General features: G+C 34.7%; 4 protein-coding genes and 1 non-coding gene across 6 annotated transcripts; 4 read left to right on the forward strand and 1 right to left on the reverse strand.

Moving 5' to 3' along the window:
- The first annotated feature begins 3483 nt into the window (after window positions 1-3483).
- TRNAN-GUU (transfer RNA asparagine (anticodon GUU)) lies at window positions 3484-3557 on the forward strand. The gene has a single exon. It is a non-coding gene; the product is annotated as a tRNA-Asn (tRNA).
- A 19268-nt stretch (window positions 3558-22825) lies between these two features.
- LOC100246137 (glycine--tRNA ligase, chloroplastic/mitochondrial 2) lies at window positions 22826-137577 on the reverse strand. 2 transcript variants are annotated; one of them, XM_002270738.5, is made up of 36 exons: window positions 137250-137577; window positions 126852-126902; window positions 126276-126343; window positions 123470-123551; window positions 123291-123354; window positions 116231-116286; window positions 115928-116005; window positions 115552-115626; window positions 115384-115454; window positions 110167-110283; window positions 109975-110076; window positions 106325-106451; window positions 105814-105897; window positions 105442-105528; window positions 98675-98776; window positions 98161-98224; window positions 90263-90318; window positions 89467-89538; window positions 79625-79707; window positions 75765-75813; window positions 57704-57766; window positions 57464-57553; window positions 57292-57378; window positions 55391-55462; window positions 47922-47980; window positions 47457-47550; window positions 46950-47168; window positions 46451-46545; window positions 40842-40932; window positions 40661-40765; window positions 38305-38343; window positions 37141-37230; window positions 31527-31628; window positions 24296-24377; window positions 24022-24107; window positions 22826-23180 (listed from the first exon to the last, which is right to left on the reverse strand). In XM_002270738.5, exons 1-36 carry the CDS (start codon window positions 137502-137504, stop codon window positions 23082-23084), a joined length of 3216 nt encoding a protein of 1071 aa, XP_002270774.2. In that variant the 5' UTR covers window positions 137505-137577; the 3' UTR covers window positions 22826-23081. The 2 variants fall into 2 exon arrangements, with proteins under 2 accessions (XP_002270774.2, XP_059598982.1); XM_059742999.1 differs by having other exon boundaries at window positions 47922-47976; window positions 55387-55462; window positions 137250-137576.
- A 29629-nt stretch (window positions 137578-167206) lies between these two features.
- LOC104881810 (uncharacterized) lies at window positions 167207-169558 on the forward strand. Its single transcript, XM_019225590.2, has 5 exons — window positions 167207-167873; window positions 168294-168371; window positions 168496-168559; window positions 169045-169128; window positions 169223-169558. The coding sequence occupies exons 1-3, from the start codon at window positions 167394-167396 to the stop codon at window positions 168499-168501; spliced, it is 564 nt and encodes a 187-aa protein (XP_019081135.2). The 5' UTR covers window positions 167207-167393; the 3' UTR covers window positions 168502-168559; window positions 169045-169128; window positions 169223-169558.
- Window positions 169559-173822: 4264 nt separating this feature from the next.
- Window positions 173823-236267, forward strand: LOC100253028 (uncharacterized). Its single transcript, XM_010663101.3, has 7 exons — window positions 173823-174154; window positions 178096-178134; window positions 185071-185208; window positions 215981-216120; window positions 216223-216332; window positions 223470-223585; window positions 235645-236267. The coding sequence occupies exons 1-7, from the start codon at window positions 174017-174019 to the stop codon at window positions 236029-236031; spliced, it is 1068 nt and encodes a 355-aa protein (XP_010661403.1). The 5' UTR covers window positions 173823-174016; the 3' UTR covers window positions 236032-236267.
- Window positions 236268-275664: 39397 nt separating this feature from the next.
- LOC100242763 (phospholipase A(1) DAD1, chloroplastic) lies at window positions 275665-277641 on the forward strand. Its single transcript, XM_002270956.5, has one exon. It carries the CDS (start codon window positions 275707-275709, stop codon window positions 277009-277011), a length of 1305 nt encoding a protein of 434 aa, XP_002270992.2. The 5' UTR covers window positions 275665-275706; the 3' UTR covers window positions 277012-277641.
- Window positions 277642-288358: the final 10717 nt, after the last annotated feature.

Consider the following 288358-nt stretch of genomic DNA (forward strand, 5'->3'; position numbering starts at 1 on the left):
ATAATATATTATTAAAGAACATTAGTCTATTACTACTACTACTAAATAATTTTAATTTTAATAAGTAATGATAGAATAATTATATTAGATAATTTTTTTATGAGATATTTAAAAATACATAAAGACATCGAAGTAAGGATTGTGAGAGTATATTAACTTTATGCAAAACAAAATTGCAAAATAAAAAAAATCCTATTTGACTGGAATTGAAAATAAATAAAAATTATTTTTCTAGCATTTGAATTTTTTAAAAAGGGTTTTCATTAGTTTAAGTTCTGGAATTATTTTTTAAAATAAAAAATATTTGTCATGTTTTGAAGAATCCATCATTTTTACCTTATTCTTCTTCTTTTTTTTTTTTTTTTAATTGCCCACAAATATTTAGAATTAGGGGAGGGACATTTAGTTAATTTGGGATGGAAAAATTTTGATTTCTCAATTTTTGAAATTGGATTCTTTGATTTTGGAGGAGAATTCCATTGCTCTAATTGGAGGAACCATTTCCCACAAATATTTGGTGGGATCCACTCCACATTTTCATTCCCAAGATACTAAAAATCCACTTTACATTATATTATAAAAATTATAATTTAAATAATTTCAATTTCAATTTCAATTGTAAAATAATTATATTATATAACTTTTATAAGACATTTACAAAATACATAAGTACATTTTTTTTTTTACAAAAACAAATTAAATTTAGAAAATTTTAAACAAAAAACAACCTTAATAAATTTAAAAATAAAAAAAGGTTAAATACATTTTACTTCCTCAACCTTTTGCTTGCTTTACATTTTATCGCGTCACATTCAAAATTCAGTACCTTACTTGCTAAACTTGTTAAAGAGTAACACTTCAACATTGTTTACAAACCTTATATATATATTATTTAAGAGATTACTCTTTTTCAAATATGGTTCGAATTTGAGTAGAACCAACTTTAAATTGGTAGTCTTCTAGTTTTTGCATGTGGCTTCGAAGTGTGGCAACTTTGAACTTAGATAATAGGTATTTTTATATTTATTTATTTTACATTTCAATCTTATTTCTTCACTTAACAAGCTACTAATTTACTTTTGGGGGTAAAATGTTGTTCTTTAACAAGTTTCACGATCAAAATGTTGCTCTTTCATAAGTTGGAGGGCGAAGTCATGGATTTTGAATGTAAGAGGACAAAGTATAAAAATGCAAAAGAATAAAGGAGTAAAATGTATTTAAACTCATTCCATTCTTCTTCTCTTCCAAAAAAAAAAAAAAAGGTGTATGGTTCTACCAAGGAGTTTGGATGACTAGAAGTTAGAGGACGCAAAGACATCCATACTATGGAAATAGGTTTAGCCTTTTTATTTGTTTTTACTTCCAATTACACTTAAACTCATCTAATATTGTGATATCCCATATAGAATAGCCTCCCTCTAAACTCATCTAATATTGTGATATCCCATATTTGGTAGGGGTATGTATGATTTTCTCTTAACCAAGGTATTTGTTTGTCTAGCCTCACAATCTTATGCACACAATGTGAACGTTGTATCTGCATGAGTGGATAATTGTGATATTCTACATCGGAGAGGAGATGATTATGATATTCCACATTGAAAAGAGGATGATTGTGATATTTCACATTAGAAATGGGATGATCGGGATATCCCATAACGGAGAGAAGAAAAAGTTTTTGATATTATAAATGTATGAACTTTTCTAAATCATGTACGCATTTTAAGTTGTGAAGGTCTATTATCATCAAAGCAAACAATATCTATTTAAGAGGAAGTCGACTATTACAACATATATCAAAGACAATCTCAGCTTTGATTGAGCTTTTGTTTATTTGACTCTGCAAGATGTGTTTACATGAGAGGGAGTGGTTATTACAAATATGCTAATATATATTAAAAATTTTAAAATATAGATTAGGTGTTGATTAAAAATTGTAAGTAATAAAAATAAAATTCATTATAAATTTAAAACTACATGTTTATGTTAAAACGCTATGTCAATTTTAAAATTAGTTAGCTGACTATATAATTTATTGGAAAATAAGATACAATTTAAATTTTTTTTAGATGTGAAGAACACTTCTAATATTTTTATGGTTTTTAGATAAAGTCACTAGTATCATGAAAATGTGATCCTAGATTTTCCATGCAATACTAGACATGAGATAGATTTTCCAAAGAATAAGACTTTTTTTGAAGAAGCTAATTCATTTGGAACCCTGCAGGTCCATTTTTTTTCCTATTCAAAGACGGCTCCCTTTGTCTTTGTTTTCACATCGAGAATTCTTACACCAAGAAACATAATAGATTTTAGAAATTTTCATCATTCATAACCATAACATTTGATACTGTAATTATTCACATCCAACCGTATAAATATTGTCCACTTTGAACCCAAAAAGATCCTCATGACTCTAATATGTAAAAACGCAACCTGAAATTTAGTTTATGTTTTAATATTTTTTAGTTTGAGTGAGTTGAACCTAGTCTTTGCCTTATCTTAATGTGAGTGAGAATAACTTGATCATCATAAAAATATATTTAAAGTTCAATAAATAATTTTTGTTTATTACTTTAAGTTTATTTTACTTATTTTAATTCTTTAATATAAAAATAAAATAATTTTAAACTCTATAAAATTTTAATTATATTTAATATTTTTTAAAATTATTTTTCTCAATATTTGTTTTTCTTTCCTTAGTAGTTTCCTGGACTACACCCAACCTTATGTGGCCCAACGATAATCCCTTCAAGTCTAACATTGCCATTTTCCCTCTAGCAATGGAGCAAAAAATCAAGTACAAGAATCCAATTCTCAAAAGTAACAAGCCAAACAACCCCTACAACAAAATTTCAGCAAAATAGCTACAAAAAAAATATTAGATCTATACAAAATTTAACAACAACTAGAGACTTCCACAACTGATCAAATATCATTGGCAAAAAATAATACTTACCATAAAGTTCTAATAATATATCTTGATTTCACTAAAATTTTAAAATAAATAAATTTTTTAATACTCATATTTTTTTCTTTTATTTTTCTATATATATATATATATATTCTATTTTGTCATTTTTTAAATAAAATTGATTGTTTTTAATTTTATATCGTGGATCCTATATTTTAATTATATAGGAATTTTCAAAATTTATTAGAGAATGATAAATTCTTTAAAAGAATTTTAAAGGCAGTTTACTATAAAAATAATTTAAAATTTTATGAGTTTCTTAGTAGTTTTTGAAATCTTTTGGAAATTTCCTCTAAATGTTCTTGATTAATTTTTATTTTTATAAAATTTTAATTTCTTTTCAATATTTCCCATATTTTGGTTATTTATTTGATATATTATCAAAATTAATATTTAAAATTAAGTGATAAATATCATTAATTACTCTTCCAAGCGAAAGTTACTATTGATCTTCACACAAATGCTATCGTAAGGGTTTAAATATAGTAATAGCTTAAACACATCAACAAGCTGGAATAGCTCAGTTGGCTAGAGCGTGTGGCTGTTAACCACAAGGTCGAAGGTTCAAGCCCTTCTTCTAGCGATTTTTCACCTTTTTTTTAAAATTATTTTATCTGTCAATACAATTTTGAATTTTTTTAAAAATATTTTCATTGATTGAGTTTACCATATAGTTTAATAATACATAAACTCAATATATTTGTTAAAAATAAGGTTCTTCCAATGATTTTTACCATATAATTTAAAAAACAACTGAATATACTTTTTAGAAATAAGGTTCTTCTAGCAATTTTTTCCTTACTCTAAAAAATATGGTTCTTCATACCCTTCTCCTAGAGATTTTTTTTTTTTTAAATACATTTATTTAAAAATAATTTTCTTTAAAATATTTTGATTGATTGAGTTTACTGTATAGTTTAATAGTACATAAACTCAATATGTTTTTTAAAAAATGAGGTTCTTTTAGTGGTTTTTTCCTCTCTTTTTAAATACATTTATTTAAGGGACAATTGTGTTTTGGGGCTTAGCTGGGACCAAAAATTAAGCTTTGGTCTATATAAGTTGCATAATTAATTGAGAAGATATAAAATATGAACCATTCAAAACTATTTTCTACTACAATGTTTGATAAATTTTTTGATCTTATTTTTTTTAATAATTATTCTGAAAATTTATTATTTTTAAAAAACTAATTTTTTAAAAAATATATTCTAAAAATATATCATTTAAAAAAAATAAATTTGACATATTTTTAGTTATTTTCTATATACACAATTTTAAAAATATATATTTTCCAAGATGTTTGATTTTTAAATAATAATAATAATAATAATAATTTATTTTTATTTTTTATTTTTGGAAAAGGGTGTATTTTTTTCCAAATCACTAAATTATATTAAATTTTATTGAGGTTTACAAAATGAATAAAATTTAGATTAATAATTTTCTACTTTTTTTTTTCCATAGTGAGCAAATGTCATTTTTGAAAAGATAAAAAATTCATATCATTCTTCTCAATTTTAACACTTTTTTTGGGTCTTGGACTTAAATAGTGAACTTATATGGACCAAAGCTTAATTTTTGGGCCCAACTGGGTCCAAAACTCAATTGTCCCTTTATTTAAAAAATGACTTTTGTTAAAATATGTTGATTGATTGAGCTTATCATATACTTATATATATATATATATATATATATATATATATCAATGTTCAGTTAATTTCAATTTTGATGATAACAAAACAAAGTTTGAAACTAATGTTTTTTATTAAGTGTGCTTAGGTAAAAAGATTTCTAAAGTGACAATTTTAAAGATAAAATAAATCAAAAAGAAATTTAAGAAGAAAATGAAGATCTTAAAGAAAAGTATTTTCAAGATCTAAAGCTTTTTAGGATCATTTTGTAAGGTTGTTGGCACACTAGGATCATACATCTTATTTTTATTTATTGAAACATAAAAAATCATCCAAATATTAATTTGATTTAAACATTTTTACAATAAGATGTCTCTTATTTTCATTTAAAACCTTGAGCTAAATATTTTCTAAATTTCTTAAAAGGTTTTAAAAGGGGTTGCATAAGTTGTTGAAGGTTCTAGACTTAAAACCGAAATATTTGAACATTTCATGGTGCAATCGGTCAAGGGTTTAGGGAATCGGTTGAGCTGGTTGTACTCGATTGATTGAGGGATGTTTTTACACAGTCTCTCTCTCTTTCGGTAACTTAGTGGTGTTGACAGAGGTTTTGTCTTTCTCAGTCGAGGCATTGAAATCCAACAATCACTTGCCAAAGCATTAATTGCTAATGGCTAGTAAATTGATCGAACTGGTTCTTAGTCGGTCAAACCCCCAAACACACCTAACGACTAATTTGGGTTTTCCAACCTTATAAAAAGGCTCCAAACTTTATTGTTTTTAAAGACAAGAGTTTTAAATCTTTTATGAACATTATTTGAGCCTTAGAGAGTGTTTTTTAGTGCATCATATTTCAAAACTTTCATATTATTAGTGCATCACTAAATCCTAGTTTTTCTTTGTATCATTTAAGCTTGAATTTGTACTAGGATTTTGCAAGATTATCTTTCTATCATGAGAAAATAAAGGCTATGCTTAATTAAAAAAAACCCAATTCACCCCCCCCCCCCTCCCCCCATTTTTGGGTGTTTTTCTTAATTAAGCATAACCTTTATTTTCTCAATTGGTATAAGAGCTAGACCTTTTGCTTAAGACTTAATCATTTAAGAGGAAATGACTATTCCATTAAGCTCATCTCAAACTGAAAATTTTGTAAAACATAGAGCTCCATTTTTTATGGGAACCGACTATCCCTATTTGAAAACTAGAATGACTTGGTATTTACAATCTACCGATTTAGACGTATGAGATGTCATTGAAGATGACCTAACTTTTCCTACTAAACTAGTTGATGGAGTCTTGGTTCCAAAACCCAAGCAAGAATGGAATGAGCTTGATAGAAGAAATTTTCAATTAAATGCTAATGCTGTTTTTACTTTGCAATGTGCTATGGATAGAAATGAATATAATAGAATATGTTAATGCAAATCAGCTAAAGAAATTTGGAGATTACTTGAGATAACTCATGAAGGAACAAATCAAGTGAAAGAGTAAAAAATTAATTTACTTGTTCATAACTATGAATTGTTTTCAATGAAAGAAAATGAGACTATTGTTGAGATGATTACTAGGTTTACTGATATTGTCAATGGTCTTGAAGCTTTGGGAAAAACCTACAAGGAATCTGAGAAGGTGATGAAGATATTGAGGTCACTCCCTTCAAAGTGGCATACTAAGGCCACCGCAATTCAAGAAGCAAAAGACTTGACTAAGCTACCTATGGAAGAACTCATAGGGTCATTGACCGAAATTCTCTATTGTACCAAAATACTTAGCCTTTTTACGTAGTAACTCTGGTCAAGAAAAACTAGAGAAAGAGTCACTACGACTTTTGTAGTATTGCGGGTATCGTTCTCAAGGACTGGCTTATGAAAATTGTCAATACTAGAATAAATGAATTGTTTTTGTTTAAATCTTTAAGTGAAAAAAAATATGTGAATAATGTGATACTAAGTAAGAGAAATTAAATTAATAAGAGAAAATGAATATTGATTTTAAATTCAATTGATTCAAGTTTGGGGTTTTCCACAATCCAACCTAGGGTATAGAAATTAGAGAAAACAAGGGTATTTTAAGTAATATGATCTTAGGGTTTTGGGATCCTTGGCCACTCGCGATCAAGTTGAGTTCTATAACTCAAAATTGCATCCGAAACCTAATTTTTCATTTTTAAAACATATTCCTAAAACCATCAAATGAATGAGATTGATTATCAATTTAAGATTTGACTTTTTAACCCTTCTTACTCTTTATAGCTTTGTTTAGGGGCAAATAATGGTAGGTAAGACGAAGATAACTAATGATCAAGAATTACCAAGAATCACTAGTATCAAGTAATAACCTACCGTATCATTCCCTACACGAACTCACAAGGATAGGATAAAAAAAAAAATGATAAATTGTCACTCAACCAATAATTAATCTCATTGTTATAATAATTTACCCATTGTCCTTATAGGTTTCCTAGCCCTTAGGTTTTCATGCTTCAAGCCCCAATTTGGCTCTTAGCCTCTCATGGGGGTGATGTCACATTCACAATCCATAATAGGGTAAAAATCCATAATTTGAATCAAAAGAAACTAAAAACAATATATTTAATAAAGAAGAAAAAGAAAACAAACCAAAGTTCTCGTCTTCTTCTACCTTCAATGTCAAACTCTCCAGAAAAAAAATCCAAGATCCTAAAACCTAGAATTGAGAGAGTTTATATAATATCCTCAATTACCTAACATGTGACACACTCTCATTGGCCACTTATTACAAAATAATTTCCTAAAAATGATTAAAAAATAATAAAATGGTGATTTCTAGTCGTGTGGAGTCCACCTAGGGCGGATGGAGTGCTTTAGATGCAATTCCCGAGGTAGAGGAGGTGGAACATCAAAGTGGCAGTGGGTGAATTCGAAATTGGTGTCATTTCGAAGTGGATTTCGAATTCATAAGTTGAATTTCGAAATCATAAGTTGAATTTCGAAATCATTTCGAAATGACCCTCCAGCTTGGTGCAGTTGTCTTCAAATGGCCATAACTTCTTCATTTCAGCTCCGATTTGCAAACCGTTTAAAGAGTTGGACTCCTGACTTCCCGAGCTTCGAAACAATATATAGTATGTATATAATGGACTCCAGAAAGTGCTCCAAATTTTTCCTCAAAGTCAGAGTATATAATGCCATTAGATTTTTGAGTTCCAAATTTCCATGCAGCTAAATCTTGCTTCATGCCTCATTTCCCATGCTTTCTTACCTTCTTTATTACTCCATAATGGTCATTTATCATCCTCCAACCTCATGATATCCTTGTTTTGCCTTTCCTTACGTTCAATGAGTCTTGACTCACTTATTTCCTCATTTAGCCCTTTCTTGATCTTTCAAAATCTAAAGTCATTCAATTTGCACAATTTTCTTCCTTTGAACCTGAGATAAATCTCCAAAGTATAGATTAAACTCATGGCTAGGGCCTTAGCATTGATTTAGGTCAAGTTGGGTGATTTGAATGTCCTTTGGTGCACAAATCATATCGAATATGTGCCATTAGAGCACATATTTTGGCTCCAATCAGTCATTGATGACTTATGAGATAAATTTGAACAATCATAAAAAAATTGAAGAAAATAAGAAAAGTATAGCTTTTATGGCTTCAATAAATGATGATGAAGAAGAAGAGAGTGAAAGTGAAAGTGATGAAGACTCCATGGAAGAAGAATGCACAAATGAGGATGCTAACATGTGCTTTGTGGCTTTGGAAGAACATCAAGATGAGGTAAACTCCAACTCTAACCATTTTGAATTTCAAGATGTACTTCAACAATTATATTTTGATATTGAAAAACTTGGTTTCAAAAATATCTCCCTCAAGAAAAAGATTTCTTGTCTTCAAAATGAGCTCAATGAGCATAAGGGAAATTTGAAAATATTGAGAAGGAAAAAATCTCTTTTGGACAGGAAAATGAGGAGTTAAAAATTCTCAAATGGTCAAAAGACTTTTGATATGATTTTGGCAAATCAAAAGTGCATTGATAAAAATGGGCTAGGATACAAGCCTTTCAAAAATCAAATTTTTTTAAGAATTATTTTGTAAAGGAAGCCTCTAATTTTTCACCTTCAACTATTTGCAATCTTTGTGAGGAGGTCACATTAGTGATATTTATCCCTTAAGAAAATCCTCTCATGTTTTTCAAAACTCTAAATTATTTTGGATTCCAAAGAGAAGAAAGACTAACTCTCTAGGACCCAAAAAGATATGGGTATCAAATGTTATTTAATTTGTTTTGTAGGGATCCATGCAAGAAGGAGGATATGCTTACCTTGGAAAGAATGCATTGATGATATTGGTAATGATATCCCTTCTAAAGCTTAATTTGCAATATCATTTGGCTAACACTTGGTATATTTTTTGTTAATAATATAACATTTGGTATCACTTTGATAAAATTGGTATATTTGTTAAACCAAGGTTTGGATTAAAAAGAAGACCTTTTTTATACCTAGGTAAAATTAAATGATCATATACTTGTATGCCCTAAAAGTGTTATTCAATGCATGTTATATATCTTTTTAAATGCATATGTTCTCCCATATATTTTTTCCAAATCATGCTTCAAATTGGGAATGCTCTAAGGATGAGCAATATTTTATTTGGAAACTATTCTCAAATGAAAAATGGGGAGATTCATTTTCATGAGGAATTATATTTTTGATATCGTGTGATTCCCCTTATATACTTTATTGAAACTTTTTGTTGATGACAAAAAAGGGGAGAAGTAATGGTAGGTTGCTAACTTGGGAAGAAATGCCAATATTGTTTTAGCAATTCTATTCATATTGATGCTGTGTGCTTTATTGGTTATAATTGCATGCATCATATTTAATAATAATGTATTGCCAAATTGCTAAATTGCTCTTTATGCTATATATGTTTGATTATATTTTTTTTTGAGTATCCTTAATATACTCTTTGAAGTTTCTAAACTTGAATATTTTCTAAATTTAAAAGAGCATATGATTACTACTCAAAAAGTGCTATTTGATAGCTTGTAATTAACTCTTTTAAACACTTTTGAGTAGTAGTTATTGCCTTTTAACCCAATTAACATATTAAGGACCTTTGCAAGAGCTTCTAATCAATTTGTGTTAAGTTTTGGTGTTTTGATAGCTTTTTAATCACCAAAGCAATATGAGATTGAGGAGAGTTACTTGGAATCCATGGAAAAGCAATGGAAAGCTCAGAAACATGAAGAACCAAAGCTTTGAAGTCCTTTGCCATAAGCAAATCCGGAATGCAAGGAGGGGAAGTAAAGAGAAATCTGCCATGGAGCAACTCTTGATGACAGTCATGTCAGCCACTTTTGGAGCACTTCCTGAAGTCCAAGTTATGCATGCTATATGTTGTTTCGAAGATCAGGAAGTCAACAATCCAATGCTTCAAACGGTATGCAATTCGGAGTTGAAATGAAGGAGTTACAGCCATTGCAAGCAGATCACTCCAAGCTGAAGGAAGAATTTTGCACAGCGCTGCGAAATCACCCTTTTGTTGCGAAATGATTTCGCAGCCTTTTTGTACAGTGCTGTGGATTTCCCCCTGAAGTTTCCCGTCACGTTTGAAGCCGAACACCGCAAGCTGAAAGACCACTTTGCAGCGTTGCGAAATCAACCGGTTGCTGCGAAGTGATTTCGCAGCCCTTTTTGTGCATCTGCGAAATCTCGCATACCTCGTTTGCACCTGCGAAATGGTCCTTAGTGCTTCCCGATATTTACGACCGACACTTGGAGATATTTTTCATCAGATTTTTGTTGTCTAAATCCCAAAATTCTCCTTGTAAGTCACCAATTATAAGATTCCTTAGCTTTTAAGTTAGGAAAAAGAGTAAATATCCATGTAATAGTTGTTATTGTAATTTTTCACATAAATAGCTCTGGGGAGCCTGTTCTCAAGGGACGAAACTTTTTGTAAAAGTTTGTAAGGAAGCAAAATACAGAGCTTAGCTTTGCCTTACCTTCTCACTTTGATTGTATTTTTTATTTACTAGTTATGAATTCTCTGAGGGAGTTTCCCCAGAGCATGAGTAACTAAACCTTTAGTTCCTTGGAGTTAAGGTTGCCGGGAAAGGTTCCAAGTGCATGAATTAGTAGCTTTGTGGTTTCAGCCATGAATGAAGAGTAAGTGTGATCCTTTTGTGATTTCTATATGTTTTTATTTAACTTAAAACGCCTTAGAGTCACCTGGGCCAACACTTGGTAAGGCAAGTGATCTCCGTCCAAGGAGATACACTAGTTTACCCCTTGCGAGCCTCTGGGAGGTGACTTGAAGGTAGGATTTTCTAGAATTTCCAACACTTGGTAAGCTTTTGGACTCCAAGGAGACATCCATTAGTTATCTCTTGCGAGCTTTTGAAGGGAAGTCCAAGGTTAAAGATCATCTTGAATGGTAAGTGCTAGTGAGAGGCATGAACCGTTGCAAGTTGCATCAGTGAGAGGGAATTAGAGCTGAAATCCAATTAAGGGATGCATTTATACAGCACAGATTAGAGGATTGACTTTATGTTAATTCTCTAATGTGAGGAAATGAACCAATTGACCGGAGCTATGTTTTTGCATGAGGAACCTCCCCTGTGAACCTAAATCTCCAAGGAATGTTTTTCTTCATAAGTAATTTCCAGTACTTGTTTTGCCGTTAGCTTAAATCTAAATCTTTTTCAACCAAAGTTTGTGTTTTATTTTTTAAGCTAACCTTGAAATGAAAAAGCACCAATTCACTTTGAATTGGTATCATTTGTAATTTGGAAACCCTTCCCAGTGAACGATCCTAGAGCCACTATGCTATAGTAGCTTTGTCTTTGCTACCCTAGTATATGGTGTAATAGGTTATAAATTTTGTTGATTACTCCCTTAATCAAAGAGCACCAGCTGGACACGAATCAGCTGAGACACCAATTGGGCACGAATCAACATATATTGAGGGGGAGCTTTTTAGCAACCTTGGTTTTGTCATCATAAAAAAAGGGGAGATTGTGAAACCAAGGTTTGGTTAATCCTAGTTTTGATGATAACAAAACAAGGTTTAGAACAAATGATTATATTTCAAGTGTGATTAGGCAAGACGATTTCCAAAGTGACAATCACAAAGACAAATCAAGCCAAGGAGAAATCATGAAGAAGAAGATCACCTCAAAGAGAAGTGTTTTTCAAGACTCAAGCTTCAAAAAATCTCTTTGTAAGGTTGTTGGTGCACTAGGATTTTCATGCATTACATTCTTTACTTATGCACCAAAACCATCCAAGAGTTATTTTGTTTTGAATATTTTAAACTTTTGATGATTTCATGTTTTCAACTAAAACCTTGTGTCAAATGTCTTTCCAACTTGTTTAAAAGGTTTTAAGTTGAAGATGCTAGTTTTTTTTAGCCAAAAACGGCTCAAACGGTTGAATCAGATGAGGAACTGATCGACCGCCAATTCAATTGGTCGAGGTCCGGGTCAACCCCCAGCTCAATCGGTCAAGTGTATGAATAGTAACCGGTCGATCCCCAGCTCAACCGGTCGAGGGTGCAAAAAACTTTCTCTTTCTTCCAAAACGGTTGTTCAACCGGTCAAGGTTGAACCTCAACTGGTTGAGGTTCGGTTGACCGGTACCTCATCCAGTTCAACCGGTTGAGCCGTTTTTGGCTCAAAAAACTAGCATTTTCAACTTAAAACATTTTAAACAAGTTGGAAAGACATTTGACACAAGATTTCAGTTGAAAACATGAAATCATCCAATTTTTAAAATATTTAAAACAAAATAACTCTTGGATGATTTTGGTGCATAAGTAAAGAATGTGATGCATGAAAATCTTAGTGCACCAACAACCTTACAAAGAGATTTTTTGAAGCTTGGGTCTTGAAAAACACTTCTCTTTGAGGTGATCTTCTTCTTCATGATTTCTCATTGGCTTGATTTGTTTTTGTGATTGCCACTTTGGAAATCGTCTTGCCTAATCACACTTGAAATATAATCATTAGTTATAAACCTTGTTTTGTTATCATCAAAACTGAGATTAACCAAACCGAGCTTCCTCACACAGAGATACCATCTCAGGTACCTCACGCTCCTGATCATGCCTCTTGGATGGATTTATCTACTCAGATCAGTTCACTTGGCACTCATATGGAGGAGCTCACAATAGTCAGTGATACTCAATTCTATTCTATGGAGGATCGCATGGATCAGTATCAGACTGGCTTCACCTCTCAGTTTGAGCATCTGCAACAGAGATTTGAGCTTATAGAGGAGCGTATGGTTCAACATCAGACTACATTTGAGCATCTCTAGCAGAGTATTGAGCGCATCGAGAGTCGCCAGGAGAGTCAGCATGAGGAGATGGTGGCTTACTTGCGCTCTGTGTTTCCATCTCTTCAGCCTTGATTTCATCGAGACCTCCTTCGTTTCTTTTTTATGTTGCCAAAGGGGGAGAGATATTTAGGATCTAGGCGACCTATACATGCATATCATTATCATATCATCCGTTTGGATTAACTTTGTTTCGTGTACATTTGAATTTACTATATATGATATGATATTTTCATGATTTACATTGTTTTCTATTGAAAATTTGCATGTCCTGATTATCTTGGTTTTAAATTTATAAATTTCGGATTGATTGATCCATGATTGGTTTAAGGGGAAAATTTCTTTTTCTCCTAGATAACCGAGGTTTGTCATCATAAAAAATGGGGAGAATGTTAGCCCAAGGGTTCTTCTAATCGGGTTTTGATGATAACAAACCATGGTTAAGTGACTAATTGGTTTAAATGGTAAAGAATCTCAGGTATAAATTTGGAAATTCATCAAAGGACCAAATGGATACGAGATTGAGACTTTTGGAAGTATTTTGATCATAGGAAATGAATGTAAGATGAATGCATGAGCGTAGTTAGGTTTTTCATACCGTTTCATGCATCTTTGAAAACTCGGTTTATCCTTTAAAATTTCGATTTCATTAAAACTCGAGTTTTATCAAATATACCTTAGGCAAAACGTTTTAAAATTGACATATTAATTCACCTAAAGACCTTGCCTAAGTGTTAGAAAAGAAAGGAATTGAAAAAGATAGGATTTTGGGGCCAAAAGGTTGAGCCGGTCGAGGCTCTAGCCAACCGGTTTAATCGGTTGGGGAACCGGTCGATCGGTTGCCCTTGTCTGGTCAAGGTCTGGTTGAGGAGTGACAAAAACACTCTCTCTCATCTAGTAGCTTCCTCTTCCCTGTTGAGGTTCACCCTTTCCTAGTTGAGGTTCAGTCGAGGTCCGGTCGACCTCCGGTTGAGGCAATGATAACTTGCCAGAGCATTAAATGCTCCAACGGTTAGTGAACTGATCAACCCCTAACTCGACCGGTCGAGGCTGCCTTTTGCTATTTTTAGCTCCCGAGCTTAGAAACCTATAAATTGAGAGCTCCACTTCATTTATGACATAGAGAATACTTGCAATCAATTGTCTACCTACCTGTTCTTAGCCTAAAAGCTTTCATTTCTTTCTTAGTGCATTAAATCATCACTTGCATATCCTTTAGTGCACCCTTGTGAGTCATTCTAATTTTGTTTTGTATTTGAGCTATCTTTGAGCTAGGTTGAGGGATTCATTCTTGTAAAAACTAAGTGTTAAAGCCTTCAAGAGGTTTGAATCTTGAAGAGATTGTGTAAGAGCCCATTGGAGCCGGAATCTAAGTGTAAGAAGATTGGAAGCTTGGTTGAAACTTCAAGTTAGTGGAACCCTCACTTGGTTAGGAGATTGAGGTGAGTGGACATAGGTAAGGAAGTGCCGAACCATTATAAAACCTGAGTTTGAATTCTCTAACTCTATCTCTTTATTTTTTAATTATATTGTTCTTGAACTTGTTGTGTTGAAAAAGTTTTTAAAAAACCCAATTCACCTGCCAACGGTTGAGGTCCAATGGTCACCTGTCAAGCATTAAATGATAATGGCTAGTCAACCGGTCGACCCCTAGCTCGATCGGTCGAACCCCCAACGGTTAGTTTGGTTTTTTTCTTCTATAAAAAGGCTTCAATCTTCATTGTTTCATAAGCTTAACCTTCCCAAACCTTTCTTGAATATGTTTGAGCCTTGGAAGAGTGTTTTTGAGTGTACTATTGTTCTAAAACTTGCATATCTTTAGTGTACCATTCAATCCTAGTTTTCTTATATCATTTGAGCTTAAAGTTTTTGTACTAGGATGTTGTGAAATCATTTATTTGTAAATCTTTGAGAGGAAGTTTCTCAAGTGTGGGGTATCACTTGAGGGGTTGTTCAAAAGTGGGATATCTCTTGAGAAGTGTAAAGGGTGCTTGGAGCAAAAAATCTAAGAGGGTGAATTGGAACCATAATCCAATTGTATTGCTGAAGGCTTGGTTTGGAAGCCTTGAATTAGTGGAACCTCAAGCTTGGGATTGAAGCTAGAGGAGAGTGGATGTAGGCCGGGTTGTGCCGAACCTCTATAAAATCTTGTGTTTGCATTATCTCTTCCCTACTCTTTTAATTTATATGCAATTGTCTTTATATTGTTTATTATATACTTACATATAATTGTCTCTTACATTCACAAAGTTTAAATTTTCAAAAAGAGACCATTACCCTATTCACCCCCCCTCTAGGCTGATTACCATAGGTTGGATTAGCCTAATTTTTATAACATATCATTTTTTGTAAACTTTGTGTACTGAACTCAATTGCAAGGTAGAAGAAATCTAAAGTATGAGACATCACTTAGGGATTCTCAAGTGTAGAGTATCACTTAAGAGATTGTTTAAGAGTAAAGTATATCTTGAGGATTGTAAAGGTCTATTGAAACATGGTAATCCAAGTGTAAGAATGTTAAAAACTTTGACCTTAAAGTCTGTGATAATAGAACTCTCACTCGGTTAGGAGTTTAAGGAGAGTTGACATAGGTCGGGTTGTGTTGAACTACTATAAAAATCTTGAGTTTGCATTCTCTCTATCCCTCCTCTATTTACTTTATGCAATTGTTTCATTTATTTTTACATGTTATATTTTTTGCTTATTTGTCTTTTATATTCATTAAAGTTAAATTGTTTAAATTTTCAAAAAGAGACCATTATCTTATTCAACTATATATATATGAATACATTTATTTTATAAATATTTTTTTTAACCAAATATAGAAGGTTGAAGCATTTCTTCTAGTTATGTTTTTACTTTTATTTTAAAAATTAAGACGTAATCTATTTTAAGTATGCAAAATATGTTTAGTTGATATACCTAGTGCTTCAGTTAGCCAACCTGTACCTGATATACCTTAACATCCTTTCTGAAATTCTTGAAATTGCTCTTGAACAACATGTCCCTTCAACCTCTCAATCTGAGCCAATTATTCCTACCTCTTTTCCTACACAACATGTAGATAACACTGAGTTGTGTGTTTATTGAATGAGGAAAAGGCCTAAAGAAGAATTAGAGGATCAAACTAGTCCAGAGTAAAACTAAGAATTCAATTTGAGATAAAAAAAGTCTAGGTAATTCAATTCAAGAAACTGTAGTTTATGATGCTTCTAAGAATCTTGATATGACTATTACTCTAAGAAAATGCGTGAGATCATGTACCCAACATCCAATCTCTAATTTTATTTCTTATGACAAATTATCATTAAAATATCATTCATTTGTTACTAATATATCAAATATAGAGATTTCAAGGAGTATCCATGAAGCTCTAGAAAAGAATCTCTAGAAAAACCTGAATGAAGGCAGACTGTAGGTGATGAAGTCAAAGCATTGAAAAAGAATGGGATTTGGGAATTATCAAACTTAAAAGGGAAGCAATTAGTTGGATATAAGTGGATTTTCATTGTTAAATACAAGCTAGATGGAAGTGTAGAACTATTTAAGGTAAGACTTGTGGCTAAGGGATTCACTCAGACCTATGGCATAGACTACTAGGAGACACTTGCCCCTATTGCCAAACTTAATACCATGAGATTACTATTGTTTTTAGCAATCAATCTAGATTGAACTCTTCAACAATTGGATGTCAAAATTTTTTACTCAATGGAGATCTAGAAGATGAAGTCTATATGGAAATCCTTCCAGGATTTGACAATAAAGCCACTATTGGAACGGTTTGTTAACTTTAGAAATCCTTATATGGACTTAAATAATCTCATAGAACATGGTTGACAAGTTTACTAATGTGGTTAAGAAACATAGGTATATACAAGGCTAGACAGGTCATACTTTATTCATCAAACATTCCTTGAATGGGAAGATTACTATTCTTATTGTCTATGTTGATGACATTATCTTGACAGGGAATCATACAAATGAAATGGACAAATTGAAGGAAGTATTGGTCAATGTGTTTGAAATAAAAGACCTATGACCTCTCAAATACTTCCTAGACATGGAAGTGGCTTGCTCAAAGAAAGGTATTGTGGTTTCTCATTGGAAACATGTTTTGGATTTACTAAAGGAAACAAGGATGCTAAGATGTAAGCCTTCAAATACTCCCATGAATTCAAACTACAAAGTAGGACTAATAGCAAAAAGCCCCCCAGTTGACAAAGGAAGGTACCAACAACTTGTAGGGAAACTCGTTTATCTTTCACACACACGACTTGATATTGGATTTTCAATAAGTGTCGTAAGTCAATATATGAACAATCCTAATGAAAAGCACCTTGAAGCCGTGTATCAAATTCTATGGTATTTAAAGATGACACCAAGAAAAGGTATCTACTTTAGGAAATGAACCAACAAAGGAATTGAAGTCTACTTTGATGTTGATTGGGTAGGGTTCGTTCAAGACAAAAGGTCTACTACCGGCTACTACATGTATGTTTGAGAGAATCTTGTAACTTAGTGGAGTAAGAAGCAATTTGCTATAGAAAGAAGCAATGATGAGGTAGAGTTTAGGGCTCTTACTCAAGGTATTTTTGAAGGAATATGGTTGAAAAGATTACTTGAAGAATTGAGAATTGAAGCTGATAGAGTAATGAATGTTTTTTTTGTGACAATCTAGAAACAATTAGTATTGCAAAGAATCTAGTTCATCATGATAGAACCAAAAATGTTGAAATAGATTGTGACTTTATTAAATAAGAGATTGAAGAAGGGATACTTAATTTGATCTATACTTCAAATAGTCTTCAAGTGGTTAATATTCTCACAAAAGCTTTTCCAAGGGTAAAGTTCGAGGAATTGATTTCCAAACTGGGAATGATAGACATCTATTCCATAGCTTGAGGGGGAGTGTAGGAACTTAGAGAATAAAATCCCTATTAAATAAGGATTAGTTGACTTGTTTATTTCTTGAATTTAGAGAATAAAATCCTATTAAATGGTGATTAGTTAACCTATTTATTTTCTTTTAAATAAAGAGATATGAATTAATTCTAAATCTCATTTTTGTATTTCAGTTTTACGTGTATATCCCTTAGTTTTAGGGATAACTTTATGGTCATAAATTAAAGAATTCTCTATGGTAGGTTCTTGCTATCTTTCCTATTTATGTACTATCATTTTTCATCGTGAATAATAAGAAAAAAAGAGTTTTCCTCTCTAATTCTTGAACTATAATATGTTTACTTGATTCTTGAGGAATCAAATAAACGAGAGTAATTTACTTTCTTTCTAATTCAAGTATTTACTTAAACTTGAAATTAGAAAAAATTTATAAACCCTACCTAATTTGAAGAATCTCATCTCCAAAATGGAGAATGGGTTTCCTTGAAACTATACAAGGAATCTCTTTCTATTTCCTTAAGATTGAAAATTGGATAAAAACTCCATTAAGAGATTAATTATATGTTAATTTGACATACTAGCATATTAAAAATAATAACACATTTTTAAAAAATTTAAAATGACAACAGGATTACTAAATATAATGGATTACTTTAATTGTTATTGATTAAGATGATACCATATTTAATCATTAGAATTTTAAATAAAAAGATGTGAAGATAAGCTAATTCAAACCTAGTTGTACACCCGAGAAAAAAAAAGACGGGAAGGGGAGAGGGGGGGTGAATTGGGTGTTGGTCTAAGTACAAATGAAAAGAGAGTTGAGACCTGAGAGAGAAGAAATGCAAACTCTGTTTATAGTAATTTGATAATCCACTTACGTTCACTATCTTCAAGTTCTTAACTAAGTGAGGTTTCCATTAAATTTCAAAAGTGTGACCTCAAGCCTTCAATGGATGTAGTTAGATTCCATTTAAGGTTCCAACGGACCTCCATACATACCTCAAGTGATCTATCTCACTTGAAAAACACTTCTTAAAGGAAAAAAAAAAAAGGTAAGATGAACACTCTCAATCCTAGTAAGGATGGCAATGGGGCGGGACAATACCCGAACCCGCCCCGCCCCGCCCTTAATGGGATGGGGTTCAATTTTAATAAACGGGTTTGGGACAGGTTTAGGAATTTTTTTTTTAAACCCGGGACGGGTTCGGGTATTTTCCCACCCCGCCTCGCCTCGTTTATAAATATATGACTATATAACATATAATCATATCCTCATAAGCACAATCATCGAGATGGTCTCCAGAAAACCAGTGTGGGAAGATTGCGCCATTGATACTCTCTTTTGAATTGGGTTCTTCGACGAGCTGCCGAAGTTCCCAGCTCGGACTTAGGCCATGATTTTCTGGAGAAATGCTTGAGAAAGTCTCTCTCCCGTATTTTCTTTTCTTTTATCCTCCCAAACAACAAACAACACCATCAACATGGCATTTATGTAATTTACACCATCCACGCTCCCAAATTCTCGTCGCCGACGATCTGTCTCAGTTTGGTTACCTAGAAAAATCGGGGCAAACAACTAGGAAAAAAAATCCGCATTGTTGAATTTTCACAACTTGGCATTTTTTCTTGTTTTTTTCTGTGTCCAAACAGAAAACGTTAACTGTTGCAAGATTCTAAATTTTCTTCCATGCTTTCTCGGAAGCCAAATAAATAGAGAAAAAAAAGTTAAAAAAACAGGAGCAAAGAAAGAATAAAATAGTTATCTCAATTGTCGTTTCAGTACCAAGAGTATCTTCACTTTACACTAAACAACCAAAAAAAAAACCTCGAATAGCTTGAAGAAAGCCTAAATTTCCCCTTGATCTGAAGATCGCAAAGCATATTTACAGAAGAGACCAATTCGGCATATTTGAATTTCATAGGGAAAACAGAGAAAAATGAGAAAACATTTGCAAAAATCCAAGTAAAAAATTTTATAAGTAATTTAAAAAAAAAATTAAAATTAAAAAAAAAGTTAAACGGGGTGGGGTGGGACGGGTATGGGAATTTATCATACCCACCCTGCCCCGCCCCAACCTGTTTAATTTTTTAAATGGGACGGAGATGAGAATTATTTTAAATAAATGGGGCGGGGTTGGGATGGGGGTGACTCGTCCCAAACTCGCCTAGTTGCCATTCCTAAATCCTAGTCTAGTAAGGTGCACTCACAATACAAATGACTAGGGTTGATTTGAAGATGCACTTGAAGAATTACAAGTCAAGAAGTGAATGCACTTGAAATAGCTTTGAATGAGAGAAATAATTTGGTAAAAAAATGAAATCTCAAGGTCTCTTATTCATAAATGCTCTTCAAGTCTAGATATATAGGTGAGTAACTCGAAAACCCCAAAGCCCATAATTTAGGCTCGACTAGTTGAGTGACTGGTTGGATTAGTTCACTAGTCCTTATGCATCAAATACACTTGTAGGTGTTGGGGTTCTAGACTTTGATTGGTTGAGGCTCCTGCCTCAATTGGTTAAAACATACTATTGGAAGTATAAGGTGCATTTTGTGCATATTAATCAATCGAGCCCAATCGACTTAATAGTTTTCTTCCTACCTCGACCAATTACATTGAAACTATTGAAAAAAAAAAAGTCGGATTGAAGTTGTGGACCTTCGGGAAGGCATCCTTAATACCATATAAACCTTTTAAACCATATTTTGAAAGAATTAAAGTGAAGGTTTGAAAAAATAATAAAAACATAAAATCATTCAATTTTATGAATATGTGATCAAGTTGAGTTCAAGAAATGATGATTTTGTAAAGGTTTGAGTGCATGAAATTTTTTGATGACAAGTGCACCAACAAGTACAATCTTACATTGGTTCCCAAGTCTTCTTAGCTCTTCAATAAATTGAAGTTTTCATTAACAAGAATCTTCTATTTGAGTTATTTGAACTTTTTTTTTTAATTTCAAGAAAACTTGAAACAATTAAGTTGATTTAATCGTTATTAATTATAACCTTGTTTTGTTATCATTAAAACTTGATTAGGAAAACAGTTGGGCTAACTAAAGACTTTAGTTATGGTGTAGGTTAACACATCTGATTGTAGGTAGGATATCCCTCACAAATAAAACCCTTTTTGGAAAATGGTTATAAAAGTTCCGAGGGAGACCATTACTTTATGGAACACGTTTTATATGAGCATCTTTGGGTGACATTATGAGATGCGAAAATTTTTGTTAAATAGTTAAACTATTGCCATTGGAAAGCTATTGCTAAATTTTTTCTTGTTTTACTTATTTTTGTGATGGTATGTAACTTTGCTCTTGGAAAAGAGGGTGTTTGATAAATCAACTTAATGATTTAATAAATTAATTTATGTCATTAAGTAGATTAAGCATACATGATAAAATAACTTAATATCACAACTTAAAGTTAAAAATAACTTTAAGTATTAAGTCAAGATAGTAAACTTATTTTTAATCTCAATTGTTTTGCCTTAGTTGCCCATATCTAGTAAGAGTATATTTTATAATCACGACTCTACATTCATGACTCATTTTTTATAGTGAATATTTTTGGGTTATCTTATACATTTATAAAACTTTAAATAGGAAAATTTAAAAAATAAATTTCTTGTTTAAAATTAATGAAAATAAATATGAATTAAAATTAATGAGTGTAAATATTAGTTAAGATTAATAAGGGTAAATATGTCAATTAAATAATCGAGAACCTTAATACTTTACCAAACAACCTTAATACTTGATATAGAAGTCAAACAATAAGATTTAAGTCAACAACTTAAAAATAATTTAATTTAAAGTTAGTTTAAGTTATTAAATAATAAGTATTAGATTTCATCAAACACCCTTTTAATGCAAAGATTTTTCCTTTCCTCTTTAATACCCAAATCTCTTTAAATCCTGTTGTTTTGTTCTCGTCCCCTACCTCCCCATCTTAGAACATTAATTTTCATCAAAACTTTTGGACTTGAAATTGAGGAACTAGCTCTTCTTATATCTTTTGTGGTCCAAGTGTATTTGTAGTGGTCTCATTCTGATATGCAGGTTTAGTCTTTAACCCCTTTAGCTTTGTTCTCAGTTAGTTTTTTGTTTTGTTTTTTTTTCAAAACTCTTCCATTTCTGCCAACTTCATCCCTATTGCTTTAGCTAACTTCATTTGGATATCTAAAGCCCTTCCTAACATAAAGACCCATGAGTGGCTTATGGCTAGTATGTAGAAAGGTCAATAACAATGATATGCTTCAAAAGCATAGGCCTTACAAAGTCCTCAACTAACAGTGGTGTGTTATATATGAGAAGAATGGAGAATTAGTTATTCGTTTGATCCTTGATTGCTTAATAGCTTTGGCTCTATAGCATAGGTTGTTTAGCTTACTAAGATACTAGGTATTGCCCAAATGTATGACATAGATGTTAACATAAAAGTTTTTTATTATGGAGTTTGGGTTGGTAGCCTACATAATCAAGTGACAATTTTTTTTAACCAATGGATACGTAAAACTTTTGATTTATTTTGTAGGTGATATTTTGCCTCCATAAATTATAATTAGTAAATTTTTAGCATATTCTTATATTATTTTTGTTTCTTCCTTAAATGTACCACTTGTATTTTTTCAACCTTGGTAAGGTAAATCTTCTCATCTTTTATCATATATCATGTAATCTATAGAAGAATCTCTCGTCCTTCTAGACGGTTTTATTTAATAGAAACAGCTAAATCTTGTTTTCAATAAAAAAATAGTTAAAAAAATTTCATTCTCATTACAAAGAAATGAAGATAAAAATAAAATGGACAACTTTTGTTTCTCTTTATTTATACTATCTCCAATTTCTATAAATATTTATCTATTTTTAATATCATTATGTCTTCTCTCTTCACTAATCAGGTAGGAATCTGATTTATCTATATATATATATATATATATATAGAAAGAGAGAGGGAGAGAGAGCAAATGAACATGAGCAAGAAAGCATTGGGGGCAGTAACTAAAAAGTCATATTTTATTCAAGAAAAACTTGCACATAAATTATACGCTTGACAACATATGCTACAAAATTTTTACAAGCCTCACTTGGACGAATAAAATGTATTTTGTATAAGCTTATTCTAGGAGACAAGTCTCTCAAATTGTTCTCTCTTTTGTTTCCCTCCTATCTTTTTTATTTTTTATTTTCCTCTCAAAAACAAAAATGATCATTTGCTGTCAATGAATAAGAGGTTGGACAAACTTAAAAGCCTGGCAAAACTGAGAGATCTGCTATCCCTTTTGGAAGGTCTGCAATTTTCTTGAGTAGTGCAAGCCTGTTCTTTCTAATTCTTTCTTCTTCCTGCACATAGGCAAAAGTAAAATTGGCCATCTTTTCCAACACAACAGGAAGTATTGATCATGGAATATCCACCCATAGTATGAGTTTGCATTTGATTCACACAAAAACAAAAGCATGTTTGTTTGAGAGCAGGAACTACTTTGAATTAAAATCATCATACTATCAAAACATTCAGTTAGAAGTCAGCTGAAACCCCTCGTAATAGAACTTGGTTTTACAGTTTTTTTTTTCTTACTCTTTTGAATAGATTTCCTATAGGTAATGGAAGAATGTAAAAGTATCACACAAGAAGACATCTTTGTACATGCAAAACCTATTGCAAACCTATGCCTTGAGAGCATGAAGAGGGAATTGCAATTCAAAACTATGAACTCCTAGAGCACCATTTCAGTGGGTATCTATGCATGTGTAAGTGTGGGTGTGTTCATTTCTACATGTAGGCATCTATAAGTATAAACAGTATATATATGTCTGAAGGTATGCATGTTCATGCTTTTATGTATGTTTTTTGTTATGCATTCTTAAGCTATATGAGAATACACGTATTATGAAGACATGCAAATGCCAGTGGTTCATCATTTTCTTAGATTTTAGTGTTTTAAGCATTCAGTTTCACAATAAACATTAACAACTATTTTTTCATATGTATTTTTTCCATCAAATAAGATAGGCACATTACTTGTCCTACATGCCAGGTCTGGGTGAGATACATCATCATATACAAATCATAAAGCAAGAAGTTCCTTGTTTATCACACTCAGACTGAACATGTAGTTTTTCACATGTAGTAGGATTTTGTTTTTGTAGGCATTCCAATAAATGAAAATGAGGAGGAGCATACCACCATAACAAAGACATTATTAAAGAAATCCTCAAGAGGCTGTAGCAGTTGGGAAGATGCTTCGAAAAAATCATCAACCTCAATACCTATAGGAGGAAAAAGTTAATATTAGGGTTGGTAAATAAAATATATTAATATTATCAAAGGAATGTAACATGAACTACTCTTGTGCACCATTCTCAACTAGAAGAATTGTTTAATGAAAACATGCTTTACAAATATATGGATTCAATGCCACAATAGAACAGTGATGTCTTGGATAAGATGGAAGTACCAGGATATATTTTGTTTCTAACTGATAAGAAAGCCCTCCACAAAGCTCTCTCCTCATTTGTCTCAAATGAAGCTTCATCCACCTAAGAAGATTATTTTTATGCAAGTGAGAATGTGGGCAATTAGGTACTTGCAATAAATTGGTCCATATAAATTCCACATATTAACATGCCATTTCATAGGTAGGGAAGTAACATATCCTTAAAAGACAAAAGTGAAACAATAAAGCAGTTTAACTTCTCCTCAAGTACTTCCACTACATGAGTATCAGACAATCATTGATAAACCAGAAACTAGAATATATAATTTCATTCACAACCCTTTAATAATACAGTACTAAACTAGTAGACACCCTTTTTAAAACTTTTTGTATGCTGTTCAATTAGAGTTTCAAGCATCTAAATGATTTCCAAAGCCTGCCCATTTATCCTTACCCCAGATTCACCAGAATCACTCATTTGCACAAAACAACAAAAATACCCCTTCTTTCCCATTTTTTAACACTAGCAAATTTACCTTAAAACAACCTCGTAGTCGCCTATATCCTTATCCAGGTCATTGCCAAGTGTTTGAACCAAAATAAGCCCTATTAACCAAATAACAAATCTTTGTCCAAAAGGACCACAGTAATCACCAGAGGATTCGATGTTGAAAGATCCCCAACCATAACTTCCCATGACACCAACCTTACATCCCAGAGAAACAGATTTTGATAGTTCACTAGTGATGGGCCTCATGCGGTCACTTGATTGTTTGCATTTGTCATCTTCGGTTTCAGATGTGAGATCCTGGTCTTTATCTTCTTCAAGGCTTTTTACAGTCAAATCTTTCTTTCTTGCCTTATCCCAATGTTCTGGTTCTCCTCCAGTTTTCCCTACTGAGTTCGTTTGGAATTCTCAAGTCCCTTTCAAAGTCAAGTTCTTTGTCTGGTTGGTGGCACACAAGAAGGTAAATACTAATGACTTGCTACAATTGAGAAGACCCTACAAAGCTCTTAGTCCTGATATTTGTAAGTTGTGCATGAGGCATGGAGAATCAACAGATCATCTTTTCCTACATTGTTCTTTGACAATGGGGTTATGACACAAATTATTTCAGTTAACCAAGACGGATTGGGTTCCCCCGAGGAGCATTTTCAACATGCTGTCCATCAATTACAATGGTTTTGGTTTATATAAGAGAGGGACAGTTTTGTGGCAAGTTGCGTACATAGCTATAATTTGGGTTGTGTGGCGGGAAAGAAAAGTGAGGATCTTTGATAAAGCAAGGAATTCAGAGAATCTTTGGGATTCTATTCATTTCCTTACTTCTCTTTGGGCTTTTTGTTCCAAGGTCTTTACGGGGACTCCCCTTATTGTGTTACAACTTGATTGGCTAGCGGCATGTAATTCCTTTGGGTTGGTCTAGTCTAGAGAGTTTGTTCGTTATTACATTGTATTTTCTTGTCTTCGTATTCTTGTAGTTTAGTTTTCTTTGGTGGGAGGATTCTTCATCCTTCTTTTGTACTTCTTTTTTCTATTAATATATTCCTTTGTCATTTCCTATCAAAAAAAAAAAAAAGAAATTTACTAGTGATGCATGGTGCACTGAATTAACTTATATAATTGTATTGGATGTCATTTAAACATCTCAGATTAATAGCGAGAAGTGCCAATATCTTCTCAAGACAGATATATTTTCCGGTGAAACTACTAACATTACAAAAAATTAACTTCTAGAGCTCTCGAACAAGTAAAATATCACGTAAAAGGGACTTAGAGTAAATGCATGGTTGAACATACTCATTTAAGACTTGAGTGCAATGGTTTTGAACCAACTTGGAGGCTGAAACAAGAAAAAGATAATGGGTGTGCTGCAATTATAGCTTACTGTTGACTTAGTATTATCATCCATAGTAAATTATAATTTTTTTAATAGACAATAAGAAATCTATCATAAATTATAAATTACCAAGTAGGCAATACTCTTCATACTTTTTGGTTCAGTTTAAGATATTTCAGTTATGAATATGACACGAACAGTTCTAAACAATTAAAAAGTTTCTTGTTTTGTTTGTACTAAAAAGGTACGTGTTTCTCCAAATCAAAGCGCTCAAAAATCAATCTATCATTACTTCCATAAATTAGGAATAAAAAATATAAAAAAATCCATTTGGCAAATCACGAAATCGATGATAAGAATATTGTCACGTCTAAATTTTAAACAAGGGGCGTGGAGAATTAGTTGATCATCTCTTCCTACTTGCCCCATAGTATCATGGTGCAATACTTCTTGTGATTAACTGGGTTCCACCTAAAAGTTTAGAAGAGATGATAATTATTTCCTATAGAGAATCTCAGATAATTGTTATTCTCTAAATAAGGATAAAATCCAGAATTTGGTTTATTTTCTAAATATGGGAGATGGTGTTACTTGTTGCTAGCTGTAATATTACAGCTGGTGTGAATCTCCTAAAATAAAGGGTTGTGGTTACAAAACCTAACCTATAAATCTACTTGTATTGAAGATATAAAATAATATAACAAAAACAGTATCCACTTTGTGGTCTGCCCATTTTTTTTTCTGCAGCGTTTTTTTTCCTTCATCTTTTTTTTTTTTTTGTTTCCTGCCCAGTTTCATGGTATTAGAGCTGGTGCCAGTTGAGAAAAAAGATGTATAGAACAACCTTAACTGGTGAGTGCAGGGATGCTGGTTCTGAGGTCTCTTCGGAAGTCTCTCAGCCCATCCCCACAAGTTCATCCACTGCAGCCTCCTTTCCAACCTTTTCCGAAAATTCTTCTCTTCAAATCACAACCATGAAACTGAATAATCAAAATTTCCTTCAATGGTCTCGGTCTGCTCTAAAGAGGATGAGGCCATCTTGGTTATGCGGATGGTTCAATAAAAAAACCTGATCCAGGAGATCTCTCTTTTCCAACATGGGATGGATGCACACAAAACTCCATGGTTATGGCGTGGATTGTGAATTCAATAGAAGAAGATATCAAGGAATTTTATCTATATTATTCCACCGCTAAGGAGATGTGGGATGCATTAACTCTAGCATACTCAGACATGAAAAACTCAGCCCAACTTTTTGAACTTTGAAAGAGAGCTCGTGATTTGAAACAAGGGGAGCTGGATGTTGCCCAATATTTCAGTGCCTTGACTCACTTGTCGCAGGAAATTGGTCTTTATGTCCAAATTCCATAGTCAAATCCTCAGGATGTTGAACTATACAAAAAGCAAATTAAAAAAGAATGAGTCTTTGATTTTTTGGTGGAATTAAATCCTGATCTTGATGAGTCAGGGGCCAACTTCTAGGAATCAAACCTCTCCCATTGATTGCTAAAATATTTGCTGAAGAGAGGCAAGTTGAAAACGGGTTATGATGGGCGAATCAAAACCATCATTGCCTGAAGTTTCAGTCCTAGCAATTCCTGGTCAAGAATCCCCTAAGAACTAAAAAAGAAACAATCCTTGGTCTGATTTCTGCAAGAAAACAAATCACCAAAGGTCGATGTTGGAAGTTACACGGTAAGCCGCCAAATTGGAAGGACAGTAGGGTTGGAAATCGAGATCCCTCTGGTTTTCATATTTTAGCTGAGATCTCTAACTAACCAGATCCTAGCTCAAAGTAGAATGTTTTTGGAGAAGGTACATAGTTCTTGCTTACCAAAGAGAAAATGGAGCAATTGTACAAACTACTCAAACCATCATAGGACACCAATACTTTATTTCTAGCACAAGGAGGTAATTTTTTCTTAGCCCTTAGTAGTTGCATCAATGATCTAGAAACCTAGGTGATTTGACACTAGAGCCACAGATCACATGACAGGTTGCGAAAAATTATTCTAGTCATAAAATCCTAGTTCAGGAAGTTTCAAGGTTAAAATAACAGATGGATCTCTTTCAACAGTGGAAGGAACCGGAACTACTAGAATTAGTCATAAAATTGAAACTACACTTTGTTTTGCATGTTCCAAATTTGTCTTGCAACCTTCTCTCTATTAGTAAGCTGACTTTGGGGAAGAGGATTGGCAATGCTAGAGAATGTGTGGGGCTATACTATTTTGAGAAAGAAGCCAAATTGAATAAACAAGCTCAAACTACAAGTTGTAAGTCTTTTTCTAGAGGACATAAAATAATGTTGCGGCATCATAGACTAGGCCACCCAAGTTTTTCATATATACGAATTTTGTTTCCATCACTATTTCATAATGGAGATTTATTTCAATGTGAAATTTGTTAATTAGCCAAGCATGCTCATTCCACTTATCCTGCTAAAAAATACAAGGCTTCATCACCTTTTTCATTAGTCCATAGTGATATTTGGGGTCCTTCATGAGTTAAACATTTAACTGAAAAAAAAATGGTATATCACATTTATTGATGATCACACTTGGGCTTGTTGGGTATATCTTTTGAAAGAAAAATTAAAAGCAAAGCAAGTGTTAAAATTTTTTTATGCTATGATTAACACCTAATACAATGCAAACATTAAAATTCTCAAAACAACCAACAAAAAAGAATATTTTAAATCTATTCTAGGAAGTTTGCTCTCTGAGAAAGACATTATTCATCAAAGCTCCTACATAATAACCCCACAACAAAATGGCATGGCTGAAAAAAGAATTGACACCTTCTACAAGTAACTAGAGCCATTATGTTCACAAATAATGTACCAAAATACCTTTGGGGGGGTGTTGTTCTTACTGCCTATTATCTAATAAATAGAATGCCAACCCAGATTCTCAATTATGAAATACCGTTAACTTGTTTTCTCAAAACCTATCCTCACAACCAATCTATCTCTTCACTTCCATTAAGAGTCTTTCATTGCACTTCCTTTGTACACATCCACGATAATGATAGGAGTAAACTTGACCCTAAAGCTCAAAAATATATTTTCTTAAGATACTCTCCTGCACAAAAATGGTACAAGTGTTACTCACTAGGAACATGCAAGTATTACACTTCTATGGATGTGGCATTCTTTGAAAACCAACCTTTTTTCACCAAAACTTTCCCTAAAGGGGAGAAAGTTAGCGAGGATGGAAATATTTGGGATGTCATTGCTCCCGTATATGCACCACCACCTAAAGCCTGAACAACCACAAACACTACTACCTAAGCCTAAACAGCCACAAACACCTTTTGCAGAACCTACTATGACCATGAACAAGGGTTCAATGACAGGGTACCAACAAGCTTAACCCAATCACACTCTGTTTTATAGACAAAAAAGGGGTAAGACTACGATTCTCATAGTCTATGTTGATGATATAATCTTGATTGGTGATGATATTATAGAGATGCAAAGGCTAAAAAATACTCTTGCAGCAGAATTTGAGATTAAAGATCTAGGCCCATTGGGATATTTTCTTGGTATGGAAGTAGCAAGAAATAGAAGCGGTATTTCAGTCTTGAGGAAGTACGTCCTAGATCTCTTGGAGGAGATAGAGATGTCAGGGTGTAAGCCTGCAAGTACACTCATAAATCCTAATTTGAAACTAGGAGAACAATCTGAAAGCACACTAATTGATAAAGGTTGATACTAACGTCTAATAGGAAAGCTTATCTATCTTTCCCATACTAGACTTGATATTGCCTTCGTAGTTAGTGTCGTGAGCTAGTATATGCATTCTCCTTATGAAGAACACATGGAAGCCATGTGTCAGATTTTGAGATACCTTAAAGGGACTTTGGGACGAGACCTATTCTTCAAGAAAAGTGAAGAGAGCAGTGTTAAGACTTTTATAGATGTAGATTAGGTAGGATCAGTGGAAGACAGGAGGTCAACAATCGAATATTGCACCTTTGTGTGGGGTAATTTAGTGATGTGGGGGAGCAAGAAACAGACAGTGGTGACTAGAGGTAGTGTTGAAGTAGAATTTAGAGCTTTAGTACATGGGATTTGTGAATTACTATGATTGAAGATATTGTTGGATAAATTGAAATTTATGAGAAATGAGCCTATGACGATTTACTGTGACAATGAGGCTGCCATCGCCATCTCTCATAATCTCGTTCATCACAATAGAACAAAACATGTAGAGGTGGACCTCCACTTTATCAAGGAAAAGATCGAAGATGGGAGCATTTGTGTTGTCTATGTGCCTTCATCATAGCAAGTTGCGGATTTGTCAACTAAGGGATCATTCAAGCCAGTGTTTGAGAAGTTGGTTGACAAGCTGGGCCTATTCAATGTGTTTAGTCCAGCTTAAGGGGGAGTGTAGAGAATCCCGAATAATTCTTATTCTTTAAATAACGATAAAATCCAAGATTTGGTTTATTTTCTAATTATGGGAGATTGTGTTACTTGTTGCTAGCTGTAATATTACAGCTGGTTTGAATATCCTAAAATATAGCTGGTGTGAATTTCCTAAAATAAAGGGCTGTGGTTACAAAACCTAGCTTATCAATCTACTTGTGTTGAAGAAATAAAATAATATAACAAAAACAGTCTCTCTGTTTCCTGCCCAGTTTCATTTCCTTTAAAGAATTTTAAGGGGCCTCATAACTTTGGACTTTTACTAGTCCCATATTGATATGGACTATTTGGTGGAAAAGAGATGTGAGTTCTGAGAATAGATGGAGCTTGGAGGCAGTTTAGGACTTATTTTATTTCCTCCTCCTTGGGCTTCAGCTGGTGAAGCCTTTGCACACACCCCCTTGAGCCTTATATGATAGGATTGGAACCTAGCGTGCAGGTCCAGAAGGTTTACTGAGGGTCACTGCCTCTAATGAGTTTTACAAAGGTAAATCTTAATGGTAATTTTTATTTTTGAGTAACCTAAGACAGAGCACAGAAGCATTTCATATACCTCCAGACCTTTATTAATTTAATCTGAACAAAGCTTTTCTGAATCATATCTATTCAAAAACTAACAACTACCAGTATAAGAGGTGTTTCAGCAATGAAATTTTGGGTAGTTATGTAAAAGAAATAGCCAGTGCATTCAGTATATTGAAGTTTATGTGCAACTCTTGATGATAAATAAGTCCAGTTTCTGAGGATGGATGCATGAAATTATTTCTGGTAGGATCCTGGAGCAAGATATTTGGCTTATATCCAGTGTGTTAGAACCCTAATAACCAACTACAATCCTGCCATTTTCTTCAATGAAGATTAGGCAAGTTAGGGCACAGCCCATTAACCTCAGTCAAGCTAAACATCTGAAACCAGACAACTTTCAGGTCCTAAGAAACAAGTTTCTGATTAGATTTAATAAACAAAACGTAACAAATACCTCCATATCAGCTTCCACATCCTTTCCACGAACAATTCTTGTTGGACGAGAATAGGCTTCAACAACCTTCGGCAGAAGCTCACCTCTTGACATGGCATCCATCTAAAACCAATTAATTTTTACACCATTAAAACTAGATATATCCTCCAAGAATATTGAAAAGGGGTAAGCAATATCCATTCTTTTCCCTTTTTTTCAACAGCACAAGTATATTAATGAAAAATTGAAGTCATATTCTCAAGAGTAAACTTTTTCTATTAAATTCTTGCATCTTTTCAAAATGAATAAATAAAAAGAAAATGGCAGAGAGAGGGGACAAGGCAACATTGGATAAATTTTGAGAAAACTTCAAATTAAGTTGTATCTTATATTGAATTGACAGAATAAACCCAGCTTTTGGGCCCCAACGAGTTTTACCAGTAGTATTCTTTTGCATGCATGCAAACCAACTTACATAAAACATCAATTTTATTTCCTTTCTTTTCTTTTTCCTATTCTACAGTTTTATTTCAATGAGTACCTTAAGATTTCTATTATTCGGAAAGGAGAATATCAAATGGGAAAAATAACTACTGCTAAATAAAAACAAAGGAAAGATGAGCACATGATCCTGTTAGCAAAATACAGCAAAGCCCAATCACTAAAGGTCCACTAAAGGACAGAAAACAATAAATAAATTTTGAAACTTGAGAAGTCAGTAATGCAAACATGATGATGCAAATCATGTTAAGAAAAAAAAAGGGCTTATTGAGATTTTCTTTGTAAAATAAATGTTAAAATCTAGATGGGTATCTAGTTAACTAGTTTAGTCAGTATTCTAAATTACTAACCAACAACATGGATTGCCCAGCGAGAAAACTCTTAGCAAGTAAATGCTACAATGGCTATAATATAGCTAGTTAAGCAGGCAGATAGTGTTCATTTCAAAACCTCTGTTACCAAATTTTTTATTACCCTTAAACACAAAGGCTGTGTTTGCTTCCTAGAAATTGTTAACGAAATGAAAAAAGAAGAAGTTAAAGAACATAATTTTCTCATGTTTGGATAGCATGGAAAAATGTAAGGAAAAAAAAATGGTCAGCAAAAGGAGGAAGAAAAATGGCAAAAGATTTTTCTCCCTCTTTTCCTTGAAAAGGAAAAATGTAAAGAAAGTGTATTTTTTCAAAAATTTAATTTTCTTTTCCTTAATTTTTCCATGGATAACCAAATAAAAAAAAATATAGATTTTTCCTTACCTCTTTCTTTTATTCTCTTTTTCTATCTGTTTTTTTCTCCTCAAACTTTCTGGAAATCAAACATGGCCATAAAATACAAACCCTAACCTCTTGGTTTTGAAGCATTGTCAAAATTTTGGCATTGAAACAAAAGATCATGTTTTTCCATGCACAAGAGTCATTCTACCACCTTCACAGATGCAAAGCTCCCATCTAAGTTTGTAGTCTTGTTAAAAGAATATGCGATCACCATTAAAAATGTTGCTTTTGCTTAATGGTCAAGTATGATCCATCAATACAACACTGGAGAAAATGTAAAACGAAATCATTAAGAAATTGGGAATTGTTGTTGCAAGTAAGAAAATAGTTCAAACTACCATCAGTCGAGTTTGAATCTTCTAATCTCAGTCCGATTTCTGACTTGATGATCCAATCACTACAAATCCCAGATCGTATTCCTTTGCAAGTGTTGGTTCTTCTTGTTCAAACTCATTTTGCAGACCAATAATCCAATATCAAGGAAGCAAGGTTTTACTTAATGTGTTATTAGAGGAATGCTCACGCAATCAAGGTGATCAAAACACCAAATCCAGGAAAGTAACAGTTAACTTTCATTTATTTATTTTTTATTATTATTATTATTATTATTATTTTAGGTTCTAAATCAATCTGAGGATGGTCTTGCTATGAAGGTTCTCCCTGGATAAAGAGAATACAAATCTTTCTTCAGGTCAAGCTTTATGATGCTACTCTACAGGATGGGGAAATCTTCCTCGTGAAGGCAGTACTGCCTATAAGGTGGCCAAGAAATAGATCCCCACAGTGAATCACTTAATTAGTTATTAAAAAAAATAAAATTGCTCTATGCATAATAAATTAACAGACTAAAGAAGCAAAAAGTTGATCTCCTCCTCTTTCATGGTGAGGTGTTCCAAAGCTGTACAGGATTCCTTTCATTGGGATTTTCCTTGATTTGATGGATGGTTGGTGGTGTTCCAAGTTGATGGAAGATAGACTAGAGAGCAGCCCCATTTTCCATTTGAAGCATTGTTGTTAAAAACGTATGATACAATACATTTTTATGGAAATCGATACATATCGTAATTTGTATCTTATTTTAAAGCGTATCTTACGATACATATATGATACATGATACGATATATGATATTATGATACAACGATACATATATCTTTAACTATTTTTAATAATTTTTTTTTTAATAATTTTTTTTTTAAATCAAATTATTTTTTTTAGTTAAAAGAATTTATTTTATTAATTGTTTAAAATATATTAAAAGATTAAAAATTGATCATAAAAGGGAGAAATAGGTAAAATAAACTTATATGAAAAGCTATGTTCTTGTTGCGAAATGTTATATTAGAAGTTAAGTTTATTTTTACAATGAATATTAGAGAATTTTCGTTTGAATGTTGACAATGAAAATGATAGTGATTAATGAATAAATTTTTTTACTTAATATATTAGTTTTTATTTTTATTTTTATTATTTCCTTTTTGGTGGAAAAGGAATGATGACAAACCTATATAGGTGAAACTTTGAAGATGACACTAAGGGAATATGTGATGAATCTATATATTAAAGTAATATTTTGATAATTTTAACTTTTCAAAACTTTAACATTCAATATTTATGATATGATATAATTTAACTCTTTAAATCCTACCATCTTCCATAAAATTGGTTATATATTACTCTATACTTCATAATTTCAATAGATGTACACATATGCATATTTTTTATATTTATTTTTCACCATATAAAAAACCTTACGATACATGATACGATATGATATAGAAAAATAGAAAAATGACACACAATACGTTTTGAGTTAACAACTATGATTTGAAGTACTTGAGTGTGTGTGTGTATATTGGGTGGAGGGGAATAGTAGGGTAGTGTAAGAGGGTTTCTAAAGGGGAAGAATCCCAATTCCTCAAATGAAAGACGTTTTTACTCTATCTTTCACCCCTTGGGCTATCTTGGGCAAGTTCAAAGGGATTACTTTCTCAATTCTTCAGACCCTTTACTTGGATCATAATTTCACAAACTGGGAATATGGAAGTTTCTGAATATGATACATGGCAACAGGATTCTCACTTATGCTTTCAATAAAATAAAACCATCTTGCTTATCATGATGATTGTTGCCTAAATAACTGCTCAGTTAATGTTTCAGTCACCACACATGAATATGATTGTGAAATGGAGATAGAAAAAGTATGCTAAGGTGAAAAATTAAAAATGAAGCCCCTACAAAGCATGGGTCATTATTAAAACTAAATTTAAACTAGCAACCATTTTCATGAAATGTTCACCACAGAGATAAGCAAAGGACCCTATTAAAAATTTCAAAAGTTGAAGAGTTTCAGTATTGAGCCCCTTTCAAAAGCTTTAATTGAAGCAGGAAAGATTAAAAATTTTCAGTTTCCTGATACAAAATTTTCTGTATGCTGACTATTTGTGGACAAATTTGGAAATGTCTCAACCATACTGAGAATTGAGGCTGGAAGTGAAATTTAAAGCATTGATTTAATGCTCCCACAATACTTAACATTGTGTCTAATCCAATGAAATTGAATTAGTTGATTCGAATTGGAATTGTCAATTTGTCCAGGGAAAGAAGTTTCATTGGGGAAGGTGGTATCACCTACAAGGCAAGATGATTAGCACCATGACCTGGAAACAAGAACGTTCTTTCTCAATTTTGGAGTGTCTCAGCCATAATGAAAATTGAGGCTGAATGTGAAATTTAAAACGTTGATGTGATGTTAACACTGCACTTCAATGCATAGTATTAGTTCTGTTTCATCTTCTTCATGTTCATATTAAGCCAACCTCTAAAACCAGATTGGATAAATTAAGATGACTAGCTCTTTAACTAACATTAGGTTCCTGAACCATTCCTGAGAATTCCACTAACTTTTTGGCCGACTGAAACAACAGAAAGATTGATCTTAACTTTCATGATTCACACCAATGGGCAGTTTGATATTACTACAACTTTTAGGAAAATCACTTTCAGCTAAGCTATTAAAAAAAAAAAAAAAATCAATTGTGCCAAAAAGCAGTTGAGCATTTGGTAAATTAAGGTTTCAAAAGTATAGTGAGTTAAAAATGACATTTAAATGTTTGATAAACTGAATTTCAAATTGTTGTAGACATATTTAATGCATAAAATAAGAATGTTAAAAATGTAAACAACTTCCTTTATTTGTATATAAAAATTTATTTTAATTAAATAAATTATTGTATTATTTAAAAACCAGTTCTTAGTATTTCCATTTTTAATTTTCAAAGGAAATACTTTCATTTTTTTTTCTTTTAATAAAATTGAAGCAAACATCTTTACAATAATAGATTTGTTTCTTTTACATTTTACAATAAACAATATAAAATGCAAATCCCAAAAGACAAGGTTCTAGAAGAGAAGAAGATAAGAGAGGAAAAAAATTGCAAAGGAATCACAAAAGGAAATATTTGAAGACAAAATAGGTAATTTAAAATAAAAAGCTCTGATTATTAGAAAATCACTTTAAAAAAGCTACCTTCTACCATCTCAAAACTACTGTCAAAATGGGTCAGATTCTTTGAGAGTTCCTTATCTATTTTACCAAATAGATTGGTTTTAAAAAATATATATATTGTAAAAGTGATTCTAAGGGCCAAAATCAATGTCACCAGGCCTAAATGGGATTTTTTGTCTATCATTTTATTTCTATACCTGGATCACAACATTTTAAAAGACCCCATTTCTCTACATTTGAACACATTATTCTCACAATAAATTTCTCATTATTGCCAATGTTGGAGAAATGAATTCAAAAACCAATGGGATACTTTGAGCACATTAAGGAGTGATTTTGAGAGAGATTAGAAGCACTTCCTAATACTTGGAAGCACTTCCTTACAAAAATTAGGTGTTCGGCTAATTTTTTTATATTACTTTTAAAAATCTAAAGAATGACTTGAAGTGATTCTAGGACAATCACTTAGTAGGTGATTCACCAAAAAATCACCTTTTTGTTATATACTATGTAACCAGAAACACTATCAAAGAACCTTTTCAGTTTATATCCAAACACTGAATGATTTTCCTTAAAAGCGTTTATAATGAAAGCACTATTAACAAAAGAGCTGTAGACTAAAAGTGCTTTAATCAAAATCACCACCAAGCCAGCTCTTAATATTGCAGTAATCCAAACAACTTTCTATCAGCAACTAAAAGTATAGTTATAAATAAATTGGTAATAGCAAACTACCCAAAGTAAAATTCAATTTTCTGAATGTAAAAATATGAAGTGATTGATGAATTAAGGGATAATTTGAAGTAGGACTGGACAATGAATACATAGAGAGAGTAGCAATCAAAAGTAACTTACTTTGTATGCTGACTTTGTTGCCAAACAAGGCCAGTTTGCACGCTCTGTCAGGATAGAACGAACCACCTCTGGACTTATTTCCCTATCAACCTGTACCAAAACATAGCCAATATATATATGGAAATCATCTAATCTTCCTATCAGAAAATATTATGTCACCTCTCTATAGCATAGTTATGTATCACTCCACAATAACATAGTTACACACACACACACTAACTATAATAAGTAAATTTGGAGAAAAGTGCTCTCTCATTCAGAATGCACATTCATTATGGAATGGCTTGAAGTTGTGGTCTTTGTTATTGTCCATCCTTGGGAGTGTCCTAGGTGGTGCCTCATTGACTGAAAGATACTTTTGACTAATTAGCAAGGAAGGAGCAGAATCAAAGAAATTCCAAGGTCTGCAAGAGTGGGAACTGAATCTGAAATCTATTTGTCTGTGGTTGAGATGTTCTATGGGGGTTAGGACTCTCTCTTTGCAAGAGTATGAACTGAATCTGAAAATTTTACTAAAATAATTATGCCTGTGGTTGAGAGGTTCAGCAGAAGCTAGGACTCTCACTCTCTTTCTCTCCTTGCTGGATGTTTCTTCAATATATCTTGCATAAAAAGGCTTTAGGTCAGGTGCCTTATTAATATTATTATCATTTGCCTATCAATACAAGGACAAAGCTTATAATGCTTTGGTGTCTTTATCATATTCCAGAATTCAGATATTTAAGAAAAAAGGGAAGAAGAGGAAAAAAAGGAATAAGGGCTTTGTCCTTTTCAATCAAGCAAGCATTTAGCTTCGATTATATCCAAGCAACAACTTCATTTTGGTCTCTTTCTACTTCTTGTTGGGGTTCTTTTTCCTTGCAGGCTGCCAGTATGGATTTTTTAATGTTTTTTATTTATTTTCCAGACAACAGCATGATCAAACCCAGGTATAATCACTATCCAACCTTTGGCTGTATTTTTAAAACAAAAGTGCATGCAAACAAGCTCTGAAGATATGCACCGTTCCACATTTGTAAAATGGTGGACCTGATATTCAGTCTCTCAGCTTTGTTCCTGATATTCTTAAATGAATTCTTTTGATATTGCATAAAGAAAATAAATTTAAAACACATAGTAATACAGTACATCTAACAAACTCCTTCACATAGAAATAATACGTACCAGAAATTGCTCTAATCTCCGTGTTACAAATTGATGTACCTAAAAGAAATGATGCAAGGATCAGAGTATGATGCGTATGATGACTCATAATTAAATAAAATTGAGAGTGACAAATTGAACGCACTAGCAAAACAGGACATATATAAGATGTAAAAAGAAATAGAAAGTGCAAACAAAGAATGATTTCTGAATGATGCTTGTGTATTTACTAGAAATGTTTACAACATATTGATAATGTTCACAATGGAAAAAGGGAAAGGAAATTAATATACTTTAGGCCTAGAATTACTCCAATAAATAAGTCACTAATTACAGAATAAATACCAAGTCAAGTATACAAAAACAAGAAACAGTCCTAAATTAAATCCTAGGCTATGCAGGTTGTATAATCCAGCAATTACTAGATGAATTCTCCAACATTCCACGTGAGAGTAAAGGTTCTTCATTCTCACCTTGTTTGTGATTGTTGAACTACAAATCCCTAGGTCAATATCTTGGCCAACTGTCTTTTTGAGGATATATAGGGGGTGCACACCAACCCACCATCCAGTTTCTCCTTAATGAAATGATGATTAACTTCAATGTGCTTAGTTCTGACAAGTTGAACTGGATTGTGGGCTATACTGATACCCAACTTGTTGTCATAGTAGAGTTTCATAGGACCTTCCTAACTTTTTCTAAGACCACTAAGAAAAAATTTTATCCAGAGAAGCTCACATAACCTATGTACCATGGCTCCAAATTTTGTTTCGACACTCAACCTAACAACCATTGACTATTTATTACTCCTCCAAATTATCAAATTCCCTATAGAGAATATACAATATCCAGGTGTTAACCTCCTATTGGTAACTGATCCTACCAAAGGAAAACATCTATATAAGTAGCAAGTGTCATCCTCCTATATTTTTGGAACAAAAATACCATTACTAGGAGTTAACTTCAAGTATCTAAGTATCTGAGTAATTGCATCCATGTGCGCTTAATTGGGGTTGTGCATGAATTGACTCACCGCACTCATAGCATATGCTATATCAGGTCTTATATGTGAAGGTAAATTAACTTACCTACCAAGCATTGATACCTCTCTCTCAATTGGAGGACTCTCTAGTTCTATTATCAAGTTTGCAACCAACCTCAATAGGTGTATCTGCCTGCTTACAATCCAATAGTTCGATTTCTCTAAGGAGATCTAAAACATACTTCTACTGTGAAATCACAATTTCCTTTGATTAAGCAATTTCAATCCCTACTAAGTATTTAAGTTTTCCTAGGTCTTTAATTGCAAACTCATTTTCCAACTTCTCTTTAATCTCCTCATTTCTTCCAAGTCATCCCTTGTCACAATGATATAATCACCATACACAATGAGAGCAATTACTTTCCCATTCTTAGAGTGTTTAATGAATAGTGTATGATCCCCTTGGCTCTAGATTCTTCATTACCTTAATAAACCTTCCAAACCAAGCTCTTAAGGGGCTGTTCATGTCCATACATAGCCTTCTTCAATCAACAGACCCTATTCCTCTTAAAATTTTCTTCTAAACCAGGCGGTATCTCCATATAACCCTCCTCTAAATTCTCATAGAGAAATGCATTCTTCATATCAAACTGTTGTAAAGGCCAATCAAAGTTAGTAACAAAGAATAGCAATATACGAATTATATTCAGCTTTGCCATCAAAGCAAAGTTTTCTCGGCAATCTATCTCATAAGTTTGAGCATATCCCTTAACCATTAATCTTTGCTTATGCCTCTCAATTGTCCTATATCCTCTATATTTTACTATAAACACACACTTACACATGACCTGTTTCTTCCCATCAAGAAGATCCACAATCTCCCAACTGTTATTTATTTTTTTTCAAAGACACTCATCCCTCCTTGCATTTCCTTCCTCCAATTTTCATGCCCTAATGCCTCTTGAACAGTTTTGGGCATGTCAATGGAGAAATAAATGTTCTTAGAGATGCATAAAGGTAGTCAAATGACATAAAGTTGGTCAAAGGGTTCTGAGGATAATATCCCTTACCTTTTCTAGCAACAATAGGCAAATAAAGATTATCAAACACATTGGAAGTAAATTCAAGTTGAGTTTCAGTATTTTCTTCCCAGATGATAATTAGAGTTCCACTTAGTGGTTCAGACGCAGACTGTAATCTCCTAGAATAGGGATTCATTAGAAGATTATTACCATCCAATCATATAATTTTGGGTATAGAACTTTCAGATACTAATTGGAAAGGAGTGTTTGCTATGTGTTTAAACCCAATGCAATTACAATTTTGACATGGTAATATAACCTAGCAACATTAATGTTGAGCTTCCTAACAGACTGCATAAGAATTTGTTCTTACATCATCTATTATATTGGCTTCTATTGTTATTGGTTGGACAGCAGCAGCCAGTTGCAATGCATGTCTTAGGTCCAAATTTTTATCCTTTTCAACCAACACTTGTACCTATAACAAAGAGAAGAAGCGTTATTTTGATGTAACTGTTCAGATCCAAAAGGAGTTTAATCATTATATGACTTACAAGACCATAAGAAATTCTTCTCAGCCCAAATGGGTCATTAGTTGAACTTGGCTGGCAACCAGCACCAAATAAACCAACAAGGCTATCTAATCTGCAAAATGCATAGCACGATATGAGATCTTTAAGTGGAGCATTCTAGTTCAAAAAAAAAAAAGAAACAAAGGAGCAAGGAGAATTATGTTACCCTTTTCATTTTCATATCAAAACACATCTAAAATTGTGCGCGTGTGTGTGTGTGCAAGTCAAGGCACATTCTAGTTTATTTGAATTCAAGAATAAACATTTAAATACACTACTTCCACACAAAAGCATAAGACATATCAACCTGTCATATTATAGAGATGAAAAGATAAGTCCTACAAGATTATTGAAACAAGAAAGATAAGAAAAATTTGAGAGGCAAGAGCATCTTTTATAGGTCATTTTGTGGGAGCTTAGCTTCCTAAGAAATTTAAATATGACAATGAAACAAAAGAACATACTTCTTTGCTCCTCTCATAGAAAAGATTTATTTATCCATCTCCTTTCTAGATGAAACCTATTGGACCTTGGTAGTAATGACTAATTTTCATGTAAGTCTGGCTTCCAATCTCCTTCTAACAACTAAGCACCGTACTTCCTTTTCTTCAACTAGCTTGATCTCACATACCATAGACTGAGACCCCTAAATCCACAAACCTCCCTATGCAGGCATCAAAATAGTTGCTAGTTGGATCTTAAAATTCAACATTGCCATGCTTCGTATCTGGACATTCTATGGGCCATAATTCCTCTAGTGAAGATTGTTCTCCATGGATGGAGCTCTGTTGGTTCTTGAATGAATTATAGCTGTGGATCATCTTACATTGGTGGTTTTGGGAAGAGGGCATGTAGCAGGGTGCTATGGCCTTGTGGTTTCTATGATATTATTTGGGTGATTAGGATGGCAAGAAGTTTTAGGATCCTCAAAAGGGAAGCATAAAGGAAGTGTGAACATACTGGTCTTTTCCAAACTAGTTGGCCATGTTTTGCAATTGATGATAAGGTTTTGCCTTACCCAAGGGATAGATAGGATCATGATACAGGGGCTAGAAATGTTACTAACACAGGGGATCCATTTATAGTAATCTCTTGGGTCACTTCTAGGAGTAGACACCTCCATTGTTATCACCTGATGAGAGCAACCATGATGGGTGGGTGCACTAGAGGCTCTTAGCACAATGGCTAGCTAATGAGAGGCACAAGATGGGTTCGCAGTATAGGTAGGTCCTTCAGATGGAGACCCAGGTTAGCTAATCTGGAGGCTTATTATCCTATGAAGAGGAGAGAATTTCCTTAACTTTACCCCCACAAGAAACATCCTAGGGGATGGTAGTATTTGATGTTCTTTTGCATTTTCTTTTCTTTGTTCTTAGTCTTATCTACTTCAGTCTTCTGATTGATATTTCATCCTTCTATCATCTCTTCATTTTGTTAGTCCTATAAAAAAGAATTTAAGATTGCGTGCATCAGACAAAAAGGCTTAAAAGTCAGCCAAGGAGAAGATTTCTCAATTTAATGATGTTGTTCTTTTTGTTCTTAATAAGTAAAAAAGATGCTAAAAACAAGCACAACAAAAGGGTGCAATCCCTGTACATGGGATGCATAAAAGGAATAGTCAAATGAACAAAAGAAAACAAAAAGGTTCCTTACACCTTAGGTATCATCCAGAGCATTAATGAAATCTACAAAGGATAGGTTTTCATCTCCATTCTTTAAATTCACAAAAACATCTTTCAATCACAATTTTCAGCAATTCAAGCCATAAAAATATCTTTTACTATATTCCTTCCATTAAACTAGCATGGGGCTGTAAGCCATACTTTCCTCTTCCCGTTCCTCACAAACTATCCCTCCCTACCAACTACTCAAAACATCCTTAATTGATTCAAGAACCTAAGGAACACTAGAAATTGCGAAAAATAGAGACCATAAACCCCATGCCATCCTACAATAGATGGGTGTATGGTTGGCTGATTCTTCTTCCTATTTACCACAAACAACTTCAATTGATTAATATCTAGCTCTTTCACATCAGTTGGTCTAAAGTATGATTTTTCCCCCAAACAAAGAAACAAACTTTGAGACAGAAGTCATCCACAACCCTTCTATGTGAGAAAGAGCTTCATTGATGTTTACTATGGATAGAATGGTTTCTTAAGGATTTCAAAGAAAGGTTACCCTATTTCCTATGGCATTAAAAGAAGGGTAAATGCCTTCTTTACAACCTAAACCTCACCATAGAAGTTCCAATATGAGCATAGAATGGCTAAGGATACCATCTTGTGAAATAGGAGAGGGAGTGTTTTCAGTGAAAATAGGGACTTTGGTATTCATTTTATTGTCAGCAAGGTTTTTCAAGGAAATGGCAATGAAGGTTTTTCTTCAATAATTATAGCGATTCATCAACCTTTTCAAACACGACAATTCTAATGCTTCCATGGCAATGAGCTTGATACCGCTTTTGGTTAAAGTCAAGGGAAAGGAAACTTGACCTTGGTGGGGACTGGGGAAGTTGAAAATCCCAACTTGTATAAGGTGCATAGTCATGATAAAATTTAGTCTCTATTGGATTACTAGTGTACAAAGATTTCACTCAAAAATAGGTACTTCCATGTTTCCAATGGTTCAAATAAAGAGGCTATTGATAGCTCATTGTAAATCATAGGAGAGGGAGTGTTCTTAGTGAAAGTAGCAAATCTGGTATTCATTCTATTGTTAGCAAGGTTATAGCCTCAATGTGAATCATAGGAGAGGGAGTGTTCTCACTGAAAGTAGGGACTCTGGTATTCATTCTATTGTTAGCAAGGTTTTTCAAGGAAATGGCAATAAAGGTTTTTCTTCGATAAAAATGGTTTATAGTGATTCATCAACCTTTTCAAACACAACAATTCTAATGCTTGGATGGCAATGAGCTCGATACTGCTTTTGGTTAAAGTCAAGGTAAAGGGAACCTGACCTTAATGTGGACTAGGGAAGTTGAAAATCCTAACTAGTATAAGGTGCATAATCATGATAAAATTTAGTCTCTATTGGATTACTACCGTAAAAAGAGTTCACTCAAAAATAGGTTCCTCCATGTTTCCAATGGTTCAAATAAAGATGCTATTGATGACTCATTGTAAATCATAGGACCTTTCTTCGAATTTACATGGTGATAAGTTTGATACTTTTCTAAGTTAGCTACTTATATGGTTCGAGGCTTGTTCTAGATTGAGAATTAACTGGAAAAAAAGTGAGCTAATTCCTGTGGGGAGGGTGGACAACATCGATGACTTGGCCTTGGTGTTAGGGTGTAAGGTAGGCAGTCTCCCTTCCTGTTACTTGGGTCTTCCTTTGGGGGCTCCTTTCAAATTTATGGCAGTATAGGACTGGCTTGAAGAGAGGTTTCACAAAAGGTTAGCCATGTGGAAAAGACAATACATCTCAAAAGGAGGGAGGCTCACTTTAATTTGAAGTTATCTATCTAGCAGACCCATCCATTTCATGTCTCTCTTTTGCATGCCAAGGCCAGATAGGTTGAGGTTGGAAAAATTTAGAGGGATTTTCTTTGGGGTAATGGGGCTCTTGTGAAGAAACCCCGCCTAGTAAGGTGGAAGACGATCTATTCGGAGAGAAAAAGGGGGGAAGGGGGTGGGGGACACTTAGGTGTGAGGTGTCTCTCTGTGATGAGCAAAGCCCTTTTATACAAGTGGAGTTGGCATTTTGCCAATGAAAAAGAAGCTCTTTGGAAACAAGTCATTAGTCAAAAGTACGGAGAAGATGAAGGGGGGTGGTTATCCCATAAGGTTAGAGATAGGTATGGTGTGGGTCTGTGGAAAGCCATAAGAAATAAATGAGATTTTTTCAACAAATTATCTTTCTTAGTGGGAAGTGGTCAAAGAGTGAGATTCTGGAGGGACAAGTGATGTGGTAATGAGCTACTATGTGTTTCCTTCCCTTCCTTATTTGCCCTATCCTTATCAAAGGAAGCTTGGGTAGCGGATGTTTGGAACCCCGAAGGTGAAAAGGGTGAATGTAATCCTTGGTTTTGTAGGTCTTTTAATGATTAGGAAATGGAAAGTCTGGACCGTTTTTTGACGAATCTCCAAGCAAAAAGGGTGCATAGGGATGTGGAAGATAGGGTGATATGAATAGCCTTGAGGTGTGGGAACTTTTCGGTTAAATCTCTCTATTCAGTTTTGGAGCCAGACGACCCTCTTTTGTTCCCAAGTAGCATCATTTGGAGATCATGTGCGCCACCTAAGGTGGCTTTCTTCTCGTGGGAGGCGACTCAGGGGAAAGCCTTAACTTTGGATCAAGTCCAAAGAAGGGAGTTTTCTTTGACAAAAAATATTTTCTTTGCTACTCTGAATAAGAAATTGTCAATCGTATTCTTCTTCACTGAGCAAAGATGTGGATTCTTTGACAACTGCTTTTTTTTTCTTTTCTCTTTTGGGTGACATGGATTATCTCCTACTTGGTTAAGGAGACTTTCCTTGGGTGGCATGAATCCTTTGTGGGTAAAGCCCACAAAAAGTCTTGGAAGGTGGCCCTTTTATGTATCTTTTGGACAGTGTGGAAGGAAAGGAACTTGTTAGCGTTTGATAATGTGGAGTTATTAGTCCAAATGATGAAAATTTCTTTTATATGTAATTGGTGGTCTTGGTCTAGTGTGTTTGTAGATATGAACCCTTTTTCTCTTGTTAGCTTTATTGATTGGTTAAACTCTAAGTGAGGGTAGGTGATATTTTTTGTTTCTCTCCCTTTCCCACTTGGGGTGAGCTTTTAGGTCTCCTCTTTACATATATACTTTTTTTATCTTACCAATCAAAAGAAAAAAGAAAGTTTGATCTCTAAGACCTCCTAACAAGATCCATGCATGACACACAAAAGGAATACAAGGGTTAGCTTCTTACCGGTGCGAAGAAGCCAATGAGCATGCGTGTTCATAGCTCCATCCAATATAGAACTTGACTATTGATTATTTTGAACTTGGGAGATATTTTATCACCAACAACTACATCATCCAAATCCTTCACTTGGAGCAGTTTTTCCAGGATCGTGTATTAGACATTTGGCATTGGATACAAGATACTTTTGGATCTCATTCCTCACACCTTAGCTTGGGGAATTTAGCATGAAGAATTCAACAGTTATTTTAGGAGACATTTGAATCTTCTTACTATTGTAGATAAAATTCAGTGTCACTTATTCAGATGAGCTTCTTAATTGGGCTGTCTAGACAGTCTCAAGTAAATTTAACATATACTGGCAGCCAGGCAATATTTGAATTAGCTTTTCTTATTGTGGGATTCTGCTCTAAGCCTTTCCTTGTTGCAACAATTTTTTTCTTCCTGCTGTAACATAGAGGGTTGAAAGGTCGCCTCACCCTGCTCCAATTCTTCTTTCATGAACCTACCATTTCTTGGAAAACGTAAAAAAGGCTAGCCTCAAAACATCACAAATCTTGTTTCCCATTGTTATACAAAAACAACAACTACAATTGTATGCAGCCTTAGAATTAGTGAATAAGTTTTTCATAAAGTGATTTTTTTGGCAAACAATAACCCGAAATGAGTAAGCAAATAAACTTGTGACTTCCACTTCACCTGTCAGCAACTGCCAAGACAATTCCCACATCAGTTTTTGGCACTATATCCCCAGAATTTCTTGGAAGTGTTATCTCAAACAAGGCCTCTGCAATCTGTTAACAGGTAAAGCAAAAAGAAAAGAACCTATGGTTAAGGCTTAAACATAACTATATAGCAAATGATTCTGAGCAGCCAAAATCAGTTGTAATTGCATAATTCTGGGCAGAAGGACTGCTTAAAATTTAAAACACTAGGGTACCTTTTCAAACCAAATGATGCCTCAACATTTTTAGGAATATCTTAATTAAGATTCATGCCAAACTGAAAATGAAACATTGTATTTATAAATAAAAGTCAACTAGTGTAGTTGTAACTGCTAATCTTTCTGGGGCTTCACTCAAAAAGACAACATCAAATAACCCTTGTTTGAGAGTGTGTGTTTGTGTCTGTGTGGGTGTGCATGTATTTGTGTGAAAAGAAAACAAATAAAGGTAAATAGTTGTAATTCTTAAACAACCTGCTCTGAATAGCCATCTCTAAGAGCATAATGGCGTGCCATTATTCCTGAGAGAGAAGTAAATTCCGTAACAACAGCTGTGGCAAGATCAGACATTGCCAGTGATGCAGCATCCTGGATAATTTGAAGCTTATCTTCATTGACTTGCAAGGCCAAACTTAGCTCAGCAACCATGTTTTGAACACGTATCATCTTATCCAGCATCGTTCCTAGCTTCTCCTGTTTTTTGATCATTATCAGAATACAAGCATTACTAGAGAAGGAACAGTCTCATGAATTGTATATAACTCCAGAACCTCAAATTGTGCCATCTTTTTCCAAGGGCACTTGAAGATCATATTTCAAAGGCAGGATTTTTAAGCCAAATTTCTAGCAACTAAACCATCTCTGTTTCTCCAAGTACCAGAACAGAAATCAGAAAAGAGAGCAACAAAATCACCAAATAAATCCCCTTAAAAGTTTGCCCAGAACAAAATCTGTGCCAACATATAAGATGAAATAACTCACATGAAAAAGAATCCCTTCCAGTTGACTTCGAAATTCTGAGAACTTTTTTCGAGTGTCCATCTCATAGAAAAACTTTGCATCTTCATAGCGAGCTCTGTACGGATAAATGATTTACTTGAAATACATTGCATTAGAGGTGAATTCAATGACAAGTAATTAGCTCATATTGCTACAATAACAAGAAATTAAGTAAAAAGCCTTTTAGAAGCAGGCATAATAACTTTATTTCCAAATTTATACATCAAAACCACTGCTAAGAAGACCTTTTTTTTTTTTTTTCATTTTTATATACACCACTTCTAAGAAGCTTTCCTTTAAGAGTTCCAAGAGATTCAAAGACCTTTTCCATTTAAGAGAATCAAAATAACATATAAATAAGTACTCCAAGAAGTCCTTCAGAAGATATCCTTTTCTATTCACAGGCTCACAGCACATAACAAGTATATAAGAAAGATTTGTGCCAACCTGAGTACAGCTTCATTTCCTTTCCTCACTACCATCTCATTGATTGCTCCATTCGCTACCTGAAAGGAAATGTTGATGTTACCTGACAATTTATAAACAATAAAATTTTGTTCTGAAAACTATAATCTATGTAGCGTGGGCACTTCTAAGAGGAAGCCTTGTCAGTATCAGACATGACAATCCTCTAACACACCTAGACACATGTCACTGACTTCTTGAATAGGTAAAATTTTTAAAATAATAGTTTTAACATTGTAAATAGTGAAAGACATCTTTAAAATTCTTTTACTAATAAAAAAAAAAAAAAAAAAAAAAAGAGCGAAAGTCATGTATGTATGTACTTCTTGAATATGTAAAGTTTTTAAATAATAGTTTCCACATTGTAAATGGTAAAAGTCATCTATGCATGTATGTTATATATACTTCTTGAATATGTAAAATTTTTAAAATAATAGTTTTACATTGTATGTATGTATGTAGGAATAGAAGGCTGAGCTTATGGGAGGCAAAGATTGGTTCAAAATGGAGCCTAAATCATTTGAAATTTCAATTGCTTATGGGAGTCAAAGATTGGTTCAAAGTGGACCCTAAATCATTTGAAATTTCAATTGAGGTGGAGAAAGGTATGGTCTTGGAGAGGGATCAGGGTTTCCTCAAGCCGAATCCATTTCAGAGAGAAGAGCCTGGTGGCTTTGTTTGAAGGGGTGGAGGAATGTTGTCTTGTGGGGGATGGGAAGCCTGTTATGAAGGTGTGGAAAGAAAGGGGAAGGGGGTATAAGCTGGGGCTTCACAGCAATGTTGCAGGTCATTTTTTGTTATGCTTTGTCTGTTCTATGGAGGAGAACATTTCTCCTTGGTGTTCCCAAAAGGCAGGGGATTTCTAGGTGGCTAGAGTATCTTAGCTAGCAAGTTAAGGAGCCTTAAGATTATTCCTAACCCTAGTAATATTGTGGTTCCTTCAAGGGTTGAGTCCTCAGTTCTAGTGGATAGTGCTCTAGTTCCCCTTAAAGGGCTAAAGTGGTCAATGATTCTCGAAGGGCAATGAACATTAAGAAGGAGAATGTGTCATGGTCTTAGCCTAAGAGGCTTGTTTATGTGTAGAAAGTCGTGTGAAAGCTGTTCTGTTGGAGAAAGGTGAGCCTGCCAACCATAAGGCCTCTTTGGGGAGGGGTGGTAGGGATGGAATGGAGGAGTCTTCAAGTGGGCCCATGGAGGATGTTGGTATTGTTGAGGATGGAGCCCAATGCAGCAGGGGAGAGAATGTGGATTTAGCTGAGATAGATATAGCCCATTAATTTGATAAAAAGCCCAAGTGCAAAAGGGCAAACCCATGCAGAGGTGGGCTTAGGATCCAAGTCCAGAGTTTGTAAGGCTAATAGCCAAAGTGGGCTTAAGGTAGTTGATATGGCCATATGAGTTGTGAGAATAAGGAGGATGTTGTAGGTCAGGCTATTGTGGGTTGTCTAGGCTCATAGATTTTAGATCCAGCTATGGCTGTTGGTTCAAAGATAGTAAGCTTTTGTAAAAGGAGTAAACAACCCATGTTGTGGGACAACCTTTGTAGCAAGAATAGAAAGGGCAACACCTCTGAGATCAATGTGAAGGGCGAAAAGCACTAGTAAGTCCTAAGGGATGGCGACACCCCTCACAAAGTTTTGTTGGTCTCCCAGCTTTCATCATCGTCCCCTTCATCAACATTGATGCCACGATCATCCAAGAGTGGTCATGGCTTAAGTGAGCTTATTTGTCTCGATTCTTCTTTAGGGTCTAGGCCTTGCACTTCTTCTTCTTGCTCAAAGGGTGAGACAACTATTTCAAGATGGGCAAAGGGGCTTTTGTGCAAGAGGGCCTCATTTGAAAGGTTTGATAGCGAGCATCGAAAGGATGTGGGGGGCCCTCTAAGGATGATTTGATAGGATGGTAGCTTCGTGGAATTCCTTATAATTTTAAAAGGGATACCAATAGGAGTTTAGGGGAGAAGTCTTTGATAGTGAAAGGGGGCCTAAGAGAGTGTTATTCCTCTAAGGAGTGGTCTTAAACCAAAACAGTCGAGTTTAGCCAATATCTAAGGATGTCCATTAAGGGGTTCGAGGAGGAAATATTAGCTTTATTAAGAAAACTGAAAAGAAGGAAAAGGAAAAAGGTTGTGGGTATGGAGAAGAAAAGGTCAAAATTTTAAAAACCGAGGGCCAATTGCAAAAATTAGAATGTATAGTGAACTATAAGGGAGTGGAAAGGAATGAAGATAAGGATGATAAGGGTGGCTAGGGTCTAGTTACAAGCAACGATGAAAATATCGGTAATCACGGATATATCGGTACTTCGATTTTACGGATATATCGGCGGATATTTTGGAAAAAAATATCAGTAGGCTTAAAATTGTTAAAAACTCATGAAAATGTAAGGAAAACCTCATAATAATATAATTAGAAGTATAATAGACATTTTAAAGTTATTTTATTAAAAAATTTGATATATGTATAACATGATTTATCATATTTGATAATAATATCGTATGCATTGATAAAAATATGAATTTTATAAGTGTACATTTATTATCAAATTACATTTAATATTATGATATTTGATTATAATATGTCTAATTTTAAAATATATATTAATATTAAAATTATGATCCATTTAATTCAATTGTATTAAACAATATAAAATAAATTATGATATATATATATATATATATATATATATATATATATATATATAATTTTTTAATATTTAATTAATTATTAATAATATTAAAAACATTATGAAGAAAATTATATAATTTTTATATTTTTGGTAATCAATTAAAAGAAAATTTTGCATTTAATTATAAAATAATTATAATTAATTTGCTCTTTAAAATATTCTTTTTACATAATGAGTTTAAGTATATATAAGTTTAATGCACAATATATAACAAAGGCAAGTTTGCTCGGATGGCAAGTGGAGTGTACCCCAAACCTTTTGGTTTAGGGTTCAAATCCCCTCAGAAGCAAAAGGAGAAGGCACTGTAGCGACACTGTAGCACATTGACTTCACTATAGCGCGTTTGACTTCCGTTGACCTGCGTTGACCATGTGATATATTGGGAAAAATCGACGATTTATCGCCGATATATTGCGAGATATCGCCGATTTCTCATGATTTATCCCGAATATCGCCGGACCAATATTTCTCCATGAAATATCGTGTCGATACCCTTCGATACACGATATATCGCCGACATATCGCGATATTTTCCTCCTTGGTTATAAGGGAATAATGAAAATGATAATTTTATCTTCAAATGTAAGGAGGATCAATGAAACCAAAAAAGGAAAGGTTATAAACATGGTGTGCTTACAAGGAAGAAAAATTAATGACATGTCAATTGGGTTGGTGAGGAGTCTAAGGGGAGGAAGATGTGTAGATTAGGGTGTAATAGAGGCTCAGAGAGTTGCTTGCGGAATCCTGGTATTCTAAGATAATAGAGTGCTAGAATTGGTTGAACTGGAAGTGAGGATGTTAAACTTCATGTCAGCTCAGACGTTATGAGGATGCTTTTGATTGGGTATTTCACTAGGATTTATGGTCCTTCCCAGAGCAAAGAAAGGGAAGACTTATAGGTTGAATTAGGGGATATTAGAGGTTCATGGGATGACCATTGGTGCATTGGGAAGGATTTTAACATGGTCAAATTTCCAAGGGAAAGAAGAAACAATAATTAACTAGCAACTGCCATGAGACATTTTCTAGAAATTAATGAGGACTTGAACTTGTGTGATATTCTATTGAATGAAGGTTATTCCCTTTAGAGGCGCACGCTGGGGAGGAGGGGGGGGAAGGGATGGAGACAATGAATCCCTTTGAGATTAGATTGACCCTTAGCATCAGAAGAGTGGGAAACCATTACAAAGGTCTTTTGCAAAATGTTTTGCTAAAGCTAGTGTTGGATCATTCTCCTATTTTACTTTATAGGGGCAGGATAGGAAGGGACAAAACTCCTTCAAATTCGAAAACGTGTGGTTAAAAGTGGATGGGATCAAAGACTTACTAAGGAGGTGGTGGGTGGGATACGAGTTTTGTGGGTCTTACAACTTTATTATGGCCTCTAAGTTGAAGGTTTTGAAGGCAAATTTGAAGGTGTGGAATCACGAGGTGTTCAACAATGTCTTATTTAGAAAGGAGATGACCTTAAAAAAGTGGGCTTTTCGGATGAAAAGGAAATAACTATGCTTAATGAAAAAGAAGTAGAAGTTAGTAGGGTAGCTGGAGAGGAGCACCATCAATGGGCTTTATTGGAAGATGCCTTGTGAAAGTAGACATGTATGGAAATTTGGTTAAAGGAAGGGGACAAAAACACCAAATTATTTCATAAAATGGCAAATGCCCATGGAAAGAGGAATTTTTGTCCAAGGTTAGAGCAAATGGTGGTTGGCTATTTGGAAGAGGGCCAGATAAAGAAAGGTGTAACTCAATCCTTTCGTAGCCTTTATTTGGTACAAGTGATTGGGGAACAAGTATATAAGGGATCTTCTTGGAGTCTTTAAGTAGAGATGATGTTGAGACGTTGGGGGTTCCTTTCACAAATGAGGAGATTGTGTCAACTTTAAATTCAATGAATGAGGATAAAGCTCTAGGTTTGAAGGTTTCATAATGGCGTTTTGGCAACACTGTTGGGATTTTGTGAAGCTTGTGGAGATGGGCTTTTTTAAGGAGTTCTATGAGTTTGAATCTTTTGAAAGAAGCTTAAATACCACCTTCTTGGTCTTGATTCCTAAGAAGGGAAAAGGTAGAGGAGTGGAAGGATTTCGGGCCTATAAGCTTGCAAGTGGTTTATATAAGTTACCTGCAAAGGTTTTGGCAAATAAACTAAAAAAGGTGGTCAAGTCAATTGTTTCTAATTCTCATAATGTTTTTGTGGAGGGAAGACAAATCTTGGATGCAGTTTAAATTACCAATGAAGTGATAGACTCAAATCTAAAAAATGGTTTGAATAGTTTGATATGCAAGCTTGACATAGAAATGGCGTATGATCATGTTCTTTGAGCTTATTTGCTAGATATTCTCAACAAAATGGGGTTTAGTTGGAAATGAATTAGTTGGATTAAATAGCGCATCTCTATAACTAGATTTCCGGTACTAATAAATGGATCCTCTATTGGCTTCTTCCAAAGCTCTTGGTGATAAAGGCAAAGGGATCCCCCTCACCATATTTGTTTATGTTAGTTATGGAGGCGCTCAGTTCTTTGTTAAAGAAAGCTAGGGAAGGAAGATCTATTTCGGGGTTTAAGGCATGTAGAAGGAGTGGTGATGTTTCTTAGTCCTTTGTTAAAGAAAGCTAGGGAAGGAAGATTCATTTCAGGGTTTAAGAATGTGGAAGGAGTGGTGATGTTGTCGAGTTGTCCTATCTTTTATTTGCTTATAACGCCCCTAGTTTTTGTGAAGCTAGCTAAGAACAAATTCTTTATTTAAGTTGGATCTTCATATGGTTTGAAGCCATCTAAGGTCTAAGAATCATTTTGAAGAAAAAAAGAATTAATTCCAATAGGCAATGTTCCTAATGTGGAGGAATTGGTGGCTAAGTTGGAGCGTAGGAAAGGTGAACTCCTGATCGTGTATTTGAGTTTTCCTCTAGGAGCATGCTTTAAATTAAGGGCTAGTTAGCATTCAATGGAAGAGAATATTCATAAGAGGTTGGCTATGTGGAAAAGGCAATATCTTGCCAAGGGTGGGAGGCTTACTCTTGTAAAGAGAACTTTATCAAGCTTGCCCATTTATCACACATCTTTGTTTGTTATTCCTAAGAAGGTGAATTGTAGGATTGAGAATATTCAAAGGGGAATTTTATGGGGAGGGAGATCTTTAGAGAAAAAAACCACACTTTGTGAGATAGGAAATCACTTGCAGAAAGAAATGTAATAGACACCTTGGTATTAGAAAGCTATCAATTCTCAAGAAGGCGTTGCAAGGTAAGTGGATTTAGGGGTATGCCTTAGAGAATGAGTCCTTTTAAAGGCAGGTCATTGCTAAGAAATATAAGGAAGGGGGTTGGTGCTCTTGAGAAAGTAGGGATGGTTTCAGTGCAGGGTTAAGGAAGGCCATTAGGAGAGTTGGGAGAATTTTAATACAAGAACCTCTTCCAAACTTAGCACAATGGTAGAAGAGTGAAGTTCTGGAATAATAAATAGCATGGTGATTCTACTCTAAGAAAGTCTTTTTTGTCATTGCATTCCATACTAAAAAAGGATACTTGGGTGGCAGTTGTATGGGACCATCAAGGCAAGGGGGGGGGGGGGGGGCATTGGAATCCTCATTTTTCAAGGAACTTGAATGATTGAGATAAAACATGTTAAGGCTTTCATTTTGAGGCTTGAAAGCAAGAATGCTAGACATGATGAGGAAGATAGAATGGAATGGATAGATGTAAAGAAAGGAAAATTTCAGTCAAATCACTCTACCCTTTGTTGGGCAAGGAAAGAGTGAAAGTTTTCCCAAAGAGGTATTTGGAATTCTATGAATCTGGTTGAAGTAAGCTTTTTTGCTTGGGAAGCTTCCTAGGGAAAGGTTTTGACTTTGGATCAGCTACAAAGGAGAGGGTGGTTTATGATGAATCAATGTTTTTTTATATAAGTAAGATGAAGAGTCAATAGATCACATCCTTTTGCATTGTGCTAAAGTTGGGGTGTTATGGAATTTGGCGTTTTCCTTATTTGGATTTGCTTAGGTGATGTCAAGTTTGGTAAGACAAACCCTCTTAGGATGGTACAATGCTTTTGTGAGGAAAAATGAAAAAAGGTCTTGACGGTTACCCTGTTGTGTGTATTTTGGACATTATAGAAGGAGAGAAATCATAGATCTTTTGAAAGCAAAGAAATGTCTAACCAAATATTAAAACTTCCTTTTCTTTGCAACCTTTTGATATGGGTTAGGTTGCATATTAACAGGGGTCCTTAGATATGATAGATTTTATAAATTGGTTAGGGTCCCCATGAAGGGGCAAACAATTTATGTTGCCCTATCTTTTGTTTTTTTTTTTTTTTTTTGCTTTGTGGCATCCTCTATATTCAAGTTGTGTACTTTGGTTTGCCTTTACTTGGTGCTATTAATATGATTTCTCTATTTGCTGATAAAAAAAAAAAAATCAGTTTTTTGGATAGTGTTAGGTAGCGTGCAAGAGAGACATGTATATCTATATTGGATTTTGTTAATTGGTTAGGTTCGTATTAGGCATGGAAACCTTGTATTACTTAATTTGGTGTGTCCTTGTTGTATACCTTTTTGTATCACCCCTTATTCATTTTATATATATCCCTTATTATTTATATATTATATGCTTACACACACATATGCACACTCTTTTCATGTCCTTGTGTCCATGTCTTTTAGGATTTGTAGCGAAAGCTATCAGTGTCATGTTGCACCCTTGTTCATGCTACATTGGCCATAGTCATGTTGGAAAGCATCATTAACTGAAAAGCATGACTCACAGTAATGAAGTATGGCAACAGTCTTCCGCTGTCATCTGTGATGGCAAAATACTTCTGATGCTTTTGCATAACCTGCATGATTTGTGGACAACCATTACCAAATGATGGCGCAGTGGGTTTCAACATGTAGACTAATTTACATCTCTATCATAATTCTTAGACTGGTCACATACAAATTATAGCTTAAACCTAGCATCAATGGTTTTTTTTTTAATACAGTATTCGAAATCCGTTAAAATTCATAGAATAGTTATATAATTGAGATGGAAATGCTTTAGGAATTTATAAACAATCAGAATGTGTCTTTGTGCGCTTATGCGTGCGCGCGGGTGTGTGTGTGTGAGAGAGAGAGATAGATAGATAGATAGGGAGAGAGAGAGAGAGAGAACAGATCCTTGAACCCAAAGAGTTTTTTTCCCCCTTATGTTTTAAGTAAAAATATGTTAAGAATGTTAAAGAGAAGAGGTTACAACCACATCACCTTGTTCTCTAAGCACTTTAAACATGAATCACACCATTCCTACTAGTACAATTATTCTTCCTTTGTCTTGCATGGCCAGTCCATTTAACATGTTCTCATTTATGCAATTGCTTTTGACCAAGAAATTAAAAATACAAAAATAATAAATCCTTTAGACAAAAACACACATATCCCACGAGAAAAAAGAAAAGAAAAAAGAAAAACCACTACATAAAACTAATGCTAGAACAATTCAAGGAGATATAACATCCCTACAAAAGCCTAAAGAGAATTGCATCCCACCTTGGTCAGTGTTTCAATCTATTAACTTGAAATTATAAACTTGTTGATTCTAGGGTTTTGAAGGGGGAAAAAGAAGAAAGAAAGGATGGAAGAGGCTTAATTCTTACCTTGTTGACTTTCTTAAAACTTTCCACCTATTCATATTCTTGAGTCTAAAAAAGAGAGCATTACAATAATACCCTGAAACAAGTGATATTATAATTTTCATAACAGCTTGGAACACCATTTTATTTAAGAAATTGAATTTGGGCCATAAGAACGATTTCTTAATTGACGATCAACCTAAAGGTGGCTTAGGACATGGAGCTAGTGGAATGAGAAGAGTTGGAGAAGACAAGAGATCCCCTCTAAGAGTAGAGATGAAGCCTATTGACAAATTCTGATCAAATAGAAGAGGGAAATAGAATAAAAAAAGTAACATCCGCACATATAAAGTATTGGGAGGACTCAAGATAATAATAATTTCTTTTAGCATAGGAGTAACAAAGGAAAACACACTTAAGAGCCTGAGGTCAAATTTTATCCCAACCGGGATCCAAATTATGAACAAAAGCAACAAAAGCAAACACATGAGCAGTGACTTGAAAAGGTGAGAGATAAATATTCAAGGCTAAAACGATTCAAATCATTGATAATGGTAGAGAGCATATGATTAATGAGATGTCATGCTATGAGGACAATATCGACCTAAAAATGTTTTGGCATCTGCATATTAAACAATAGGCCACAAGCAATGTCCTTTTGAGTGTCTATGGGTCACATTCTAATAGTTAGGATGCCAACATTGTTGTCAAGTGGTCATACTGCTGCCCTAGAAGGCAATTGCACAAATTTTACTAGATGTCTCCTATTTCATTCATTTCTCTATAAAAAGCCTAGGACATGGCTTTCCTAAACAATGGTGGAGATAGAAAAAGATGAAAGGATAAGGATTATAAATTGGCAAAGAATATATGATCCCCCAGCCCACACACACATAAAAACAAAGAAGTCTGTTAAAAGCCAGTTGAATACCAACATCTTAAGTTCAAATTTCCCCTCCAATTTTCAGTTTATTACGGAATCACATTCATACAATAATTCAATTCAACAATCTACTGAAAAGAATAGTCAAGCTTTTGAAAGCTAAATAGCTTACCATAGTTAAAAGATCTTTCGGAAGCTCTAAGAAGGACTCCTTAAACTTCCCAATAACTGGAACAGGTGCCTCAACAAGATTTACAACCTAAACTTTGTACATGAGCAGAGATATCTTTAAAATGAGCTTATCAATAATGAAAGTCACCCAAGGACGACAATCAACAGGTTACCTCATCCAGTAAGCTGCCTTGCAGAAGAATATGCCCATTCACACCTTTTGCTAATGCATTACACTGCTCCAAAATTGTTTGCTTGCGTTCCTATAGGTGAAAAGTTCAGAAACATGTCACTTATACCATCTAAAACCCAATACTGAAGAAAAGAGAGAAAAGACCATCAAAAAATCATTGTTTCCAAAGTTAAAGAACTTCAAATTGAGAAGGATGGCATGACAATTGATTTTGAGATACCTCAATATCTAAGGAAATTCCAGCATTCCTTATTACAGTGGCATAAGATTCTGCACTTTCCACCTGTTAAAATTATTGTGACTATTAAAAAAACATAGATCTCCAAGCATTTGTACCCAAAAAAGACGGGAAAAGAAACACGCTTTCCAAAAATTATTGCAAGGATATAGAATCATGAGACTAAAACTGTAGAATCAACATATAGAAATATTGTAAACTATTAAAAGATCAGAGAGAGAGAGAGAGCTCCAAGCAACACTAAGTGCAGTGTTGAGATAAGATATAGGTAATAACAACGAAAAGAAAAATATCACAAAGAAAGCTGAAGCAGGAAAGAATATAAACCATTTTGATGTAGCACAGCTCTTAAACTGCTAACCAAATCAAATAATGAATGGCCAGGCATTGGTTTTTAAGGTTTATGGAAGAAAATGCAGAATTCAGGGTTATGGATAGACTAAAGGTTAGGGATATGGGCTGAAATTAAAAGGAAAAGCTTGCAGGAATGTTTAAACATGAAAGGAATATGGGATTTCAGTTTTAAGTTCGTGGGTATGAAAGTAGGGTTACAGTTAATGACCAAATGGAAGAATTTCAGAACAAAATTAGGGTTAAGGAAGCATCAGTTGTGTGGAAAAAAGTGTACACAGAAACAGAGAAAGTAAATATAGAAAGAAGAAAAGATAGATGAGCATTAGAATCTGAATAATGCCTTTAAGAGTCTTACTCATACAAAAAATTAATGGAGTCTAGCCACTGAAAGGAGGGGAATAAATCTTGGGTCATTGCTATTCTACTAATGTTTTTATTAGGCTGCAAATTCCCTTTCTAGCCTATTGTGCAGAAAGGGGTGGGGGTTCATGTTGCTCAAGATTCTAGTGAGGATTTTAGTGGAACCAGAATCGATAGGAGTGCAAGGGACTTTGATAATGTTATAAGAAAATGTGGCTTGGTCAACCCCCTTCTAAACCGCATCCTTCTCCTGGTCCAGTTTGTAAGAGTCCAGTAAGGAAGAATATGGATGGGTTCTTATTCTTTAATGAGTGAGAAGTTAGATTTCCTAATATCGTCCAAAAGGTTCATCTGGCCCTGTTATCGACGAGTCCTATGGTTTCAGAATCCAACTCAGTCAAGTGAGGTCCCATGCACTTTGAGAAAATATGGCTCCATCACTCAGAAAATATTGTGCAGGCCCAGTATCAACCACTAGAGAGGAAGGTCATATATTTATTTGGAAAATAAATTTTCAAACCTAAACTTTGGAGATGTCTATGAGAGGAGAGCCTCTACTCTTAAAAATATTAATGTTCTGGACACACTAAACAGTATAATCCAAATGGATTAACCCTTAAGGTTACATAGCTATATAAAAAGTGGGGTGCAAGACTCACGCAACCCATATATATGGGAGAATACAAGCCACACAAAGCATACAAGGAAAAAGGAACCAAAAATAAAACCAGAGGCACAAGAACAGCCTGATCCCTCCCTAAGCAATCAATGAAATAAATCTCTTCCATATAAAGGCTAATGACAGGAAGGAAAAAAAATTATCCAGTCTGAAAAAAGTGTTGGAAAACCAGCACCCTATTTCAGGTGAGATACTAGGATTCTTTTGTCTTTATAAAACAATTACTGGTTCTTTAGATTAGAAAGCTTGGATTGGTCCCCATTTCAAGAGAAGACAATATTGGGGAATATGCCTTCCCAAGTGGAAAAAGTAAAAGAGGCTATTTTTTAGGGATATGGAGAGGACTCTAAGATCCAGTGGTTTCACTATGGCTTTCTATCAAGACCATTATAAAATTCCTGGAGTTTTTAAGAAGTTTTATTCTACCAGCATAAGATGATCAGTACTAGTACCAATCCTACCATAATGTTCTCATTCCGAAGCAAGCTAGACTAATGAAATCAAGGACTTTAGGTCGAAAACTTCAGTACTAGAGTGTATAAAGTGAAAGCGCTCTCTAAGTGCATTGAACAGGCCCTTCATCAAACCATTTCTCCTTTGCAAGGGTCCATGGTTAAGGCAAAGAAAAATTTAGATCCAGTCTCAATAGCCACAAGATCTTGATGAGAATCTTGCCTAGAGGAGAAAAGGATGGTTCTAAGTCTAGACATTGAAAAAGCTTGTAACCATTAGATTGGAACTTCTTGCATCATACGCTTGTTTGAAATGCTTTAGCTCTAGGTGGCATATATGATTAAGGGGTCATTTGACATGTTCAAGTTTTGTAGTTCTTATCAGTGAAAGGGACAAGGGAATGGATTCAGATCTCAAGCAGGGGAATCCTTTATGCCTCCTCTCCTCTTCCCCTTTAGTGGCAATTGTCTGTAGTAGGGTGTTGAACAAAGCAGAAGACCTAGGTTCAGTGGAAGATTTTAAGGTTAGGAGAGAACGTAAAAGTCTCTCATCACCAGATTGTGAATATCTTTTTCGTCTTTTCTAAGAGGAAGAATAAATTCTCAGGAGTATGGTTGACATAATAATCACTGCTTTTAAGGGTTTTGACATACTAGAGGTGTGGTTTTTTGGCAGGTGGCCATTGGCACTTTGGGGTGGCATGGCCCAAGAGGAATGCCATGATTTTTGAGGGGAGTAGAGGACTCCGGAGTCTTTCAGGGATGTGGTTCACTTCTCCCTCCCCTCTAGTAGGTTCATTTAAGTTGATTTTTTTTTTTTTTTTTTTTTTTTTCAGGCTAAATTAGGTGAACTTATGTTTGGATTCTTCACCAGGGTATAACTCCCTCAGCAAGCCTTTCTCCGTAGCCTATTGTCTTGGGAAAGTGGCCTGAGAGTGCTGGGGCACATGGCATTAAAGCATCCCAAAATGCTGTTTTGACAAAACTCTGAGCTGTCAACGGGTATACCAACAGGCATTACCTTGAATATAGCTTAGCAATCCTTACTTTGATTTTCTTGTTGAATTTTACAGAATCAGTTAAGGAACGGCGGAGCAAAACAAATTCCTTGCAGAAACCGATGTCAAAATGTTGACAGATGCTTTTAAGCTAACTGAGACAGGTAACGTTTGGTAGTATGCTGAGGAACCATTGTGGCAGAGTGTTAAGAGTAATCATATAGGCAGAGATCTTGGCCTTTAGTTTTCAGAGTCTTTCTAATCCCCTAGTGAAAAAAGATTTGGCAACTGTCATCTATGGGTGCCAATGGAGAAGCAAGATCTGTTGAAGCTTTATGTACCGTTATGCGATTTATCAATGTAACTAGAGCTCTAGGATGTTGTTACACATGAATTTCTCAATGTGGTTAACCAGACATCAGACCAATTAGCTAAGAAAGGTACCTAGCAGTTGGATCTCTTTATAGAAAATTTTCTAACACCTCAAGATATAGACTCTAGTTTCTTGTTTTCTGGGCTGGAGTTTTTATATTGTAGTTTAATGCTCTTCTCTTGGTCCAACTCTCTAATCTTTCACAAGAATAACTCCATGTGTTTTTAATTCACATTAATGAACTGTTACCTCTTGTATACACCATATATATTTTTTTGTGCCCTTTTGGTAGGTGCTTTTGGTTCAATTGTGATTACTGTCAAAAAAAAGTTATTTCTAATAAAAACGTAAGGGAAAAAGGTTCCAATCTCAAGCTTATTTTAAAAGCTTCTGGGTTTTATATCAATCCCAAGATTAACATGGAAAAGAATACTTACCAATATCATTTGCTTTGGTTCTCAGAAGATGAGGAAAAGGAAAGCAAAATTGTTCACAAATGCCTAGTGAAACCATTGTTGAGCATTTCCCTTCATTCTCTCAAAGAACAATGGAGCCTTCAAAAATACGCTAAGAAATAGAGAGAGAAAGACAAACAGATACGGAGACAGAAAGACAGAGAGAAGGAGAGGGGGGCAGAGATTCAAAAGTGATCCCAAAAGAGAAAGACAAATAGAGGACGAAAAGAGAGAGAGAAGAAAGAAAAACAAGTTCAAAGAAATTTTCATTTTACTTCTAAATACATCACAAAGGAAAAAAATAATATAATAAAATAAAAAACAAAGAAACTAAAGAGAACCTCCTAGAAAAAACTTGTCAAAAGAACCAACTATGTATTGCTTGATCGACTAGTGAATTCTTTTTTGTGGAAATCCAGAGGAAATCCGGGTTGTATAGTTGTGTACATAGCTGTGTTACAGCTATAGTTGTGTAACAATTGTGCTATAGTTATATCACGGTTGTAATATAGTTGTATTTTAGCTGATATAGTTGTATTTCTTATTCTAATTTTATATCCTAATTTTATGAGACTTTTTCTCCTAAAATAAAGGATTAGATTTTTTTTCTAAAGCAGATGGTCTTAGTCATTCATGTATAAATATTGATACAATAATCAGTTTGAAAATAAGAGAAAAATAAAGAAGTACTTTTTTCTCCCTCAAATTTCTTCATGGTATCAGAGTTGATTCTAAACCATTCAATCCATCCGTGACCAAACACAGAATGGCCACCAAGAAGGGCTCCCCAACCTCAAAAGTCACCTCCACTCAAGAAGCTCCTATTCCAAGCAACAATAAAGGATCAAATGGTGATGCTCTTCTCATTACTAGATACAAACTGAATGGGCAAAAATATCTTCAATAGTCTCACCCAATCATGAAGTTCATATGATATAAAGAGAAGGATAACTACCTCACCAGTGCAATACCTTGACCTATGAAAGAAGACCCGAAATTCAAAGGATGGAAGACTGAGAATAATATGGTTATGTCTTCGTTAATTAACTCAATGAACAATATGGAATTCTAGCTTAAAGTTAGTGAGGAATTCTAGGGTTTGTTAAGGCCATTTTTGGTATTTTGTTATTAGTTCCTAATTTAATGCCTTTCCTTGTTTAGTGGAGATTTTATTCTCTAATCAGTTAAGATTGAGTCCCGGTCCTTATGGTGACTGATTGCACCATTCTCTTGTATATATATACCATGTTGTATTCTATAGAAAGTAAGAGAATTAATAATAAAAAAAAATCTTCAAACAATGACGTAGGGGAAATTTTATACTCTGAAACAATGCAATAAATCTAGGAAGCAGCAAGGGAAACTTATTCTGATACAAAAGACATAACAGACACATTTGAAATAGAAGGAATCCTTCATGATTTATGCTAAGATGATTTGTCTATCACTCAATATTTCAGTCTTCTAACTCACTATTGGCAACAATTAGACTAGTGTTATCAAAAGCAAAGGGTGATGTCAAGGTGATAAGACTCCTTTTAGCCTAAGGCGAAAAATAAGGCGATAGCCTAACTATAGTAAGACAATTAAAAATATTCATATATTTACCTATTCGATACCCAACCAATATAAGTTTTGTCTTCAACGATCAACACTATTAATTTTTCATCACTCATGATGTCTTATAAAATTAACAAAATAGTAATAATTGTTTAAAGTGTTAAATATTATACCCCATATCAAAAGAAACATCATATTGTTTAGAGATATTCAACTTGTCCAAATGCATATTCTAATTTTTTAGACATCTAAAAAGCAAAATAAAAAATATAATAAGAGATTGAGCATTCTAGAGAAGCTTTAGGCATCATCATCATAGTCATCATTGAAATTAAAATTGTCCTCACTTCCATCAAAACTAGATTGATAGCCCTCCATTTTATTATCTTTGTTAAGAGAGAGAGAGAAGAAAACTTTGATTCTCATTCATGTAGTGTCTACTTACAATTGAGAAAAAATATATATACAAGGCTAGGAGTCCTAACTACCATACATGTGACCTATATTAAAAAAAGGAAAGATTGTACACTATAAATTCATTATATTCAACACTCCCCCTCAAGCTGGAGCATATACGTCATATGCACCAAGCTTGTTACAAATGTATTTAACCCTAGGATCTCTCAGAGATTTAGTGAATATGTCTGCTAGTTGATCATTTGAATTAACAAAACTTGTAGCAACACATCCTGATGCGATCTTCTCTCTAATGAAGTGACAGTCAACTTCAATATGTTTGGTCCTTTCATGAAAGACTGGATTGGATGCAATATGTAATGCGGCCTGGTTATCACAGATGAGTTTCATCTGTTCATCCTTTCCAAATCTCAACTCTCGAAGAAGATGTCTCAACCATATGAGTTCACATGTTGCCAAAGCCATAGCTCGATACTCCGCTTCAGCACTAGATCTGGCCACTACATCTTGTTTCTTACTCTTCCAAGATATTAGATTACCTCCAATAAAAACACAGTACCCTGAAGTGGAACGTATATCTGTGGGTGAGCCAGCCCAATCTGCATCTGTGTAACCAACAACCTAAGTATGACCTATGTTCTCGTACAACACACCTTCGCCTGGTGTACTTTTGAAATATCGAAGAATGCGGATTACGGCATCCCAATGGTTATCACATGGTGACTGTAGGAATTGACTAACAACACTCACAGGAAAAGAAATGTCTGGATGAGTAATGGTGAGATAGTTCAATTTACCTACGAGCCGTCGATATCTCCTAGGGTCTCCTAAAGGCTCCCCCTGTCCTGGTACAAGTTTGACATTCGGATCCATAGGTGTGTCTATCGGTTTACAGTCTAACATACCAGTTTCTTCCAAGATGTCTAAAGCATACTTCCTTTGGGAAAGGACCACATCGGAACTGGATTGAGCTATCTCAATTCCCAAGAAATACTTGAGTTTCACCAAGTCTTTGGTCTGAAAGTGGGTAAAAAGATGTTGCTTTAGTTTTTGAATACCATCCTGATCACTGCCTGTAATGACGATGTCGTCCACATAAACAACCAGATAAATACACTACCCCAAGGAGTTATGATGATAGAAAACTGAATGGTCTGCAGTACTGCGAAGCATGCCAAACTCTTGAACAACAGAACTAAAACGGCCAAACCATGCTCGAGGAGATTGTTTTAAGCCATATAGAGAACGGCGTAACCTGCATACTAAACCAAACTCCCCCTGAGCAACAAAACCGGGAGGTTGCTCCATATAAACTTCCTCGGCAAGATCACCATAAAGGAAGACATTTTTAATATCCAACTGATAAAGAGGCCAAGAACACATAGCAGCCATGGAGAGAAGCAAGCGGACAGAAGCAATCTTGGCAACAAGGAAGAATGTGTAACCATAATCAGAACCATAAACCTGAGTATAGCCTTTAGCAACTAAGCGGGCCTTAAGGCGATCAACCTGACCATCAGGACCAACCTTAACTGCATAGACCCAACGACAACCAACTGTAGATTTACCAGAGGGTAAAACAACAAGATCCCAAATGCCATTAGAGTGCAGAGCATCCATTTCATCCACCATTGCCTGTCGCCAGCCTGGATGGGAAAGAGCTTCATGGGTGCTCTTTGGAAGAGAAACAGAGGATATAGCAAAAACAAAAGCAGAATAGGGTGAAGATAATCGATAATAACTCAAAAAATTGTAAATAGGATGAGGATTACGAGTAGAGCGAGTACCTTTCCGAATAGCAATGGGTAAATCATCAGGAGAAGGCAGAGCCGGGGCAGGAGAAGTCGAAGGGATAGGAAGTGAGTCAGCAGGTGCCTTAGCAAAAGGGAGAGGAGCAGCGACACGAGGGCGACGATGATAAACCTAAAGTGGTCGAGGAGGCACAACATCAGATGGGGAGACAATGGGAAGGAGCAAGACTTCAGAAACAGGAAAAGACTCAGAAGTGGTGAAAAAGAATGGTGAGTCCTCAAAGAAAGTGACATCAGCAGAGATAAATTATCGATGAGTCTCAAGGGAATAACAACGATAACCCTTCTGAAGTCTGGAATATCCCAAGAAGAGGCACTTCATGGCTTTGGCGAAAAGCTTGTCCTGTCCAGGAGTGAGAATATGAACAAAGCAAGTACAATCAAAGACACGAGGAGGAAGGAAATAAAGTGGTTGGTCAGGGAAGAGAAGGAAATGAGGAATCTGATCATGTAAAACAGAGGAGGGCATACGATTAATCAAATAACAAGCGGTAAGAACAGCGTCCCCCCAAAAACGAAAAGGAACATTACTATGGAGGAGGATAGTACGAGTTGTCTCAACAAGATGTCGATTCTTGCGTTCAGCTACCCCATTTTGTTGAGGAGTATGAGCACAAGAAGACTGCTGAAGAATCCCATGATGAGACATAAATGAAGTAAATGGGGCTGAAAAATATTCCCTAGCATTATCACTGCGTAACACACAAATAGAAATATTGAATTGGGTCTGGATTTCAGCATAAAATTTCTGGAAAATAGAGAATAACTCAACTCGATTTTTCATTAAAAATAACCAAGTACATCGAGAATAGTCATCAATGAAAGTGACAAAATACTGAAATCCTAAAGTAGACGCAGTCCGACAAAGACCCCAAACATCAGTGTGGACAAGCTCAAAAGGAGACTTTGCCCGATTATTCAAACGCTTTGGGAACGAGACACAAGTATGTTTCCCAAGCTGACATGACTCACACGAAAGCAATGACAAAGTGGAAAAACGAGGGACCATCTTTTGGAACTTGGAGAGACTAGGGTGACCCAAACGACTGTGAATGAGGAGAGGAGCATCAGTGGAAATGCAAACTGCAGGAGATGAATTCGAGGTGAGGTGATAGAGGCCTTGAGACTCACGTCCTATGCCAATCGTCTTCCCCATACTCCGGTCCTGCAAGGTCACAAATTTATCAGAAAAGGTAATAGAGCAATTAAGAGTACGAGTGATTTTGCTGATGGAAATAAGATTAAAAGGACATTCAGGAGTATAAAGGACAGAAGTGAGAGGTAGAGAAGGCAGAGGAAGGGTCAAACCAATACCTTTAGCTACAGTTTGAGAACCATTAGCTAAGGTAACAGTAGGTAAAGCAGAGGTAGTAGTAATAGAGGAGAAAAGATCCTTATTACCAGATATGTGATCAGAAGCTTCAGAATCTAGAATCCAGGGTCCAAGAGAAGATGTGTGGGTAAGGTAGGCAGAAGCATTACCAGGCTGGGCAACAGAGGAACCAGAAGCCTGAGATGCCTGAGATGCAGAGGAGCTCGGAGGCTGAGGCAGCTGAGAATCAGAGGACTGGGCCACATGGGCAGTGCGAGGAGGCCGTCCATGTAACTGTGGCCAAGTTTATTGCAATAGGTGCAATGAGGACGTTGGCCTCTACCTCGGTTACCACTGCGTCCTCCTCGAGAGGTAGTGTGAGAAACTAACACAGAAGAATCTGAAATGCTATCAGATGGCAAATTCTGAGTGGACGAGATACGAAGGAGGCGAGCAAACACATTATCCAAGGACGGAACTGATGAACTACCAAGAATTTGATCGCGGACAGGCTCAAGATCCGGACGGAGGCCAATAAGAGTAAGGACCATGAAGAACTTATCAAGCTGTGTTTGTTGAGCCCCAACATCAGGAGTAAGAGGCATCACCGTCAAGAACTTCTCCTTAAGAGAGGCAATCTGGCCAATATAAGTAGATAGATCCAAGTCCTGTTGGCTGATATGGACATTAGCAGAAACCACCTTATAAAGACGCTGGATATCATTCGTGTATAATCCTTTGGCCTGAGTCCAAAATTTAAAACAAGTTTTGTAGGCTCGAAGATGAAGAAGGATCTTGGGATCAACTGATTGCCATAATACACTACATAACTGGGCATCTATCTTTCTCCATTGTACGCGCTCAACCTCAGGGATATCTGCCTCCTGTGTAACCAAGTGATCCTCATATCCTTGTCCCATAAACCAAAATTCAACAGAGGCAGACCAAGAAAGATAATTTTCACTGCCAACCAATTTCTCCGAAGTAATCATAGGAGATCCACATATGACAGAGGAAAAAATGGAAGTTTTAGTAGCCATATCCACTTATCTGGAGAATGAAGTATATTTGGATCGAAGAGAGCCCTAATACGGCTTCAGATGCGGCTAAAGAAGGAAAAACCGAAGAATCGCCCGTGTGAGAGACCCAATAGAAAAGAAAAACAACTGTGGCACCACCGGAAAGGTAGAAGAACACTTCCCAAGGCACGTGCAGGGATTGGGGTTGAGAAAAAATAGCCGGAGGACGCCGGAAAAACTGTTCGGAGGGCTGGCGGAGGCAAAAGAACCCCAAAAGAGGCACGTGTAGGGCTCAGATGGCAGAAATAGGTATGAAGGTGGCTAGTCCGCGTCAGGCGAGGCTGGAGGAGGAAGCGCGTCACCGGAAAGTGGCTCACGCGCCCTCACGCGCCGGTGCGTGAGATGCAGTCACCAGCCGAAAAAACGCGCGTGGCCGGCACGTGAGTGGTTTTCTGGCTCCGGTGCTATGGGAAAAATTGGAGATCTCCTCCAGGCGCTCCTTGCGGTGTCGGAAAAAGACGTCGCCGGAAAAGTTCGCCGGAAAAGTCACCGGCGATGAATGTTTTCTGACGACGATTCGACCGACCGGAAAGCTTTGGGGTCTGGGGAAGGTGACCGGAATGAAACACGGTCACAGGAAAGTTTCCCGGAATTGATGACACGGGGAAACTGGAAAGAATTAGGTTTTCTCCCTTGGCTCTGATACCATGTTAAGAGAGAGAGAGAAGAAAACCTTGATTTTCATTCATGTAGTGTCTACTTACAATTGAGAAAATATATATATACAAGGCTAGGAGTCCTAACTACCATACATGTGACCTATATTAAAAAAAAAGGAAAGATTGTACACTATAAATTCATTATATTCAACAATCTTTATGATTGATAATATAATATTTCATCTGCTACTTTGTTTAATCCAATGTTAGATTAGATGAAATAATAATCTAAGCATGTCTCTTTGGTCTCGGATTTTCAGCATGCTTTTGTTAGGGGGGAGAGACAAATCTTAGATGCAGTTTTGATAGCTAATGAGGCCATAGATTTTAGACTTAAAGCTAACTTGAGAGGCTTACTATGCAAGTTGGATATAGAAAGGGCGTATGACCATGTTAACTAGAATTGTGTTATAGCGATGATGGATAAAATGGGTTTCGGCTCCAAGTGGTTGTGTTGGATTATATGGTGTATTTCTACGGATTGTTTCTCTGTTTTGGTCAACTACTCTCCTTTTGGTTTCTTCAGCAGCTCTAAAGGGTTAAGACAAGGAGATCCTTTGTTTCCTTATTTGTTTATTTTGGTAATGGAGATCCTTTCCTGTTTGATCTCAAGGACAAAGGATGGTGGTTTTATTGAGGGCTTCTGGGTTAAGGAGAGGAATGATGTGAGGGTCGAGGTATCCCATTTGTTCTTTGCAGATGATACTCTCATTTTTTGTGATGCAAGCAAGGAAAACTTGGAGTACTTGAGTTGGGTTTTTATGTGGTTCGAGGTATGTTCGGGTCTCAAGATTAATTTGGAGGAGTTTGCTGAGGTGTTAGGTTGTAAGGTGGGTTCTCTTCCATCCCCTTACTTAGGCCTCCCCTTGGGTGCTCCTTACAAGTATGGGAAGGTGTGGAGGAACGGTTCAAAAAAAGGCTTGCTTTGTGGAAAAGACAATATCTATCGAAAGGTAGAAGACAAACATTGATTAAGAGCACTTTATCTAGTTTGCCCATTTACTTTATGTCCCTATTTGTTATCCCTAAAAGAGTAGCGACCAGATTGGAAAAAATTCAAAGAGATTTCTTGTGGGGAGGAGGGGAGTTGGAGAAAAAGCCTCATTTGGTTAACTGGTCGATTGTGTGTTTGGAGAAGCACAATGGGGGTTTGGGTTTTAAAAGCCTCCCTCTCTTCAATAAAGCACTTTTGGGTAAATGGTTTTGGAGATTTGCGATGGTAAAGAACCCTCTTTGGAAACGGGTAATTGTTGGCAAGTATGGGATTCAGGAGGGGGAGTGGTGCACAAAGGAGGTGAGGAGGTATGGTGTAGGAGTTTGGAAGGCAATTAGAAATGGTTGGGAGGACTTCAAAGATAAAACATGGCTTTAGATTGGTTCAGGAATTGGGTAAAATTCTGGAAAGATAGATGGTGTGGTGATATGTCATTGAGGGATGAGCTCCCGGGTCTTTATGCTATAGCTTCCTTTAAGGATGATTAGGTGGTAGATGTTTGGGATGGGGGTAGTTGGGGACTGAGGTTTATTAGACGATTCGATGATTGGGAGTTACAGGAGGTAGATGCCTTATTCGGGACGTTGCATAGCTACTCCATTGTTTTGGGTACTTTTGATGCCATTGTTTGGTTGGAGACTAAGGCTGGTAATTTTTCAATTCGGTCCTTTTACTCCTCTCTGGCAAGTAGGATAGTGGAGCCTTTTCCGCACGGTATAGTGTGGAACTCTTGGGCCCCTATTAGAGCTAGCTTTTTTGCTTAGGAGGCAACTTGGGCTAAGATTTTGACACGGGATCAACTTAGAAGGAGGGGTTGGAGAATGTCAAACAGATGCTACATATGCAAGGCTGAAGAGGAGACGGGAGATCATTTATTTTTGCATTCTCTGAAAGCAAGTACATTGTGGCAGCTGGTTTGTGCTATTTTTCATATTCAATGGGTGATGCACTCTTCCGTGAAAAGGGTGCTTCTAAGTTGGAATGGTGTCTCGGTTAGCAAGAAAAAGAAAAAGGCTTGGAAAGTTACTCCTCTTTGCATTTTTTGGTCCATTTGGAGGGAATAAAATAGGAGAGCTTTTGAGGATAAGGAATGCTGATATCAAACTTTTAAAAGTTCTTTTTTGTACTTATTTTGGGATTGGGTTAGAGTGTACATGGGGGATAGCATTACTTCTTTGATAGATTTTATGGATGGGTTAGGTTCCCCGTAAGGTGCGGTTGTGTTATCGCTCTTATTGGTTATTGTATATATATACGTCATGTATACCTTTTCTTTAATACAACACCCGTTTTATTAATAAAAAATAAAAAATAAAAAATCCTAACTCATGGTCGCCTTTATGCCTTACACCTTATCGTAAGGCAATTGCCTAGGCGTTGCCTTTTTTAAGCTGCTTGCTTGGGTTTCCAAGGATTGACTTTTATTTGCCCTATTTGGTTTGATGGCCTAGGCAACCCAGACAATCGCCTTTAATAACACTGAGTTAGACATGTTTGAAACCACCAAATGAAATTGTCCAACAGACACAATCAAACACAAGACAATCATTAAGAAGAAATGGACCTACAAATTTTTATTACGATTGAACAAAAATCTGAATGAAGTTCGAGGTAAAATATTGGGAACTAAACCTTTACCCAACATGCAAGAAGTTGCCTCAAAAGTGTGTTGAGAAGAAAGTAGAAAGAAAGTCATGATGGGATCTCAAACTTATCACCGAGGGTTCAGCCCTAGCGACTCATGGCCCTCCCTATCCTTCCAGTGACAACTAACCAAGAAAATGGAGACCTAGGTGTGACCATTTCTGAAAACCAGGTCACATGAAGGACACGTGCTGGAAAATCCATGGGAAACTAGCATATTGGAAGCTATCTCGTCCTCAAAATGACAGAAAAAGTTGAGGAACCATGTCACCATTGAGGATAGCCTAGCACCACCTAATTCCTGTCCGTTCAGCAAAGTGCAATTGGAATTATTGCAAAAAATGTTCAACGAGTCTTAACAGGAGGTAATTCCTCCAATTCTATCATCAAGTCTCGATCCTTAGCTCAAAAAGGTAAGTTTCTTATTGCCCCGAAAGTAAAAAAAGAAAATTTAAGTCCTTGGATTGTTAACTCAGGAGCTTCTGATCACATGACTAAAGATGCCACAATTTTTCAAAATTATACACCTTGTTTTGGGAATTATACAGTTCGTATGTGGGTTCTTTCTTAAAGGTGGTTGGTACAAGTTTTGTTGTCATCTTTAAGAACCTTACTTTTGACTCTATTATTTCAGTTTTGAATTTGGAATGCAATTTGTTGTCCATTAATAAATTCGTTCAGATAAAGAATTGTGTTACTAAATTTTTCCCAACTATTGTATTTTTCATAATTTGAATTCGATGAAGACGACTGGCAATGCTAAGGTGTGTTCAGGGCTCTATATCTTCAAAGCGACTGATTATATTGATAGACAACCTCAACCGACAGTTGGTGAAAAACAGTCTTTCTGTTTTTAGTTTTAATAAAGACAGTAATGTTATGTTGTAGTACTATCGTTTAGGACATACTAGTTTCTTGTATCTCAAAAAACTCTTCCCATCATTATTCACAAAAAGTTTGGATGTTTTTCAATGTTCAATTTGTCAATTATCCAAGCATGTTCGTAATTCCCATCCAATTCAACCATAAAAATCATCTCATCCTTTTTCCATGATACATAGCGATGTTCGGGGGTCATTTAAGATAAAGAACATAACATGGACTAGATGGTTTGTGTCCTTTGCAGATGATCATACTAGAATTTCTTAGATATTCCTGATGAAAGACAAATCATAAGTGGGTCAAATTTTCAAAAAATTTTATAACATGATCAAGACCTAGTTCCATGCCAAAATATAAGTGTTGAAAACTAACAATACTAGAGATTATTTCAATTTTGTCCTAAGGGAATTCTCATTAAGAGAAGGTATGGTTCATCAAAGTTCTTGTATTGATACTCCTCAACAAAATGGGATGGCCGAGAGAAATAATAGACACTTGTTAAAAGTTGCAAGGGCCCTTATGTTCTCCTCCCATGTCCCAAAGAATTTTTAGGGAGAAGTTGTACTTACTGCAGCCTATCTCATCGATAGAATGTCTTCCCTTGTCTCGAGTTTCCAAAAATTGTGTGAAGTATTTCTCAAATCATACCCTAGGACTTGGCTCATCTCCTCCATTCCACCAAAAGTGTTTGATTTCTCAGCATTTGTTCACATTCCCCAACAGCATCGAAGTAAGCTTGATCCTAAGGCAACTAAGTGAATTTTCCTAGGATGCTCTACAAACCAAAAAGGCTATAAGTGTTACTTTCCTGTCACAGAAAAGTTCCACACCTTCATGGATGTGACATTCTATGAAAATCAGCCTTATTACTCCAAAACTCCTATTCAAGAGGAGAACAGAATTCAAGAATACCAGTTTTGGGGAACAGAAACCATGACCGAACCTCAAACACTTGAGTTTGTTATAGTTCACAACTCTAATCCTATCTCTCCTGCTCCAAGTCTCTCACTCCAAACTACTGAATCCGTAGACATAGAGTCGAGTACTCCTCTTTGCCCAAACAAATCTCAGGCTAACAATAACAAAGAGTTCATTATTTACTCAAGGAGAAAGAAGAAGTCTCGAGAAGATATAGAGCAGCGAACACATCTTGGGCTAGTACATGAAATTGAACTAAATTTGGTCCTAAAAGAGACACACTCAGGTAACATTGATTCTAATCCTAATGAGCCAGAACTCAAAAGATAATGAACTCAATTTGCCAATTGCCAAAAGAAAAGGAGTAAGATCTTGCACAAATCATCTAATTTATAATTTTATCTCCTATAAGAATTTGTCACCATGTTATCAAGCTTTTGTTACCAATCTTATGGATATTCAGATTCCCAACAATATCCAAGAAGCCTTACAAATATCCAAATGGAATACAATCATTGAGGAAGAGATTCGAGCTCTTGAAAAGAATGGGACATGGGAGCTTATTGAACTTCTAGAAGGAAAGAGTCCAGTCAAGAGTAAGTGGATCTTCACAATCAAGTACAAAGCAAATGGGAGTGTTGACAGGTACAAAGCTCGACTAATTGCTAAGGGATTTACGCAGTCCCATGAAATTGAACACCATGAAACCCTTGCTCCAATGGCCAAATTAAACACAATTCGTGTTTTGTTGTCATTAGTTGTTAACCGAGATTGGCCTCTTCATCAACTAGACCTTAAGAATGCCTTCCTCAATGGTGATTTAGAATAAGCGTACATGGAAAATCCTTCAGGTCTTGAGACTAAGACAAACATTAACAAAGTCTGCAAACTAGAAAAATCCCTATATTTTTTTTATAGGTAAGCAGAGGTATATTAAAGTGTTTGCTAAAAGGCATAAAAAAATACACACAGAGTATACAAATTAAACCCAAAAGCAAGCCAAAGATATAAAAGAAGGAGAAAAACCCACCACCCTAACAACAAGCTGTCCTAACTAATAGAAAAAACTGAACCAATAGTAAAACCCTACAACCAGAAGCAAAGCACCTTCTTCCCTCAAGCCCCAACACTACTCCCCTTTCCCCTAGCAGTGAACAGAGAGCTATTATTGTTAACCAAACACTCTAGCTTTTGGATTTCCCTCTCAAAACGAGAGGAAGACCTTTTCTTACCCCCTGACATCCTCATGCCCCATCCTTTTCTTGACTCCATTTTCCTAAAAACAGTACAAATTTCCTTCTCAAAGCCCATTGTTGGCATCCCTAAACAATTACTAAACTCAACAAAACCATTGGAAAGGCTATCAATATTCTCCCCTCCAAGGCCCCGAATTCCACATCCCTTGGAAGTTCCAACTCCTCAACCCTAGCAACCATCTCCATCCTAGAGGGTTCCTTCACAGCCTTCCTCGAGAAATCCAACACGCCGCCATCTTGTAGTAGCATCCTTAGTGACTGACAACTAGGGCTTTGAGAACCCAAGGAGAGGAGAAGACCCCGTAAGACTAGAAAAATCCATACATGGTCTCAAGCAATCTCCTCAAGCTTGATTTGATTGTTTTACCAAGGTTGTAAAGAGGTTTGATTCCCAATGTTAGTCTGATCACACTTTATTTGTAAAACACACAGTTGAGGGAAGAACTATCATTATCATCATTTATGTGGATGACATAATCCTGACTGGAGATCATGAGAAAGAATCAGGCAAACTCAAGAGTTTTCTTACCCATGAGTTCAAAATTAAAGACCTGGGGAATCTCAAATATTTTCTTGGGATGAAAATTGCTAGATCAAAAAATGGGTATTTCAATCTCCCAACATAAGTATATTCTAAACTTGCTAAAGGAGACTGGAATGTTAGGCTATAAACTTACAAAAACACCTATGGATCAAACTACTAAACTAGGAGTTGTCAAAGGAATTGCTCCAGTGGATAAAGGAAGATATCAAAGACTTGTGGGGAAACCCATTTTTCTCTCACAAAAGACCAGACATTGTCTTTTCAATTAGCATGGTTAGCCAATTCATGAACAATCCAACTGAGGAACATATAAAAATTGTGTATCGTATTCTAAAATATCTCAAAATGACTCCAAGAAAGGAACTTTATTTCAAAAGAACATAGAAGAGAAACATTGAAATTTTTTCAAATGCAGATCAAGCTAACTCCATAACTGACTGAAGATCAACCTCGAGCTAGTACACCTATGTATGGGGGAATCCGATTACTTGGTGAAGCAAGAAACGGTTTGTTGTAGCTCGAAGCAGTGCAAAAACAAAATTTAGAGTTATGACCTATGGAATCTATGAAGAAATGTGGTTAAAGAGACTCCTAAATGAACTGAAAATTCCAATAGAAGATTCTATGAAAATGTTCTGTGACAATCAAGAAGTCATAAGTATCGCTCAGGACCCGGATCAAACAAAGCATGTGGAAATAGATTGCAATTTTATCAAGAAAGAGATAGAAGAAGGGACAATTTCATTGGTTACACTCCAACAGCTCTCTAGGCAACAAACATCCTTACCAAGGCACTTTCTAGAACCCACTTTGAAGACTTGAGATCCAAGTTGGAAATGACAAACATTTACAACCCAACTTGAGGGGCAGTGTGGAAATCCAAAGGAAATCTAGGATGTACAGTTGTGTGCATAGTTGTGTTACAACTACAGCTGCGTCACAACTATGTTATAGCTGTATCACAATTCTCCTAAAGATTAGATTTCTTTTCTAAGGCAAATGGCCTTAGTCATTCATGTATAAATATAGATACAATAATCAATTTGAAAATAAGAGAAAAATAAATAAATATTTTTTCCTCCCTCAAATTTCCTCATTTTCAAACAGATATTATCACAAGCCATACTAAAATGAAATCATCTAGATCTACCCTCAGGCAAGGAAGATTGTTGTGCATGTTATTTCCTTAGCTTTCATACATACTCAAATAATGAAAGTGCTACAATACTTCCAAGCAAAAAGAGGAAGACTACTAATGGAAATGACAAAATAAATAATGCAACTTCTTGAACATACCTTAATGGTAGCTGAAGAAGTATTACGAAGACCATAAGATAGGTTTCCACTGTATTATAAAATTAATTGTAAGTGAAAACTAGGTATACAAAAAGAAAACAACTAAAGCGTAAGCATTAAGATGCAAATGCATCTTAGGAAATAGTTTGAAAACTAAAATGCATAACCAAACAAACAAATGATAGGAAGACAATTGCACCATAATTTCTTTTATTATAACTGATAAACACAACACATGGGAGCTTAGAATTCTGTAGCTCCAGGTTGTCTTATGTACTATAACTAAAGGTACAACGAGGGCATTTAGCCCAAATCCAACCTAACCTTTGGGCAAGCTTAGGCAATCATTTTCAAAATTCAATGGGTTTGGGTTATGTTTTTTCAACCCGAACTTAATTTGGGTTGAGCTCGAGTCCAGGTTCAAACAACCCAAGTCTAAATCAAAAGTTGGAAATCAAAATTTCTAATTAATTAAAAAGAAAAAATGAGTACAATTTATAGATTACCTTCTAACTAACTCTTATAATTTCGTACTAAGTTAGGAAAAACACTTGCTACAATATTCTACAACTGTACAATTGATATATCATAATCTGAAGGGAATAAATTTCCTGATTTCCTGTTCCTGAATAGAAAGGAATAAATTCCGTGATTTCTTGTTCCTAAAAATCCACGTTTTCTAACACTTACCCTCATGTTGTTACATACATGTTATGCATTCCCAAGTTGCTCACCATGAAATCAAACATGGTACTTGACAACACCTTTGTAAGAACATCTGCAAGTTGTTGCCCTATAGGTACAAAGGGTGTTGTGATTTCCCAAACTTCAATTTTCTATTCAATGAAGTATTGATCCACTTTAACATGTTTTGTTCTATCATGTTGAACTGGATAGTGGCCAATGCTAATGGCAACCTTGTTGTCACAGTGAATCTTCATTGGTTCATTGAGTTCTAATCCATGTTCTCTAAGTAGACCTTAGTTCCATAAAACTTCACAAATGTCTAGTGCCATAGCTCTATATTTTACCTCCACGCTTGATCTACCCATAACATTTTGCTTCTTGCTTCTTCAAATGACTAGATTGCCCCTAATAAATGTGTAGTAATCTGTGGTTATCTTTGATCCTTGATTAACCAAGCCTAATCCACATCCTTACAGACTTTTACATGTAGCTCACATTCTTATTGAAGATTAGACCTTTTCCTAGGGTAGCCTTCAAGTATCTCAATATCCGTAGTACTACTTCCATGTGACATTCTAGAGTGAGTGCATGAATTGACTTACAATGCTAAAAACATAAGCAATATTAAGTCCAGTGTGGGAGAGTTATATCAATCTTCCAACCAGTCGTTGATATCTTTCTTTGTCAACTAAAACACCTTCTAGCTAGACTTCCAACCTATGGCTTGGATCTATAAGAGCCTCAGCTGGTTTGCAACCTCTCATGCCGATTCAAGAGATCAACTGTATACTTCCTTTTCAGTAACCAAGATGCCCTCTTTAGACCTTGCCACCTCCGTCCCAAGGAAGTACCAAAGATTGCCAAGATCTTTGATTTCAAACTCCTTAGCAAGAAGTGATTTCAACCCATATATTTCTTCTTGATCATCACTTGTGACAATTATGTCATTCACATAAACAATCGAAACAGTAAGTTTCATTAGTGAGGATTATTTGTAAAACAATACGTGGTCTCCATGGCTTTGACAAAACCTATAAAGTTTTAGAGACTTGATAAACCTCTTGAACCAAGCTCTACGTGATTCCTTAAGACTATACAAGGATTTTTCAATTTACAAACTTTTTTAGAACCGCTTAGCTCCTCAAGACTTGGTGGCAATTTCATGTACACCTCTTCTTCAAGATTCCCATGTAAAAAAACATTCTTTATATCGAATTAATGTAGATTCCAATCATGATTTGCAACAATAGAGAGGACTCTTATGGAGTTCATCTTTGCAACCAAGGTAAAAGCTTCTTGGCAATCAATACTAAAAGTTTTATATCTCTCTATAGATCCATTTTCTCATTAATTAATCGTAAAGACCCATTTACATCTAATGGGTTTCTTGCCACTACAAAATTCTACCACTTCTCAAGTGTTATTTTTATGCAAGGCACCCCATTTCTTTAAAGACAACTTACTTCCACCTAGGATCTAATATAGCTTCTTTATTAGTGTTTGGGATAGATTTTAGGGATATGTTTGTGGCGAAGGCCTTATAAGTTAATCCTAACTGATGATAGGAAAGGAAGTTGGCTAATGGATGTTAGGTACAGGTTCTAACACCTTTCCTAATGGCAATGGGAATATCTAAATCGATGTCCAACAAGGAAAAAGGGTGTTTGGAGGAGAAGTTGAAGACGAAAAAGCAAAAGAAGGAGAAGAAATGTTTTCCATACCTTTCTACGAAGTTAAAGATTGGTCACATGAAGGAGAATTTGAGACTATAACTGGAGGATGATTGTCTCTTTTCCTTCTAGTATAAACCAAGGGCATTTTTTCCACTTCTTTATTACCTTCTTTAGATCTTGGAGTGGTGGCCAACTATGGTTCATGAGTATTCTCTCCCCCATAACATCCCTGAAGAAAACTATTAGCCTATGAGTTCTCCTAATCACGTTTTGATGATAACAAAACAAGGTTAAAATTACTAATGATTAAATCAATTTAATTGTTTTAGATTTCCTTGAAAATTTAAAGAAAGTTCAAACAACCCAAATAGAAGATTCTTGCTCATGGAGACTTGAGCTTAGTGAAAACTTAAGATGGCCTAGGAACAAATGTAAGGTTGTAGTTATTGGTGCACTTGAATCATTAAAAATTTTCATACAGTTAAACATTTAAATATCATCATTTCTTGAACTTAAAGTGATCAAATCTTCATAAAACCAATTGATTACATATTTTTTATCAAGCTATGCTTTAAAGGATTTATATGATGTTAAGGATGCTTTCTCAAAGGTTACTAACCTTGATCAGGCTTTTTTCTTCAATTTCAACGCAACCAGTCAAGACAAGGAGTAACTGTTTAAGTCATTTGGGCTCAACCAATCAAGGTGCATTTTGCACCTTAGACTTCCTATGGCATGTTTCAATCAATTAAGGCAAGAGCATCGACTAGTCAAGGACCAGTCTAGCCATTTGCTCAACTAGTTGAGGTCCAAAACACCAACGGTCACCTACAAATGCATTTAATGCACAATGGCTAGTGCATTCACTTCTCAACTTGCAAATTCTTCAAGTGCACCTTCAAGTCGATCCTAGTTTCTTCTATATTATGAGCTTACATTACATTACTAAGGTTGAGAGCGTTCATCTTACCTATCTTTTTTTTTTTATGAGAAGTGTTTTTCAAGTGAGGCAAATCACTTGAGGTATTTGTGAAGGTCCATTGAAACCTTTAAATCCAAGTGTATTCATTGAAAGCTTAAGGTTGAAGTCATGAAATTTAATGGAACCCCCACTCGGTTAGGAGCTCAAGGAAAGTGAGCGCAAACAGATTGTTGAATCACTATAAACAGAGTTTGCATTTCTTCTCTTTCAATTCTCTTTACATTTGTACCTAGTTGATCATTTTCTTTGCAAAATAATTGTCCTTAATAAATTTTTTAAAAAGAAACCAACACCTAATTTACCTCCCTTCTTGGTGTATGACTAGCTAGGTTTGAATTAGCTTGTCTCCATAAAAACCATTCCATGTACCTCAAGATCCTAACTCCATGTTAAGTAGTAGTAAAATTGGCACAAAGTAAACCAAGCATTGCCAATTACACACAAGTAGATCTGAAAGAATTAAAATCTATAAAAAAAAAAAAAAAAAAGACAATATGAAGATGGAGTATTATAATTACCTTAAAACTCCAGCAAACATAAATGGCACAACTACATCTCCATGGAGGGCTAAAATCCAACGGATAGGTCTGCTAAACATAACCTACATAATTATATAAAGGAAACAATCATTAAGTTTACTAAAAGTATACATGCCACCAGATCTTCCATAATTTTTCTAACAAGAAATTCAGAGTACTGTTATGGGAGAAATACTTGGTCAAGTTAAAACTAGTCAGTATAGGAATTAAAAAAATTGCTACCCATTTGTCTCACATTTGACTATAAGACCAATGTTACACCATAATTCCTTGAATTCAAGTTAGATTTGTTGTAATTCATTTATACCAACAAACATTTTTTGATAGGCAAATAAAACATAATACATAAAAGGCACTTTACATAAGAGGGAGTATAGAGCATGCCAACTGAGTAGAGGTGAAAGTGTGTATGTGTGTGAGTGAGTGAATGAGTGAGAGAGAGAGAGAGAGAGAAAGACAGCACAAAAACAGAAGTCCTACAGCCTCCCAATACCATCAACAAAATTGAAAGCAAAGAGATTAGTAACACTGATTGAAATTTTGGGCTAATAAAAAAGAGTTCTATGGAACAACTCTTTCAGCTTCTAATCAAGGAGCTCTTTCTGCCTCCATATACACTAGAACAAACGGGTGTTTGGCTCCAAACCTTTTTGAACTGTTTACCCACACCACTATCCAGCTAACCTAGCAGTGACTCCCTTGACAAACACAGGAAAACTAGATAAATACCAAATTTTAAAATAAATAAAAAATGTAGAAGAAAGAAAAGAACAGAAAAGGCACAAGATTCCAAAGATACAAGCTTTGTTACAGAGAATTTAGTTATTTTTTTTTTATAGGAAACGACAAAGGAATATATTGATAAAAAGGAAGTACAAGAGAAGGATGAGGAATCCTCCCACCAAAGAAAAACAAGACTACAAGTAATCAAATATAAGAAAATACAAAGAAAGAACAAGCAAACACTCTAGTTAGACCAACCCATTGGGATTACACACTGCTAACCAATCAAGTTGCAACACATTAAGAGGTATCCCCTTAAAAACCTTAGAACAAAAAGCCCAAAGAGAAGCAAGAAAACGAATAGAATCCCAAATATACTCTGAATTCCTTGTTTTATCCTCAAAAAATCCTTGCATTTCTTTCCCGCCACACCACCCACATTAAAGCGATGCACACGTCTTGCCATAAAACAATCCCTCTCTTAGAAGATCCAAAACCATTAAAATTAGTAGATAACATGTCAGAGATGCTCCTTGGGGGAACCCAATCCGTCTTTGCGAATTGAAATAATTTGTACCACAACCCCATCGTCAAAGAGCAATGGAGAAAAAGGTGATCTACTGTTTCTCCATGCTTCATGCACAACTTACAAATGTCGGAACTAAGTGCTTTGTGGGTCTTCTCAATTGTAGCAAGTCATTAGTATTAACCTTCTTGTGAGCTACCAACCAGACAAAGGACTTGACTTTGAAGGGGACTTGAGAATTCCAGACGAACTTAGTAGGGAAAGCTGGAGGCGAATTAGAATATTGAGATAAGGCAAGAAAGAAATATTTTGACTGTGAAAAATCTTGAAGGAGATAAAGACCAGGATCTCATATCTAGAACCGAAGGTGATATGTGTAGACGATCAAGAGACTGCATAAGGCCTTCTAAATCTTTTATCTCAGAATCGGAAAGATTTCAACAAAAGTTGAAATTCCAAGAGGGGCGGGTAGATCCAAGGATTGAAGAAATAGGAGTATTTGTATCCGTGACTACACTAAGTAGTCTTGGATATTGGACTCCCAAAGGTTGGTCCCCCCACCACAAGTCTTCCCATAACTGATTTCTATCCCCGTCACCTACCACAAACCGAGTAAACTTGGAAAACTCTTGGAAGACTTGTGCAATGGCCTTCCAAGGACAACGATGTGACCATCTAACTATATTGTTCACATCCTAGCCATTGGAGTGTGATCCATAAATGCTTAAAATAACCTGATGCCACAGAGCTGAACCCTCCCTAAGATATCTCCACAACCACTTCCCAAAGAGAGTGACATTCCTTACAAAAATATTTTCAAATCCCAATCCCCCTTTCGACTTCGGCTTACACACTACGTCCCAACTAACCAAATGATCTCTTTTGCCTTCCCCTACGCCTGACCATAAAAAATCTCTTTGCAATCTCTCAATTTTTGCTGCCATTAAGGCGGGAATTTTAAACAAGGAGAGAAAGTAACCTGGCATATGGGTGAGACAAGATTGAATGAGGGTTATCCTGCCTCCAAAAGATAAATACGCCTTTTGCCACCCATCTAATCTCCTTGATATCCTCTCAATCACAAGATCCCAAAAACCACACGCATTAGGATTCCCTCCCAAAGGAAGACCCAAGTAAAGTATAAGCCACCCAGAAGCCTTGCAGTCAATCATCTCGGCCAACCTAGAAAGATGATTCTGTTTAAGATTAATGCCATAGATATTGCTTTTGTCAAGATTAACTTTCAACCCAGAAATATGCCCAAACACTAGCAAAACATTCTTAAGGGTCATCATATCCTCTTCTCGAGTACTAGAAAAGAAAATGGTATCATCTGCAAATTGTAAATGGGATACCCTTATTCTGTTCCTACCGACCCTGAAACCCTCCAAGACGTTTCTCTCCTCAGCTCTCAATAACATCCTACTCAATACATCTGCCACTATAGTGAACAAAAAATGGGATAAATGGTCGCCTTGTCTTAAACCTCTAGATGCCTTAACCCACCATTTCGCATTACTGTTCACTAGGACTGCAAAAGAAACCGAGGACAAACAACCTCTCATCCATTTCCTCCATCTAGGACTAAACCCCTTCATCTCTAATACATGATCCAAAAAATCCCAACTCACGTGGTCATAGGCCTTTTCAAAGTCAATTTTGAAGACAACTCCTTCCTCCCCTAATCTTCTTTTCTCATCCACTATCTCATTGGCTATGAGAACTGCATCCAAAATTTGTCTCCCTTAAACAAAGGCTCCTTGAGTAGAATGGATGGTTCCGTGAAGTACCCCTCTTAGATGTCCTGCTAACACTTTGGCTATTATCTTGTAAAGACTAGTGATCAAGCTAATAGGCCTATAGTCTGAGATTCTCCTTGACATGCTTTTTTTGGGTAACAGAACTATAAAGGAAGCGTTAGTGCTTTGATTGATAATTCCACTCCTGTGAAACTCTGCAAACACTCTCACTAGGTCCTCCTTTATCACTTCCCAACAATCTTGAAACACTGCAATGGTAAAGCCATTTGGCCCCGGTGCCTTATCCCTATCCAACTGAAAAATGGCCTTAGAAATCTCTTATTCAGTAAAGGGGGATTCCAACCTAGACGCACTCTCACCAGATATAGGGGACCAATCTAAGCCTTCCACTCTCCAAGGCTCTCCAGAAGGACTCGTGTAGAGTTTTTCAAAATACCTTAATATCTCCTCTTTGATGCTCTCTGAATTATTCAACATTAGGCCACTTTCATTCTCCAACTCCTTGATAAATTTCCTATTTCGCCTGCCATTGGCCACTTTATGAAAAATTTTTGAGTTACAATCCCCTTCTTTTACCCATTTCACCCTAGCTTTTTGTCTCCAATGTATTTCTTTCCTCAAAATCAACTCCTCTAGCTCCCCTTTTCTTAAAGCTCTCTAAACTAAAAGTTCAGGGGATAGGCCCCTTTCTTGCTCCAAGGTATCAAAGTTAGCTAAATCAGACAAGATATTTTTTTTCCTTTTACTTAGCCCTCCAAAAGAAGCCTTATTCCACTCTTTCAATTTGGCTTTAACGAACTGTAATTTCCTCATGAACTTGTGCCCTTCCCATACATTTCCTTGAAACTCTCTCCACCAACTTCCAAAACTCTCCTTAAAACTAGGATGTTGCAACCACATATTCTCAAACCTGAACGGCGTTGGTCCCCACTTGAACGGATTGGTTTCCAAGACTATCGGCCAATGATCTAATGTCCATCTTGAAGACTTTGAGGAAAAACTTGTTCCCACTCATTTGAGTACAGGAATCGATCTAATCTCTTGCATATGGGATGTTCTTGCAAGTTTGACCAAGTGAATGGTGCGCTCCTTAAAGGTGAATCCATCAATTCGCAATCTCTTATGAAATCATCAAAATCCTTCATGCTTGGGGTTAATCTAGTACCTCCCAATTTTTCTGAACTTCTCCTTATGACATTAAAATCGCCGCCCACACACCAACACGGAGAAGAAAGCCCAAAAATGTCTGAAAGCTCCACCCAAAAATCCTTCCTAAGAGCTGAGTTGTTTGGGCCATAAACTGCAGATAACCATAATGATTCGCATCCATCCAGTGCGAACTTGATTGAGACCAAAAAGGAACTTAATACTACCTCCTCCCTACGCAATTTTTTAGAGTCCCAGATGATCAAAATCCCACCCGAAGCCCCACTCGCCGGAAAGGCTGCCCAATCCTTATTTCCGGCTATCCAAACACTACCCACGAACCTTCTATCACACTCCGCCTTTTTTGTTTCCTGAATCATCACTACATCCGGCTTTTCTCTCAGAAAATCTTTAACCACCTTCTCTTTTTCTTTGAACCCAAACCCCTAGTATTCCAACTGATTATCTTCATGTGTAAAACTCACTGACCCTAATCTCCAAACCAAATCCAACTGGTCTCACAATCCTATGGAGCATCTGCTCTTCCTCTTGGAATATACCATAATATCTAGAGACTTTAAAACCTCACGCACTTTTGCCATTTTCCTAGGGGATAGTCCTTCTATTTGGAACTCACCCGAAGGAGAGCCCGCAGTAACTCCCTGGTTAACTGCAACCATGCTGGAGTCCTTAATAGGTGATCTTGGATTAGACGAAAGAGGGTTGACACTCTTGAACATCTGGTATGGAAAAGCAGGCTGGATCACCTCCATTTCTAAAGTAGGGATATCAACAAAAGTTTGACCTTCATAACCATCGTTGTCTTTTTTGAAAAAAAATTCAGAATTTACTCAATTTTCCATAGGAACTTGAGGTTGAAAGGCTGAACCGGGAAGCATGGGGGCAGAAGGACTCAGAAAGGAATAAGTGAAACCACAAGAAGGGGGTATATATGACTAAGGAGACTGAAAATGTGATGACGAGATTACCTCCAGATTTTCCGCAACCATCAATCCACAATTCCCCAAAAAGCTAGGCACTTTACCTTTGGTTTCTGGCGTAGAAGGCAGAACCATGACTGCTGAGCCACGAGGATCGGACCCCACTTGGCCCGAAAATCCTTCCATGTCTTCGTCGGAGGAAAAATTGTTCAGATCCGCTTCATTTCTCGATGACGAAGCCCCTTCCCCTAAATTCTTCTTACGAAACCTTGGAAATCGATGAGAAAAGAGAAGACTTGCACTAAATCCTCTTTTCGCCTGAAATTCGGCCCGTGAAGCCTCTGCCTCTAGGTTCTCTTCGCTGTCAGCCTAGTTCTTTCTGTGCAAAATGGGCTCGCTGCAACACCGGATTCCCTGTCGGTGCTCAGAGCTTGGGGGAAAGAAGGTTGACCACAGCTTCCTTAAACCGTACAACACCTTCTTCTTCACGGAACTACTCGACTGAACCTCAAGGAGTCCAGGAGCTGTTTTCCCCTTTCCGTCTATAGATGGGTCTTCTTCCTTGCGTAACGACACCACTATCTCAACTGGGATATTTTCTTCTGGGCTTAGGCCCAACCTAGGCGGGCCTTTATACTTGCAGCCCATTATAGCAACTTTTGGACCAGTCTTAGACAGTGACTGGGCCTTCCTCTCATAAGCCCGACAGCCCACATCGGCGATGGCCTAGTCTTCTCCGGCCCAATCTCCTCCCGCTTCTTCAATCCCGTCCAACCCATCTGCCGTCTTATTTGAATTCAAACGAGACAGCAATGGGAGCTGGCAGCCCTTGCCACGTGTTCCGGCTGAGATAAGCACAGCCTTACCCCTTTCTCCCCCCTTCCTCAGACTGCTATCTTCCCCGACACGGTATCTTCCCCCCGCCGTTGATCTGCCTCTCTCCCCTCATCTTCCTCCACCTGTCCCCAAGTGAGAAGCAACAGCCTCCCGAGTCGGCTCACCCTTTTCACTACCTCTCCGTCTTTCTTCTTCTCCGACCACTACGACGACGACTGTAAACACCCAATCCCCATCAGTCACCTCTAACAAAGCTAGAAGGATTGCCCTATCCTTCATTGCGATTCTTAACCTCACCCTGCTAAGATCGAACAGCGTCAACGTTCGCCAATCAATTTCAGTTACCGTCCCCCATTGCTCCACAATTTTCTTCAGGTGTACCTTAGACCATAGATGAAATGGCAGCCCCCGTAATTCGATCCAGCCTCCTCTAAACTTCCTATCTATTTCCGCATTTTCCTTCGGCCACCATCTTCGCAGCTGGATTATGTTCCTTTCCCTAACCCTTAAATTCCTCAAATCATGGAGAAAGATAGCTTCCTCTATTGTTTCAACGAAAAATACATCATTTCCACCTTAAATGGGTACAATCGTTACAACGCCTTTCTTCCCTAAGCTTCTCGCCACTGATCTTCCAACCTCAGCCCAATTCACACTATCAACATTGCTTTCACATACCATGGCTCGCGCCCACCTCCCAACTGGAACTAGACCACCTCCACTTGGTCCTTCATCACTGACTGCCTTCGCATAGGACCGGTGCAGAGAGCCTACATGATTGTGAGAACAGCTTTCCCCTCTAAAATTCCTTCCTTTTTCGACTGCATTCGAAGAGGGGACCACCAACATTGAAGACAACGCATTTTTAATATTCTCCCAACCTCTGCTCTTGTCGCCCTCAGGAATAATCAGAATGGAAGATTTTCTATTGGTAGCAAACTCCGAGATCCTTATGAACCTTCCGTGGTTGTTGAAGCCAACTTCCATCAGATGGACCCTGCATTTTCCCCTTAATTTTCTGTTGAAACCTAGGTGGCTCTTCATTTCAATGGCTTTCGTCAGATATTCAACCATCCACCCGACTGCTTCCTTTTCAAAACCTAATGCAAAAACAGAGCCTCTACTTATCTCTGTCATCGAGCACCACTTTCCTCCGTGCTCGCCTTCCAACCTAACCAAGAAGGTCTTCCTCTCCACCAAGGCCTTCAACGTCTTCCTCTCCATTACCACACAAAGCTAGTTTTACAATCTGTCCTATCTTAGATTTTGCCAATAGTAACCTAAACAATCCTAAAACCAATGACCTATCTTCCCTTTGATAGTCTCTTCCAAAGGTTCCCTCTCCTATCCTGGATGAGAAAGGTTGGCCGTTGGATTTCAAGGGTCTTTTTCCATCGAATCTTTTTCTGTTACTTTCAAGAAATCACTCCTCCATTTCCTTCCCTTAAACCGAGCTTTTTTAGACCCCCTCTAAAAGACGTTTTCCTCTACTCCTAACATCATCCTACCTAATACATTAGATGCTATAGTGAAAAGGAATAGGGAAAGAGAATCTCCTTGTCTTAAACCTCTAGTTTAAGACATGACACACCATTTTTACAGAGAATTTAGTTATGATTAGCAAACTCCTCCCGACTTTGCACAAGTAACAGCTATTGGCTAAGGGGCACACCCTCTCATGAGTTGGTCAACAGCAAGAATCTTCTCCATTTGGATCTTGCACAAGCAACACCTATAAACCAAGTGCCACACCCTTCTCATGAGCTGGTCAACTGAAAAACTCTTCTTCCAAACAGCTCTGCACACAACCCAACACAGGTCTTCAAGGAAAGCAACAAACTCCACATCTCCATTGCAAGGAACTGAATAGAGAAGCCATAAAAAGAGGAAGAGTAGAATGACTTAATAGAGCAATTTATTCTTTGCTTCCCGCATCACCCCCACCCAGCTCCTCTTCTCCCCTACACACACATAAGCTTGTCCTCTCCAAGCGACTCTATAGGCAAAGCATGAATGTGCTTTAAGAACCTACTCCTTGTCTCCAATTCCTAGACATGAAACCATCTCAAGAAACAAGACTTCAGTAATTGTCACTCTTTTCCACCTAGCACAAGTCCACTCTCTAGTAGCAAACATAAAAAGAGTGGAAATTCCCCTACCTCCCTTAAGCACCACACAGACTCTTTAACTTCCTAAGTTTTCCTAGACTAACCTGTCTTTAAAGACAATTCTTCTTAGAAGCAAACCTCCACAACCTTTTACCAACCAACACTCTATTCATATGAGTTAGTCTTTTAATTTCTGAACCACATTTCTCATGTCCAAGTAAATTTTCTCACTTCAATAAATGCATCTTTTGACAATAAATTATTACCCAACAAGAATTCTATTAAATCTTCTTCGAATGTAAATTGATCACTTTAGGGATTTCAAACACCATAAAACATGTTGACCACTTTGCTTCATCTTTTCTATTATTTTCCTACTGACATATAATGAAAACACCATAAAACATGCTACATCAAAGGTCCTTGTTCCCTTAATCGTGCTCTCCTAGGAAAATGAAGTTAGAGATTGTGCTTTAGAAAAAGAAGCCTTTTGGAAAAAAGGTCATTTAGGGAACATATGGAGAGGATAAGGGGGGTTGGTGTATTGAAAATCAAGGGAAGGATATGGGAGTTGGGGTATGGAAAAACATAAAAATAAAAAATAAATAAATAAAAAAATAACACAAAAAAAAAAAAACAAAACAAAAAACAAGAAACAAAAAAACAAAAATAGGACTTGGTTAGCAATTGAGTATCCTTTGAGGTGAAACGGCAGGCAGGTGAAGTTTTTGGAATGATAGGTGATACAAGGACGCACACACCCTTTTGTATGTCTTTCCCCTCCTGGTATGCCTTAGCATCATCAAAAGAGGTTTGGGTGGCAGAAGTGTTGGAAGATTTGGGAAGGGAGGCCATTGGAATCCTTGTTTCACTAGACACTTGAATGATTAGGAGATAGATATTATAAAGGTTTTTTTTTTTCTTAAGGCTTCAAGAAAGGTCCATGAAGAGGGAAGAAAAAGAAAGAGTGGTATGGATCGATTCTAGGAATAGGGTCTTCTCTATCAAATCTTTATATTCTATTTTGGAGTCAAGGCATGCTCTTTCTTTCGCAGTGGGCATCATTTGGAATTCATAGGTCTTATCAAAAGCAAGTTTTTTTTTTTTTTTTTTCTTTTGTATGGAAAGCTAGTTAGGATAAGGTGTTGACTTCGGATCAGCTTCAAAAGGATGGTTGTTGACGAACAATTGTCTCCTTTGCAAAAGCGAAGAAGAATCAATAGATCATATTCTACTACACTTGACAAAGTATGGGCACTATTAGAGCTTCTATTCTCACTATTTGACATTGTGTGGGTCCTACCTTTTACAATCAAGAGGACTCCTTAAAGTTGGCATAGCTCCTTTGTGGAAGAAAATACAAGAAGGTTTGAAGAGCTGCTCCCTATGCATTTTTTGAACAATTTAGAATGAAAGGAATCAAAGAGTGTTCGACAATGTAAAGCAGATGGTTCAAATGCTAAAGTTTTCTTTCCTATGAAATCTAGTATGTTGGGCTAGCATGAACATGGAATAACGCTCAATGCCTTTAATTAGAGTTCTCTCTCGTTCTTGGAATGCCTTTTGGTACCCATTGTATACATCCTACATGCCTTGGTCTATAGCTTTTTTTATTTATAATATTTCCTTGCTTACTTATCAAAAACAGAGAGAGAGAGAGAAACAAATATTATAACTCAACCAATAAGACAGTTACAGGAAAAAAAGAAAAGAAAAGAAAATAACGAATACAAAACATTCATCCATTTAAATTTAAATTATAAGTTAAATTAATGCACACCTGGGAATTCCATCGCATTGACTTTGGGAAGGATATTTTAGCAATGATACGAGGCAAATCTTCGGATAAAACCTAGCCATATTAGCAAAGAAATATAGTTGTCAAGATTTCTCCACATAGATCTATTGAATGTAAATATTGTTATACTAATTTAGGATAAACAATGCCATATGACAAGGAATTCTATTTAAATTGCATGTATGCAACATTTGGAACCACCATTCCAAGTTTTATTTGTAATGCAAGTGCAAAGCTTATGCATCACAATCTTACACAAAAAAACAATAATGGAATTTAGTTATCAGCAACAAGACATACAATGCTGCATAAACGGTCATAATCAATTAGATTACCATGCGGCTTGTTCAATACCTAATAATTAGTTATTATCCCCTACACAAATTAATAGTATTGATGAGATAGGACATTACTCAAATCTTGTTTGGGCTTGACCCCACTTACTTTTACACCATATACTCATGAGTAAAAAACCTAATTTTGGAAACATTTATGAGCCAATATTTTCTATATATCAAAATATGCAAATATATATTCCAAGGGAAGTAAAAGCAAAATTAATAACTATTGAAAATGTTAGTCACAGCGTAGAGGATTTGCATCTTTTAGCAAAACTCAACTCAAATGATGCATTGTCCCAACTACTTATAGGATAAATGAATCTGTTTTGGCGTTACTACAAAAATAAATAAATAAAGATAGAACATCAAAAAATTTCTTTACAAGTAAACAAAGTTCCACAATAATAATAGAAAAATAGAAAGTTCAGGAATAGAACCTCCAAAGCAAGTCGAGCAGACTCCATTACACGAACATAAACATACTCTGTTTTCCCTGCAATTGGAAACACTTCTTTATTGCCACTTGTTCACGGAATAATACAGCAATGCTTATGGGAGGTGCTTATCCCAGACTTGAGAAGGCAAAAGATCAATTTTGAACACAACAAATATAATCAAAGACAAAATAGTGAAGTTTTCTTGTTCTTAAGGTCTGGCTCAAGTGGCAAGGGTGAGCATAAGCAACTTGATTTGCTGAACAAGAAATTCAAGAAAAGGAACATCCCACCTCACTAGCACATCTATGCTTTTGCAGATCCATTGGTTAAACTTACATGAGTCTCTCTCCCTATTAGACACCCAAGATAAGCAACTTACATGAATCAAGAGAAGCAACTTGATTTGCTGAACGAGAAATTCAAGAGAAGGAACATCCCACCTCACTAGCACATCTATGATTTTGCAGATCCATTGGTTAAACTTACATGAGTCTCTCTCCCTATTAGACACCCAAGATATTATAGCAGCAGAATCTTCCACAAGCTCACTTAAATTACACGCATTAAGGAAAAAAATGAAGCTTTATTCAGCTGGAGAAACACTTAAAATTGCCTATTAAACAAAGTGAAGCTTTGTTCATATGGAGGGACTAAAGAATTGGAAGTTGAAATAATATTAATCACTTTCAGAATGGAGGCACTACCCATCCTTCCCTGGTCATAAGGCAACTCAGCCACAATTTAAGTGATGCCTACTGGCTAGGAGCATATATGCTCTAAGTATATGGTTTTATCAAGTAAAGGATTATGGAGAACACAAAATTGGCCTTTGCTATGCAATATAAGCATCGTTCAGTAGATTTTGACTGTGTCAACCAAGTCTAGGTAACAAGGCACATTAGACTGGTATGAGCTGCTGCCAAGAAACTAACTCCCCTATGCCGTAAGATAGGCTTGGGGCAAGCGCATAAAAGAATGTTCCAGGTAATTACTATCGTGCTTGTGTTGAAAGAGAGTGCCAAGGTTGAAAACCAATGGAAACCCCATGATGCTTGAGAATTATTCTCCATAATGATCCTTAATGCATTTTTGTGGACAAGCCCTTTTAGGATTACCCGGATAACCTAAATTTTATCATCAAGAGGAAGAGGTAATAATGGAGTGACTAGCATGATAATGAGCTTGTAGAAAGGACTTTGGGACATAGAGGACTACATGAGAGATTGAATGAGGGTAATACAATTAAGCATACAACAAGAAGAGTCTTAAATACAAAATAAATAAATTATACATATGTATATATGTATATATGTATATATATTTCTGACTAAATGGAAACCAACGAGTAACAAGTGAGTAATGCACCTCTCAAGCCATCATTGTATGTTAAATGAAGGATTGAAGTTTAAATAGAAGATTGGGGCAGGCTGTTGTGATACCTTAGGATTCTCCTTGGAGGACATCCTAAGTTCCAAATGCTTCTTAACAAACCGGAAGTTTTACTATTAGAGTGACACATCGATTCCACTTAGCCATCAAATTAGACATTAGACATGTAGGAATAGGGGCAACATGGCCGTAACCCGAATTTAAGAATTTCACACCAAACCGACCCTCTTAACAAATTATATAATTATATACATATATCCACCATATGAACCAAGGCTAAGTGACCAAACAAATGAATGTATCTGTGAAAAGAGAGAAAAGGGAGAATCCCTAATTTTTGTTATTAAAAACTATTAATAATACACATTGGACTTGGGTATATATATATATATATATATATATATGTTAGTGGGACCCACAATACAATAAGGAAAAAAAAAAAGGAAAAGTAAATAACTAAAATAACTATACACTATCTAACACTCCCCCTCAAGCTGGAGCATATATGTTATATGCACCAAGCTTGTTACAAATGTATTTAATTCTAAGACCTCTGAGAGATTTAGTAAAAATATCTGCTAGTTGATCATTTGAATTGACAAAACTAGTCACCACACATCCTGATGCGATCTTCTCTCTAATGAAGTGACAGTCAACTTCAATGTGTTTTGTTCTTTCATGGAAGACTGGATTGGATGCAATATGCAAAGCGGCTTGGTTGTCACAGATGAGCTTCATCTGTTCATCCTTTCCAAATCTCAACTCCTAAAGAAGATGTTTCAGCCATATGAGTTCACATGTTGCCAGAGTCATAGCTCGATACTCGGCTTCAGCACTAGATCTGACCACTACATCTTGTTTCTTACTCTTCCAGGATATTAGGTTACCTCCAATAAAAACACAATACCCGGAAGTGGAACGTCTATTTGTGGGGAGCCAGCCCAATCTGCATCTGTGTAACCAACAACTTGAGTATGACCTCTGTTCTTGTACAACACATCTTGGCCTGGTGTGCTTTTGATATATCGAAGAATGCAGATTACAGCATCCCAATAGCTATCATATGGTGACTGTAGGAATTGACTAACAACACTAACAGGAAAAGAAATGTTCGGACGAATAATGGTGAGGTAGTTCAGTTTACCTACAAGTCGCTGATATCTCCCAAGATCTCCTAAAGGCTCCTCCTGTCCTGGTATAAGTTTGACATTTGGATCCATAGGAGTGTCTACCGGTTTACAGTCTAACATACAGGTTTCTTCCAAGATGTCTAAAGCATACTTCCTTTTGGAAAGAACCACACCGGAACTGGATTGAGCTATCTCAATCCCTAAGAAATACTTGAGTTTCCCCAAGTCTTTAGTCTGAAAATGGGTGAAAAGGTGTTGCTTTAGTTTCTGAATACCATTATGATCACTGCCTGTAATTGTGATGTCATCCACATAAACTACCAAATAAATACACTGCCCCGAAGAGTTATGATGATAGAAAACGGAATGGTCTGTTGTACTGCGAAACATGCCAAACTCCTGAACAACAGAACTAAAACGGCTAAACCATGCTCGAGGAGATCCCCATGAAGGAAAGCATTTTTAATATCTAACTGATAACCTGCACACTAAACGAGACTCCCCCTGAGCAACAAAACCAAGTGGTTGCTCCATATAAACTTCCTCAGCAAGATTCCAATAAAGGAAAGCATTTTTAATATCTAACTGATAAAAAGGCCAAGAACGCATAGCAACCATGGAGAGCAATAGACGAACAAAAGCTATCTTGGCAACGGGAGAGAAAGTGTCACCATAACCAGAACCATAAACCTGAGTATAGCCTTTAGCAACTAAGCAGGTCTTGAGGCGATCAACCTGACCATCAGGGCCAACCTTAACCGTATAGACCCAACGACAACCAACTGTAGATTTACCAGAGGGTAAAACAACAAGATCCCAAGTGTCATTGGAGTGTAAAGCATCCATTTCACCTACCATTGCCTGTCGCCAGCCTGGATGGGAAAGAGCCTCAGGGGTGCTCTTGGGAAGAGAAACAGAAGATATAGCATAAACAAATGCAAAATAGTGTGAAGATAATCGATGGTAACTCAAAAAATTGTAAATGGGATGAGGATTACGAGTAGATCGATTACCTTTCCGAAGAGTAATGGGTAAGTCAGCAGAAGGAGGCAGAGTTGGGGCAGGAGAAGCCAAAGGGATAGGAAGTGAGTCAGCAGGTACCTCGGCCAAAGAAGGAGGAACAGCGACACGATGATGGCGATGATAAACCTGAAGTGGGTGAGAAGGCACTGCATCAGGTGGGGAGATAATGGAAAGGGGTAAGACTTTAGAAACAGGAAGAGACTCAGAGGTGGAGAAGAATGGTGAGTCCTCAAAGAAGGTAACATCAGCGGAGAGAAAGTAGCGATGAGTCTCAGAGGAATAACAACGATAACCCTTTTGAAGTCTGGAGTATCCCAAGAAGATGCATTTTGTGGCTTTGGCAGAAAGTTTGTCCTATCCAAGAGTGCAAATATGAACAAAGCAAGTACAACAAAAAACACGAGGAAGGAAATAAAGTGGTTGGTCAGGGAAAAGAAAGGAATGAGGAATCTGATCATGTAATACAGATGAGGGCATACGATTAATCCAATAACATGCTATAAGAACAGCGTCCCCCCCTAAAATGAAAAGGAACATTACTATGGAGAAGGAGAGTACGAGTTGTCTCAATAAGATGTCGATTCTTACGTTCAGCTATCCCATTTTGTTGAGGAGTATGAGCACAAGAAGACTGATGAAAGATCCCATGTTGGGACATAAATGAAGTAAATGGTGCAGAAAAATATTCCCTGGCATTGTCACTACGTAACACACGAATAGAAATATTGAACTGGGTTTGGATTTCAGCATAAAATTTCTGGAAAATAGAGAATAACTCAGCTTGATTTTTCATTAAAAATAACCAAATACATCGAGAATAGTCATCAATGAAAGTGACAAAATACTAAAATCCTAAAGTAGACACAGTCCGACAAGGACCACAAAAATCAGTGTGGACAAGTTCAAAAGGAGACTTTGCCCGATTATTTAAACGCTTTGGGAACGAGATACGAGTATGTTTCCCAAGTTGACAGGACTCACACGCAAGTGACGACAAAGATGAAAAACAAGGGACCATTTTCTGGAACTTGGATAGACTAGGGTGGCCGAGGAGACTGTGGATGAGGAGGAGAGCATCAGTGGAAATGCAAATTGCAGGAGTTGAAGGCGAGGTGAGGTGAGGTGATAGAGGCCTTGAGACTCACGTCCTATGCCAATCGTCTTCCCCGTACTCCGGTCCTGCAAGGTCACAAATCTATCAGAAAAAGTAATAGAGCAGTTAAGAGTACGAGTGATTTTGCTGATGGAGATAAGATTAAAGGAACACTCAGAAGTATAAAGGACAGAAGTGAGAGGTAGAGAAGGGAGATGATGTGCCAAACCAATGCCTTTAGCCACAGTTTGAGAACCATTAGCTAAGGTAACAATAGGTAGGGCAGAAGTAGTAGTAATAGAAGAGAAAAGATCCTTATTACCAGATATGTGATCAGAAGCGCCAGAATCTAGAATCCAAGGTCCAAGAGAAGATGTGTGGGTAAGACAAGTAGAAGCATTACCAGTCTGGGCAACAGAAGTAACAGAAGCTGACTTGGTGGCCTGATAGCGAAGATAGTCATCATACTCACTGTCAGTGAGGTAAATACCCTGAGATGTGGAGGAGCTCAAAGGCTGAGGCGACTGAGGATCAGATGACTGGGCCACGTGAGCAGTATGGGGAGGCCGCCCACGTAACTGATAACACTGATCACGAGGGTGGCCAAGCTTATTGCAATAGGTGCAATGAGGACGTTGGCCTTTACCTCGGTTACTACTACGTCCTCCTCGAGAGTTAGTTTGAGAAACTAACACAGAAGAATCTGAAGTGTTATCAGATGGCAAAGTCTGAGTGGAGGAGATACGGAGAATGCAAGCAAACACATCATCCAAGGATGGAACGGAGGAACTGCCAAGAATCTGATCGCAGACGGTCTCAAGATCTGGACGGAGGCCAATAAGCGTAAGAACCATGAAGAATTTGTCAATCTGTGTTCGTTGATCCCCAACATCAGTAGTAAGAGGCATCACGGTCAAGAATTCCTCCTTAAGAGAGGCAATCTGGCCAATATAAGTAGATAAATTCATGTCTTGTTGTCTGACATTGACAATAGAAGAAGTCACCTTATAAAGACGTTGGATATCATTCGTGTATAGCCCTTTCGCCTGATTCCAAAATTTAAAGTATGTTTTGTAGGCCCGAAGATGAAGCAGAATCTTAAGATCAACTGATTGCCATAACACACTACATAATTGTGCATCTATCTTCCTCCATTGTACTCTGTCAACCTCAGGGATATCTGCCTCCTACGTAACAAGGTGATCCTCATAACCTTCATCCATAAACCAAAGCTCCACAGAGGCAGACCAGGACAAATAATTTTCACTGCCAACCAATTTCTCCGAAGTAATCATTGGAGATCCAAATATAACAGAGGAAAAAATGGAACTTTTAGTAGTCATATCTACTTATCTGGAGAACGAAATATGTTTGGATCGAAGAGAGCCCTAATACGGCTTCAGATCGCGGCTGAAAAAAGAAAAACCGAGGATTTGCGGCTATGAGAGACCAAATAGTAAAGAAAAACAAATGTGGCACTATTGGAAGGGTAAAAGAACACTTCCTAAGACACATGCAGTGCTCGAGGTGGAGAGGAAGTCACTGGAGGTCACCGGAAAGGCTGTTTAGACGGCCGGCGGAGACAAAAACCCCAAAAAATGCACTTGCAGGGCTCGGATGGCACAAGCACAGATGGAGAGTGGCTAGACGGCATCAGGCGAGGCTAAAGGTGGAAGCGCGTTGCCGGAAAGTGCTCCACACGCCCTCACACGCCGGCGCGTGAGGTTCAGGCCGCCGGAGAAGAAGCGCGCGTGGTCAGCGCGTGACTGAGATTTTCCCTCCGGTGCTTTGACAAAACTTGAAGATCTCCTCCTTGCGCACCTGATGGTATGGTCGGTGTCAGAAAAGGACTTCGCCGGAAAAGTCGCCGGCAGTGAGGGTTTTCTGACGGTGATACGGTTGATCAGAAAGCTTTAGAAGATGGGAAAGGTGACCGGAATGAAACACGGTCACTGAAAGGTTTCCCAGAATTGATTCACGGAGAAACCGGAAATAATTAGGTTTTTTTCTCCCCTGGCTCTGATACCATGTGAAAAAAGAGAAAAGGAAGAATCCCTAATTTTTGTTATTAAAAACTATTAATAATACACATTGAACTTGGGTATATATATATATACATGTTAGTGGGACCCACAATACAATAAGGAAAAAAAAGGAAAAGTAAATAACTGAAATAATTGTACACTACCTAACAGTATCTATGAAATAAGTGCAAGCTTTTGTGTCTACATATTTAAAATAACATCAAAGTAATGAATGACTCCCAACCAAAGATTCACCCACAACCCAATTGTGAGACATAAAATGACCGTCCTGGTAGGAGGTATATGCTAGTACACCCTTTAATATACCCCATCTGCCATCCCATGGTTTTCAAACTAATTACAGATAGATGGATGGTTAGTAGTTTTCAACATAACCCACTACCAACTAAAATCAAAATAATTCCGGCCCCTGCAAACACAGAAACATAAATAAATATATAAGGTGTCGTTTGGACATACTTCTTTTTTTCTATTTTTAAAAACAAAAAGTAATAGTAACTCCTATATGTAATATAAGAATTGTTTAAAACTTACCTTAAAAGGATAATGACTTTTAAAAAAATATTTTTAAATAAATTGAGGTATTAAAGAACTTTTACTACCTCAAATTTTAAAAAGTTATTTTTAGGAACATAGGATAAGTCTATATTTTTTATATAAGAGTTACTAAATTTTACATACAAGTTACTACAATTTTCTATTTTTAAAAACAGAAAATAGAAAGTGTATCTAAACAAGCATTAAATACATAAATTTTAAAGCCAAAGTAAAGGAGGGGAAAAAATCATTTATGCATGCAATGAGTTCACAAGAGTAATCAAATTAAGAATAGAATTAAAAAAATAAAAATAAAACTTATCAATTATTGAAGACCATTTGGAATATTTTGCCAATGCAATCAAGTGAAAATAACATAACACTGTAAGAAACTCAGCAACCAGCTCACCATCCAAGAAAGTTAAAATAAATGCTGTGAATGTTTAACACAGTAAAAAAAAAAGTACTAGATGATACAGAAGAGTGAAATGTCATCAAACATGAAAAGTAATAAACTAACCCAGAATAAACTTTATAAGGTTCATATATATAGAGAGTGCAGAAATAAAACAGTCAACAGAACACAAAAATATAAAGAAACAAAGCAAACCCATAGAGAGGAAAATTAGTGAACCCGAAATTAAAAATACTGTATTTATGTCTGCATCTATATTGACTTACCATCAACTTTTTTATATAAGGAGTCCAGAGATACACAGTATCTACGACAAAAACCCTCAGCAGCCTGACATGAAGTAACAAGACAAAGATCATATGTAATATCAGGTAACAACATATAAGATATGGTTAAGTAAAAATCTAAGATTCTACTTGTATAAAAAAACAATGAAATATCAGTATCCATGATGACAAATTAGGCATGGATTTGTTATGAAGAAAAGCAGGAAAAAAAAAACCCTAGCAGCCTGACATGAAGTAACAAAAAAAAGATTAAATAGCAATTCAAATTCAACGTCAGGTAGCAACAAATAATTGATGTTTTAAGTACAAAGCAACCAAAGTGAGGCATGGATTTTGTTGTCATGAAGAAGATAATCACATTGCAAAAATAACACATGCTCAAAATCTAAATTCTCCCATTTTCTAATACTGATGTTGTACAATGCTACTAACAAAAATAAACTACTCTTAAGCACAGAAGTCCCTGCAAACAAAACTGCAAGACAGGCAAGACCTTCGTAGGATTTCTTTGACCATCAAATGCCTTAGAAACTGGAGGTCCTCGAACTTCTACTTCATTTTCCGCTTGCTTGGTAGAGAGATTCTTAACACAAACCTGTAAATGGGATCATTCACAAAGTAATTTAGAACCAGGCCCCATCGTCAATAGTGTTATCTGTAGTGTTCTCATAATATAACATCATGCATATAAACCTTTCAATATACAGGTTTGAATCATAAATTTTATGCAAATAAAATAACATCTCTTTTTCTTACTTCACTCATCACTTTTACATTGTTTCGTCAACTAATATTGATAGGATATTATAGTTCCAACTTCGTTGAGGTTCTCCCCTTCTTTTTATCCTTTTTTACTTTCATACTAATAATTGAGATATAAAGAGGCTAAGAAACTTTAGTTGGTACTTTGAGGAACTGTCATTACCTTACAAGCATTTATAAATGAACTACATTTTAAAACATTGAAAGAAAAGGAATCAAGCTTGAGGCCTAGTGACAAATTAAGAGTTAGATTGAAAAAATCTTTTTAGATTAACTTCACTCAATAACCTGCATGTAAACCTCACATTTTAAAGAAAATTGAATGCTTTAATACTTCTCTTTTTTCACTAAATTATCTGAATAATATAGTAGTATGTATAAAAACCCAGACTGAGGAGAGAGTAGGCTGAATATAAAGTGATGATCAGTTTTAACTGCTCATTCAAGGCTCAACATCACCTGATTCACATTCACAAGGCTATCCAAACAGAGCACCATACCAAAATTGTCCGAATTAAGCTTATATAAGTGTAAGAAGTTTCTAAAGAGACTTAAAGGCATCTACACATATCCATAAATGGGTAGCAGTCATTGGAGTTGTGCGGAGTATTTTTTTTTTTATAGGAAACGACAAAGCAATATATTAATAGAAAAAAGAAGTACAAGAGAAGGATAAGGAATCCTCCCACCAAAGAAAACTAGTCTACAAGAAACCAAAAATCAGAAATTACACTATAATAACGAACAACTAGTCTAGGCTAAACCAACCCATTGGAACTACACGCCGCTAACCAATCAAGTTGTAACACAATCAGGGGGGTTCCCTTAAAAACCTTGGAACAAAAAGCCCAAAGAGAAGCAAGGAAAAAAATAGAATCCCAAAGACTCTCTGGATTTCTTGCTTTATCCTCAAAAATCCTCGCATTTCTCTCCCACCACACAACCCAAATTAAAGCTATGCACGCAGCTTTCCATAAAACTATCCATCTCCTCGATAAACCAAAGCCACTGAAAGTGATGGATAGCATGTCAGAAATGCTCCTCGGGGGAACCCAATCCATCTTGGCTAACTGAAATAATTTGTGTCATAACCCCAATGTCAAAGAACAATGTAGGAAAAGATGATCTGCTGATTCTCCATGCCTCATGCACAACTTACAAATATCCGGACTAAGGGCTTTGTGAGGTCTTCTCAATTGTAGCAAGTCATTAGTATTTACCTTCTTGTGTGCCACCAACCAGACAAAGGACTTAACCTTGAAAGGGACCTGAGAATTCCAAACGAAATTGGTAGGGAAAACTGAAGGAGTTGTGTGGAGTATTCTAGAGAGTTCTTGAAAACTCTTGTAATAGACTTGTACATAGAAGCTTCTAGCATGATAATCAAGGTTCTAGAGATTTCCAATGGTACCTATAAATGGATGATGGTCCCATTTGGCTAAGGCACCAAGCACTTGAGAGCTTCCAAGGCATTGTAAAGTATTCTTGAGTAATAAAGCCTCATTGTTTAGTGTTGCTTCATTTGTTCACTCTATCTTCCATGTGATGTAACATTATGTAAACAAATATGGATTGAATCTTTATTTTTTTCTATACAATTTGATATTTATTGCCCATACAAGACATTCAAAAAGGAAAATATACAATTGTCAACCTAATCTAGAATAAGAATTAATTTTGAATTGGAAATCATAATCCTAGATTTAGCTCCCTAAAATAATGAAATTGACTGAATCAAATCTCCTAAAATAATGCAATTCTCAACACATTGCTTAGCATAGCAAACTAAGTTTGGGGAAGGTTGACTTAGCAACTTCAAGTGTCTTAAATTGTCTAAGTGTCACAGGTGTACTTTGAAAACACCTAAGTCCATGACACCCAGTAAAAGATGGTGGAAAAAAGAACCAAAAAGATAAAGATGAAGAAGAAGAATTAACAAAAACCCAATTCAGTTTGGCCTGCAGAATTGTGAATACCTAAGTTGGCTGAAATGCAATTACAGAAACATTTTTTTGATATGTCAATGATAAATAGTATACATAAGCTGTCTAGCTAAAGAGGGGAGCAAGGCCACCATGGAGTAAGTATACAACATGTGCCAAAGCCACAGAGAAACAGGAATAGGAACCACGCACAAGGCGCAAAACAGAGCTCAACCCCAACCCAAACTGTAAATGAAATCTAATAGACATTTTATGTTTCCATATCATTTTAACTTGAATATGGATGATTAAAGTCCTCATTCCTTAAATAAAGGTAGGAAAAACTGAAACAAAAAAAATAAAATCAGGTGGGCAATTATACCCTATAAAGACACCATTACTACTGCAATCGCTACCATATTGTGCACTGCCGCCACCAACAATTGCATCACATCAGAACCACCATCACTGCAACATTTGCACCATGTCAACCATAACCAATAAATCCACTGCAGCCATCGCAAGACCACCAATTCACTACAACTGCACCTTGCTTCCACCACTTTAATACACTAATGGCTACTTGGCTATAAGCAAACTAATACCAGTGCTACCACCATTCTTTTAGAAGTTCTTTCCAAATGGAAAATGCACCACAAGTCTTAATTTCTAATAAAATGACTGAAGCCAAAGATCAGTTCGTGTAGATGCCATTATTTATGCAGCAATGATTTTTCCAATGTGTAAAATTAAAATTAAAATTCATTTCCTAACAAGAAAATTTACTTCTAGAATAAGGTGGGGGGATTGGCGACAAGAATCAGTACAAGCAGGAAAGCCTTCGATGAACTAATTAGAGATTGAAGGTTGGTTGGCCTCCCTCACAAAAGCAAGGTTTTTACCAGGTCAAAAATACAACATACAACATACACCAAATTTGTAATAAGGTTAGCAAGTTGTTGATCCCAACAGAGAAGGACTCAAGATTCCCCAATATCATCCAGGAAGTGCTCTCTAGACCAATTTCTGACCAATTGCCCTATCTTGATGGAAGCTAACCCAATTAGGCAGGGTCCATCTCCCTACAGGTTTGAGATTATTCCAACTACTAAAATCTGGAGAGATCTTTATGGAGCTTTGGATTGAGAGACAAGTCTCAAGTTAGGATGGGCACATATTTATGCAAAAACTCGTATCGAGCCAAAAACTCATTCTGCCCAGGAAGAGGAACTAAACAACAAAATTAGCTTTTGAGTGGCCTTATTTCATCCTATAGCATAAGGTAAGGATTTGGCCACTGTTTTGTTTTCAATTCTCAGGGTTTGGCCACTGTATTTTCAGTAAAATCTTTTCTTTTAGCCTTATCCAATTTCTCAGATTTTGTTTCTTTATACCCAACTAATATTTTGTGGAAATCAAGAGTCCCCTCTAAGGTCATGGTCTTTGTCTGGTTAATGGCACATAAGAAGCTAAATACCAATGACATGCGACATTTGAGGAGGTCATTCAAAGCCCTTAGCCCTGATTGGTGCATCCTATGTAGGAGGAGTAGAGAGACGATTGATCATCTTTTCTTACATTGTCCAATTACTTTGGGATGGTGGCATAGGATATTCTCACAAGCTAGGATGGCGTGGGTTCAACCAAACAATATCCACGATATGATGGTGATTTGTTTCAAGTGCTTTGGGAACTCTATTAAAGGCATGACCATTTGGAGGATCCCATGTCTCTCTTTTTTGTGGATTATATAGAGAAAGGAACACTGGATTTTCTAGGACACTTGGAAGACACCAAAGATAATGTGAGATTTGCTTCATTTCCACGTTTCTTTTTGGGCTTACCGTACCGACATTTTTAAACCCTATCCTTTGAGTGTAATTCAACTTAGTTGGCTTTCGATATGTATATCCAAGGGTTGGGCCTAAAGATCAAAAGATGTTATACTTGTATAGGCTTTTTTGTTCCTCTGTATAGCCCACTTTGTATAGTGGAGGTTTCTTTAGGCTTTTTTTATCATGGGGAGGATTTCTCATCCTTCTCATGTTTTATTCTTTCTTAATTAATAGATTTGTTTCTTTCTAAGAAGAAGAAAAAAAAGTAAGAAATAAAGAAACTTTTGGTCTTCTAGAAAAACAAAAGTCATGGCTAATCAAGGACATTAAAAATATTGATGTCGTTGAGAATATGGATCACTTGATGGTAAAACTGATATCTCTTACAATAAAAGTAAAAGTTTAAAGAGAAATTATGAAATGGGAGAAAGGTAAGTCAAAAGATGAAAGTCTAGGCTGAAATGGGTCAAAAAGGGAGAGTTGTTTTAGAATCTAAATTATTTCACGGGGTGCTTAACAATAGGAAGAAGAAGAAGTTGATCAAGTCCATCAAAAGGATAAAGGATCAACACCTAAATATCTAGTGAGATCATCTAGTATAAGTGCAGACAATCTCTAAGATTGAGGATCAAAGTTTAGAGTGATCTCCCATTTTTTAGACTAGTGCAAGATGGTTATGAAGAACTTTTCAAGAAGAGGAGATTAGGGAGGTAATTTTTCAAATGTATAAAGGCACCTAGTCTCCAGAGATGTCCCTGTCGCTGCCCTTTTGCTTTTTTCTATGCCATTTGACCTTTCTTGTCTTTTCTTATCTGCATCTAAGGATTCTCCAGCTCTAAGCCATCTTATTTACAAGGATTTCATCAACTTGGCAAACAAGATTAGTACTCTCGAGCTCAAGGACCTTAGGCCAATCATAACCCATCAAGGTGACCCTTCATCATCCTTCTTGCTCACACATTTGAAAGACAACTAAAAATTCTAGAAATGTATCCTTAAAGAGATTATGAAATATCCTTAAAGAATATAGAAAGAACCAGACTTTCTCTCATTGCTCGTGGATTTAAGTTTGCTTCAAGGTTCAAGCATTGAGCTTGTAGATTCAAGAGCCCAAATTTGTTTATGGATTCAAACAATTGATTCCTGAATTGAGTGTTGGGTGCTAGTCTCATGCTAATGAAGCTGCACTTTACAAGTTATGGATTTGGCTTGCTGAGAAACATGGACCCATATTGGAAGAGTTAAAAGCTTTAAGATTGTGAAGACAACTCATCAAGATCCACAAACAAATTGGGTAACCAATGAATACACTTAAAAATATTTCTTACATATTGAGTTTTCATATTGGATTGCTTTGTTTGAGATAGGGTCCCATGGTTTTTCGCAGAAGGGTTTCCCATGTAAAAAAAACCACAAGTTTTTGTAAATTAATTGCATAATTATTTATGATTGGATTAAAAATATTTTTTTTGATCAGTTATGATTGGATTAAAAATACCAATCATAGAATTTTTATTTTTTTTTAAATAGATGAAGGAACTATATTTAGAAAGTGCCAAAGGGGGCACATCCCATGAACAGAACAGATGTATTGGGCTGCACAAACAAAAAAAAGGAAGAACAACAGACAAAACAAAACAAAAGCTCCTTAAATACTATAACTTGAGCTACAGATGCCATTCTAAGTTAATTAATCTATTCTGATATTTCAATTGTGATATATTTTAAGCAATTTCAATTGGAGTATAAATCTACCGGAATAGAGTAGTAACTAGATCACAATAAATAAAATTTTAACACTTTATAATTAGACCCATTCACCTCATCTAGATCAAGAATCCAGTTTACAGATGATCTTTTAATTGCAAATTTGCAATTACAATAACATATGTATTTAGCCCCAAAGACACTTGCCAAACATTTCATATTAAGCTGATGAGGAATGATAACAAACTCAACAAGTTAGTGAGCTATGTTGCAATAACTAATTAATGGTCATTGCCAACATTAACCAATATCTTGCTCAAGAAATTAGGTAAATGAAATAGTAAGATTTGATTTCAAGTTTTCACCTGTGCTTAAAATTCATATCAATGAATAGTTTGTTTACAATCAAAAAGATCTGATCTCCATCACATGAATTTAGTTTTTCTGTCCTCTCTTCATTACAGTTATATTCTAGTTTTTATTTTTAATCTTAGCATTAATAGGGATTTTTCCGATAAAAAAAGCTTTGAAAATTGTTAAGATCCTTATAAGAAGCAACCTGTATTTATATTACTGACTGAACAAGCTCAAGATTGATCAGACCAACAAGCCACTCTTGAACTAAGATAGCTGAGTCCATTTCAATAAGTAGATTAGTCAATTTCAATCCAACTTAAACCACATTAATTCAAACAGTTTAGGACAACACCTTTGGGATTGTGTACATTCCTGATGATTAGATGGACTTAGCCTAGTGAACTTGAGAATATGTGAAATGCAGATTGCATTGAAAAAATATGAATTCAGCAGAACAGTGGGCCTTCTGACTTAAATTTAAAGTAATCCACCTTTCAGGCTTCTTCAAGATCACATGGTCTTGAGCCCATCTAAGCACCACATCATCAAGTGCAAAATTTTCCTCATTTAAATTGAAATGAAAAGAGTCTCATTCTCTGCATACCAATAAAGTCTAATAACATACACAAACCAAGTCATCAATAAGTTACTAAAGGAGGAAGAATCCATAGTCTTACCACTAATCTGCGTGGTGTACCAAATGCCTGTACTTCGCTGTGGCCCAATCTTTGTTTATCTAGCAACTGCATGATTAAATCCTTGAGCTGCAATCACCAACATGGCCTAGTTCAGCAAATACAAATTAAATGGCAAAACTATAACTCTACAATGGTACAACAAAGCTTTGCTAAGATAAAATTCTATTCAAAGAAATAAGCCTAAAAATAATGACAACACAAATGAAACAAGCACATCTTCCTATGGATTTAAAAGGACGGACAAAGGGACCAATGACATAAAGTATGGAAAACCCCACAAGTAAATTGGAAAAAAAAAAGGAGTATCTAGAAAGCAGATACATTTGCTTCATGAGAAATAAATTTACATACTTGCTGGCTTGCACTAGCCACATCTTGAGGGGGCAACTCCTCCGTTCCAATTTCAAGAAGGAACAACCTTGGATCCTCATGCACCTGTGAGGTAAGCCAGAGGATAATTGGCAACTAATCTATAATTATAAAAATAAATAAATAAATAAATGAACTTTGTCTTTTCAAATTGGAATTTAAAAAAAAAAGAACTTGGACTTTCACATATGGTATTTGGAAAATTATAAATCATTCGCAGATAAAATTAAATCCAAGAAGCAGTCAGTTATTCATTTCAAAAAGTAAGGGGTGACCTTATAATTTTACCAACCTCAAAAGAATTTATTGTAATTTTCCCAACATAAAAAATTTAAAGTTAAAAAAGCAAAAAGAAAAGAGTAAGACTAATGAAAAATAAAAAAGAGAAGTAGAATGCACAAAAATATAAATACAATAATGGCTTGATAAAATTCCTCCATGATAACTGCAAATGAATGAAGAAAATGCAAGTCACCAACAAATACAAACTAACCCTTTGGACTGCTGCCTCCAGAATCTCTTTGGGACAAACCAGCTGATCAGGTTCAGAAATAGTGCCCAGTGGATGTCCAAGTGACTCTCTGGTCTTTAACCAAAGTTGAGCGCATTGACGAGCTAAACTGATAAAAACAACAAGAGAAAGCAAAGATAAGAAGTGAAAAGAATTTTCAAAAGAAAATGTGTGCATGCATGTATGTAAATACACAAGAAACTCAGGAATTCCAAAGTGCTGCCAACACTAATAAAGTTACTACAAGCAACATTCCACATCACCTTGGGCATAACACATGAAGTTGAACATGCTACTTGAAAAAGGCTTATCCATAACTAATAATATTTAAAAAAAAAATGATAAGCCAAAAAAAAGATATAAAATAACTACACAGTTATCAACATCTTTGCACATTGATACATGGATACACAAGGTCCAGTATAGCTTTTACTTCCAAGTCAACCGAACATTAAGATCCAATATGCTACCAGCAGTTAAAAGTTAAAATTAATTGTTCTTGTCTTCAGACACCACACACACACAGAGAAAGAGAGAGAGAGTAGAAAAATAAAAGGAAAGGAAAAAAGAAAACTTCTCTTGCACTGCTTAAAAAATATATGAATGCCTAATACATCATAAACTGTAACATCACAAATAATGGGATAACACATTAATACCACTTTAAAGCATAAATATGCCACCAACCTCAAGATTGACAAATTAATGAATGAACATTGTAAGTGTTTAGCTAGGTTGGCAATTCCGGACAAAATTCTTAAGTGTCTCCTAACTCAGTTTTCCAATTCCTTTTTGGTCTACTTGACCCTTGAAGATTAAGACTTTGCTAAGAGGCCGAGGTTTGTAGCCTAGTGTGTGTTGAATGAAGTGAATCAACCTTGTTTTTCATCTTTAAAAGAGTTAAGAAAGCTGGGATGAATATTTTTTGCTAAAAGGCTTTCGTTCCCCTATTTTTGGATCGATCCAGGTTCAGGGGCAGATCAATCCAACTTACACATTTTTTATGAAATCTCATCCGTTGGATCAAAGGCTTCCTTCATTTAAAAAACCCAAAATTTGCTTCCTGTGCCGTAGAAAGAGAGAGACACAGCTGCAGCCATCCCCTTTGGTTCTCTTCTCCTCTCGTATTTTGGGGTGTTTGGTTGCCAAGAAAATCCAACTTTCTTATTGTTTTCCAAACTGTTTTCCATGGATTTTCTTGAGAAAAAAATGGGTTGATTCTTCATTCATTCATCTCTCAATTTCTAATCTATTTGGGTTTGGGTAAAAACTCAATTTCTTCTTGTGTGGATTCAAGAAGAGGCCGAGATCGAGTTTGGTGTGGACTCCAAGTGTGTTTCGAAAAAAGAAGGTGAGAAGCTGAAAGTGGAGAGTACTAGTCAAGTGGTTCGGGAAGGATTGGTAGGCTTGAATTAGGTAAAACCTTGTATTCAGTTTTTGCTCTTCATAGTGGATGTTCTTGATCGGTTGTAGGCCCGTGATTTTTTATCACTTCGGAAGTTTTTTGCGTTAAAATTTGATGTTATTGTCTTTTTCTCTCATTCTCTACTCTTTGATTTATTTTCAGTTTTTGATATCATTGGTTACTTGGGCATATATGATGAATGGAAGATATATGAGCTGAAATAAGTGTGATTATCCAGTCATGCCTTTCCCACATTCCTAGCTACTTTCTATCCTTGTTCAAGATTCCCGCTTCAATGGCTATAAAAATTGAGAGATTGCAAAGGGATTTCCTTTGGTCAGGGGTTGGGGAATGTAAAAGAGATCATCTTATTAGTTGGGATGTAATGTGTAAACCGAAGGCAAAAGAGGGATTGGGGTTTGGGAAGATTTCTCTAATGAATCTCGCTCTTTTAGGGAAATGGTTGTGGAGGTATCCTAGGGAGAGTTCAGCTCTGTGGCATTAGGTCATTCTAAGCATTTATGGGACATATTCTAATAGTTGGAATGCCAACACCATAGTCAGATGGTCACATTGTTGCCCTTGGAAGGCTATTGCCCAAGTCTTTCAATATTTTTCCAAGTATACTCGGTTTGTGATAGGAGATGGAGAAAGAATTTGCTTTTGGGAAGACTTCGGTGGGGGGACCAACCTTTGGGTTTCCAATATCCAAGACTATTTAGAGTAGTCACAGATAAAAATATTCTCATATCTTCAATTCTCGTTTCTGCTCGTCCCTTCTCTTGGAACTTTAATTTCTATCGTAACCTTTCCGATTCTGAGATAGAAGATTTAAAAAGCCTCATGCGTTCATTTGATTGTTTGCATTTATCCCCATCGGTTTCAGACGCGAGATCCTGGTCTTTATCTTCTTCAGGGTTTTTTACAGTCAAGTCTTTTTTTCTAGCCTTATCCCACCTTTCTCATTTATCTCTAGTTTTCCCTACTAATTTTGTTTGGGATTCTCAAGTCTCTTTTAAGGTCAAGTCTTTTGTCTGGTTAATGGCACACAAGAAGGGACTTGTTATAATTGAGAAGACCCTACAAAGCTCTTAGTCCTGACATTTGTAAGTTGTATTTAAAGCATGAAGAATCAATAGATCATCTTTTCTTACACTGTTCTTTGACATTGGGGTTGTGGCACAAATTATTTCAAATAGCCAAGATGGATTGGGTCCCCCCGAGAAGCATTTCTGACATGATGTTCATCAATTATAAAGGTTTTGGAAAATCCAAGAAAGGCATAGTATTGTGGCAAACTGTGTGCATTGCTTTAATTTGGGTTGTGTGGCAGGAAAGTAATGTTAGGATATTTGAGGATAAAGTTAGGAATTCAGAGAATCTATGGGATTCCATTCACTTCCTTGCTTCTCTTTAGGCTTTTTGCTCCATGGTTTTTAAGGGCATTCCCCTTAATGTGTTACAACTAGATTGGCTAGCAGTGTGTAGCTCTAATGGGATGGTCTAACTAAGAGAGAATGTTTGTTGTTTTTACCTTTTAGCTTCTTGTTTTTGTATTCTTGTTGTTTAGATTTCTTTGGTGGGAGGATTCCTCATCATTCTTTTGTACTTCTTAATTCTATCAATATATTTCTTTGTTGTTTCCTATCAAAAAAAAAAAATGTGATTATCCATGGAATATCTTCAATAATTTTTCTGTTCATTTTGGTTAATGATATTTTATAGTAAATTAAAATGAGTTAAGGAGATAATTGTTCTTTTGAATTAATTTTGAGTGTTAAAGCATTTGCATGTGAATTGCATTTATAAATTGTTGGGAGAGTGTTGGTGCATACATACTTGCTTGTGGATTTTATGCTTTCTTGAAAAGTTGTTGGAAAAGACTTTATTGACATTGAGAAATTCTAAGATTAGGTAATCTTTGTTGGGAAATTTTTTTTATAGTTCAACAACACCTATTCAACACCCCCCCCCCCCCCCCCCCCCCCCCTCCTCCTCCTCCTCTAGGTGTAGTCCATTATTGAGATTCACCTTTCAAACATAAATTACCCTTCTCCTTTTCTTGTGTTCACACACTAATACTATTTTCAAGGGCAAACATGCCTGCAACCTCAATTTTTCTGAATACTGAATTCATACCATTTCTACTTCATATTTATATGTACTCATAGCATAGGAATGACTGCAACAATATTTTTCAGGACATAATCCAAAAGAGTAGCCGCACCTCCGCATCCGTCCAAAATAGCGTGCACGCTCTGTTACTCCCACAAAGCCTCTAGAATCTAAGATGTTAAAAGCATGAGATGTCTTCAGAAGCTGATCATACCTAGCATGGTGCACATAAAATTTTAACTTTAAAAAGAATTATATTACAAATCCTAGACAATGGATAAGAGATGAAAGTTCTAAAACATACGCAGGGATTGCAAGGCCCAAAGCAAGCAAGGAGCGGGCTTCTTCCTCAAAAAAATCGAAGTGTTTCTGGATATGATGGACACTAGCATGTTCAAGATAATAAGAACTCATTTCCTTCCTGGAACGAAATAAAAAAAATTCAAAATTCATTCTATATATTATTAAAGTATAAAGCACATTGAATTGAAAATATTGAATCTTAGAAGCAACTAGCAATAAAAATAATGGTAGCAGAAAGGAATATGATATAAGAAAGAAACCTATGATCATCTTAACCAAAAGCATAGCTATTAAGAACTTACAATACCCAGTATGATAGAACAATATGATACTACTTTTTAAGGAAATTAATACACATGGCCAAGTCATATATTTTCTCAAGTGCATCTTAAGCTACATATATAATACATGACATGATATGCCATACAACGATACAAGAATACATACAACTTCAACTATTTTTCATACTTTCTAATAAAAATTAAATTCAAAAAAGGGGGATAGACATGGGAAAGAAAGAAGAGAATGCTAGCCTATTAAGGTTCTATTTTGCAATTTGTTTTCAAAGGGTATTATTTATGTAATTGTACTAATAATTGATAATAATAATAATAATAATAATAATAATAATAATAATAATAATAATAATAAGACGCATAGGAAATGAACCATTGGGCCCTAAGGTCTGAGGCCTTTCATCAAGGTTGGCAAAATGAAAGGAAGAAACATAGGAAAAATAATAAAAGGGGTAAAGGAACTTGATCCAAAAGATTCCTTTTGATGTCAAGATTCTAAGAGGATATTGGAAGATCTTTACATTTGGTTTTTACTCGACAAAGGAAATTCTTTGTTCCTGTTAAAAATGGAATTCATTACATTTGTTTCTACTTTGAGATCCACCACTTAAATGTGTGTTTTTATACATTCAAACTCATGAGAGAGAAATGGTCCTACCCCAAGAAGCTCATTAAAAAATATTTTTTTTTGATAAGTAAACAAGAAGTATATTATCAAAAGGCAAACAGCCACAAAGCATACAGGATGTATACAAGGTAGCCTAAACCTCAAAGAGCAAGCTTTGAAACAAAAAACCTCACCAGCCCTTAAGTGGATGCTAACCACTCCACAAAACCTACAAGAGAAGAGGACTCCTCTCCAATATACAATCTAGCCCAACTCCACAAGTTACATACAAAAGAATTTTTTAGTTTCTGTACTGCTAAAGAACCCCCCCTAAAAGCTGATCTATTCATTTCTTTCCAAACCATCCAAAAAATACACAACGGAATGGATTTCCAAACCTTTTTCCTTTTTTTGCCCACAAAAGGGCCCCTCCAACTAATTAACACCCCTTTTACTATTTCTGGGAAGACCCACTGAATGTCAAACAAGACAAGGACAATCTCCCAAAGAACTCTGACCACTATATAGTGTAAAAGAATATAATTTACAGTTTCTTCTTTACAACCACACAAATAGCAACGATTTAGGAGCTGCCACCCTCTTTTTTAGAGTCTATCTAGGGTCAGAACCTTTCCCCACGTAACCTCCTAAGCAAAAAAAGCAACTTTGGTTGGGACTCTATCCACCCAAATGCAATTCTTCGGGAAGGAAATGTCATTAGGTGTAATCAGCAATCTGTACGCTTCCTTAACACCAAACTTTCCATTCATATGATTAACTTCTTACAATAGAGAAATATATATACAAGGCTAGGTTGAACTAACTACTATATATGTGACCTATATTAAGAAAGGAAAGAAAGATTGTACACTATAAATACATTATATTCAACACTCCCACTCAAGCTGGAGCATATATGTCATATGCACCAAGCTTGTGACAAATGTATTTAATCCTAGAACCTCTGAGAGGTTTAGTGAAGATGTCTGCTAGTTAATCATTTGAATTAACAAAACTTATAGCAACACACTCTGATGCGATATTCTCTCTAATGAAGTAACAGTCAACTTCAATATGTTTGGTCCTTTCATGAAAAACTGGATTGGATGCAATATGTAATGCGGCCTGATTGTCACGGACTAGCTTTATCTGTTCATCATTTCCAAATCTCAATTCCTGAAAGAGTTGCCTCAACCATATGAGTTCACATGTTGCCAAAGCCATAGCTCTGATACCATGTTGAAAGAGAGAGAGAGAGAAAACTTTAATTCTCATTCACATGATTAACTTCTTACAATAGAGAAATATATATACAAGGCTAGGTTGAACTAACTACCATATATGTGACCTATATTAAGAAAGGAAAGAAAGATTGTACACTATAAATACATTATATTCAACAATATTCATTTTTGTCCTTCTTCCTCGTATTTTGCACCCTGAAAGAAAGCCCCCATCAACAGCCCTTCTTATGAGAACACTCAGCAATTCCATTCCCATAACAAAGAGGTAAGGAGATAAAGGGTCTCCTTGTCGCAGTCCCTTAGAACTCGAAAAAAACCCTACCGGCACCCCATTTACCAAGACAGAAAACTTAGTTGTTGATATGCATCTCCACATCCATCCCATCCACTTAAACCCAAACCCCATCTTTTGCATAACCTTCATTAAAAACTGTCAATTGATGTTGTCATATGCTTTTTCAATATCCAATTTACAGATTAGCCATTTCTCTTTTCTTTTTTGCCAGGAATCAATCACCTCATTTGCTATTAGTAAAGCGTCTAAGATTTGTCTACCCATCACAAACGCATTTTGATAAATGAAACCACTTTTCCTATCACTTTCTTAAGCCTGTTTGCCAACACCTTAGCCAACAATTTATACAATCCCCCTAACAAGCTTATAGGTCTAAAATCCCCAAGGTACTCAGCCCCTTCTTTCTTTGGAATTAGCACCAAAAAGGTGGTATTTAGGCTCTTGAAAAAGGAACTTTGTTCATGAAATTCCTTAAACATTTCCATAACCTCCTCCTTCACAAAGTCCCAACAAGTTTGCCAAAATGCCACTGTGAAGTCATCCAGCCTGCGGCTTTATCTCCATTCATTTCCATCAAAGCAGAGCGGATTTCTTCCTCAAAGAAAGGTAGTTCCAAACTCTCAGATTCTTGGAGACTAAGGAGATCGAGATGCAGCCCCTCAATATCAGCTTTCCAATCTGAATTTTCTGACAGCAACTGATGAAAGGAGTTAGCTACCCCTTCCCTCACATCTTGCTCCTCTGTCAACCACACCCCATTTATCTCAATTTTATCCAAGGAGTTGTTTCTACTATGGGCATTTGTCATACGGTGAAAAAATCTTGTGTTCCTATCCCCTTCCTTTAACCATATTTCCTTCGAAAGTTGTCTCCAATGAACTTCTTCCAATAATACCCACTTTTTAAAATTTTCCTTTGCTTCCTTTTTTAACTCTGTTTCCTCTTCTGTCAGACCCCTCTCACTTTCCACCAAATCCCAAAACTCCACTTGTTGAAGAACTGAATTTTTATTACATTCCAGCTTCCCAAAAACTTTTTTTTTTTTTTTGATTGGAAGCTTCCCAAAAACATCCTTATTCCAAGTTCTGATTTTTTATTTTAACTCCTTTAGCTTTGCAGCCAGTCTAAAACTAGCACTGCCTCTTACAACATTCCCTTGCCACCAGCTCCGTAGGAGATCCTTGAATCCTTCTACTTTAAGCCACATATTTTCAAATCTGAAAGGGGAAAGTCCTCTTCTTAAACCACCACCCTCTAGCAACATAGGGAAGTGATCTGAGATAGGTCTAGGCATCCTGCTCTGAAGGACTCCACTAAACTAATCAAGCCAATTTTGAGTCACTAGAGATCTGTCCAATCTAGCCCAAGACTGATTATTCTGTCCCCCGCTCCAAGTGAACAATCCCCCTTGCAAAGGTAATCTACTAGCCTTAACTCATCAACTATCTAAGCAAATCTTCTCATCGCTGTTGTTAACCTCCCTTACCTACTCTTTTCCCTTTGAAATAAAATGATATTGAAATCACCCCCTAAACACCAGGGATCTTCCCAAATTCCTCTGATCGCCCCTAGTTCTTCCCATAAACATTCCCTTTCCTCTCTAGTGAACGGTCCATAAACTCCCATGAACACCCAGACAAACCCATCTTCCACATTCCTGAATCTATAGGAAACTGAATATTGCCCCACCTCCAAATCTAGAACTTCCAATGTCCTTTTATCCCAACAAATCAAAATTCCTCCCTCTGAGCCAGAAGCATCCAAAACCCCCCAGTCTAAAAATCTCCCAATTCCCAAACTCCTCACCACACCCTCAAACATTGCATGAATTTTCGTCTCCTGAAGACAAAATAAATCCACCTTCTCTTTTCTTATAAGAGCCTTTATTAATTTCCTTTTGGAGCTATCATTTGCTCCACGCACATTCCAACTCAACAATCTGATCTTTATTGGACTACCGAGAGCTAACACCCTCTTCCCTTCATGGGGCAATTCTGCTTTTTCCCTCCCTCATAATAAATTGAGCACTCTAGTCTCTTTAACTCCCTTTCAACTTTTGATTTCTCCAATAAACCTTTACTATGAATTCTCTCCCTTCTTTTTCTAATTTTGATCAGAAAAGCTAGAATGTCTTTCTCCAACCCCTCTGTCGAGAAACCCAGAAAGTGGTTGAACCTTGCTAGGCTGCTTTCCTCCCAACCCCTATCTTCCTGTGACTCAGATTGAGCTGAAGAAGCTCATTAAAAATTATTACATAAAATAAGCAACAACCCTATTAAAAGATTTTGGGCAAGGGAATATAATTTTTTTTTTTTTTTAGGCATGGAAAGTTCGGACACGATGGTGCCAATATTTTTCATAAAAAATTGTTTTTGTGATCCCATATTTCTTTAAAATTTGATTAATTCCTTTCTAGATTTCATCGATTGTCTCTGCACGGGTTAGGTATTTGTATTGCCCAAAGTTTTGTTTCTTTTTCAGCCTATCTGGTACTTCTGTGTTTATCCTGTGTAATGGGATGCTGACCCCACCCCCCTTTCATTTGTTTTTTGCTAGGGCACCTTTTAATAAATTTTTAATTAGCCGACAAAAATAAACACTAACATAACAAGTTAATGGCACTAATTAGTGTCACTCACCTGAAAGTACCTAAACCTGAAAAACATAATCATTCTTGAAAATAAATAAATAAACATGTGTAACTGTTCCTCCAAATGACACAAAGCACTACATAAAAATTTCAAGAAGCAATGAGTAATTTTATTAGATCATTTACTCATTCTCCATGAACAGTTCCCCGTATGTAATTCCATCAGCATATTGAATTTTCTTGAAATGATCAACTCCCTGCAATTAGTTTTTAGGTAACCTTAGGCAAACTAAGCTTATATAAAATGAAAGCAATGAGATGAAAGGAAAAAAAAAAATCAAATATTAAGTTGACCTGAAGCAACATGAGGATACGCTCTAGACCATAAGTGATTTCAACTGAGATGGGCAGCAGTTGAAGACTTCCAGCCTGGTTGAAAGAGAGAAAGAGAGATAGCAAATGAAACACATAACTTGACTTTGCAAAATGACACAAACTGCCATAAACAAGCAGGGAATATAATTACTCTTGTTCTCTCTGAACAGCTTCTTTGGCAAGACATCATGCACAAATACCTTTCGGTTTTTAAAAAATCATAGAGTATAACATTGTATCTTATTGGAGAAGTTGTGTAAAGAGAGAGTCCTTCACCATCTAATTATCATGAGCACTAAACATGAAACTCTTAATTATCCAAAATGATAATCTTCTTATTATGTGGAAAAAAAACCTGCTGAAAGTAGGTGAACTGTGTGATCTCCATTCCGTCCATCCAGATTTCCCATCCCAATCCCCAAGCACCAAGAACCTACAAGCATTTCCAGTCAACAGGATTAAAGAAAATCAAAAAATAATAAGAAGAACAAAAGATATGGATTTCATGTTTTATTGTGCCTGTAACCAAGAGGCATTGCAGCAAAACGCAACAGAAAAGGTTAAAATGGATTTTAGTAAATTGGTACCTAGACACCAAAAGAATTGAAGTAATACGGGGAAAATATAAATAATTCAAAATTGAAAGCCAAGATGTTACCGGGCTTTCCCAGTTGTCCTCCACAAAACGTATATCATGTTCATTAATATTAATACCTGCCAAGCATACAAGCATTGAACATTCAAGCTTGTGTTTGAAAAACACAAAACAAATGCCAAAGAATGAAGACCTAGAGATTGAAATATCTTCTAGTATGAACTTTATAATTACAGTAAAACCTCAATAAATTAATAACCTCATTTAAATAATAAAATCTTAGAGTCCCAACTTAGGCCAGTGTACTAACTTAATAACCTCATTAAATGCATAAGATGACAATTTATTTAAAAATCCTTAAGGGCCTAAGGAAATATAAATTAATAACTAAAGAAGTGCATTAAAAAAATAGCAAACAAAAATTTACAATACAGTATTGAATGACTTTTTATAATTTCCATTTTTTTATCAGAAACGAAAAATATATTATATTAATGATAATAATAGTAAAGGTACAAGAGAAGGATGAGAGATCATTCTAGCAAAATACAAATTTTGATCAAAGTAAGAAGACACCCCTTTATACAAAACTATATACAAAGATAACCCCCAACTATCTCAAACTTTTGAATCACAAACCTCAAGCCAGTTGAGTTGTTTAACACTAAGTAGAACTCCTCTAAAAGCAACAATACAAGAGGCCCACAAAGAGGAATAGATGTGAAGTAAATCCCACAACAACCCTTCCCATCTCCCCTTATCCTCAAAAATTCTAGTGTTTCTCTCTTGCCACACAATCCACAATAAAGTGTAGCAAGCAATTTGCCAAAGTGTCTTGCCTCTAATTGAATTCCCTAAACCTCTAAAAGTAATAATCATGTCTCCAATACTCCTCGATGGAACCTAATCCAACCTTACTAGATTGAAGAGCTTGTGCCATAGCCTAATAGTTAATAGGCAATGTAGAAAAAGGTGGTCAATCGATTCTCCTTTTCCTTTGCATAAAATGCACCACTGAGGACAAAGACATTTGTAAGGTCTTCTCAACTAAAGCATGTCACTGGTGTTTACCTTTTTATGTGCTACTAACCAAGCAAGAGCCTTAACCTTTGAAGAGGCTTTTGATTTCCACAAAAAACTTGGCTAAAATGAACAAGACAGGATTTGAGAAATTGGACTAAGGCCAAGAAAAAATATTTTACAGTAAACAAGCCTGAGGAGGACAACGACCAAGCTTTTGAATCTATTGCAGAAGGAGACAAATGCACTAAACTAAGGGAAGACATGAGTCTTTGAAGGAGTTCAATTTCTATATCAGTGAGATTGCAACAGAAATTAAAATTCCAAAATAATGGATAGGACTTTTTTTTTATAGGAAACGACAAAGGAATATATTGATAAAAAGGAAGTACAAGAGAAGGATGAGGAATCATCCCACCAAAGAAAAACAAAACTACAAGGAAACAAATGCGAGAAAATACAAAGTAGAAACAAACAACTGCTCTAGGTTAGGCCAACCCATTGGAGTTACACACCGCTAACCAATCAAGATGTATCACATTAAGGGGAATCCCCTTAAAAACCTTAGAACAAAAAACCCAAAGAGAAGCAAGGAAATGAATCATGTCCCAAAGGTTCTCTGAATTCCTTGCTTTATCCTCAAAAATCCTTGCATTTCTTTCCTGCCACACCACCCATATTAAAGCGATGCACGCAGCTTGCCATAAAACAATCCCTCTCTTAGAAGATCCAAAACCATTAAAATTGGTAGATAGCATGTCAAAGATGCTCCTAGGAGGGACCCAATCTATCTTTGTTAACTGAAATAATTTGTGCCACAACCCCATCGTCAAAGTGCAATGAAGAAAAAGATGATCTACTGTTTCTCCATGTTTCATGCACATCATGCAAATGTCAGGACTAAGTGCTTTGTAAGGTCTTCTCAATTGTAGCATGTCGTTAGTATTTACCTTCTTGTGAGCCACTAACCAGACAAAGGACTTGATTTTGAAAGGGACTTGAGAATTCCAAACTAACTTAGTAGGGAAAATTGAAGGCAAACCAGAAAATTGGGATAAGGCAAGAAAGAAAGATTTGACTGTGAAAAGTCCTGAAGGAGATAAAGACCAGGATCTCATATCTAGAACCAAATGTGATAAATGTAGACGATCAAGAGACCGCATAAGACTTTCTAAATCTTTTATCTCGGAATCGGAAAGGTTACGGCGGAAGTTAAAGTTCCAAGAGAAGGGGCGAGTGGATCCAAGAATTGAAGAAATAGGAATGTTTTCATCCGTGACTACTCTAAGTAGTCTTGGATAACGGACCCCCAGAGGTTGATCCCCCCACCACAAGTCTTCCCAGAACCGAATTCTTTCCCTATCTCCTACCATGAACCGAGTAAACTTGGAAAAATCTTGGGAGACTTGTACAATAGCCTTCCAAGAATAACGATATGACCATCTAACAATAGTGTTGGCATCCCAAACATTAGAGTGTGATCCATAAATACTTAAAATGACTTGATGCCACAGCGCTGAACCCTCCCTAGGATGCCTCCACAACCATTTCCCTAAGAGAGCGGAATTCCATAAGGAAATCCTTCTGAAACCCAATCCCCCTTTCGTCTTTGGATTACACACTACATCCCAGCTAACTAGATGATCTCTTTTGCCTTCCCCAACCCCAGACCATAAAAAATCTCTTTGCAACCTCTCAATTCTTGCTGCCATGGAGGCGGGAATCTTAAACAAGGAAAGGAAGTAACAAGGCATATGAGTGAGACAAGATTGAATGAGAGTTATCCTGCCTCCAAAAGATAAATACGCCTTTTGTCACCCATCTAATTTGCTCGAGATCCTCTCAATCACAGGATCCCAGAAGCCACCAGACTTGGCAAGGACAATTAAGACGGTGAGGTTTTTCACATAAATAACTCTATAAAGACTAGGGAATTGTGAGCACAAAGGTTGGTCACTCCACCATAAATCTTCCCAAAAACGGATTCTCTCCCCATTCCCCATCACAAGACAGATATATGGGGAGACATCCTGAAAATCTTATACAATAGCCTTACATCTATGTGACCATCTAACCACCATGTTGGCCTCCCATCCATTAGAATGTATCCCATAGATACTTGCAATAACCTTATGCCAAAGACAATTCCTTTCCTTGGGGAATCTCTAAAGCCACTTCCCTAAAAGAGCACAATTTCTCAAAGAAGTCTTCCCAATTCCCAAACCTCCTAACTCTTTTGGCCTATAGACAATATCCCACTTAATAAGATGATCTTTCTTTCATTCCCCCGCCCTTGACTAGAGGAAATCTGTTTGCAATTTCTCAATCTTTGAAGCTATTGATATTGGAATCTAGAAGAGGGAAAGGAAATAGCTAAGGATATAAGACAGACTTTGACTGAATTAAGGTAATCCCCCCCATAAGAGTGACAAAAAGGTCTTTTTCCACCCATCCAACGTCCTCAAGATTATGTCAACCACTAGATCCCAAAAACAGATCGTCTTTGGGTTCCCTCCTAAGAGAAGACCCAGACAAGACAAAGGTCACTCTGATGCTCTACAATCAAGGATCGAAGCCAAACTGGACAACAATTCCCGACCTGTATTAGTCCCGGATAAGGTGTTTTTTTCTAAATTGATTTTCAATCCTAATACTTGCCCAAAGACCAATAGGATTAGCTCAAGGCTTTGTAAATGTTCCGAGAAGGCTAGAGAGAAGAAAATTGTACCGTTTGCAAACTGTAGTAAAGACACTCTAGTCCTATCCTTTCCCACGAAGAAGCCCTCAGTAACCCACTTTCCTCTACTCTGATCATCATCCTGCTTAGAACATCTACCACTAAGGTAAAAAGAAAAGGAGAAAGGGGGTCTCCTTGTCTCAAACCTCTAGTGGCCTTAACCCGACCTTTTGCATTTCCATTAACAAGGATTCAAAAAACTTGTTGAAGACAAGAATCCCCTCATCCAAGATCTCCATTTTGGGTTGAAACCCTTCCTTTATAGCACATGGTCCAAAAAGCCCCAATCCACATGATCATAGGCCTTCTCAAAATCAATTTTAAAGACCACCCCTTCCTCCCCCGACCTCCTTTTCTCATCCATCATTTCATTGATTATCAACATAGCACCCAAAATTTGTCTCCCTTCAACAAAAACTCCTTTAGAACTAAAGATTGTTTCATGGAGGACTCTGCATAATCACCCTAATAAGACCTTAGCAATTATCTTATAAAAACTTGTAACCAGGCTAATAGGTATGAAGTCTAATATCTTAAAGGTTTGACTCTTCTTGGGCACTAAGGCAATGAAAGTGGCATTAGTACTTTGATTTATTACCCTATTATTGTGGAACTCTAGAAACACCCTCATGAGGTCCTCTTTGATCACATCCCAACACTCTTAATATACTGTAAAAATGAACTCGATTCAACTCTTTCACTAAAGCATTACATCTTTGAAAAAATTTTATCTTTTAGACTATTAAGTTTTGACATCACATCTGTTCCGTTTAGGAGTCTTTCTATCTTCTACAATTAATAATCATCTTTTCTTTTTTAGAGTTTTTTAGGCTTCTATCTAATAACTAATGACCACATCTATTGTTTTTTATTTCTAAGTCATACATATATGAGTATAGTACAGTTGAAACATAATACCAATGTTTTCAAAACCGGACCGGTCAACGAACATGAAAAGTTACCGGTTCACAGTTTAGTGGTCGGACAGGTGGTTGAACCGTGGTCGAACCGATGACGTCATAAATATAAATATAAATAAAATTAAAAATCAATAATATTTATTTTTTCATCTTTTATATAAATATATTAATATTTTAAGGTTTATTAAATAAAACATATATAATATTACATATGGAAAATGGGAATGTTTAAAAAAATATTAGATATTTGAGATGCTTTTATTATTTTTTTACAATCCTTAGCACAAACCAATTAGCAGCAGGTTGGTGCAGCAATGTTCACCTTGAACCCTTGGTCCAAGGTTCAAGCTCCAGGGTCATAAACTGTGCATATATAAATGCTGGCTGTTTTTCTATTAGACTTTTCCTGTCCCACATCGAAAAAGCACGAGCATAAAAATTACTTTAAAAACCCCATTCAGGGGCTTGCATCCTGATTGACTGATAGCTATGCTAGGTTGGGCCATGAATGGGTGTGTGGCCCATTGGTAATTAAAGCTTGTTTTGGCCCAAAAAGCCAAATTCTCAGTTGAACCGAACCGTTCCGATTCCGTCCGGTTTGGTAGTTCAACCACTTGTTCGTCCAGTTCAATGCCGGTCCAAAACCCTTTCCGGCTCGAAGCTCAATCGAACCGGACCAGGGTCCAGTCACGGTTCAACTAGTTGAACCGGCCGGTCCAGTCCCGTTTTTAAATCATTACATAATACTCTCTCTAAATTAAAAAATATTCATTTACCGATAAATTAATAACCTTGCTAACATAATAATTTCTTTTGGTCCCAAGAGTATTAATTTTTATTTAAAACTTATGTTTTATAAAATGTTAAAAAACTTATTTTTTATTAATTTTTTGATATTTTAGTTATTTGCAAATAACTTTATCTTTTTTAATATTTTAAAATAAAAAAATAAAACTAAAAATTAGAATGAAATGTGTATTAAAAAAAATAAAAATCGAGTGCTCATCAATTTTTCTGTAATTTTTTAGAATAAAATTAATGTCATAAATATGGGAAAAAACTAAAAATAAAAGGATAATATAAATTTAAATTAAAAGATAAATGTGGACCATATTTTTCAAAAAAAATCACCTCCACTCTTTGGCTAATCCAAGGATTACCTGGTTTGCAGATTTGGATGTTAATGTAAACAAACCATAACTATGTAGCGATATTCTTGATAGATTGACCACAAATAGCATATCCAAATTATAAGAGTCCATAGAACCTCAGTTGCAGGATTAAAAATGCAATGATACCATAGTCCCTAATCAAAAAAATGCAATATCCTAGGTTCATCTCCTGTTAGTAACTACGTCAGCTAAACTCATCACTAAGATTCCACACTCATATGGCCACATCTAGCAAACAATTGATTAATAGATAGATAACCATCAATATCAAGGGAAACGCTTATAAGAAAACTATAAAACCAACAATCTCCATACATGAAACTTCAAGTAGTTAATGAACATTAACGCCCATAAAATGTGCATGGCTAGGATGTTCACAGCACCGGACATCAGGATGAAAAGTATTGAACTAAAGAAATGCATTCACAAGAATTTGAAAGTAGCCGATTGGAATAAGATAAGGAGAAAATGACAAAGATAATTCTGGAAAACCAGTAAGCACACTGGTAAGAAATAGTGAAACAATCCAAGTCAAAGGTGCTACAGGAAAGAAGCTGAGACCAAGATAGACGTGGGTTTATATAGTGAAGAATTAACATGTCTGCATATAAATCTGACTGAGTGTGGCCTACTGATGCAACACGTACTGCCAAGGAAAATTATTTGTAATGGAATTATCAGATATTTTTACTTTTTGAGTATAAATATGTGGGAAGTTAATTTTGGCATTATCGCATCTGAATAATTTTGGAGAATAACTGATTGTTCTTTTGTTGTTCGATAATGCTGACTAGAGTGTGCAATTCCTATTACTATTAAAATTTATTGTTATTTTGGGATTAGCATTTCAAGTAAGATGAATGTTTATAAGTTCCAAACTTATAAAAGAGATTACAATGACTTTTTTTTTTTTCCCTCTTTTTCTTGTTTTGGCCTTTTTTTTCTTTAGAATCAACAAGACATTAGATGCCCTAGTATTTAAAATTTTTGGCAAATAAATCTTAAAGTCCTTGAGAAGGTTGTGTTTGTTTCTTTCCTCAGAAATAGCAATATTCATGTAGCCAAACTCTAAGAGTTGGAAAAAAAAAAGAAAAGGCTTTATCGGTTGAATATTGTTGAGAGAATCACTTTTAGAATGAATACGGCATGAGCAACACCATGAAATATTTGCAAGGATCTTCTAACCAAAAAAAGGTTTAATGTCTTATTTATAGGTCAAAAAGCAATTTTAGGTTTCAAATGACTGAAATAAAACGAGAAAATGCACTCAATACCTAAAGCTGATAAGCTACGAAGAAAGAGGTCTTGTGAATTTCCAGGATCAGGCTTCAAAATAACCTGTGAATCAACACAGAAGGAAAGTGAAAATTCATCAACAGCTTAAATGCTAAATTGAACCAAAAAGAAAGCTTCATAAATCATCAAAAAATTGTATGATCTAATCAAACTAAACCTGAAATTGAGTGTGGCGTTGGAGCCTATTTGGATTCTCCCCAAAACGACTATCATCCGGTCGAATACTAGGCTCAACATACCTTGCATGAGAAAACCCACATTTAACTGTTAGACTAGTAAACTTTAAGGACCTTCCTATCCACTTTAAATATGGTAGTCAAAATTAAGGATAATTTCTACACAGTAAAAATACAACTAGAAAAAAGTCAATTTGATGCAAGCCTAGCAACAAAAATATGTGACACCATTTTGATCCCTGGCAACATGTAAACCAATATGTTATTTTTTTTTTTTAATCAGAAACAAAATATTCATTGATATGAATTTAAACATATAGGTGACAGATGAGGAATCCTTCCCAAGTTTACAAAATCTTATCAAAAGAAGAAGTGGATAAACTTTCTCTAGTATATTAAGAAGACCAATACATCGATATGGTATCACATAAGATTATACAAGGAAAAGCAACTCAACACACCATAGGAGTTAAAATACTTCTCCTACAAAAAGAAATCAAAGCATTGCTCCTTGCTTAACCCTACATCAATATTTTAACTCTTTTGATCTACACCAAAAACAACTCATTATCCCCATGAAAAATGACACTCAGATGTCTTTCCAACTATATCGCAATTGTGGTTCTTGTGCTTGGGAACCCAACTTGTTGATGTTTTGACAATTTTTCAAAAAAGGGGAAATCTAATAAACTCTGCGCTCTCACACACCAAGACACTCCTATGAAAAAAAAAAAAAAAACATCACAAGCATTGCACATAAACATGGTGCTTTTAGTAAAAAAAACTTTAGTCACAATAAAAAGAAACTATGCCAATATTAACCACAATTTCAAGAAGGTAGACAAACATATGAACCAGAAAAGGTAATAAATTTCCTTTTTGGACATAACAACATATCGAAAGCATGAATTTTAGTAACTAAAACCAAAGTATGATTTCCAAATAATACTTATGTATTCATCAGATATATTTATAGCCTATTTATAGCGTTTAAAATGGGGGAAAAGAAAAGAAATTCCTCTATTCTAAACCTAGAATTACTCTACTCAATCAACCATAAATTACAAGAAATAAATCAACTACTAAATCAGTCACTAATTACAAGAGATAAAACAAGTCAAATGTACAAAAAAAGAAACAAAAATTATTACATTGCTTCTCCAACATTCCCCCTCAAACTAATGAGTAAATGTTTTTCATTTCCAACTTATTTGTAATATATTAGAACGGTTAAGCTACAAGTCCCTCAATCAATATGTCATCTATCTTTCTGAGGATACATAAGGGGTGCATACCAACCCACCATCTAATTCTCCTTGATGAAATGACAACCAACTCCAACTTGCTTGGTTCGATCATGTTGAACTGAATTGTGAGTCATATTGATAGTCGGCTTGTTGTCATAGTATAGCTTCATAGGACCTTATCAACTTACTCTGAGATCACTAAGAATAATTTTTTTCAAGAGAAGCTCACATAATCCATGGCACCATGGCTTGAAATTCTACTTCAATACTTAACCTAGCAACCACACACTGTTTCTTACTCCTCCAAGTTACAATTCCCTCCCAAGAAAGTACATTAGTCAAATGTTGACCTCCTGTCAATGGTTGATCTTGCCCAATCAGCTTCAGTATAAACCCCGAGTGTCATCATTCTAATTTTCTAAAACAAAATATTACTGATAAGAGTTAACTTCAAGTATTTAAGTATCCAAATAACCGCCTTCATCTGTAATTCATTGGGATTATGCATAAATTGCCTCACCACACTCACAATATATGTTATATCAAGTTTAGCATGTGATAGGTAAATTAACTTACCAACTCAGCATTGATACTTCTTCTTTCTCTCAACTAGGGGACTCTTTAGTCCTTCATCAAGTTTGTGACGAGCCTCAATAGGTGAATCTGTTGGCTTACACCCCAACAGTCCAGTTTCTCTAAGGAGATCTAAAATATACTTCAACTAGCAGTATTGTCCAAAGGTTTTTCAGCAATGTTGGTGAGATTAGCTTAAGGTTTATACCCTTGATTTCCTCCTCGGCCTCCATTTTCTCTATATAAAAAATGGAGACTTTCCATTGAGTTGCCAACATGACTTTCTAGTATGTTTCGGCTTTCATAAGTAAGTACACCACTGAGAGTCCTTATCACTCGACCTTTTGCTTCATTCCTTCCCAAGTTTAAAGATAGCTTTGAAATTCTCCTAGAATTGAGACTAGGTTTCAGTGTTTATGATTGTTTAGGTAGTAGTGGAACAGACATCAAATTTTTCTGTCATCACGGGCTAATTTGAGATAAGAGGAGATCACTATAATGAGAAGGACACACACCAGGAAACAATAAACATAGAAAAATGAGTTTTGAACCAATCCCTTGAACCAACATGAAAGCCAAAAGGATACACGAACAATTCCAACAACTAAGGCTGGAAAAAAATGGGACCAACGCGAGCAATTGGAGCCAATAGACGGAAGAGGGAAAAGGCCACTGAGCAGAAGGCCTTGATACCATGAAAACAGAGAATATTTTCTAAATAATACTTCTGTATTCACTGGATATATTTACAACTATTTATAATGTTTACAATGGAAAATAATAAAAGGAAAAATTGCCCCATTTTAGGCCTGGAATTACTCTAAATCAACCACTTATTAAAGGAAATAAATCAACTAATAAATCAGTTCCTAATAGAGGAAATATATCAAGCCACCTGTACAGAAAAAGAAATAAAAATTATTGCACTGATCCTCCAGAACTAACTTATATCCAAAAGCATACTTACGCAACATTCCATGGTTCTGGACCAAGAACCCTCAGGAATGTTAAAGGATTCATAGTCCCAGCTCCAACCTGGTAAACATAACCAAAGTCCTAAAAAGTCAGATAAATAGTTTATAAGAAGTGTGATAATTTAAAATAATGATAAGAATAATAGATTCAGCAAGTCAAACCACTTTAACTAGAAGTGAAGGATGGATTTTAGTTACAACAAAACAACATAAATACACATCCTAACTAAAGATACCCACATACATCCATGTTTGTCAGCACCTGTAAAATAATATATTGATGGACAAGTAAGGTTACATAGGTTATAGACTAAAAGCAATAACTCCAGTATAAATGATTGGACATTACATCTATACATTTTAATAATTTCTAAAAGAAAATCCTTATGAAATTAAATTTTCCCCTGCACTTGTAATACATCAGACAAAACCCAGGAACAACCAACAAAAATATGAAATCTGGCATCAAGAGATAAGGACAGTAAAAAGGGAAAGGAATTTATCAAGGTAGAAGTAGATAAAAGCAATGTAAGCAAAATTAGTGAAAGAAATATAGCCCTGATCGTTACCTCAGTGTTGCTACATTGCATTACAGCACAACCAACTGAAGCCCAATATTCCTACAGTGTTAAAAATAAAACAGTATCAAATGAATAAAAAGATAAGGGAAAAAAACATGACAACCTACAATAAAGCTTTCCGAAATGAAAAGACCAGGCAAAAAAAAAAAAACCAAAAATAATAATCCACTCTCTACAATGGCCACACGAAACACAACTAGAAACCATGATACATTGAAACAAAACTCCCTTAACAATATAGTTATACCTTATGTAACTCCGTGACAACCTAAGTTTATTCTATAGTGATCATCTTTTAGAATACCAGAATTTGAAATCTTTTTTTTATAGGTTTTTTTTATAGACAAAGGCATGAATTAAGAAACGCCAAAAACAGGGGGCGCACCCTACGTATATAGACAGTATACACCAAAAGCCCATCCAAGCACCAAAAAAGAAAGAAAAGACCTAGAGAATCACAAGGCTAGCCACAATAAAGAGCATCCAAAAAATTCAGAAAAGAAGGATTATCCAACTCCAAAAACTGTTGAGACCACTATATCAGTGATCGAATAAAGTGATCCTTCAAACTTTGGCCTGACAACTCTTCTTTTTCCCTAACCCTTGAATTTCCATTCTAGAAAAAGATTTCTACTGAAGCCAAGAATACCCACACCAAACCGAAAGTTGTTAACAACAAAGTCCAAAACTCCCTTGTCCTACCACAATGAATCAAAACGTGGTCAATTGATTCTTCACTATCTTTACAAATGCTACACCTATTAACCATGGACCATCCCCTCTTCATTAACGTGTCTACTATTAACATTTTCCCTCAAACTGCTTCCCAAGCAAAAAAACGAGTTTTAAGAGGAGCACATGATCCTCAAATCTCTTTAGCTGGGAATAATAAATTGTTCTCAGCCCTTAGAGACTTATAATACGATTTGACACTAAATTTTCCCCTCCCATCATTCTTCCATACTAAGGAGTCCTCCCCTTCTTGTACTTTTAACGAAGGAATGTGTTCCAAGAAACAAGTCACCTCCTCTAACTCCCAATCTTGAAAAGATATTCTAAAATGCACCTTCCAACAACCACCTCCATCCCCTTGCCTCCCCCAAAGGTTTACCACTATAGCATATTTGTGGGATGCTAGCCTGAAAAGAGTAGGAAAAAGGGCACACCAAAGTACACAGCCAACCAATCAATGAAGTCAAATAACCACATTGGTTCTTCGACTATATACAACTTGGTTGAAGACAACAAGTTACATAGAAACAAGGTTTTGAGCCATTGGTTAGAAAACTCCTTGTTATCAATGTATCTTCTATTGCCTTCCTTCTAAATTGTCCAAAAGAACCACAAAGAGGCTACTCCCCACACTTTTTTCCGTTTCCTTTTAACAAAGTAATCACGCCACCCTAATATTCTCTTTTACAGAGGAAGGCAGCATCTAAGAAATGCCAAAAGGGAAAATAAAAGCTGCCACAAAATCCTCACTGTGTCACAATGTAACAGAATGTGATCATTGGCTCTTTTTTTTTTTTTTTTATAAGTAATGTGATCAATTGACCCTTGGATATGACAAAGAAAACATCTATTAGCCAGCATCCAGCCTCTCCTCTAAAACTGGTCTAGAGTTAGAGCTTTTCCCCAAGGTGCCTCCCAAGTAAAAAAAAAAAAACTCGCCTTAGGTGGAACCCACGCATTCCAAACAACCCCTATTGGAAAAGGCACTAATCTCCCACGCTCTAGAATTGAGTAAAGAGACTTAATGGAGAAAGTTCCACTTTTTGTCTCCAACCAAATCACCTTATCCTCTCCTTCCCCATTCACCACCTCCTGGAATTTGAAATCTTATTAGAGCAACATACTCCAAAGTGAAGCAAATTTTTCTTTTCTTTTCTTTTTTGTTTTTTGGTTTTAATTCCCAAGTAATGCAGATTTGAAATTCTCAAAGATTTTTTTGATCAGTTTCTGAAATCCTCAAAGATCAATCTCTCTTCAACAAAAATCATGTTTGTAGGGGGTTCACTCAAAGAACTCACACGGAAACACATGCCACATGCCTTAATACATCCATAAAATTATTTTTCTTCCACCACATACCAAAATGAATTTTTTTTGCAACTTAAGCTTTTTAGATCATGCCCACGCATGGTGGAATGCATATATGAAGAAATACCACATTTGTTTTGAACCATAAACAAAGTCTACAAGGCAATTGAGAAGGGGCCCAACCTTTACATACAAAGAAGACAAGAGGATTACCCTTTTGGATGTTCCTTCGGTGGGCAGTGTTTTTTACTTGGTGTTGGCTAAAAGTAGGCCATATATATGATTGATTGGCCTCCTTATTTTGGGAGATAGACATTTTCCAGATGCATCTCAATGCATTCTTCCTAGACCAGTTTCTGGACATTACCCATTCTTCTTGATGGTGTTGAATCAAGAAGTACAACAATAGACAAGAAATCTTTCGAATACATACAAGCATTAAGAGGAAGAGATGTTCATTCAGTTTCGAGAACGTCTGGCTTAAAATCAAAGTTTTTGGGCTTTTAATCAAAATTTAGTGAGATACATATGAGTCTAAGGGATCCTAAGTTTTATCTTAGATAGAAAGTTGAAGGCTCTAAATGGAATGGGAGGTGTTTGGCAATATTGCAGTTCACAAAGCAGGTGTCTAGAAGTAGTAGTCATTGAGAAAGCAAGGAGAGGAACGAAGTTCTTTTGACTAATGAGTTGGCCCACTCTAGTTTGGAGGGGTACAATCCCATGACAATGCTTGAAAAGAAGTCTTGGAGATAAAATCTAAGGGTGTTGTAGCTCAAATATGTGGACTCCATATATTAATTGATGCCTATAGGAGGAGTAATTTCATAAATGAAGTGCACATAATACTTAAATAGAGAAACAAAACCACTAGATAAGAATGAAAGATTTAAAGATGGTTATACCAGATAGAGAAATGAAGCAAAATAAAAAGCAGGAGAAGAAGCAGGTCACTGTTAATTATGAGGACGATCATTAACTCTATGATAAGAGTGGTGAGAAAAGTGTTAGGGCATAAACCTACAATTGCAAAGATATCTATTAGGAATGTCGCTCTTTTAGGGAAGTGGTTGTGGAGATATCCTAGAGAGGGTTCTGCTCTATGGCATCAGGTGATTTTAAGCATTTATGAAACACACTCCAATGGTTGGGATGTCAACAACATAGTTAGATGGTCTCATCGTTGTCCTTGGAAGGCCATTGCACTAGTCTACCAAGAGTTTTCCAAGTTTACTCGGTTTGTGGTTGGTAATGGAGATAGAATTCGGTTCTGGGATGACTTGTGGTGGGGGGAACAACCTTTGGGTGTCCAATATCCAAGATTACTTAGAGTAGTCACGGATAAAAATGCTCCTATTTCATCAATTCTTGGTTATACCCGCCCTTTCTCTTGGAATTTCACTTTTCGCCGAAATCTTTCTGATTATGAGATAGAAGATCTAGAGGGCCTCATGCAGTCTTTAGATCGTCTACACATTTCATCTTCGGTTCCAGATAAGAGATCTTGGTTCTTATCTCCTTCAGGTCTTTTCACAGTCAAATCTTTCTTTCTGGCCTTATCCCAATATTCTGAGTCGCCTACAATTTTCCCTACCAAGTTTGTCTGGAATGCTCAAGTCCCTTTTAAAGTCAAGTCCTTTGTCTGGTTGGTGGCTCACAAGAAGGTGAATACTAATGACTTGCTACAATTGAGAAGACCCTACAAAGCACTTAGCCCTGACATATGTAAGTTGTGCATGAAGCATGGAGAAACAGTAGATCACCTCTTCCTTCATTGCTCTTTGACGATAGGGTTGTGGCACAGATTATTTCAATCAGCAAAGATGGATTGGGTTTCCCCAAGGAGTATCTCTGACATGTTATCTAGTAATTTTAATGGTTTTGGATTTTCCAAGAGAGGGATTGTTTTATGGCAAAACGCGTGCATCGCTTTAATGTGGGTGGTGTGGCGGGAAAGAAATGCAAGGATTTTCGAGGACAAAGCAAGGAATTCTGAGTATCTTTGGGATTCTATTTGTTTTCTTACCTCTTTTTGGGCTTTTTGTTCTAAGGTTTTTAAGGGGATTCCTCTTAACATGCTACAACTTGATTGGTTAGCGGCGTGTAACTAGAGTGTCTTTTCTCTTTATGTACTTTCTTATTTTTGATTTCTTGTAGTCTTGTTTTTCTTTGCTGGGAGGATTCCTCATCCTTCTTTGTACCGTCTTTTTATCAATATATTCAGTTGTCGTTTCCTATCAAAAATAAACCTACAATTGCGATTGAACAACAAAAAGACTAAACAAGACAACTAGGGCATGAGAATCCAATAAGCCAAAAGAAAGCATTGATTATGATGATCCAAGAAACAAAAATGGGGCAAATAAATAGGAGAATTGCCTAGGGTATTTAGGAAACTAGAGATAAAAGATTGACTCTTTGCAATCTTGGGGGACCTAGAAGCTAAGCCATGGAAGAGATTCTTTTGATTTGGGGAACATGTCAAAAGCTTGAGAAGTGGTAGTACTAAGTTGGTTGATTCTCAAGTTTGTCAATATTTTGCATGGATATTTGGAAGAACCTTTGGATCTTTGGCAATACATGGGCTGAATAATTTGAGCCTAAGTAAGGGATTTCAGCAAGAAATTTATATGGTATGGTGTGTGGTTAGAAGAAGTGGAGAGGAATTTAATGTTATTAGGAGGCCAACAATGCTTTAGATAAACTAGGAGGTTTCAAGACCTCATCAAGCATGAGAGATTCTAACAAAATATTCTTGTTGACCAATGACTGGGAATCAGGAAGTTCAATTCCCCAAAATCATCTGACCAGTTTAGCCTAGACTTTTGTCAAGCCATTGCCTTATAGTGGTGAATTCCTATACAATTCAACATGGAACATTTCCCTTCTACTTTGAGAATATGTAGCCTCAGCATCCCCAAGTTTAGGAACATAGTGAAGTGTTGGGAGAATGAGGCTCGCTTACTAGGTAAGAAGGGCACAAATTTATGTAAATTCTTAAGTATATCAAAGAAAAACTAAAAGGTTGGAAAAAAGCTATTTTATAAATGAGATGATAAGAGTGTTATAATAGATGTCATTGTGTGGGTTTGTGATTGTGTGTGTGTGTGTGTGTGTGTGTGTGTGTGTGTGTGTTAGGGCTTTGTATTAGATAAAAAAACCATTGCACTAGTGATTTTCTGAAAAAGTAGACTTTTAATTAAATTTCAAGTTGTGTTTCTCACTCTAAACCAATCACCATAGATCATGAAGGTGGTTCTTTATTTCAAAACTACTTTGACAATGCCTTAAGTAGTTTGTGGATTTCAAAATTAAAACCAAGCACAAAATAAAGTGATAAATTAAAGTTATTGTGTTTAAAATCATTGGCCATTGGAATTTTCCAAATTAAGTTTATTGCATTATAAACCAAGTGAGGAAAGATTGCAGCTTCACCAACAAGAAAGTAGAAGTTTCGCCTTTGATCAAATAAGAAGCACAGCCAAGCTTGTTTTCTGTATTTTCCATTCACCAAAACTCTTCTAGAATTCCCCTAACCTTCTAAGATTCTTTGAATTCCATAAGATGTTCTGGGTTTCAAAAGTAAACCTAAGATCTCTTAGGAGTTGTTAGAGAGATATTAAGAAGAGAATTTGTCATCAAAAAACCAGTTGTTATGTGTGAGGCAAATTGAAGAATTTTCAAGTTCATAAAATTATGTGTTCTTTTCAAATCACGCCTGCAAGAGGTGTTGCTTATGAGGAGCAGGAAGTTGGATGTGGTGGAAGGATGCATGTGATGACCAAAAGGCTCAAGAGGAGCAAACAAGGTAGATGAAGTGCTATGCTTATTAGGTACAGATCTTGCTTGTGGGATATCATTAAGGCAATCCATGAAAATTATCGCTTAATGAAGCTTGAGATGAAGTTAAAGGCATTCAATTAAATCTGTAAGCTTGAACATTTTTAATTCCTTAGTGGATGAATAGATTTATGTATGTTCAGGTTTTTTTTTTTTTTCTTTTTTGATAAGTAAAGCAAGATGTATCAAAAAACCAGTTGTTATGTGTGAGGCAAATTGAATAATTTTCAAGTTCATAAAATTATGTGTTCTTTTCAAATCACGCCTGCAAGAGGTGTTGCTTATGAGGAGCAGGAAGTTGGATGTGGTGGAAGGATGCATGTGATGAGCAAAAGGCTTAAGAGGAGCAAACAAGGTAGATGAAGTGCTATGCTTATTAGGTACAGATCTTGCTTGTGGGATATCATTAAGGCAATCCATGAAATTTTTTTTTTTTTGATAAGTAAAGGATATGCATTAAAAGAAAGGCATAACACCACAAAGCATACATGGAGTATACAAGGCGGCTAAGGCCTCAAAAAACAAAGACAAAAAGAATCACCTCCCTTTAAGTGGATGCTACCCACTCGAGGAAGCCTATAAGGGAGAAAGCCTCCTCACCTAAATACAGTTTGGCCCAACTCTACAAATTACAAACAAAAAAATTATTTAACTTCTGAATATTCAACACACCCCCCTAAAAGCTAATCTATTCCTCTCCTTCCATACTGTCCAAAAAATTCACAACGGAATGGCGGCCCAAATCTTTTTCCTTTTCCTCCCCACAAACGAGCCCCTCCAGCTAGCTAAGACCTCCTTTACAGTTTCTGGAAAAACCCATTTCACATCTACTAACCCAAGAACAATATCCCACAAAGCTCTAACCACTGTACAATGTATAAGGATGTGATTTACATTTTCTTCTTCACACCCACACAAAAAGCAACAATTTGGAAGTTGCACCCCTCTTCTTTGAAGTCTATCCAAAGTAAGCATTTTCCCCCACGTCGCCTCCCACGCAAAGAAGGCGACTTTAGTTGGCACCCTAGCCACCCAAATACTTCTTAAAGGAAAACATGTATCATTAGAATTGGTCAACAAACTATAAGCTTCCTTGACCCTGAACTGACTACTTCTTCCTTGCCTCCACAGGACTGAGTCTTCCTCCAAAGAAGGCTTATGACCCCTCAGCATATGGAGTAAATCCCCAACCGTATCCAGCTCCCAATCATTGAAGTCCCTCAAAAAATTTAGGTTCCAATCTCCTTGACCAGAATTTTGGTCCCACATTTCCTCAATCGTTGAGCTCCTTTGGACAGCCATGCCAAAGAGATGAGGAAAGCAATGGGATAGCGTTGTATCAGTACACCAAACATCTCTCCAAAATCTGATCGTGTTGCCCTTCCCAACTCAGAATATCATGTCATCCCAACACCACTCTGATTCTTTCCAAATCTCCTTCCAAACCCCTACTCCAACCGCCCCATTAGCCTTCTTTGGCCTCCAACCAAGACCCTCTTGCCCATACTTCACCTTAATCACTTGTTTCCAAAGGTTATCTTTGTCACAAGCATACCTCCATATCCACTTGTCAAGTAAAGCTTTGTTCAACATGGCTAGCTTCCTAAGGCCTAGCCCACCTTTATCCTTGTCTGTACAAACCACCTCCCATTTAACTAGATGAATTTTCCCCTCCATTCCATGAAAATTATCGCTTAATGAAGCTTGAGATGAAGTTAAAGGCATTCAATTAAATCTGCAAGCTTGAACATTTTTAATTCCTTGGTGGATGAATAGATTTATGTACGTTCAGGTTTTCGACCACCCTGATGTGGCATCTCACATTTTTATTTTTATTTTATAAGTAAAGCAATTTGTATTAAAACAGAGGCGAGAAGCTATAAAGCATACAGGGGGTATACAAAGCAACTCACCTCTCAAAGCAAAAAGAAGACCAAAAAAGCCTCACCACCCCTTAATTGGACGCTAACCATTCCAAGAACCCTATAAGGGATAGACGCTCCTCTCCAATATACAATCTAGCCCAGCTTCATAAATTATAAACAAAAGAATTCTTAAGCTTTTGAATATCTAACACTCCCCCCCTAAAAGCTAGTCTATTTCTCTCCTTCCAAACCGTCCAAAAAATACACAACGGTATGGATTTCCATATCTTTTTCCTTTTCTTCCCCACAAAAGGACCCCTCCAGCTAGTTAAGACCTCCTTTACAGTTTCTGGAAAAACCCATTGCACACCTGATAACCCAAGGACAATATTCCACAGAACTCTGACCACTACACAGTGAATAAGTATATAATTTACAGTTTCTTCTTCACACCCACACAGAAAGCAACAATTAGGAAGTTGTCATCCTCTTTTCTGGAGCCTATCATGAGTGAGCACCCTCCCCCACGTAGCCTCCCAAGCAAAGAATGCAACCTTGGTTGGAACTGAATCCACCCAAATACATCTTGACGGAAAAACAATATCATTGGGATTGGCCAACAAGTTGTACGCTTCTTTGACCCTAAACTTTCTGTTTTTTCCTCCCTTCCAACAAACTAAATCTTCCTCCATAGAGGGCTTGTAACCCCTCAAAGCATAGAGCAATTCCCCTATCATATCCAACTCCCAATCATTAAAATCCCTCAGAAATCTTAGATTTCAACCCCCTTGACCGAAATTTTGATCCCACATCTCCTCCACCGTGGCATTCCTATGGGAAGCCATAGCAAATAGACATGGGAAATTTTGGGACAGCGTTGTACCAGTACACCAAACATCAGTCCAAAAACTGATTTTGCTTCCCTTCCCAGCTATGAACACCATGTTATCCCAACACCAATCAGTTTCCTTCAAAATTTCCTTCCACACCCCTACTCCGAACACCCCATAAGCCCTCTTTGCTCTCCAACCATGACCTTCTTGCCCGTATTTCGCCATTATCACTTGTTTCCAAAGATTATCTTTATCACAAGCAAACCTCCAGATCCATTTACCAAGCAAAGCTTTGTTCAAGAGCACTAGCTTCCTTAAGCCTAGCCCTCCCTTGTTCTTGTCCGCACAAATCACCTCCCACTTAATTAGATGAGCTTTCCTTTCCACATTTCCCCCTCCCCAAAGGAAGTCTCTTTGTACTTTTTCTAATCTTCTAGCAACTGTCTTAGGCATCCGGAATAGAGACATATGATAGATTGGCATGCTAGCCAAGATGCTCTTTATGAGAGTGATTCTCCCACCTTTGGAGATATATTGTCGTTTCCACCGCGCTAGTCTCCTCCTCATTTTCTCTTCCACCCCATCCCACACAGAAGGAGCTTTGTTAGGAGCCCCTAATGGCAAGCCCAAGTATTGAGAAGGCAATGAACCCACCCTACACCCTAATTCCGCTGCCATCTCCTCAATCTCCTCCACCACACCAACTGGGATGATTTCACTTTTGTCCAAATTAATCCTTAGGCCTAAAGCAGCTTCAAACCAAAAAAGAATCCAACTTAAATGTGTTAGATGCTCTTTATTAGCCTCACAGAACACAATTGTATCATCAGCAAAAAAAAGATGAGAAATTTTTAGATTGTGTCTTCTACCACCCTGAATACTACACCCTGAAAGGTAACCCCCAGCAACCGTCCTCCTAATTAGAGCATCTAGAACTTCCATTCCCAAAACAAAGAGATAAGGAGATAAGGGATCTCCTTGGCGAAGCCCTTTAGAACTCGGGAAAAATCCAGCTAGAACCCCATTAACTGGAAAAGAAAAAAAAAATAGATTTTGTTTGGTTGTTGGAAAATTTAAGAAAAGTATAACAGAAAGAAAATAAAAGGGAAAAATGGAAGCAAATAAAAGTAGAGGAAAATCAAATAGGTTTAATATTAATAAATTATTTTTTACATAGCTCCCCAAATTCATTTCTCTTATTTTCTGTCCTATATAAACAATGAAGAATTTGAAAATACATAAATTTGTAACTAAGTTTTATTATATTGATTTTCCTTCATATTTTTCCACAGTGAACCATACATAGAGATTTTGGATTCCTTCCTACTTTTCTTTCTTTCCATTGTACTTTCCCCGATCCAAACAACACCTTATGAAACCAATAATAAATAATTCAGCGTAGCTGGCCATTTCAGAAATAATCTACAGATATTTATATGGATTTATCATCTCCAGGTCTCAATGCAATTTCAATTGGTGTCAGAGACGAAGGATCACTTTAAGAATTTAACCGCCATCGTCAGAATCCTACAAGTTTTGCAACTAGTTTCAAATCAAACAGAGCGTTATCCTCCCTTTAGATGCCGAGAAAAGTGAAGAGAATTCCGCTTTCTCAGTTCCCAATGAATATTTAAATCTTCAATTCTTTCCTTTTTCCCGCACTTTCTCGGGAACTAAAAAGAGAAATGTTCTGCTTTCTCAGGTCCCAACCGAAGAAAAATATAACATAAAAACCTTAAATACCATTTATTTTCCCATACTTCCTCGCGAACCAAACAGAGCCACTTAAGAGAAATGAGGAGTAGGTGTACCTGGAGGCGCTGAATCGCTTGTTGAAATGTAGGAACCGAAGCCTTATTTGAGTCAGTGTTAGGGTCGGTAGAAGAATTATGCGGGATAGCGGAGGTGGTGATCGCAGCGATGGTGGTTTTGGAGGAGCGAAGAGGAGAGATGCGGGTGAAAGGGCTGCAGAGGCGGCTAGAGTTTCGGCTACGGAAGAAGGAGAAGTGAAGCGAGTGGTGGGGCTTGAGAACCGAGACGACCAAGGGAATAGCCAGAATGGCCATGGCTGTCTGGCTGAGTTGTGAGTTGAGGTGTGGAGTGATGAGAACTAATCCGGTTGGCTTCTATCCATTGTATCCATTGCAGTCAAAACCTAAGGGTTTAAGAGAGGGTTTTTTTTTTTTTTTTTTTTTTTTTCCATTCCTTTTTAATAAAAACCAAAATGTAATAGAAATTTTACATAAAATTCTTTATGAAGGGCAAATATGTAAAGTTATATTCTTAAAAGTTCTCAAGCTTTTTTATTTCACAAAAGTGTTTTATATATATAGATAAGAAGCAAATGTATTGAAAAGTATTAAAAAAACACATCAAAGTACACATGATGTATACAACAATGGCCAAAAAATACCCCAAAAAAAATAGCAAAAACAAATAAACTACTATTTCCCTCGTACCAAACTCAATCAATCAATAAAATTAAAAAATTAAAATTAAAAAACACACACACATATCGAGCTATCTATTATAAGCAACTTGGATCAAGAATTCAAACCACACAAAATAAAACTTTCAACCTATGATAAGATAGCTCCTCATTCTTAAACACCCTTTTATTTCTCTCCTTCTAAATTATACAAAAAACAAAATGCATAAAATAGCACTTCCAAGTTAACAAAAGTGTTCCTTTAGAATCACTTATTTCCTATTTTCTATTTTAAAAAATGTTATTCTCTATTTTATGTCTCTAAAATTTTATATATTAAGAAGTTTTAATATCTTAATTTTTTAAATAATTTTTAAAATTCATTCTAAGTATAAAAAAAATGTATTTAATATAAAAATTATTATCTTTTTTGTTTTTCAAAATATAAAACAAATTAATATATCCAAATTAGCAAACAATAAAAACATTTAAAAGAATATTTTGAGTTTTTTCAAATTATGAGTTTGTCAAAAAGTACTTTTGATTTAGTGTTTCTTTTCTTTTCTTGAAAGTCGGAAATAATGCACTACTACATATAGATCTAACTCTATTTTGAAATTTTGAACAAGCCTAGTGTGGACCCTCACATTTCTACTCATGCAATTCCACTCGATGGCGAACTCGTTTTTTTTATTTGAAAATGATTGTTTTTTAAGAAAATGACTTGGAGTCGCCACTCATTTTTGTTTTATTTTTAAAGGAAAGAACAAAATAAAAAAGAAAAACCCTAAACATGACTCTTGAAAGAAAAATGGGTCTGTGAAAAATCGAGTCTGGGTCCGGGGATCGGATTACCTATTGGAAAGGTACGATGATAGACCATAGCACCTCTCTAAGCCCTAAAAATTAGGTCTCTACTAAATAAATTAAAGCAAATGTGCCAATTGAATGATTAATTGTGGATACCGAACAGTGATCAAGGGTGTGAAAGCAAAACACGCATGATAACAAATAAATAGATAAACATAATCGGGTACGAGACGTACCTTAGCCGCAAGCTGAGTTCTATCATAAGAGACAAGGTTAGTGCACAAGTATAGAATAATCGCATGCATGTCATAGAGTGAGGCAAGTCAATCAAACATAGCAATCAATCAATAATAAAATCACAAATGTTGGGCCCCACCAAAACCCGATTTATTTTTGCATGAATTAATTCCATAAATTCCATTATTTGGAATTATGTAATTTTATTCATGCTTATTAAAAAAAAGTAAATATCAGAAAAATTATTAAAAATCTAGGAAGTTCGCAAAAAATGTTGGCCGAAGAGAAAAATAGAAGTAAACCTTTATTTTAATTGAGTTTTATTTTCTAAGGATGAAGTGTAAAAAAAAAAAAAAAAAACTCTAATTTTTTTATGGAAAGCAAATTTTGGAAAACCAATTTAAAATGGGAAATCAAAAGGAAATGGGAAATACACCATAAGGAAGGAAAGTGGCCAAGCTGGAGTGAGGCCTATGGGTTTATAGTGTGGCAAAAAGCAAATGATGAAATTTTGGACTCTAGATGGTGGCTCGTCTTCTTCTGGAATTCACATAACTTTCACCCATGGGTCAACCATTTGCGTGCTCCTTCGATTGCCCTATAATCTACTGAAATAAGACTGATCCTGCACCAACCTCAAAAGTATATTTTGTACGATCCTCAAGAGGAAATGGTCGGATAACTAAAAAAAAGTATGAGATTTTAGAACTTTGCTTTTCACAAATTTTTTTGTTACGACTGTTTTAAAATTATATATATATTATCTTTATTTTTTCATATTTTCCTTGAAATTTTGATAAAATAATTTGGTCTACATTCATTCCCATAAAAATTTATATATTTATGGTAAATAAAATATTTATTTGTTTTATGAATATTTTCACATATGAACTAAAGAAAATTATTTATTCATATTATTTTAAAATTTTATATTTTCATATGAAAATTAATGCTAATGATTATGATTTTAGGTTATTTCTTATTAAGTATGATTTGAACTTATGTCTTGGTTAAAATGTATAATTTTTTAATTATATGAAAGAAAAATAGGTAATGGTTGTAATAATTTGTTTAGTTAGAATTTATTTCATTTAAACTTTAGGATGCATTTGAGTTTTATTTGTTTAAATTATCAAGGAAACAGGTGAATAACATAACATCACTAATTTGAATTAACACTTTATATAACCTTAAATGTATAAACCAAAGTATTATAGTTCTACAAATATGAAAAAAGATCTCAATGTGTCCCACATGATGGAATCTTTCTCTTTCGTTGTGAACATCTATGGTAGATGACCATATTTGTTGTATTCATCTGTACTATATGAAAAGTCTCAATCTCTATAGACCATGACACGTCATCTACATGAGCTGTCAAGTTAGATGGAACTGATGGAGGTAGAACTCGACGTACACGTGGAGCTTGATGTCCTTTAGGTACCCGTACATGTAATCGTGCGGCATGAGTTGTCCCCTGAAGAAAAGGTAGAGGTGCAATGGACTCTGTAACAGGTGAAGGTGCAATAGACTCTGTAATAGGTGGGGGTGCATCCAATGATATAGATGGCTGAACAGGGGTAAGGGTAGATGGTATGGTAGTCTCGGGTCGAGATGAATGGGCTGGTATGGATACATCAGGAGGAAAGAGTGGCGACTCTAATGATGCAGATGGTTGAAATAGAGGAAAGGTAGATGTGACTGGTGGATGTGAAGGTTGTACCAAAGTAGATGCCAAAGTTACATGTCAGTGACCAGCTCGATGACTACCTCTCCCCCGACCTCTAATGGGTGGTACCCTAACAGGCGTAATCAATGATGGTGGTCTCATGGATGGCCCTGAAGATGTGGATGGCTCATGTGTCGAGTGTACACAATGGTCCTCTCCTATAGCATGTAAAACATCAATAGCAATTCGGTGAGTTTCCTCCAAATCATTTGAAATAGCCATCTACGATGCGGCGGTGATCTGTATAAGAAAATGAAACATGAGGCATTTGCACATAATTTAAGTTTAACATTCATTAAAAAAATGGTTTTGTATCTCAAATGGTCTCACCAATAACTCAGTGGCAAAAGCTATACTATGGAACCTCATATGATCTCTATGCAAAACAGGTGCGATCAAGCGTCGCATGATACGTCGATACCACTGCATATATGGATCATAAAAAGCCATGGTAGTAATAGCAAGTGGTGTTGTCGCAATACGCTCAGAACGAGTAACCCAAAGAGAAATATATTGAGCATGGAATGTCACCCAATCATACTGATGTCATCCTCGCTTATCCACTAAATATAGCTCCATATCTATCAAACAAGGTTGAGGCATCCCTTGTTGCATACGAAACTGGGGTAAAACTCGTTCTGGTCTATGCCACTCGATAATATCAAAGCAAATTAGAGGTGACATAGTTCGCCAAATTTCTTCATCAGCCTGACATATAGCCGGAAGATGTGCAATCAAATTTGCTGTATATGGTTCCCATAATACCTATAATTAAAAAAAAAAAAATTAGTCACATTGGTGGAAAATGTTGTAAAGGTAATCTTACGCATCTACACTTTACCCGATCTTGTGTCTGGGCATCCAATTGATCTCGATAGAATGTCAACACATGTGGTGATGGGTTATGAGACCAAGACAAGGGTATTTTCCACCTATGGCCCAATGGATCGACTGGGAGTTGCCTCATCTGGCAATAGATGATCATGTAAACCATCAACTACATCATCATGTACATGTGGGACTACTATAAGCACTGGAGGACGACCGAAATCAGGTCGACCCACATGAAGTCTCTCCCATCACCACAACTACAAAATCAGATAGCATTATCAAAATTAAACAACTTACAACAATAATGTGAGTCAATTAATTAGAATAGATAGTTATGTCGAAATACTTGTAAAAGTGTGATAGGTCTAGAAATCTCTGTGGCACTATCCAAACTTGCACGACATAGCTCTCTAAATAGCTATGCCAACACTGCACTGTCCCAACTATAGTGAGAAATCTCAGTGAAGTCTCTCAATAGTGGAAGGTAACATAACTGTACATGTGTGTCAATCTTGTCTGCGAACAATGCTCCACCCAATAGTGTTAATATGAAAGCACACGCATAACGCTGTAAAATAACATCATCGACCCCTGCTGGTGGATGTGAGAACTGCTCATGCAACCATCATGCTGATATAGATGACCCTCTAATCTGAGATGGAGGTGGGACGACACCTAAAAGCTCTGAACATAGTAGTGACCAATCTATGTTACATGTGCCAGTGATAGGAGGCTCATGAATACGTAATCCTAGAATCATGGCTACATCCTATAAAGTAACAGTCATCTCTCCAATAGGTAAATGAAATGTGTGTCTCGGGCCGCCGTCGCTCAACAAGACTCGTGATTAATGGCCAATCTAGTGAAATGTGTCTAACACGATATACACCATAAAATCAAGACTGCATCACATATCGCCGAATACGAGGGTCCATCTCCCACTCTTGCATGAATGTTTATAAACGTTGTCGACATGTCAATACCTGATTAAGCTATAAAAGATACCATTTCGATTAAATAAGAACTTAATTAAGGTTTATGATTATGTTTTTCTATCCATCTATATTTATATATACATATATACCTGACCAGAATCCACTAATTGGGACTTATGTTTGTCCTGTAGCATTAAAATAGAGCGATCTAATGGATCTGGATCGAATCTGCCCTTTCTATGCTTCATTACTATACTGTCATAATAAACTAATGTTAATATGATAATTTAAACAATTTCGACAGAGTCTCCCCTATAAAAAAGGTATTCTCCAAAATACAAAGAATCTGATTAATCAAAATTTTCATATACAACCAATATCAATATCCAAGTACAATAATTAAAACAAAAATTGTCAAACACTAATGTTCACATCCAGATTTTAAAAATTTCGATAGAGTATCCCCTATAAATAGGGTAATCTCCAAAATACAAACAACCTAATTAATCAAAATATTCATCTGCAACCAATATCAATATCCAAGTACAATAATGAAAAAAAATGTAATAATATAATGTTCGCATCCAAATATTAAAAATTTCAACAGAGTCTCCTCTATAAATAGGATATTCTCCAAAATACAAACAACCTGATTAATCAAAATATTCATATTACAATTTTGAAATTAACAACAAAGTCTCTCTTATAACATAGGTATTGTCCAAAATACAAATAACATAATATCAACATCCAAAGCCTAGCACCCATCATGAAGGCCCAGCACCCATGTTCTTATTTGGACAAGAACGATGATTGTGACCACTTTGTTTGCACAAACCACATGTAATTGAGGTTTTACCTTCTCTAAGATCCATTTCATTGTGCAAACAAGTAGATTTAGGTTGTCCACCTGACACACGTTTCATTGAATCTGTTGGCACAATGACTAGACCAACATATGGTGGTCACTCGTACTCATTGTGTATGGGGTTAAACAGTGGTGCCCAAGTGCTAAAGTATGATTGCATAGTATAATAATGTTGAACAAATGATCTAAAATCAATTGAACGAAAATGACATGCCGCTAGAATATGACTACATGGGAATCCATATATGTGTGTTTTGCTACATGTGCATCCATGCTCACGTAGGTTAACACGATATGTTCGTCCACCAGATGATGTCTTTTTACTACCCCTACTGGCATTCACATGAAACAGTCCTTAGAAGTGGTCATACAAAACAACCTCATGAGAACCTGCCTTAACAACATTTGCATTCATCTTAACATCAACATTTGCATTCATCTTAGCATCAACATAAGGAGTGTGTTGTTTACCTGAAGCAAGTCGACTAGCACCATGTTCTCTTCTTACAGCAAAGTAACTATTAACTCAATAGAATGTCAACTGAACAAATGCGGTGATAAGGAAACTTCGTGCCTTTTTAAGCACACTATTGAACACTTCTGACATGTTCGTAGTCATTATGCCATATCGTCGACCTCCATCATGTGATAGTGTCCATTTCTCAAAGGAAATATCCTCCAACCAGCTGAGTGCGTCATGATTAATTCTCCAAATTGTCTCCATATGCATGTTGAATTTTTCTACCTTAGTTTCTAAGGCGGCTCTACATAAAAGTTGTTTCAAGCATTTGTCCTTAAAGCGAGTCATAAAGTTGCTAGCAAGATGGCGCATATAAATTCGATGATATGCATTTGGTTCAGACCAACCAAGATAAACATTAGCAAACGCAGCCATAATGTCCGGATGACGATCAGAGATAACACAAAGACCTCTCCTTTGAGTTACTCGATTTCTAATACATGCCAAAAACCATCCCCAACTATCAACATTTTCAACCTCAGTTAATGCAAAAGCAAGAGGAAACAATTGATTATTTCCGTCACAGCCCATGACAATCATTACAGTGCCCTTATACTTCCCATACAAGTGGGTTCCATCAATAGTTAGCATAGGACAACAATGCTTGAAGCCCTCTATGGAAGGATGAAATTCCCAAAAGACTCGTTGAAATACCTCTTCATTTCACATATTACCTGGGAATGTTTTAGAAATTACAACACATCCTAGATTGGCTTGCTCTAAGGCACCAAAAAAATGTGGTAGTTTAGCGTATGATTTATAGAAATCACCAAACAAATTACTTAATGTTTTACGTTTGCCTTTCGAAGCTTTAGTATATGAGATATGGTACCTGAATCTTTCTACAACACTTGCTTGAATGGCAGCCACTGAAAGTGTGAATTGTGTCTTAATCATTCCCTCTATATGGGCGGTTATCAAGTTTGAGTCTAACTGATGATGATCTTGGTTCATGCAAGGATTGACTGATTCATCCCCAATTGGTGTACCTTTGATTCAGTCCTTAAACGAGAGTTATCAACAAAATTTATAAACCTAATTCACCATATACTAGGATAGCATAGCTAGCATAGCATAGTGGTTCTAGGATCGTCCATAGAGATAGGTTTTCATTTCACACATGATATTAGTTTAAAGAATTGGATTGGTGTTTTTTCTTTTATAAGTTAGCTTTAAAAGAAAACATAATCTTTGGTTGAAAAAGGTTGGTTTTAAGCTAACAAAAAAAAAAAAAAAAAAGTAACTGCTACTAATTATAAAGAAAAGGTTTCTTGGAGTTTCAGGTCACTAGGTTTAGGTTCCTTATTCAAAAAGGGAGATTCCGGATCTTTTCCTCGCATTGGGGATTTAACCTATAGTTATCCTCTCAACCGGTGTGTTATAACTGCTTCCCATTAATGGTTTCAACGCTAAATCCCTCTCATTGATGCATCTTACAATGACTCGTACCTCTCACCCAGTATTTGCCATTCAAGGTGATCCTTAACCTTGGATTACCCTTCAAATGCTCACAGAAAATAACTAATGGATGTCTTCAGGGAGTGCAAAAGCTTACCAAGTGTTGGCTATCCTAAGCAATCCTACCTTTACACCACCTTCCAGAGGCTCGCAAGAGATAACTAATGGATCTCTATGGATTGAGTCCGAAAAGCTTACCAAGTGTTGGCCCAGGTGATTATAAAGGATTTTAAGTTAACTAAAAATATAAAAACCATTAACGGGTCACAACCTTCTCTTCATTAAAAACTGAAACAAGTAAAACTCCCACTTTTGTATCCGGGTCCCTTACCTAGCTTCCTTCCGTCCAAGAAACAAAAAGTCTAGCCACTCATCCTCTAGGGAAACATCCTCAGAGGTTGTTTGGCTAGAAAGAAAATACAATCAAAATGAGTAGGTAAGACAGAGCAAAGCTCTATATATTTTTTGCTAAAAAATATACAAGTGATCCCCAAGAATGTCTTCCGAGATTCTGAGATAGATATTACAAAAAGAGATATGCTAAGAAATATATAGAGAGAGATATTTTTAACCCCTCAATTAGATATCCTAAATATCTAAAAAGATCTTTAGTTGATTACAATGAGAGAATAGATAATTACACAAAATTTAATAGAGTCGGTGCAAAAATATCGGAAGATTACAGGAAGATTTCGCTAGTCAGATATGGGATTGCGAAAATTTCACAAGTCTAAAAAGGGGTTTGCGAAATTCTTCAGTTTCGCAAGGCTTTGCGAAATTCCTTCTGGCTTGCGAAAATTTCGCAAGGGGTTGCGAAATTATTCAGTGTTAGATTCCTTCTATGATTCTCTTCCTTGCATACTTGATTGATTTGGAAAAGGCTTTGAAGCTCTCCAAAAGTTGGATTCTTCATGTAATTTAGCTTCAATCTTGCTTTGCAATGGATTATACCAAGTTTTCCCTCATTCTTGGCTTGTTTTAATGATCAAAAAGCTATCAAAAACATCAAAACTTGCCAACAATTGATTAGTAACACTTGCAAGGGTCCTTAATGTGCCAATTGAGTTAAAAGGTATTAATTACTACTCAAAAGTGTTTACAAGAGTTTATAAGAAGCTATAAAAGAGCATATCTTGAGTAGCAATCATTGATAGATGTGTGTTGGCCACTATATTTGTTGATCTCAAATAAAAATGTCCCTTTAACAACCGTAGCACGAAATCTCCAAGGACATCGAGACTATTTAGCTTTCTTGCATCTTAGGACCAACAATTTCTTTGTGGATGACAAAACGATATACTCTTGGTGCGAATTAATAGAATACATCTTTACAACATGTTGCAAATCTCCTTTGGAATTAAATATTTGTCCAACTATGAACTCTCCAATTGGATGTCCCAAAAGAGTGTTTCCCCATGGGGTCCATTCACTTGACACAATATGACCAATGTTTTCAACATTTTCAAACTGTGGTGATGGTGCCAAATGATATTGCATTGGAGATAATTCAATTGAGTCATCTAAATCCTCTGTATCTGGATTGTTTGACAAGTTACATCCTTCCCCATCCACAGCCACATATCTCATTTGTTCTCTTTTAATTGCCTCACGAACAGCTAAAAAAGGCAAGTTACCTTCCCTATCTTAATTATCATCATTATGAACATCGTCGGCTCCTACACTGTCATCATCACATTGTCTTCTTTCTTCGTCTTCCTCATCCTTTTCTGATCTATGCTCAAAAGTAAATGGATTTTGAACATTACTAGTACCATCATTTTCACCAAGTAACAAAGGTATGTAATTACCAATTGGTGAATTCATTTGTAAGTCAATAGATACTTGTTCAACAAATAACTCAACTTCATCCATCCCAAATCTGTTATGCATTTCTAACATTCGAGCTACACCACTATCATTCTTTACTGGGCAAGGTTGGAATTTATTTCCTTTTTTCATAGGATACTTACAACTAAGAATTAATCGAAAATGTTCTTTATTGATGTGAGTGACCGAGTTTATCATTTCCAACAGTTGTTCATATGTTGTCCCAAGAGGCACATCAATAGGTTCAACCACAACTCTATCCCCAACATAATCAACATCGATTTGTGTTCTCACCATTTTCCCATTACAAAAACAAACTATTGCCATCGATAAATTAGACATAGTTTACCTATAGAAGAAGCCAAAAAAATCAAATCAATTTCATTTTAACCACAAAATTACACAATAGAAAACATTAGTAATAACATCAATTTGTAATGAAATAACAAACAACAATAATAGGGTATGTTATTAACAATAATCAAATAACAAATAACACCTTAATATCCAAATAATTCAATGTTTTTTTATTAATAATATTTTCTTATTATTTATTACCATTAAAATTGATAAAAGGTTGTTATTTTTCCATTAACAATTAAAATGTCGTTGTTCAAGCTACCCAAATTAAGTGGAAAAAAAAATTCTAAATTTGTTCAAAATTTGATTTTATATAAGTTTCAAAAATGGATGTAATGTGTACATATTCAACATAATTAATAGTTACAACCATAAATATTTAAATATTTTCCATTAAAATAATTAAAAAAGAGAAAGCGGAATAGACATATTAATACACTTTTGCTTATGTCTGGTTAATTTTTAAATTTTTTTATTTAATTAAATTTTTACAATTTATAATTTAATAAGTTAAATTTTAAGTAAAAACTAATATTTTCTATATATTAAATTTGTTTTTAGTGTTATTTCTTATTTTTTTTTATATAACTATTGAGTTCTTGAAATATCTTATAATCTTTAGGAGTCTATCTCCATCTTATAGATTTTTCCCTCTATGACCTAAAATATTTATAAAAATATTCTAAATAACTTTCCTTATTCTATGAGGAAATATGATATCACAATAATAAATTAACTTAGAAAATACTTTATACAATATTCTTTACAAAAATGAATTTATACTAATTGAGAATTTGATATACTTTCTAATATATGATACAATTCAAAAGCTAACCAATAATTACAAGCAATTTTCATGGTTTGGAGATCCAGCCTAGGTTCTATATGTCTTTTTACAATTTTATAAAGTTCTTAGCATTTCTAGAGGTGTTATTAAATGTTCCACATGCCATTAAATGATTCAAGTTCTAGGAGCCCTAGAGTTTGGTCATGATTCAAGTTCTAGGTGCCCTGTATCGGGGAAGGGATTGTTATATGTGCAATAGTATTATCTTTAGAAAAATGATGATTGAAAAATAACACACTCAGATCTCCTTGATCCTAATAAAAAAATTTTAAAAATAAAATAAAATAAAAAGTATATATTTTTTTAGAGGAGAAAAAGAAAGAAAAATAAATTTAATAATCACTTCCAATTTTATAAAGTTAATAAATTACGAAAACAAATTTCAAAATAATTGGGAGGTACTATGGTTAACATTGTCATATTTGGAATGATTTTGTTGGATTTGAGAAGTAATTTGGTTATATTTGGAAGATAATTTGGTCCAATTTTATAAAGTTCTTAACATTTTGGTATTGGTTTTATATGTCATTAATGAAAATATAATTTTGATTTGCTTAAAATGGAGGATTAAGTGGTTTTTTAGATTTTTTTTGCAAATATTTAACATTTTCATACAATATAATTCCAAAGTCCATTTTTCAGACTTATTACAAATTTAATAAATTTAAAATACTTGAAAAATAAATTAAAATATACCCAATAAGGTCATTTTTAAAATATGTTTCGTTGAGTTAATAAAAAATGTTTTTTATAACGATTAAAACAAAAAACATGTTTAGAAGTTGTTTTTTTTTATAAAAAAAAAAAATTAAATGTTTTCTTCATAACTCTTCTCTATTTATACAAAAAGATATAAAAAAAAATTCAACAAAATATAATAATAAAGGGTGATGGATTTGAATGGGAAATAAAATTATATTTTTAGTTTTTATTTTATTTTAAAGTTTGGTCATATATATATATATTAATTATAATAAATAAGAAGATAAAATATTTTAATAATAAACAAGTAAATATTATTACTAAATAAGGATTAACGATAATTTTTAAACAAGTGGATTATGATTAATTTTTAATTTTTATTAAAAAAAAGGAAAATAAACAAGTGGATTGTGATTAATTTTTAATTTTTTATAGAAAAAGGGAAAATAAAAAATGATTAAACAAATAATTTTTATATTAAAAAATGCATACAATTTTCAAAATTTTAAAATTATAAAAATTAATTGAAAAATGATTATCAAAATATCCCTCAAAGTTAAAGTTGAAGCCCGACTTGTGAAATTCTAAAATGTCCTTCTTCTTTCGGATTCTCAGTTCCCAAATAGAGTTTTTGCTTGAGAAAGACATCTACCATATTAGGAGCTAAACACAGGTAGGGTTTTTGCGCTCTCCACGTACGACCATCCTTTTCGACAGCCCTCTGGTATCTACCCTCCTTCTTGTCCTCTCTCTATCATCAGAACTCATAATTTTCTTGAGACCCTGCGTTTGGTTGTTGAGAAAACAGGGCAAAATCAAAGAATTTGCATTTAGGTAAAATTTTTGTTATTTTTGCACATTGACCTGCACTTCTTCTTCCTCTTCAAATCTCTCATCCGTCTCTCTTCTCACAATCTCTCTCTCTTGTTTCACACTCCTCTCTTCCTTTTTCATTACTCTATCAAATCATCCAATTGGATCAATCCACTCTGAACCCGAACTACTCCATCAAATCATCCAATTGGATCAGTCCACTTCGAACCCTAACCCACCATCGGCCAAATTCGAAATCTACCCAAACCCCCGAAGTGTAGAAACCAAATTCCTTCAGTGCTCTTATCTCTCTCTATCAATCTTTCTTTTTTCTTCTCCATGATTTTTTTTGTGTTTTTTTTCTTCCGTTCACAAGTAGAAACCACACAAAATCACTTGAGATTTTTAAAATTTTCAAAGGTTGTTTTTAATTTTTCGTTTTCCTCTGTTTGGTTAGTAAAAAAGCTAAGGAAAATGATGGAAAAAAAAAACTCATGAACCACTATGTTAAAATGCTTCAAAAACTTACCTAGCCACTACAAGACGTTGCTAGTGGAGCTGCTAGTGGGAGCCGTAGATGGTGAGAAGAGAAAATGGGAGCCGCAGATGGTGGGAGCCGCAGAGAAGAGAAAATAATAGTTAGGGTTTTTTTGTAGAATGATTTCGGATGAAAAAATGGGTCTTCAGAGTAAAAGTCTGTTGATGTGGATTGCTGATGTGGATTCAAAAGACTAGTTTGACAAATAGTTTGAAATATGTATTAGTTTGGTTTTTTTTTTTTTTTTAAGTAAACACTACTTTGGCTGCAAACTCGAGCGACTATCTTTTTGCCATTCAAGGTTAAAGCAGCAATGAGGTTAGCATTGGAGAAGCCCAGGCCTACATTGCATTTGGTGAAGTTCCCATGCAACAGTAAAACACCCAGCATCCTCACCAAATCAATCTTGTCCAACCCAACGCTGAAACTCGACACAATCTCCATTTTGGGCAACGTCTCGATCATCTAGGCGTCGGTGTCGATGAAGGAGTTTCCAACCACTGCTCGGATCGAATTTGAATGCTCCCCTGATGCTTTCCATCGTTTCGCTTTGTGAAAGACGCATTGTATACTCGGCGGTGCACAGAGGCAGGAGTGTAGGGGTGGTGACGGTGGGGCGGATGAGTCATTTGATATCTTTGGGGACTTTGCTTTCTAGAGGAAAGCAGGAGGGCCACACTAATACCATGATTTATTGTTGCATCAATTTGAATGCCCAACAAATCAGATGAACCATGAGCATGAGATCTAACCTCTATGTGCGATACCACCCTCTTTGCTTGCATGGCTCACAAATTTTATAAAACTATATGACTAAGGCCATTTTAGACTTTCAAGGTCTAGAACATAAACCAGAATACAAACCTAGGGATTTTTCACCACCAGGTTGCTTACCAGAAAAACGAAGCCCTTTGCTTGATGTGACTTCACTTGCATGTTGTTTCTCGAATGCTCATGGATTTCAATTACAGTTAAAGTACGTCCCGAAAATCTAAAGTCCATCTGAAAGGTTTATCTTCGGTGTTTCGTGATCAACTTCTGGTATTGCCTGTAAGGTACTGGCAATGTTTAATATATCATCAACAACTTACCTTTCATGGACAAAAATATCTTTGAGTTTCCTTATATCCTCATCCAAACGTTCCTCTACTTTGTAGACAAACTCACCTTAATACACACATTAGCCAATTTTAAACAAGTCACAGAAACCATCTCACATGACTTCAATATTGCTATACAACCAATAGCTAGGGTAAGAACCAATTTCCAGGTAACTACCACGTGTCCTCTTCAAGCTATTAGAAACCTTTTTCCACTCAGAAACTAGCTTCTTACATTGTCCACACCACACCGAGGAAGAATACAGGCCACCAACCAATTCAGAAGCAAATTCCCATGCATTAGTTCCTTATCAATTAATCAATGTAGTATCATTAGTGATGAACTAACCCGAATCAACCATGGCAACAACGTTTCCATATGGCATATCCTCAACAATTTCCTGCTTCTTTCCCATCCAAATAACAGTCATCTGTGCATTCTTGACATACTGATCATTCTTCTCACCAGGGACATAGCTTGGAGCTATAATTCTTAGGTCGGAGAACACACGTCCAAGAGTTAAAGAAACTGCCCTAATCAGAAGCAGGAATCCTCTTTGAGATAGAGTACTGGGAGGCTGTTAGATCAGAGTTTGTGGCGGCATTGGCATGGATTGAGGTGGTGAGGGATGAGTGAATGGCAGTGGAGAAGGGTAAAGGGAAAAAATGCAGAAATATTGAAATGAAACCCAAAAAAAAAAAAAACAGAGAAAAAACAGACAAGAAGTGGGCAACCAAAAAAACCACATTTCATTATTTGTCCATGAGCTGCAGAAACCTCCCTTCATGCACTGATTTGTTTGGCTTCGACCAAGCCCTCATCTCTAAGACCTCAGATGAAACCTCTAACTCTCATGCTTCCTTTAACATCTTCCTCACTGTTCAGCTTCTCAAACCTAACCACCAAAATAAATCTCAACCGCTTTCAGCATCCATGAGCCATGTTTAGTGTTCCCACAACTGGATGGGCATGTTGCAACTCTTCATACCCACAGACTGAGGATACATCTTCTCCAGTTCCTTACTCCCTCAGGCTGAGATGAGAAATCTGACGTACACCATGGATGAGTACTAGGAATAGAGGAAGATAGCAAAACAAAGCACAAAGGGTAGGAACAAAATAGACCCATGAAAGCCACGTTTCATGTTTCGATCAATGGGCTTAGATGGAGGTGAGTGAACTAGAATGCATCCTATGGAAATGAAAACGAAAGAAAGACTTCCAGGTGATCCACAGAGAAGCTAAAACATAACTACGTTGCTCTCAAATCACTCCAATGAAAATGAAGGAAATAGCAATAGTAAACCCATAAACCAAATAGGAATAAGAAAAACTAAACCTAGTAGAGCCATCCACAGAAGACATCGAGAAAAAAGAAAGAAACTATGTAACAATGAAGAAAAACAAAGGATCCATGGCAGTCATACCTGAAGGTGTTCTTCATAAGCAATGTTAGCTCCTTTTTAGCAAGCTTTTTCTTCCTCCAACTCCAGCAAAACCAGCTAGTTCTCTTCTTCTCCAAGTTTTCTGGCCTCCCTAGATTCTCTTCCCTCTAGCTATCTGAAAAGCTCACTTTCTACCTTATCTCTCACTCAAACATCTCTCTCTCTCCCATGGTTTCTCCAGCTGATCTTCTCAAGCTTTCCTTCTCAAGCTACTTCCCCGGCACCCTTGCTCCCCAGGCAACCGAACACGCTTCTCCTCTAACGGCCTCCAGAATCTTCCCAGCAACGTGTCACTCTCTGGTTGCTTCTCTGAAAAGGTCACTCTCCAACCCATTTTCTCCCATACACGTGGTGCCAAAAGACCTCCTCAAATGTGATAGATATGTGCTCCCAAAAATAACCAAAAATTTAGACCAAAATAAGGGTCTACACCTAGTTAGAAGTTTAAAATATTTAGAAGTTCTAAAATCATTTTATAAATTTAACAACTTTATCAACAATTTTTAAATCAATAGATTTCAACAAGTTTCAAGTACGGTTAGAGCTTCTTATAAATAGAGACTTTATCTTTATCACAAGATAAAGCAAAGTAAGAGCATGATAGAGTATCCTAAGAGCCTTCTTAGTAGTTTCTCTATGCTAAACTTCTTTTTACTTTCTTTTTCTTTCATATCGTATGTTGTACTCAAACCCCTTTTATTGTAGTTAAAATCTTGTATCAATGCTAATATTCAAACTCTTTCTATCAAGGTATTATTTCAATACAAGTTTATAAATAATTTTCAAAGTTCAAGTATCATTAATAATAAAGAAGTAAATGCAATTCGAAAAAGGAAATCAATTACATAATTGGTCAATACTTCACAAGAAACTCAATAAAATTTATCAACAATGAAAATTTGAACTTATTCAAAGTTATGCAATCACAACTAAAGAATAAACTATTTTTTTCTTCATCAAAACTTAGAATATTTACAATTATTGAATCAAAATTCCATTAATAAACACAAAAAAATAATAATTATATCCATATAGGATTAGTTCAAGTTGCAATCAAACCTTTGTTTCACTTAGGTCTAGATATCCTCATGTTTGTCTGCCTAAGAAATGTAAGGGCGATAAAGTTTTTTTATCATGTTCTTAGTATGATTGATACAAATCTTGCAAATAGTTGTGTTTATTTCAACTGTCTTCCAAACTTTTCAATGATTTAGATGATCCAAATATCTTATCAAACCCTTCTTCAAATATATACAAATAAATAAATAAATTATTAAGAAACTCTAATAATAGGAATAATATATAGATGTATTACAAAGTAATGACTATTCAATTAAATCCTAGAGTTGTATGTCCATCTGTCAAAAATAAAACCTTATTATATCAATATAATCCTCACGACACACAAGCCTTTGTCCCACAAAACACTTAAATGAAATGAAATTACTCGAAGAGGCTAATGGGAATTAAAAGATTTAACAAACTCAAAATCTATCAAACCTTTAACAAATTCTTAGCAAACCATACAACACATGGTACCATTAAAATAGAATGTGGTCAATTTTTAGGAAATCCTTTTTTTCAATAGTTTATTTCCTTAAGACCCTCTACTTCAAATACAAACTTAAATAGTGTTGATTTTACTCCAAATATTCTTATTCCTATATATCAACAAGAATCTCCATCCATGCATCATACTCATTTTGATATGTACACTTCTCAAGTGTTATTCAAAGACAGAATTACAAGAAATAAGACCTAAGATATAAATAGTTCAAATCAAAATAATTTTTGCAAATAAGAAGATAAAAACATAAAAAAAATATTATAAAGATAGAAATTGAACTTTAAAATAAACTTTTATTGAAATAATACATTGATATAGAGAGTTTGAATATTAAATTTAATACAATATTTTAATGACAATGAAAGGGTTTAAGTACAAATGAAGGTTTGAAAATGAGAGAGAAGTTTTAGGATAGAGAAACAAAGAAGGCTCTTAAAATGACTCTACTATGCTCTTACTTTGCTTTACCTTGTGATGAAAAGAATGCCTCTACTTTTGGAGAGCATTGACAAACTTGAAATTTGTTGAAATCCACAAAGTTAAAACTTTTTGAAATCCATGGATTTGAAACTTGTTGAAATCTAAAGACTTAAAAACTTTTGAAATCCACTAGCTTGAAAATTATCAAAATCCATTGGCTTGAAAATTATTGAAATCCACTAACAATACTATTGATGAATGGTGTATTGTCGACATTGTATATGAATAGAATCTTGTTTGGAATCCAATTTTGCTATAAACCATTCAACTTTTTGAAGTTGATACTATTATATGAATAGTACTTTATTGGAAACACAAGATTTACTTTTTTTTTTTTATTATGTACAAAATTACAGAGTTTGTTCTTTTAAGAAACTCTTGAAAAGGCTTGTTGTGAAAATAATTTTTTTAGTGTTGATATCGTCCTATCATTCTTTTTGGTCAAAGGAAATGATGATTGAATATTATTTAATCATTTTTCTTAAAAGAGATTCATCCATTATTCTTTTGCTTTAAATTCTTCTTTATGCCATTACTTGTAAAAGTTTATGAGATAAGAGAATTGGGACATGTAGGAAAAAATGACTTATGGAAGATTGGTTACATAAACAATTTTTTTAGTATTGTCTTTAGCAATGAGGTTATAGTTAGATGAATTATAAACGTAAGAGTTCCATTGTCTACTTGTGGTTCCTGGTCTCTAATGATGAATTTGATTTTTGAGGTTTAACTTACAGGGCCAAGGGGCCTTTGTTCCAAATAAGGTTTGCTCATTTTAATGGGCTTTGAAGAAAAATGTAATGTTGACTTGGATAAACTCTTCCATCATTTGATCATTCACGATGTTTGCTTTCAATGATAGACACTATTTGTTTAAAACATTTGAGAAAGACATTTAAGGCACATGTTGCTAATTTTCTTTGAAATCCATGAGTTTACTCAAGATAAGAGAAAATTAATGAACTGACCCATAATCCAAAAAAAAAAAAGTAAGGGTTAGCTCAATTTATTTATTTTCTAATTTGATTATTATTAGGTGACGGTTATCTAAGTCTATATTGGTCCTACAAATGCTATAAGTAAGTTTACACTTACAACCTCACATTTTTAATGAAATTTCTTTACACAGAGGATCCAGTCTTGCGCACTTGACTTTGAAGCTATCATAGTAAGTATGCTAAGTAAAACTCATTCCTTGAATAGGTGTTCCATGGATGATATAGTTGGTAATATAACTGTATTTTGTGTTCTTGCTATTGATAGCCTATAACCTTAGTTTTCAAACTAGGCATTGGGGGTTCATCCGATCGAGCTCTGATTTGACTGATTCACTAACCATTAGCATTTAATGCATGTCCGATGACCATTGGATCTCAACTACCCCTTGACCACCTCTCAACCGGTACTTGACCGAATGAGGTTCAACCTCAACCGATCAAACAAGCATACTAGAAGAGAAAGAATATTTTTATACCCTTCCACATGTTGAGCAAAATTTTCAACCTATTGAGCCGTTATTGGCTTAACAACCATCTTTTTTAACTTAAAACATTTTAAACAAATTTGGAAAGCATTTGATATAAGGTTTTAGTTGAAAACATCAAATCATCCTATTTTAAAATATTTAAAACAAAATAACTATTGAATGATTTTAGTACATAAGTAAATAATGTAATACATGAAAAACCTAATGCACTAACAATCTTACAAAGAGATCCTATGAATCTTAGATCTTAAAAAATACTTCTCTTTGAGGTCTTCTTCTTCTTATTGATTTCCCTTTAACTTGATTTTGTCTTTATGATCGCCACTTTGGAAATCATCTTACTTAGTCACACTTGAAATGTAATCATTAGTTCCAAACATAAAAAACGAGATTAATCAAACCTTAGTTTCATATTTGTGAATTTTGAAATAAAGTTACTTGCTTTAGGAAATATTGGATTAGTAGTGGCTTGTTTGACAACTATTTTCAAAAATATTTTTATGCTATTTAAAAAAATAAAAAGGAAACAACGTTCAATAATCCAAAATTTGTTTTATATTTTATGTTCTTAAAAAAGAAAAACATGATATTTTCAAGTAACGTCTTTTAATTATTTTCTGATGACTATTTTAAAAAATAGTTATTTAAATATGTAGAATGATTAAAAATAAAACATTATATATAAAAATTATTTTAAAATATTAAAAATAGATTAAAAATATTTCAAGTTCTCAAACAAACTTTTTTTCTATAAAACATCACAATGGTTTAAAAAAATTATTTTAAAAAAATTATTTTAAAAAATTAATTTTGAAAATAGTTACAAAACATGGTCCATGGTTTTATTTGGAAAATGTTAAAAAAAAAAAAAAAGACCAATTCTAAAAAACAATTGTTGTGAGTAGTTTTTTTAAAACTATTTTTTAATATTTTTATGAAACAAAAGTTTGTTTGGAAACAAAAAATATTCTTAGTGAAAACATACCATGTTTTTTATTCTTAAGAATATAAAACAAAAAATAGTTTTATAATTGTCAAATGTGTTTTTTTATATTTTTGCTTCGAAAAACAAAACCCTCTTATTAAAAACAAAAGCCAAACAAATCCTTGTTTTCTGTTTTCTAATTGTTAAACATATTTGTTGGTCTTTTGTTATGGAAATCAACAAACTGCGATCATGTAAAGTTATGCTTAAAAAAAAAAAAGATTTTTTAAGATATTTTAAAAGGTAATTCTATAAACATACACTCCAATGGTCATATTAAAAAAATTCCAAGATTACCCTTCAAAATTTCTCTTCACCATAAACTGTCGTCAACTACTGTATATAAATAATTAATGACAAAAATTAATAAAAAAATAAATATATAATGAACAAAATCAACTCTTTACTTATGGGTATCTAATTTGATCGTGGTTTTAAACACCGCTATCACAGGCTGACCAATCCGTTCACATGAAATTCAATCCGAACTTAGTTAGGACTAAATCTGCGATTAATTACTATTCCAACTCGTAACACCACTCGGTTCTCAAGCAGAACCTGACTTTGATACCATTTGCACCCAGGACATACAACAATTCATGCACGCAATAATTAATTATGTTCAATGATCTCCAAGCATAAAAATAGAAATATTTAATGTCTAATACTGTCTAATTTATTACAGAAATTTAAACATAATAACGCAGATATTTGAATTTGAAAATTTTGTTTATTGAAAATATACCTTAATTATAGAGAGTTGATTATTACAGGCTGGTTGACAACAGAGGGATGACTCAGGTTGATGAATACAACAGACTGAAAGAAGAAAATTACAAGAGAAATTTTTTTTTGAACTCTCAAATTTTTTCTGCTCTTGAAGCTCTCTTCTCAACTCTGCTTGATGAAGATTGTTGAGGCTCTATTTATAGGCAAGGATTCAGACTTGAAATTCTATTGAATCTTCAATCTTGAAAACTTTTGAAATCTATCACATGTAGAGATAGCTGGGGCAATGAACTCTGCAGAGGGAGAATATTTTTTCTTTTCTTTGTTAGAGACTTGAAAAGAGAAAATTTCTCTTTACTTTCCCATTCTCCACGTTGCTTGCAAAGTAGTAGAAAGTAGACAAATTCTACTATTCATGACTTTTGATGTGGCTTTTTTTTTTTTTACAAACTTTTCACACTTTCAGACTTTACATACTTTTCTTTCTCTTTTTTTTTTTTTTTTTTTTTTTTTTTACTGGATAATCATAAGGGAGCAAATTTAAAAAGATACAGATGTACAAAAGATTCTTGAAATCTTTTATCTGGATTGACCCATAGGCCCTCTGTAAAGGATAAACTTAGGGTCTACGTATGAGTTATCTGATAAAACTGCATCTTCAGTTTCTTCATTTTCTTGATCTCCAAACTGTTTAAGGGTTTGAATGAGTCCTTAACGATATTGCTCTAAATCAGTAGCGGCTGCTAATGAAGCTTGACATTTGATTTTCAAAGTTAGGAATTCTTTTTGAGTCGGTCCTTGAGAAAAACTAATTGAATCTTTTGAATTAGATGATCCTGGCCTTGTTGAAATTAATTGCAAAACCTTCTGTTGACATACAAAATCATGATTGAATTTGTCCCACCATTTGATGTTGAATTCTCTCGAAAGAGATAATGGAAATGGAGGAGGATGCTCTTGCTTCTTGATAATATTCCATGAGAGAATCCATGGAATCCTTTATCTCGAACAGAAAGTAAGGAGTCTGGGCTGAGTGATAGACTGAGATGAATCTTGCTCTTGTAGAAGTTGAATTTTTCTTGAATTTCAGGAGGAAATAAGGAGTCTAGTAGACCAAAGAAAGTCCACCATTTTTTAAACCAAACAGGAAATTTGGTATTGCAATTTCTTGAAAATTGGATGAACCAAGAATGCTGGTAGCTTTGTAAATAAAACATATTATACCAAGCATCCATATAATCTATGTAATTGTAGCTCATGGGATGAAAAGGTTGACTAAAGGCCTTGCAAGTGAAGGGTTTTTGATTCCAATCAGCAATGGTCATTACTCTGAGAATTTGACATTTGGAAAAGCAATCCTCTAAGGATTGTTTTTATCAGTGTTATGAGTAATTTCAACTGAATCGGTGTCCACCAAAATGAACTCATAAAATTGACGAGTTTTCAAAGGATCATTTGAATTGAAGTTGACTCCTTGAGGAAATATGTAAGGAAGAATTTTAGGAATCTCTTCATAATTGAACTCTGGCTCAATGAAAGCAATTTCTAAGGTTTTGGGTTTTTTGACATATTGACTATAAGAAAATGAAGGAGAATGAGACTAAGAAGGAGAAGGTAATGTTGAAATAGTGCTAGGGCTGGATTGTCTCTAAACATCAATATTTTTAGGGGTTGATTTAGAAGCTTGAATAAAACTTTTTGAAGGTTGAAGAGGAGGAAAATTTGGACTCAAAACTTGAAAGGAATTTGATGTTTGTAAAGGAAAAGTAGAACGAACATTTGAAAAGTTTGAAATCATGGCATATGAAGCTTTGGTTTTCTTGGATGATGAAGGAAGTTGAGGCCTAACGGGAGTACCCATTAGGATGGAGAAGGATCCTTACCCTGCAAAAACTCCCGAGTAAGGAAGTCAGGAAGGGAATTCAACTCTCCTTTGATAAATTCAATTTCAAAATCAAAGTTTGAAAGTAAAGCTTGCCATCTTGCAAAAATTTGTTTTAAAACTAAATTTTTAACATCCTTTTGTAAAATATCTTTTGCAGCTTTGGAATCAATTTTCAAAAGAAATTTTTTATTTATCAAATCACTTTGAAATTTTGAAATACATAAAACTATGGATAAAACTTTTTTTTTTTTACAGTTGAATAATTTATTTGAGCGCCCAACCAGATCCCTGAATGATATCTAACTATATGCATTTGATTGTTATATTCTTGCTTTAGTATGCCTCCATAACCTAAATTAGATGCATCTGATTCTACAATGAGAAATGCATTTGGATGAGGGATGCTGATGCATGGTAAACGTTTGACTCTTTGTTTAATTTCTTTGACCAAACTAGTATGATGCTCAGTCCATGCAAGTGCATTTTTTCTAAGTCTTTTGTGTAAGGGTTCACAAATGATTCTCAAATCTTTGAAGTAATCAGAAACATAATTTAAACAACCTAGAAATCTTTGCAATTGTTTTTTGTCTTTTATTTCATCAGGAAATTTATCAGCAAATTCTATTGACCTTTGAATCGGTTTTGTTTTTCCTTGAAAAATTTCATGTCCTAAAAATCTAATTTTTGTTTGAAATAATTTCATTTTTGGAGCAGAACAAGCCATTCCATTTGCTTTAATGACATTGAAAAAAAAAATTAGATGAACAAAATGTTTTTCTAATGAATCAGAAAATACTAAGACATCATCAATGTATACAATTATAAATTGAAAATGAGGATTGAAAATATCATTCATAATATTTTGAAATTCAGAAAGGGCATTTTTGAGACCAAAAGGCATGACATTCCATTCATAATGACCAAAAGGGACAGTAAAAGCAGTTTTATATCTATTTTCTTCTTTAATTTGAACTTGCCAGAATCCGGATTTCATATCAAATTTTGGATAGATTACAGAACTATGTAGTCTTTTGAGTAGATCTTGCTTATTAGGAATGCGATATCTTATCCATTGTAATACTTTATTTAAAGGTTTATAATTAATGACTAATCTTGGTGCTCTTTTTTCTATTTCAGCAGCATTTTGTACATAAAAAGCGGCACAACTCCAAGGAGATTTTGAGGGTCTGATTAATTTCTTTTTTAGTAATGAATCTGTGAAACCAAGGTTTAGTTAATCTTGATTTTGATGATAACAAAATAAGGTTTAGAACTAATGATCATATTTCAAGTGTGATTAGGCAAGACGACTTCCAAAGTGGCAATCCAAAGACAAATCAAGCCAAGGAGAAATCATGAAGAAGAAAACCACCTCAAAGAGAAGAGTTTTTCAAGACCAAAGCTTCTTAAGATCTCTTTGTAAGGTTGTTGGTGCACTAGGACTTTCATGCATTTCATTCTTTATTTATGCACCAAAATCATCCAAGAGTAATATTATTTTAAATATCTTAAGAATTGGATGATTTCATGTTTTCAACTAAAACCTTGTGTTAAATGATTTTTAAACTTGTGTTAAAAGGTTTTAAGTTGAAAAAGGTTGAGTGTTGAGCCAAAAAAATGGCTCAACCGGTTCAACCGGTCGACCGGTTGTGCTCGTCCGGTCGAGGACCGGTTAAGGGAGGCCAAAAAGTTTTTCTCTCTCCCAGTGGCCTTCTCTTCCTGGTTAAGGTTGAACCTCAACCGGTTGAGGTCCGGTCGAGGTCCGGTTGAGGTCTGGTTGAGGCCCAACGGTCAGTTTTCGGCTAGTCAACCGGTCGACCCCTAGCTCGACCGGTCGAACCCCCAACGGCTAGTATGACTTTTTTCTTCTATAAAAAGGCTCCAAACTTCATTGTTTCATAAGCTAAACCTTCCCAAATCTTTATTGATTATATTTGAGCCTTGAAAGAGTATTTTTTAGTGCACCATCATTCCAAAACTTGCATATCTTTAGTGCACCATTCAATCCTAGTTTCTCTTATATCATTTGAGCTTAAAGTTCTTGTGCTAGGATTTTTGAGAGATCATTTTATTTGTAAATCTTTGAGAGGAATTTTCTCAAGTGTGAGGTATCACTTGAGAGGTTGTTCAAGAGTAGGATAACTCTTGAGAAGTGTAAAGGGTGCTTGGAGCCAAAAGTCCAAGAGGGTGAATTGGAACCATAATCCAATTGTAAAGAGATTGAAAGCTTGGTTGAAGCTTCAAGATAGTGGAACCCTCACTCGGTTAGGAGGTTGAGGAGAGTGGACGTAGGCAAGGAAGTGTCGAACCACTATAAACTCTCGTGTTTGCACTTTCTCTTCCCTACTCTTTAATTTATATGCAATTGTCTTTATATTGCTTATTATATACTTGCATATAATTGTCTCTTCATTCACATAGTTTATATTTGCGAAAAGAGACCATCACCCTATTCACCCCCCTCCCCCTCTAAGGTGATTACCATAGGTTGGATTAGCCTCAAATTCCTAACAGAATCAATTTCTTGTTTACAATATTTTAAAAGTTTTTCATTCATTTGAATAGGTCTAGCCTTAGTAGGAATTTTAGATTCACCAAAATTTTGAACGTAAGGCAGACTTATCTCATGTTTCTTTCTAGACCAAAAAGCATTTGGAAGATCAGAACATATTTCTTTTTGAAAAAGATCTTGAATTTCTTTTATTCTCTTTTGAACCTTTTCTTTTACAAGTTGTTCTTCTATCTTTTTATATTGAATTTCTTTTGATAGATAATTTATATGAGCTTGTTTTCTTTGAATTAAATTTATTCTTTTATTTATTGAATCACTTTGGACTTGATGTATTTGTTTTTTAGTTAATGGATATATAAAAGGGAAAAATATGGTGTTTTCTAATATTGTAGTTTTGACACCTTCATCATTTACTTGAAAAGGGTAAAATAATGTAATAAAAGGAGTTCCTAAGATTAAAGGTTCAGTCATATTTTGTACTAATATAAATTGAGTTTTAAAACAATAATTATCTTGACATATATGAACATTTTGAAGTTTAAATTCTATTTCTAATTTTCCTTTATTTGCAGCAAAAAGTTCTTGTCCGATTTGTTCATAATATTTAACAGGAATTAATCTTTCTTGAATACAATTCATATAAGCTCCTGAGTCTATTAATGCTACTATTTCCATTTCAAAATCTTCTACTATGAGTTTTATATTTGTATACCATCTTTGAAAATCCATTTTTGTTATTGTATTTATAAATGATTCTATAGGAGTTTGTTTATTAGGTATTATTATTCCTGGATCTTGATTATTAGATGTTTAAGCAAAATCTTGTTTATATTGTATTACATTTCTAATTTGTTCATTTTCTTGTTTTATTTGCTCATTTTCTTGTTTTATTATTTCGTTTTCTATTTTTATTTGTTCATTTTCTAATTTTAATTGATTTATTTGAGTTTTTATTTCTTTTATTTCTTCTTCCAAGTCTTTAATGGTTATTGGCCTTTCAGTCTTTTTGAATCTATTATAAATTTCATCCATTGAATATTGTGTAGGTTTAATTTGAATTTTATTCGAGTCTTCATTGAGAATTAAAATTTTCAAAATTTTTAAATAATTTCTTTGTGTTTCTTCATCTTGAATTTTATCTACAACATCAAAAAATATTTGTTTATCTACTTTTGAAGATATTACATTTATTGTTTTTGTTTTTTCTTTATTTTCTATTTTTGGTATTTCATTAATTTCTTTTTTTTTTTTTTCGTCTATCTTTGATTCCTTCACCTTTCCTGGGGTAAAAGAAAACAAAATTTGATTAAATTTTGTTTCACTTGATTCTTCTTTTGAAATTTTGCTTGACTCTTCTTGATTTGGGTTTTGTTACTCTAACAATTTTTTATTATGTGGAGAATTTTCTATTGCTTTTCTTGAAGTTAATGTTGCAATTCTTTTAAGAGGTTTTCTATATTTGAAAAACCAAAGGAAAAAAGGAATAGTAATCCTAACTTGTTGCATATATTCTTCGTATTGTTTTCTTAAAGCATTTCTAACTTGAGGAGGAAGTTGTTGAAAATAATTTCTTTTTGCAGTATTTTCAGGAGAAAAATAATTTGCTTTGATTAATTCTACTTTAGGAACAAAATGATTTCTTTTAATATTTCTTTTCCTAATAATATTTATGTTTAAATGAGGTTCATCATGAGAAAAAATAATTGACTCAGACTCTTCTTTAATAAGAGGAATTTCCAGGACAAAGTTTGACATATTTTTTAGTTGATTTTCTATTTGACTCATTTCTTCATCTAATTTTGAAATATTAAATTTTAAGTGATGACTATAAAATGATGCAGATGATGATGCAGCAAGTGATGATGCAGCTAATGATGCAGGCGATGATGCAGTAAAGTTGATTATCTTATATGAAGATCTTTCTAAATCATATGCAGAATTATTTAATGCAAATGCATAACTATCATGGGACCTAAGAGATCTGGAAGAACTATTTCTACTTAATTCCCTAATAATATTACTCATTGTCACAGAAAATAATCACAATTTTATCCTTAATCAATTCAGATAATTTCCTGAACAGGGACCACCACAAGCGGATCAACACGGGACTTACGCTCCTTCTGTCCTTAAACACCGCTATCACAGGCTGACCAATCCGTTCATAGGAAATTCAATCCGAACTAAGTTAGGACTAAATCTGCAATTAATTACTGTTCCAACTCGTAACCACTCGGTTCTCAAGCAGAAAATGGCTCTGATACCATTTGCACCCAAGACATACAACAGTTCATGCACGCAATAATTAATTCTGTCTAATGATCTCCAAGCATAAAAATAGAAATATTTAATGTCTAATACTGTCTAATTTATTACAGAAATTTAAACATAATAACGCAGATATTTGAATCTGAAAATTTTGTTTATTGAAAATATACTTTAATTACAGAGAGTTGATGATTATATGTTGGTTGATAGCAGAGGGATGACTCAGGTTGATGAATACAACAGACTGACAGAAGAAAATTACAAGAGAAAAATTTTCTTTGAACTCTCAAATTTTTTCTGCTCTTGAAGCTCTCTTCTCAACTTTGCTTGATGAAGATTGTTGACGCTCTATTTATAGGCGAGGATTCGGACTTGAAATTCCATTGAATCTTCAATCTTGAAAATTTTTTAAATCTATCACGTGTAGAGACAGTTGGGGCAATGAAGTCTGTAGAGGGAGAATATTTTTTTCTTTTCTTTGTCAGAGACTTGAAAAGAGAAAATTTCTCTTTACTTTCCCATTCTCCCACCACTCGGTTCTCAAGCAGAAAATGGCTCTGATACCATTAATTAGTTGAACTCATCATAGAAAGCAAACCTCCTATTAATCATCATAGGAAGAAATTTAATTATATTCATATAGGATTAGTTCAAGTTGCAATAAAGCCTTTGTTTATCATTTATATTAATTTTATTAAAAATTAAAATTTTTACGGACTAAAGTTGCACCAATCCACACAACCCTTTAAAAAGAGTACATAACTTATTTATGTAAAATGTAATGTTGGAGTATGTTAGAAGTATCACTGTGGTGGGAAGGATGTACCACTTTTATTTGGTTTATGGTAAGGTATGTTGTGAAATAACGTGAATTGAGTGGATATTATTACATAATAACATCAATTGACACAACCCTTTAAAAAGAACAATTTTATTGTGTAATAACATTCACTCAATTCACGTTATTTCATTATTATTTAAGATGTCAAGTACATAACATAGCTTACCATAAATCAAAGAAAAATAGTACTTTTAAAACATTTTAGTATTATTTTTTTTTATAAAAGAGTGATACATTCTTTTCTTGAAAATCAAATATGAGTGATACATTATTTTCACTATGTTGGTACTTTTTATACATGTTAATGTTACTTTTTTTCATAAAAAATTGGTACCCTATTTTCTAGAAAAGTGTGGTATCCTCTTATCCAAATATTATGTTGATTGGTGAGTAACTTTAGTATGTCAAAATTTTAATTTTTAATAAAATTAAGAGAAAATAATATAAATGATCAAATACTTTTTTTTTTATAATGAAAATGTTATTTTTATTTTTTATTTTATATAAATGAAATAAATTAATTTTAACAAAGTAAAATGTTAAAAGTTAAAACTACAATGGAGTTTTTATCTTATTTAATTAGAAATATTAAACATTTTAACCATGAAAAATAGTTAAAACCACGGTTAAGTTAGATTCATAAGCAAAAAGGTAAAACATAATCATCGAGATTTTCACATGAAAATCTAAATTTTTTTTAAAATACAAACAATAGAATAATACGATAATGTAATAAGATTTATAAGATAAATAAATAATTTTTAGTAAGATTATAGAAAATCTTATGTCTTAAATTTCTAAATTTGTTCTTATATATTTATTTTTACATTAAATTTGTTTTTCACTCGTGATTTATTATATATTATTATTTTATATTTAAAATGTTCATAAATAATTAAAATCAATAAATATGAAAATATGAAGTTGTGAAAACAAAATTTGAAATTAAAAAGAGTTCATGAAGTCAATATATTAAAATTAACAAAACGAGATATTATGGAGGAGAAAGTAAAAAGAAAAATCTTGTGGCATGGTTAGTTGTCACATGTCATCTAAGATTATGTTTGGTTTCTAAAAAGTATTAAAGAACAAAAAAATGTTAAAAAAAAATGATTTTTTCATGTTTGGTCATTCTATAGAAAATTCCAAAGAAAATTATATAAATTAAAATTAGTTATAAACTTATACATTTTTTAATCATTTAATATTTATATTGATGAGTTAAAATAAATAAAATGAGTTTGAAGTATTAAATAAAAATAATTTATGAACTTTAACTCTATTTTTTTTATTTTTTTTTACTTTATTTATTTATTTTTTTTCTCATACTCAAACTTTAAGGGGAAAGTTGTGTTTTCATGGGCCAATATGGTAATAATATTGTTTTTGGAACCCAGGTTTGTGAAATATGAAAAACATCTGTTAATGTGGAAACTTATATCAGATTCATGCACTCTAAGCCGGCTGTGTTTTTTCTACCGAGCTTGCCCCTCCAGGTATCCACGTCAGCAGCCCATATCAGTCTGGGGGATTTTCAGAACCCAAATAATTCCAATTCCAAAGAAAACAAATTTCCCTATATTCTCTGGAAAATCAATTCTCTGGAAACCGCATTTCTCCTCCAAAATCAAACCCCCCAACCGTCCCTTAAGCTGAAAACAAACGCAGAAGCATCCCTCCTCAGCTCCATTGTTTCTCTCTCTTCAATCCCATGATTCTAGAGAGAGAAAGAAAAGAGTTTCAGACTACAGCAATGGCCAAAGCGCGTGACCGATCATCCAAGCCTCTCCACAACTTCTCCTTACCATGCTTGAAATGGGGCAATCAGAGATTCCTTAGATGCATGAAACTCTCTCCAAATACCTCTAATTCTTCATCTTCCCTCATACCCACATCTGTGATTTCGTTCCAAAACGCCGAGACCGATGCCAATGGTGGAATCGAAGCCATTTGCCAGAAACTCATGCTCGATCTCAGAGAGGCCGCCGACAAGATGAGACACTCCATTTTGGAGGACGATTCAGAGAGGCCTTGGAATCTCAGGACTCGGAAAGCGGCTTGTAAGGTCCCCTGTGAGGTGGTTGTAGTGGAGAAAAAGAAGAAAAGAGAGAGACCGAAGTTTTCGGTGTCCCTGTTGAGAGAGGAGGTGAGAGATGATTTTATGGCGATGGTTGGTACGCGGCCGCCGAGAAGGCCCAAGAAAAGGGCGAGGATAGTGCAGACGCAGTTGGATGTGAGTTTATTTTAATTTTATATTTGGGTTTTCTGCTGTTTGGTTCCTGAGAAAACAGGCGGCCGAATAGTTGTGCAGTCTTCGTTCTTGTAAGGGTTAGAGTTTGGGTTTTGGTTGTTGTTTTGTTTTGCTCCCTTCTGACAAAATTTAGGAAAACAGAAATTAGGAAGAGAGAAATTGGAACTATTTGAGACTTTGAGAAAAAGAAATCTTTTGCAGGTGATTAAAACTAATTGATCTATCTGGGTTTGTTCGGGATATGTTCTCTTTATAGATTCAAAATTTTATTTTGCCCTTTTTTTTATCTTGGTTTTCTCGACCTCCAAACACAGGGTTGCTGATTTTATTCCTCATGCTCCATCTGTATTATTCTCTATTTCATCTTGATAACACCTGAGTTTTTTTGGCTTCATCTTGCAGTCAATTTTTTCGGGTTTGTGGCTGACAGAAATAACACTTGATACATACAAACTCCCCGACTTACCTGAATCAACAAAGGTAACAATTCCTAGTTCCATTTCTCCACACACTCTCTCTCTATCTCTAGATAGTTTGTATATTCATTCATTCTTCTTTTGATTCTGACTCTGGTGGATTACTGATGTGATAACTGTTTCTGCAGGTATAGAGGAGGAGGTTTGGATGGTTACTCAGAATTTCAAATATTCTGGTCATAAAAGTTAACGGTAATAACACACCATCAATGTAAATTGGGAACGAAGTGAAATAAAATTTGAAATTCCATTGCATCTCTCCTTCATGATTTTACAATGCATTTCTGAATTCATAGCAGAATAAGTGGGATTCTAGCTACAAGAGAATGCTATATCTGGGGAATTTATGTTATGCGGTTTGAAATTGTTGGGTAGCTTCAGAGTTTTCAGCTCTTATGTTGTTGGGACTCAAACCCAGAAGCACAGTTTTTTTCACGCTTGGCTTCCCTTCTGTCTTTGATTTCAGTTGAGTAAATTGCCCAATTATGAATTATGGTTGGGGTTGCAACTTGAGCTGGTTGGGTTGGGTAGGGTTTGCACCAAACCTGAGCCCAATCCAAAATTAATACAATCTAAATCCAACACATTATGATTTTTTCAATGTCAATTATTTGGGTTATATTGGACAAATTCAGGTTTGAGTCATTCTCTAATTCAACTTATGGTGCATTGTGCAGGCACAGGAGCAGCCACAAAGCACACCTCACATGCAGGTACCATCAATAGCCTCGACCTCCACAGCCGGTGACGATGCTACAGAGGTATTGCATATCCACTAATCACTCATACATGTTGTTCCATACAGACTCCATACAATACTATGCTTATAATATTTTTTGTTCCACTTTATAACAGGTTATTGAAGCCCGCATCAGTGAGACATCAGAGACTATGCTTAGATTAGCTTTGTCTTTGGTGCGAGATGTGGGTGCATTACGTTGTCGGCTCGGTGGATCAGAGGGGAATTCTTCCGTCCCTTGCCCATCAGTAGAGCACCACACTAAAGATCAACCAATGTGGCCAACACGAGTGAGGCAGCCATCAGCTGAGGAAATTGAACCAGAAGATAGCCTCGTACCAACCCCCCATTCGCCAGTTGGAATGGGACCATCACCAACTCCCACTTATTCCGAGCCATTGGTCCCACAGTCTCAGGCAAAGGCATCCCTTCCAGCTGAAGTGACAGTAGTGACAGTATTTGTTCTTTTATTATAGTTAAGGGTGCTGGTCAGTGTTGTATTGGCGACTGATTGGACAACAACTGTGATTGTAAGATGTGATCCAAAGTGATAGGTTTATTATGGGGTATGGTACTAATTTCATAAGAGAACAACAAACATAGACTAGAACCTATTTGTTTGTACACTGATGCAGTTTCAGTTTATCCTTCTATACTCACATTAGTAAATTGTTTGACGGCTTTCCTTTCATATTTAGTTATTGTGTAAGCTTTTACATAGCATCTTCTGTTAATGTTATTGGTAAGTTGGGAGGTTTGTTTGGTTTGATTTACTACATTAGAAACAGTTTGTTAGTATACCAATAGTTTGCAATGGCGCCCTTCAAATCCTGATCTACCAGGGTTCAGGACTATTGCGCATCCTCATTGGCAAGGGCTACTTAGGGTTCCTAAATGATTGTGCATTTTGCTAATTTTGTGCTTCAAACCATGTACAGGTTGTTATAGAAAAAATAAATGTGGTAGAAAACCAATAAATATTTGCTTCGCATGATCACTTTCCGTATCCAACCAAAACCATCGTAACTTGACATAACCAGAAAAATGAGAAAACAATAGTATGATTAAATAAATACTGAGAGTGAAAAATTGTCGGGAGAGCAAAATTTATCGAATATGGTTTAAGGCAGTGTCATGCTGCAATAGGTAATGAAATTAACTAATGAAAATCTGAAGTCACAAAATGGTTACATTTCTCGCAGGTGCGTTAAGGTAGTACCTGAGGTACATTAAGGTAGTACCTGAAGACCATTAAGGTAGTACCTGAAGACCATTAAAGTAGTACCTTATGTGCATTAAGGTAGTACCTGAAATTTCTTATGATTACATAAGGTACCGTTGGAGTAACCTATGAGAACATAACAATGTCATGCTGCAATAGGTAATGAAATTAACTAATAAAAATCTGAAGCCACAGAATGACTACATTTCTCGCAGGTGCGTTAAGGTAGTACCTGAGGTACATTAAGGTAGTACCTGAAGACCATTAAGGTAGTACCTTATGTGCATTAAGGTAGTACCTGAAATTTCTTATGATTACATCAGGTCGATGGAGTCACCTATGACAACATAACAACGTCATGTTACAATAGGTAATGAAATGAACCAATAAAAATCTGAAGTCACAGAATAGCTACATTTCTCGTAGGTGAGTTAAGGTAGTACCTGAGGTACATTAATGTAGTACTTGAAGACCATTACGGTAGTACCTTAAGTGCATTAAGGTAGTACCTAAAATTTCTTATGATTACATAAGTTACCGATGGAGTTGCCTATGACAACATAACAACGTCATGCTACAATAGGTAATGAAATGAACTAATTGTGTTTAAAGTCATAGAAGAACTACATTTCTCGCAGGTGCATTAAGGTAGTACCGGATGTACATTAATGTAGTACCTCAGGACCATTAATGTAGTACCTGAGGTGCATTAAGGTAGTACATGAAATTTGTTATAATTACATACGCCACCGATGGAGTAACCTATGAGAACATAACAATGTCATGTTGCAATGTGTAATGAAATGAACTAATTGTGTCTTAAGTCACACAACAACAACATTTCTCAAATATGCACTAAGATAGTACCTGATGTACATTAATGTAGTACCTCAAGACCATTAAGGTAGTACATGTTTTGCATTAAGGTAGTACCTGATGCGATGAAACAATTCTGTCTTCGTTGACAAAAGATGTACACTACAAATTCCAACAAACATTACAAATTCACAAACACTACCAACAATTTCTACTAACCAACACATAATTTATGCATTTTAATTTTTATTATTATTATTATTTTTATTTTTATTCTCAACATATATGATTGAATTATCAAGTTTTTCGCCAATATATGATATTGCCTAATTATATTCATCAATTATTACCATCAGTCTAAAAATCTGAATAAATACACAAGTTTTCCACCCAATTTCTAAATATGTCCACAACATTTTTCCATTTCATGAGTCTCCAATACACAAAAATATTGAGATCGAACAGCTGCTCATGCGATCCAAAATCGACATTCGCCTCAACCTATGCCCTCACCAATGGAGGAAAAATTGCAAATACAACAACCACTCGAAAATCACTCTTCAGTCAACACGTACCCTCCTCAAGCCGTCTTCTTAACTCGACCTTGTTTCAATGAAGTGCTCCATTTGGTTCTTCACAATTACCACAAGCAACAAAAATTTCAATTCAGGTTTTCAAGTAAAGGTTTATACTTTCAAATGTGTGAAATTTTGCAAATTTTCACACCCTCTTCGATCCGGAGGGGTGACGAAATTGGGATGATCGAGTCCAAATGGTTAGGACTTTGAGAGGAGAAGGAGTTGAAGATAGAAAACTAGATTGGAGTTTGGGATTAAAGGCTTCAGAAATTAAATGAGAGAAATTGTTGAAAAATATACAAGATTCTCTGCTTCGCCTCGATGACGGAGTGAAGACAAATGAGAGGAATGGCTGCCAAAATGAGAGAAAGGGAAAAAAGAACGGCTGAACGCTAGGGTTTTCTTGTGGAAACCTTTGCTTCGCCTCCGTGACAGAGTGTAGAAAGATGAGAGGAATGGGTACCAAATGAGACAGAGGGAGGAACAATGGTCAGTCGCCTATGGTGTTTTTTGTGTTTGATTTTGCAAAAGAAAACCGGTTCAGTTTCAGCCCGTGCTGAGATGGGCTGCTGACGTGGTAAGGAGAAGTTGTGGAGAGGCTTGGATGATCGGTCACGCGCTTTGGCCATTGCTGTAGTCTGAAACTCTTTTCTTTCTCTCTCTAGAATCATGGGATTGAAGAGAGAGAAACAATGGAGCTAAGGAGGGATGCTTCTGCGTTTGTTTTCAGCTTAAGGGATGGTTGGGGGGTTTGATTTTGGAGGAGAAATGCGGTTTCCAGAGAATTGATTTTCCAGAGAATATAGGGAAATTTGTTTTCTTCCGAATTGGAATTATTTGGGTTCTGAAAATCCCCCGGACTGAGATGGGCTGCTGACGTGGATACCTGGAGGGGCAAGCTCGGTAGAAAAAACATAGCCGGCTTAAAGTGCATGAATGTGATATAAGTTTCCACATTAACAGATGTTTTTCATATTTCTCAAACCTGGGTTCCAAAAACAATATTATTACCATATTGGCCCATGAAAACACAACTTTCCCAACTTTAAGGGAACCAAATATAGCCTAAAATAATAATAATAATCGTATTGAGCTATTTGACTTGTGATGTCAAAAGTAAAAAAAAAATTGTGACAATTGGCGGCTAGATGAGAGGAGGGTTACCGTTGGAGTACATGTTTTGGGAATTAAAATGTTATTTAAAAAAAAAAATAGTGCATCATTACATGATTCTTCTTTAAAAATATAATTATTAAATAGGGTCATTATTTTATTCCCAAATACATGCAAAAATATCTAAATAGAAAATTATTTCATTGCTTAAACTCTCTCAACATTTCAGAATGAAATTATTTCATCTTTCATTGAATACAGAGGCAAAATCATTTTGGTACAAAAAGTTTGCCAACTTTTTAAAATGAAATAATTTTGTATTTAATGCAAGTTAAAATATTTAAAAACAAAATTATTTTATTATTAAAAAATATTTCATCCTTTATATAAAAAAATAAAAAAACATTTAAAGATGAAATAATTTTGTAATGAAACTAATGTATTAACATTTTGGGGTTTAAACTTTTTGTCTCCCAAATGGTTTAACAATATATTTACAAATTTATGGGAAATTATTGGATTAAATTATTTTATATGCATAAACATTAGAGTTTTTAAATAAAACTTGTTAGCAAAAATAATGACAATTATTTTTCTAGGAATTATTTTAAAAAATATTGATGAAAGATTTCATCCCAACTTTGGAGAGGTTTCTTGTTAAAATATTCTTTTCGGTATTATACCCTCAATTTTGGACCAATAGCATCTTACCACATGTGAGATCCAACGGAGGTGGATCAATTTCGATAGGTAACCGAATTCAGTACTTTATAATTTTTCTTTGTTTGAAAAATAATATATTATTGGTATAAATATTGTTAATTACTTGAAATATTTATATATATGTTTTAAAAGAAAAATTATTTTTATAAGAAAAAATAAGGGCATTTTTATAAAAAATGAGATAAAAAAAATGATGAATGATTAGAATTTTAAAATTGGGTTTTTGAGAGCCGTGGTTTTAATTTTTAAAAATAAATATAAAAAAAAAATCCCTACAGTAATCAATCGCGAGGGGAAGTATACGCTACAGCTCTCCCCACGCTCCTCCACCCTACATCCGCCGTTCGGTATTAAGCGTCACCGGCGATTATCCCGCTGTGGAAAAGGAACAAACTCGTGGCCACAACAGAGCGGGAGAATCAAAGGAGACATATCTCGTTCTCTCGTAATTTCTATCAATGGCGGAAGAAGAAGTGGCGATCGAAGTTGAAGCCGTACAAGCAGTCTATGGCGAAGATTGTCTGGTTCTCGATCACTTCCCTCCCCATCTTCACGTCCATATCAAGCCTCGGACCGCTGACGTTTCATCGCAACAGGTCCCCGCTTTCGATCTTTCGTAATTTTAATACTGTTTGGTTGCTGAAAAAACGGAGGAAGAGAAAAGAAAAAGAAAATCTTCATTCTTATGTTATTTTTGGCTGGGAAAATTGGGGAAAGAAATTAAAGTTTAGACCTTAATTAAGTCAAATAATGAAATTTTTTTAGGATTTTAGGTTGGTTTCAAGCAAAAGTTCACCTGAAATAAGCCGAGTGGTTCTATTAGAGTTAGGTGGAGACTTTAGTTTCATTTATCAGATTTGATATTTTAGTTTAATTTATGTTTTGGTTGCTCTTTCTTGGTATCCGAACAAGGGATTAGATCATGACAAAATCTACCTTTCTAAGTTTTCATGGGTGGTCTGATCCGAAGCAACTGCTACGGATTTTATCTCGCTTTTGCTTGATTTTGTTTCCTAGTTCAGTGACTGACTTGGAATTCCAATTGTTTAATTGCAATAGGATATTGCTTGGTATGGTGGCTGGAATTGTCTGAAAAGAGATTAAAATCAAATTTCAAGTCTTAAAATTTTGATCTGGGAGCCAGACACGAGACAACCTTTCCATCAGTGTGCCTCATTTGGTGTAGCTGAGGAGGATACTCCCATGCATGAAATTCAAACTTTCATTTTTGTTTCTTTTCTGCCGATTTCCTGGCAACCAAACGGATGGTAGAGTGCAATTAAGAGAAACACGGTTTAGAATATAGTCTTGTGCCGAATTATGTGATATTATGTATTGTGGTTGGTGGCCTTGTTTGGAAGTACTAGCCAATAGGAGTGGTTTGGGATTGGTTTTGGTATTGAGGTAATGACTGAAGTCTCAAGAATATTGAATGCTCCATTGGACTTCACATAGTGTTTGAAAGTTTGAATCCGCCATTAGAAATAGGCCATTAAAGGAAATTGAATCAATTTCCAAAAACCAATTAGTTGATATGGGTTTTAGGATTTTATAAGATGCCATTACAAAGTTCCATTATCAGTTGTTTCAATGCTCCCATTCATATATTGGCTTAAGATTATGCACTTGTACATAGAATTACTTAAATAAAAAAATGGTGGAATTCAATTCCCATGTGGTGTCCAAACATGTCTATGTGAGTTGCTTATACAACTTTAAACTATCCACCTTTTCCATGGATTTATTTTCTTTTATTTTATTTTTTGTGGTGTCCTGGAAATCACATCTGGCGGAAATTACATTTGATGATAGTTAGTGCATAGGAAATTGGGTTCTCAATGACAATAGAGGATTAACATTGAAGCTGGCTTAATTTGATAAAGACAGTTGTGTAAGGCATGAATATCTAAAATGCTTATTAACTCCCCAAACAGTACTAAAGTTATGTTGGTTTGTGGAATGGGTTAGGTGTTGCATTCCATTCCAGTCATTCCAATGTTCAATTGTGCACCAGTTTTTTTTTCGAATTCTAATAGGGTTGCAACACTCATGAAACCCAGAAGTTGAAACAGTCACTGAGAGATGTCAGTTTGCAAAAACATTTCTTAGAGAAGTGTTTTATAATAATTTAAGTGACAAGTGTATCCTTTTATTTGTCACTTAAATTACAAAATGCTATTATTATCATTAAAGGATTTTCAGCTTGTCAATTTCAAATACAAATTGTCACTTAAGTACAAATGCAACTTCATCTCTTCAAAAGGCAAATTAATTTCAATTTTTGTTGAAGATAAATCATGAATTACAAAATCTTTTTGAAGAACTACTATTGTTACTTTTGCTATTAGTAGAACATGAACAGACTCGAATATCTAGTAAACTAAGTATAAGTTGTTGATTTAAGTAAGATATTCACTTTTCCTTTTTTTCTTCTTTTCAAAAAACATAAATACTCTCAAGTTAAAATCACCAAAAGTTTTTTTCTTCCTTTCTTTCCCTCTTTATTATTATTATTTTTTCAACCTTTATGTGTATGAAATACAATCATATTTAAGTTAAAATAAGAAATAATTATATGAAGGATGTTTGACAGTCAATTTGTTGAGTTTGTCCTTAATTTTTAAAGTTGATTTCTTTTTTATTTTACAATACAAATTTTCTAATTTTTGTACTTATTTTGTTTGTTCTTGCTTAATTTTTTTTTCCAGAAGTATTATATATTCAATTATTTGTTTTATTTTATAAGTTTTTAAGGATTTAATTAATTCAATTATAGAAGTTTTGAAACAAGACTAATTAACTTGAACAAAACACCCACGAGGGTGGGGGTGGGGATTGGGTTAATAAAACTTTTTTGAAAACTAATTGAATTAAGCAATAAATAACTCAATAAATGCAAATAGAAAGGAATGGAGACATGCAAATACAATTTTATCATGGTTTGGCAATTCTCGCCTATGCCCTTTTTGATTGCCGTTGTGGGCTCAACCTGATGCATGCAACCTGATCTCATAACCTACCACTCCATACAACCTGAATGGATGTTCACTTGTCCAAATTTAACCTGATTTCAGCCTCAGCTTATTGAGCTCAATTTGGAGAACTTATTTTAGAAAATAATTTGGATCCATTTAGGCAAATGATCTTTTATTAGGATTGGGTTTAGTTTGATTGTCAATGTGACCCAAGCAGCCCGAGTTGCACCCATAGAATCCACACCCTGACCAAGTCCTCATTCCCTTTTAAAGCTTGGAACAAATAACTCACTACTCCTTTTTGCTGGTTCTAGAAGTTTCACTAAAACATGGATCAAACAAGCCTGCCATAATCAGCAAACCTTGCTTCCTTATTTATGTACAAATCAGCTAAGACCTCTATCAGTGGTACCTTCCTGTACCAAGTTTCTGTTCAGAATTTTATTTTAGGCCCTTCCCTGACTCTGAAAAATCTTGGTACACCTTTCTAATCACTAAGTGCTACTTGCCAACTTCCTCACTTGTGTCTTTATAAGTATACCTCCACAACCAGTTGAACACACAAAGGTGCCTTAGTCCTCCATTCTAGTTAGTTTTACTACCTTCTGTCACTCGTCAATATGAACTTCCCTTGGTAACCTTCCTACAAAGTTGCTATAGCTTCTTTAATTTTGTTGCCACCAAGCAAAGGATTGTGAAAAGATTCATAAGATAGGTTGGCAAACTAGCCCAGGCAATCTTGATCAAAGTTAACCTGCCTCATTTTCAAAGGTGCTCTACTTCTGCTAACCTCCTTCCAAAGTGCTCACCACTAACTTCCATGTCATTCTGGCCTTAAAGACTCCTTGACGTAAGATCACATACAAAATGCAAAAGCAAGCAGACCTACGTTGTAAACTAGAGAATGAGTATTGGTTAATCCTTAACCTCCCAAATAGGTAAATGACCCTTTTTTCCTAATTAATCCAGAAACCAGCACAATTTCAAAGCATTGAAGGACACCCCTAATGTTTTCCAACTGTACTTGGTTGGCTGCGGAGAATGTCATCTTATCATTTTATGTCTAAGGGGTGTGACACCAAATTCCTTGCTCTTTCGCCTTTTCCATGCCTTAATATCTTTCAACATGCAAATTTCATTCCATAACATATCAACCTGCTGAAGAGCCTTCTAAACCAAGATGAAAAAGAGAATGTGGCTGAAAAGCTTCCATAACCTAGATGAACGGCTAGGAGGGCATGGATCTTTCTCTCTTGACTCAAGAGCTACTAAAGAAACCCGAATGGCTCCGCTTAACTGCTACAGAATATTAGAGTGTTGAAATGCATTTTTCATTTTGCCAGCAAGAAAAATTTCCCAAATTTACATTTGATTATATTTATGGCTGTGATGGGGGGGGGGGGGGGGGGGGCGCAAAATGTTGGTTTATGCTTGACTTTCTTTCATATATTTCTGGTCACCTGTAAAAAGAAATGGTGTTTCACTTACTGAATTAGGGGTGTGATTTGTTAACTAGTTTGCTGACTGAGACTTGTTTACAAATCTCTTGTTCTCCTTCGCAGTTTGTTGAAGCAGTTCTTGGGATACAAGCAGGTTCAAAGGTACTTCAAATCATTTATGCATTCACCTATGTAGTTCACTTAGTTAACTCAAGGTTCTAAGTTGTCAGTTGATTTTTTTGGTCAATAATGCAGTCTTTTATCAAGAAATTGTAATGTTAAGACCATATCATTGAATATTACATCATGAAAATCATAGATATTACACTGTAGCTAGACATTTATGGAATTTTTTGAATTTAATATATATAAAAATGTTTTTACTCAAAAAAAAAAAAAAAGAATAAAGAAAGTGGGCTTGATCATTGTGTTTGGGAGTAAGGACTAGAAAAGCCATCTTTGTGTTTGGGAAGAAGGACTAGAAAAGAGAGGCCATTTTTGACCTTTTTCTGTAAAGAACCTCTTATCCAATCAGAAAGAAAAAAAAAGAAAAGAAGAAATATATCACAAGATTTTCCCTCTGCTAACAAGTTTTTAGTTTAAGTCTTGTCTTTCAGTGTTTATGAAATTTGGAAGCAGTTTTGTAAGTTCCTGCTCATTACTTGTACTCTGGTTTCATGTTGCCAAATAGTGCCTTGGGAAGAAACTTAGTAAAATATATATCCTGTGGTTGTGTTACCCACATAAAAGAAGCGGAGGGTTAGGGGTTAAGAGTCTTGGGGCCTTCAATAGGGCTCTCCTTGGCAAATGGGTTTGGCATTTTGCAAATGAAAGAAAGGCTCTTTGGAACCAAGTGATCAGAGGGAAATACGGGGAAGAAAGAGGAGGGTGGAGATCTTGTGAGTCAAGGGAGGCCTACGGGTTTGGTTTGTGGAAGGCAATAAGTAAAATGGGACATCAAGTGACCCCTTTTGTTGGCTTTGTGGTGGGTGATGGTGGGAAAGTGAAGTTTTGGAAAGACAAATGGTGTGAAACCATCCCTTTGAGTGAGGCTTTTCCTTCTTTATTTGCTTTAGCTTTGAACAAAGAGGCTTGGGTAAATGAAGTGTGGACAGCCGAGGGGGAATGGGGGGGAAGTTGGAACCCTTGTTTCAATAGACCTTTCAACGATTGGGAGTTGGAAGAAGTGGAAAGGCTTTTTTGTTGCTTGGAGGGGATGAGGAGGATACGGTGAAGTGGATGGCTTCAAAGGATGGGGATTTCTCGGTGAAATCTTTGTATAGGACCATGCAGCCGGGGTCTCTTGCTTTCTTCCCTTCAAATATTATATGGAACTCTTGTGTGCAGCCCAAATTGAGCTTTTTTGCGTGGGAGGCTTCTTGGGGGAGAGTTCTAACCTTGGATCGCTTGCAAAAGAGAGGTTGGGTTATGGAAAATAGATGTTTTCTTTGCCATAAGAGTGAGGAGACAATTGACCACCTTCTTATCCATTGTGAAAAAACGAGGGAAGTATGGATGGTGTTCCTTTCCTTTTTTGGCGTTTCGTGGGTTTTCCCTTGTTCGGTCAAGGAAACCCTTTTAGGGTGGAGGGGTTCTTTTGTGGGAAAGAAAAGGAAGGTGGCGTGGCATTTGGGACCGTTATGCTTGTTTTGGGTTATTTGGAAGGCTAGAAATTCAATTGCATTTGAGGATTGTGGGCTGTCCATTCAAAGGCTGAAAGCATCTTTTGTGTATTTTTTGTGGTCGGAAACCAAATTGTGGATAAAAGATGGTCCTTCGACCTTAATAGATTTTATAGATTGGGTGTGTATGCGTTAAGGGAGAGGTTTTTTTGTTTTGCCTTGTCCTTTGATGTTTGGGCCCTTTTGTAAGGGGGTAAGTTCCTTTATACTGTAATTCGGTGGGTCGCTTCTTTAGCGCCTCTTAGCAATACAATCTTATACTTATTGATCAAAAAAAAAAAAAAACATAAAAGAAAAGTAGTGACACCTAAAGTTAAGAGATAAGCATGACAGGGGAAACAAATCTAGCAAATTGTGCAACAAAAATCTCATGCTTGTCAGACCAAGAATGAGGTGTTATTTTTGTCAAATGTCAATATGGTACCCTCTTTAGCTTGGATGCAACTTCCAAATTGAAAACATTGTAACCTGGGAGTTTGGTGGTTTAGGATTTGGGAAAAATTCTCTGAGGAACCAAGCTTCAATTTTATTTTATTTTATTTTTTTTGTTTTTTGTATTTTTTTTGTTTTTGTTTTTGATCATAAACGAACAATTGTATTAAAAAAGAAAAACATGAAAAGAATGAGAAATCTTCCCCAAGAAGTTCAAACCTGAACAAAAACTGAGAAGACCTCTGCTAAAGAAAGAGGGCTATACAAAAAGACAAAAGGCCTATACATATATAATGAACTCAAACCTTGTGTACCCAATTCTAAGGTGTGCAAATTGACAACTAGTTAAGCTGAATTACACTCAAAGGATAGGGTTTAAAACTGTCTGTATGGTAAGCCTAAAAAGAAACATAAAACTGAAGAGAATCCCACATCGACTCCGGTGTGCTCCACGTATCCTCGAAAATCCTAGTGTTCCTCTCTCTCCACACAATCCACAACAAAGAGAGGCACGTTATCCTCTAGAGAGTCCTGTCTCTGATAGAATTCCCAAAACACTTAAAGGAGATCACCATCATATCACGAATACTGCTTGGCTGAACCCAATCGATCCCCGCCTGAGAAAAGATCCTATGCCACAAACCTAAAGTGATCGGACAGTGCAAGAAGAGATGATCAATTGTCTCACTACTCCCCCTACAGAGGATGCACCAATTGGGGCTAAGGGCTTTGAAAGGCCTCCTTAATTGTAGCATGCCATTGGTATTTACCTTCTTATGTGCCACTAACCAAGCAAAGGCCTTGACTTTAGAAGAGACTTTTGTCTTCCACAAAATTAGTAGGATAGAAAGAAATAAAATTTGAGAAATTGGATAAGGCTGAAAAAAACAAGTTTACTGAGAAAGTCTTGAAGAGGATGGAACCCAAGCTTTCACATTTGGAACAGAAGGGGATAAATGAACACTAGAAAGTAGAGACAATAGTCTTTCAAGATCCACAAACTCTGTATCAGATAGATTACGACGAAAAGTAAAATCCTAAGACAAAGAAGTGTTATTACCTAAGATAGCTGAAATAGGAAGGTTTTTTGTTGTGGTGACTCTGAAGAGTCTTGGAAATTGTAGGCAAAAAGGTTGATCCCCCCACCATAGATCTTCCCAAAAATGAATTCTGATCTCATCACCCATCACAAAGCAAGTGTGTGTGGAAAAAACTTGAAACAAATGTGCAGTGGCCTTCTAAGGGTAACGATGTGACCATCATACTATATTGTTGGTGTCCCATCCATTTGAATGTGTCCCATAGATGCTCAAGATAACTTAATGCCAAATGGTAGAACTTTCCTTAGGGTACCTCCAAAGCCATTTCCCTAATAAAGCTTGATTCCTTAGAAAACATTTCCCAAACCCTAAAGTACCAAACTCCTTAGGCCTACAAACTAAATCCCACTTGACCAAATGATCCCTTTTACCCTCTCTTGAAACCGACCAAAGAAAATCTCTTTGTAATTTTTCTATCCTTAAAGCAACTAAGGCTAGAATCTTAAAAAGAGAAAGAAAGTAGTTCGGAATGTGTGACAAACATGACTGAATTAGGGTGATTCTACCACCTAAGGACAAGAAAACTCTTTTCCATCTATCCAACCTCTTAGAGACTCTATCCAACACAGGGTCCCAAAAAGAAATCGAATTTGGGTTCCTCCCTAAAGGAAGACCCAAATACATTAAAGGCCAATCAGAGACTGCACAATCAAGTATAGAAGCGAACTTGGTTGTTTGACTTTGACTAATGTTGATTCCAGAGAGAGTGCTCTTATTTAGATTAATCCTTAACCTTGACAAACGCCCAAACACCACCAAAATTAGCTTAAGAGATTGCAACTCTTCCAAGGATGCTCTAGAGAAAAAGATTGTGTCATCCGCGAATTGTAAATAAGACACCCTGGTCCTATCTTTATCGACCAAAAACCCCTCAAACACACCTTTCTCTTTTGCCCTCACAATCAATCTACTTAAAACATCAACCACAATGGTGAAGAGAAAAGGGGAAAGGGGATCTCCTTGTCTTAGGCCTCTAAAAGCCTTAACCCAACCCTTTGCATTACCATTTACTAAGATTGCAAAAGTCGCCGAAGATAAACAACCCCTCATCCAGGACCTCCATCTTAAGCTAAACCCTTTTCTTTCAAGAACATGATCTAAAAAATCCCAATCAACATGGTCATAGGCTTTTTCAAAATCAATTTTGAAGACTAGCCCTTCCTTTCTTGATCTCCTCTTTTCATCCACCAACTCATTTGCAATCAAGACGACATCTAGAATCTACCTCCCTTCAACAAAAGCACCTTGAGTAAAAAAAATGGTATCTTGAAGAACTTTACGCAACTGCCCTGAGAGTACCTTGGCTATGATTTTGTACAAATTGGTAACCAAACTGATGGGTCTGTAATCTAAGATCCTACTTGATTGACTCTTTTTTGGCATAAGAGCAATGAAGGTGACATTTGTGCTTTGATTGATTATCCCATTATTGTGAAACTCTAAGAAAACTCTTAAAAGATCATCCTTAATCGTCTCCCAACACTCTTGATAAAAAACCAATTGTGAAACCATTTGGACCAGGGACCTTTTCCTTGTTTAGATGCAACACGACATTGTGAATATCCTTTTTCGAGTAAGGGTGATACACGACACTCTCTGCTGAAATAAGAGACCAATCCAAACCTTCTATCCTCCAAGAGCCTTCAGAAGGCTTGTAAAATAATTTTCCGAAATGATGCTTAATCTCCTCTGAAATGCTTTCAATGTTATCTAAAACTACCCCGTCTTCTAACACCAAGGATTTAATGAACTTCTTATTCCTCTTGCCGTTGGCCACCTTATGAAAAAACTTAGAATTGCAATCCCCTTCCTTTATCCAATTGATTTTAGATTTCTGCCTTCAAAACACCTCTTCCTTTAGCAATACCTCTTCCAATTCCCCTTTCCTTAAAGTCCTTCTTGTTCCTTCTCATCCAACCCCACTATGTCCAAAAGAATATTTTTCTTTTTTTCTTTTAAGTCTCCTAAAAGGAACCAAGCTTTATTAGGGAAATGACTCTGAATGTACCCTAAGGAAAGTTCTACCCTTTGGAACCAGGTTATCTTGAGCATCTATGGACACATTCAAATGGATGGGACACCAACAATATAGTTAGATGGTCACATCGTTGCTCCTGGAAGACCATCGCACATTTGCTCCAAGTTTTTTCCACACACGCTCGCTTTGTGGTGGGTGATGGGACTATAATTTGTTTTTGGGAAGATCTATGGTGGGGTGATCGACCTTTTTGCTTACAATTTCCAAGATTCTTCAGAATCACCACAACAAAAAACCTTCCTATTTTAGCTATCCTGGGTAATAACACTTCTTTGTCTTGGGATTTCACTCTTTGTCGCAATCTATTTGATGTGGAGTTTGTGGATCTTGAAAGACTATTGTCTTTACTTTCTAGTGTTCATTTATCTTCTTCTGTTCCAGATGCGAAAGCTTAGGTTTCGTCATCTTTAGGAGCTTTCTTAGTAAACTCATTTTTTTTTCGGCCTTATCCAATTTCTTAGATTCCATTCCTTTCTACCCAACTAATTTTTTGTGGAAGACAAAAGTCCCTTTTAAAGTCGGGGCCTTTGCTTGGTTAGTGGCACATAAGAAGATAAATACCAATGACATGCTACAATAAGGAGTCTTTCAAAGCCCTTAGCCATGATTGGTGTATCCTCTGCAGGGGGAGTAGTGAGACGATTGATCATCTCTTCTTGCACCGCCCAATCATTTTAGGCTTGTGGCATAGGATCTTTTCTCAAGCGGGGATGGATTGGGTTCGACCAGATAGTATTTGCGATATGATGGTGATCTCCTTCAAGTGTTTTGGGAATTCTAATAGAGGCAAGACTCTTTGGAGGATAGCGTGCCTCTCTTTGTTGTGGATTGTGTGGAAAGAAAGGAACGCTAGGATTTTGAGGATACTTGGAGGATGCTGGAGTTGATATGGGATTCTCTTCAGTTTTATGTTTCTTTTTGGGCTTATTGTACAAACATTTTTAAACTCTATCCTTTGAGTGTAATTCAACTTAATTTGCATACTTGAGGGTTGGGTCTACAAGGTTTGCGTTCATTATATGTGTATAGGCCTTTTGTCTTTTAGTATAGCTCTCCTTCTTTAGTGGAGGCTTTCTCAGTTTCTTTATTAGGTTTGTACATCTTGGGGAGGACTTCTCATTCTTCTCTTGTTTTTCTATTTTAATACAATTGTTCGTTTTTAATATAAAAAAATAAAAATTCAGTATTGAAAATATTGTAACCTTGGAGTTTGGTTTCAAGTTATGACAATCTCAAAGAGAAATTGGACAAGGGAAAGGAGGGAGTAGAGAAATTATTGAAAACATTTTTCTCATTGATGTAGATGCATTTTCCCTTTCTTTGGGTGTGTATATTTTTAATTTCCAATTAGTATAGTATAGTCCTTTGTGAGAAAAAGAACTTATCTAAAATCTCAGTAATTTGGAAGATCAGGATTATTGCTACTATTTCTTGGTATCTACTTCTTGTTACTGTAGTTAGCATAACAAGAACTACCATGCTACTCCTCCCCCTGCTACTATTTTACTATTACTAATACTGTCGATGGAACTGCCAATATTACCATACTGCTGCTTTTGCTTCTACTGTAATTCAGGTGTTTTCCCCCCTTAATGGTCAATTTTGAAGCCTTTTGCCCTTCCTTTTGTCATTTGTCTGAACTTAGGCGACCTTTACTAGTGTCCCACCTCTCACCCCGCTCACTCCCCGTCCCTGATCATTTGTAGTTATGAAAGCTTAGTATGGTGTTTTCTTTCTGTGTTTTATATCAAATTTCACTCTGATTTATATGAATTTGTTGGTCGATTCTAGCAAGTAGTTGTATGAGTTGATTTGTGCATTAATATTTGTCTCTTTCTTGTGCTAGTATCCAAATGAACCACCGATTATTGATATTATAGATTCCAAGGGACTAGATGAAGAAAGGCAAATGCATCTGATAAGAAGTATACGGAACAAAGCTTGTGAACTCTCCTCTTGTTTAATGCTTGTAGCACTTTGTGAGGTAACTATTGTACAACTCATATTTGAAGAAATCAGTTATTAGTTTTATTGTGGTTGGTAATTTTGTAGTCTCTATACACCTTTGTGGTTTATTTATTTATTATTATTATTTTTATTTTTATTTGTCCATATTATATTTAAGGATTGCACAATAGCATATTATATAACAAATCCTAGGCTATTTTTCTATCATTATGACTGCTCTTAAATGTGTATGCCTAATATGCACAATAGCATGTTATTTTTTTTTCTGATAGGTGCACAATAGCATATTATATAACCAATGAATCAGGTATTGAACCATAGGGAGGTAACCTTAGGGGTGTAGGGGAGATGAAAAGACCGGGATAATGAATAGATGATCCTCATTCATGTCTCTATAGCTGAGATTATCTTCTGGTATTTTCAACTGAGAGATATTCAACACAAGCCTCTATTTCTTTTCCTTCTAATTGCCTCAACCATGTGACTTAGATCACTAGATAGTATCTTTAAAGCGTCCTCCTCTTTGCTTACCAAACTGCATTAGAAGCTCAATTAGAGTGGTATCTCAAGTTATAATGATGCTTATCCATCAAGCACTCGAGATACTCCATAAGAGGCTTGTAAACTCTTGTTTCCAAGTATTAACGAGTGCTTTTCTAATAAAATACAAGAGGGTTCAAGCCATGAGACAAGATTATCATTAAAGAACTTAGTTTGAGGGTCATTTCATGGGCATAAGGGAGGTCCCAAGGACCCCCTTTTCCACGGCCTAAGCCACTACTCAAAAAGCATGGATTCAACACTAAAGTATAAAAAGCTAAGTGTGGAATCATTGCCATTAAAATCCAAATTTAAGGTTTAAAGTTATACAAAAATGAAGGGGAACTATAGCTAAATGAAGATACAACCAATATGAAAGTTTGTAAGACATCCAAGTCACTTAAAACATCCAAAACATTACAAAGTTCTAAGTTGCAATAATAGTTCCCAAGGTTGAAGGTTGAAGAATAGCTCCCCATCAAGGGACCCCTAGTCCATGTCCATCAAGTCCAAAATGGACATTTATAGGTTTTTTTGGGTTGACCTAAGTGGTAGGCCATGTGAAGGTATAAAAAGCAAGGTGGAGATTTGATTGTGAGCTAGGAAGGGTCTAAAAAAAGTGGTAGGCTTGTGCTGTCCCAGAGCATCAATATGAAATGGTGTTAAGGCTTGAGTGATGCCATTTTTCACAACATGATGGATTTGCATAGGGTGAAATGATGCCAAAGCAAGGTGAAATGGAGCTAAGTCTTTGTGGTGCCATCTTGGTACCATTTAGGGAATAGGCAAGATGTTTTCCTTAAACTATTTTTTTATTTTTCATCAATCTTTTATGCAAACAGTGTCCAAATTTTGTGCAAATCAATGAGAATAGAATGTAAAAAAAATTGTTTCAGCTCATATGGATTCTGACCCCTTCAACTAACATCAAACTTAGGAGTGGTTGAAATAGGGTTGCATCATTGAGCTTTATGCAACTTTGCTCCTTTGGCTCTGCTATTACTCCATTCTTGCCTCTTGAGTGTCACAAAAGCATCTTGGATTAACAGGAAAATGTGAGAAAGCTGAACATATCTGGTGTAGCGTATAATTAACTTGTTGGGGAGTGCTTTTAATGCTAAAAACGAGTCTAAGATATGATTTTTGCCCTCATTACCATGCAATATATGATGTCAATCACATTGCCTATTATCTTACAGTTTCATTATCTTATCTTCTTTACTCTTTTAAAATTGATAATGTAACTTGGTGTTGATGTGATTGGGCATTTGTTCTATCATTCTTATATTAATCCTTTTCTTTACCACTTAATGTTACGTCCTTCCTAAACTTAGGTTACTATAGTTGTTTGATGTTGATTATCCAAACAAGAAAGAGGGTCTTTGAGGATTACCAGTGTTGCTATACCTATTGGGTGAATTCTTACAAGTAGGTGTCATATGCATAAGGGGCATGAGGAGCTTTTGAGGCTTGGCTCAATTGGCACGAAGGTGGGGTGGGGATGTGGAATGTTCTAGGTTCAAGTCCCATCAAGTTAGATTAGTTGTAGGTTTTAGGTTCAAGTCCCTTCTATTATTAGATTGGTCCCTTGTATTTAGGTCTAGGAGATTGGTTGAGAAGACCTTCCTAATGGGGTTACTCTTCTAGGAGTTATGCCAAATTAAATTTTTATGGATGTTCTTTGGATACCCTAAGGCATCTAGGGATTGGGGTGCTTTAAAGATCATTGGGGCATGTAACTAAAAGCATACTCTAAACTTGAAAGAGTAGGTTTTGCTATTGGGGTTGAGATTCTAGCTCTTCTTGAGGTCCTTGTGTAAGCTACAACTTTGGGCCTTGTCAATCTTCTAATGGAAGAAGATGCCATTGCTATCATTTTTTCAGTATCTAAAAAAAAAAAAAAAAAAAAAAGAAGGGAAGGGAGGCATGGAGGTTTGATCAATTGCTTCTTCGAGTTTTTTGATACTTATACAAAGTTAGGGTGTTCTTTTCCTTGCGGTCCTTGCTTAGCAAATCAAGTGGTGAATTGTTTAATCAAAGGAGGAGCAAAACTCTTAGTTTCTTTTGAAGTTGATTTTTTTTTTATCAGAAACGAAGAAGAATATATTAATAAAAGAACAAATACAAGAGAGAAAAAAGAGACAAAAGAAAGAGAAAAAAAACCAAGGGAAGGATGAGAGGTCCTTCCTACACAAAACCAAGGAAAAACACCCAACAATAGAACTCTAAAAACAAAAGAAACCCCAACAATCTTCAAACTCTTGAAACGCAAACCCCAATCCAATTGAGTTGTAGAATGCTTAGAGGAATTCCTCTAAAAGCTTCAGTACAAGAAGCCCATAGAGAAGAATAAAACCGGATCAAATCCCAAACCATCTCTTCCGTTCTCCCTTTATCCTCAAAGATCCTATTGTTCCTTTCTTGCCACACCATCCAAATCAAAGTAAAGCAAGCAATTTGCCAAAGTATCTTGCCTCTTAATGAGTTCCCCAAGCCTTTAAAAGAAATAACCAACATGTCCTCAAGGCTCCTTGGAGGGACCCAAATCACACCTACTAGATTGAACAACCTGTGCCAAAGTCCAATGGTAACGGGACAATGAAGAAAAAGGTGGTCAATCGACTCTCCATTTCGTTTGCAAAGAATGCACCATTGAGGACAGAGGGCTTTGTAGGGTTTTCTCAATTGCAACTTGTCATTAGTGTTTACCTTCCCATGTGCTACTAACCAAGCGAGGGCCTTAACCTTTGAAGGGACTTTTGAGCTCCATAAAAACTTGGCCGGAAGGAACATTAAAGGATTTGAAACTTTTGACAAGGCATAGAAAAAAGATTTCACTGAAAACGAGCCTGACGAAGACAAAGACCACACTCTTGAGTCTGATGAAGAAGGAGAAAGAAGCACAAAATTAAGGGAGGACATTAATCTCTGAAGGAGATCAATTTCTGGATCCGTTAGATTGCGGCGAAAGTTAAAATTCCAAGACAATGGTAAGGAATTGCCAAGGACATTTGAGACAGTAAGGTTTTTCACAGAAATAACTCTGTAGAGATCAGCAAATTGAGAACACAAAGTTTGGTTTCTCCATCAAAGATCTTCCCAAAACCGAATTCTCTCCCCATTGCCCACCACTAGGCGGACAAAAGGGGAGAACTCTTGGAAAACTTGAGCAATAGCCTTCCAAGGACATCTGTGAGACCATCTAACCACCATGTTGGCGTCCCATCCATTAGGATGTGTCCCATATATACTCGCAATAACCTTATGCCAAAGACCGCTCCTTTCTCTAGGGAACCTCCAAAGCCATTTCCCTAAGAGGGCACTATTTCTCATAGAAGTCTTCCCAAAGCCCAAACCTCCCATCTCCCTTGGTCTACTAACAACCTCCCATCTGATTAGGTGATCTTTCTTCCCTTCCCCGGCCCTAGACCAAAGAAAATCCCTTTGCATCTTCTCAATCTTTGAAGCTATAGATACAGGGATTTTGAAGAGGGAGAGGAAGTAGCTAGGGATGTGAGACAGACAAGACTGAATTAAAGTAATCCTCCCTCCCAAAGACAAATAGGCCTTTTTCCACCCATCCAGCCTCCTCGAAATTTTCTCAACCACTGGATCCCAAAATCCTATTGTCTTTGGGTTCCCTCCCAAAGGAAGGCCTAAATAAGACAAAGGTCACTCTGACACTCTGCACTCCAAAACCAAAGCCAAACTAGACAACATTTCCTGCCTAGTGTTAATACCTGAAATGGTGCTTTTTTCTAAGTTGATTTTTAAACCAGATACTTGCCCAAAAACCAAAAGGATAATCTTAAGGTTTTGAAGAAGATCCAAAGAGGCTTTAGAGAAAAATATGGTATCATCAGCAAACTGTAACAAGGACACTCTAGTCCTATCCCTCCCCACAATGAAACCCTCAGTTATCCCAGTTTCCTCAGCTCTAATCATCAATCTACTTAGAACATCTGCTACTAGAGTAAAAAGGAAAGGAGAAAGAGGATCTCCCTGTCTCAAACCTCTAGAGGCCTTAACCCAACCCTTTGCATTCCCATTAACTAGGATAGCAAAACTAGAAGAAGATAAACAACCTCTTCTGAAGTTGATTTTTATTCTCCCAATTAGAAAATCTTTGGGTTATTCTTAGACCTTTTTATTTCTTCCTTGAGTGTGTAGCTTGTATTGTTTCTTTGTGTGGAGTTTCACTTTTTTTCTTTTTTTATAATTAGATTTTTTATACTTTAGAAGGATGTATTGTCCTCCTTTCTATTTAATAGAAATGCGTCACTTTTGTTTCTGGTAAAAAATAGGTTTGAGTCCCATCAAGGAAAAAAAAAAATGAAAAAAAAATGTTATCTATAAAATTAAAAGGGCATGAAGAGTTAGGCAATCATCTCCTCATTTAGTGCCCTTTGGCTAAACAACTTTTTGTTTTTGAATTTTATCCTATTTAGTGTTAAGTAGGCCTTTCTTTTGCTAGAGAAGTTATTAGTTAAGTAGGTGAAGGAAATTCTTTCACCAAGAATTGACCATTGGAAATTTTTTCCAAATTTTCTCAATGTTAGAGCCAACACCACCTAGATTTTCGTTGAGACATTTGCTCTAGCTGCTAAGATGAACACAATCAAAATTTTGTTAGCATTGACAACAAATAATAATTGGGATCTACAACAATTCAATGTCAAAAATGCATTTCTGAATGGATATCTGGAATAAGAGATTTATATGAAAGTCTCTCTTGGATTTAGAAGTGATCTAGCCACTAAAAAAGTGTGTAAATTGAAGAAAGCTCTATACGGGCTAAAACAGTCTCCAAAGGCGTGGTTTGGAAGGTTTTCTAAAGTGATGAAAAACATGGGATATATACAAAGTTAGGGAGATCATAGGTTGTTCATCAAGCATTCAGATTCAGGAAGAGTTACAACTCTTGTGGTATATGTAAATGACATCATTGTGACGGGAAATGATGAAAAGGAGAGACGGACTTTGAGGCAATGCTTGATCGAGGAGTTTGAAATTGAAGAGTTAAGAAGGTTAAAATACTTCTTAGGAATTGAAGTTGCACATTCTTAGTAGGGAATTTTTATTTCTCATCAAAAATATGTAACTGACCTCCTCAAGGAAACAGGGAAGTTGGCATGTAAACCAACAAGCACACTAATAGATCCTAATCATAAGTTTGGAGAGGTTGAGGAAGATGCTGCAGTAGATAGAGAAATGTATTAATGTTTGGTAGGAAAACTCATTTATCTCTCTAACACAAGATCATATATGTCATATTTTGTGAGTGTGGTTAGCCAGTTCATGTATAGTCTAAAAGAAGTTTATTTGCAAGTTGCTAATCGAGTGCTATAGTACCTTAAGGGGTCTCCAGGAAAGGGCATCCTATTTAAATGAAACTTAAGACTAGAACTTGAAGCATACACAAATGCAGATTATGTTGGATCTGTGGTTGACAAAAGATCGATAACTGGGTATTGCACCTTTTTTGGTGGGAATATGGTAATATTAAGAATTAAGAAACAAAGTTTGGTGGCGAGGTCTAGTGTAGAAGTAGAATTTTGCACAATGGCCTAAGGAGTTTGTGAACTACTATGGTTGAAGATTATTTTGGAAGATTTGAAGATTAAATGGGATGGCCCAATGAGCCTTTACTGCGACAATAAATCAGCAATAAGTATTGCACATAATCCAATGCAACATGATCGAATGAAGCACATAGAGATACACAGACATTTCATTTAGGATAAATTAGATAGCGGGTTGATATGTACTCCTTATGTATCTACCGATCACCAACTTGCAAATATATTCACCAAAGATTTAAGTAGTACAACGTTTCAAACAAGTGTATCCAAGTTGGGAATAGAAAACATCTATTTACCAGCTTGATGGGGAGTGTAGAAGAATGTAATTAGGAAAGATTATAACTGTATAATGTTGTAATTAAAGAAAGGATTAAGATAATCCCGTAATCAAGGGGATTTGATAGTGAAGGTAGGTTAGGAAAGTTTCTATTTTTTGTGCTTGGAATACTTGTATAAATATGTGGATATGTACTTATGGACTAACATTTTTCACGTGCGTCCCCACTTATGGACTCCTTATAAAAATTGGAGTCGTCATTTATTTTTAAAAAGGAAAGTAAAATAAAAAAGAAAACCTTAAAAAAATGACTTCTTAAGTTTTGGAAAAACATATCTTTGAAAAACCCGAGTCTAGGTCTGAGGATTGGATTACTTATTGAGAAGGTACCATAAAGGTAGCACCCCTTTAAGCCCTAAATAAAGGTCTCTACTGATAAGTTGAGAGAAGCATGACAATTAACTTATGGATTGAGGACACCAAGGAAGGCCAAAGGTGATTATCTAAATTCTAACAACATGGTAAGCAAGCCAAACAATTATTCTAAGGCACTAGCATAAAGGAAAGACAGTGTGCACATCTGGACTACAACTCAAAGTGCTATCATAAAAACATCAAGGTTAGTTTGGGTAACATAACATACAATGTGCATTTCATCTTAATAAAAAAATCAAGCAACAATCAAAGCAACCGATAGCAATATTAAACATGGAGATGTTCACACATGAAACATGCATGTTTGTAGAATTAAGGATAGAAGATGAGGAGTGTACTTGAATGGCATCAATTATTTAGAATGTGCTTCCATAAGACTAAGGAGGTTAGAATAAGTTACAACAAATAACAAGATACCAAATCCTAACATGCATGGTATATGTACAACATAAAGGAAATGACAAGAGTCCAAAGAAAATATCACCTATTCACAAGGGTCATGCATACAGCTCATTGTTTAGGCCGAACTATGTACCAAATGGTAGAATCAAGGGTTAAGACAAAACATATAGTAAAAGATCAGAATAATACTATTCATAAGATAAATGCTAAATAAAAATCTGGGAGCATTATTTCATAAGGCAACCTTTCCCATTATGTCTATATCATAATACAACAACCAATGTCAAGTCATGAGATGCCGATTAATCTTTAATTAAACAATAAAGTGAGTACAATGCAAAATTTTCAGCATGCTATTAGAAAAAGAAACATTCAGAAATAAATCCTAAAAAAATATCAAAAATGAGAATTTGATCATGCCAAAGGTCAAGAGACCTCTCCTATATGTCTAGATAATCATACAAGTATCTAAATAATCATTTGAGACTTAGATTAATTCCAAATTACAAAAAAGGTTGCAGAAGGTTCAGAATGCAAAGACATGAATAAACTAATCTTTAAAACTAACTCTGATGCCTCGTAAAATCACACAAAAAAATCACACAAGTCATTTAGAATGTCTAGTTTACATAAAAATAGAAAGAAAACTAGAGAGCCACAAATCAATTTTTAAATCATGCAAGCATATCTTTTGTCTAGAATTAGACCAGTGTTGTGGGTGTATCTTAGAAAAAATATATTTATTGCTAGGGAAAACATATCTCAATACATATTTTATGTGTTAAAACTCAAGTTTAGGAAGTCTAGAATTTAGAAAAAATATCAAATTAAATTAAATAGACCAAAAAGTAATTTTTATTTACAAAACACACTTGGGTGTATAGTATTGGGTGAATACAGAACCTATAGAAAGAAACAATCATAACTTTCAATTAGAAAAAGCTTTTGAACTCAAATAAAATCTCAGAATCAATTTCAAGAATTAAATAATATCATATTACCATTAGAATTTTTTTTTTAAGACACTCCAAAATGCTCAAACGAATTTTATTTCCAAGGATGTAGTTGCTGGGCTAAAAGGGTAGCAAGAGAGTTTGGAAATTCTTTTTATGTTGGGGTTTCACTAAATCCTCATTCCATCTACATTAGTTCAACTTGTGCATCCTTAACCTCAAATGAATGTTTGCAAATTCACTAAGGCCAAGAATCATCCCATTAACTTGGGATCACAAGTTTAAACTCATGTCCTAAAATCAAAATTTTTAGAAAATCAGAGAAGAATGCATTTTAAGTAAAAATGAATCGCATACCCTTTAAAGAAAGTGAATTTTTTACCCTTATGACTGAAAATGAATTTTCAAGAGATATTTGTGGTTTAAACTCTTTTAGAAAAAGGTTTAAAAAAAACAAAGGACGACTGGTCTTCAAGTGATAAACATACCAAGCAACCCTAAACACTAGAAAGACACAAGACATGAGATTTTCAATTAGTAATCAAGGAGGAATTAAATGAATAAAACAAAAACAAAAAAATATCAATTAGATAATTTTAGGCTACCTCTCATTTGTGATTAAGGAGTCATACTCTAAGTGAAAACATCCCCACAAAGAAAGGGTTTAGCTTAATCCTTTTGAAGGGAACTAACATGCGATTTTCAAAAACTAATATCCGAACATTTGCTAAAGAAAATAACTAACATCAATATTTATCAAAACTAATATCAAAAGAATTAGAAAAAAAAAAAACTAACATCAATATTTATCAAAACTAACATTTAAAGATTTTTTTTTTAAATAACTAAGACGAGATATCAAAATGAACAAACTAGAAACATGAAAAATTAATAACCAACATCAATTTCTATTACAATTAACATCTACAGAATTTTGTTTTAAAAAATAACTAACATTTATATTTATCAAAATTAGCATCCAAGGAATTTAAAAAAAAATAACTAACATCAATATGTAGAACAAGATGATCATGAAGAATAAATCAATAAATAATCATTAAAAAAAACTAACCTTTAAATATTTTTTTTAAAAAGAAAAAAATTTAACTTTGCATCATTAATATTAAAAACAAGATAATTATGGAAAATAAACAAATAAATAATCATTAAAAAAAAACTAACCTTCAAATATTTATAAAAAAAATTCAAACTTTGCATCATTAATATTAAAAGCAAGATAATTACGAAAAATAAATCAACAAATAATCATTAAAAAAAAACTAACTTTAAAATATATATATAAAAAAATCTAACTTTACATCATTAATATTAAGAAGTGGATAATCATAGAGAATAAACAAAAAGCCTAACTGTAAAATATTTAAAAAAAATTGAACTTTGCATAATTAATATTAAGAACAAGATAATCATGGAAAATAAATTAATAAATAATCATTCAAAAAAAAAAAAAAAAACTAACCTTAAAATGTTTTAAAAAAATTCCAACTTTGCATCATTAATATTACAAACAAGATAATTATGAAGAATAAATCAACAGATAATCATTAAAAAAAAAAACTAACCTTAAAATGTTTAAAAAAATTCTAACTTTGCATCATTAATATTAATAACAAGATAATCATGGAAAATAAATTAACAAATAGTCATTAAAGAAAAAAACCAACCTTAAAATATTTTAAAAATTCTAACTTTGTATAATTAATATTAAGAATAAGATAATCATGTAGAATAAATCAACAAATAATCATTCAAAAAAACTAATCTTAAAATATTTTTAAAAAATTCCAACTTTGTATCATTTATTAAGAACAAGATAATCATAAAGAATAAATCAACAAATAGTCATTGAAAAAAGAAAAGCTAACCTTAAAATTCTTTACATCGTTAATATTAACCTCTTAATCAAATTTTAAGGTTAGGTATTATTATTTTTTAATGACTATTTGTTGATTTATTCTTCATAATTATCTTATTTTTAATATTAATGATGCAAAGTTGGAATTTTTTTAAATATTGTAAGGTTATTATTATTTTTTTTTCTAATAATCATTTGTTGATTTATTCTTCATGATTATCTTGTTCTTATTATTAATGATACAAAGTTAGAATTTTTTTAAAATATTTTAAGGTTAATTTTTTTGAATGATTAGTTGTTGATTTATTGTTCATGATTATCCAGTTCTTAATATTAATGATGCAAAGTTAGTTTTTTTAAATTTATATATTTAAAGGTTGGTTTTTTTGAATGATTATTTTTTGATTTATTTTTCATGATTATCTTGTTCTTAATATTAATGATACAAAGTTGAAATTTTTTAATAAGTTTTTTTTTAATGATTATTTGTTAATTTATTTTCTATGATTATCTTGTTCTTAATATCAATGATGTAAATTTGGATTTTTTTCTAAAATATTTAAGGTTAGGTTTTTTTTTTTTTTTTTCGAATGATTATTTGTTGATTTATTCTCCATGATTATTTTGTTCTTAATATTAATGATGCAAAGTTCGAATTTTTTTAAAAATATTTTAAGGTTAGTTTTTTTGAATGATTATTTGTTGGTTTATTCTCCATGATTATTCAATTCTTAATATTAATAATGCAAAGTTAGATTTTTCTTATATTTAAACGTTAGGTTTTTTGAATGATTATCTGTTGATTTATTTTCCATGATTATCATATTCTTAATATTAATGATGCAAAATTGGATTTTTTTTTTTATAAATATTTGAAAGTTAGCCTTTTTTTAATGATTATTTGTTGGTTTATTTTCCATGACTATCTTATTCTTAATATTAGTGATGTAAAGTTAGATTTTTTTTTTCCTCTTTTACAAAAATATTTAAATGTCAATTTTTTTAAATGATTATTTGTTTATTTATACTCCATGATTATCTTGTTCTAAATATTGATGTTAGTTATTTTTTTTTTTAAAAATTCCTTGGATGCTAATTTTGATAAATATTAATGTTAATTTTTTTTTTTTAAATTTTGTGGATTTTAATTGTGATAGAAATTGGTGTTGGTTTTTAATTCTTCATGTTTCTAGTTTGTTCATTTTGATATCCCGTCTTAATTATTTATTTATTTATTTTAAATTCTTTAAATGTTAGTTTTGATAAATATTGATGTTAGTCATTTTTTTTAATTATTTGGATGTTAATTTTGATAAATATTGATGTTAGTTATTTTCTTTAGTAAATCTTCGGATATTAGTTTTTGAAAATCACAGATTAGTTCCCTTCAAAAGGATTAAAGCTAAACCTTTTCTTTGTGGGGATGTTTTCACTTAGGGCATGACTCTTTGATCACAAATAAGAGGTAACCCAAGATTGTCTAATTGTTATTTTCTTTGTTCTTATTTTATTCATTTAGTTTCTCCTTGGTTGCTAATTGAAAATCTTCTGTCTTTTGTCTTTCTAGTGTTTAGGGTTCCTTGGTATGCTTATTGCTTGAAGACTAGTTGTCTTTTGTTTTTTAAACCTTTTTACTAGAAATGTCTCTTGAAAATCCATTCTAGGTCTTAAGGGTAAAAATTTCATTTTCTTTAAAAGGTATGCAATTCATTTGTACTTAGAATACATTCTTCTCTGATTTTTTTAAAATTCTGATTTTAGCACATGAGTTTAAACTTGTGATCCCAAGTTAATGGGAAGATTCTTGGTCTTAGTGAATTTACAAGAATTCATTTGAAGTTGAAGATGCACAAGTTGAACTTATGTAGCTTGAATGAGGACTTAGTGGAGCCCCAACATAAAAAGAATTTCAAAACTCTCTTGCAACCCCTTTAGCCCAATTACTGCATCCTTATAAATAAAATTCGATTTGAGCATTTTGGAGTGTCTTAAAATTTTTTCTAATGGTAATATGATATTATTTGCTTCTTGAAATTGATTCTGGGGTTTTGTTTGAATTTGAAGGCTTTTTCTAATTGAGAGTTATAATTGTTTCTTTTAATAGGTTATGCATTCACCCAATATTATACACCTGAGTGTGTTTTGTAAATAAAAATTACTTTTGGTTTTTTTAATTTAATTTGATATTGTTTCTAAATTCTAGACTTCTTGAACTTGAGTTTTGACACATGAAATATTGAGATATGTTTTCCCTAGTAAGAAATATATTTTTTGTAAGATGCATCCACTACACTAGCCTAATTTTGGATAGAAAATATGTTTGTATGATTTGAAAATTGATTTGTGTGCTTTCTTGTTTTCTTATTATTTTTCTTGTAAACTAGACACTCTAAATGACTTGTTTGATTTTTTGTGTGATTTTTTAAGGCCTCTGTGTTTGTTTTAAAAATCGGTTTTTGGATGTCTTTGCATTCTGTCCTATTCTAAACCTGTTAGAAATTTTTGTAAGTTGGATTTAATCTGAGTCTTGAATGATTGATTGACCACTTGGATGATAAACTAGGCACGTAGGAGATGTTCCCTGAAAATTTTTGTGGTTAAATTCACATTCTAGCTATTTTTTGTAAGATTTGTTTTATGAACCTTCTTGTTCTAATTACATGCCAAAATTCCTGTATAGTGATTGCATTGTTATTTAATTTGGTGTTGTTTGGCATATTTTGACTTGACTTTGGCCTATGTATTGTAATGTAGACAGAATGAGGATGTTGTATGATTATTTTCATGATGAAATAATGTTTTTAGATATTTGTTTGAGATTTTTGAAGTGAATACAACTGTTCTTCCTCTTGCTACATGTTTTGTTTTAGCATCTAATTTTGGTACTTCTTGCTATCTCATGTATTAGTTTAACTTTAAAAATGAGTTTGCATGGATATCCTATGTGATAATTGACCTTTCTTTGGTTTCTTAACACTTCATTTAAGTTATATATGTATATATATCACGTAATTCTTTGAGTTATTATTGTTGTCCATAAGTTAACCCTTATTAGCTTTACAGGAGCATTGTAAATAATTATGCTATGTTTAATATTGTTATTGGTTGCTTTCATTGTTGCTTGATTATTTGATTAAGATGAAATGTATGTTGTATGTTATATTATCTGAACTAAGCTTGATGTTTTTATGATAGCGCTTCGAGTTGCAATCCATGTACGCACACTATCTTTTCTTTATGCTTGTGTCTTAGAATGATTATTTGGCTTGCTTAGCTTGTTGTTAGGATTTAGATAATCACCTTTGGCCTTCGTTGGTATCCTCGATCCATTAATTAATTTTCATGCTTCTCTCGACTTAGTGAGTAGCCTTTATTTAGGGCTTAAAGGGGTGCTACTTTTATTGTACTTTCCCAACAGATAATCCGATTCTCAGACCTAGACTCAGGTTTTTCAAAAACATGCTTTTCCAAAACTTAGGAGTTATCTTTATTTAGGGTTTTCTTTCTTATTTTATTTTCCCTTTAAAAAATAAATAAAAGTGGCGACTCCATTTTTTTAATAAAAACATTTTTTTAAAATAAAAATGTGGTTTTTCTCCTTAAAAAAGGAGTCACACTATTGAGTGGGGATGCATGTGAAAACTGCAGGTCCATAGTATTGATTTAAATCAATGAAGATATTTATTCTTTTTACCTTCCAATTCTGCTGCTTCTACAAAGCCTTTTTCCACTTATCAAGTCTCCTAAAGGGTTGTTGTTGTTGTTGTTGTTTTTTTTAATAAGGGTCTCAAAAATGATGTCTCCAAGAATTTCTTCCCAAGGGGAGGTCTAGATAGATCTATTATGGCCTTTTCAGTCTTACACTTGGTAAAGGATGCAAATCTACAACATTGCAATCAACGTTGAGACTGGCTAAAGTACTCTTGCTGATAAGATCTGAAGATCTTATACTATCCTTATAATTTGGATGGTGAGTTTTTGTTAGGATTTTGAGGTCTAAGGATAAGGAAGACTTCTTTGAGAAATTGTGCTCTCTTCGGGAAGTGGTTTTGGAAGTTCCCTAAGGAAAGTTGTGGTTTTTGGCATTAGGTTGTTGTGAGCGTTTATGAGACACATCCTAATGGACGAGATGCCAACATTATGGTTTGATGGTCACACAAATGTCCTTAGAAGGCTATTGCATAAGTCTTTTAGAATTTTGACCCACACACCCGCTTTGTAGTGGGGAATGGGGAGAGAATCCGGTTTTGGGAAGATTTATGGTGGCGAAGTCAACCTTTGTATTCCTAATTTTTAAAACTTTATAGAGTTATCTCAGTGAAAAAACTCACCATCTCAACCATTCTTGGTAGTTCTTACTTGCCTTCTTAGAATTTCAACTTCTATTGCAGTCTCATTGATATTGAAATTGTTTCTCTTGAAAGACTCATGTCATCACTCATATTCGTGCCTTGTCTCCCACCACGGTAGATTCAAGGGCATGGTCTTTATACTCCTCTGGCTTATTCTCAGTAAAAATCTTTCTTTTTGGTCTTGTCCAAGTCCTTAAATCCAAGTCCTTTCTTTTTGGCCGATTTTGTTTGGAAATCAAAAGCCTCTTTAAAGGGTAAGGCCTTTGCTTGGTTAGTGGTGTACAAGAAGGTAAATACCAATGACTTGCTGTAGGTGAGAAGACCCTGTAAATCCCTTGGTCCGCATTGGTGCATTTTATGCAGAGGAAGTGGAGAATCGATCGACCATCTTTTTCTACATTGTTCATTAGCTTTGGGGCTTTGGCATAAGCACTTCAGTTTAGCCAATATGGTTTGGGTGCCGCCTAGGAGTATCAGAGATATGATGATCACCTCTTTTAGACAATTGGGGAATTCAGTGAGAGACAAGATTCTTTGGCAAACAATTTGCCTCACTATTCTTTGGATTGTGTGGCAAGAGAGAAATGCTAGGGTTTTTGAGGAAAGATGGAGATAAAAAGAAACGTTATGGGATCTACTTCATTTCTACTCCTTTTGGGCCTCTTGTCTGTCACCTTTAGGAGAGTTCCGCTTAATGTTATTCAACAAAGTTGGCTTTCGGTTTGTAATTCATAAGGGGTGGATAACATTGAGAGGAGTTATTTTCAGTTTCTTCATTATTTTGTGTATGCCTATGTTTTAGTTTCTCCTTGTATAGTGGAGGAGTATACTCTTTCTTTGATCAAGTTTTGTATTTTGTGAGAAGAACCCTCATTCTTCTCTCTTTCTTTTATCAATATAATTTATCTGCGCTTTTGATAAAAAAAAAAAATGAAGTTTTTGTTAGGATTTATTTCCTCAAAATGTGTATGCTCAAAATTTTATTGCAAAATTGTTGTAACTTGGGTCTAATTCATTCTTCTAAAACTTGCATGGGAAGGCTTCAAGAGGTTGTAGTTGAAGAGAAAATTTTGTTATGTCAAGGCAAACCTGATGAAAACTGAAAACCTATTATAGCTACTATCCAAGTAAACTACAACCAAGTTACTCCAAACACCGTCGGAGCCAAGATTTCTTAAGGAAAAATCTAAGAAAACCCTTTGCAAAAAGCTGAAACTAGGAACTTCTGGTTAATCAATTCTTATATTTTTTTTGGATAATCATCAAAAGTCCTTACAATAAGCAAGTTCTTCTCTTTTATAATGATAACCCTTAACTACTTTCTGAAGGTTTCCAAGACACAATTAGTAGCCTTTAATAAAAAAAAACTAACATTTTGACTTCAATTTAATAACAAACTTTTCCCATGCAAACCTTCGATATTTTCAAACTGCCATAAATTGTCTAGTACTGATTGCATCATTCTCCCCTCCTTAGAAGAAGCTCGTCTTTGAGTTTGGTGCTGCTGGAAACCTCTTTTACGTTTTCACCAGTGTAAGAACATAAATATGAAATGTTGAATGTTGGATCTATTTTCATATGTTTTGGCAAATCAACCACATAAGCATTCTCCCAATCTTCTTGGTGATTTTGTAAGGTCCTATCTTTCTTTTACTTAGCTTGGAATAATAGCCAGCTGGAATTCTTTCCTTGCATAGGTACACCATCAACATGTCATCTTCTTAAAAGCTTTGGCTGCACCTCTTCTGATCTGCATCTTTCTTATACTTCACATTCAACTCCTCAATCTTCAATTTTATTTCTTCATGTAGTTTTTTCATTAAGTTGGCCATGTTTTCCATGGTTGTTCCGAGAAGTTGCAGCAATGGGTCGCCAGAGTTGAAGGTCAGGGGTGATGACTGTGGTGGATCACCCGCAGTACAAGCGTGGAGAAAGACATATTTCTGTTGCAGTCTGGAAGGGAAGACGTGTCAAACTTTGGAGGGAAGAGTGGCCGTTTTGGCGAAAGTTTGGACTGCTGTGTTCAAAAAGTTGTTGCAGGTGGGAAAGATTTTGGAGGCGGTGGCAGGGGGAGTTTAGTGGGCAGGAGGGTCTGTTTGGAGGAGATCGTGGGCTTAGAGGGGGTAAGTGGGCCGATGGGGGAAGGCCCATCTGTGTTGCAAAAGGCCTAGAGGGTGAATGGGCTGGTTGTTGGAGAAGACGGTGGGTTGGGCAGGGCCCAAGGGTGTGGCCCTTCTTTTATAACGAAGGAGGTTAGTGTGGGGGTGGATAGCCCTTTAAGGCTACTCGTTGGGGATGATAGAGCAGCAGAGACTGTCCTGACGGAGTTGATCGAGTCACCTTCAGCTTGGATTTCATGCACCGATGAGGCTCTCTAGGCTGAAGCGACAAGGTACTCCTCTCATTCCTTTCGTTTCGTGTTTCGGGGGGTACGGGGTTTCTCTTCTTCTTCTCCTTCTTGTCGGAAAAGGGCTGCGAAAGGGGACTGCAGTCGTGTTTGTGGCTTGGGGACAGAGGTGGTTGAAGCGGATGTGAGTATTTGTCGTCTAAGAGTGGTTTTGGCTGACGGGAGTGTTGCAGTGACCTCTTTTAGGGAGGAAAGGGTGTTAGTTGTGGTAGGAGAGACGAGCCCCGAGGAAAGCAACTTCATGAGGCGGCTCGAGTATGGAGCGAAGTCAGCTAAGGAGTGGAAATCCTCTTGCCTCGCTCAGTTTAGTGACATTCTGGGCATGCCAACCATGGGATTTGAGGAGGAAATTCTAGCTTTGCTCAAGAAATGGATTATGAGGAAAGAACAAAAGAACCGGTGGTCTGGGGCTAAAAGGGTTAAGGTTGAATCCTCAAGGTCTGAAAGGGAACTTTGAAGGTTGGAGTGCTCCATTAATTTTAAAAGTTCAAGAAGTGGAAGAGCTCTCTCCCGAGAGAGTGGGGGTTCAGTCTCTGAGGGTAAATGAAGTTAAGAATCCTCTCTTGGAACGTGGGAGGGGCAAATGATAGCGATAAAGAAGGATCATCAAATCTATAGTCAAGGCTCAAAAAGTGGATTTGGTTTGTCTTCAGGAAACCAAAATCCAAAGTTTGTCGTGTAATGGTTCGGTCATTGGGGATGGGCAGGTTCCTGGAATGGGGCGCTCTTAATTCTCGGGGTATGGCATGGGGGGTGTTAGTCTTTTGGGATAGTAGGGTTTTAGAGCTGACTGGAATGGAAATTGGTGATTTTTCGGTTTCCTGTCGGTTTAAGAATGTGGAGAATGGTTTCTGTTGGGTTTTTACAGGGGTGTATGACCCTTCTGTTGGGAGGCTTAGGGAAGATTTCTGGGAGGAGTTGGGGACTATCAGGGGGGGTGTTTGTGGCAAGATCCATGGTGCATAGGAGGAGATTTTAATGTTATTAGATTTTTAGAGAGAGGAACAGTCTTTCAAGATTGTCTTCAGCAATGAGAAGATTCTCGGAGGTCATTAAGGATTTGGAATTATGGGATCTCCCTTTGCAGGGGGGGGGGTTGTCTTTCACGTGGAGGGGTGGTTTGAATAATAAATTACAGTCAAGGTTGGATAGATTTCTAGTTTCTGAGGATTGAGAGTGCTATTTCAGTGGGGCAGTTAAGAGTCTTCTTCCCAGACTTGTCTTTGACCACTGCCCAATCTTGTTGGACGCTGGAGGAGCGAGGAAGGGTCCTTCCCCCTTCAGGTTCGAGAATATGTGGCTGAAGGATGACGGTTTTAAGGATTTGTTAAGGAGTTGGTGGATGGGTTTCCAATTCAGAGGGTCTTTCAGTTTCACTCTGAAAAACTTAAAGCGCTTAAGGCTAAATTGAAGATTTGGAATAGAGAAGTGTTTGGAAATATCACTGCTAGAAAAGAATCAGCTTTAAAGTAGATGGTGTTTTGGGTTTCAGTAGAAGGGGATAGGGTGTTGTCTGTAGAAAAGAAAAATCTCAGAAAACAGGCTTTGGAGGAGTATAAGAAGTGTGTGATAATGGAAGAGACCTCTTGGAGGAAAAAGTCTAGAGAGTTATGTCTGAGGGAGGGAGACAGAAATATTGGTTTTTTCCACAAAATGGCCAATGCACATAAGAGGGTCAACTCCTTGGTGAAGATTAAGATAAATGGGTCCTGGTTAACAGAAGAGCGTGACATCAAAGATGGTGTGGTTCAGGTTTTCCATTCTCTTTTGTTAGAAACAAATGAGTGGAGGCCCAGATGCAATGTGCTGTAGGTTAGGGTCCTTGAAGGGGAAGATGTAGCAATGCTAGAGGCTCTTTTCTCTGAGGAAGAGGTTTTTGGTGCTCTCTCGGACCTCAATGGAGATAAAGCTCCTGGTCCTTATGGTTTCTCAATGGCGTTTTGGCAATTCAACTGAAGTTTTCTGAAGGAGTAAGTTATGGGTTCTTTAAGGATTTTCATGATCGGGGTAGGTTTATCAAGAGCACTAATGCTTCTTTTCTGGTTTTAATTCCTAAGAAAGGAGGAGCTGAAGATCTCAAGGACTTTAGGCCTATAAGCTTGGTGGGCAGTGTTTATAAGTTGTTAATAAAGGTGCGCTAGCTAATAGGCTTAAAAAGGTGATGGGTAAGATAGTGTCTAAGTCCCAAAATGCATTTGTGGAGGGAAGACAAATCTTGGATGCCTCGCTAATTGCGAATGAGGCGATTGATTCGATGCAGAAAAGCGGGGGTGGTGGCATCCTTTGTAAGTTGAATATTGAGAAGGCGTACGACCATGTAAATTGGAGTTTTCTTCTTTGGTTGCCAGAAAGGATGGGTTTTGGAGCTTAGTGGATTAGTTGGATTCAGTGGTGTATTGGTACTATCAGTTTCTCCGTCCTTATTAATGGAACTCCCTCCGGTTTCTTCCAAAGTTCTCAGGGCTTGAGATAGGGGGATCCTTTATCCCCTTACCTTTTCATGATTTTCATGGAGGCTCTCAGTTGCTTGTTGAAGAGAGTGAATGAGGGAGGGTTTTTGCCGGGGTGGCAACTCAGTGGTAGAGGAGGTGCGGGAGTGGAGATCACTCATTTGCTGTTCGCAGATGACACTTTAGTATTTTGTGAGCCTTCTATTGATCAGGTGTCCTACTTGAGTTGGCTTCTTTTGTGGTTCGAAGCCATGTCGGGGTTGAAGGTGAATTTGGACAAAAGTGAGATCATCTCAATGGGGAGAGTGGAGAATGTAGAGGATTTGGCTCTTGAGTTTGGTTGTAAGGTTAGCACGCTCCCATCTTCTTACTTAGGTCTTCCTTTGGGTGCTTGTTTCAAGAAGGTGGCAGTTTGAGATGGGGTTGAGGAAAGGATGAGGAAGAGACATTCCTTTTGGAAAAGACAGTATATCTCCAAAGGGGGCAGACTGACTTTGATCCGGAGCACTCTGCCCACTATGCCTATCTACTGTATGTCCCTGTTTTATATGCCAAGGAGTGTGAGTTTGAGATTGGAGTGGATCCAAAGGGATTTTCTTTAGGGTGGTGGGGCCCTGGAGAGGAAGCCGCATTTAGTGGATTGGTCTATTGTTTGCTTAGATAAATGAAAGGGTGGTTTGGGTGTAAGGAATTTGGCGTTGTTGAATAAGGCCCTCTTATGTAAGTGGAGTTGTCCTTTTGCGGTGGAGAGGGAAGCTTTGTGGAGGCAAGTTGTTTGTGCGAAGTATGGGGAAGAAGAGGGCGGATGGAGGTCTTGTGTTGTGAGAGGTAGTTTTGGGGTTGGTTTGTGGACAGCGATTAGGAGAGTTTGGGATGTGATAGGCGACAATATGGTTTATTCTGTGGGGAATGGTAGGAGGGTTAAATTTTGGAAGGACAAGTGGCATGGAGACGATCCTTTGTGTACTTATTTTCCCTCTTTATTTGCTATATCTTTGGCCAAGGAGGCTTGGGTGGAGGATGTGTGGAGCCATTTTGGAGGGGGAGTGTGGGCTCCTAGGTTCTCTAGGTGGCTTAATGATTGGGAAGTGTTCGATGTGGAGCGTTTTCTCTTAGGGCAAGGGAGGAGGGTTTATAGTGATGTGGAAGATCAAGTAGTTTGGGCAAAGGCAAAGGACGGAAGATTTTCTATTAAATCTATATAAGGCTTTGGAACCGGAAAGTCTAAGGGATTTTCTTACAAGAGTTATTTGGAACTCTTTGGTGCCTCCAAGGGTGAGTTTTTTTGCTTGGGAGGCTATGTGGAAAAAGGTCTTAACCTTGGATTGTATTCAGAGGAGAGGGTTCTCTTTGGCTAATAGATGTTATTTGTGCCTGTCAGAGGAAGAGTCTATTGATCACATCCTCTTGCATTGTGTGCTGGCAAGACGTTTATGGAACTTACTTTTTTCCCTTTTTGGGGTTTCGTGGGTGCTCCTCTATTCAGTTAGAGAGGCATTATTGGGGTGGCTTGGGCCTTGTGTGGGAAAGGAGAGGGAGAGAGTGTGGTTTTCAGCTCCCTTGTGTCTTTTTTGGATTGTTTGGAAGGAAAGAAATAGTAGGGCTTTTGAAAATGAGGGGCATTCAGTTCAAGGGTGTAAATCATTTTTCCTTTGTAATCTTTAGGCGTGGACTAAGGGGTTTTTTGACTCTGGCCCCCCTTCTTTTGTAGATTTTTTCGATCGGTTAGGCCTTGGTTAAGGGGTTCTTTTTTCTCTCTCTTGTATACTACCGGTACACTTTGGGGCACGTCCTTGATGTGCCTTTTTTCTTTTAATATATTGCTTTTTATTCATCAAAAAAATTAAGTCAGCCATGTTTTCACTCTTGAAGCTATTTCTTCCAATTTCTAGTAAAGGAGCTAAATCATAAAGATGCATTGGTTGCTTCCCATAAACAACTTCAAAAGGACTTTTGCCTGTAGTTCGATTCTTGGAATGGTCATATGCAAATTTTGCTTGCACAACCATAGCTTCTCATTGCTTAGGATTTTCTCCAACCAGGCACCTCAATAAATCACCCAAACTTCTATTGACAACTTCAATTTGTCCATCCGTTTGAGGATGATAGGAAGTAGTATATTGCAGCCTACTTCCAAACTTCTTTCTATTGACAACCTCAATTTGTCCATTCGTTTGAGGATGATAGGAGTACTATCTTGCAGCCTAGTTCCAAACTTCTTCCATAAAGTTCTCCAAAAATGAGAGAGAAACTTGGAGTCTCGATCTGAGGTGATTGATTTTGGAACTCCATGTAATGGCACAACTTCTCTAAAGTAAAGATTTGTTATATTTGATGCATCCACGGTCTTCTTGCTACAACTGAAATGAGCCATTTTTGAAAATCTGTCAACCACCACAAAGATGGAATCCATTCCCCATTTACTTCCTAGGCAATCCCACTACAAAAGTCCATACTTAAATCTTCCGAAGGAGCTGCAAGAACTGGTAGTGGAGTGTACAAACTTGTATTTTGAACTTTTCCTTTTGATTCTTGGCATATTAGACACCGTTTAACAAATTTGTAGACATCCCTCATTTTTGGCCAAAAGAATTTCTGTTCAATCATAGCATATGTTTTATCTTGCCCAAAATGTCCTCCTAAGCCTCCATCATGCATGTCTTGAATGATCTTTTCCTTTAAAGAGCAATTTGGAACACAAAGTTGATTCCCTTTGAATACGAAGCCATCATGCAGCAAATACTTTCCTGCATGCCCATTAGTACAATCTTTCCAAATTGAACCAAAGAAAGGGTCACCAGGATAAAGATCCTTAAAGGAATCAAAACCCTTAATAGTAGCAGTCCTACTAGGCAACAACAAACTTCTTTGACTAAGTGCATCCGCCACTTTATTACTTGCTTCAAACTTATGCTTTATCACAAATGTGAATCATTGCAAGTAAGAAACCCAATGGGCATGCCTCTTGTTTAACTTTTGCTAGCTGTTAAGATGCTTCAAAGCTTCATGATCTGTATGCAAAATAAATTCTTGATGTATCAAGTAATGGTCCCAATGCTTAAGTGCCTGAATGATAGCATAAAATTCTTTATCAAAAGTGTTGTATCTCCTTCTTATGTCATTCAATTTTTCACTATAAAATGACACAGGCCTGCCTTCTTGACTTAGAACAGCTCCAATCCTAATTCTGGAAGCATCACACTTTACTTGATAGACCCTTTTAAAATCTGGCAGCACTGGTACAGAGGCTGAGCTAAGCATCTCTTTAATCCTTTGAAAACTTTCTTCAGCTTGTTCTGATCATTGAAACCTCCCTTTCTTCATGCAATCAGTTATAGGAGCAATTATGGTGCTGAAATTCTTGATGAAATGTCTATAAAATGAGGCTAGACCATGAAAACTCCACATTTCTCCCATTGGTCTTGGTATTGGCCAACTTCTAATTGCTTCAACCTTATTGTCATCAACTTTTATCCCTTCAGTGCTAACTATATATCCCAGAAACAACAAAGAATTAGTGAAAAATCTGCACTTCTTCATATTGGCATGAAACTTCTCTCTTTTGAGAACTTCTAATACTGTCTTCAGGTGTTGCAAATGAGACTCCTTGGATGGGCTATAAATAAGTATATCATCAAAATACACCACCACAAACTTTCCAATGAATGGCTTCAGAATTTGATCTATCAAACGCATAAATGTGGTTGGTGCATTTGACAAACCAAAAGGCATTACAGTCCATTCATAAAGCCCATGTTTAGTTTTGAAGGCTGTTTTCCACTCATCACCTTCCCGAATCCTAATTTGTTGATAACCACTTTTAAGATCAATTTTAGAAAATACCTTTGCTCCATGCAACATATCCAACATATCATCAAGTCTTGGGATCGGGTATCGATACTTTATCGTTATTCAATTTATTGCCTGACTATTGATGCACATTCTTTAGGTACCATCTTTCTTTGTTTGGAGTTAATAGTGCTGGAACTGCACACAGACTCATTGATCCCCTTATGTATCCCTTTTGCAACAACTCTTCCACTTGTCTTTGAAGTTCTTCATGTTCTTTTGGAGGCATTCTATAATGTGGTAGTTTTGGTCGGCTGGCTCCTGGTACTAGATCAATATGGTGCTGGATGCTTGTTTCTAGAGGCAATCCATTTAGTAGCTCTATAGCAAAATTTTCCAACAATGCCTTTGCTTCATTAGAAACATCTTGCTGGTCTTCTAAGACTTCTTTTGCTAATAATAAAAAGGCAATTCCATTAGCTTCAAACTCATTTAAAAAGCATGGGACAGTCACACAAGATTGTTCTTGTTTGACCTTAGAAAACAAATTCTTCTTCTTTCATTGGGGCAAGTACCACCTTAAGCCATTTTTGTAGAAAGCATAAACATTCTTCTCTCCATGGTGAACAGTTTTATATTCAAATTGCCATGGCCTTCCGAGTGACAAATGGCAGGCTTCCATTTCCACCACATCACATAGAAACTTATTTGAATAGTTTTTCCCAATTGAGAAGGGAACAAGACACCGCTGCACTACTTCTACTTCACTTCCTTTCTTGAACCAAGCAATTCGATATGGCTTTGGGTGTGGTAGCACTTCCAAGTTGAGCTTCATCACCATTTCTATAGAAACAAGATTCTCACAACCCTGCCCGCCCCTCCCCCCAACCCTCCATCAATAATAACATTGCAAAGCCTCCCATGTGAAGAACATCTAGTTTAAAAAATATTGTTTCTCCACCAATCACTTTTTGATGCTTTTAGAGTTAACATGGAATCTCTTACCACTAAATTTGGAAGATCATGGTCTTCATATGTGACTTCATCTTCTGTGAATTCCAGCAGCCCTTCACCGCCTTGAGATTCCATCTCTACCTCCTCATTATCATTATTCTCCTCTTCTTCATTAAGCTGTAAATTGCTGGCTTGTTTTTGGCAATCAGAAGATTTGTGACCCTCTTTTCGACATTTATAACATTATTCTATGTCCTGCAGGCTGAAATGAGTTGCTACTATTTTCGAGAACATGATTTCTCATTGTTGCATGCCCTTGGCCTTGGTTGCGAGTTTGAAAGTGAGTGTTTGATCTAGAATTCTGCAAATCATCAGTTGCTGCCACTGATTTTTGCTTGACATCTCCCTGCCTCCTACTATCCTCCAATTGATTAGGCCCCCTTGCACTTTTAATCGGGTGGTTGTTGGACCATCTTTATTAACTTTCAACCTTCATTGCCAACTGAACAACACCAAATAACATCCAACAAGGTTGTAGCTCCACCAAATTTCTAACATTTGGCCTCAATCCCACCAAATAACGATGAATGACCTGCACTTCCGTTTCAGTTAGTTGCATTCTAGTTCGCATTCTGTAAAACTCATTAGTGTATTCTCACACAGAACGTTGGCCTTACTGAAGTGCTTGGTATTACTGAAAAAGAATTCCTTCATAGTTCAATGGAAGGAATAGACTTTGGATTTGCTACTGCATTTTAGTCCAGCTCTGGATTTTCTCCTTTCCAGATTGGATTCTTGTCATCTGCACTTGTTTCCACCAAGAGGAAGCATATCCCTTCAATTTTATAGCCATCAACTTCACCTTTTTATTTTTTGGAAGATTTAGAAACTCAAAAACCCTTTCAACTTCATTCAACCAATCTAAGACCTCCTTCAGTTGCTCCTCTCCAGTAAAGTGTGGAATGTCTACCTTAATGTTTAGATTTTGATCATGATTTGTAGAATGATGAAACTTCGGTTGCCTCTCCAAAGGTAAAACTCCACTTTCTTCATCTGAAAAGTCCCCTACAATTTGTTGGAACTCCTCCATAGGGGGTTGATTTCTCACATTCCTCTGCTGGTAAGTTCGAAAATTCTGCCTCGTTTGGCCTCCAATGGTGGAATTTGGAGCACCAAAAATACCAGCTCGCTCCAATTTGGCACATAATTGATTAAACTGTTGCAAGTTTGCAAACTCTTCTCTAGTTGGGCTGCTTCCAGCTGGTTGTGATGCTACAGCATTCAAATGATCCCCAGACCCAGCCATTGATTCAAACAATGATAAATCTGGAACAAAGGCTCAAATACCAATTGATGAAAACTGAAAAGCTATTATAGCTTCTATCCAAGTAAACTACAACCAAGTTACTCCAAACACCGTTAGAGCCAAGAATTCTCAAGGGAAAATTTAGAAGAAACCCTTTGCAAAAAGCTGAAACCAGGAACTTCTGGTTAATCACTTATATTTTTTTTAGATAATTATCAAAAGTCCTTACAATAAGCAAGTTCTTCTTTTTATAATGATAACCCTCAACTGCTTTCTGAAGGTTTCCAAGACACAATTAATAGTCTTTAATAACAAAAAATTGACCTTTTGACTTCTAATTTGATAACAAACTTTTCCTTTGCAAACCTCTGATGTTTTCAAACTGCCATAAATTGTCTAATACTGACTACATCAGAACCTGTGTTTGAGTGTACTGTATTATGATAGAGAGATCTAGAGACGTTGTCTTTTTGTACTTTATAAACTTAAAATTGATTTTTGAATGTTTTAGAAGACTGTTTGAATTTCATTGCAATTGAGTTCGCTCAAATCAAGACTAGTAATTGTGAAATTCATTATGGAGATCATGGATGAGGGTTGCTTATCTTCAACAAGTTTTGCAATCTTAGTTAATGGAAATGCCAAAGGTTGGGTTAAAGCCACTAAAGGTTTGAGACAAGGAGACCCCCTCTCTCTCCTTTTGTTTTTACCATAGTAGCACATGTCCTAAGTAGGATGATGATTAGATCAGAGGAAAGTGGGTTAATTGAGGGCTTCATTGTAGGAAAGGGTAGGACTAGAGTGCTTCTACTACAATTTGCAGATGATATCATTTTCTTCTTTAAAGTCTCTCGAACATCTACAAAACCTCGAGCAAATCCTCTTGGTTTTTGGGCAATTATCAAGTTTGAAAATCAATTTAGAGAAGTTCACTCTTTTCGGTATTAATGCAAGCTAGGAGTTGTTATTTAGGTTGACTTTGATCCTTGATTGTAAAGTGTCAAAGTGGCCATTGTCTTATCTAGGTCTTCCCTTGGGAGAGAACCCAAAGATGATAGGATTTTAGGATCCAGTGGTTGATAGAATTTCGAGGAGGCTGGATGGGTGAAAAATGACCTTTTTGTCATTAGGGTGGGGGGGAGGGGGGATTACCTTAATTTAGTCAAGTCTATCTCACATCCTTAGCTATTTCCTCTATCTTTTTCAAGATCCCAGTATCAATAGCTTCAAAGATTGAGAAATTGCAAAGTGATTTCCTTTGGTTAGGGGTTAGGGAGGGAAAGAAAGATCATCTTATCAGTTGGGATGTTGTTTGTAGGTAAAAAGAGTTAGGAGGTCTGGGGATTGAGAAGACTTCTTTGAGAAATCGTGCTCTTTTAGGGAAGTGACTTTGGAGGTTCCTTAAGGAAAGGTGTGGCCTTTGGCATCAGGTTATTGCAAGTATTTATGGGACATATCCTAATGTATGGGATGCTAACATGGTGATTAGATGGTCATACAAATATCCTTGGAAGGCCATTGCAAAAGTTTTTTAGGACTTCTCACCATATATCTGTCTTGTGGTGGGAAACAGGGAAAGAATCCGATTTTGGGAAGATCTATGGTGGGGCGACCAACCATTGTGCTCACAATTCCTAGGACTTTATAGAGTTATCTTAGTGAAAGACCTCACTGTCTCAGTTGTCCTTGGTAATTCCTATCTTCTATTTTGGAATTTTAACTTTCGTTGTGATCTTTCTGATATAGAAATTGAACTTCTTGAGAGACTCATGTCTTCCCTTAGTTTAGTGCATTTGTCTCCTATTGTAGATTCAAAAGTTTGGTCTTTATCTTCCTCATGCTTATTTACAGTAAAATCTTTTTTCTTAGCCTTGTCTATTTTTCAAATCCTATTTTGTTCCTTTCGGCCAAGTTTCTATGGAAATCAAAAGCCCTTTCAAAGGTTAAGGCCTTTGCTTGGTTGGTAGCACATAGGAAGGTAAACACCAATAACATGTTACAGTTGAGAAGACCCTACAAATCCCTTAGTCCTCAATGGTGCACTTTTTGTGAAGGAAATGGAGAATCGATCAATTACCTTTTTCTACATTGCCCTTTAACTCTAGGGCTATGGCACAGGCTCTTCAGTCTAGCAAGGATGGATTGGGTTCCACCAAGGAGTATTGGAGACATGATGATTACTTTTTTTAGAGGTTTGGGGAATTTAATAAGAGGCAAGATTCTGTGGCAAATTGCTTGCCCCACTTTATTGTGGATTGTGTGACAAGAGAGAAACACTAGGATTTTTTAGGATAACGGGAGATTGGAAGGGATGTTATGGGATTTACTTCACTTCTACTCCTCTCTGGGCATTTTGTATTGTCACTTTTAGGGGAGTTCCACTTAGTGTTATTCAACTCAACTGGCTTTCGGTTTGTGACTCAAAAGTTTGAGATAGTTGGGGGTTGCCTTGTATATAGTTTTTGTATAACAGGACGTATGGTCTTACTTTGATCAGAATTTGTATTATGAGGGACGGACACCTCATCCTTCTCTTGTACCTTTATTATTTATTAATATAATACATATGCTGTTTTTGATAAGAAAAAAAAAAGAAATTCACCTATTGATCAGAGAGGATTTTTACACCTCAATAATTGAAGGACACTTTCAATCTGATCACAAAATAGGATGTCTTCTAATTTGACTTAAACTCTTATCTGTTATAGTTCTAGCCTTCTTCTAGTTCTTTTCTCTATTAATTAAGAAAAGAAAAAGCATGCAATTTGTTTTTGACATCTAAGCTCTTGCATTAATATTTGGAGATTTCTTGTTTTCAAAATCATACTTTCATGGGCTAGATTTGCCATTGAGTTTGAAAACCTCAAAAAGTTCCTCTTACGTTTCCTTGTTTCTTTTCTTTCTTTAGTTATTGACTTGTGATGAGTCATTGGATTTAGTGGAGTTCCTGATTTCTGTTAGATCTGCTTGAAGGTGAATTACGAGAGTGAGTTCATGGAGCACTGTGAGGTCTTGAAGACTGGAATTCGTGAAAAACTGTTTCTTGGACTTGGGTGCATAGGTCAACCCTTCAATTTAAAAGCTCATATATTCTTTGATTTAATCTGGATATTATTGATAATAAGAACAAAACATTATTTCTTTCACATTACTCTATACACATTCTTAACGGATTCCCTCATCTAAAAGCCACTTGTGAGTCCTTGATCTTTAGCCCTATAAAGCATCCTACTGAAGACATCCATCACCATCATTAATAGCAAAGGATTACACAATATTGGGTTGCTTTAGAGTGACTTGTTGAGACCTTAGAGAGTGTGTTGATAGTGTCCTGAGGTAGTCTAAATCCATTTGATTAGTTTTGGGTTGAAATCTATTGTGCAAGTGTTGAAGAAACACTTAAATGTTAAGCTCTGGGTCTAGCCATGTTATGGTGCACTACCAGCACAGTGGAGAAAAGAGGAGTGAACTTCCAATGTCAACTTCACTTCTAGTGAACTTGCTGGTTTGCTACAAGTACAATGTTAGGCAGGGTGGTCTTCTGGAGAGATGCTTGCTACCAAAGAACTGTCTTTGTGCTACCAGTATAGGGCCATGGAGATGTTTTCATCATTGTACTCTGCTGCTATGCAGTATATATTGCTGTGCAGCCTTAGGCATAATGAATATGTATTGAAGTTCATCTGGTTTTACCAGTGTGTGTGGGTGTGCCACTAACCGAATCGAGACCCAGTAAAGTTATGTTTCTGGTTTAAGTTGCGGTGCTAGTGCGGCTGCAACGGGGTGTTTTTAAGGTATATTTCTGGTGCTTTCTGTGCTACCAGTGCAATAGAGGTGGTGCTACTAGCGCAACTATGGGCAGAGGTGTGGTTTAAACCAGCTTCGTGTTCTGTTTTGAATGGTTGGTGGTGTTTTCATATTTCTTGCTAATTTGAGTGAGAGCCAACTTCATTCACCTATAAATAGGTGGCAATCTCATTTGTGATAATTGGAGGAGAGAACCAGTTTAGTGAGAGATTACTTTTAGAGAGATTCAGATTTTCCACCTCTGTTTTGAGGGTTTTCAATTCCAGATCTTGTGGATTTGTGAGTGTTCAATCTGAAAGTTTTCCCAAGATTTTTAAAGAATCAATCCATGATTATTGTGTTTAATTGAGTGGACTTCTCTGAAGATTGAATTGCAAGAGGATTGTGATCTTTGATCTGAGTTCTTCCTATTGTGGTGAATTCTGGAGGGAGTGTGCAATTGAAATCCGAAAAGAGTTCAGTGAAGCTGTTGATGCAAAATCAACATTGAGGTGAGAGGTTTCAGATTTAGTGTGACTCTGGATCAGTTTGATGAGACATCGAATATCCATGGGTCATGATCAATCACATTGAGTAGATTGCACAAAGAGTAATTATCAGTAATTCGTCTTCAAACTCAGATTCAGTAAGTCAACTAGTGTAATTTGATCATTGATTGTTGTGGATTTTCCTTGCTGTGATAGCTGCCTGGCTTTTTTAATCTTAGTTTGAGGTTTCCCATGCAAAGTGCCATAGTCATATGGTTGTTTGTTTGGTTTAGATTCATCTTAGTACTTATATTAACAGTGATCACATAATCTGGTATAATCAGGCTTGTTGAGAATAAAATGGAGTAATTGAATTGGCATCTCATCTGGATCAAGTTTTATAATTGAGATAATTAGATATTCAATTTGATGTCAGAGCGAGAGATTAAATTAAGTTATTTTTCTTTCAACAGAAAATATGACCATGGACTTGAAGCCTAGAAATTTTTTTTTTTTCTATGAAGGGCTTAGTCCAAAAATCCCTGCAGGATATTAGTGTAGGCTTTTCAATATCGATCTTGAAAGACCCTCTCTTCTCTTAGTGTAATTTTTCAACTATTAATCCATTAGCAACCAAAACACATCCAGAATCTGGTGACCACAACCTAGGGCTATCTGGTCCCTAAAGAGTATTGAAATTCCGAATATCCTTAGCTTTGCTTTCTCCCAGGTTGTGAAAAACTGATGCTTTAGTTTGTCTCTATCCATGATAGTACCCTTGAAGCCAAATAAACCTCTGCATAGGTGTTTAGAAGTACCATTTCCATAAGATTGAGCAGGTATATCATGTGCATGGAAATTCTGGAATTTTATTTGTCAGTTTGTTCCAGTCTTGTTAATTTTTACACAGTTTTGTTAGCTGAATCATGCTTGGAATTATTCATCTACTTCTTTGCATGGTTAAATCTCATTGTGTTTGACAATGCATTTTCAATCAATTGGTCTAGTACATTCCAGGAAAGGGTTTCCTCCAATTTGTATTGGATTTTAAGTGGATGCATTGCCTCAAATGATTGGTGTCGAGTGTTTACACCCGTTATGATATTAAAGTTCCAAAAATTGCAATAAATACTCCTGTATATTGAATTCCAAATTTTAGCAATATATTGACTGTTTTAAATATATTACTAGGAAGCGGTGGAGAGACTGTCTACAATGAATCACCCAGATGGAAATTGTCCATTATGTTTATATCCTTTGTTTCCAGAACATAAGCAAAATAATATTCTGCCATTTATGAAGTTGATGTCTTGTTTTCATTGTTTTCACAGGTAAAATTTGTTTCTCCCATTTTCTTAATTTTTTCTGATAAGGGGTACAAACTTTTGCTTCTCTGAATGTCTTTGTTCAATTTTTTTGGTTGGATTTTTCAGTGAATGCATTATAAGGTGGTGGAATTGGCTTCAAACTCAAGAAGAGATGGACCCTGATAACTCATCTAGCGCAATTGTACAACCTTCAAACGAGATAGAACAGCAACAAGGTTTGTTTACATAGCTGGGTGTGTGTGGCTTTTCAATATCATGAAAAGTTTGTACTGAGGAGTACTTGGTTACTCAAAATTTTCCCCCATAGAAGTGATGATTCTTTTGTTTCTTTATTTATTACTTTTATTAATTATCATATTGTTATTTTTCATTCATTATTATTTATTTGTTTTGTAGGCTATAAATAGTATTCGAGTAAGTCTATATGTTTCTCTTCATACTTGCTTAAGAGAAAGATGTTTTAGTTGTTGTTATTGTTGTCGTCATTGTTGTCATTATTTTTATTTATTATCATATTTTTCTCTATTTTTATTTAACTTTTTTTTTCTTTTCTATTTAGTGTTTGTATTTAAGTAAGCCTTACATATGTTCACTTACATCCCTGTTTAGGATAAAGATGTTTTAGAATTTAAGTGATCCTGTTTCCATCTCATAGGGTGGTTATGATGATGTCTCTATGTTTCACTAGTAATATAATATGCATAATTTAGACTTTCCATTAGGGTGCTCACCTAAAAAAGAATAAATAAATAAAGAGGAAAAGAGAACAAGAATTATGCTCAAATTCAACTTCGGAATTGACTCAATTTTCATTGGAGATCCAAACATTCCTTGAGGATGGAATGAGGGGCTTGGTCTTGCTTAAAGAATTTATTTTCTGATATGTAAACTTTAGAGAGAGTAATTAAGGATGAGATTTCCTTCATGACGAAAATTGGAATTGATTTTCCTTCATTCATCTAGAAAAAGATAATTTTATGACACATATAAACAATAGGGTTGCAAGAAAACATGACTATAATAATAAACAATTGAGGCTTAAAGAGAAAGTTAATGGTAGGAGATAAACATAATCCACAAAATTTGCCTATAATAAGAGTAAAAGATATTTGACTTTCTAAACAAGAACTACCAAGTCCCTAAAATCCTCCTTATGAATGGGAAAATATATTACTTTCTCAACACTTCCCCTCAAACTAGTTTAAAGATATTTACCATTTCCAATTTGTTGATCATAGACTGAAATGGTTGTCTTGAAGCTCCTTGATTAGAACGTTGACTAATTGTTTCATGTCGAGATAAACAACATACAAAGTAAGCCATTCTCTAGCTTTTCCTTGATAAAGTGTTTGTCTACCTCAACATGTTTAGTTCTATCATATTGGACAAGTTTGTGAGCAATGTTGATGGGTGCTTTATTATCACAATAGAGTCTCATAGAAATCATCCACCCTAAGTTCCTTTATTAGTGACCTTAGCCATATCAGCTCACAAATTCCTTATGCCATAGAGAATTCCACTTCAGCATTTGATCTAGAACAACTGGTTGCTTTTTTTTTTTTTTTTCCTTTAAGTTACTAAATTGCCTACCTAGAAGTAGATCTCCTATCACTTATAAAACTTGCTCAATCAATGTTAGTGTAAACTTCTACTTCCAAATGATTATTCTTAGAGAATAGAATTCTCTTTCTAGGGGTTCCTTTTAGGTATATCAATATCTTAAAAATGACATTCATATGATCCTCATTTGGAGCATTTGGAAATTGACTAACAACAATCACAACAAAGGCATTATCAAGTTTAGTATGTGACAAATGTATTAGCTTGCTAACTAACCTCCAATAACTTCCTTTCTCATAACATTACTCTTGACACTATTCCAAGTTTGTGATTTGCATCTATTGGAGTGTCTATAGGGTTGCACTACAACATACTTGTCTCTTTTAGTAGGTCTAGGTTATATTTTCATTGTCATAGAAAAATTCCCTTTTTTTGATCTAGCAACCTCAACCCCAAGGAAATATCTAAGATCACCCAAATTCTTAATCTTAAATTTCTTGACTAATAATCCCTTTAAATGTTCCATTTCAATAACATCATTACTAGTTAAGATAATGTCACCAATGTAAATATTAAGAATAGTGACCTTAACTCCCTTAATATGTTTATGGGGCATAGTACAATCACCTTGACTTTGCACATATCTCAACTTTTAGATTGATTTCATGAACTTTGCAAACCAAGCCTTCGATTTTTCCAACTTACAATCCTTCTTCCTTCCAAGGGTTTCTTCAAAGCCTGAAGGTAATTTCACGTACATCTCCTCCTCTAGATCACTGTAGAGGAACACATTGTTTACATCTAATTGATGTAGATTTTATCACTCTAAATTCACAAGTGATAAAGGAACTCAGATTGTGTTCATCTTAACAACTAGTGCACAAGTCTCTTAATAGTCAATATCATAGGCCTTTGGCTACAAGTTGTATCTATGAATTATCCTATCAACTTTAAACTTTATTGTGGATAGCCATTTATAGCCCATGTATCATTCTTGTGTAAGGCCCTCATTTCCTCTTGAACAACTTCTTTCTATTTTGGATTTACTAGAGCTTCCTGTGTGGCTCTAGGAGTGTTCACACCAGAAAGATTGCTTTCAAAGGCCTTGAAAGACATTACTTCTATGGTACAAAACAAAATTAGAAATAGGATGTTGAGTACTAGACCAAACAACTTCTTTGAAAGCTAGTAGCTCATCAAGATCAAATTATGATTCATGAATGAAAGAATCAGATTTAGGTTCGCATGAATATATGTTTTTTTTATTAGAAACAAAAGATGTATTAATTATGGAAAAAAATACATGAAAAGGATGAGGAGTCCTCCCCACAATTACAAAAAAACTGATCAAAATATGGCTATACTTGACTATACAAGGAGACTTATACAGCATGGTAAAGAACCTTCCCTCTAGGTAGGTTGCTAAGCCTTCAAAGGAGATTCCCAACTTCTCCACTATGCCGCTAAGAGGAACCCATTTGAGATTGGCTATGCTGAACAATATATACCGCAACTGTATTATAGTGGGACAATGGAGAAAAAGATGATAAACTAATTTACTACTTTTCAAACACATTATACATTGATCTTGGCCAAGAGCTTTGTAGGGCCTTCTTGATTGAAGCAAGTCATTGGTGTTGTCCTTATTAGCCACAAACCAAGCAAAGACTTTTACTTTAGGTAGAGCTTTTGAGTTGTAGATTAACTTGGCGAGAGAAAAAGGGGTTAAGATAGGAGAGGTAGGCAAAACTGAGAGAATCGTGAAGAGAGAGCTCATCGAGAGAAGACCAGAGGGAGTCAAAGATCAAACCCTTCCAGACGTAGAGGAGGGTGATATGCACACATGTTGCAAGGAGGAGAAGAGGCTAGAAAGATCCTCTAGCTCTAGATTAGAAAAGTTTGAACAAAAATTAAAAATCTAAGATGAAAATTTAGAAGATTGGTCTTTGGTTGGGGGAACGAACACATTTTTAGACCTTATACTTTTGAAAAGATTTGAAAATTGATACTTGAGAGGTTGATCACCTAACTAGGCATCCTCCTAAAAACAAAGTCATCTCCCACCAAGGATTGAGTGAAATTAGAAAAAACCTCGAAAATTTGAGAAATCGCTTTCCAAGGGCAACAATGATTCTAATGGGTATTGAACCACGAATAAGTCAACAAGGTTCTACAAGCTCAAAAAGTTAAGTGTAGGAACTAGTTCAAGCAAATATAAAGAGCTTTAGAAGTTTTTTTTTTTTTTTTTTTTGTGGTGAATTATGATAGAAGTGGTGGAAAGTGGGAAGTCTTTTGTGGTCGATTTGTTATCACTACTCTTAAGCAATGAAGCATAGGATTTTGTTTTGGAACGTATGGTCTAATGATTCAAATTTGTTAAATCGTTATTATGCTCTTAGAATGTAAATCTAACATGTTTACAAAAGAATAAGATGGGTGTCATGTCTATTAAGGTGGTTAGAAGCTAGGGGATAGGCTATTTTTTTGGACTAGGAGCCATTAATTAATTTATTTATTTTTGAGGGGCATGGAGTAGGAGCCATTAATGTTGTGGGTTGTTAGAGGTTTGGTTGTGTTTTGGGACTCTTAAGACCTTTGGAGTGTTGAGTTGGAGGTGCTAACTTTTTCAATTTCTTGTCTATTTAAGAATTATGAGGAAGTGTTTTGTGGGTCTTTTCATGGGTGTATGGTCTGATCGAGGAGGTGGAGAGCAGTGAGTTTAGGAGTTGAGGGCCATTAGGGTGTTGTAGGAGGTTATTGGTGCATCAGTTGGGATTTTAAACTGGTGATTAATAGAACTTGGTTACAGAATGGAGAGAGGAAACATAGGAGCAGAAGTAGGCAACAACCAGTGAATTTAATGAATCTTCCAATTTGTATATTATTCACCAAGAATGGCTTTTATGTAGACAACCTAGAGCGCATTTGGATGAAATAAATAAACTAAAATTTTAAAAGAAATCCTAACAACTTGATGATCTTAAAATGTGGTAATATTAGAAGAAAAAACTGGATAATTTTAATAAATGAAAAACATAATTAAAAGTCCTAACTAAAAGATGAATGCCCTATTGCTACGCCTTTGATAAATCCACTATGTTGGATGATGCTCCTAACTAAGCATATCAACTCACATTGGTATCTGGATGCCATTTGACAAGATATCAATGAAAATTAGCCTATCACAAAAAAAAAAAAAAAAAAATCAATGATAACCACCACCACAAGAGAAACCAATGACTGCATCATCAATTATTTCCTTGATCTGCCCTGTGTATCTTGGTAGAAATGATAGGGTAGGAATTAACAAAGTTGTTACTATACTTGTAGAAATACTAGCTGGAAGAGTGGGGAGGTTGGAAGTTGCCTCAATTAAAAATTGAACTAGAGGAAATTCAAGTCTGTGATGTGTCTTAGTAGTCCCCTCCTCCTCAACTTTTACTGCAATTAGCTTCTTCTTCTTCTTCAACTTTTTTTTTTCAAAAACCCAGTCTAAACCAGAAGATTAATATTTGGTAACTGGTGCAATGAGCTTGAAAGTCTAGTGAATAAGCGAGAAGAAAATTGGGTTTGGTAAGTAGAAAGAAACTTGAAATTAAAATTGGGTATTTGAATTTTCTTTGGATCGGAATGCTCTAATAGCACTTTTTAAGCACAAAGTTTTATTCATTTTATCTAGAAACCAATTGGCTGCAAATAAATCAAGTTAAACCTCTTTTAAGGCATTTGAGGTCATGCCAAATCCTAGGGCTAAAAGAATTCTAAAGGCAAACACAATCCCAGTGGTCGTGAATAAATCAAGTTAGGCATTTGAGGTCACATCAAATCTTAGGGCTAAAAGAATTCTATAGGCAAACACAATCTCGAGGGTGGACATTAACCCAAGAGCAAAAACAATCCGGATCATGAATGAACATAGCCATCCCATGGTTCATTTCTTGAGCATCATTTCCCCCAATATGATGCTTCAATGACTCAAAACCCATGACTTGATTTTGAACCAAACTAATGTGGGATAAGCAAAATAGGAAAAGAAAATAAAAAGTTAGTATTGGGTTAGAAAATCTAATCTATTATTTTTCATCGAGAGTGGCCTTTATATTGGCAATGCAGAGGACTTTTGGATAAAATGAATCAATTAAATTTCAAAATGAATCCTAACAACTTTGTAAGCTTGAAACATTCAATCCTAAATTTTTTTTTTTCATAATTTGATAAATGAAAACATACCTAAAAATCTTAACTAAAAGATAAATATGCATGCTTGTCTCTATAATAAGTCTAAAGGGGCATGTTTGGCATGCATGCTCTACTTCATGATGTCTACTACCAATGGGATTAAGAAAGGGGATAGAGATCTCCTTGCTTAATCCTTTTGAAAGCATTAAAGCCTCCTCCTTTCATAATAATGATAACTGTGCATGCTAAGGACAAACAGCTTCTAATCCACCTATTGCATATGCATCTCGTAGCTTTTCCTGCTCAAGATATGATTCTGCAACGTTGCAATCAAAATGATTGTAGGACTGGTCAAAATCCCCTTTGAAAACAACCTTTTTTATTTTTGCTTCTTTACAACAAAACTTTTCATCTAGAGTCTCATTGGCAACCAGAACCATGTCAAGAATTGGAGTATCCTCAAGCAAGGCCCTATGACCGAGAGAGATCATTTCATTGAGGGAACTCTTTAAAATAAATCTAGAGGACTTTAGCAATACCATTATACAGGTTAGTAACTAGCTTGATAGGTCTTATTCCTGAATCAACAGTTTTGAGAAAAGGCCATGGAAAACCCATTAGCAGCTGGAGCCTTCTCATAGTCCATCTGGACAATAGTCTCTTTGATCTCTCTAAGTCCATTGGGCCTGTCCATGTAATATCCTAATCACTTCCTTGTTGTGTCTATGGAAGAGATAAGAAGGGCATATTTGTTCCAAACAAATTGCTCGGTTAAATAAAGAGAACCTGCTAATCAATCAGCTATCTAGCTAACCTCTGGTAATCAGTAGTACCATTGCTATGCTACCATTGCAAGCTTCAAACAATACTACCAATCTTCCACATATGTGTTCAATGCCATTGTGATTCTTGGCACATAATATATCAACTCTTATTTATTTACTTATTTATTTTCTTAAAAAAATCGAATGGATTTGCTAAGAGGAGAGCCTCCTATAAGTACTTTCAGCATTTTCTTCACCAAAGTGCATGCTGAGGGTTGTTTGTACTAGAGTTGTTATATGTGGGGTGTTTGGAGTTATGGGCCTTGTTTTGGTTTTTCTCCTTCTTTTTTTTTTTTTTCCTTTTGTTTTCTTTGTCTATAGGAGCTCACATAATTGCTTGTTACTTATTTTCCTTGTAATAATATTTTCTGTTTCCTATAAATGAAGATTTTTTTTTTCATTATTTGCATACTGAGCATGAAGTAATTGAATCTTATTTTGTTAACATCAAACGGTGAGTTCCTTTCTTGCTAATCCCCCCCTCCCACTCCATTCTTCTTCTTCTTCCTTTTTTTTTTTTTTTTATAGCAAAAAAGGATGTCAACATCCTTTTCTTGTCATAGGTGAGTGTACCCCACAAAATAGGCCATGTGGTATCTGCATGTTATGAACACATGCACATTACACGTGTATCTTCATTTGGCATGATCAACACTGAATATGCAATATGGGATGTGTTGTGACCTCTATCAATTTTTTTCCTTTAATTAAACAATTTACCTATCCATTCTTATTCTAGCTCCCTTCAATAATATATTTTTAATTAGGATCCTGATAATTTGTGTCTAGGCATGCATGGAATGACTGAAGGGAGTACAGGAAACTGCCCTGTTTGTCGTAAGGTCTTCCATGCCAAAGATATTGAACATGTGCTTAGCTTGGTTGGTTCTCACTCCTCGAATTTGGTAAGTGATTTACTGATCACTATGATTAGAATTCCTCAAAGGATACATTTTCGTGATTTCTTGCTGAATACTTCCCTATTGTTAATGCTGTATCCTTGTTGAAGCATCTACTTTGGTACAATATCACTTGCTTTAAATCTTTCCTTGAAAAATTTCATCTGGCAACCCCCTTTACTGGTTCTTATGAGAATGTTGATGTGACATTATATTGGTAACTGTTCACTATTCAATCAGACATTTGTTTTGCACAATTGTACAAGGGCATGCTCCTTGTGTTTATGTTGGTTGGATTAACTCCTAGCCAATCCTTTGGCCTGGCTAATGGGATTGATAAGTTTGGTTCAGTTAAGCCTTCTTCAATTTTAGGTCCTTGTTGATATGGCAATCATAAAACCTTTGTTTTTTTTACCCTCTTTAATTGATTTGAAGAAACTATTAGGACTATGTGTATGGTATACCCATTGACCTAAGATTTAACATTGTGATATAAACTAGAAGAACCTGATCTTCCCTGATGACTGACTGATGAAATGTACATGTACAAGGGGAGTCAGCTGTACAAGGGCTGGGGTTAAACTTAATCAATTGGGTTCTTGGTTATTACAAGTAGTTCTTGTCAATTTGGAGCTATGGATGTGTTTTTCATGATTTTGACTGGTTAGGGTTGTCAAAGTATTGAGAATAGAGAAGAAACAGGGAGAGGGAGCGAGGAGAAAATGAAAGAAAAGCTGGTACAGCTGGAACTAGTTGGTAATTTTATTCATATTAACATATTTTTCTGAAATTACAAATAGGCACAATAATTGTAATAATTACCTAATACCTAAATAGTTCTTTAACATTTCCCCTTGAGCTAAAATGCTCAATTTGATAATATCTCGTAACTGATTTTCATCTTCATGTAAGAGAAACGAATAATGTGTTCCTTTATTTTCTCTTACAAAGTAATAATTAACTTCATTGTGCCTTGTCCTTTCATGGAACATTTTGTTGCCAATAGATGTAGTGCCACTTGCTTATGACAAAACATTCTCGTATTAGTATTGTTGAGTGAGAGAAAAAAAATAGTGTCTTGTTCTTCAAGAAAAGAGTGCAAAACATATATATATATATATATATATATATATATAAATTGAAGACTCAAGGTTGTTGATTGATCAACCGGGATGACATAGGTAAGTATAGAAAGGTTTAGGAAAGACAAATTAGTGATTGGTATGACATAGTATGGCTGGAGTTTTTAAAACTAAGCAAAATGACTTTTTCAAGTGTTTTAAAAACTACCTCAAGCTCTCAAGCACTCTAAAGGCGCTCGAGCGTTCATGATAGAATCCTCCAAAATTCTGGAGATCTGTCTATGCATTTTTTAAAGGTTTTAATTTGAGGATTTTTCCAGAATTGGTCTACTAGGTTCTTAAGCTTATACATACCTTGCCTAAATAGGTTCTTTGTTTCTGATTTGAAAAACCTAGTTTGCCTTCCCGTTCCCAAAGCTCTCAAAGAAGTTTGTCAAACTTTTGCTAGGATGTGAAGGAGATTTGCATTCCCTTAGGTGTTAAGGTTAGATCCACTGGGAGCATACGAGGTGGTGCATTGCAAATGTGGAATGCATTGTGGTACTAGAGTGATGAAAAAAATCTGTTGTATATCTTTTCATTCTGATTTACAATACATATATACAAAGAATGAGATCTCTTAAATTAGGCTACTTATATAAAAATCCCTAAACTCAAGAAATCTGATTGCAAGAGTCCTATATGGAAATTTACCTAAGGATATGGAATTTACCCAGATTCTTGGTACAAGAATCATGGGTTAGCTTTTACAAGAAAGGAAAAATGTGGTAGGAGAAATCAAATATATATGGAGAAAAATAATTGCTAATTTCTTGGCTTATTCTCTTAACACTCCCCCTCAAGTTGGTGCAAAAATATTTTGCATTCCCAGCTTGTCTAAGATCGTATAAAAAGTTAAACTTGGTAGGCCCTTTGTTAGTATATCTGCCAATTGTTTAGAAGAGAGGACATACAGAGTGCAAATTAGCCCAATATCAAGTTTTTTTTTTATGAAATGCTGATCTATCTCCACATGCTTGGTTCGATCATGATGAATGGGATTATGGGCTATATTTATAACAACTTGGTTATCACAATATAACCTCATGGGTTCTTTTAAAGTGATGCCAAGGTCAGTAAGAATAATCTTTATCTAGAGTAGTTCACAAATCCCTTGGGTCATGACCCTAAACTTAGCTTCTGCACTAGATCTAGCCACCATCAGTTGCTTTTTACTTCTCCATTTAACTAGATTTCCTCCCAAAAAGGTACAATATCCATAAGTTGACCTTCTATCGACAATTGATCCAGCCCAATCAGCATCACTGTAAGCTTCCAATTCTATATTTCTTGTCTTCTGAAATAAGATTTCCTTGCCTGGTGTACGAAAGGTTCTAGATATTGCCTCCATGTGAGATTCATGTGGTGAATGCATGAATTGGCTTACCACACCTATAGCATATGCAACGTTTGGTTGAGTGTGAGATAAATAAATTAATTTCCCCACCAATCTTTGATAAAGGCCACGATCTACCATATCATCCTCTATTTTTCCTCATAATTTATGATTTTGCTCAATCGGAGTCTCTACTGGTTTGCATCCTAGCATTCCTGTCTCCTTTAGCAAATCAAAGATATATTTTTGTTGGGAAATAAATATTCCCCTTTTTGAACATGCCACTTCAATTCCGAGGAAATATTTTAGACTCCTTAGATCCTTGATCTCAAATTCATTAGAAAAATAAGTTTTTAGTCTTTGAATTTCCCCCTTGTCATTTCCAGTAACAATAATGTCATCCACATAAATTGTCAAGGTAGTCAACTTACGAGAGGAGTTATGTTTGATAAACAATGTGTGGTCTTCTTAGCTTTGATGGTAGTTCATTCTTATCATTGATTTTGTAAATCTCCCAAACCTTGCTCTTGGAGATTGTTTTAAGTCCATAAGGAGACTTCTTAAGCTTGCAGACTTTGTTCTTCCAAGCCTTATCACCAAATCCCGATGGAGTGTCCATGTATACCTCTTCTTCTAAGTTGCCATGTAAGAAAGCATTCTTCACATCAAATTGTAGAATTTGAAAATTCTGGGGCTGAAATATCTTGCACAGTAAGGGAACTTGATGTGTTTGAGGTAGAGACATTTGGCACATTAGCTAGTTGTGGAAGGACGCCCCCATCATTCTCACCATTCCTAGGAAAAATTCTTGACAACTTATCTTCCATTCCTCCAATCTTCCCTTGAAGATAAGTGTGTGTGAAATATGGTTGACTCTCAAAGAAAGTAACATCCATGGTGATATATGACCTTTTTATGGGTGGATGGTAGCACTTATATCCCTTTTGATTGGAAGAATATCCAAGGAAGACGCACCTAAGAGCTCTTTGGTCAAGTTTGTCTCTAGATTATTTGGGAATGTGAATGAAAGATACACACCCAAATATTTTTGGAGGAAATGTTTCAATACCCTTAAAGTTAGGAAAAAACTTTGAAAGTACGTTAACAAGGGATTTAAAGTCTAAGATTGGAGAAGACATTCGATTTATTAAAAATGTTGCAGTTAAAACGGTTTCCCCCCCAATAAAGTTTTAAGAAGGCTAGGGCTTTGGGAGAGACTCGATTTCTGAAGAGTGGGGGGCCGAAGCTAAGCTGTGTAGAGGACCGTTGGCTATGGGGACTTGATTGGCGTCCGACAACGACTCTCCTACTGATGAGAGCCTTTTGGAAGAAGCTTCCAGGTACTCCTATTCGACTGGCTCTTTTTGTGCTTTGGGGGAAAAGGGGGTGGGGGGTCTCTTCTTCTTCTTCTCCTTTCTATGGGATGGATGGGGCTTTGGTGGTGGTAAGAGAAACTACGATGTGACCGTTGGCTTGGGAGGAAGTTCCGGGGAGTTGGCTGTTGACCCGTTGAGTGTGATTTTGGCAGACGAGATGGGCAAAGAGAAGGAAGGTTTTGGGGCTTTTGCAAAAAAGGCTTTAAGGAAAGGGACGATGGAAGAAGAGAGAGGGGTCATAGAGTTTTGGAGCAACAGTTGCTTGGCAAAGTTTTGCCATTGCTTGGGTATGCCTATGGAGGGCGTTGAGGGGGAGATCCTAAAGCTTCTCAAAAGGTTGATTGAGAGAAGAGATCATTTTGAGAAGGTATCAGGGAAAAAGAGAAAATGGCAGAAGTCCTTAAGGTCTAATCGTGAACTGAAAAAGTTGGAGTGTTCGGTGAACTATTGTGGGACAGGAGGGGGACGACAAAGGGGAACCGGTTTGAGTTGAATGAAACTTCGAGTTTTGTCATGGAATGTAAGAGGGGCAAATGACTGTGAAAAAAAAATGTTAATAAAGGTTGTAATCAAATCTCAGAAGGTGGACTTAGTTTGCCTACAAGAAACTAAGATACAAAAGATGTCTTTTGGGGTAGTATGCAGTCTTGGGGGGATGGGGGAATGGTTGGGCTAGGGAGTTGTGAATTCCAATGGAGCGGTGGGGTGGTGGTGGTGGTGGTGGTAGTTTTATGGGATAATAGGGTGGTGCAGTGTTTGGAGATGGAAATGGTAACTTTCTCAGTTTCTTATTGTTTCCAGAATTGTGAAGATGGTTTTTGTTGGTGTTATGGAAAGATCCTTGGTGTGTGGTAGGTGATTTTAACATGATCAGATACCACTCGGAGCGTAGTAGAGGTGGTAATTTATCCTCTAACATGAGGGGATTCTTGGAGGTAATCGAGGATTTAGAGTTGAGGGACTTGCCCTTTCAGGGAGGTCGGTTTACTTGGAGTGACAGTTTAAGTAATCGATCTAAGTTTAGAATTGATCGGTTCCTGATCTCTGATGAATGGGAGGTTCATTTTCCTGGAGTAGTTCAATGTATCCTTCCTAAACCGGTGTTCGACCATTTCCCAGTTCTTTTTGATGGGGGAGGGGTGAGGAGAGGTCCTACTCCTTTTAGATTTGAAAATATGTAGTTGAAGGAAGAGGGTTTTAAAGATATGTTGAGATTGTGATGGGAGGGGCTAAATTTCAGCAGGTCTGCTAGCTTCATTCTGGCTGAAAAGATGAAAGCTTTGAAACCCATTCTGAGGAATTAGAATAAGGAAGTGTTTGGGAAGATTGAAGTTCAGAAGACTTTGGCCTTGAACTGTGTGAATTTTTGGGATAAGATGGAGAGTTGTCGTTCACTGTCTCTGGAAAAGGAGGATTCTAGGAGGGAAGCTAGAGAGAATTACAAGTAGTGGGTTGTGTTAGAAAATATGTCGTGGAGACAAAAATCAAGGGAAATTTGGTTGATGGAGGGGGATAGAAACATGAGCTTTTTTCACCAAATGGTAAATGTGCACAGAAGAAGGAACCAGATGGATAGAATCAAAATTAATGGAAGGTGGATCACTGAGGACAATGGAATTAAGGAAGAAGAGTGTAGAGCTTTCCAAAAGCTACTCTCAGCCATTGATGAGTGGAGACCTAAGTTAAGTGGTTTGTCCTTTGAGAGGTTGGGCTCTATGGAGGTGGAAGGCTGGAGAAACCTTTTACAGAAGAGGAGATTTTTGGTGCTCTGTCAGATTTTAACGGAGACAAAGCTGCAGGTCAAGACGGTTTCTCCATGGATTTCTAGCAGTTTTCTTGGGAGTTCATTAAGGATGAGATGATGAAATTTTTTTAGGGATTTTCATGAAAATGGGTGCTTTGTTCGGAATGTGAATGCAACCTTCTTAATGTTGATATGCAGAGGACCTCAGGGATTTCAGGCCTATTAGCCTGGTGGGGGGACTGTATAAGTGGTTGGCTAAGGTGCTGGCTAATAGGTTAAAGCTGGTGCTAGCCAAGGTGATTTCTAACGCCCAAAATGCGTTTGTGGAAGGTAGGTAAATTACGGATGCAATGCTCATTTCCAATGAAGCCATTGACTCGATTTTGAAGAGTAAGGGTGAACAATTCTCTGCAAGTTGGATATTGAGAAGGTGTATGATCATGTGGAGTGGCATTTCTTGTTTTCGGTTATAGAAAAAATGGGTTTTGGGGAGAAGTGGATAAAGATGGATAAAGTGGTGTGTGTCTATTGCTAGTTTTTCGATTCTAGTTAATGGCACTCCTATGGGCTTCTTTCAAAGTTCTAGGGGTCTAAGGCAAGGAGATCCTCTTTCCCCTTACTTGTTTATGGCAATGATGGAAGCTCTTAGCTGCTTCATAAAAAGAGCTGTTAGGGAAGGCATTTTGTCACCTTGCCAAGTCAGGGGTAGAGGGGGTAAAAATCTCCCATTTTCTATTCACCGATAATACCCTGATTTTTAGCAAGGCCAATGAGGACCAAGTGACCTTTTTAAGTTGGTTATTTATGTGGTTTGAGGTAATATTAGGGCTTAAAGTTAACTTGGATAAAAGTGAGCTGATCCCAGTGGGCAATGTTGACAATGTGGAGGAGTTGGCTTCTAAGCTTGGTTGTAAGGTGGGTAGTTTACCTTCCCTTTATTTGGGGATGCCATTGGGTGCTTCCTTCAAGTTTATGATAGCTTGGGATGGAGTGGATGAGAGATTCCGTAAGAGATTGGCTATGTGGACACCCAATATATCTCAAAGGGAGGGAGAATTACCTTGATTAGAAGTACACTATCCAACTTGCTTGTTTACCTCATGTCTATCTTTCAAATGCCAAGGGGGTTCAGATTACGGTTGGAGAAGATTCAGAGAGATTTTTTGTGGAGAGGTGGGGCCTTAGACTAGAGACCTCACTTAGTAAGATTGGTTACAGTGTATCTTGATAAGAGAAAAAGGGGTTTGGGGGTTAAGAGTCTTTCTACGCTTAATAAGGCCCTCCTTTGCAAATAGAGTTGGCACTTTGCGAATGAGAAAGGGGCTTTATGGAACCAAGTAATTAGGGGGAAATATGGGGAGGAATGAGGAGGGTGGTATTCTCGAGATGTAAGAGGGGTATGGTGTAGGGTTGTGGAAAGCAATTAGGAAGCTTGAGCACATTGTTAGCAGTAGAATATCCTTTGTGGTGGGGAATAGCCAAAAGGTGAGCTTTTGGAAGGATACTTGGTGTGGGGATACACCTTTATGTGGTTCTTTCCCTTATTTTCCATAACTTATCCCAAAGAAGCTTGGGTGAAGGATGTTTGGAACGGGACAAAGAGGGTGAGAGGGGCGGGGGTGTTGGAGTCTTTGCTTCACTAGGTCCTTTAATGATTAGGAGATGGATTAGGTGGAGGGCCTTCCGTTTTGCCTGTGTGGTCAGAATTTGATCTTAGAGGAGGAGGATAGGGTGCAGTGGATGGAAACAAAGGATGGTTCTTTCTCGATGAAGTCACTTTACAAAGCTTTAGAGCTAGGCTCTTCAGTTTTATTTCCAATGAAGAACATTTAGGAATCATGTGTGCAACCAAAAGTAAGTTTTTTTGCTTGGGAGGCATCTTGGGGCAAAGTTCTAACCTTGGACCAAGTTAAAAAGAGAGGTCAGGCCTTAGCAAATAGATGTTATTTTTGTCAAGCGGATGAGGAATCCATTGACCATCTCCTCCTTCATTGTGAGAAGTCAAGGGCTTTGTGGGAGATGCTTTTCACTCTTTTTGGGGTGTCTTGGGTGTTTCCGTCTTTGGTTAGGGAAACCCTATTGGGGTGGAACAGTTTCTTTGTGGGAAAAAGGCACAAGATAGTTTGGAGAGCGCCCTTTGCATTTTTTGGACAATTTGGAAGACAATGAATAGAATTGCCTTTGAAGATGAGGTGTTGTCTATCTAAAGACTGAAAACTTATTTTCTTAACTCACTTTGGTCGGAGACTAAACTGTTTATAAAAAAATGGTCCATTGACCTTTTTGGAGTTTATTGATTGGGTGGGTTCCCATTAAGGGAGGGGCTGTTTTTCTTGTATATCATTGTGGACAATTTTTTGTTTCTCTTGTCAGGGGGTGAGTATTTCCCTTTCTATTCTATACATTTTGAGTCACTATTTTAGTGCCTCCTTGTAATACAATATTTTTCTTACTTATAAAAAAAAAATAATAATAATAATAATAAAAAAAAGATAGATAAGTATCCATAACAACATGAAGAGACCCCTTTCCTTTTTGATTCATCTCCAACTTCCCCTACTAATTTTCTTGGGAAGTCTCAAGTCTCTTTTAAGGTTAAGTCCTTTGTCACACAAGAAGGTAAATACTAATGACTTACTACAACTGAGAAGGCCTTACAAAGTTTTCAGTTCTGATATTTGTAAGTTGTGTATGGAGCATGGAGAATCAATAGATCATCTCTTCTTACATTGTCCTTTAATGATGGGGTTGTGGCATAGGTTATTTTGTATAGCCAAGATGGATTGGGCCCCCTTAAGGAGCATCTTTGACATGATGACCGTTAATTTTAAGGGATTGGGAAGATCCAAGAGAGGACTAGTATTGTGGCAATCCGCTTGTATTGCTTTAATTTGGGTTGTATGGTGAGAAAGAAATGTTAGGATATTTGAGGACAAGGCAAGGAATTCAGAGGCTCTATGAGACACTATTCACTTCCTTGCTTCTTTTTGGGCTTCTTGCACCACAACTTTTAAGGACATTCCCCTTAATTTGGTTTAACTAGCTTGACTAGCGGTGTGTAACTCCAAGGGTGTGGGTTAGTAAAGGTTGCTTTTTGTAATAATTATATAGCTTTTTGATCTTGGTATTCAATTTGTTTAGCTTTCATTTGTGGGAGGATTCCTCATCCTTATTTTGTATTTCCTAATTTCTAATTCAATATAATTCATTGTTGTTTCCTATAAAAATAAAATAAAATAACAACATGAAGAGGAACAAATTCAGACTGAAATAAGTCATTTTCTAATCGTAAACCATGATCAGGAAAATAAGAAATAGTCTCAACAAATGTTATATCAATACTGATAAAGTATTTCTGAGACACGGGATCAAAACATTTGTACCCTTTATGAGTTTTACAATATAAAAGAAAAATACACATTTGATGGATCGAGGATCAAGCTTGTCTTTATTTAGAGAAAAATTATGAACAAAGCAATACATCCAAAAACTCTAGGAGTGAGAGAAAATAGGGGACGATTAGGAAATAACATAGAATAAGACGTCTTTTGATGTAATATAGAAGTGGGTAAGTGATTTATCAAATAACTTGTAGTTAGAGTAGCATCTACTTAATAAGATTTTGGAACCCTCATATAAAACATAATAGAATGAGTAACATCCAACAAATAACAATGTTTCCTTTCACAAGCCCTCTTTTGTAGGGGTGTATAAACACACAAAAATTGATGGACAATCAATTTTCAGTACAAAAAAGGGAAAGAGAACGATCATTATATTCAAGAGCATTATCTAATCGAAGAATATCAATTGAAATATCAAACCAGTTTTTTATTTCTTGATAAAAAATTTCAATATATGAGATACTTTGGATCTTTTTTTAAGCAAAAATAACCAAGTGACTTGAGAACAATCATCAGTTAAACTAACGAAGTTCCGATATCCCTGAACATTAGAGGTGCGACATCGGTCCTAAACATTTGAATGAATTAAAGCAAAAGGACTAAGATTCCTATTATTAACTCTAGAGATAAAAGATAACAACTGGTGTTCGCCTAGTTCACATGACTTACACTGAACCGTATTTAACAACTTTTGAGACAATCTTACGGAATGTAACTGCTCAAAAGAAACATGACATAGTCTATAACACCATTAGAGAGGAGTAACAAATGAAGATAGAGTAGCACCATCTAACAATAAAGCCCATCTTGCTCAAGTCCTCCCCTAATCATCCTCTTTGTGTGGAGATCCTGAAAAACACAATGAGAAGGGAAAAAGATAACAGCACTATTAAATTTCTTAGTAAGCTTACTAATAGATAATAAAGTAATATGAAATTTTGGTACATATATAATAGAATTAAGTTTAAAAGATGAGGAGGGAATGGGATGAACCACTCCTTGACCAGGAACAAAAGAAAAAGATCCATCAATGAGAAGGACTAAGGACTTTCGAATCGTATGACATGAAACTTCAGAATCCTTAACTCAAGGGGAAGAAGACTGATCAGGAGTAAGACGAGCATGTATACCTGAATGTGCGAAGGTAGCAGTAGGAATATTGATGTTGGATCACAAGGACATCTCTAAAGACCATCAAAACTAGTTTGTTATAATCATCTAAAGATAAGGTAATACATTCCCTGCTACCACCTGCAGATCGAACAGGAGTAGGAACAACAACTCTACCATCAAAAGAGGAGGTAATTTGATTAGCCCATATAGGATGATCAAACTTATCCCAACATTATCAAATGTTTGATTATTCTTACAACAATGTGAGCATAGTCTGTCACTTCTACATTCGCCTCTGCCTTTGCCTCCTCGGCCTTGGCCTCGAATAAAAGGACCACCACTACCTTTTACTGTAGGCAAGTGCGGAAGTATCCTTTAATATCATTCCTAGATGAAAAGGACTGTAGATCAGTGTGTTGAAGTCAAACATAAATATTGCTGAGAGATGGTAACTTTTCATTAACAAGTATACTATGTTTAACCTTAACATATTCAAAATTAAGGTTAGAAAGAAATTTAGCAACCTAGAACTCTTCCCATTTGCCTTCTTGGAACCTTAATATCAACCAATAATGGTTGATATGCATTCCATTCCTCCCACATCCCTTTGAGGGATGCATAGTATTCACTCAGAGGTTTCCCATTATTCTTTTGCCCCAAAAATATCTACATACAGTTGCTAGATTCTCGAAGTATTTTTTTCTTGAGAGTACACCTCTTTAGTTGCATCTTATATCTACTCTGTAGTTTCTAGAAACATGAAATTAGTGCTAACATTGGGTTCCATATTGTAATCATGTTATTATCATGAATTCATCTTGTTGCCACTTATCGGAACTTTTAGATTCCTGTGGAGGAGGATCTTCCACGAGATTTTTTAGTTTTCCCTTTGTCCCAATATATACTCTCATGGCTTTAGCCCATTATAAACAATTAAGTTTCTTTTGCTTTATTGAAGTAATCTGAATACCAGCACTATCTCCAGATTTATGATCACTACTAGATGCCATACTTTGTTAATTATTGAAGAGATATTTGGAAACCTTAAGCACTAACACATACTTGCATCATAAAATACAACAAATTGCATAAGCACTAATGCTGGAGGTCACTGTAGCAAATCATTGTAGCGTCCTTTTAGTGGATCACCATAGTGTGTGTATTTTAGCACAACATTGTAGCACATTATTGTATTGTTTTAAGGCTAGGTTATTTATTTTTTAGGACTAGGGTTCTGGATCAAACTTACTCTAATGCCATGTTGAGTGAAAAGAAAAAATAATGTCTTATTCCACAAGAAAAGAGTACAAGGAATATATGTAGACTTTTTCAAAAAACAAAAAAACTAAACTACCCTTTAACAAATAACTACTAATAAATCTTTAATAGCTTTAAATCTCAAAATTACTTGCATTGATGATATGACTAAAAATAAATGTCAATACAATGTGAACTTTATGAAATTCAACATTTTCAGTGACCAGCTTATTAGAGAGAATTATCATCCTTTACACTTGGTTGAGTCTTGATATGGTGAGTTGAGTGACTTATGACTCAATTGAGTGAAGATCTTGTTTAGTTATTGTGAAGTCATCTTGATATGACTGAAAATAAATGTCAATACAATGTGAAATTTGTGAAATTCGACATTTTCGGTTACCAGCCTAGAGAGAAAATTATCATCCTTTACACTTGGTTGAGTTTTGATTTGGTCAGTTTAGTGACTTATGGCTCAATTGAGTGAAGATCTTGTTTAGTTGTTGTGAAGTTATCTTGATGCAACTGAGTTGTGTTAGCTCAGTCGACTGTCAATTTTCTAGAGCATGAATTTTAGTGTGGTGTATGCATGTTGCTAGAAACTAGAACTAGTTGGATAATTAATCCCATTGTTCTTAGGTTTTACTGTTTTAGGCACATAAGGTATTACTTTGAGTGGTTACGTAACATAATCATCATTTATTTGGGTTTCAGAGTTCCAATGGGACTGAAATCACTGATGACGAGAAGCTCCTTCATTCTGATTCAGAATTAACCAGAAGACTGAAATTTGAAGCCGTACTGAAATTACAGGAAGAAAATAGTGGCTTAATTGAGCCCAAAAAAAATGGTGTCATAGTTCCAGGTATGTTTCTTCAGCGGCCAATTGCACCACCTCCAGCTTTATCGGCCAAAGGACCCACCTCTGAGCAACAGCAGAGGGATGCTATAACTTTTTCTGAAACTAGCTCAAGTGGTTCCTCAAGTAGGGCTAGTACCAGTGAGCAGAGGAACCTTGGCATGAGAAGGCACAGGGTAAGAAATTCAAGAAAACCAGTCAAGCAGTGGGTTAAGAAAGATAATACTCCTCCTACAAACTAAACCAACAAATGGGCAGATTTTGAGTTCCCATCCCTCGGTTGTCACCTCAATAAGAAACATTTTTGTGCTCATATTTTATATATTTGGACCTATTCAACCTATTTCGATGCTTGGCCCGCTACATAATGTATATCAAGCTTGGAGTTGATAGGGAGATCTTTACATGAAAGAAGATTTGATACTACAACGATGTTTACACAAGATACAGATTTACAGAGAGAGCCTTGGTTGATCAAGCCCAATTTTCCTTTCCTCTCTTCCTCTTCCAGTGAGAAAAGGGTGTGTTCTTCATTTTACTATTATATATGTTTTTCTTTTGGGTAAGCTGGAAAGAATAATTATTAGGAAGACTCACTCATCTTAAGGATTTTTAGAGGATAATTTTACCCTTGAATATGTTTTCTATATTATTTATAAATAAATTTGAAATTGTCAAGACCCGAAAAAATTGCTTTTCACTTTTGAACAATCAAGTGACTGTTTAAAAATTTGCAAGTTTTTCTTCTTTTTTTTTTCCCAAAAAAAATGAGATTTTTTTAAAGAACCTTGTAAAAAAAAACAATTTTCAATATCTCATAAATAAAAATCATATCCTAATTATTATATTGTTTTATATATGAAACATACAATTAAAAACTTTGTTACCATAATAGAATGAATAATTATTTTTTACGAGCAATCGTCAATTGAATAATATATAAATATTCAATTGACTAACAAACACCTATTAAATGGAATAACTCACAATTATTCATTGGGTGATATAACACATGAGAAAATTAAATAAAAATAAATCAAATTATATTTTAATATATTGTAATGATAGTGTATTTATATTGTAAGTATAATGCATTTATATCATACTTATATTTCATTACAAAAGTAATAATTTTAAAAATGTTTATTCATACTCTATTGTTATTAACACATTGTATCAATATATTAGCAACATTCACCTAATGCATTGAAATTGTTTAATAATTTTTGTATATATATATATAAAACTACAAGTCTCATGAATTCAAATTAGTATTTCATTTGGTTTCATAAATTATTTATGATATAGATATGTTGTGAAATATGGTATTTTATAAATAAAAAAAATAGTATATTGTAATTTGATTTCAAATTAGTATTATTATTTTTATAAAAAATTTCAAAATTTTCCTAATTAGGTTTTATTGTAATGTAAGTAAATATATTGTAATTATAACATATTTTTGTTGTATTTGTATTTTATAATAAAAGTAATAATCTTGAAGATCACTTTTTATACCTTATTAATATTCAACATATCAAATATATTAATATCATCCACTAGATGCATTGAGAAAAAAAAATGATTAAACATTTTCCATCATTTTCTTATTCTTTTTAGATAATCTGAATGAAAAATTAAACATTTTATCTTCTTTGAATTTAATACAAAAACATAATTTATCAATTTAAAATTATATATATATATATATATATATATGAAAAAATCATCATTTTTATTGTATAATTATAAAACTTATTTTTTTCTTAATAAAATTAAAGATTAGAATAAAAAATGTCAATAATTACAATAAATGTGGACCCACGCACCATAAATGTTTTGACAAATAAAGTGAAAGACTTTAAATGTTTTGAATTTTAAAAGTTTTAGTTCAAGGATAGTTTTGGTATTTAAACTTATTAAAATCCTCCCCAAGAATTATTAGAAGAGACCACCATTTCAATTATTCTAGCCCACCTCACCCTATGGGGTAATTCTCCCTTTTTTTTCCAAATAATAGAACCGTATTTATATGCTGTATGCTGGTATATACAATGGTGCATGGAACCAGAGGATGTTTAGCAGCAGGGGTTTCATTCTTGATAAAATCATAATGAATTTGAATGGTAGGAGTGATGAGGACATAATCCTAGGCTTGGCAGATGATAGTCAATAAGCTTGGTTGTTGGTGATGTTGCCGCCCATGATGAATTGTGTACCTGTGGTTAGTATCATAGAAAGATGGTCGGTTCAAATTTGCACTAAAAAAGATCTAGGATTTGGGAGGACGGCCGGTGATTTGATTGTGACAATAAGGGATTGTGAGAACCAAATGTAACAGGACCACAGCAAGGGAAAAAATTTAAAATTTTCACCTGTCGGTCTGATATTTTATTGTACAAACATAGGAGTCTTAATAGAAAGGGGAATCCATATATCGAGATTTGATCTTCCAGTGGAGAGAGTTTGAATTTTACTCTGGAATTAGGTGCCACCATTTATGAGCCATTATGCATGTAGTATTTTGTTTTGGTGGGGAGCAATCAATGCATCTCTCTCTCTCTCTCTCTCTCTCTCTCTCTCTCTCTGCACTGCATCATTCAAGCTCACTATCACTTTTGTCAGTGACCTCTCTCTCTCTCTCTCTCTCTCTCTCTCTGCACTGCGTCATTCAAGCTCACTATCACTTTTGTCAGTGACCTCTCCCTCTGTCGCTCTCTCCATGCCTCATTCAAGCTCACTATCACCTTTGTCAGTGACCAACCATGATGCAATGTGTCTGAGGCCCTCCGGTCTGGCTAAAGCACAAAAGGGTTTTTTTTTTTGGACACCTAGAGAAAAAACCCCAAGATTTAAGTGGTGTGATATATATAATTTTAGTTCTAGTACTTTCATTTGTTTTTGCTTTTGTATTTTTAATCTCTTTCGGGTGTAACAATATTTAATGCTATAAATCTCATTGTACATATTTAATGGTTTTGATTTTTTCTTTGATAGAAATCACTATCATATGTTAGCATTTTTTTTATTATTATTATTAAAAGGGATAATTGAATCTCTTTTCACATACGACGTGTTTGATGTACGGAGAATGAGAATGAATATTTTGTTTTCATTCTTATTCCTTCTTAAATATGAATGAATTTGATCATTCTAATTCATATATTTGGATGCATATAAGAATGCAAGGTTGAAATGATAATTTGTTTTCATTTTAATTAAGCAGAAATGGGAATGAAAATAGAAAAAAAAAAAAAAGAAATAAATTCTCAATGATATTCATGTATATGGTTTAATCTTTTTTTTTTTTTTTTCATTTGGAAAAAATCTTTGAGAGTTTTTTTTTTCTAAATAATAAAAACTTATTTGGTTGTGTGATTTAAAAAAGGAAAAAAAAAATTGTTTTTAAAAATTTATACCACTATTTGGTTAATGTTTTTTAGAAAGTTTTTAAAAATAAAATAAAATAGAGAATTGTACTTATGATATTTTTCATTAGAGAAAATAAATTTGATTTCAAATCAAGGGAGATTTTGTATTGGATTTATTAATAAGTTTATTAACTTTAAAAAATAATTTAAAACTCAAAAAATATATGTTATTGTTAGCCCAAGGGTTCTCCTAATCAGGTTTTGATGATAATAAACCATGGTTAAGTTACTAATTGGTTTGAATTGTAAAGAATCCCAAGTATTAATTTGGAAATTCATCAAATGACCTAATGGATGCAAGATCAAGACTTTTGGAAAACCTTTAATCATAGGAAACAAATGTAAGATGAATGCATGGGTGCACTTAGGTTTTACATATCATTTCATGCATTTTTGAAAAACTTGGTTTATTATTTAAAGTCACTATTTCATTAAAACTCGAGTTTTATCAAATGTACCCCAGGCAAATTGTTTCAAAATTGGCATATTAATTTACCTAAAGACCTTGCTTAAGCGTTAGAAGAGAAAAGAATAAAAAAAGATAGGTTTTCAAGCCCAAAATGGTGAACCGGTCATGGCACTGGCCAACCGGCTCAACCGGCTAGGGTACCGGTCAACCGGTTCCTTTTGCCCGGTCGACGAGTGTAAAAAACACTCTCTTTCTTCCAGTAGTCTTTCCTTCCCGATCGAGTTCCGGTCGAAGTTTGGTCGAAGCAACGGTAAGCTGCCAAAGTATTAAATGCTCCAATGGCTAGTGATCCAGTCAACCCCCAACTCGACCGGTTGAGGTTGTTTTTTGTTTTTCTTGGCTCCCAAGGTTAAAAACCTATAAATAGAAAACTCCCCTTCATTTATGAGATATAGAACACATGCATTTACTTGTTTACCCACTTGTTCTTGCCTTAAAGACTCTCATTTCTTTCTTGGTGCATTAAATCTTTACTTGCATATCATTTAGTGCATCTTTGTGATTCATCTTAGCTTTGATTTGTATTTGAGTTATTATTGAGCTAGGTTGAGAGAAGTTCATTCTTGTAAATTGAGTGTTAAAGCCTTCAAATGAGTTGAATCTTGAAGAGATTGTGTAAGAGCCCATTGGAGCTGGAATCCAAGTGTAAAGGAGATTAGTTCAAGCTAGTGGAACCCTCACTCGGTTAGGAGCTTGAGGAGAGTGGACATAGGCAAGGAAGTGTCGAACCACTATAAAATCCGAGTTTGATTTTTCTAACTCTATTTACTTGCTTCTATTGTGCTTAAATTTATTGTGTTTAAAAAGAATTTTTAAAAACCCAATTCACCCTCACTCTTGGGTGTTTTTCTCATTTAAGATTAGCCTTTATTTTCTCAATTGGTATCAGAGTTAAGCCTCTTGTTTAAGACTTAATCATCTAGGAGGAAATGACTATTCCATCAAGCTCATCTCACATTGAAAGTTTTGCAAAAAAATAGACCTCTATTTTTTACGGGAACTGACTATTCCTATTGGAAAACTAAAATGACTTGGTTTTTACAATCAATCGATTTAAACGTATGGAACGTCATTGAAGATGACCCAACTTTTCCTTTAAAACTAGTTGATGGAGTCATGGTTCCAAAACCCAAGCAAGAATGGAATGAGCTTAATAGAAGAAATTTTCAATTAAATGCTAAGGTCGTTTACACTTTGCAATGCTCTATGGATAGAAATGAATATAATAGAATATGTCAATGCAAATCGGCTAAAGAAATTTGGAGATTGCTTGAAATAACTCATGAAGGAACAAATCAAGTGAAAGAGTCAAAAATCAATTTACTTGTTCATAGCTATGAATTGTTTTTCATGAAAGAAAATGAGACTATTGTTGAGATGATCACTAGGTTCGCCAACATTGTCAATGGTCTTGAAGCATTGACAAAGACCTACAAGGAATTCGAAAAGGTGATGAAGATCTTGAGGTCACTCCCATCAAAGTGGCATACAAAGGTCACCACAATTCAAGAAGTTAAAGACTTGACCAAGCTACCTATGGAGGAGCTCATAGGGTCATTAATGACATATGAGATCAATTTGACAAAGAAGCAACAAGAAGGTGAAGACAAAAAGAAGAAGAGTATAGCTCCCAAAGCTACAACCAAGGAAGAAGAAGAAGTTGAAAACGAAAAACCAAGTGAAGAAGATGATGATTTAGCCTTCATCACAAGAAAGTTCAACAAATTCATGAGGGGTGAAAGATTTAGAGGAAGAAGGTTCACTTCTAGAAGAGACTTTTCAAAAAAAGAATCTTCATCTCATGGTGACAAGAAGAAATGGGAAGAGAAAAGAGATTTGGTGTGTTTCAAATGCAAGAAACCGAGACACATTAAATATGATTGTCCTCTCTACAAAAGTGAAGCCAAGAGGAGGATGAAGAAGACAGTGATGGCCACTTGGAGTGAAAATGAAGAATCCCCCAAAGAAGAAAAGAAGAAAGAAGTGGCAAACATGTACTTCATGGTAATAGATGAACTTGATGAGGTAAACTCTAACCTTAGTGATGAAGATATACATGATGTTTTTGAATAATTGTATGAGGATTTTGAAAAACTTAGTTTGAAAAATATTTCCCTTAAAAAGAAAATTCAACTTGAAAAAGAACTTGGAAAAGTAAAAGAGAAATTTTCAAAAGTTGAAATTTCTAAAACTCATTTTGAAAAAGAAAATGAGATTTTGAGAAAAAAAAAAAATGAATGGTTGACCTCCTCTCTTTCAATATTTTCTTGTAGACAAAAATCCTTTGAAATAATTCTAGTTAGCCAAAAATGTGTTTTTGACAAACAAAGGCTAGGATTCAAGTCTTTAAAAAATCAAAAGTATTTTAAAAACTATTTTGTAAAGGAATGCACAAGTGCAAGTCCTTCCATTACTTGCAACTTTTGTGGAAGAGGAGGGCACATTAGTAGTACATGTCCTTTAAAAAATGATTCTCAAAAGAATTCAAATGCAAAAGCTAAAAAGATTTGGATTGAAAAATCCAAGGTCACTAACCCTTAAGGACCCAAAAAGATATGGGTACCTAAATCAACTTGAGTTTTATGTTGTAGGGTTCAAAGAAGGATAAGTGGTTCTTGGATAGTGGATGCTCAAGACACATGACCGGAGATGAATCCAAGTTTGCTTTCCTTACAAAGAAAAATGAAGGATATGTTACCTTTGGAGACAATGCAAAAAAAAGGATCATTGGTCAAGGTAACATTGGTAATGACACATCCTCTCTTATTGAAAATGTTTTATTAGTAGATGGTTTAAAACATAACCTTTTAAGTATTAGTCAACTTTGTGACAAAGGTTTTAAAGTGATTTTTGAAGCATCTCATTGCATCATCAAGGATATTCAAAATGATAAAACCATCTTCATGGGCCATAGATGTGATAATGTTTACACTATAAATATTTCAAAATATGATGGCCATGATAGATGCTTTTCAAACATGCATGATCAAAGTTGGTTGTGGTATAGGAGGTTAGGACATGCTAACATGGACCTCATTTCCCAACTTAACAAAGATGAACTTGTTAGAGGCTTTCCCAAAATAAATTTTCAAAAAGATAAAGTTTGTGAAGCTTGTCAAGTGGGAAAGCAAATGAAAAACTCTTTAAAAAACAAAAACTTCATTTCCACATCTAGGCTACTTGAGTTGTTGCATATGAATTTATTTGGTCCCTCTAGGACACTAAGTCTTGGAGAAAAGTCTTATGCATATGTTATTGTGGATGACTTCTCTAGATACACATAGGTCTTGTTTTTAAGTCAAAATAATGAAGCCTTTTATGAGTTTTCAAAGTTTTGTAATAAGGTTCAAAATGAAAAAGGTTTTACAATTACTTGTATAAAAAGTGATCATGGAGAGAATTTGAAAATATTGATTTTGAAGAGTATTGCAATGAGCATAGAATTAACCACAATTTTTCGGCTCCTAGAACTCCTCAACAAAATGGGGTAGTTGAAAGGAAAAATAAAACTCTTCAAGAAATGGCAAGAACCATGCTAAATGAAAATAATTTACCAAAATATTTTTGGGCCGAAGCGGTTAACACTTCTTGTTATGTTTTAAATAGAATATTATTGAGGCCCATTCTTAAGAAAACTCCCTATGAGTTTTGGAAAAACAAGAAACCCAACATTAGCTATTTCAAAGTCTTTGGGTGCAAATGTTTTATATTAAACACCAAAGACAATCTTGGAAAATTTGACGCAAAATCGAATGTTGGAATTTTCCTTGGTTACTCAACTTCAAATAAAGCTTTTAGAGTTTTTAACAAAAGAACCATGGTTGTAGAGGAATCCATCTATATTATTTTTTATGAATCTAACAATTCTCTCCAAGAAAGAGAGAGTTTTGATGATGATTTAGGTTTGGAGACCTCCATGGGAAAATTGCAAATTGAAAATAGAAGACAACAAGAAGAAATTAGAGAGGATCCCAAGAAAGAAGAATCATCATTGTCACTCCCCCTCAACAAGTGCAAGGTGAATCAAGCCAATACTTTCCTAAAAATTGGAAGTTTGTCATCAATCACCCCAAAGATCAAATTATAGGTAATCCATCTAGTGAGGTAAGAACTAGATCCTCTCTTAGAAACATTTGCAATAATCTTGCTTTTATCTCTCAAATTGAGCCTAAAAATATAAATGATGCTTTAGATGATGAAAATTGGATGATTGTTATGCAAGAAGAGTTAAATCAATTTGAAAGAAGTGAAGTATGAGAATTAGTACCAAGACCTTCAAATCAAAGTGTTATTGGAACTAGATGGGTTTTTAGAAATAAAATGGATGAAAATGACATAATTGTTAGAAATAAAGCAAGAATGGTAGCCCAAGGTTTTAATCAAGAAGAATGGATAGATTATGAAGAAACCTTTGCCCCCGTAGCTAGGTTGGAAACCATTAGGATGCTACTTGCCTTTGCATATTTTAAAGACTTTGTTTTATATCAAATGGATGTGAAAAGTGTTTTTTTAAATGGCTTTATAAATGAAGAAGTATATGTTAAACAACCACTCGATTTTCAAAGTTTTAACTTTCCTAACCATGTTTTTAAACTTAAAAAGACACTTTATGGTTTGAAACAAGCACCTAGAGCATGGTATGAAAGATTGAGTAAATTTCTTTTGAAAAAGGGTTTTAAAATGGGAAAAATTGACACAACTCTTTTCATAAAGACCAAAGAAAATGATATGCTCTTAGTTCAAATATATGTTGATGATATTATTTTTGGTGCTACTAATGTCTCTTTGTGAAGAATTTTCTAAGTGCATTCATAGTGAGTTTGAAATGAGCATGATGGGAGAACTCAACTTCTTTCTTAGACTTCAAATCAAGCAACTAAAGGAAGGAACTTTCATCAATCAAACAAAGTATATAAGAGATCTTCTCAAAAGGTTCAACATGGAAGAAGCCAAAACAATGAAGATTCCATTGAGCTCATCCATCAAGCTTGATAAGGATGAGAAAGGTAAATCCATTGACTTTATTATGTATAGAGATATGATTGGTTCTTTACTATATTTGACGGCTAGTAGACCTGACATTATGTATAGTATATGCTTGTGTGCTAGATTTCAATTTTGTCCTAAAGAATCTCACTTAACTGTCGTAAAAAGAATTCTCGGATATTTGAAAGGGACAATGAACTTAGGCTTATGGTATCCTAAGAGTGATAACTTTGAATTAATTGGATTTTCGAATGTCGCTTTTGCCGGTTGTAAGGTTGAAAGAAAAATCACTAGTGACACTTGTCATTTCTTAGGACACTCACTTGTTTCATGGCATAGTAAGAAGCAAAATTTGGTAGCTTTGTTAACGAAGAAAACCGAATACATAGTGGTCGATTTATGTTGTGCACAAATCCTTTGGATGAAACAAACACTTAGTAATTTTGATTTATCTTTTGAGCATGTTCCTATTAAATGTGATAATACTAGTGCAATAAGTATATAAAAAAAAATCTCGTGCAACACTCTAGGACTAAGGATATAGAGATTAGACATTATTTTCTTAGAGACCATGCACAAAAGGGTGACATAACACTTGAATTTGTAAGCACAAAAGATCAACTTGCTGATATCTTTACAAAACCTCTAAGTGAAGAACAATTTGTTGATATTAGAAGACAACTATGGGTGATTTCTTTATGATTTAATGATTGCTTAATGAATTCTTGATGAATATACCTTCTGATTGCATGAATTTCATGTCATATGCATCATATGGACGTATACTTAGATAAATGGTCAAATTTTGACCAAAAATCAAAATTTCCTTGGCATTGGGCATAAAAAATTGGGGATTTCAATTGAAAATGATAGGGGGAGGATCACAAAACAAGAAAATGCACAAAATTTTGAAATATCAAAACGCTGACCAAGTTGATCACGTTGACCAGGCAATCGACCAGTTCATCAGGATTGGGGTTTTTAAGTGACTCTCGCCCTTCAGTTTCTCCATTGTTCTTCTCCATTTCTTCAGGGCTTTTTTTTTTTTTTTTTGGTTTCTAGAGACGATTTTGAGCAAGGTTTGGACCGATTGAAGGCTTTGGATTGGATTTCTAGGAAGATTGGAGGCTAGGGTTTCAGTTTTGAACCGCATTATCTTCCTCCCGCACGCCTAGGGTTTCGATTGTGCTCATTTTTCTCTCTACTTGTCCTTTCTTCATTGTTTCGGTATTTTTCATGGCTCCTATGAGAGAGTCGGCTGCCTCTAGGGCACAAGGCAAGAGCCTAGCTGAGTCGTCTCAACCTTCTCAACCGGAAGCTCATCGAAAGGCGAGATTTGACATCGTCTTATTAAGCTCCGTGGAGGATTATCAACGGTACAAGCAACACTTTGCTTAGAGGAAAGTAGTTCCAGGAAGAAATATCAATTTCTCCCAATTCCAGCATTTCGGGTTTGAAAGCCTTTTTAGTAGGATGGGTTGGCTGCCCATGGTGACTATTTCTGAGCCAATTTTCTTGACTTTGGTGCGAGCATTTTATTCGAGGGCAACTTGTGGCATTAGTGGCCCGATTATTTCCCCTATTAGAGGAATCGAGATCCGTCTGGACCCAGAGAGCATCTGCTGCATTTTTTATATTGCTCCGGTTGGACTCAGGGTGTACAAGTCCAAGATTTGGCCCACTATGCCGGGATTCGAACCTAGAGAGGTTGTTTAAAGGATTTGCGGACTTGCAGACGCCTAGGGGATGGGCAAACCCTCGGCCCATAGCTTGACCGTGATCAGTAGAGTACTACACCACATGATATGTTCCATCCTTTTGCCATGAGGTAAACACCGAGACGAGGTCTCTTACTATGAGGTAGTCCTTATTGACTCTGTTCTGATTGAGAAACGGATCCACTTGTACTTGATGATGATGCACTATTTTTGAGCCGATTTTCTTGACTCCGATGCGAGCATTTTATTCGAGGGTGACTTATGGCATTGGCGGCCCGTTTATTTCCACTGTTAGAGAAATCAAGATTCGTCTGGACCCGAAGAGCATCTGCCGCATTTTCAATATCGCTCCGGTTGGACTCAAGGTGTACGTGTCCAATATTTGGCCCACTATACTGGGATTCAAGCTTATAGAGGTTGTTTAGAGGATCTGCGGACTTGCGGACGCTTAGGGGATGGGCAAACCCTCGACCCACATCTTGACTGTGATTAGTAGAGTACTACACCACATGATATGATCCATCATTTTACCACAGGACGGACATCGAGACGAGGTCTCTTACTATGAGGCATTCCTTAGTGACTCCGTTCTGACTGGGAGACGAATCCACTTGGCAAACCCTCGGCCTATAACTTGACCGTGATCAGCAGCGTATTACACCACATGATATGCTCCATCTTTCTACCACGGGGCAGACACCGAGATGAGGTCCTTTACTATGAGACATTCCTTATTGCAAGAGCAGGACACGCGTACTCCCTTATGGCCGCTTCCTCACCAGAGTATTCAAGGATGTTGGCGTTGACTTGGGTAGAGAGACAGACTTTAAGGCTCCCAATGCTTATGATACGTATGATGAGCAGTCCATGGGGTGGCTGAAATTTGAGAAGGTTCCCGATGGTTCTTGGGTTAGGCGAGCAGAGAGACCACTAACACAGGCCCGGGGACAGGGACAGACACATCTTGGAGTAGAGGAAGAGGTTGAGATACGAGAAATGGAGGGTGGAGTAGATTCTCAAAGTGGCTATCGGTAAAGATAGCCCGAGCTTGACATTCCTCTACTCCAATAAGAGGGTGTTCAGTTTGAGGCCACATTTTCTGAGCCGATGATCTTTGAGCCAACTTATACAGTGGAACCATATTCTCAGCCATCATTCACTAAGTCTCCTCACACAGAGATACCACTTCATCAGACACCTCACACTCCTGATCATGCTCCTTGGATGGATATATCTGCTTAGATTAGCTCTCTAGGCATTCGCATGGAGGAGCTTGTTATAGTCAGAGATACTCAGTTCTACTCCATGGAGGATCGCATGGATTAGTATCAAGTTGGCTTCACCTCTCGATTTGAGTGTATTGAGGATCACATGGATTAGCAGCAAGCTGGCTTCACCTCTCAGTTTGAGTATCTGCAGTAGAGGATTAAGCGCATTGAGGATCGCTTGGAGAGTCAGCATGAAGAGATGATGGCTTACCTATGCTCCGTGTTTCCACCTCCACCTCCTCAACCTTGATTTCATAGAGACCCCATTTGTTCTTTTTTGATGTTGCCAAAAATGGGAGATGTCTAGGATCTAGGAGACTTACATGCATATCATTGTCATATCAGTTGTTTGGATCGTATATATGATAGGCTTATATGTTTCATGTACATTTGACTTATATATGATATGCTTATATGTTTCATGACTTACATTATTTCTTATTGAAAATTCATTTTCTCTAGCATGTCTTGATTATCTTGGTTTTTAACTTCATAAATTTTGATTGATTGATCCATGATTGGTTTGAGGAGGAGATTTTTCTTCTCCTAGATAACCAAGGTTTGTCATCATAAAAAAAAGGGAGATTGTTAGTCCAAGGGTTCTCCTAATCAGGTTTTAATGATAACAAACCATGGTTAAGTTACTAATTGGTTTGAATTGTAAAGAATCCCAAGTATTAATTTGGAAATTCATCAAATGACCTAATGAATGCAAGATCAAGACTTTTGGAAAACCTTTAATCATAGGAAACAAATGTAAGATGAATGCATGGGTGCACTTAGGTTTTACATATCATTTCATGCATCTTTGAAAAACTTAGTTTATTATTTAAAGTCACTATTTCATTAAAACCCGAGTTTTATCAAATATACCTTAGACAAATTGTTTCAAAATTGGCATATTAATTTACCTAAAGACCTTGCTTAAGTGTTAGAAGAGAAAAGAATAGAAAAATATAGGTTTTCGGACCCAAAATGGTGAACTGGTCGTGGCACTGGCCAACCGGCTCAACCGGCTAAGGTACTGGTCGACCAGTTCCCTTTGTGTGGTCGAGGTCCGGTCGAGGAGTGTAAAAAACACACTATCTCTTCTAGTAGCCTTTCCTTCTCTGTCGAGTTTCGATCGAAGTCCGATTGAAGCAATAGTAACCTGCCAAAGCATTAAATGCTCCAACGGCTAGTGATCCGGTCGACCCCCAACTCGACCGGTTGAGGCTGCTTTTTGTTTTTCTTGGCTCCCGAGGTTAGAAACTTATAAATAGTGAGCTCTACTTCATTTATGAGATATAGAACATCTACATTTACTTGTCTACCGACTTGTTCTTGCCTTAAAAACTCTCATTTCTTTCTTGGTGCATTAAATCTTCACTTGCATATCCTTTAGTGCACCTTTGTGATTCATCCTAACTTTGATTTGTACTTGAGCTATTATTGAGCTAGGTTAAGAGAAGTTCATTCTTGCCTTAAATCCTTCAAGTGAGTTGAATCTTGAAGAGATTGTGTAAGAGTCCATTGGAGCTGCAATCCAAGTGTAAAGGAGATTAGAAGCTTGGTTGAAACTTCAAGCTATTGGAATCCTCACTCGATTAGGAGCTTAAGGAGAGTGGACGTAGGCAAGGAAGTATTGAACCACTATAAAATCCGAGTTTGATTTCTCTAATTCTATCTCTATTTACTTGCTTCTATTGTGTTTAAATTTATTGTGTTTAAAAAGAATTTTTAAAAACCTAATTCCCCCCTCCCCTTTTTTTGGGTGTTTTTCTCATTTAAGATTAACCTTTATTTTCTCAGTTATGACTATGAAAAATAATAAATATAATTCATGCTTTTAATAAATCTTGTAATTTTTAAGACTAATTTGAAATTAAAAAATTGATTAATTAATTATAAATAAAATAAAATAATTCAAAATGTCATCTTCATAATTGAGTAATAATATGCATATAATGAAAAATTTAGCTCATTTATACCTTAAAAATTAAATTTTATTTGTTTTTATATTCATTTAAAATATAATAGTTTTAGCAATTATTAATTTTGAATAATTATTCTTTATTTTTAACAAAATAAATTAATTATGCTTTTATAAGATGTTAATATCCATAGTTTATAATATTTATAAAATCATATAAATAGAATTAAAAATTATTAATTTTGAATTATTATTAAGGAAAAGTGGGTTTTGATTCACTAATTAAAAAACTAGAGAAAAAGAACATCAACTTTTATAAATCAGTTTTATTTTCATCTATTTAAAGATATTTTAAAATAAAGGATGATTTCATAAGTCACATATTTATTTCTTGAAATGACGTTTTACTTGTCACAATAATATCATCAATTGACGATATTTTTTAATCAATTAAAATAAAAAAATTGAAAAATATAATTAAAATTTAAAAAAATTAAATCTAAAAATAGAAAAATAAAATATTAATTTTCACTTTGTTAAATGATACTAGAAGAAAATATAGATATCAAGAAATAAGTTTTTAATTTTTTTGGTTTTAATTGTATTTAATTTTTAAGTATTTTAGTTTAATTTTTTAAAATTTATTATTTTATTATTGATGCTAACAAATAAATTTTTTATTGAATTTTATTAAAAAAGAAAAAAAGAAAAAGATGAGTATATTTATATAATACAGTATTTAAAATTATTATTAATTAGCGAATTAGAAATATTTTATTTATCACTTGAGGATGCGGAAGAATTTTTCCAAAATGATTTGTATATGATATTATATAATAAATAATATATTATTTTTAAGATATTTTTATCAAATTAAAATGATAAATTAATTTTTTAATAATTTTATTTAATATTATCTAGTAAAAGAGTATTTTAGGAAATGAATATCTTACTTACAGAAAAATGTATATATTTTATAATATTTTTAAATAAATGAATATATAATTGATTTATAAAAGTTGAAGTTTTTATTTATTTATTTATATTTTATCAAATTGATGAGTCAAAACCAACTTTTCCCAAAAATATATTATTTTTAAATAATTTTATTTATTTAAAATAAAAATTATTTTTGAGCTACAAATTTAATTTTTTTAAAACAAGATTTTTTGTATTTTAAAATAAGTAATATATAAAATTGAAAAAACAATATATATATATATATATATATATATATATATATATATATATATATATATATATATGTATGTTTGTATATTAACTTACTATTATTATATATCTAGATTAGTAATATTTTTTAAGAAAATTATTTTATAAGGATATGAAATTTAATGCTAATATTTGGTTCTTTGATAGAATAAGAATGGGAGTGGAAAGCATATTCCACTTATTTGAATGTAAATTTCAAAATGTCATTCAAAATTCTAACTAATAGCTTTTCGAAATCCTTCTCATATCCCATTGATATCCATTGTTCCCATCCTAATTACTTATTTTGCTAAACAAAAATAGATTAAAAGGCTTTTTGCCTTGAACACCTTGAGTCAAAATTTTAAAAAAAAAAAATTTCTATATAGTCATATAAAAATGATTATAAAACAGGAATCTTCTAAATATAATTAGAGTTTCATGCACTCATCGATTAAAAGTTAACATGTTTGGTGCTTTTAAATAATTCTTAAAAATAAGTAAAAATGATTAAAAATATATTATGAAAACAACCTATTTTGAGTTTTTTTTCAAATTATTTTTTTATCAAAAAATTACCAAATTTGTTTTTGAGTATGAAAAATAGCTTCCAAATAGATTCTTAATCTTTTGTGATTGATCATATATATTCACTTTAAGTCAATTATGGATCAATAAAAAAAACTAAATATTTATAATTAATTTAAATTTCGGCAAAAAAAAAAAAAAAATCATCATGTATCATAAAACATATAATAATATGCATGTAACAAAAATAAAAGTTGTCGCTTAACAATAATTCCATCAAATTAACTCATAACATTCGTCACATGGACCTCATACAAAAGTAAAACAAATTATCTTCAAATTAAATAAAAAAATAGAGGATTTTAGTAATTAAATATAATTATATAAATAAAAATGGTGAATATGATAATTAAAAAGAGAACTATCAATTTTTATTCAAAAAGAAATTAAAAAAAAAGTTAAAATACGTTTTTTTTTTTCAATTCCATAAATATTAATTTTAATTAAAGATTAATATTTTAAAGGTCATGACCGTCCAAATATGTCTTAAATCTTCTTATATATTAAACTTAATTAAAGAACAATATTTATAAAGGATCAAAAAATTATTTAAATACATTCCTCTTTACCTCTATAAATAAGAGACCCCTTAGCTTTCAAAAATCATATTGGCGGATGAGGGGAGACTTTCATACTTGAGAAGAGTTAGAGAAAGTTTGCATTAAAGATTTAAGAATTTTTTCAAAGCTTTTGAAAATTCAAAAATCAAGTTTAAAGATTCAAAGAATAAGAGTGAAAATTTGAAAATCAAGTTCAAAGCTTTTTTAATCCAAGACCAAACATTTATGCCCTACGTAAACTTGGGTTAAGCCGGTCCAAGACATGCCAAAGTCTAAATCTAAGCTCAAGACATATCAAGGTCCAAATAAAGTTAAGGTCTAGTTCAAGTTCCTTATATGAGGATTAGAGGACCAAATAGAGATTGTACCTTATTATTGAAATTAATAAAGTTTCAATAGCTATACTATTTTTTTTAAAAGAAATTCAAGTGTACAAAGGGTCAATGTTGATTTCAAGCTACTCCAAAGTTGATTTAAATTTGAGGTATACATTAGATGTATTAGAGTATGGGAAATAACCTTTAAATTTAGAACATAAGAATGTAGACGTATTGAGAATAGATAAGTAAGTTCCCTACAAGTCCATGAGATGGCTTTTCATTGTTCAATGGTCACTTAATTAGAAATTTCCATGTTTGCTAAAAAAAGATTAAGAGTTACTAACACTTTAGAAAAAATAAAAATAAAAAACTTAAAAAAAAGGTAAAAAGAATTTCTTCAATAATAAAAACAAAAAAATAGCCCAACTAAATCAATTCAAGTGGAAAGTTTGAATCATGGTAGCTAGGAAAGGGCACATTCCTTCTAATTTCTTTAGTCCCAAAAACAATAAAAAGATAATGCAAATGACTTATAGTGATTTTGAGTCCAATGAAAATGAATATAAGAATTCTAATGAAAGTGACGACAGTCTTAACTTGATTGCATTTACCACCTCATTGACTATACTTCTTAAAATTTGAATCTAAAAATCAAGTTGATTCTAATAATGAAGAAGTAGACTTCAATGATCTACAAGATGTACATAATGGCTTGTATCAAAGAAGATATAAAATAAAATGTGAGGATGTGAAACTTAAAAAGATTTTAAGTAACAAGAATTTTCGTATTGAATCACTTGAGTTTGAGAAAGTTGATTTGAATGATAAATTGAATTTTTGTAATCTCAAAAAATTGAATTAGTTAATAAGATCAAGGAATTCAATAATGAAAAATAATAATATGAATGAAAAAATTTAGTTCATTAAATTTGAATACCACTCAATAATAATAACTAACAAATATCTTTTTTGTTAAATGAATCAAATTGAAAGGAACCCAGGGAGCCAAAATGAGATGTTCCTAATTCTGAACTTTTAAATGAAATGATTTTGAAAGGTAAGACTCTTAGTGATAAACGAGGTTCAAGCTACTTACATAAGTATGTCTGAGACTCCCACAAGTAGAAAGAATACTTTTGTAGTGCCCAAGGAAAATTTCTCTACTGTGGAATCTTATTCTAAACCAGCCCTTAAATTCACTTTATATAATAGACTTGGACATCATCAAAGTATCTACAATAGGTTCTTCAAAAATTTCCAACCGCATGTTAATAAATTAGTTAGTGAATCGAATTACCTTATAAATCAGAATTTAAATAATAAGAAAGGTAGTAAGTCTCTTATTAGGTCTATGAGAGGAAAAAGTCCTACAAAGAGTGTTGTTTGTAGGACCTCATACTTAGAGAGAATTTTTTTTGTTCCTTGGTTTAAAGATTTGTTATCATTGATATCACTTTTAAGGATGCAGAAACTTTGATACCACTTATTGGGAAAAATCACAACATCTAAATATATCATTTCCAAGACCCTTTCTAAACATTTATGCCACTCATTTGCAATATTTGGAAACACCGCTAAAGTAGATACAAAGGCAACCAAGGAAAAATAAATAAAAATTAACATATTGGATCATGGTGCACAATACCTCCATTTTAAAAGAAAAGGAAAAAGAAAAAGAAAAAGATGTATGTAGATCAACAATATTGTGTTAAATAGAAATATGGTGATCTTAAAATAAATTGACTAGATGTGTTTTTAATTTGACCAAAGGCATGACTTGGTACCTTTTGAGAATTCAAATATAGAACTAGAGAGTAAGTTGTTTTTGTTTGAACATCAATGTCTTTATTTCTTTATTGATCCTCTTATACTTTGATTGTAATGCATCGAGTTTAACTATGTTCCTTAGACTTAGAATATCATTCTTGGTTTGATTAACCTATATTATGTAGGCATTCTACTTGTTTTATTATAATTCTTTCTAATTTTGCAAGTTATTTAGATTATATAATGCCCTAAGTGGTTTTTCATAATCTCTTACCTGTTTCCAAGGAGTTTTCATTGTTTTAATTTGTCATTTGGTTGTTTAGGTTTTGTTTTAGTTTTCTTCCTTGCTCATCAATCTTTTCTAGAGTTCTACACAACCTCGAGCACTCAAGTGCTTATTCCAATGCTTAAGTACTGGATTCACCACTCAGGCGCTCAAGATGCCTTAAGTTACACCTAATGCCGCTTCCCATGGTAGTATCGCTTTAGCATTCCTTAAGTTACATCCAACATCGCTTCCAGCACTTGCATCGCTTGAGCGCCAATCCTACATTCAGTGGCCTGAGTGGTTATTTAAAGTCATCTAGCACACCTTTTGACTTTATTTCACCTCTTGAATTAGTTTAAGCCCTCTAGGTATTTGTTATTTACCTTATAGCGGTATTCTTTGTGTCATTTTTCACGTTTTTGTCTTTATAGTATTATTCAAGACTATTTTCTAAGTATTTTCCAGTGGATTACTTTTCCTCTTGTATTTTCTTTGTTTTTCGCGTTTTATTTGTTTTCATTAGTTTATCGTATGACTAGACATCGTCATCCTAGGAAGTTGATCTTTCTTGCATCTCTGAAGCCTGTATAAGACATTTTTTTTTTGGGTCCTTTCGACTTGGCAGATCTTCTTATGGAGTGATTTCACTTTGAGAATGCCCATGAGTATTACTACTCTTCACTCATAGGTCGTCGGGTTGAGGTAGAGCATATTATCGATCTTAGAACTTTTCCTGATACTCTTCTTCTTACCCTTATTCGTGTTTGGGTTTGGGAGCGACTATTTACTTTTTGTAGGATTCCATATCCTCATAATGTTTGGATGTTCTACATGAACCTCCATTTTGTAGTTTCTAAGCTCATGTTTCAGGTTACTATGATGATTAGACCTTTATGGTCTTAACTTAGTTGATTAGGCATGCCAGTTGTTACTAGGCAACTTTCTGTCTTTTCTTCTGAGGTTCAAGCTCTCACTTGGGGTGATCTTGATGTCATTCCCTCTTCTTTGTTTGACAAGCTGCGCCTTTGCCCCTATATGTCCCCATTGTTGACTTTACCAAGTCAGTTTGGGTTCTTGTTATCTATCTCTCCTACTTTTTCTATCATTCCACCCACCGCATAGAGATTAGGTGTCCTTTATGCTGCTTTATTCATGCAATCTTTTCAGAGCAAGAATTTGATATTGTTAGGATTGAGTTCCTAAAAATAAGACAAATGTAACAAAATTAGACTTGACTATCCCCTTGCTATCTTTTTGGTGTATTGATATTGATTTGAGCATTCAACTCATATCTCTTACATTATACATGACTTGGATACATTAGGAGTTGTATAGAGGATACAAGTCATAAGTTCCTTATAAGTGGATAAATTGTCCACAGTCAGTTCATGTATTTAGGCAATCTAGTAGAAACTGTAGTGCACCATTTCCTAATTGGAGAGATAACTTGTTTTAGTTGTCGAGATGAGTTTCCTATGGTGAGTGTACTAGTATATGTGATGCACATTGGACAAAACCTACAATGAATCATGACATAATGCTATCAATTGTTATGTTCAATTTGCTATACTACATGGATTCTCAATCTTGAGAGGATATTAAGTTTGTGCCAAAATCAACATGAGGCTTTAACATATGGATAAGATCCTAAAGTGGTCATATATCCCTATGGATTGGGTCACTGTTGATGGAGTCCCCTGACAGTAGGTATTCTCAATAAAACACCATCATATTTCATGGGATTGAGACAATGTGTCCCCTTGGGTGATCTAATGGACATATAATCATGAAATCTATGACATCGCAGTAATTCCTTAAGTGGAATATGACATATGCTCTTTATGAACTAGTTGATGTCATTTGATCACATAATAAGTGAGATTTGTAACTCAAGAATTAGAGAGGTAATCTTAATAGATGATAATATTACCTTGTTAGATTACGAACACCAGTTCATATAGGGTCTACATGTAGTGAATAGTAGGTCACGAACCCAAGTTTAATCTCATTGTTATTTACATAAGGTACTAGAGTGCAGTTGATTCTCTTTAATGGAATATTGAATTAACTTCAAAATTGGATTATGAAGGAGTCAATATTCCTATGGGTCCCAATAGTCCTTACTTTGAGCTCATATACCATGATGACACATTTTATGAGAGTTAGATTGACTCTAGGCTCATTTTTATGCATAAGGGTATCTTGGTAATTATACAAGGTGGCATAGGGGATCGTAAACAAGTTCTCTAGATTAGGCTAATTGATTAATTAGATGACTTTGTGTGGTTAATTAATCAATTAGAACCAGTTTTAGGCTAGATTACGTGACTTAAGCCTTAATGAGCTCAAGTCACTTAAATCTAATAGGGAAACCCTATAAATACCCCCTTAGAGGTTAAAGTATCTATCACTTTTAGACAGACAACCGTTTTCCACCTCTAGAAAGAGAAAGAGAAAGAGAGAGTCATAACTTCCTTTCTTCTATTGTCCCTAATTTGGAGTGCCAAAATTGTGGTTTGATTCATTGGGCGGAAGATTTTGGGAGTATGAGACCTTTATGTATGTTCTTCATCATTAGAAATTGATTTGGGAACATCCAAATTCAAGTATGAGTTTCTTCTTCTCTAAATCTTTATCTTAATATGGTTTTTGAAGCCATATGTTTCTGCTTTGATATATTTAGAGAAGCCTAGAAAAATGCATGCACCCTATGAGATTCAAGGACAGAGAATAGAGAAATTCGAATATTCCTAGTAGATATTGTCTAGGCCATCCTTAACACTATGACATCTTACTACGACCCCATTCTTCGTACGGATGTCTTTCCATTTGCCTTGCTCATTACTAGGATCTTAGAGGATGTTGACTTCAACCTTGATTGCTCTTTGGCTCAGTGAGTTTCACGTCCTCTTATTGATGCGAGCTTATAGGCCAAGCATTGTAGCCATGTCTACGTCCTTATGGTTTCCTTCAACCCCTACTCCACTAGTTGCTACTCCTTAGGGAACTATTCCCTCAACTTTTGCAGCATAAGAGGCTGCTTAAGAGACCTTTGTAGAGAAAGATAAGATTTGTGTTATGAAGTAGGATCCTTTTGTTGTTAAGGCTGATTTTCCCAAGCCTCCTCCTCACAAGGGTCATAGTAGGGGGTCTTTTTCACTCCTTTGGCTGATAGTCCTTCCTTCCAACAAGTGATGGATTCCATTTCTAGTTTTCATTTGCAGATGGATGCACAAGATTAGACGTTTGATGCTCGTTTTTGAGGGATTGAGGGGCAACTCTCCTATGTTATCTCCTAGATTCATTCCCAAAGTGCCTTAAGCTTTGCTTCTCTTTCACCATTGCTCACTTCTGACTCATAGATTTTAATATTTAGGATCATTTGTTTGTACTGAAGTTAGTCAAGCCTAGTATTTTAGATTTCTTTTGATTTTATTTTTTGATTTTAATTTTTTTGTTGCTTGGTCTAGATGTATGCTTTTCATTATCTTATTTCTGTATCCAAAACTTGTTTCTTTATATATGTGTGTGTGTGTGTGTGTGTGTGTGTGTGTGTGTGTGTTTGTTTTTTCATCTTTGTGTTTTTCTATTTATCTTACTTTGTCTATTTTGTGACAAAAAATGGGATAGCTAAATATTGAGATATTAGAGGAGACTAATTTTGAGATATTGGGAGAAACTAATTTACATATTGGTTACATGTTTTAATAGTTCAAAAGAGACACTTGACATGTATGTTTCCTATGATAAATATGATAGTAATCCTTCAAACTTATTAGAACCACAATATGTGTAAAGAGTTTTCTTAAACGGTCCTCATTGTGTATATTCTAGTTGGTGAGAGTACTTAGTGCTCTCTTCATGCCCAACTAACGCTCTAGAAGCTCTTCCTATGTTTGGTTGATTTGCATGTATCCAACTATAATTCCTTTTGAATTCTACATATTGATTTTATCTTCTTACTATCTTGTTTTGATTCCTCAACTATGTTTTATCTCACACAATGTTTTACCTTTGGTATAATTGTTTTTGTGTGTGCAAGTTATAGGTTTGGGAGATAATCATTGCATCTTGATGCAATCACTGTCCTTCCTCAAGTTATATATTTTTAGATGAGCATAAATGAGTGTTATGTAAACTCCAATATGAGAGTTTGAGGGGTTTATGTAACAATATTTTGGATCAAAATTGCGAAAGAGGGATATTGTTAGGACAATGAGTCTAGTACATTGTATGTTCGCAATTTTGTTCCAATATATTCTAACTTAGGAAAATTTTTAGATAGTGACTTACTCTCCATTGAAGATTTAAGGTTGTTATTGACTCAACCAGAAAGTCACAAATAAGTCTAAAAATGGTTGTTTAGTGACAAGTTAGGTGATTAAAGGGTTAAAGTAGATCAGTAATTTATTTATAAACTAAAATTGCTTAAGTTAATGTTTTGAAAAACAGGGGATGCTGAAGCGGTGGAAACAATGCTCAAGCACTAGAACCACTTAAGCACTTATTCAACACTTAAGTGCTTGAGGTGCTTGAGCGGTGGGTAATTGCACTTGAGTGGTCATCTCAAATCTACTAGAATATGACAATTTATTTTTATTTTTATTTTTAGAAATTCATGAGTATTCTTTTTGGAAAATTCTAGATACCGATCTCCTAGGCCTGTAGATCTATATAAACCCTCTTTTAACCCATTTAAGATATGACATTTTGAGAGAGACTCAACCTAACTTGCCCTATCATTCTCAATCTCTCAACAAAGATTCAATGTTTGAATTTTGGATTGCTAGAAAACATGCATCCCTTCAGTGAGGTTGGAGAGAATTCACTTGATCAATTGGAGCTTGTTATGTCGCGGACATGGATCAAATTGTAAGTTCTTGAGTGTAATTTCCATATAAAAATTTGTATGTTTCTTGCTTGATTATTTTATTACTTTGATATTTGATTGTTTTGATTATCTCAATTACTTTTTGGAATTAAATTGAGTTAATGTATTTTAACTCTTATATTATAATTTTTAAAAATAATTCATTCATAATGTTACCCTACCATATAAACAGTTTTTCAAACTTAACTTGGCTTGATGTATATTCTTGACCCATTTATTGGGTAATATGTAGCTACACATGATTGAGTTTTGAAAAGTGAGTTTTCAAGCAGATTGATATATATATTACTTGTATTTCATAGAAAATTTATTCAAAATAAAAATAAAAATCAAATAGTGCTTTACACCCACTTGGGTTTGAAAATTGGCTCAAGATCCTCATATCCCTTATATTTGAGCCCAAGACCTAATGGAAGAGTGAAAATTGAGTTGAAGGACATTACTTTTCAAAATTTCTTCAAATGCCCATGGCTGTCAAAAAAAAAAAAAACAATAGGCTTCCCACTTTCCTCTCATTCTCTCTTTCCATTTCTCTCAACTTATCTTTGACTCACATATTAATTGTTGGGACATTGTAAATTAATTCCTAGCCTAGGGAGGTGTCACTATTTCCACCAATTATTTTTCTCCCAAAAACCATGCCTAATAAATTGAATATTGAAAATCAATTGTTAAAAATGATTATTACTACACTTTTCAAGTAAATATTTTTTAAACACGTCATAATTTTTTTTTTCAAACTTACAAAATATTTAATAAATATTTTTTAAACACCTTAAAAAATATTATTATTCTTTTTTCATATATATATATATATATATATATATATATATATATATATATAAGCTATTTTTTATATAAATATATTTAAGGTTATAAACAATTATTTGAATATTTTTCTTTATTTTATGGACAATACATAGACATTGTCTTAATATATTATTTTGTAACATGACAATCTTTTATCTAATGGTGATAATTAATTTTTAATTGGATAATGTATTATAATTTAATAATTTGAAAAATATTAAAATACCTTTTAAAATCTGAAATAGATGTAGACTTGACATAGTTTAAATTTTTAAAACACGATGTCATCAAGTCAAACAAATGTATTATATTAAGAGATGTGCATGCAATTATATCATAATTTTCTCTTCTATTTTTTCCTCGTACATGATATCTTTTGTATAAATTTTTGTAAATAAAAAATGACAAAATCTTTTGTTATGAAATGAGATATAAAAACATATTTAAAAAAAAAAAAGAATATAATGGAGCGCAAATTAAATGAAAATAACCTTAAATAGGGATATAATAGAAAATATGAAAGTGTGATTAAAAAAAAAACAAGTTTAGATAAAATTTAAGATAAAGAATCAAAGAAAATAAATTAAAAGTAATAATATAAAAATCATAGAATCTTCAAAACTATAATTACAATTAAAAAATTATTTTAAATTAACTCGATAATTTAAATTAAAGATTTTTTAAAAAAAATAAAAATGTTACAAAGATAATTTTTTTATCATTTTTAATTCTATTTAAATATGATTTTTTTAATCTCTGTTGACATTATGTTTATAAGGGTAAAATAGTATAAAAAAATATTTCATTTATTTTACTTGTAATGAACACTTTAAATATGATTAATTTTAATTTTATTTCCTATGTTTTAATTTTGGTAGGGAATATCTAAATGACATGGTTTGGTAAAAAAATATTGATAATTTTTCTTAAACAGTTATTATATGTTGTTTATATTGTCTTATGTCATTTGAAACATTGACACTAATGTGTTATCCATTTATATTAATTTGATTTCACAAAAAAAGTAGTTCCTAAATATTGTGGTTAATTTTCCTTTATATGGGATGTAAATGTACTAAAAAAATATTGTTAAAACAACTCAAATGAAATATGCAATTATAAATTTTGGATGATGAAATTTAAAAAATCAAATTGAAACAATTTTTAGGTGAAGGAATGTGTGGGGGAAAAATCTTCAATCCTTAGGTGACAAGAAAAAAAAAAGGTTCAGAATTAATTGAAATCTTACATAAAGGGTACCCTTGTACACCCTTTGTACAGTTAGTACATTTGTCTTATATAGTGAGTGTAGCACTCTTGTATAGTAGTGCAAATTTCATATACAATTTATGGGTGATAAAGAAATAAAGAAGTGATTCAAAATCAATTAAAATCTTTCACAAATGCTAGCCTTGTACACTCTTGTACACTTAGTACATTTCCCTTGTACAATTAGTGTAACACCATTGTACAATGACGCAATATATCCCTCTTAAGTTATGTGTCCACGTAGGTATGTTAATCATATTTATAATAGTTTGGTTGAGAAAATGGTGGATGAATTAGGGCAAAAAATACTTCCCCAAAACATTATTACTAGGGAAAGTATCGGAATTTTCATATAGAAGTTAAATAAAGTGCATGACATGGGTATGCAATCCATGGATAACAAAGAAAATGAAGAAGTGATTAAGAATCGATTAAAATATTTCACAAATGATAGCTTGTACACCCTTGTACACTTAGTACATTTCTTTTGTACAATTAGTGTAATACCGTTATACAATGATGCAATATATCCCTCCCAAGTAATGTGTCAATGTACGTATGTTAACCATATTTTTAATGGTTTAGCTGGAAAAAAAAAAAAGGTGGATGAATTAGGGTTAAATTTTTTTTCCCAAACATCATTACTGGGGAAACTATCGGAATTTCTATGTGAGAGTTAAATAAAGTGCATGACATGGGTATGCAATTCGTGGATGACAAGGAAAATAAAGGAGTGTTTTAGAATCGATTGAAATTTTTTACAAATGGTAATCTTTTACACTTCTTGTACACTTAGTGCATTTCTGTTCTACAATTAGTGAATACCCTTGTACAGTGACACAAATTAAACATGATTTCAATAGTTTTATTAAGAAAAAACGGAAAACTTAAATCCAATTTTTTTATGAACATATATTTTTGTGAAAAAAATATACAATTGACCTATTCCTTTATTTAATTGTGAACATATTATATTTTTTATTTTATTATTAAAATAACTAATAGAAAAAACAAAAAAGAATAATCAATAAATGAAATTTAATTCTTTTTATTATTTTCATATAAAAAATAGTATTAAACAAGGTATTTAATTTTCATTTTTGAAAATAGTTTTCATTTTTTTATCAAACGTATTTTCAAAAAGGGCCAATATGAAAAATAAAAATTATTTAAAAAATAGAAAAATATTTTAAAACCAAACTCAAACATAATTTATATAATTTTTAACTACTTGTTTTCATTTAAAATGAGTAAATATACTATTCAACTCTTTTATATGAGAAAAATTCAATCTCTACTGTACTATGAATTGATATAATTCATTTATAAGTACGAAAACATTTTAATTGAATATTTAAAATAAAAACTCTCCATCCATCATCTTGCTCTTTTTTTTTTTTTTTTTCTTATTTCAATAAATTTTCAATTAATTCAAATCATTAAAAAAAATTCCTTAATGAACAAATTTGCAACATTTCATATAACTTATCATCAAAAGTCTATGTTCAAAAAATTATTAAAATAAGGAAAGAAGAAGATTAAAAAAAATTAACTTTTTATTTTATAATAGTTAAAAAAATAAACTTTAAAATACTTTTTAGTATAAAAGAAAAAAAATAGTAAATACATTTATTTTAAATAATGTTTTAATCATTAAATTATTTACTTCTAAAATGTAAAATATAATTTTTCTCCATTCAAATTAATTATTTTTTTGAAAGTATTTTCTAAAATAGTTTTTGAATTATTAATATAATTTTTGTTTATTTATAATTTAAAAATAGAAAATAATACTGATTTTTTAATTATTTTTAAAAGAGTAAAAAATAATAAAAATAAAAAAATGATAAAATAAAGGAGAATTTTAGAAAAGTGGTATGTTAAAAATGGTGATATAAAGACAAAAATAATGGAGACGAGTTAAAAAGGATATTTTATTCTTAACTCACATTCTTGTCATCAATTATTGATGTATGAAGAACTTTTTATTAATGATCAAAGTGGGTATAAATCGCAATTCTCTCAAATCAAATTTGGTTTGATAGAACAGCATCTACAATGAGCATCACACACACACATATGGAGGAGCATTGAATGTGGAGGACCCTTGAGGAGGGCAGTGGGCCATCAATGCACCCAAAAGGATAAAACAAAAAGAGAATGATGCTACATCTACTTAAATGCACCCAAAAGCCTCTAGAATGTATATATCTTTGGGGCCTACTGTATAATTGGCACCAATAATGTCAGTGTTGCCACTTGCATCAGTTGGGTTGATTTTGTTTTGTTTTTTCTGCGATTTTTTTTTTCTTTTTGCTTTATGGGGAGGAAGAGGGGTGTTTATTTCAAACTGCCTAACAGGTGCTTTATGGTCCTCTGGTTTTCCAGCAATTTGACAAAAATTAATATCTCCTTAATATGCATGATAGTGTTGTAGTATGTGACTTATATTAAAGGGAATATATAATATAAAGAAAAAAAAAGGGTAAATGTCGGAGTGGAGCGAAGCGGAACAATGACATTTGTCATTCAAACTTGTATTTTTATTGTTAAGGGTGAACAATAGGTTGAGGGGGGTGTAGGGGCGGTACGGTTTAAGGGTATTTTTAGAATTTCATTACCTGAGAGTTAATATAAATATCATTTTATGTAACCCTAATTTGACACATAGTGAAAGTCTTCTTCCCTGTTTTTATAGACGTAGACAATCTATCGAACCACGTTAAATAGGTGTGTTTTCTTTTCATTTTTCTCTAATTTTTCACCAAGAATTGCACAAAAATCAACAGGTAGTTACCTTTTTTTGACAGGCATTGAGACATAGTCACATGTTTAATTTTTGTTTATAAAAATTTAAGATGTTTATCAGTTTCTTTTTTTTTTTTTCTTTTTTCTTTTTTTTTTCTTTTTGTGGTAAGAAAAGTGAGTTGACATGAGCAAAAAATAATAACTACACTCAGTTCTGAAACTTTCTCAAAATTTTCAGTGCTCTTTTACAGTCTTATTTTCTTCATACTAGTCTTCTACGTTTTTCTATATGAACATGGCGAACAAAAAGAATTCAGGCCAGATGAAATAAAAGTAAAGACTCAGGGCATGGGCCAATGACCAAACTTTAGGGTTAAAAAGTTTTTATCCAGAGGGTAAAGATTGAGGATATGACAACAGTTTTAGGACAACAAAAAACCCTGGTATAAATTTTTGGCCCGACCCCACTTGTATCCTAACAAGCAGCAGAGCTTAGCATTAGGGTTTTTCCAAAAGTCGTATTCTCTCTTCTCAAGGGTCACTGTAAAGCCCAGCCCAGCATCCAAATATTACTGCTAACAAATCCTTTCGAGCTTTTCCTTGTAGATATTGTATACGTTGTGGACCCAAATCCTATAACCTTGAGCTTTGAGGAAGACTAGTTGTTTATGACAGTATCAGAACCTTGTGTGATGAAAAGTCATGCGTTCGTGTCTCACCGCATAATTTTTATTTTCTTCGTCTCTCTATATACCTCTATGGGGCCTCACATGAGTAAAGGTGTCAAATCCTACAAGTTTGAGTTTTTAGGAAGCCGGGGTTGTTTATTATAGTATCAGAACCTGAGTGATGGAAGGTAAATTGTTTGGGTCTGTCTGTATACCGGGGCCTCATGTGGGTAAGGGTGTTAAATGGCGGAATGTGCATTAAAATCCTACAAGCTTGAGCTTTTAAAAAAAGTCGACAAGTATCATTTTACCATTTAAAGGAAAATTGATTGTCTATATAACTTGAGAACTGGTAGTAAGTAGCCTGCTTGGGACCAAGGCAATGTATGCCCCCTTGACCCTATACTTGACACCAGAATGTTCATCTTGTTTGATGACTTCAGGTAGTGGTGCTAGCAATTCATGTAGTGTTGGGTGTGGGAGGATGTTGACACAAGAAGAAAACCCTACTGGTTAATTGCATTATTATGGGCACCGTCCTCAATTATAGGTCTAACATATCAAGCAATAAAACAAAAGTTTTTTTAGATGATTGATGATGCATCCTGATCATGAATCACGTGATGGAACAGCAAGAAACTCACTTCCGCCATAGATTTGTAAAGATATAGTAGGGACGTGGTCCCTTTCAGATCAACCAAACTTATAAAATGGAGGCAGCAGGCTACTAGGGACAAAACCTTTTAAACTTGTTCATACAGTAAGACTAAGTAGGGACTACTGAAAATGCAGTTCACAGAGGCAAGGTCAATAAAATTAAGTAGAAGAAATTTAGTTATCAGATGAAGGTCTTCTATGCCCCACTAGCAGTTACATAATTAAGTCCATACTATAAGACTAAGTAGGGACTATTGAAAATGCAGTTCACGGAGGAAAGGTCAATCAAATTAAGTGGAAGAAATTTGGTTATGAGATGAAGATCTTCTAAGCCCCACTAACAGTTACATAATTAAGAGTGCCCCTTATCTAATGAGACCAAAGCCCTAGAAATGTGAAAAGTGAACCATTCAAAAAGATTTCTCATATCTCTCTGAAAACACACCCATGTATCAATCATGCAACCGTAAGATGCTGCCCCTAAACTACGACCTTGGCCCTTCAGATTTTTCACCAACTATTCTTAGTTTTCTTCTTTATGAATTATTTTTCAGGGCTTGGGTTTTATCAATTAAGAGAAAACTATTGATGCATGCTCCCCATCAATAATTCAATACTTAGATTGTTGGATGAGACCTAATCAATGGAGCATGATAATTAATAAGAAGGTCCAAAGTGAGTGACCGTGTTCATTTGATTGTAAGCTTCATTTCTTTGAGAATAGGAAGCAGCTTATCTTTATGTCTAAAGAAGCACCCTACAGAAGTATAGAAGCCTTAACAGGTGGCAATATTTGAGAAGGGTAGGGCATCCAGTGGGGGAGTGGGTCTCCCTTCAATACTTGTAGTTGATTGAAATAGAGAAGTACAAAAAGAGTATAGGACAAAATTTGAACCACTGGAAGATTAAAGTTCTCAACTACCTAGAAGTATTGGTCTACAAAGGAGGAAGGCTAATTGATATTTAAGGATGCCTCAAAGGCAGGCTAGTGATGTTGCAGAACTCCTAGTAAGACTATTATCCATCCTTCCAAGAATCCAAAGGAAAATTATCCAAATTATGTTTGGTAACTATTCACATTCAACCACATGGATATTTTCTACTTTGAGCCCAAAAATATTTTTATAACTTTGAAACGTGTCTACAAGATTAAGCAAAATTCATATTTATATAATATCACAATATTTCTTCTATATCTAATATAGGATATTACAATCACCCTTCATGTAGACAGCATATCCTCGTTGTATCATATGGGATTGTAGGGTCATAGATAGACTTCCGTTATAAAGTCAAATAAACCCTCACACTAGAATCGGGATTCGACTCTAATACTATTTGTAATGATCCCCACCAAACCATGTAGATGTTATCCACTCTGAACTCTAAGATACTTTCACGACTTTAAAACACATTTATAATATTAAGAAGAGTTTATATTTATATAGCATCATGAACTTTTTCTCTTATCCAACGTAAGATATTACATGTTTTATAATTATTCCCTTTTACTTACAAGAAGTATCAAATTTTACTTTGGCAAAGAAAATGCAACTCTTTTTCTCTTCATTGCTTCTCTAACAAACAAAAATTCAGATTTTGTACATTTTTCAACATTAGAAAATAAATAACCAATGGGTCTCATTGAATTAGAGTTTGTTAAGAGAAGTTTTACTTAGAATGTAGCCAAGCTCATTCAAATTTATAATATCTTCAGTTTCAAACAAGGTGCTAGCAATTATGTTGGTTGTTAATGAAGCACCCCCTATTGTTAATTAGTCATCCAAGAAAGGGCTAGTCTTGAACATCTGCCACCATTGATTTTCCTTTAAGTTATTTAAACAAGAGATATATGGATAGATTAATTTCAGTTATAAAACTCTTCCATGTCCATAATAGTATTAGAATTTTAGTCTTGGGTAATTCTTTCTCTATGACTCTAATTAACTAGTTCAAAAGATTATGCAAAACACTAGAAACTTATTGACTCGTGCCTTCAACCCCATCTCAATTAACCCAAAATCAAAACAAGAAGCTAGAAAAAAGGGTGATATTTTTGCTTTTTTCTATCAATCATTCAAAATACCGTTGTATTTAAAGATCGAATCACTTAACGTGACTAGAAGAAATCACGAAGAGTATTGATTGATCATTTGTGATAAATATAGTAGTTGAATTATGATATTTCAGTCAATCAATTTGAGACAGAGAGTGGAGCCTCCCTATGCGATTTGTAATGGCACCTAGCCGGTAGCCACCAAAGTGGTTCCCAGGTGGGAGCCCTAAAAGGAGCTCATACATCAACTCATGGAAGTTCAATCACAGACATTGACCTTAAGAGATTGGATGATTGTTAAGAAGAAAATTTCTACTCATACAGTAAGGAAAGGCACCAAAAACATCACATCTTTAGTATTACACTAACAGTGACTGGTCCATGAAGTAGTTTCCCGAAATCAATCCTTTTTGTCAAGAAAATTCAGACATCAGATTCTTCACTCAATTCATCTCCTCATCCCCTTAACTTTGTTCAACGTGTCACGCCATGGCCTACGTCGCACCGACTGATCATACCCAGTCGATTGGGCAATTCCGTGAGAAGTAAAATTTGTGACAAAGTTCGTACAGAAAAATTAGCATATTTAGACCATTGGAACATGGTGAATGGGATAAAAAGGAATAAGAGAATCAAAGAAGTCAAAAAGTTAATTCTTATTTTCTTTGTGGTCTATCAATCCATCTCAAGCTTGAAAGGTAGTGTAAAGGGATGAAATTATAGGCCAATGAGGGGCTGGCCAACTAAGTGGTTCATAGCCTGTTGATGGTGAAATCCTGAATTTGGTGTCTGCTCATAATGACCTTACCAAACAATGGAAAGAGATGAAATGATCCTGAAGAACAAAGAAAATCAAAGTAAACAAACTTCCCATTGTAAAGGCAAATATTATGGATCAAGTCATGTGGGGTTCAGTAGATTGGAAGTCCCTACTCCAGGAAAATATAAGACGTTCAGAAATTGGAGACCAAGCTGGGGTGGACAATCCTTTTACCAAATATGGGATTTTTTTTTTCTCTCTTTTTAAGCAAGATAATCAATCAAGGAAGAAAAGGGCTTGAGTCTACACATCAAGAACTGCAAAACAAAGGAAAAGGAAAAAAGAAGAAAGAAGAAACATTTTAGAACCTTTCCATACTAAGCATTTTGAACATAAGATGGCAATGCTACACAAGAAGAATATAATTCCTTAGCTGTTACGTACATCTTCTCAAAATAAACAGTAATGTTTATATAAATTAAACTAATATTTTTCATCCTTTTAATATCAATTTAAACCTAAATGGATGAGAGTGAGCCTTAGACAGATACCAACTCCACAATTTTTGGAGTAGTGTCAGTGACTCAGTGCAACACCTCATGTAGGAGATATTTGACTACATGCCCTTATGCCTAACTCCACTTGAACAAAATAGACCAGTCAAGTCTCATGGAAAATCTATGCTACTGGTGGGCATGAAAATCTTCCCCAAGTACTTTTCCTTGAGGGCTTGCACAAGGGCTAGCTTGGCTCATGACCATGGCTCAACCCAGCTGGGTCAGATGGGGCTTATGTGTCTTATGCTGTGTTTTGACCTAATGGTCTCACCAAGGTGACCATTTAGGGCCATGTGGTTCTTGTTAGGGCCAAAAATTGAAAAGCATATGGGGGTGTTGGATTAGACGCTGTTCTCTCCACTCCCACACACGTGGCCACCATCCACTGGGTTTCAACTGGGCCCCATCATATATATTTAGTGCCATTTGATTGGCTTAATAAGGTATCTCCCTTGGAAAGAGAGGTTGGTTCCAATCTTACCACCGAGAAGAGCCATTTGTTAATAATAAAACGTGAGAAGTGTCTCACTTGGAAGGGCACAAAATTGAGATTTGGGTAAGTCTTTTATCTTTGTGTAGGAAAGGGAATTTCCATGCAATTCAGGCTTCTTTTTTCTTTTTCTTTTTTTTTTTCTTTTTCTTCATTGTATCATGGATATATATATATACATCAATTGTTTGTCACAATATTAGATGTTGGTAACAATAAGGTGAATTTTTAATATGAGTTGGCCATCATATGCTTTCTATCATTGTTGGCATCTTGATGCTGTTTGAAAGTCAAATTTCTTCCAAGCAAGGTTATGCAAAGGTAAATTTTGTTTTTCTTAATCTTTGAGTAGATAATTTGTTTATTTATTCTTTTCAAATTAAGTGATTTGCACTTCTTTTGTGCGTATGCTCGTTAATTATCCATCATTACCTAACATTTCCTTTAATAGAAATTCAAAACCAGAAACAAAAATTTAGTTTTTTTTTTTAGTTGTTTAATTTATTTTCTATTTTGGGAGAATGGTATATATACATCTAATTTTTTTTTTTTTAGGTTTCAAGAAAAAAATAATAACAATAATAATTACTTCATATGCGTTACTTTCAAAGAACAATTTTCTTCCCTTAAATCTAATTTTCAATCTTTGAATTTTTCAGTTTAATTAGATTGCCTTGAAAATAGGTTAAACTAGAAAAAAAAAATCTCAGATTACTAGACATAAGGTGTAAAGCTTCAACAATCTAAACTCAATTTCAATCCATTAATCCAATAGATGCAAATCTTGTAATTTGTATATGTTTTATCTAATTTGTTTATATTTTTAAACTTAAAATGTTCACTTTCTTTTCTTTCATTAAATCCCGATAAAAAAAATAAAATTATGATAATAATATTTAATATTTTGAACAATGTGATTATCTATATTAACTTTACTTTTATTATGCCTTATCACTTGAGGAAATAAAAACTAAATATGAAGTGAAAAATGGATTATTACGCATTAAATTATCAATTGTCCTCGTTTGTTTTATTAGAATTATCAACACCCTTGTTAACATTAGTAGTATTCATATAAGCATTAGCATTTTGTCTTGAAGAGTGCTTGAACCTTCATGCTCTTTAGCACGAGATTTTGAGTTTCACACGTTCACCATTTTTTACCAACACATACAAAAAGACTGGCCAATAGTTAAGAAATTTGGAATTGAGATGAGTTTCATTTCATCATAGGACTAATGAGTTCAATTGAATCCTACCTAACCTACGAGCTAAAAGCTTCCCACCCATGATGTTAGGTTGAATTAATATCCAACTTGATCGATCCAATTGAAACCTATCTAACTCAACACATATATATAAAGTTGACAACCTTTAAATGGTGTGATAAGAATTGAATTTGCATTGACCTCCACTTGGACCTCATTGAATCCAGTTTGTAGGAGTTGCAACCTTTCAATTTGGAATTTACATGCTAAAAGGCCATGTCCTAATACTTCTTTTCAGTCATATGAAATGGTTGCTTTGAGGAAGCAGGATTAGAACTAAAACCCTAATTAAGTTGCATGTTCTCCTTGTTTTGTTGAAATACTGTTGAAAATCTTGTTAGACTTGTATATATTCATATAAGGTAAGCATATATGGGGAGCACTTGTTGAAAAGGTACACATCTTTTTCCTCATTGATATACTTCCTATTAAAGGAAAGCACCGAGCATGCATGTGTACTGTTTGCCACATTTGCTTCGCTGTATATATATATATATATATATATATATAAAGATCTTTAAATAATGCAATAGGGTAGTATAAAATATACTCCAATTCAATCTAGAGATCTTTCCCATCAATACCTTAGTCTTCAATCTAGAGATATTTCCCATCACATACGTTAGTCCCCAAACCTAACTCAACGAAAAGAAATAGATACCTCACCCTTGAAAAGATCATTTTAAAGTATTATATAGTTTAGGTGAAGATATCTTTTAAAAACAAAGAAAAAAATTAAAAAAACAAAAAACAAAAATTGTATGGGTACGAGAAGAACACATCTCAAGTAAGCAGAGCCAAGCATTACTTGTTAAGAAATGTATATAAAAATATTTTATCAAAAATAATAAAATAATTCCTAAATTATAAATCTAACTCTTTTTATATTTTTTTCTCGAAAACTAACTCATTTTTTAGATAAAGGTTTTTTATCATTTTAAGTATTTATATGTAGATTTTTAAATAAAATATTATTTTTACAAAAAAATAATAAGGATATTTTTATTAAAATAAGACAAAAGATAAAAAAATTAAATTTCAAAACTTGGGTAGTCACCCCTTTAATCAAATAATTATATACAAAAAAATTATTGACAAGTTGCATGTAACTAGGGTAAGATTAACCGTAAGTGTAGCTGTCCAGATACGCATTAAGAGAGGTCTGATGATCATAATTGACCTTCATTGTCCTTTTTATTTATTTTATATAATTTGAAGAAAAATAGGATTACAGTTGCCATGTATATAATTATTTAAATTGTTGACCATAGTTTTCAGTAAAATAAATAAATAAATAAATAAAGAAAAAAGAAAAAGGAAAAACAAAGGGACCTGGCTTCCTAATCAATTGAGTAGTCTTGAATGTGTCAGAAGAATAATAAAAATGCCGATGTGCCCATAGTGCGTGAAAAAGTAATGCTAGGTTGAAGGTGATTACCAGATCATGTACATTCATGGAAGCTCAATCATTGTCTTTATAAAAATGGTATGGGTGGGTGGAGTTGTGGCCAGTGCAGGTGGGTTACATTAGATGCATTGATGCAAGTTAAAAACTTAAATATCAGCCTCACCTACTGACCAACCAACTGTCTCCTCACTCACAGTGTCTTTGCAACTTCTGAGTGACTTATCACTGCTCCTTTTTAATTGGCTTTGCTCCTGATAACACAAACATTTTATCGGTACTAAATTGACCCACTCTTGAGCCATCCAATAATTACTCAACCCTAAATCAATGTGCTTTCAATCAAAACCCATTCATTGACGTCTTCATGCAGTCATTATTTCATTCTGAACTCTCTTGTTTAAAAGTCAAAAGAGGGTGGAAGAGGGTGAGGGGTCCCCCCACCCTCTTTATTGCATGTCAGTTTTTTTTTATTTAAAGTCTAAGTACGTTTGAATCGATATAAAAATAGGCTCTATATTACCGTTCATGTTATAAACTTTACTTGAAGTTTAAAACTTTCGATTTTTTTTTTATAAACAAAATATTTAGAATTAAGCTTAACTTTAACATTTTTTAAAAAATACAAATATTAGGAATCTATCAAAATTACTAAAATAATTATTAATTTAAACTTGATATTATCAAGAAGGAAAACTCATATATTGGTGTTCAAACTCCTAGGGGTTCAGTGTTAATTCGATTTGATAAGGTTGGTGGGTGATTAGGAGATCCACTTACCGCTTTCAGATGCTTACATTAAAGTGTGATCAAGGAACCCCTTGATTATACCCTTCCAACAATATTTAGAATTAAGCTTAACTTTAACATTTTTAAAAAAATGCAAATATTAGGAATCTATCAAGATTACTAAAATAATTATTAATTTAAACTTGATATTATCAAGAAGGAAAACTCATATGTTGGTGTTCAAACTCCTAGGGGTTCAGTGTTAATTCGATTTGATAAGGTTGGTGGGTGATTAGGAGATCCACTTACCACTTTTTTAGATGCTTACATTAAAGTGTGATCAAGGAACCCCTTGATTATACCCTTCCAACAATCGAGTTAGAATCAAATCAAAATAGGAGATAACAAAAATAAATTGGCTTTGAGCTTCAAGTATGTTCAACAAGAGTGGAACAAGGCATTATGCGTGAGGACTGACTTGACTTACCTTTAAGGCCAAAGTTTGCTTACATAGTGTTTGCTCATTGTGTTGTGATTGATTTGTGAGATGATCAATCTTTTTCTTAAGAAGAGATAAGCCGCTAATAGGCATAGAGTATGAAGAAGTTTGTCATTAGTTATGTAGGTCCATGTCTGGCAACGCTCAACAAATAGCTAGAAGGATTTATAAAGTTGATGGGACATGTTCTTGATGTAGGGTTAACTTTTTCATGAGTTATGGGAGTGAGTTGCTAGTGATGATTCTCACAAGACTAGGGCATGATTGACCATGTCAATATGAGGTACACCTATCAAGCTTATAACACCTTCATGGATTTATAACGACTTTTTGTTATCTTGATGTTTCATTCTAGTTGTTCGAGTAATTGTTATTAAATTGATACTTGAAACCCAATGTGAGCACGACTGGTTTTCTTAGGATGGCCTAAGGACAAACCAACACCTAGTTATTGATTTTCCTAAGATGGCCTAGGGATAGATCAACACCTAGTTTGTCAAGTTGATAAATGAAATCTAATAAGGTTGTGCTGACAATTCCTAAGTGTTGTTCCCCTGAGTGTGACCTTAGGAAGTGGTGTTAAGTACCCAACTTTAAGTATGTCACTATTAAGCTCTTAGTGGGCCTAGTCAATGTAGGTCAGGTGGTTGTACTAGGTAGAGTCACTACCTTCACCATTTGTTATTTTCCATTTTTATTTTTATTTTTTATTTTTCATTTTTCTAAGTGGAAAAAAAATATATAGGAAACATTAGTTTTCTACAATTAATATGGATGGGTTAAGTTCATTACAATCAAAGTACTGTCATCAAAATTATTGAGTCATTGTAGAGACAAGATATTGATTAGTCTTAATTTTAATTTAAAAGGAAAATGTCCCTACTTACTCAATGTTGTGAAAGTGATGAGTGATGACTAATTTCATTTGTATTATTGGAGCAAAAGCTTTAGTTAATAAACCACCAAGCTCATACTCATAGCATGTTGGGGGCCACATATTTATTGTTCCTATATATACATTTTAATCATGATAATGTATAAATAACATTTTTTAATTATTGATTTGGTTATTAGGTAAGGCTTTCAATTTTGCATAAACATTATAACTACTTTCATTTCAATTCAAAGTTTAAAAACTAATCTTTTCTTTACAAATATCGATTACATACATCTAATAAATATCCTTTTAACACATGTTTAAATGTAGGAAATAGAGAATGAGAATGAGAAATTTCCTTCATTTTTCTATTTCTTATTGCTTTTGAATTATAATTAGACTCTAGTTTGGGATAACTTCTTGATTTTGGCTTTAAATGGAAAATGAAATTAAAATCCGAGTAATAATTTTTTAAAAGGTAAAAATGGCATTGTAAAAGTTTATTAGAAATGAAAGAACTTCTTATATAAGTTAAAATAAAATCTTCATGAGATAATATTTTTTTGTCATATTAAATTTTTCTTTAACTTGTAAGCTTTTTAAACATAATTATAGTCAAACAAATATAGAAACTTTTATTGAACTTTAAAAGAAGGTTTTCATTTCTTAAAAGCCGATGTAAACATGAGATTAAAAGCATGAATAAGATTAAATAATTCATTCTCATAAAAATTTTAATTACTCTTTTACATAAATATGATATTATGATTCGACATAATATCTTAGGAAATCATGATCAATACTTTTTACCTGCGTCTCGTATTGTGACGTTCAAATTTGGTTTTAGTCATGAAATGATAAAAGTGATTTTGTTTCTTAGTTATCTTTATCGATATACATTTGTACTTATTTTCTTGAAATTTTTATTAATGGGTTTTGAGAAAAACACACAAAAAAAGAAAAGAGAAAATGGTTTTGGATTTACAGGTTGTAATTTATAAATTAAGGAAATGAAAGAATGGGAAAAATAGAAAGGAGCATGAGGGCACATGCAGAATTGAAGCATGAGATTGTTGTGCAACGTTTCACGAACTTCAATCTTGGGTTGTCTTGCAAGAAGAAAGTAAAGAAACATGTTTTACTGCCTCGTTTGGCCCAGCAGCTGTCGTGCGTCCCTTCAACTGTAAAACATTCCTTCACCGTGCAAAGTTTCAAACGCACCACTATTTTCATCTGACGTTAAAGAAGGGAAAGGACAAAACAAAAGATTGGAATTGGTGAAAACGGCGGCTGTAGCGAAGCCGATGCAAGTGGAGCCGATCGAAGAGAGGTGGGGATCATATGCTCACGTGTAGCCATTTGATGTGAGTAATTCGGCTCCAAGTCAAACTCTACAGCCTGATTCAACGTGGGCCCTACCACCCATCTTCCTCCGCAGCACCCACCCTTCGTCACTTTTCCTTGTGTATCCAACTGCAGTTTTTCCAGTTATAACTCTGGTCCCCACCAACCGTATACACCTACTCTTCCTCTACGCTTCTCTTTTTCATACTTGCCCTTTTTTTCTTTTTTCTTTTTTTTACTCTTTCTTTTTCATCTCTCTTTTATACTTCTTTTTTGCCCTTTTTTGTCATCTTCGCTTATAAAAAGGGTGGTGGTGATAATGCAACTGAATAGGATATTATTCATCGGTCGCGGAGAACCTCTGATACCATAAGAGGGGGTGACGTTCTCACAATGAGGCTTTCTCTCAAACCACTAGGGCCATGCATAGTGAGCAACAGTAGCAGGGACTTCACATCCCGGAGCTGCATCACAGCATCTCAGCCAGCTACCTTCACCAGGAGGTTCATGGAGAAGAGAGGTTCTAAGAATTGGGAAGGCTTGCGCAAAGAGGTTGAGGGTCAGTGGGTGCATTCGCGGGGGAATCCCAGACTGGTCAAATTGGGAAAGAGATGGATGGAGTATCAGGGGATCAGAAACTGGGATGGCTTACTCGACCCACTGGACGATAAACTCCGGTGCGAGATTCTCCGCTACGGAGACTTTGTCGATGCTACCTATAAGGCCTTTGACTTCGACTCCTCTTCTCCTACCTATGCCACTTGCCTCTTCCCAAAGAACTTCATTCTCGACGGCGCCGGTTTGCCTAATACCGGTTATAGGCCTACCAGGAATCTCCGCGCGACATCTGGCATTCAGCTGCCACGTTGGATCAAGAAAGCCTCGAGCTGGGTGGCCACCGAGTCTAGCTGGATTGGGTACGTGGCAGTCTGTCAGGACAAGGAGGAGATCGCCAGGCTTGGTCGGCGTGACGTGGTAATTGCGTACAGGGGCACCGCCACTTGCTTGGAGTGGCTGGAGAATCTACGCGCCACCCTCACTCCTCTCCCTAGTGCTCATTCCGATTGTATGGTGGAGAGAGGATTCCTCAGCTTGTACACTTCCAGAACAGCCACGTCACCCAGTTTACAAGATTTGGTCAGAGAAGAGGTCGCCAGTCTTCTTCAATCCTACGGCGATGAGCCACTGAGCCTCACAATTACCGGCCACAGCCTCGGCGCGGCCCTCGCTATCCTCACGGCCTACGACATTAAGACCACATTCAGCCGCGCCCCGCTTGTCACCGTCGTGTCCTTCGGCGGCCCTCGCGTCGGCAACGGCAACTTCCGTTTCCAGCTGGAGAGGCAAGGCACTAAAGTCTTACGCATAGTAAACTCCGACGATCTCATAACCAAAGTCCCCGGCTTCGTGATCGACGACAATGGCGTGGCAGGGGATCACGACGTCCGCGTGTCGGGACTGCCCAGCTGGATACCAAAGCGCGTGGTTGACACACAATGGTTGTACGCCGACGTCGGACGAGAATTGCGGCTCAGGAGCAGGGACTCTCCCTACCTCGGTAGCATCAATGTAGCCACGTGTCATGATCTCAGGACGTATCTCCACCTAGTGGACGGCTTTGTGAGCTCCAAGTGTCCATTCAGGCCCATGATAAAGAAAGTCATCAAATCCTACGGCGCACAGAAGATTAGGGTGTAGATTCATACCCAAAATGTCTATACACGCATACAGCAAACTGAAACTCATTCCCGCCAAGTACGGGGGGTGCGCATTGTCAGGGTTGGCCCGCAAGGAAGAAATTCTCGCTCGCAGCTAGCAGCCCAGCGCCATTCTTTTTATGTCAACTAGACGGTGAGGCCATGCATAGACCACCGGCGCACTTTAGTCGCGTAGGCTTTCCACTTTCCAGTGAAAAAAGGGGGAAGTTGTTCTGTTTGGTAAGGATGGCGTGTCACGTGCCGACAAACATATTGACGAAATTGCCCTCCATGCCGACAACATTTACGCACACTGCCACTGCCCCTGCCCGCCCACAGCCTCACCGACCCGTGTTCGTGGGAGCTACGCCAGCACATGCCGCAACCTTGCTTCGTCACTCACCTAACCCAGCGCCGTCCATTCCGAGTCCAACCGGTCGGTTCCTCCGAAATGACCAAATTACCCTGCGTCATCCTTGATAATGGAAATAACAGCAGCAATAATATTACCCACAAGTGGGGTGGACTATTAGCACTTTGGGGTCATATTTGTAATCATGAATTTATTATTATCATTGCGGCTATACATAACTTTATGGGTCATCCTCGTACCGGTGCTCCTAATCATTGTTTAAAGAAGAAATCCTTATATTCTTTTTACCTTCTTTTATTTATAAATTCAATTAATATTTTCCCACTTTTAAGTTTCTCAATTTAATTAAATTTTGACTTCAATAACGAACACAAGATCACGTCAAAGTCGTCATTTCAAACCATTAACTTCTATACCAAATCAAGCTAAAGCTAAACCCAACCCTCTCCGATTCATTTTTGGAAGATATTTTCTACCAAGCATGTGAAAATACAATTCTAGTCTCCTATAAGCTAATCCAGCTAAACTTAGAAGACTAAAGACTTTATCCATTTGTAATCTTATTTTAATTGGTCAATGATTAAGATTTTTCTTTCTTATGGGAGCTTTATTATCACGGGATATCTCTTAGAATGCCGGTACTTGAATAGGAATAAGGCATAACGCTCAAGGCAAAAGGTATCTCCTCCTTGAAACAAATTATATTTTGTTTGATTGCTAAGAAAAATACAAATCAACAAAATTGTCTCCTTTTTTCCTATGATCCGATATGGTCTATTTGAAGTAGACAAAATATAGATATGACTAATTTGGGTTTATTCATTGGAGGAGACTTTTCTATTACGAGACATCTCAAGACCACAATAATAGTTCGAGCTATCATTAACATTCTTGTACGTAATGAGAGACTTTTCTATTACTCTTTGAAATCTTTCTGTTAAACCTTTACCATTGAAAATGAAGCACGTCTCAAAACCCTAATCTAAAATATGAAGCATTCAAAAAACCGTGATTTTTAGTGACACTACACTGTTGATTGAATATTTTGTAGTATAAACAAAATTAATTACAATCTTATTTCCAATAAAGGATCCACATTCTCTCATAAAATTATCATTTTAATTGACTACTTAAAAAATTATGGGTCCATAAAATAAAATAAATCAGAATTGATGGTTTATGTTCACAAATGGTAGTCAATGAATGAGTTGAGATTCATATCAACCTTTGCAGTCACTTCCTAGGTAGCTACTTCACTATAGTTATGAAGAAAATATTTTCCTCTTTGACGTGACATTTGTAATGTAGTACTTTGGAATATTGGAAACAATCCCTCCATATACTTGAAGAGTCATATTCAAAAAAGTATTTAGTAATAACTTTTAAATTAGTAATAACTTTCAATTTTTTATTTTTAAAAATATAAGTCAAGATGGGTATGTAATGAAAAAAGGTTTAGAGGAGATCCGCGTGCCCGACAAAATGGGACAGCTCATTTGTATTTAATAAAACAAAATAACTTCTTCTTATTTTCAAGAAAACGAACGTCTTGTATTCATGGGAACACGAAATATCATTTTAAAATACGAAATGAAATAAGAAATATTTTATATCATAGATGTGTCTCCTAGACAAGAACATGTGTCCATATTAAAAGACTAAAAAAATAAAGATGTTATTTCATAAGAGACAAGTTTTTCACCAAAACAGGTATATGACAACGCCTAAATATTTATTTGATTATTTTAATTTTTTTAATTTTGCTTTAAAAATATAAATACAAGCTTAATTGAGTGGTGTGGATTAATTTGTAAGTTGTGAACATGATTTGCGTTGGTGTGGGTTTTTCTAATTACGTTTGAATGAGGATAAGCTTGGAGTCAAATCTCCACCAAACACACCCCATTTTTCACGAAAATGTACGCCCCCACAAGCCTTCTTGTGCCAGTTTTTGACCACAAGCTGCTACGATCCATTCTCTATGAGCTTTTCAGAAAATAAAAAAATAATAAAAAATAATATAACCGCCCAGTGTCTGAAATCTGAAATTGTGGAATGATTCGTTTTGGACCACAATTTTCTTTTTGACGAGTTATTCAACAACAACCAAACATAAATAGGAAGGATGGGACATAAATAATGAAATTTAATAATTTTTATTTTATTTTATTATTATTATTTTTTGGGGGAGGGCAGTTGTAAGTTTTTTTTTTTAATTTATTTATAAAAATGGGACATTCCACGTATTCTAAAGGTTTGTTTGATAATTGTTTTTTGAAACAATTTTATATTCTAAAAAAACATTTGATATAAAATTTATGTTTAAAATATATTTAAAAATATTTTAGTTTTTCAATCAGACTTTTGTTTTGTAAAATATTATAGAACAATTTTTAAAAATTATTTTTCAAAATTATTTTAAAAAATAGTTACCAAATAGAACTTAACATTTTATAAAATTATTTTTGGATAATATAAAAATACATTCTTAATTTATATTCAACTATTAACTGATTGTGTATTAAACATTTTAAAATTTGTTTGATAGTAATTATAGTAAATATTTCTAATATTTTTCGTATTTCAAAATTTTAAAACTTTTTTTATGAAAATGATTATTTTCAAGTATTAAAAAAACTAAAACATTTTATAAAATCATTATCAAGCAAGTTCTTCATTCTTATTGAATGATGTTAATTTCTTCTATCAGATAAGGGCTTCTACTTTTTTAGTATTTGAAATTTTTATTAAAAGAATTATTCTTAAGTATTAAAAAAACAGAAATGCTTCTTAAAATCACTATCAAATAAAATCTTTCTTTATGTTGAATGATGTCAATTTCTTTCTTCACATAAAACTAAAAAATGGTGTTATTTTTTAATAAATAAATAAATATACGCCACAACCATATGGTTGACATGAGCATCACATTGAGCGTGACACCAATAAATACTTTAAATTCACATCACAAAAATAATTGTGATAAGAATAGGCTATACATCTAGCATTTGCTTTTGTTTATGTTCAAATACAATATAATACTTCACAAAAATGTTTTATTACAAAAACAATTTTAATGAAATTAATATAAATTAGTCAAGCATAGGTGATATGTGATACACAAATTTTTGTATGCTCATAGGAAGACCTCAAATATGTGAAGTTAGAAGATTGTCGGCTGTCCAATGATTTAGAGACTGTTTGATTTTGGAAAGCTATTTAACCTAAAAAAAAAAGAAAGGGTACTGATCTTTGTCAACCATTGCCTGCAAAGATTGTACAACTGAAGCGTGGAGGATAAAGGTGTTGAGCTCTCAACGTACAACACGCCACCAACACAAAAAACAACCGCAGTCCTTTTTGTCTCATCATCACATCATTGACTTTGACCGTACATATGATATCCTGGGGGGACCCATCACAATCAGATGGTTCACATTCATGCCGTGCAACTGGGAACAGCCCCCCTTCACACCATCATCCACAGGCGTGCATGCCACGTGGAAAAAGGTTCACATCAGTCGTACTAGTCATACGTCATTGATTTGACAACGTACAACTGTACAAGACTCAATGCAGTGTCGTTTTTTCAGTGGGAAGCTTCTTTTTTCGTTACCGCTGTAAATGTGATGGTCAGGTACCGCTAGCCGTCGATTCTTCTGACGTTTGACACGGTGGCGAGTTCTTAGAGTGCTGCGACTGTGACGGTTGTTTGTGTAAAAACGTGACAATCTTAGCAGCTATCTTGGTCCCACGTTGGCGGTGTTCAAAATTAAAACTAAAAATTGAGTTGATAAATAGGGAAAGGTTGGATTCATTTATATTTTCTAATTTTAAAAATAAAAAATTATGATAAATAGTTTTCGACAATAATTTTTGAAAATTGTTTTATAGTTTTTGTAGAACAAAAATTTATTTGAAAATCTAAAATATTTTAACCTACTTTTAATATTTTTAAAAATAATTTTTATATCAAATGTTTTATTTTAAATTATTTCATATGTTTGTATAATTATTTCTTAAAATAGTTATTAGAAAATAAGTGAAAACAATATAAAATAACTGAAAAATGTTATCTGAAAACATTCTATTTTCTGTTTTTGAGAATAGAAAATCCGAAATAATTTTTATTTGTTAAACATTTTTTTCTGTGTTTTTTGTCATAGAAAACATAAAACTGTTTTAAAAAATAGTTTCCAAACAGACCCATAGTATTTTCAAAGAATATATTTTTAATTAATTTCATTGTTTTTATTTATTTTTAATAAAGCATTAGATATAAAAATTATTTTAAAAATATTAAAAACATTTTATCTTTCCAAACAAACTTTTAACTATTCTAAAAAACTATTTTCGAAAAATATTTATCAAATAGAAGTTTAGTTCACCATTAAAGTATTGTTTTCAGGAAAAAAAAAAAATCTAAATCTAAATATCTTTTCAAATATTCATCAAACTAGTGATTTTTTTTTAAACCTTACATACATCATTGCAAGAAAGCATTACTTTAATAAAATTTTATCAAATAGAAGTTTAGTTCACCATTAAAGTATTGTTTTCAGGAAAAAAAAAAAATCTAAATCTAAATATCTTTTCAAATATTCATCAAACTAGTGATTTTTTTTAAAACCTTACATACATCATTGCAAGAAAGCATTACTTTAATAAAATTTTAGAGAAATATTTAAATTTAGAAATTTATTTATTTAAAAAAAAAATTATTTTGTTCAAGTACACAACTTTTAAAATTTATGGACACATTCTCAAACAAACACATAGTATTTTCAAAGAACATTTTTTTAATTATTTTGTTTGTTTTAATTTATTTTTAATAAAATATTAGACATAAAAATTATTTTTAAAATATATTTAAAAATATTAAAAACATTTTATGTTTCCGAACAAACTTTTAACTATTCTAAAAAACTATTTTCGAAAATGCTTATCAAATAGAACTTTAGTTTACCATTAAAATATTGTTTTTGGAAAAAAAAAAATCTAAATCTAAAGATCTTTTCAAATATTCATCAGACTAGTGATTTTTTTTTTTTTAAACCATATATGCATCATTGCAAGAAAGCATTACTTTAATAAAATTTTAGAGAAATATTTAAATTTAGAAATTTATCTTTTTAAAAAAAAAAAAAAATTATTTTTATGGCAAACTAGTGTACATGATCATAAAGACATGCCCAAATAATTACCACTCATTTATTTCAAAATGAAAAAGAGATGTTTGAAAATGTGTCCATAAATTTTAAAAGTTGTGTACTTGAACAATTTTTTTCTAAACTATTTTCTTCTTCCATACTTTATTCATGAGTAAGCAAACAGTTCATCATATTTAGCAAAAGGATCACACTTTTAAAGGCTCATGATTTAACGAACGTAATAGTATTTTCGTGTGAACCACATTTAAAATTTCATAAGTAAACAAAATTGAAACAAGATTTATATATAAATGATAATAAAAAAAAATCAATGCACACATGTTTTAAGAATAATTGAAAAAAAAAACCATGAAGTCATATTAATAATTATTTTATTTTATTTATTTAGGGTTTATAATATAAATTCCTATCTTGTTTTACTATTAAAATAATAAATTTGAAGGTGTAAAATCCATGCAAGGAGAGAATCTCTTAGTAACTATTTTTAAGAATAGTTTTATATTTTTTTTGTAATAAAAAAAAGTAGAAAAACACACATCCCACAAGAGCGAGGAAAGAATTTCAAGTCTGTTTGGTAACTATTTTTAAAAATAGTTTTATATTTTTTATAATAAAAAAATAGAAAAATATATTTGGTAATCAGAAAATTGTTTTTTTTTTTTTAATTGCAAACGTATTTTCTTATTTTTTATTCTTAAGAACATAAAATATAAAATTTGTTTGGTAATTGTTTTTGAAAACAATTATGAAAAATATTTTTTGAGAATAATTTTTGAAAATTGTTCTCTAATTTTTGTAGAACAAAAATTTGTTTGAAAACCTAAAATATTTTAACCTGCTTTTAATATTTTTAAATATGTTTTAAAAATAATTTTTATATCTGATGTTTAATTTTAAATTATTCTACATGTTTGTATAATTATTTCTTAAAACATTCTTCATAAAATAAGTAAAAACAATATAAAACAACTAAAAGATATTCTCTCAAAACATTTTATTTTCTGTTCTTGAGAATACAAAACATGAAATAGTTTTTATTTGTTAAATGTTTTTTTTTTGTGTTTTTTGTCATAGAAAATAGAAAACTGCTCTAAAAAATTGTTCCTAAACAGACCCATACTATTTTCAAAGAACATTTTTTTTAAATTATTTTGTTTGTTTTAATTTATTTTTAATAAAATATTAGATATAAAAATTATTTTTAAAATATATTTAAAAATATTAAAAACATTTTATGTTTCCGAACAAACTTTTAACTATTCTAAAAAACTATTTTCGAAAATGCTTATCAAATAGAACTTTAGTTTACCATTAAAATATTGTTTTTGGAAAAAAAAATCTAAATCTAAATATCTTTTCAAATATTCATCAGACTAGTGATTTTTTTTTTAAACCATATATACATCATTGCAAGAAAGCATTACTTTAATAAAATTTTAGAGAAATATTTAAATTTAGAAATTTATCTTTTTTTAAAAAAAAAAAACAAATTATTTTTATGGCAAACTAGTGTACATGATCATAAAGACATGCCCAAATAATTACCACTCATTTATTTCAAAATGAAAAAGAGATGTTTGAAAATGTGTCCATAAATTTTAAAAGTTGTGTACTTGAACAATTTTTTTCTAATCTATTTTCTTCTTCCATACTTTATTCATGAGTAAGCAAACCATTTATCATGTTTAGCAAAAGGATCACAGTATTAAAGGCTCAACAACATTTTGAGAGTGCTTAGCAATTTCAAAGCTGACGTTTCATTCCTACCTTTCATACACAACCGCAAGACAAAAAATTCTCAACATCTTGCTTTATGTCAATTAATATTCAATAATTGTACTTAATTTAACTTTGGTTACAGAAATGGTCGGCACAGATTTTTTAGTCAATTATTGACCATAGCTACCTAACAATGGGTTGGGTTTTGGTTGTTTCCCATTTTTAACTATCATATTATCTAAAAGAGGCAAGAAAAAATATTTTTTCTTTTTTTAATTTCATATCTTGTCATTGTCATAAAGTTCATTTCTAAGTTATAAGTTAAAAAAAAGACTTTAGTGATTATTTTTATTTTTTAATTACCTATCATATTTCACAAGATAAGATTAAGTTTTGGCTTTTGTGAACATATAAATATATTATTTTTATTTTTTAACATATTTCACAAGATAAGAATAAGTTTTGGCTTTTGTGAACATATCTATATATATATGTTTTCTAAGCAATGGGGTATATCATATGATAGCATATTTGATATTTCCATGATATTAATTATAATTTTTTTTATAAAAATTTGTGAATAAATTCATAAAATATCAATAGATCTCCAAATTTTTATAGTTCTTGTGCTCTCTCAACATTACACACTAGGTTAAATTTAAGAAATAGTGACTTCAACACCATTTGATAAATGTCTTTAGAAACAATTTTCACTCCTCTGAAATAAAGAAAAAAGGAAAATATATTTCATAAAAAATAAAATAGATAACAATTTTCTATTTTTAAAAATAGAAAAAAAGAGTACATTTGATAATTGTTTTCGAAAACAGTTTTTTTTTTTTTTTTAACAAAAAATGAGGAACGTACGTTTAACAACCAAAAATTGTTTTATGTTCTTAAAAATAAAAAATGAAGTGTTTTTAGAAAACATCTTTCAATTATTTTCACTTGTTTTTTGAGAATCGTTTTAAAAAATAATTATAAAAATGTATAGAATGATTAAAAATAAATTACTAAACATAAAATTTATTTCTAAAATATATTTAAAAATATTAAAAATATGTTAGAAACATTTCAAGTTTCAAAACATATTTTTGTTTTAGAAAACATTATAGAACAATTTTCAAAAATTGTTCTCAAAAACCATTTTTAAAAACTATTTTAAAAATTAGTTACCAAACAGACCCTAATGTGCTTTAGAGAATAACTTTTAATTATTTTTTGATGTTTTCACTTGCTATTTGAAGATTATTTTTAAAAACAATTATATAAATATAAAAAAAGGATTAAAAGTAAAATGCTACAAATAAAAATTATACTTAAAAACATAGAAAAAGTGAAAAATATTTTAAATTCCCAAATAAAATTTTATTCTATAAAAATATCTGCCCGACTATTTTCAAAACCACTATCCAAAACAGAGCTTTCAATATTAAAGAAATGTCTCACCAGTAATATATCACTCCTATGTGCATAACTTTAGCTAAAACAAGTATATACATTTTTTTAATAAACTAAAGTTTTATATTTGAATTTATTCATTTATTTATGTTGGATAAGCGTGCAAAAGAGAAAGCAGCCAAACTTATGGCAGCCAACTTGTGGGGCAACAAAGCAATGAGGTGGTAGTCATGAAGAGTCACTACCAAACTTGGACTTTAAAATTGGAGGATAGAGGGAATTTCAAATCAAATATCCAATCACAGAACTCAAACTGAAAGGGATTGCAGAAGAAAAAGATACATAAAGTGACTGGCAATTTGGCACTATAGATTTAGTTCTTACTGGTAGAATCTAACCTAACTCTGCTGCGCATGCACATGCACATGCACATGCACCACAAATTCAACTCTTATCCTCGTGGCATTTTCTTTGTCACCAAGTCAAATAACTAACATCTCTTTTGAAGTTTTTTTTCTTTTCTTTGATGGATGGGCATTTTGATCATCTCTTCATGGAGTCCTTCACAAAAATAATATATTTTAATCCAATGATTTTGATTTGTTTGTTGATTGAATATTAATAGTTTTCTTATACAAGTTTTTTCATTCCCTTCATGATTTTTTTCTTCTTCTCATAATTTTCATGAAAAGTGCTAGAAAAATGAAAAAAATAAAAATGAATAATAAGATAAAAGGCATGAGAAAAAATGATAACAAATTCAAAAGAGAGAAAAACCCATTAAAATTTTTCTTTCCATTCCCTAAAGGCTATATTTGGTTCAACGAAAATTTGAAGGAAAATATAAAGAAATGAAAATAAAATGGAAAAGTAAAAGAAAAAAAGGTAAAGAAAAACAAAAAATTAAATTTTAAGTTAATAAATTATTTTTATATATTGTTTCTATTTTTTTTTTACTCATTTTAACTTTTCTATATAAAGATTAAATAATTTTAAAAGATGTAAATTTCTTATTAATTTTAATTATATTTAACTTGAGAAAATCATTTTTTTTAGTATTTTTTTTCCTTTTACTAATCATTTTCAGGAATCAAACATAACCTAAAAGAAAAATGTTGAGAAAAATTTTAGCCTTTTTGTTTTGTTTTGTTTTTGGTGAACAATCAAATTTGAGAATTTTTTTATATATACATTTTCTTATTTTTATATTTTTATACTATTTTTTCTTCTTAACTTTTTTGCCTCAAACTTTCTGAATTCAAGCATTCCTTTAAATGTACCAAAAATTTCAAGTTCAAACAATGTACTTTTGGATATTATTTAATTTAATTTTCAATATTTTTTTCTTTTTTTTCTTGATTTTTGTTCTCTACAAAATATCACAAAAATCAAACCACCAATAATTGGACCTAACTCTTTTATCTCTTATTGCTTAACCATATCTCTCATAATTTTCCTTGTCATTTTCAAAATCCAAAGGACATAAAAATATCATCCTCTGATAAGGTCGGTGATCCTAAATATGTCTATTCTTCACCATCTTTTAAACATCACAAAAGTATCGCAAAGGAAACAAAGCTCAAATGGAACCTAACTCTTATCATCTCATGATTATGATCCATGGACTCCAATAAATGAATGGCATTGATATTGATTTGCTTACCTTATTGTATTAATATTGAAGCACTTTGCTTTTTATCTATGATGCCAAATTAATTATATGGGTGACCTAGAAAGTACTAAATGGGCTTTTCATGAATTAATAAGCCTTGCTTCACTACAATGTCAATATTTGATAAACTTAGATACAATACAACGTGCACATTTATAATTGTCTCACGTATGTAATTTACTTTTTTATCATTTGCTACAAGTACCCACAATTTGGATTTCGTCCCATTAGGATTGGTTATAACCAAAAGAAAAGGGAAAAGGAAATATTTTCTTGGTGTTAGTCTATTGTAGAGAAGTGCAATATTAAAGCTTTTTCATTAATTATATTAAAGCATGTAATTAAATAAATTAAAAATACTTAAATACCTAATAGAAAGTTTGCAAGAAAAAAAAGGCCAAGGATCTTTGAATTAATGTGCCTTCTAATGCTTTAAACACTTATGCCATAGTAGTGAAAAAATTATGAGAGCCAATCATGCATGTCTACAACTTAAAAGTCTCGTATGTACGAGATGCAAGAGAGAGGAGATAAAACTTCAAAAATGAAATTGCCTTTTTCACTAGTGTTCTTAAGGGGAGAGAGGAGTAACTAATGTATAGGTTCAATTAGATAGTTTTTCATACTCTTTTATAAAGTGGGCTCCGTTTGATAGCCCTTTTATAAGGCTACCTAATTTAATGGGTTTGTAGACTTTGGGTGACACAAATTAGATAATATAGTCCACCCACATCCCATTTGATCATAGTGGGTTGAGCACTAAATGTACAACTATCTCAACAATATCTTTTGGTTCATACCAACCAATGAATTATGCAATCATTGGCATATAAAAGAAAATCAAGAGTACTATACCGAATCTCACATGGAGCAATGTAGTTCATCCTAAAATACCTTGGTATACCTCACACCCATTTGGTTACATAAAATTAATTAAGCATCTTTTATCCTTCTCAAAAATATTTTAAAGCTATGCTTTCAATAGTTTCCTCATAATTATATTGCAAAACCT

Source organism: Vitis vinifera, chromosome 15 (genome assembly GCF_030704535.1).
Source record: "Vitis vinifera cultivar Pinot Noir 40024 chromosome 15, ASM3070453v1".
Lineage (NCBI taxonomy): Eukaryota > Viridiplantae > Streptophyta > Magnoliopsida > Vitales > Vitaceae > Vitis > Vitis vinifera.

Bases quoted from the DNA above. Each gene is read 5' to 3' on its own strand.
- LOC100246137 (XM_002270738.5), bottom strand. From the start codon at position 137,504: ATGGCCATTCTGGCTATTCCCTTGGTCGTCTCGGTTCTCAAGCCCCAC. The intron at 116,006-116,230 runs GTAACATCTTGG...AAATGCTTGTAG, and splicing joins AGGACAACTGGGAAAGCCCG to GTTCTTGGTGCTTGGGGATT. The intron at 98,777-105,441 runs GTAAGACTATGG...TCCCATTTACAG, and splicing joins GTACACCACGCAGATTAGTG to GTTTGTGTTAAGAATCTCTC.
- LOC104881810 (XM_019225590.2), top strand. From the start codon at position 167,394: ATGGCCAAAGCGCGTGACCGATCATCCAAGCCTCTCCACAACTTCTCC. The intron at 167,874-168,293 runs GTGAGTTTATTT...TTCATCTTGCAG, and splicing joins TAGTGCAGACGCAGTTGGAT to TCAATTTTTTCGGGTTTGTG.
- LOC100253028 (XM_010663101.3), top strand. From the start codon at position 174,017: ATGGCGGAAGAAGAAGTGGCGATCGAAGTTGAAGCCGTACAAGCAGTC. The intron at 216,121-216,222 runs GTAAAATTTGTT...TGGATTTTTCAG, and splicing joins TGTTTTCATTGTTTTCACAG to TGAATGCATTATAAGGTGGT. The intron at 223,586-235,644 runs GTAAGTGATTTA...TTTGGGTTTCAG, and splicing joins GTTCTCACTCCTCGAATTTG to AGTTCCAATGGGACTGAAAT.
- LOC100242763 (XM_002270956.5), top strand. From the start codon at position 275,707: ATGAGGCTTTCTCTCAAACCACTAGGGCCATGCATAGTGAGCAACAGT.